This window comes from Oncorhynchus tshawytscha, linkage group LG04 (genome assembly GCF_018296145.1).
Source record: "Oncorhynchus tshawytscha isolate Ot180627B linkage group LG04, Otsh_v2.0, whole genome shotgun sequence".
Classification (NCBI taxonomy): Eukaryota; Metazoa; Chordata; class Actinopteri; order Salmoniformes; family Salmonidae; genus Oncorhynchus; species Oncorhynchus tshawytscha.
Window position 1 is genome coordinate 54,183,786 of NC_056432.1, and position 258,130 is coordinate 54,441,915.

General features: G+C 42.9%; 4 protein-coding genes across 23 annotated transcripts; 1 reads left to right on the plus strand and 3 right to left on the minus strand.

The window, feature by feature from the left end:
• The first annotated feature begins 31,050 nt into the window (after positions 1–31,050).
• LOC112249008 (muscarinic acetylcholine receptor M4-like) lies at positions 31,051–48,743 on the plus strand. Its single transcript, XM_024418562.2, has 2 exons — positions 31,051–31,448; positions 45,284–48,743. The coding sequence occupies exons 1-2, from the start codon at positions 31,394–31,396 to the stop codon at positions 46,816–46,818; spliced, it is 1,590 nt and encodes a 529-aa protein (XP_024274330.1). The 5' UTR covers positions 31,051–31,393; the 3' UTR covers positions 46,819–48,743.
• Positions 48,744–52,066: 3,323 nt separating this feature from the next.
• Positions 52,067–65,022, minus strand: LOC112249009 (midkine-B). 2 transcript variants are annotated; one of them, XM_024418563.2, is made up of 6 exons: positions 64,865–65,019; positions 56,583–56,707; positions 54,984–55,066; positions 54,604–54,774; positions 53,162–53,323; positions 52,067–53,034 (listed from the first exon to the last, which is right to left on the minus strand). In XM_024418563.2, the coding sequence occupies exons 2-6, from the start codon at positions 56,663–56,665 to the stop codon at positions 53,006–53,008; spliced, it is 528 nt and encodes a 175-aa protein (XP_024274331.1). In that variant the 5' UTR covers positions 56,666–56,707; positions 64,865–65,019; the 3' UTR covers positions 52,067–53,005. The 2 variants fall into 2 exon arrangements, with proteins under 2 accessions (XP_024274331.1, XP_024274332.1); XM_024418564.2 differs by lacking the exon at positions 56,583–56,707 and having other exon boundaries at positions 64,865–65,022.
• Positions 65,023–70,841: 5,819 nt separating this feature from the next.
• LOC112249011 (diacylglycerol kinase zeta) lies at positions 70,842–192,283 on the minus strand. Of its 19 annotated transcripts, none has more exons than XM_024418577.2 (38): positions 192,176–192,283; positions 191,778–192,075; positions 124,304–124,412; positions 124,050–124,145; positions 122,830–122,907; positions 122,473–122,535; positions 121,830–121,886; positions 121,556–121,639; positions 118,803–118,871; positions 118,587–118,670; positions 117,607–117,723; positions 116,046–116,117; positions 115,143–115,238; positions 114,799–114,881; positions 114,408–114,468; positions 114,094–114,207; positions 113,224–113,364; positions 112,524–112,602; positions 112,290–112,345; positions 112,040–112,102; positions 110,494–110,567; positions 110,280–110,391; positions 109,957–110,156; positions 105,168–105,268; positions 99,399–99,478; positions 98,197–98,241; positions 95,862–95,931; positions 93,410–93,450; positions 92,484–92,680; positions 87,874–87,987; positions 86,339–86,395; positions 77,864–77,872; positions 77,632–77,666; positions 76,378–76,427; positions 76,007–76,127; positions 75,502–75,538; positions 75,269–75,368; positions 70,842–73,687 (listed from the first exon to the last, which is right to left on the minus strand). In XM_024418577.2, the coding sequence occupies exons 2-38, from the start codon at positions 192,035–192,037 to the stop codon at positions 73,571–73,573; spliced, it is 3,342 nt and encodes a 1,113-aa protein (XP_024274345.1). In that variant the 5' UTR covers positions 192,038–192,075; positions 192,176–192,283; the 3' UTR covers positions 70,842–73,570. The 19 variants fall into 19 exon arrangements, 18 of the variants coding, with proteins under 18 accessions (XP_024274345.1, XP_024274346.1, XP_024274335.1 ...); XM_024418578.2 differs by having other exon boundaries at positions 192,166–192,245; XM_024418567.2 differs by lacking the exons at positions 191,778–192,075; positions 192,176–192,283 and adding exons at positions 125,135–126,318; positions 137,536–137,692 and having other exon boundaries at positions 118,599–118,670.
• Positions 192,284–196,428: 4,145 nt separating this feature from the next.
• On the minus strand, positions 196,429–225,425 carry creb3l1 (cAMP responsive element binding protein 3-like 1). The gene is made up of 13 exons (XM_024418584.2): positions 225,053–225,425; positions 210,351–210,555; positions 207,826–207,992; positions 206,840–206,924; positions 205,702–205,725; positions 204,775–204,917; positions 204,065–204,214; positions 203,776–203,834; positions 203,214–203,282; positions 201,059–201,158; positions 200,567–200,696; positions 199,539–199,788; positions 196,429–199,348 (listed from the first exon to the last, which is right to left on the minus strand). Exons 1-13 carry the CDS (start codon positions 225,152–225,154, stop codon positions 199,312–199,314), a joined length of 1,521 nt encoding a protein of 506 aa, XP_024274352.1. The 5' UTR covers positions 225,155–225,425; the 3' UTR covers positions 196,429–199,311.
• Positions 225,426–258,130: the final 32,705 nt, after the last annotated feature.

Genomic DNA, 258,130 nt, shown 5'->3' on the forward strand with positions numbered 1-258,130 from the left:
ATGGAGGTTTTGTTGACCCATGATGGCTAGTGGCTACTTCATTGCCCTGGTCGATGCACACTACTTACAGTATTTACCCTAAACCTGCAAAATACTGGCCTGTATTAATGTAATGAGGATTTGTTTGGGTGAGGGATATTGAAAGTGTTTGAACATTCAGTATGCCTAGTAGTAATTCAGGTAGAAATTAAATGGGGAAATCAGTTTCTGCATGATTCCTGTGAAAATAAAAATAAAAATTTTTGTAGCATAAAAAACCCCCACAAGAAGTAATTCTTACAAGGAGCTTCATCCTCTCCCATACCCATCTGTCACGTTGAAGATTCTCGTACCTGCAATCTGTTTCAGCATGTTAAGCTTGTGCATACAACTTTAAATGGGTGTCAGTGTCAAATCAGACATACACTGTTTCATGGGTTGGAATGATTTCAATTAAACATTCCAACAAAACCAACAAATCAGGGAAGATTGTTGACAGGTACTAGTATCAGTTTTGTTTATGTTGTGTATTCAATCATGATCATTTTTTAAATATATAAACATGGCATCTCCATGAAATAATAATGTACGGTGCATTCGGAAAGTATTCAGACCCTTAGACTTTTTCCACATTTTGTTACGTTACAGCCTTATTCTAAAATAGATTAAATTGTTTTTTTTCTTCTCATCAATCTACACATAATACTCCATAACGACAAAGCAAAAACAGATTTTTAGATATTTGTGCCACTGGATTAAAAATGTAGAAATATCACATTTACATAAGTATTCAGACCCTTTACTCAGTACTTTGTCGAAGCACCTTTGGCAGCGATCACAGCCTCGAGACTTCTTGGGTATGATGTTACAAGCTTGGCACACCTATATTTGGGGAGTTTCTCTCTTCTCTCTCCACTCTTCTCTGCAGATCCTCTCAAGCTCTGTCAGGTGGGATGAGGAGCATCACTGCACAGCTATTTTCAGGTCTCTCCAGAGTTGTTAGATTGGGTTCAATTCCAGGCTTTGGCTGGGCCACTCAAGGACATTCGGAGACTTGTCCCAAAACCCCTCCTGCATTGTCTTGGCTGTGTGCTTTGTGTCGTTGTCCTGTTGGAAGGTGAACCTTTACCCAATCTGAGCAGGTTTTCATTAAGGATCTCTCTGTACTTTGCTCTGTTCATCATTCCCTCAATCCTGACTAGTATCCCAGTCTGTGCCCCTGAAAAACATCCCCGCAGCATGATGCTGCCACCACCATGCTTCACCGTAGGGATGGTGCCAGGTTTCTTCCAGATGTGACGTTTGACATTCACGGCAAAGTGTTCAATCTTGGTTTCATCAGATCAGAGAATCTTTTAGAGTCCTTTAGGTGCCTTTTCTCCCATCTCCACAGAGGAACTCTGGAGCTCTGTCAGGGTGACCATTGGGTTCTTGGTCACATTCCTGAACAAGGCCCTTCTCCCCAGATTGCTCAGTTTGGCCGGGCGGCCAGCTCTAGGAAGAGTCTTTGTGGTTCCAAACTTCTACCATTTAAGAATGATGGAGGCCACTGTGTTCTTGGGGACCTTCAATGCTGCAGAAATTTTTTCATACCCTTCCCCAGATCTGTGCCTCAACACAATCCTGTCTTGGAGCTCTACGGACAATTCCTTCGACCTCATGGCTTGGTTTTTGCTCTGACATGCACTGTCAACTGTGGGACCTTATATAGACAGGTGTGTGCCTTTCCAAATCATGTCCAATCAATTGAATTTACCACAGGTGGACCAAACAAGTTGTAGAAACATCAAGGATGATCAATGGAAACAGGATGCACCTGAGCTCAATTTCGAGTCTGAATACTTAAGGTGTTTCTGTTTTTTATTTTTAATACATTTGCAAACATTTCTTAAAACCTGTTTTCATTATGGGGTATTGTGTGTAGATTGATGAGAAAAAACATGAATTTAATCCATTTCAGAATAAGGCTGTAATTTAACAGTGTGTAAAAAGTTAACGGGTCTGAATACCTTCCGAATGCACTGTACATGTAATGTTACACATCTCAAAAAGCATCGCTGTGTAGTATAAAATGATTTAATTGTATTTAAACTTTTGACTCTTTGCATTTGCTTCTAAACGTTTTTGTCTCTTCTCCAACATCAGGGACATGTGGCAGGGTAGCATGTAATCACAGCTAATCACAGCAAAGACCAAACAATAACAATATATTGTGGTGTACATCATGGTATTTTCACCAGTATGTATTGATCTCTTTGCATTAATACAGTCCAGCATTTTCCCACTAATTGTTATTTTGTGTTGTTGCTGTGTCTGATCTCTGTCTTTATCAGAAAGGCAGCAGGAATCCATTCAGATCCATTTAAACTGCTGCTGTTCTCATTGGGCATATTTGTACCATCCCTACAGTAAGTAACATGAGGTGCAAACTCTCATCAATACTGTAAAATTAATGCTTTTCATTTATGTAGCGATAAAATGCCAAATGTAATATGGTTTTTAATTGCATGGTAAATGACATGCTACAGGTGATGAAAAACATGGTTTGAAAGGAAATTATACTACTGAAACTAAACAACAAATACTGTTTTATTTTCTTTTGGGTTATGTTTTGATCAAAGCCTATATACAGTGCATTTGGAAAGTATTCAGACCCCTTGACTTATTCCACATTTTGTTATGTTAGACCCTAATCAAGTTGTAGAACCCTCTCAAGGATAATCAATGGTAACAGGATGCACCTGAGCTCAATTTCGAAAAAAAGTCAAAGGATCTGAATACTTTCTGAGTTCACTATATGTAACAGGGTGAATATTGCCTTGTAACCCCTATCAGAGCAAAGGATCTGTATACACAGTGAGACTCCTTTCATCTATATTTTGGGATCATACACTCGACATGACTTATGCTACTAACAGAAAAATCCCAATTATCTTTGCACCCCACCAACATCAGAGGAAGGGGTTGGCCTGGTCGCTTCTATTCATACAGCAGGCTACTGGACAAGATCAAACCAAAAACCTCCAGTACAAGTCAGAGAATATACTGTGTGGTTATAGGAGGAGGCTATTATTTCAGCAGGGTCTTTAGTTTGTGTCTGTCCCCATCTCTGAACCTGCTTCAATAACCACCCACACCCACTGTCATCACTGAGACTGCATCCAGTACTGGCCTTTTAACTCCGTATTGATCGCGTAGGGATTGTGGTAGATTTACTGTCAATTCTGGATGACACCTCTTGCAGATACAATGTACAGTGATGTCTCATGAGCCCACATCTGTCACTGCTAGGCCTTGGAAACTCAGTACAGAGTAAGTAAATAAGACATCATGGAATTTAGTTCTTACCAAATGACTTTGGACTCCCGTAAAGAAAGTCTATTTGGCTCAGTGAGCTCCCTCCTCATACTTCCTGTAATTCTATTGCACCTTGGAATTTTTCCAGTATGTATTACATTTTTTTTTACGTCCTTCTCCCCCCTGTAATCTGAAGCGATTTATTACATTACAACCTGTTATGTACTGATCAAGCCAAATGAAGGAAACATAAATGCTATCATTGTGAGTAGTCCACTGGCAGTCCCTCACTCCTCATTACCTTAGCTAAGAGCCTTAGGCCTAGCTACCAAACCTCCAATCCCCTCCTAATGGATTAACAGAGGGCCGACTCCATGTGCAATTATATAACAGTTACGACAGCTTTACTTTGTGTCTGGAGCTCATGAGTTTTAAACTTGAAGATCCCAACTCAGTGTGCAGCCTTCTCATTTGGATGTACGGTATGTCAGAAAGGCCTGAAGTAACCTAGAAGCCCTCAGGATAGCTCTGCCAGGAAAGACTCAGGTACAAGTGTTCCCCTGTGGGATACATCCCACCGTAGAGCACCACTGTTGAGACATTGATCCAATGTGATCAGCTCCATTGCTCATGAAAACAGATAGTTAAAGGCTAACCCTTTTAAGGAAAAATGTGCAAATCATGCAGTGACAATGTTGTGCATCCTTGGGTTTTTGTTTATCAAGTTGCCACCAGCGCTTTTGTCAAGTGAAGATAATTCAATGACAAATAATATTACACAGATATGTTGCATCAGTGATAGTTACAGTGCTGTAACACCCATAATTAACCTTGACTCTAAACTTCAGTCATTTACAATGTGGTTTGAATGAAGAAAAATACCATGCGCTGTGGCAGATTTATTCCTGAATGCCACTACATTGTTCCACGAGTTCTGTGAATAAAATAATGAGCTACCGTGTGTATAGGAATCAATTAACAAGACCTCTACTGGCACTGCTTGTCTCATATGCTAGCTAAGCGCCAGGCCCCATCTGACTGGCTGTCCCAGGGGCAGGTGGGAGTCACGGAGAGTATGTGGAGGGAAGATAGCTGGGTAAAGCAACCCTCAGAAGGTGCCGACACTGTTTTAATGTAGAGGTGGGAGGAAGCTGTTTCCCTGGCAGCATAAACACAGGGTTAGCTGACTCTGCCGTGAGCACTGTGGCCCTTCCCTCTGATGGGGAGGGAGGGGTGTTTTGGGGCAGGTATGAGGTAGAGGGGGTGAGACAAAGTGTTCAGTAAAACCCCAGGAAAGCTGACAGGCTGCCTGGCATATCTTTGATGGTGTGCTTTTTTTCAACCTCTTCCACACAGACACGATGATGCACCGCTGTTGCGCTTACTAACTTATTTATTTATTGCAGCACATTCTGTACCTTTGAAGGGAGGCATAAAGTAGCTATGGGATTTTTTGAGTATCATATTATTCCTTTCAGTTTTACTAATTCAGATGATATGATCGTTTAGCATATTTATGGACAGTACAAACCATGTTAACCTACATATTTCATATTCTGTGTCAGGACATTTCCTTCTAATCATTAAACATTCAACATTCATTTACAATAATACCACTTCTTAAGTTCCATTTATAGAGTGATATGAACCCTGTTCTAGCAGCGGCAGCCCAGCCCAACAGTCCGTGACCACACTTCATTTTTCTCACTTTGACATTTCCTGTCAAAATATGATGCAACCTTGACTCAAAGTTGATTGGGAAACATAGCTTGCCTTTGAGAGGCATGCTGGTGGTGTGTGTCTAAAAGTGGACAATACCACAGAGACCTGTTCTTCTCCTCGGTTTTCAAGATGTGTAGACTGTTGTAAAAAGCTACAGAGCTTTTTGTTTACGAAATAGTTGCCATTTCATGTGAGAAGCTGTCAGCATGTGAGATTTAATTACAGTGCCTTGCGAAAGTATTCGGCCCCCTTGAACTTTGCGACCTTTTGCCGCATTTCAGGCTTCAAACATAAAGATATAAAACTGTATTTTTTTGTGAAGAATCAACAACAAGTGGGACACAATCATGAAGTGGAACGACATTTATTGGATATTTCAAACTTTTTTAACAAATCAAAAACTGAAAAATTGGGCATGCAAAATTATTCAGCCCCTTTACTTTCAGTGCAGCAAACTCTCTCCAGAAGTTCAGTGAGGATCTCTGAATGATCCAATGTTGACCTAAATGACTAATGATGATAAATACAATCCACCTGTGTGTAATCAAGTCTCCGTATAAATGCACCTGCACTGTGATAGTCTCAGAGGTCCGTTAAAAGCGCAGAGAGCATCATGAAGAACAAGGAACACACCAGGCAGGTCCGAGATACTGTTGTGAAGAAGTTTAAAGCCGGATTTGGATACAAAAAGATTTCCCAAGCTTTAAACATCCCAAGGAGCACTGTGCAAGCGATAATATTGAAATGGAAGGAGTATCAGACCACTGCAAATCTACCAAGACCTGGCCGTCTCTCTAAACTTTCAGCTCATACAAGGAGAAGACTGATCAGAGATGCAGCCAAGAGGCCCATGATCACTCTGGATGAACTGCAGAGATCTACAGCTGAGGTGGGAGACTCTGTCCATAGGACAACAATCAGTCGTATATTGCACAAATCGGGCCTTTATGGAAGAGTGGCAAGAAGAAAGACATTTCTTAAAGATATCCATAAAAAGTGTCGTTTAAAGTTTGCCACAAGCCACCTGGGAGACACACCAAACATGTGGAAGAAGGTGCTCTGGTCAGATGAAACCAAAATTGAACTTTTTGGCAACAATGCAAAACGCTATGTTTGGCGTAAAAGCAACACAGCTCATCACCCTGAACACACCATCCCCACTGTCAAACATGGTGGTGGCAGCATCATGGTTTGGGCCTGCTTTTCTTCAGCAGGGACAGGGAAGATGGTTAAAATTGATGGGAAGATGGTGCTGGCAGCCATCGAACAGCTCTGCGGGGCCGGGTTCTTTACCAAATTGGACCTGCAGAGTGCATACAATCTCATCCGGGAGGGGGGGTGAATGGAAGACAGCTTTCAGCATGATGTCTGGTCACTACGAGTACTCGGTAATACCTTTTGGCTTAGCTAATGTGCCGTCAGTGTTCATCAACGAGGTGTCCCAGGACATGCTCGGACGCTAGGTTTTAGTGTATATCGACGACATCCTGTTTTACTTGGCTACCTTGGAGGATCACATCGCTCACATCCGAGTAGTCCTGGAACGTCTCCTGGCCAACCAACTATATGTCAAGGCAGAGCAGTGACCATTTCATCAGGAAGCTGTCTCCTGTCTAGGCAACCAGAACCGCCCGCAAGGAGTGATGATGGACGTTAAGAAGCTAGATGTGGTTAGGTCATGGCCAGTCCCAACCACCATAAAGGGGCTACAACGGTGTTTGGGGTTTGCCTACTTCTACCACTTTTTCATCAGGAACTTTAGCTCCATCGCCTCTCCTCTCACCTCTCTCCTCAAGGGTGGTCCCCGTAGGTTGGTGTGGAGTCCGGCAGCTGACGAGGCCTTCCGCCTACTGAAGGGACTTTTCACCTCCGCCCCATTGCTCAAACACCATCCTTTGTGGTGGAGGTGGATGCTTCAGAGGTGGGTGTAGGGGCTCTCCTGTCTCAATGACAAGGTAATCCACAAAAATGGTATCCTTGTGCGTATTACTCTAAGAAAATGTCTCCTACAAGAGAGGAATTATGACGTCCTCGATTGAGCGCTCCTGCCGGTGAAGTTGGCATTAGAGGAGTGGAGACACTGACTAGAGGGTGCCAAGAACCCATTTGTCATCCTCACCGACCATCGGAACTTGTAGTATATACGGAGGTGGCTGAATCCGCACCAAGCAAGTTGGCCCTTTTCTTTACTAGATTTGACTTCACACTAACCTATCGCCCAGGTTCAAAGAACACCAAAGCCGATGGCCTGTCCTGTCTCTACGATTCGGGAGAGGGTCCTGAATGCACCCATAATTCCTCCCTCATAATCCCTCATGATCCTTACCTCAGTGAGACTCTTGTGTTACATCCTGGTGATAGTGTATGGCTTTCCACCAGGAATCTAGCACTCCGCCTGCCCTGCAATAAGCTGAGGCCCCGGTTTGTGGGGCCGTTCAAGGTTCTCTGGACGGTCAACGAGGTGACGTATAGATTACAGCTCCCCAGTGACTACACGTATCTCACCTTTTCATGTCTCCCTTCTCAGGCCGGTGGTTCCTGGTCCCCTGGCTGAGGCTGTCCCCCACGACACCCCTCCGTCTCCCCTGGATGCCCGAGGGAGGTCCCGTAAGATTCCTACTGGACTCCCGACGTCGTGGGGGTGGGCTCCAGTACCTGGTGCATGGGGAGCGGTACGGTGTTGGGTTCCAGTGGAGGACATTCTGGATCACATCCTCTGTGATTTCCCTTCGCCATCAGGACTGGCTCGCTCCTCACCCTCAGGTCTGTCCCCCTGGCCGGCGTCGTCCTGTGGCTGGAGTCGCGCATTGGGGGGGGTACTGTCACGTCTACGCCCACCCCCCTCTCCGGAGTTCGACGTTGCCGGTTTACTAATCACTGGGTCATGCAACCATCATTTCGGACAACTGGCACCATTGTTACACGCACCAGTGCCTCATTATGAGACTCACCTGGACTCCATCAATTCACTGATTACCTCCCCTATATCTGTCACTCCCTTAGGTTCATTCCTCAGCCAGTATTGTTTCTGTGTTTCATGTCCAGACGCTACTCTTGTTCTGTATCATTCCATGTTCTTTGCATTATTAAACTCCCAACCTGCTTCGACTCCCAGCGTCTCCATCACAGAGGGCAGAAAACCAACTTCATTCTCTTTTATCATCAGTATCATAATCTATGTCAACAAACAAACCAACCTCTGTCAGACGTACAGAAGTTTGAGTGTTTTCTTTGAGTAACATCATTGACCGACAGTCATACATTGTGAAAATAACAATTAAACCTCATGAAATGAGGTGTCATGAGTAAAAAACAACTGTGAGGACTCCACATTAGACAGCGAGCGGTGCAGTGGTTCCACAAAATCCAGCTACTCTCCTCCAAAAGTAAACTGCTTCATGTCTCCGTCATCCCCTCTCTTTCCCAACATGCCCCAAGTGAATGTATAATCTCATCAGCGCCGATTATCCTCCTCTCGGGAGGCTGTCCTGCACGGGTATAATTATGGCACGGTGGACTTTTAGGAAGCATATGCCATCTGTAATAGGCGGCTAATGCGCTTGATTGGGTCTGCCTGGTCATGTGAGTAGATAAGAGGGGCCCTTTGGGGGTTAGAACAACAGTGGTTATTATTCAGACAAAACACCTTGGGGTTTTCCCAAAGCTCTCATAAGACCGTAAGACTAATTCCTCTCTAGTATCGGTCTAAAAGAATATACAGACGACTGTCCTGTGAGCGCATCAAAGCCAGGAGAGACGTAGCATTTGGGGATGTCTATAGCAATGACATTTAGACAGATTTTCGGGGTTCATTATGTAGACACAAAGACACTGCAATATTGATGTTATTGATGAAGTGTTTTGTTCAATTTGTCGAACACATACACACAGGTACCAAAATGTATTTGGATAACAGTTCAAAATGAACTGAAAAAATTAGAGGTTATATCCATGATTTAGAAGTTGGTTTGTTATTTTGCTTGAGCAGGCATAGAAATAGTTAACCAATACGTTTGCTGTTTGGGGATTATCCAATCAGACAGTGTGTTTGCATGTGGGAGTTTCCTTTTCTCTCCCTTCTCAGTAGAAAGCCTGTGGGATTGTTTTGGGGAGGTGAGCGTCTTTGATATTTTATTAATCAATAGGAGAGTGTGTGTTCAGATTGAGAGAGTGCAGGGTGGGGAATGTGCTCAGAAACCCTTTGATTTGCTGAAGCAAGTATCAGCCATTTTGCCAGAGTGAGAAAGAAAAGCTCTTGAGTCATGGCTTTTCATCCGTCTATTCAATTCTAATTCATAAACCATGTGATGGAAGCCCATGACAAATTCAATAAGGGGTCAACAAATACATTTAACCTCTATGGCATTACTGAGCACACAATAATAATTTAAATTACTGTATTATGTATTGAAGTGTCAATGATATAATAAATGGTTATGTTAGAGTGTGAAATACAAGACCCAAAGGTACTTCACTGCTGAAACCAAAGTTGTATGCATATTTGCCATATTTTCTGTGTGAAATGACTTTGGTGAAAAATGTGATCATAATAATGTTTTGCCCACAGTAATCATCCTCCCCCTTCATGTCCATCATCATTGATATTAATAACATCTGAGTGCAGCAATGGTATCGCTAATTACTAAGAACAAATTGTAAAATGACTGAACCCACAATGGAGGGCTAATTCATAAGAGTGTTGATAGTCAGCCTCTAATGTGTCGTGCATGGCTGATGTTTGTTGACTCTGAATTCCTCTCCCCTGAATCCATTAAAACACAGAGGGAAATGAGCTGTTCTTTGTAGCACATTTCAATCACGCCGTGACCCTTGATAATGAGTAAAAGCAAATTGAACAAGAGGTGAGATATTCACCCTGTTGGTTGGTTTTTCGACAGAATAAGTTGTGTTCAGTTTGAACAATGCCATTATGTTTTAGTCACCACCGACTGTGAAAGCCAGGTGCCTGTGAATTTTTTATCACCTGTGGTAGATTCAATTGATTGGACATGATTTGGAAAGGCACACTCCTGTCAATATAAGGTCCCACAGTTGACAGCCATGAGGTTGAAGGAATTGTCCATAGAGCTCCGAGACAGGATTGTAGCGATGTCTGGGAAAGGGTACCCAAAAATGTATGCAGCATTGAAGGTCCCCAAGAACACAGTGACTTCCATCATTCTTAAATGTAAGAAGTTTGTAACCACCAAAACTCTCTTTCTAGAGCTGGCCGCACAGCCAAACTGAGCATTGGGGGAGAAGGGCATTGGTCAGGGAGGTGACCAAGAACCCGATGGTCACTCTGACAGAGCTCCAGAGTTCCTCTGTCGAGATGGGGGAACCTTCTAGAAGGACAACCCTCTCTGTAGTACTCCACCAATCAGGCCTTTATGGTAGAGTGGCCAGACGGAAGCCATTCATTCAGTAAAAGGCACATGACAGCCCACTTGGAGTTTGCCAAAAGGAACCTAAAGGACTCTCAGACCATGAGATACAAGATTCTGTATTCTTATGAAACCAAGATTTAACTCTTTGGCCTGAATGCCAAGCATCATGTCTGGAGAAAACCTGGCACCATCCCTATGGTGAAGCATGGTGGTGGCAGCATCATGCTATGGGGATGTTTTTCAGCAGCAGGGCCTGGGAGACTAGTCAGGATTGAGGGAAAGATGAACGTAGCAAAGTACAGAGGTATCCTTGATGAAAACCTGCTCCAGAGCGCACAGGACCTCAGGCTGGGGCAAAGGCTCACCTTCCAACGGGACAACGACCCTAAGCACACAGCCAAAACAACTCAGGAGTGCTTCGTGACAAGTCTCTGAATGTCAGAACCTGGACTTGAACCCGATCGAACATCTCTGGAGAGACCTGAAAATAGCTGTGCAGCAACGCTCCTCATCCAACCTGACAGAGCTTGAGATTATCTGCAGAGAAGAATGGGAGAAACTCCACAAACACAGGTGTGTCAAGCTTGTAGCATCATACCCAAGAAGACTCAAGGCTGTAATCGCTGCCAAAGGTGCTTCAACAAAGTATTGAATAAAGGGTCTGAATACTTATGTAAATGTGATATTTCTGTTCTGTTTTTTTATATGTTTGCAAACATTTCTAAAAACCTGTTTTTGCTTTGTCATTATGGGGTATTGTGTATAAATTGATGAGGGGGAAAAAACAATGTAATCAATTTTAGATTAAGGATGTAATGTACCAAAATGTGGAAAAAGTCAAGCGGTCTGAATACTTTCCGAATGCAATGTATATGACAGTTTTTTATGAGATGCTATTGCGTATAATTTAGTTCATTTATATACTGTCTGTGCTAGATGAGAAGACAACTGAAATAAGATGTGTCATTGTATCTCAAACATACTTGTCCCAACCTCTGAACAAAGTATATCTAACTCTTCCCAGAGGCTTGACAAGCAAATTTCACTTTCAGCGTGAGTTGCCATGCATGTCAAAATGTGTATTATGTAGATGAAATGCAACAGAGAATGCTGGGAAATATGACAACTTCCCACATCTGTGGATAACTCCATAGATTTAACTCCCTGTCTCTGGTTACCCTTAATGGAGTCAAAAGTACTCTGTCCAATGAACACGTTATCAATAGGGAGAGTATCACTCTCTTGAGGTTTATGATAACTCCAAGTATTGTACATTTTGATTTCAACTATCCTTGATTTATTGTGTAGTGTCTTATATTAGCAAGGTGGGCACTTGAACATACTGGGGCCGTACTTGCGAACGTTAGAAACAGTAAAAATGAAACCGTTTCTCTGTCTCAAAATGCGCATCAGCCAATTAAAATCCAATGATTTACTTGCATGGGATAGAATGCTATAATTCAGCTGGTCCCATCAGATAACCTGGCCCACCTTAACCCTAAGCTAACCTCACCAGATGACAGTGATTATTTCCTGGAACAAGTTTTCGGCCCAAGTGTGGTTTTATTTGGCCCACTAAGTTTTCATCATTGGACATAAAAGACTGTAAAAACATCAGGAAATCAGCTCCAAGGTGATTTTAATTGAAGAAATCTGTTTCTACGTATTCCCACCCATAATAGAGAGGCACGTGATCATATACAAATCTAAGCAGGATTTGAAATGATTAGGTATTAGTCAAACATTATATCTGTTCGGGCTTCTGTGGTCAATTTGCAGTCTACAAATTATTTGTAATTAAGTTCCAGTCCCCCGACCATCCTCTCAAGAGAAAATTAGCCTGTGGCTGAATCTAGTTGATGATCCCTGATGTAGATAGATGGGAACAAACACTTTAACGTAAGAGTGTCTTATATTATTAGCCCAGAATTATTTTGGTGTTATTACATCCAGCCGGCAAGAACCTTTGGATATCAAAGCGACAGTAACTCACTAGCATTGCGATCAGGAATGTGACTTTCCCCGAGTTGGATCCTTTGTTTGTACCCCCAGGGCAATTGAATTGATTCCAGAGGCTGATCCAAAACACCGACGGCGGACAAGAGATATTCGGAGTGGACTTCTAGTCCGACTCAGGAGGAGCGCACACTACCCACCGCTTCCGATATACTGTACAGCCAGTTGGGTTCTCAGTCTGTCGTGCAGACAAGAATAAATATCTCTCCGGGAAGAAGGGCGGGGGTGTATGCTTCATGATTGTGATAACATACAGGAACTCAAGTCCTTTTGTTCACCCGACCTAGAATACCTCACAATCAAATGCCGACCGTATTACCTCCCAAGAGAATTCTCTTCGGTTAAAGTCACAGCCGTGTATATTTCCCCTCAAACCAATACCAAGACGGCCCTCAAAGAACTTCACTGGACTTTATGCTAACTGGAAACCACATATCCTGAGGCCGCATTTATTGTAGCTGGTGATTTTAACAAAGCACATTTGAGGAAAACGCTACCAAAGTTCTATCAATACATTGACCTTAGTACTTGCACTGCTGAAACACTAGACCACTGCTACTCCAACTTCCGGGATGCCTACAAGGCCCTCCCCCGCCCTCTCTTCGGCAAATCTGATGACAACTAAATTTTGCTCCTCCCTTCCTATAGGCAGAAACTCAAACACAAAGTACCCATGCTAAGGACTATTCAACACTGGTTTGCAACAAATAATCTGCTCAGACCCCAACAAAGGAACATCAAAAGTCGTGCTATAAATTCACAGACAACACAAAGATTCCTTGATGTCCTTCCAGATTCCCTCTGTCTACCCAAGGACACCAGAGGACAAAAATCAGTTAACCACCTAACTGAGGAACTCAATTTAACCTTGCGCAATACCCTAGATGCAGTTGCACCCCTAAAAACTAAAAACATTTCTCATAAGAAACTAGCTCCCTGGCACACAGAAAATACCCGAGCTCTGAAGCAAGCTTCCAGAAAATTGGAACGGAAATGACGCCACACCAGACTGGAAGTCTTCCGACTAGCTTGGAAAGACAGTACCGTGCAGTAACGAAGAGCCCTCACAGCTGCTCGATCATCCTATTTTTCTAACTTAATTGAGGAAAATAAGAACAATCCAAAATTCCTTTTTGATACTGTCGCAAAGCTAACTAAAAAGCAGCATTCCCCAAGAGAGGATGACTTTCACTTTAGCAGTGATAAATTCATGAACTTCTTTGAGGAAAAGATTATGATTATTAGAAAGCAAATTACGGACTCCTCTTTAAATCTGCGTATTCCTTCAAGCTCAGTTGTCCTGAGTCTGCACAACTCTGCCAGGACCTAGGATCAAGAGAGACGCTCAAGTGTTTTAGTACTATATCTCTTGACACAATGATGAAAATAATAATGGCCTCTAAAACTTCAAGCTGCATACTGGACCCTATTCCAACTAAACTACTGAAAGAGCTGCTTCCTGTGCTTGGCCCTCCTATGTTGAACATAATAAACGGCTCTCTATCCACCGGATGTGTACCAAACTCACTAAAAGTGGCAGTAATAAAGCCTCTCTTGAAAAAGCCAAACCTTGACCCAGAAAATATAAAAAACTATCGGCCTATATCGAATCTTCCATTCCTCTCAAAAATGTTAGAAAAGGCTGTTGCGCAGCAACTCACTGCCTCCCTGAAGACAAACAATGTATACGAAATGCTTCAGTCTGGTTTTAGACCCCATCATAGCACTGAGACTGCACTATATAAAAATAAATACATTTGATAAACAAAGTCAAGGTATTGGAGTGGCCTTCCTGAAGACTGCCTTCCTGAAGACAAACAATGTATACGAAATGCTTCAGTCTGGTTTTAGACCCCATCATAGCAATGAGACGGCACTTGTGAAGGTGGTAAATGACATTTTAATGGCATCGGACCGAGGCTCTGCATCTGTCCTCCTAGACCTTAGTGCTGCTTTTGATACCATCGATCACCACATTCTTTTGGAGAGATTGGAAACCCAAATTGGTCTACACGGACAAGTTCTGGCCTGGTTTAGATCTTATCTGTCGGAAAGATATCAGTTTGTCTCTGTGAATGGTTTGTCCTCTGACAAATCAACTGTAAATTTCAGTGTTCCTCAAGGTTCCATTTTAGGACCACTATTGTTTTCACTATATATTTTACCTCTTGGGGATGTTATTCAAAAACATAATGTTAACTTTCACTGCTATGCGGATGACACACAGCTGTACATTTCAATGAAACATGGTGAAGCCCCAAAATTGCCCTTGCTAGAAGCATGTGTTTCAGACATAAGGAAGTGGATGGCTGCAAACTTTCTACTTTTAAACTCGGACAAAACAGAGATGCTTGTTCTAGGTCCCAAGAAACAAAGAGATCTTCTGTTGAATCTGACAATTAATCTTAATGGTTGTACAGTCGTCTCAAATAAAACTGTGAAGGACCTCTGCGTTACTCTGGACCCTGATCTCTCTTTTGAAGAACATATCAAGACCATTTCAAGGACAGCTTTTTTCCATCTACGTAACATTGCAAAAATCAGAAACTTTCTGTCCAAAAATGATGCAGAAAAATTAATCCATGCTTTTGTCACTTCTAGGTTAGACTACTGCAATGCTCTACTTTCCGGCTACCCGGATAAAGCACTAAATAAACTTCAGTTAGTGCTAAATACGGCTGCTAGAATCCTGACTAGAACCAAAAACTTTGATCATATATTACTCCAGTGCTAGCCTCCCTACACTGGCTTCCTGTCAAAGCAAGGGCTGATTTCAAGGTTTTACTGCTAACCTACAATGCATTACATGGGCTTGCTCCTACCTATCTCTCTGATTTGGTCCTGCCGTACATACATACACGTACACTACGGTCACAAGACGCAGGCCTCCTAATTGTCCCTAGAATTTCTAAGCAAACAGCTGGAGGCAGGGCTTTCTCCTATAAGAGCTCCATTTTTATAGAACGGTCTGCCTACCCATGTCAGAGACGCAAACTCGGTCTCAACCTTTAAGTCTTTACTGAAGACTCATCTCTTCAGTGGGTCATATGATTGAGTGTAGTCTGGCCTAGGAGTGGGAAGGTGAACGGAAAGGCTCTGGAGCAACGAACCACCCTTGCTGTCTCTGCCTGGCCGGTTCCCCTCTTTCCACTGGGATTCTCTGCCTCTAACCCTATTACAGGGGCTGAGTAACTGGCTTACTGGGGCTCTCTCATGCCGTCCCTGGAAGGGATGCGTCACCTGAGTGGGTTGATTCACTGATGTGGTCATCCTACCTGGGTTGGCGCCCCCCCTTGGGTTGTGCCATGGCGGAGATCTTTGTGGGCTATACTCAGCCTTGTCTCAGGATGGTAAGTTGGTGGTTGAAGATATCCCTCTAGTGGTGTGGGGGCTGTGCTTTGGCAAAGTGGGTGGGGTTATATCCTTCCTGTTTGGCCCTGTCCGGGGGTGTCCTCGGATGGGGCCACAGTGTCTCCTGACCCCTCCTGTCTCAGCCTCCAGTATTTATGCTGCAGTAGTTTATGTGTCGGGGGGCTAGGGTCAGTTTCTTATATCTGGAGTACTTCTCCTATCCTATTCGGTGTCCTGTGTGAATCTAAGTGTGCGTTCTCTTAATTCTCTCCTTCTCTCGGAGGACCTGAGCCCTTGGACCATGCCCCAGGACTACCTGACATGATGACTCCTTGCTGTCCCCAGTCCACCTGGCCGTGCTGCTGCTCCAGTTTCAACTGTTCTGCCTTATTATTATTCGACTATGCTGGTCATTTATGAACATTTGAACATCTTGGCCATGTTCTGTTATAATCTCCACCCGGCACAGCCAGAAGAGGACTGGCCACCCCACATAGCCTGGTTCCTCTCTAGGTTTCTTCCTAGGTTTTGGCCTTTCTCTGGAGTTTTTCCTAGCCACCGTGCTTCTACACCTGCATTGCTTGCTGTTTGGGGTTTTAGGCTGGGTTTCTGTACAGCACTTTGAGATATCAGCTGATGTACGAAGGGCTATATAATAAATTTGATTTGATTTTGGTCTGACCAATCAGAATCCACGCGTCAATACTGTTTTGATCACGCGAACTGGGTTATGTTCCGGGTAGCCTCCAAGAATAACATTGACGAATACACTGATACGATGACTGAGTTTATCAAGAAGTGTATAGGAGATGTTGTACCCACTGTGACTTTTAAAACCAACCCTAACCAAAAACTGTGGATAGATGGCAGCATTCGCGCAAAACTTAAAACATGAACCATCGCATTTAACCAAGGCAAGGTGACAGTGAATATGACCGAATACAAACAGTGTAGTTATTCCTTCCATAAGGAAATCAAACAGGCAAAACATCAGCATAGAGACAAATTGGAGTCGCAATTCAACGGCTCAGACGTATGTGGCAGGGTCTACAGACAATGACAGACTACAAAGGGAAGACTCAACACAACAGTGTGTTGATTACCAGCTGATTACCAGCAATGGGAGTGTGGTGCCAGGAAAGTAACCTCTCACCCAAAGGAGCTGATTGTGGACTTCAGGAAACAGCCGAGGGAGCACCCCCCTATCCACATTGACGGGAACGTAGTGGAGAAGGTGGAAACTTCCTCGTTGTACACATCACTGACAAACTGAAATGATCCACCCACATAGACAGTGTGTCGAAGAAGGTGGGCGCAACAGCGCCTCTTCAACCTCAGGAGGCTGCAGAAAGTTGGCTTGGCATCTAAAACCCTCAAACTTTTACAGAAGCACAATTGAGAGCATCGTGTCGGGCTGCATCACCGCCTGGTACGGCAAATGCACCTGCCCGCAACCACAGGAGGGTGGTGCGGTCTGCCCAACGCATCACCGGGGGCAAACAACCTGCCCTCCAGGACACCTACAGCACCCACAGGAAGGACAAAAGATAATCAAGGACAATAACCACCCAAGCCACTGCCTGTTCACCCCGCTATCATCCAGGAGGCGAGGTCAGTACAGGTGCAACAATGCTGGGACTGTGAGACTGAAAAACAGCTTCTATCTCAAGACCATCAGACTGTTTAATAGCCATCACTAGCATTTTAGATGCTACTGCCCTATAAATAGACTTGAAATCACTGGCCACTTGAATAATGTTCTACATATTTTGCATTACTTATCTCATATGTATACTGTATTCTATTCTATTATAGCTTAGTCTATGCCGCTCTGACATTGCTTGTCCAACAATTTATATATTACTTAATTACATTCCTTTACTTCAGATGTGTGTGTATTATGTGTTTTGTTATGAAATTGTTAGATATGACTTGTTAGATATTTCTGCACTGTTGGAGCTAGAAACACAAGCATTTCGCTACACCCACAATAACATCTGCTAGACATGTGTATTTGACCAATAACATTTGATTTGATTTGAAGAGTTTCCTTTAACAAAGTCAAGCTCTCTTGTTTAATCGTACAGATGGCAGTATTCCAGTAACAGTGTTAGTTATTTAAGAAGTTTATCACTCACCTCACAAGGGGTGGCACACTGTAGGCTAAGGCTACCATTCAAATATAGTCCTACATATTAGGCCTACACTAATTGTGGTAGTGTGTTGTAAAGAGAAAATAAGTGCATAAAAGAAACCTTGTAAATGAAGATAACGATTACATTTTATGGGGAGCTTCTTGTTGGAGTCCCTCTTGCAGACCAACACATAGGCTACCTGCACTGCTACATAAATAACTGTCGCTACTATAGGCTATATTGCATAGACGTGTAGGCTACACTTACATGCACAACTATTTATATGCATTTTTATAATCATCTACTTTGTTATGTGACAACAGTGGAACTTTTTTTCCTCAAATAAAAACCTCTCCCCAAAAGGGAATTCAATCATCGTACCTTGCCATCTCTGGGCTTACCGCATTAGTGGAACGCTCCACCAATTAGTGATAGCAGTTAGGGTAAATTACAGATATTTGACAAATACCACGAGTGTCTTCCACTGTTTTTTACGATGCACGAATATACACACACTGCACAGTTTATTAGGTACACCACCCTGTTCTCGAAAATGGATCGCTCCTACAGACAGTGAGACGTGGCCGTGGCTTGCCGTATAAATCAGGCGGACAGGCATCGAGGCATTCCGTTACTCTGTGTGTCAGATCGAACCCCACAGATCCTTCCTAATACCGTTAGATCATTCAGAGATTCCCAGTTACTTTGAACATTACATTGGGTTGGCCGCTGCTAAAACATTGTCATCTTAGATTAGGATACCGCTACATTCAGTGATGGAAGTCACAGGAGACAAGTGGCACATTTTCACATCTCTATCTATGAAGTGTTCAAATGATTATGCAGTGCCTTTTCGAGTAAGATAATGCGTTCCATCCATTATTGTTGTTCAAAGTGCCCCACGCAAAAGACAACCGTTATGAAAACATTTACACCATCCTATACATCATAATATTTACATCACAGCAAGCATATAACCTATGCCCAAGGCTCATCACATTTGTTTTGAAACCTCTCTTCCTCAACTTGTTCACTATCGTGTCACAAATAAAAATCAACCTAAATTAGTAATTGAGTAAACATTTAATCAACAATCTATGTATATTTCAGAGCTTTTATAGTTCTAGTTGTCGGCGTTAATAATTATGCTCAGTGCTCAAGTTAAATGTTTCTCTCACTCGGTCGGTTGCCACGAAACACCTCATCCGTCGCTCCCAGGGAGGGTTTGGATTAGTGTGTGAAATTCGTCAAAAGCTCTCAACATACCCGGTAAGAAATGAAAGATGAATAAGTGTTGCGTACAATCAGGATGCCCTCTGAATCCTATGACGTCAAAGACGAAAAGGTAGGCCTCAGTGGAAGCTGGTGGGAGGAGCTATAGGAGGACGGGCTCATTGCAATGGCTGGAATGGAATTTTGGAACGGTATCAAACACATCATACATATGGAAACCATATTCGTTCCATTTATTCCATTCTAGTCATTACAGTGACCCTGTCCTCCTGTAGCTCCTCCCACCAGCTTCCTCTGGTAGGCCTACCCCCCCCAACTCAACCATTGTTTATGTCCTATTAATACTTTGTTTACCCGCTAGTTTCATGTTTAAAGCATAGCATGTTTAATTCTGGTCCGACGTCAAAGCCAAACGTTTACTACAAAAGTACAATTTACTGACAAAATATAGGAAACCGTTGAGAAAATTGGGGGATACAAGGTATATTGAAAGCATGTCCCACTGGGCACGCCATGTCATTTTAACGTGAATAATTGGGTCATATTTGCTTAAGACGATCAATGAGATTACAACCTACGTTCACCCACTCAAAAAAGACAGACAATAGCAGCAGTTCAATTTCCAATGTGTTATCAATAAGCTTTCAATCATCTAAAAGCACAACTAAATTCCAATTGAAAAATGTCACATTTTTGGTTTTAGTCTTCACCCAAATGTTTATCACTGCATTTTCAGCCATTTAAAAGCACAGAAAAGTTCAGATGGAAAACAGCGTCAGATATTTTGTTTATTCATGCGACAGATTAATGTGTTATCACTGTGCTTTATCTACGGGCAAAACCAAATGACCTGGACTGAAGTTGAGATTCAATTAAAAGTACACGGTGCAAGTGATCAATGCCATTCGAGATTCTGTGCAGATTATTACAGTGAATGTGAAGAGCTCCACAGACCTGCAATGATCTCTGCATGCTATATTGAACATGCATGCTTTATATGATTACATAAGACCTTTAGTTACAGTAAACTCAAAATGTGGCCATGAATGTGGTTGAATGTTTCAATTTCTAGTTTTATTTGTCACAAGCACAGTGAAATGCTTAACTTGCAAGCCATTCCCAACAGTGCAGTATTCCAAATCAAAATAGTATAACTAAAAAAAACATGAGGAAGAAAATAACTGAATGTAAGCTATATACAGGGTCAGTGCCAGTACCAAAAGTACAATGTGCAGGGATACTGGAGTAATTGAGGTATATACTGTATGTACTGTACATGTAGGCACGGATTAGTAGTGACTGATAGCAGGATAAATAAAAATAATAACAAACAATATGGCAGCAGTATAAGTGGTGGGTGGTTGTGTGCGTGGTGGTGAGTGTGTGTGTGTATGTGAGTGTACAGTATTTGTGTGATTGTTAGTGTGAGTATGTAAGTGTGTGTGTGTGAGTGTACAGTATTTGTGTGATTGTTAGTGTGAGTGTGTGTGTGTGTGTGCGCGCAAGAGTGTCAGTGTAGGCGTGAAAGGTGGATATGCAGTACATGTAAACAGGGCTGAAAAGTGACTGGTATCAGGAATATATAAATAATATACTAATGGTAATATTTACATGTAAACAGGCGTAATAGTGACCAGTAGCAGGATAAACAGATAGGTACTAATGGTAATCACTAACTAATAAACAGCAGAGCGATGGCAATAATAAATCAAATCAATTTAGCAGCAGCGTAGGTGTGAAGGGGTGTGTGGGTTTATGAATGTGGCATCAGTAATGAGGGTGTATGTGAGTGTGTGTATGGGAGTAAGAGTGACAGTGAGGGTGTGTCTGAGTGGGTAGAGACCTGTGGAGGAGCATAGTCGGTGTGAGTAGTTGTTAGTTATTTAACAGTCTTATGACAGAGGAACTTGAAGCTCTTGACACTCTCCATAGAGTCCAGTTGATGTGGATAGGGGTGGGCAGCCCCCCCCCCCCCGTTTGCTGTAGTTCACGATCAGCTCTTGGAGAGGGAAATGTGGATATGTAGATCTGTTGGGGCGGTATTAAAGATATTGGAGTGGGTCTCGGGTGTTTTGGACAACGAAGTTGCTGTGTGGCATGACCAGCCTTTCAAAACACTTCATGATTACAAATGTGAGTGCTACAGGGAGGTAGTCATTGTTGCAAGTAGCCTTAGAGTTCTTGGGAACAGGAATTATGGTGGTCAGTTTGAGACGTGGGGATAACAGACTAGGACATGGAGAGGTTGAAAATGACTGACGGTTCCTGCCTGCTGGTCTGCGCAAGCCCTGAGAACATTCCCTGGAATACCGTCTGGCCCTGCGGCCTTGCGAGTGTTGAACAGATTAAAAGCCTTACTCACGTCGGCCTCTGAGAGCAAGATCACTCAGTGGGGGCCCTCATGCACGGCTCTGTGTTGAATTTGTTGAAGCGTGCATGAAATGCATTGAGTTCGACTGGTAGAGAGACATCATGGTTAGGTGTTCGTTTTAAATCCGTAATGGACTGTAGCCCCTGCTACACTGGAGCCGGTGTAATAGGATTCCACCTTGTTCCTATATTGTCTTTTTGCCTGTCTGATGGCTCTGCAGAGGTTGTAGCTGGACTTCTTGAATGTGTTTGTGTCCTCAGCTGTAGCCTTGGGGTGTTACATTAGTTTGTAAGATAGCCTTAAAGGGATAGATCACCCAAATTACATATTGGTTTCCTTACCATGTAAACAGTCTGTGGACAAGGTATGACAGCAATCCATGGTGTGGATTATTTTCCCTGGCACTGTTTTCCACCTTTTAGCATTGTGGCACAAATCCAATCCAAGTCATAGTACCTATATTAGCATTTGTCACACAAATGTTCAAATCATCTATAAGTGACTTTGTTGAGCTTTACAATACATTTGAGATATTTTCAGATTATTTGGAATTGATGCGAAGAATGCTAAGATAGTTTCCCTGACCTGAATTGGATTCAACATTTGAAGGAGATGTATCTTCTGCTTGGATAATTCCATCTGTGCCACTGACTTAGGGATGGATTATGTTCTGTGGAGCAGAGCAGGTGACCCCAAGAGCAGACTCAGACGAGGAGATTGGGATAAGGTATCCAAGGTTATTTATTAAAAAGCAGGGGAAAGATGGGGTGCAGGCTTGGGCGGGTTGCAGGAAGCCAGGTTCTGAGGCTGAAACTGTAGCGAGGGGAGTTGGGGCTGGGTAAGTAGGTCCGGAATGGAATCCAAGGAAGCAGTGGGGTGGGTGTTCTGGGCAGGGTTGCAGGACTAACGAGACGTGGGGCTGGAGACAGGGACCAGAGTCCGAGCGGATAGAACTGTTGCGGAGAGAAAACAGCGTCAGGCAAGGGAAAACGGACACAACATGAAAACAGGATCTATGCATTAGCCAATGGCTAAAACGCAGACTGACTGAGCAGAGGCTATGATCTGGCAGCGTGGAAATGGCAGGGCTTAGTATTTGTAGAGGTCTTGATTATGGAACAGGTTGCAGCTGGTGGGGATCTGCTCTGACTCCAGCACACCTGTCTCCACACACACACACACACACACACACACACACACACACACATAGAGAGCACACTGGGGGAGTGGCGGCAGGTCAAGAAGACACAGGATGAGCAGTAGAGTGTGTGGCTGGAGCAGATGTAACAGTACCCCACCCTAAGTGGCGCCCGACCTGGCTTATCTGGGTGTAAGGTATAGAAATCACGTAAGAGGGAGGGGTCAAGAATGTGACAGCGGGGCACCCAGCAGTGCTCCTCAGGCCCGTATCCTTCCCAGTCCACCAGGTACTGCCAGCTGCGGCCCCGATGGTGCACGTCCAGAAGCCGCCGGATGGTATAGGCAGGATGGTCATCGATGAGCCGAGGGGGTGGAGGAGCTGCTACAGGAGGAGACAGGGGACTGGAGCTGACAGGTTTAATCAGGGATACATGGATGGTAGGGTGAATCTTAAGAGAGGCTGGGAGTTTCAGGTGCACAGCAGAGGAGTTAATGACACAATCAATCTCAAAGGGACCAATGAATTGGGGGAATGTTTCCTGGAAGCCACCTTCAAAGGCAAGTCCTTCGACAAGAGCCATACCTTTTGGCCTGGAGCTGAGGCACAGCGACGGTTGGCTTTGTCTGTGTCCTGGTGGAGGCACGGAGAAGGGCAGCCCGGGTCCTTCTCCAGGTTTGATGACAACACCGCATATGGGCATGGACTGAGGGAACCGCCACCTCAACCTCTTGGGCAGGAAACAAGGGGGGTTGATAACCCAGAGCACACTCGAAAGGTGACATACCTGAGGAGGCATTGATGAGGGTGTTGTGGGCATATTCCACCCAGGGTAGCTGAGCACTCCATGAGGAAGGGTTAGCCAAAGTCACGCAGCATAGGGCAGTCTCCATCTCCTGGTTGGCCCATTCAGTCTGGCCGTTGGTCAGGGGGTGATATCCAGACGAAAGACTAACATTAATGCCAAGTGCTGAACAGAAGGATCTCCATACCTGGTATGTGAACTGGGGTCCCCTGTCGAAAAACGATGTCAGTAGGAATGCCATGGAGCCGAAACACATGGGACACCAGCGGGTCCGCAGTCTCACTGGAGGATGGAAGCTTGGTGAGGGGAATGAAGTGAGCCGCCTTGGAAAATCTGTCTAATGGTTAGGATGACTGAGTTACCGTTAGATGGGGGAAGGCCAGTGACGAAATCCAGAGCTATGTGTGACCAGGTACGACTGGGTATGGGAAGAGGGCGAAGCAGACCGGAAGTGGGTTTAGTGGAGGTTTTTTCCGGGCACAGACCGAGCAGGCCGAAACGAACTCACGGACATCTCTCTGCATAGTGGGCCACCAAAAGTGCTGATGCAGGAACGCAAGAGTCCGGTTCATACCAAGGTGACAGGTGAGGTGAGTAGAATGGGCCCACTGAAGAACTTCAGAGTGAACTGAATCTGGAACAAGCAGAGCCTTTCTAGGACTGTTACCTGGGTCAGGTAATTTATGCTGAGCCTTGCGAATATGGGACTCGATCTCCCAGGAGATGGCGGCAACGATGCAGGTGGATGGCACAATGGTCTCTGGCTCGGAACCTGTGTTGTCGGTGGTAAACTGGCGGGAGAGGGCATCAGGCTTGGTATTCCTAGATCCGGGGCGATAAGTGAGTGTGAAGTTGAATCTCCCAAAGAACAATGCCCACCTGGCCTGCCGGGAGTTCAGATGTTTGGCGGTCTGAATGTAGGACAGGTTTTTGTGGTACGTCAACACAATGGCGAGAACCGAGCCCTCCAGCCAGTGATGCCATTCCTCAACAGCTAGCTTCACTGCCAAGAGGTTCAGGTGAGAGCTTGCAGGAGAAGAATGCACATGGGTGGACCTTCTGATCAGAGGGTGAACGTTGAGACAGAACAGCACCTACCCCGGTGTTGGAGGCATGGGTCTGGAGACAGAGACCAGAGTCAGAGTGGAGAGAAAACAGCGTCAGGCAAGGGAAACCAGGCACAACATGAAAACAGGATCTATTCATGAGCCAATGGCTAAAACACAGACTGCCTGAGCCGAGGATACGATCGGGCAGTGCTGGAGGTGGCAGGGCTGAGTATTACAGTTTCTCAACTGCTAAAACACTATTTCTGAAACCTTGCTCCATTTCCTGAAAACATTAAACACAAAACCTTATCTTCAAGCACTATTTACATAACCTCTGACTCCTCTTGCAAAATAAAACATTCGCCTCAAAACAGTTTTACCTGTGTTCAAAATAAAACACTGCTCTCAAATCATAAACAAAGTGATCAAAATGATATACACTCTCAAGCAGTCAGTAAACAATACACCGAAAAATAGAAAACACATTGTTCAAAACATACAATTCTCAGGGAGAAGTACATTTGATGAACAAAAACATGTTCTATCATAGTAGCTCAAAATTGATCAGAAATTACTACTCTGCTTTGCTCTTTGCAATTTTGTTTTTTGTTCTTCCTCCTCCTTGTAGCCCTATTTTTACAGTACTGTACCCTGCATCTCACAAACTTGTCCTTTGTCTCTGTGATACTGTAATTCTTGTTCTTTGTTGATATGAATCTGCAACCAGTCAAAGTCTATTGAGCAGTCAGTACTGTTAATAAATGTTCAGGGCCATACAATTTGTCCATTGTACAGTATACAGCCTACAATGCACTGTACTAGAGTATACAATACTAAAAGGGACAAAAATCAAAGGAGTAAACATGTGATCAATGTGCTTCTTCTTGTCTTTGGGCTGGGTCAGGCCAGAGCACTTCCTCGACATCGCAAGCAATATTGTCCCTCCTGAGGCAAGGGGGAAGAAGCCTCGTGTGCCGTATCCAGCCCTGACATAATTCCCCCCCAAATCACCACAGGCTAAATCCATGGCTTGCAGCAGATTTACTCTGGTGTAGGGTTGTCTATCATACACTCTCCAAGAGGAGAAAAACTCCTAAATCAGATTCAGGAAAGGCGAGTATGGAGGGAGGTACAAGTTCATAAACTGCCCATTGATGTTAAACCATTCCCTTACCTGAGCAGCTAAGTGGAAACTGACATTGTCCCACACTATCACATAGGTGGGAATGGGATTCTCATTTAGCTCTTGACTCTGCTGCTCTTGAACCTGCTGCTCAAATAAAATATCTCTTAGATTGGCAATACATCTTAGAAGGTGCTGGGTGTTATATGGCCCGAGTGTAACATGGTGATGTAGAACACCATGGTTTCTGATAGCAGCACAGATTGTGACATTGCCAGCTCGTTGACCAGGGACTTCAACAATGGCCAGCTGTCCAATCATGTTTCGGCCTCTCCTTCTCCTCTTTGTTAGATTGTCGATGAAGCAGGCTTCAAAGATGAACTCATGGGGTCTGTCCAAGGATTCTAAGTCAAATATTGTCTGTGTAGAAATACAATATACTGTATGTAGGATTTTGTAAGTCGTACAGAGACAGTGCTATACTGTAGAGTACAATTAGGCTTCTGATTCACATACATTGTATGTACTGAAGAGTAATGTCATTCACATAGTATGTGTTAGTTTACATACTATACATAGCATACATAGTATGCTCACACTGTCGATTCCCTGGAAGTGTGTGTTGTCTTGTATCACTCATTCCTGGATTTCTCTGAGTTGTATTGCATTATCTTGAAGGATCATGCCAACTATAATGGCCTCTTGCTCCCGAGTGAATATAGCTGTCCTTCCACCTGCATGTGGCAACCTTGCAATTCTACAAAAAGTAGTTGTGCAGTTACAAAACATATTCATGCAGTACAATACATACAGTGATTAACTTTACAAATGTCTATTGAAACAGCTGCATATAGTGTAGTACAGTAAATTTGCAATTACAAAAATACAGTAGTATACTGTACCTGTTCTCTTCTCTGAATGTCCTTACTATGGTGGACACAGAAAATCGGCTTCCGAAAGTCTTGCTTCCCTCATTGTCAGTCCATGGACATGAACATGGTCTATAACTGTTGCTCGAATTTCATCAGATATTTCCACTCTTTGTCTTCCTCTTCCTCTTCGTCCTCCTCTTCCTCTTTCTTGCCCTCCTCCTCCTCCTCTTCTTCTTCCTCCTCGTCGCCCACCTCTTATACGCACTCGTCCTCATCCTCTCGCATTGTTTCTTCTATCCATTCTCAAACTTTCTCCTTCCCACCTTCAACAGCCTGTTTGCTCTCTGAACTGGCTTATATTGGTTGTGTCACATCATTTGAAACAGGTTAAATCAATTTTGAGAGGTTGTGTTCAATCAATGACATGTGTTCTCTATTTGTATTTGATTGTTGCCACTTGTGTTTACCAGTATGGATGACATGTGCATTAGAGTGCAGATTGTGTTTTGAGAATAAGAATGTGTTTAGAGTTTTGCTGAAAAGTCTAAGTGAGATCTGCAAATTGTGTTTTACCATGTGAAATGGTTTAAGGTATTGACAACAGACTGCATAATTAACTAAATGAGTCCAGGCAACTGAGAACTTTGTTCAGCCAATGGGTTTTTAGTGTTTTAGCAATTGAGAAAAACTGTAGTAGGGGTCTTGATCATGGAACAGGTTGTAGCTGGTAGGGATCTGCTCTGACTCCAGCACACCTGTCTCTGCAAACACAATATGAGAGAGAGAGAGAGAGAGAGAGAGAGAGAGAGAGAGAGAGAGAGAGAGAGAGAGAGAGAGAGAGAGAGAGAGAGAGAGAGAGAGAGAGAGAGAGAGAGAGAGAGAGAGAGAGAGAGAGAGAGAGAGAGAGAGAGAGAGAGAGAGAGAGAGAGAGAGAGAGAGAGAGAGAGAGAGAGAGAGAGAGAGAGAGAGAGAGACGAGTGTGCGCACTGGGGGAGTGGCGTCAGGTCAAGAAGACACAGGATGAGCAGTAGAGGACAGGAGCAGATGTAACAGGATTCAATTCGTATCGCAGAAGTATGGCGGAAAATCCACATTATAGGTAATTTGACATTTAAAGACAATGTTCCTGGGTTCGCGGAGACCGCATTCACGGTAAAGGCTACATACAGTACGTTGGCTTAATTGGAAATTGGATCTTCCGCGATATGGATTGAATCAAGCCTTAGTCTGGCTTTTACTTCCAGTTTGTCTACCAATGAATCATTCATACAATATGTTGGATACCCGTCTCCATCTCAACCAAAAATCAAAGTTAAAGAATAGGACTAAATCGAATCAAACTTTAAATGCACTTCAAATAAACTTTGATTTGATTTAGTCCTGTTCTTTACCTTTGATTTTTGGTTGAGATTGAGACGTGAATCCAACATATCAATTATTAATTTGTAGACAAACTTAAATTAAAGCCCTACTAAGTCAGTGGCACAGATGGAACTATCCAAGCAGAAGATACATCTTCTTCAAATGTCGATATTGATGTCTATTTCAAGTTGAATCCTAGGATGAATTGAAGCAATAGCTGTTAAGAACTTTGTAAATGCAATATACCGGTAACTTCCAAAATAATGGAATAGCGGGATACAAAGTATATTGAAAGCAGGTTCTTCCACATAGGTGTGGTTCCTTAAGCAATTAACATCGCATCATGCTTCGGGTCATGTATAAAAATGCTGGTGAGGCCATTTTTTATTCTAACATGGCTATGCCCCCATAGGAGGACAATGCCACCATCCACAGGGCACGAGTGATCACTGAATGGTTTGATGAGCATGAAAACAATGTAAACCATATGCCATGTGTTTGTCTCAGTCACCAGATTTCAACACTTATAGGAGATTCTGGAGTGGCGCCTGAGGCAGCGTTTTCCACCACCAGCTGTTCTGACTCATGGTGGCCCAATGCCCTATTAAGACACTTTATGTTGGTGTTTCCTTTATTTTGGCAGTTACGTGTAAGTATAAATAGCATAATGGATGAGATGAGTGATAAAGTATGTTCACATTTCATTTGTCCCCTTTAGACCTACCCTTTGGAATAACTTTGATAGCAACACTGAATCTATTTAGTTTTTAAGTGGAGATCTCTCAACAATCATTGTTACGATAGCACATTGGTAATAGTCCGTAACAAAAATCATAGCTATGCAGGGCTTGGTTAAAACCCTGGATGAGAGACCAAAGGGTAGCTGTAGATAGATCATTGCTCCAGTAAGAGGTGCTGCCCAGCCTTCAGAAAGTATTCATACCTCTTGACCTATTCCACATTTTGTTGTGTTACAGCCTGGATTCAAAATTGATTACATTTTTTTCTCTCTCACCCATATACATGCAATACCCCATAATGCCAAAGTGACAACTTGTTTTTAGAAATGTTTGTAAATGTATTGAAAGTTAAATACAGAAATGTCTCATTTACATAAGAATTCACACCCCTGAGTCAATAGAATCACATTTGGCAGTGTTTACAGCTGTGAGTATTTCTGGGTAAGTCTCTAAGTCTCTCTCTGTACATCTTTGCACACATGGATTGTACTTTATTTACCCATTATTTTCTTCAAGCTCTGTCAAATTGGTTGTGGATCATTGCAAGACAACGATTTTCAAGTCTTGCCATAGATTTTCAAGCAGATTTAAGTCAAAGCTGTAACTCGGCCACTCAGTAACTTTCACTGTCTTCTTGGTAAGCAACTCCAGTGTAGATTTGGCCTTGTGCTTTAGGTTATTGTCCTGCTGAAAGGTAAATCCATCTCCCAGTGTCTGGTGGAAAGCAGACTGAACCAGATTTTCCTCTAGGATGAATGTGCTTAGCTCCATTCCATTTCATTTTTACCCTGAAAAACTCCCCAGTTCTTATTGATTACTAGTATACCCATAACATGATGCAGCCACCACTATTCTTGAATATATGGAAAGGGGTACTCAGTAATGTGTTGTATTGGATTTGCCCCAAAAATAACACTTGGTAGTCAGGACAAAAGTGAATTGCTTATTGACACAAGACAGTTCATCTTGTAATATGTAATTCATTTGTAAAAAAATTGAAAAACAATTGCACTTTGAGATTTTGTGTATAGGCCAATGACAAATATAAATGTAATCAATTTCATATTTAGACAGTAACATAACAACATGTGGGAAAAGTCAAGGGTATATGGATACTTTCTGAAGGCACTATATATATTTTTTGACAGTGGAAATAAAGTTGAAGATCTGATGTTGTTTTACATGTACAAATTCAACATATTTTATACAAGGTTTGTCAATATTGACCATGACGACATATTCCTGTGGTCGATATTTCACACTCAAAACAACAGTTTATGCTGATGACTTTTTTCAAATCCAACGTATTTTCCACGCAGATTCCACGTCACAATATGTCGGCAAATTATCTTGAAACTACGTTGATTCAACCAGTTTGTGCCCAGTGGGGTGCTTCCACACAGGTGTGGTTCCTAACATCTCATCATGCTTAGAGTAATGTCTAAAATTCCCAGTTGCCAATTATTTTGGCAACCATGGCTAGAAGAAGAGATCTCAGGTTTAAAGTAAGTGTGTGTGTGTGTGTGTGTGTGTGTGTGTGTGTGTGTGTGTGTGTGTGTGTGTGTGTGTGTGTGTGTGTGTGTGTGTGTGTGTGTGTGTGTGTGTGTGTGTGTGTGTGTGTGTGTGTGTGTGTGTGTGTGTGTCAGTCACCAGGTGTCAACACAATTGAACACTTATAGGAGATTCTGGAGTGGCGCCTGAGACAGCGTTTTCCAGCACCATCAACAAAACACCAAAAGATCGAATGTATTGTGGAAGAATGGTGTTGCACCCCTCCAATACAGTTCCAGACACATGTAGGTATAATCTATGCCAAGGCGCATTGAAGCTGTTCTGGCGGCTCGTGGTGGCCCAACGCCGTATTAAGACACTTTATTTTGGTATTTCCTTTATTTTGGAAGTTAACTGTATGTATGAGTTTAACACAGTAGCATAGTCTTGGTGTGTTCCTTGAAGCACGTAAACTCAATTTACAAGGGAGCTGGCCATGGTGCTGAAAACTGGATGGCGCGCCTGTTCTATAACGACATCATCCTGTTATCTTTCTTGGTTATTTGAAGTACCTGATATCGTCAAACTGTCACTGCACGTATTAGCTAACGTTTTTCAAGAGATTGAGTTAGCTTTTTCTTACAAGGCTACATTGTCAAAAGCACTGAAATACCTAGACGAGGCTAAAGAGCAAATAAATCAGACAGTTTGCAACAAACATCTAACACAGCACTGGACCACTAATCCACAACTATTTTTACACCACTTCGAAGAAATGACCAAATATAGGCAACCATTTTAGATCATAATACACAATTTAGTTAGATCTGTTCTCAGGAAAAAAAAATTACATTTTAACTGGAGCCCTCTACACCCGTTTTCAGTTCGGAAAACAGAAGATTGAGCGAAAAGGAATAACACTAGGCCTTCAGGTGATTGGTTAGACTTGCATGACATCATTAACAGTCCGTTCTCTCGTTGTCTGTGAGCATGCAAACTTGGAGAAAAAAAATCAGTCTCTCACAGATGAGGGCACATCTGCCGGAGTCTGAACTGCCTTTTTCGAGAGAGACTTGCACACCTCAGCTCGGGGCGTTTCGGTCACCAGTCACTTGGAATTGTACTCTCCTTATCAAGGCTCTCTCTGGTACCTGCCGAAAGACATTCTGACATGAAAATGCATGATGTTATCCAATATGTGCCAATTATTATGATATCGCACAACATTGGGACATCGTCATCTCTATCCTTCAGGAAAAACGTCTTACAGTAAGATTGAGAGAGGGATTTTTGCCTGGTTGAGTACCATCTAAACATGCAACATGAATCCCACTAACAGCACTGGAGCTGGTGGGCTTGCGCCCTGGAACTTAAACAGTAAGTTATCATATTTATAATGCACTTTTCGCATTTGAAATACAACAAATGGGAAAGATGGGCTATTAGACAGAAAGTGGAGGAAATCGAACTCCCCTGCAAACAATATAGTCTGTAGGTTTTAAACTATGTGTGCATTCTGAAAAATCCACTTTTGCAAATGAAGGCTGTTCAAACAACCTGTCCCCGAGTTATCACGAACATTATTTTAGAATCCCAAAGGATAGACTATTTGCAGATGTATTAGCAATAACGGAATCAACTACATTAATTGTTCTCAGAAATACCACCGTGTCACCCCTTAATGATGTCCACCATTTGATAGCACATCAAAGTGACTGAGAAAAGATCGCGCAACTAGGTGCGCTAGATCAATTCGTATGGTTCGGCTGTGATATCTGAGTAAGCAGTCTTTGGGTTAGGCTATTATAGAAAAACCCTTGCCATGTGCACAAATAAAAATAAATAAAAACATGTTTTTCAATATGTTGTGGTCCTATCGACGTGATGTTTTAGTGGGCTATATATATGAGGCTAAACAATTTTAAAAGACGGTCCGACTTGACGTAAATAAACTGTAGCCTATATGTCCTTATCTAAAAAAAAGATAAAATGTGTACTAACTGGTGATCTTCATCTTACGTTCGTGGTGTTTGTATAACTAACAGTTTAAGTAGTCGTAGATTATGAAGTTTGAAATCTCAGACACAATTGCTTAAAGTGTTGTTCTAATGAAAGAATGGAACGTAAGATGGAACCAAACTATTATTTCACAGCGCTCTTCAGATAATTTGATGAGTTAATTGGGTGTATATTTGACCACTGGAGTTCAGGCCAATTATGAGAGGTGTATGCTTCTGGTTCTGAGGAAGTTCATGTCAACATTATTAATGCGTGACACTTGCTTCTCCATTTTGGGCTCTCTCTCTGCTTCCATTAAAATGTCCGACTCATTGCTGTTGTTGAATGAATGCATTTATTTTTTTCATTTTGGGGGTGCTGAGGTTTCTAGATCATAGCTGATTTTATAGGGAACCCCAGTTCAACCAAAGCTCACAAAGCAAAAACTGAGCTGATGTTAATTTACATCTAACAGATGCAATCTGTAGTCTAAGATAAAGTTGATATAAACATTGTACAATGTTGACATTTGCATCACAGATGCACAGACCCGCTTTAAACTGTTTAAAACTTGCTGAAGGCGGCTTTTGGTGCAGGGAAATGCCTGAACCTCATTGAGATGCAAAGCTCTCCCTGCAGCCCCTCGGAAATGAGCATCCCGACTGTCAGGATTTGTGTCCCCTCTACAATCATCAGTGGCAGCAGCGCACACAGGCAGACACCCAGAGCTCAACAAATTTCTCACAGCTGGGACAGCAGTAGTCCTCTTTATGACTCAATCTAGTGACAATCTAGGAGTGGAGTGTGTTTTTTTTTTTTTTTTTTTTTTGGTGTGCTGGGTTCTAATCCTGTCCCTGTTTTGGTCCATGGCTGTTGTGTGTGGCTGCATTTGGCGTGGTGGACACTTTCAGCTGGTCTGATATTAACTGCACGGGACAGATTGTGGATGGGGTCAGGCAAGCCATTGTCCTTCAACCCAGATACATCAATTAGGGAGCCATTTTGCTAATTGAGCATGAGAGGCTGAGAGATCTGTGATGCTCTTTTGGCCATCCCCTTGCCCCACCCCCTGGTCAGGGCTACGCCTTTTCTACCAGGGTTGGGCTCAAAGTAAGCCGCTCAATTCGAATTGAATGCAGTCAAGTCAGGAAGTGATTTGAATCAAATTTCAGAAATAGCTTCTACTTTTCAGTTTACTGAGAAGTCATTGAAAATAAATTCCCTTTTTTTTCGATTATTGGTTTGTAATTTTAGTATAGTTCTTGAATTGACTGCCTGTTCTCTGGGAAAGAGTCAAAGTAAAGTCAACTACCGAATTTCAATCATTTAGGGCATGTGTGGAACCTATTTAGGATGTTTACTAGGGTGAAATTAGCTTAGCCCAAAATAAATTCCATAGGTATACACTATAGTCAGAGAGATAATGTAGTGTACACATTTCCTCCTTTAATGGGGTCATATGCTACACCCAACCCCCATATTAACTCCAATACTCCCCTCCCTGTCTGCCTGCTTCATAACCTAGTTTTAGGACGGAATCTGCTGCAGCACCGCTGTGTGCCAACGCTGGGCACAGATGTTTCACACTGGCACAAACGGGCATAGACTGGGCTGGATGAGTTAACACACAGGCCAGGGTGTAGAGCGATGCCTAGGGGACACATTCCATGCCCTCTCAGATTCATGAGCTCCAGGAATTCAGTCAGCTCTGACTCAGGGAGATATGGATCATCTTTCCTAGGGTTTAGATTTCACGAGACATTTCAACATGGACAGTTGGGGAATATTTGGTTGAGAACTTGATTAATGAGATTACAACCTATATTCACCAGCTCAAAAATATAGCCAAAAGTTAGTTGAATTTCAAATGTTTATCACTATGCTTTCAACCATTTAAAAGCACAACAAAGTTCAAATGGGAATACAATGTTAGATATTTTGTTGATTTAATGTGTTATCCCTGTGCTTCATATAATAGCAGAACCAAATCACCTGGATTTCAGTTGAGATTGCATTACAAGTCTATGGTGCAAGTGATCAATGCCGTTCAAGAATCTGCACAGATTATTACAGCAAATGTGAAGATTGCCACAGACCTGCGAGGACCTATGCATGCAATCTTGAACATGCACACTTTTAAAAATATAATTACATAAGAAGACATTTATAGTCACAGAAATCTCAAAATGTAAATGTGGACATGGATGTGTTAGTCATTTTAAGTTTGAATTTTACATTCGTTTCTAAAATAGCTTTAACTTTAGGCTAATTATTGTATAAAAAAATGTTGATAGTGGAAATAACATTGAAGATCTGACATTGTTTTAACGGTGGAAATTCAACATATTTTATGTAAGGTTTGTCAATGCCGAAATGTGGTTACCATGATGATATAATCCTGTGGTGGAAATTTCACCCTCAAAATAACATTTTGTTGATTACTGTTTTCAAATCCAATTTATTTTACATGTCACAATACATTGACAAATTACGTTGATTCGTTGGATAGCAGATGCAACAGATATACCAGCCACCAATGCGCCCCTCTATCAACGTTGTGAGGAAGGGATGTAACGAATAAAGAGACACAGACAACCTCACCGTAACCTCACCGTAACGTTAACAGAACTGCGGGAATGCAGTGATTGGCAGGTGGGGGCGAAGGACACCCCACCTCTCACCTGTGTACCGGCGTCCTAGTTAGCTGGCTAGCTACTACATAGTGTCCTTCGCCCCAGCCTGCCAAGCGCCTGCCCTCGCCGTAAAGTTAACAGAACTGTGGGAAAGCAGTGTTCGGCAGGCAAGGGCGAAGGATTACTGTCTGCGGGTGTCCTAGCTAGCGAGTGGTGTCACCCCCGCCTCCCGCCTGTGTCTTCGTCTTCTGTGAGGTTTATCTGCAGTTGGTATCCAACGTTATGGTACATCAGCTACTGTAGTCAGCTACAGCAGCTACTGTAGTCTCCTGCCGGTGTACCTAGTTTAAGTTGAAACATTATTTGAATATCTAGTCAAGTGATTTCGTAAGACAGCTCTGCAGCATACTTAAACAGCTACTAGCTAGACAGCTAACCAGCTAGCCTAGCTAAATAGGATGACTCAAAGACTGTACAGTATGGGAAGCACAGAGATACCGTTAGATGGTTGTCTGGCTGGCTACTACTGCCTGAGCAGAGATGAGATTGTGACTTTAAAGGAATGAAAAATAATATTGTATAATTTCATTTTCTATTGATGTCTAGCCAATGTGGACCTGACAGAGACAATGGAACATTTTGGCAATTGAATGTTCACTATTCTTGGCTTTGGAATTTTCATTAAAAAGCTCTAAAATATTTGTAATGTCATTATTTCATAATGCATGTAATGTTGAAAAACATCAAAGACGGTGATTATTTTGTAATAACGAACCAAAACTGAACCAACCTCAAAAAGCACTAATGGCTCAGCACTAGTTCCCTCCATGATACCGATTATTACAAGACAATGGTTAGCAATAACTACACTATTCTATGGTATGTGATCACCTCTCTCTCGTTCTCTTCCTCTCCCTCTCATATATTTGATCTTTATTTCAGAGCTACAGTAGTACGAAGTTTATGTCCATTGCTATGTCATAGAAGGGCCTCATTATTCATAATGCTGCTGTGCTACAGCAGCAGCAGCTTTAATTACATACGGTTTAATTGAAGAAAGCAGGGCTCTTATTGTAATGTCAGCAGTTGCCTATCAGCGTTGCGCAACACCTGTTTGTAGCCACATCCTCTATTTATAGCATCCTCTCTCATCAAAGCCACAGTAGCTACTGACATTATAACTAAGATCAGATTTAATTAACGCATTGTTGTTGCATGTTGGCACAGGGGCTGTGACAAAGACACAATCCACACTAAAGTCGGAGGGAGAACAGCCAGTCAAGGCTGTAACTGAACTAAAACATGTACAGTACTAGTCAAAAGTTTGGACACACCTACTCATTCAAGGGTTTGTCTTTATTTGTACTATTTTCAACATTGTAGAATACTAGTGAAGAAATCAAAATGCTGAAATAACACGTACTGTATGGAATCATGTAGTAACCAAAATATATTTTCGTAGCCACCCTTTACCTTGATGACAGCTTTGCACACTCTTGGCATTCTCTCAACCAGCTTCATGAGGTAGTCACTTGGAATGTATTTCAATTAATAGGTGTGCCTTACTAAAAGTTAAGTTGTGGAGTTTCTTTCCTTCTTAATGAGATTGAGCCAATCAGTTGTGTTGTGACAAGGTATACAGAAGTGGTAGACAGAAGTTAGCCCTATTTGGTAAAAGACCAAGTCCATATTATAGCAAGAACAGCTCAAATAGCAATAGTCCATCATTACTTTAAGACGTGAAGGTCAGTCAATCCAGAACATGTCAAGAATTTGAAAGATTGTTCAAGCGACTGGAAACAGCCACCTTGTCATAAAAATGAGTTAGATTAGAGAGTTAATAATCACATATACAGTACATGTCTTTGAATGATGTATGTCAACATGACATATGGACATGACATACAGACTTTACCTTCCTCTTTTCCTCTATCTGTCTCGCTCTCTCTTTCTCTTTCTCTTTCTCTCTCTTTCACTAAATCATCTTTTAACCACACCATCAGAAGTTTCGCATAATTCTTAAATATACGTTTATTTGGTAATGAACACAGTAACTATGTTTGACATTCTCGTTAACAAGCCCAGGACATTCCTGATGGCCCGGCAGAGTTATGCCAGTGGCAGTGATGTTTCTCTGCAGGTAGTTACATGGCACAGCATGAAAGCCTGGATAATGAGAATAAAGGGAATCAAAGGTAGAGCATGTACCATATCAAGCAGCTTACAGCACAGAAGAGGATCCCTACAGCATGCAGAGGGGATGTTCACTGAGCCATGCATCCTATATTTAGCATTATTATTAGGCCCTCCCTAATGTTTAGAGCTCAGAGTGTGTTCCCATCAAAATGTACCCTTAGAGCAGGGGTTTCAAACTCATTTGCCCCACTGGCCGCATCCGCACTTAAAATGTATTATAATCCATCTCCATCAAAATGTGCAAAAAATATTTCTCTATCCATCACTTTAGGGATTTTGGATGCTCCTTGACTCTCTAGTTTTTGTTTCGATGACTGTTAGTAAGCTGGACAGAGTGAAGAGATGATAAATGCGGGTCCATTATCATTTCTACACAGTTTTGATTTGGTTTTAGTTATTTAAATGTCAATTGAGATCTTTTTTCCCCAAAATATATATATATATATTTTTTTAAACTCAAACCACCCATGGGCCAGTTTTGCCTTACAGGGTTTGAGAGGCTGTCCCTGTTGTGTCGTCTCAATAGTTCAGAAGACCAATGCAAGAGAGCATGATTCCTGCACATACTGTTTGCTAGCATTACCTTAATTGCTGTAGATGTAGACAACGACAATGTGTTCTTGCTACAACTGTTTTTAAAGTAGGCTCACCCAAGAATAGCTTGATTAACCTATGCCTGAAATGCATAACAGCCCAGTGCATATGACGTATAGTTTCGTTGTTGATTTTCTGCATGTGATTGCCCTAATCCCCTGGTTTAGTCTTTATTTAGGCCTTAGTTTAGTCTCTGTGTTCAACGTTATGTTTATTAGACGATACTGCATACAAGGATTAATATTCTACTCTCAAATCCATCATAAAAATGAAAGTGTCTCAGAAGATGGAGTAATCCTATTTGGCTAAATAGTGACTATAGTCCTTGTTTGAACTCCTGATTAATGAATGGAAGTATTTGTCAGCAGCATCTGCTGTTTGTGGCATCCTGCTGTTCAGCTTTGGCAAGTTATGTAGAGAAATATCTATCCGGGGTTCTGGAACCGTAACAGTCTGGATAACTACGGTATAGGCATATAGCTTTCTCTTGGGAAATACTTACCCAAAAAGTATCACGTTGCCAAAAGTATGTGGACACACGTTCAAATGAGTGGATTCGGCAATTTCAGCCACACTCGTTGCTGACAGGTGTATAAAATCTAGCACACAGACATACAATCTCCATAGATAAACATTGGCAGTAGAATGGCCCGTACTGAAGAGCTCAGTGACATTCATCGTGGCACCATCATAGGCTGACACCTTTCCAACAAGTCAGTTTGTCAAATTTATGCCCTGCTAGAGCTGCCCTGGTCAACTGTTAAGTCCTGTTATTGTGAAGTGGAAACGTCTAGGAGCAACAACGGCTCAGCCGCAAACTGGTAGGCCACACAAACTCACAGAATGGGACCGCGGTGTGCTGAAGCGCATAGCATGTAAAAAACAACACTCACTACTGAGTTCCAAACTGCATCTGGAAGCAACATCAGCGCAATAACTGTTCATCGGGAGCTTGATGAAATGGGTTTCCATGGCCAAGCAGCCGCACACAAGCCTAAGATCACAATGCGCAATGCCAAGCATCGGCTGGAGTGGTGTGAAGCTTGCCGCCATTGGAATCTGGCGCAGTGGAAACATGTTCTCTAGAGTTATGAATCACGCTTCGCTATCTGGCAGTCCAACAGACGAATCTCGGTTTAGGCCGGAGAACGCTACCTGTCCAAATGCATAGTGCCGACTGTAAAGTTTGGTAGGAGTAATTTCCCATTTCACATTCTTAAAATAAAGTGGTGATCCTAACTGACCCAAGACAGGGAATTTTTACTAGGATTAAATGTCAGGAATTGTGAAAAACTGAGTTTAAATGTATTTGGCTAAGGTGTATGTAAACTTCCGACTTCAACTCTATATAGTGAGCCGTTGTCTTTAAAGTAGAAAACTTCTTGATATTGGTCGAACAGGAACTGGATCAAACTTATTAGAAACTGATATAAAATCACTGAGATGAATGACCTGTTATGTATATGTACCTGTATTTGATAAAATATAGTATTTTACCTGCAGCATCAAAGACCAAAACGCCTAATAACAGTATCTGGCCCGTGGCGACTGTGTTTTAGCAATTTTGGCATTGAGGGCTTTCAAGTGGAGTGCATCTGCTTTTCTCTTGCTAGACACAAGGATATCACAGACATTGCTAGAGCCAGGAACAGTAATTCTGAGATTTTATACTGTAAAAAAATCACCTATCTACTGTATATTTAACTATTTCTTTCTAATTGCATAATCCCTTGACAGGGACTGAAATACATAAAAGATGTCTGTTTAATTATGGATACTCCCCTGAAATCCTTCTATGCTTACACCATTTTACACCTGAACAGTAGAACCTCGATCAGTAGGCTCAGTTATTCACATCTGAAAAAAGCCAAGTCACTGTTCACCTTAAGCTGGGTGGCTGTGAGGGATGTAAACTCTATTAGCTCCCCACTTAACAGAGGTACATTTTTACATCATTCATTTCAGTTAACTAAACACATTCCTTTATTTGAGGAATCCCTCACAGACAGACTTTTGGGACCATGTTGTCAAGAGGTTCACATTTCCAGAGCTTGAAGGGAGGTAAAAACACAAACCTCACACAAATGTGTTCAGCCAAGATACCAGTGTTGGGGAAGCCTCTCTAAAATAGTTTATTAGGTACACCCATCTAGTTCCAGGTCGTACCACCCTTTGCCTCCAGAACACCCTGAATTCTTCAGAGCATGGATTCTACAAGGTGTGGCGTTCTAACGTTGCTCTATTGGTATTAAGAAACCTAAAGTGTGCCAGGAAAACCTTCCCCACACCATTACACCACCAGCCTGTACTACTGACACCATGCAGGATGGGGCCATGGGCTCATGCTGCTTACACCAAATGAGCAGGCCTTTCTAATCGACCTGGCCCGGGTATCCTGGAAGGACATTGACCTCATCCCGTCGGTTGAGGATGCCTGGTCATTCTTTAAAAGTAACTTCCTCACCATTTTAGATAAGCATGCTCCGTTCAAAAAATGCAGAACTAAGAACAGATACAGTCCTTGGTTCACCCCAGACCTGACTGCCCTCGACCAGCACAAAAACATCCTGTGGCGGACTGCAATAGCATCGAATAGTCCCCGGGATATGCAACTGTTCAGGGAAGTCCGGAACCAATACACGCAGTCAGTCAGGAAAGCTAAGGCCAGCTTCTTCAGGCAGAAGTTTGCATCCTGTAGCTCCAACTCCAAAAAGTTCTGGGACACTGTGAAGTCCATGGAGAACAAGAGCACCTCCTCCCAGCTGCCCACTGCACTGAGACTAGGTAACACAGTCACCACCGATAAATCCATGATTATCGAAAACTTCAATAAGCATTTCTCAACGGCTGGCCATGCCTTCCGCCTGGCTACTCCAACCTCGGCCAACAGCTCTGCCCCCGGCAGCTCCTCGCCCAAGCCTCTCCAGGTTCTCCTTTACCCAAATCCAGATAGCAGATGTTCTGAAAGAGCTGCAAAACCTGGACCCGTACAAATCAGCTGGGCTTGACAATCTGGACCCCTATTTCTGAAACTTTCCGCCGCCATTGTCGCAACCCCTATTACCAGCCTGTTCAACCTCTCTTTCATATCGTCTGAGATCCCCAAGGATTGAAAGCTGCCGCAGTCATCCCCCTCTTCAAAGGGGGAGACACCCTGGACCCAAACTGTTACAGACCTATATCCATCCTGCCCTGCCTATCTAAGGTCTTCGAAAGCCAAGTCAACAAACAGGTCACTGACCATCTCGAATCCCACCGTACCTTCTCCGCTGTGCAATCTGGTTCCCGAGCCGGTCACGGGTGCACCTCAGCAACACTCAAGGTACTAAACGATATCATAACCGCCATCGATAAAAGACAGTACTGTGCAGCCGTCTTCATTGACCTTGCCAAAGCTTTCGACTCTGTCAATCACCATATTCTTATCGGCAGACTCAGTAGCCTCGGTTTTTCGGATGACTGCCTTGCCTGGTTCACCAATTACTTTGCAGACAGAGTTCAGTGTGTCAAATCGGAGGGCATGCTGTCCGGTCCTCTGGCAGTCTCTATGGGGGTGCCACAGGGTTCAATTCTCGGGCCGACTCTTTTCTCTGTATATATCAATGATGTTGCTCTTGCTGCGGGCGATTCCCTGATCCACCTCTACGCAGACGACACCATTCTATATACTTTCGGCCCGTCATTGGACACTGTGCTATCTAACCTCCAAACAAGCTTCAATGCCATACAACACTCCTTCCGTGGCCTCCAACTGCTCTTAAACGCTAGTAAAACCAAATGCATGCTTTTCAACCGATCGCTGCCCTGCACCCGCATGCCCGACTAGCATCACCACCCTGGATGGTTCCGACCTTGAATATGTGGACATCTATAAGTACCTAGGTGTCTGGCTAGACTGCAAACTCTCCTTCCAGACTCATATCAAACATCTCCAATCGAAAATCAAATCAAGAGTCGGCTTTCTATTCCGCAACAAAGCCTCCTTCACTCACGCCGCCAAGCTTACCCTAGTAAAACTGACTATCCTTCCGATCCCCGACTTCGGCGATGTCATCTACAAAATGGCTTCCAACACTCTACTCAGCAAACTGGATGCAGTCTATCACAGTGCCATCCGTTTTGTCACTAAAGCACCTTATACCACCCACCACTGCGACCTGTATGCTCTAGTCGGCTGGCCCTCGTTACATATTCGTCGCCAGACCCACTGGCTCCAGGTCATCTACAAGTCCATGCTAGGTAAAGCTCCGCCTTATCTCAGTTCACTGGTCACGATGGCAACACCCATCCGTAGCACGCGCTCCAGCAGGTGTATCTCACTGATCATCCCTAAAGCCAACACCTCATTTGGCCGCCTTTCGTTCCAGTACTCTGCTGCCTGTGACTGGAACGAATTGCAAAAATCGCTGAAGTTGGAGACTTTTATCTCCCTCACCAACTTCAAACATCAGCTATCTGAGCAGCTAACCGATCGCTGCTGCTGTACATAGTCTATTGGTAAATAGCCCACCCATTTTCACCTACCTCATCCCCATACTGTTTTTATTTATTTACTTGCTCTTTTGCACACCAATATCTCTACCTGTACATGACCATCTGATCATTTATCACTCCAGTGTTAATCTGCAAAATTGTAATTATTCGCCTACCTCCTCATGCCTTTTGCACACATTGTATATAGACTCCCCCTTTGTTTTCTACTGTGTTATTGACTTGTTAATTGTTTATTCCATGTGTAACTCTGTGTTGTCTGCTCACACTGCTATGCTTTATCTTGGCCAGGTCGCAGTTGCAAATGAGAACTTGTTCTCAACTGGCCTACCTGGTTAAATAAAGGTGAAATAAAAAAATAAAAAAAAAAAAAAAAAAAATCCTGACTCATCAGCATGACTCAACAGGATCCGGGGCAGGCAATGTTTTTCCACCCCTCAATTTTTCAGTGTTGATGATCACGTACCCACTGGAGATGCTTCTTCTTGTTTTTAGCTGATAGGACTGGAACCCGGTGTGGTCGCCTGCTGCAATAGCCCATCCGTGACAAGGAGCTGTGCGTTCCCGAGATGCTATTCTGCACACCACTGTTGTACTGTTGTACTGTTGTACTGTGCCGTTATTTGCATGTTTGTGGCCAGCCTGTTAGCTTGCATGATTCTTGCAATTCTCCTTGGACCTCCCTCATCAACAAGTTGCTTTTGCCCACTGGACTGCCGCTGACTGGATGTTTTTTGATTGTTGCAACGTTTTCTGTAAACACTAGACACTGTTGTGCGCAAAAAGCCCAGGAAGGCCGTTTCTGATATACTGGAACAGGCTCACCTGGCACCAACGATTATACCACGTTCAAAGTTGCTTAAGTCACTCGTTTTGCCCATTCTAACGTTTAATCGATCAGTAAATTAATGCCTCGATGCCTGTCTGCCGGCTTTATATAGCAAGCCATGGCAACGTGACTCACTGCCTGTAGGAGCAAACCATTTTCGTGAATGGGGTGGTGTACCCAATAAACTGGCCACTGAATGTAGTTTACAAAGCTACCAATTACTTCACACAAGAAAAAGTTAAGCTATACAAAAGTATAGTATATAGTATATAATGTATAGTTTACTTGACTAAAGTTACTTTGGAAAAAGTAGTTCACTACATCCAAACCACTTCGTGAAAGATCATCATATCTAAAATACAAATTGCAAGAACAGATCACTCAGGAGTCAGATGTTAACAGAATGTGTAATTTAAACACAAAAACTATGTTTCAAGTGAGAACTACGCAGGTCTGAAAAATAAAGGAAATTCTTCCCTTCAACCCTTTTTTCAGTTAATTTAGCAAAAACGTAGTGTGTAGTTCCAGTAGTTAGCGACACCGCTACATGGCAAAAAAGTAATTAACTACTGCAACACTACCAAGCTACTTCCACCAAGCTACTGCATATTGTAGATACATTACTAGTTGAACTACATGTAGTTCACTACTCCTGAACACTGCAAGATACTGAAACTAAGAGCAATTTTAAAGTTAGCAGCCGCCATCTTTGTCTGGCTGGAATCAAAAAGAATGATTTATTCAGTCACCGCCCCGCAAGTGAGTATGGATTTTAGACTGGTTTGATCCCCTCTGAGTTATTTTTAACTTCAAAGTTGGCTGAACAGTGAAAAAGAACAAACCTACGATATGACCAGAGGTGGTTTCATTTGATTTCTGCCTCTCAGTTATGGACCGACTCCCCTCATTCTCTGTTCCACCTTCTGGAGGTCAGAGCAGTATACAACAACAGAAGGCAGAGAGCATTAGAAGCAGCATTTCACATCCTATATTCCGACTGAAAGACAGGGGCCATATCTTTGATCATTATTGATAAGATCTCCTGTATCCCCTAGCAAAACACTGCTTTGCCATTAGAGGGCAGCCTTTCAATGGAATCATACAATCACACCATCCAGCTCTACTAAAGACATACTGGCATACACATGTTGCAGTAGCACATAGTTGTAATATGGATTATGGCAAGTTGTTAGCTAGTGTTTTGTATAATTTGATCTTCTTATCGAATGGGGTTTGTTTGTCGTTCTACGCCCTGCCTTGCATTTCGACCGTTGTTGTTTTTTGAATTATTTGATCATGTTTTATACAGTTGGGTTTCCAAACTACAACACCACAAAGAGAATAGTTAACTATAGTGCTTTAGTAGAGCCCTAGACAGAGCAGAGACCGACTCAGCTACACTTTCAACAGTATGTCCTCCTCAAGCTAGTATTGTACAGCGGAGGTGTCTTGTGTCAGGACTTACCCCTGTAACTTTTCTGTTTGCATTACAAAGATTTACAGTTGGCTGACAACTAAGCATTTCCGCGGAGTATCGGGGTGCTGTGCCGATGATGACGACACTTAGGGAAATGCCTTTTATATTCACAGTACCTCAATATTTAATGTGGGGGGGATCCATTGCTGACAAAGATAGCTATCCGCGATAGAAAGGAAATGGATTACTATTCAATGCTAATGGTCGGCTAATTATGCATAATTTGAGCTCAGTGTCACATTTTCTTACACGTCAATGTTACATCGCAGGCCCGGCTGGTGTATTTCTATCTGTTGTTTTTCATTAGTGTGCAAGGGGAAAATACCTTTAAGTACTTAGAATCTCAACTGTTTTAGAGAGGCTTAAATAATGAACCTTTGGGTCAATCTAAATGACCAGAAAGAGACGTTGATGATTAGTGCTGTGCTTAATTTAGTTCTCTGTGATGTCTTATTGAATGAACAGACAGCTGAACAGAGCATGCGGGAGAACACATCACTGAGGAGCAATGCAATACGAACCCAACCCTCCTCACCCAAGGCCATTTACCAGGAATGCTGTCCAGGCCCATGTTCATGTCATAAACCTTTTGTCTACTAATTTGTTCATAGGAGCTAGGTAAACTGAAGGATCTGTAAAATAACTCAGGCATGCATAGCTCAAGTTGTCAACGGCTTAAACCTTTACTACTATATCTAATTTGGAATGCAAATACTCATTTGCATATGCATATGCACATGCCCATAAAACCAGAACACATAACCAAGGATGAAAACCCAACCAGGCTATTCTTCACTTGGAAGTAAAAACATATAGTACTATGCGCTTTATAATGTCTTCAGACTTTCATACTGTGTATCACATTTCAAGAATGAAATGTCTTGGCGAAGAACATTTCGCCGAGGGCAATATGTTACACAACAGTGGATATGTTGGGAGGTTTGTGCTAAGCATCCAGAAATAACATACTGTTATCATTGTGCTTCCTTTTCAGGCTCCTTGAGCAACATTTCAAGTGATGTCTTCTCAGCCAACCTCAGCTGTAATGATTCTGGCACCAATGAGACCTGTGTGGCGGGGGAGGAGGTGGTGGGAAGCCCCTATAAAGCTGTGGAGATGGTCTTCATCGCCCTGGTTACAGGCTCCCTTAGCTTTGTCACTGTCACAGGCAACATCCTGGTGATGCTCTCCATTAAAGTCAATCGGCATCTCCAGACTGTCAACAACTACTTTCTGTTTAGCCTGGCGTGTGCAGACCTTATCATTGGTGCGTTCTCCATGAACCTCTACACTGTCTACATCATTGTGGGCTATTGGCCCCTGGGACCTGTAGCGTGTGACTTGTGGCTGGCCCTGGATTACGTGGTGAGCAATGCTTCTGTCATGAACCTTCTTATTATTAGCTTTGACCGCTACTTCTGTGTCACCAAGCCCCTGAGTTATCCAGCCAGAAGGACCACCAAAATGGCTGGGCTGATGATTGCAGGTGCCTGGGTTCTCTCCTTCATTCTTTGGGCCCCTGCTATCCTGTTCTGGCAGTTTATTGTTGGAGAGCGCACGGTTCCACCAGGAGAGTGCTACATCCAGTTTCTCTCCAACCCTGCCGTCACCTTCGGCACAGCCATCGCTGCCTTCTACCTGCCTGTGGTCATCATGATGGTGCTCTACATCCACATCTCTCTGGCCAGCCGCAGCCGGGTGTCCAAGCAGAAGCCTGAGGCTGAGAAAAAGAAGAAGGGCCTCAAGATACCTAACCCACTCAAGAGCCACATCCTTAACAGACAGAATAACAACAACCAGTCCCCCAAACCCAGTCTGGAGTCCTGCAACACTGGTGAAGCTGTGAAGAATGGCAAGATTGATGAGTCTGTTGTTTCCACCAAGGCTGACGCTAGTGTCAATCGAGAAGAGAAAGAGAGTTCCAATGACTCCAGCACAGCCAGCATTGCCCCAAAAAACGCCAAGGAGAGGGCCAACAGTGAAGCCACTGTCGGGGTGGGGGTTGGTGTTGCTCCTGCACCAGGTCCTGCTCCTGCACCTGAACCTGCACCTGCAGCGGCAACCGTCAAACTCAACCCTACCTCTAAATGGTCCAAGATCAAGATTGTAACCAAGCAGGCTGGTGACGAGTGCATTACCGCCATCGAGATTCAGCCACCCATCCAGGGGAGCGAGGGCCGCTCTATCCCAGTCAACCGTCCCCGGAAGGTGGCGCGCAAGTTTGCCAGTATTGCCCGCAGCCAGGTGAAGAGGAAGCGCCAGATGGCAGCCAGGGAAAAGAAGGTGACCAAAACCATCTTCGCCATCCTACTTGCCTTCATCCTCACATGGACCCCGTACAATGTCATGGTGCTCATCAGCACCTTCTGCCACTCCTGTGTCCCAGACACTGTGTGGGCCATCGGCTACTGGCTGTGCTACGTCAACAGCACCATCAACCCAGCCTGCTACGCCCTCTGCAATGCCACCTTCAAGAAGACATTCAAGAACCTCCTCATGTGCCAGTATAAGAATATTGGAACAAGATGAGCTGGAGCATACATACAGTAGTAGGGCTGGTGAGGGGTAATATTACTGAGACATCTGGAGGGCTGAGTGGTACAGTAGGAGGGGAGGAGGGAGCCTCCACAGGGAGCCTCCTCCTCAGTCATGCTTATGAAATGATGTCACACTCAATGCTCCTCTGAGATGTCTTAGCCACAGAAGATAGTAACATCATATCTATGTCCAAATGATACAGTATAAATATGAAGTCCAATGTGAGGATCGTTCAAATGAAGAATCTGAGATCAGCTAAAGTTATGGACCCTTGATGTGAAGACCAACAAGGACTAATTCGTATCCACTGAAATGTGGTTACAATCTTCAAGAAGCCCAGCTGAATGTCAGTAGACTAAGGCCAGGCCAACACCTCTCCAAGATACCACCACCTAACCAGAGACACTGAGGGCAGTGTTACATCATGTCTGGGTGTACGGCAAAAGACACATTTAAAAAGGAGCTTGGAAATCTTCCTTTATACAACAGTATAAAATGAAACAAGCATGAGATGTCTAATTCAACTATCCATTTCCTCCTCTCCCTCCTCCTTATTATCGAGAGCGTTATTAACTCCTCGCGGAAATGGAGACACTCCCTCACGTCAGTGAATCATTATCATAATGTGATATGTGGTCATAACACGGAGAGAAAAAGACGATACGGATTCTTTGTCGTCGCAGACTGTCTAACCTCAAGGCTAGTTGCACGTACGTCCAAGTACTGCAAAAATACTGCTGGTGACTTGAAATAAGTTGTTACCCCTGAAAGTACAGTATGCATTTCCATTCACCTCCCACTGACCAAAATATTGATGTATCTGTTTTGCTCAAAGATGATCTTCAAAGGTGACAAACTGTTGATGGCAGTACAAGGCCATGGCATAAATTAACAACCAGTGTTTGGCTCCAAACAATTAATGTATCTTGTTGTTACGTTACAAGGAGAAACACCCACAGGCAACGGTAAAGCTTTAATTCTTTGCCAGATTCACAATTATGAAAGTGTTTTTAAAAATGTATTTAGCCTTCACTGCGAATGGAACTACCGGTACAAAAAACAAACACTTGTTTATAGGGGATACTTATCTCGAGAGTATTAAACATATTTTCTATGTTATCTCCTGCCTAATTAAGAATGTGTAAATAGAAGGCCATTGTATGCTCTAAAAAGTGCAGTTTCTCTCATGCATTTCATATCTGAATGTTTGTACCTCTCTTGTATTATGTTTGTGGTTTACACCTAATTTTACAAATTGAATATAAAATATATATATATATATATATATAACTGTATGTATATGCAAGAGATATTAAGAGAGTGTATTTCTAAATTGATGTAAAGTCAGGAATTATGGGAAAACATTTAAGCAGTTGTTTTTGTTTTGAATGCCATTGGTGACTAAGTCCCTTATATTTGTAACTTTGTCACTATTCTCCATGTTGGATTACAACGTGTGAAGTCCAGCTTGTACCTCCCCAGCCTATAATCACTTTCATCACACCAATGATTATGTGGGTAACATTACTAGCTTATCTAACTGGTTCAATGCATTTTCAAAGAAGGACCTTCTGACAAAGCACTAGATGCATCAAAGTAGGGAGTAGTGGGGAAAACCTTGGTGACCTTGTAATGTAAAATGACCAGCTACGGATGTGCATCCATATAAAACTGATTTTGAAATGATCATGGAGTGATTACTGTGGTGGTAAAGCTTGATGAATAATCTGTCTTTAATTAATGAATATAACATTGGCATGACAGGCTGGGTGCGACCCCAAAAAAGGGGTGTACGGGAGAGTGTAAAACATGACCACAGTTTCCTGTAATATGGGCCTCCCATAAAACAACCATCCAGAGACAGTGTACAGAGGATTGTATCTTTTTCTAATGCTTAATAAAAATTGTGTACCATTGGAATAGTTTTTGAAATTATTTTACATGTACAGTATGTGTTCTGATTTAATATACAGTATTAATGGAATATATTTTGCACACTACGAGTATTACCAGTCATACTATGGAATATAGAGTTAACATTGACAGTTAGTGATATCTGTTGGAGACAATGGGAGGAGAGCTGGGGCCGGTGACCGAACAGTGACACAGTCAGTATGAGCTAATGGCCGTGCTGAATGCCCAGGGGAGTGCCAGATCCAGCAGGACCCTCAGAGCCAAAACACAGCAGCACAAATCAGGGCACCACAACTCCAGGTCAGCAAAGCCCTGTGGGCTTTATAACAAATTGTCTGGTTTGCCCTGTTTTAAGGGCCACTTGGTTTACTCATTCAACCATGCCTCTTCCTCGCAATAACGATGAGACATCGTCTGACGTTTGGCATCATTATCTTTCAACTAGTGCCATACATTTTATTACTTGATCTTACAGGTCAACAGTAACATAGCAGTGAACATGACAGGTCCTGAAATGAAATCATGTTCTTATTAAAGGGGGCTGAACGTATTGATTTAGCCTCGGTTACAATCATTCTCATTAGCAAATTAAACTGAGAATGAGAATTGGGTCTTGAAGACGTGCTTTGATGTGGGCATCTTTTATGTGTGTTTGCAGGTGGGAGGCATTTGTACATTCACTCTGCCAAAATTGTACACAGTTACAGTCACTCTACCTTCTAGATAACTTGAAACAGCCTAACCAAGTCTTATGTCTGGGTGTAGCCTAGGCTAGCCAACAAGCTAGCCAACTTCTTTCGCCAATCAGCTTCAGCCAGACGGTGTGTGACTGTGGCAAAGTTGGTTTGACTTTGGATAGTCTATCTGTGGGCTAGTTTGGGACCGTCAATATATTACACAATGTAAATGAGAACATATTTAAATGTTGCACACCTTTTAGATGTGTGCAATATTTGTATATGAATTTCCGCAATTTATAGTTGGTTTGAGGTTTTTATGTCATACTAATTTGGAGCTATTGACATTTTAAAATCAAATCAAATCATCAAATTAAATCAAATTAAATTTGTCACAGATGTTAATGCGAGTGTAGCGAAATGCTTGTGCTTCTAGTTCCGACCATGCAGTAATATCTAACAAGCAATCTAACAATTTCACAACGACCTTATACACACAAGGGTAAAGCGATGGCCAAACGGCATAGGCAAGATGCAGTAGATGGTATAGAGTACAGTATATACATATGAGATGAGTAATGTAAGGTATGTAAATGTTATATAAAGTGGCATTGTTTAAAGTGGCTAGTGATACATTTATGACATCCAATTTTTTATTATTAAAGTGGCTAGAGATTTGAGTCAGTATGTTGGCAGCAGCCACTCAATGGTAGTGATGGCTGTTTAAAAATCTGATGGCCTTGAGATAGAAGCTGTTTTTCAGTCTCTCGGTCCCTGCTTTGATGCACCTGTACTGACCTCGTCTTCTGGATGGTAGCAGGGTGAACAGGCAGTGGCTCGGGTGGTTGTTGTCCTTGATGATCTTTTTGGCCTTCCTGTGACATCGGGTGGTGTAGGTGTCCTGGAGGGCAGGTAGTTTTCCCCCGGTGATGTGTTGTGCAGACCTCACGACCCTCTGGAGAGCCTTCCGGTTGTGGGCGGAGCAGTTGCCATATCAGGCGGTGATACAGCCCGACCGGATGCTCTCGATTGTGCATCTGTAGAAGATTTTGAGTGTTTTTGGTGACAAGCCAAATTTCTTCAGCCTCCTGAGGTTGAAGAGGCGCTGCTGCACCTTCTTCACCACACTGTCTGTGTTGGGGGACCATTTCAGCTTGTCCGTGATGTGTACTGCCGAGGAACTTAAAACTTTCCACCTTCTCCACTACTGTCCCGTCGATGTGGATAGGGGGCTGCTCCCTCTGCTGTTTCCTGAAGTCCACGATCATCTCCTTTGTTTGTTGACATTGAGTGTGAGGTTATTTTCCTGACACCACACTCCGAGGGCCCTCACCTCCTCCCTGTAGGCTGTCTTGTCGTTGTTGGTAATCAAGCCTACCACTGTAGTGTCGTCTGCAAACCTGATGATTGAGTTGGAGGCGTGCTTGGCCATGCAGTCATGGGTGAACAGGGAGTACAGGAGAGGGCTGAGAACGCACCCTTGTGGGGCCCCAGTGTTGAGGATCAGTGGGGTGGAGATGTTGTTTTCTACCCTCACCACCTGGGGGCAGCCGTCAGGAAGTCCAGGACCCAGTTGCACAGGGCAGGGTCGAGACCCAGGGTCTCGAGCTTAATGATGAGTTTTAAGGGTACTATGGTGTTAAATGCTGAGCTGTAATCGATGAACAGCATTCTTACATAGGTATTCCTCTCGTCCAGATGGGTTAGGGCAGTGTGCAGTGTGATTGTGAATGCGTCGTCTGTGGACCTATTGGGGCGGTAAGCAAATTGGAGTAGGTCTAGGGTGTCAGGTAGGGTGGAGGGGATATGGTCCTTGACTAGTCTCTCAAAGCACTTCATGATGATGGAAGTGAGTGCTACGGTGCAATAGTCATTTAGCTCAGTTACCTTAGCTTTCTTGGGAACAGGAACAATGGTGGCCCTCTTGAAGCATGTAGGAACAGCAGACTGGGATAACGATTGATTGAATATGTCCGTAAATACACCAGCCAGCTGGTCTGTGCATGCTCTGAGGACGCGGCCAGGCATGCCGTCTGGGCCGGCAGCCTTGTGTTTAAATGTTTTACTCACGTTGGCTGCAGTGAAGGAGATCCCACAGGTTTTGGTAGCGGGCTGTGTCGGTGGCACTGTGTTGTCCTCAAAGCGAGCAAAGAAGTTGTTTCGTTTGTCTTGGAGCAAGAAATATTGTCCCATGTATGTACATTGTGTAATTTACTGATGGTCCGTACCTAGCCCCATAGGGATATCCAAAGTCAACCCAAATGTACAATGGTCAGCGTGCTGGGCACTACTTGGGTGCTGTCAGCTGTAGGCAGGAATTAAATATACCCAACAGAAGGAAAATTGTTAGGTACACTTCATACCATGACATACCCTTTTTTCCTAATAATCTCCCAAATCTCAGTTTTGGACAAGACTTTATGACCAACATTATCATATTTACATTTTGTAGTACATTTTGACACAAGAATACATGTATCTGACACATATCGATGCCACATAGGCTATTTTCAACCAGGGACGTAGTTGTTTTGATTCAGTCTCTCTTTAATAGTATAAATGTAGTAAGTTAAACTGCCACTGTATATTTCAACAAAAGCAGAGACTTAACAAACCTTTATTAAGAAGAAACACGAAACAACCAATAGTCAAAATTCTGAGAGTTTATTTTAAGTGGTAGATTTTTTTCTGTTCCAAGGGTTTGTGTAATAATAATGACAGTAATTACAAAAATGAGAGTACAGATGAACTGTGTGAAGGCGTATGTATGTGTTTGCTAAAATATGAACGCAGCAGTTCGACTCAAAATCGCCTGACACCTTTTGAAGTATATATATATTATAAAACGAATCGTTTTAACAATACCACTATTATCGTTACAAAGACAATGACTGCCTTCTCTTGAGCATTCAATCTCAGCTTTGTATTGTACATGAAACACGTTGAGCTGACAGTCCTCAGTTTACTAGAAAAATAGTTGATTTGCATCTCTCTACTTTTACTAATTGGCACACGCAACTGAAATCCACTCATCAATTCTGTTAGTAATACTAATTGGTAGTCAAGAGAAAACTATAACAATCACAACAATGTAAGATGAACATTTTTAATTTAAAAAAACTCAAGTATATCAAATCTACTGGTTAAAATCATCTCAAACAAGGAGCTTTGCCTTGACTCCAGTTGAACTAATGTAAAGGAACTGAGAGCGTACAAAAAATACAACAAACTCTGGTTGTACATCACAAGGTTGTCTAGGTAGATCTAAAACACTGCTGAGTTCAAGAGTATCTGTTTCTTGCATATCTTGCATAATACAGCATGTCCAGAACTGCATTCTTACTTGCCAAATTGCCAGGCCACTGACAGCTGGACATTTTTGTGAGAAAAAAAATTGTGTTTGTCTACATTTGTGGGATATTTGGTCAATATTCAGAGACATTTAGCATTTGTTATACTGTATTTGAAGGAAGGGCCCACTTGACATCTCATAATTCACTTGTGCATATTATGTTTGTTGAAAAAGCAAAGGATATTGCGTAATAAAATCCAACCAATCACTTCTTCAATGTGGACTCATCCACCTTCTAGTTCTCCTTGCCTCTTCCCTTCTTTCCTGTAGGAAGACAATAAAAAAACAAAACAATAGGGTAAATTCATCATAGATTCTTTGCTCAATATTACATACTCATTTGTGGATAGGAATTTCACTTTATTACATTACTTACATTTCTACTTCTTACCTTTGGCCTTTGTCTTGGTCTTTGCGGGGCATGGCTTAGACACCTTGATGGTGGGTTGGCACTCTGCGTCGTACAGGGCCTTTTTCAGGGTTCCAGACCGGTTCTTGGATCCAGTAGCTGTATCACACTCACCCCAGCTGCCAAACTTATACTTGCAGTCAGCTGAAATTGCACAGTTCAGAAGGGAAAACCGTTGAGTATGATATATATTTTTTAAAGCCCACGTACGTTAGTTTCTTCCCTGCAATGAGTCTGGATCTGAGTACCTCCCCGATCCATCATCGAATGCGGACACATTCGGGCCATCTGATTGTCCAGAAACCAATGGTTTGGGCCAGAGCCAGAACACATGTGGGTAAAGTGATGGTTTGAAAATTCGGCATTGGCTTTGGTACTCTGATTGGTTAGAGACAATCCAATCATTGATGACTTTGCTTTGCACAACGCCCCTCGTGCCCCTCCTCCCAACAAACAACTTCAATGATGGCAGTCTCAGACTAAAGTATGTAGTGAACGACAGAGTAGCGGAAGAATTTAGTGTGAGTCATGTTGGGAAAATTATGATTAAATGACTGAACAAATCATTTTAAATGGAACTGTAACTAAGTAAACTTATACTCTGTTTTATTATATCTGATTAACAATATGAGTTCATAAGAAGGGATTGTGTGACACGGACAAGGAGTAATTAAAGTTAATGAACACCATTCCAACTAGGCAGAAATGAATGGGTTGTGGATTAAGTAAGCAGATAAGGTAGTTAACATTTGGTTGAACCGACGAAACTGAGCTCTGGGGTGTTTTAGATAAGGCTGTGAGTGCATTCCTAGGTTCTCTGTTAATTAGAACTGTCAGCTAAGTGGTTATCGATAATGTTGATGGGTCAAAAGTTAATTCAGTTATGTTGTGTGACCTGTGTATGTGTTAGTAAGTTAGAATGAACTATTAACCTCACTTTGTCCAGGTCGAGAGGAGGGGATTCTGTTAAGCAATGAAATGACGTCATGTTATTGTATATAAACTGTTGCTCGTGGTAACGTGGCAGCGCGCTCCGAGAATAAATTATGTTACCTATTATTGAAATGGCTGGTCTACGTCTATTTTATGCAAACAAGAATCTTACAAATTCTCATAAAATAGATTAAGGTTTTTCAATTAATGAAAACACATTGGCATAATTCAATTACAGTAACAGTCATGAGACTATCATAGAACAGTCTGAACATAATTTATTCTAAAGAAATTGTTCTATAGTTTTTTGCGGTTATGTAAATTACTAGGTATTTACTAAGAAATGTCATGATACAATTCTAATGATGTAGTAATAACCTATGAATGACATGTTTGCTATATTTTTGATTGACTGACCACCACTTTACACTTTGAGAAATTGCAGGGTATATCAAGGGAATTGGAATCATCTATCGATGTATAATTCCTACCGCCGAACTCCTTCTTCCAGTTGCAAGGCACTTTGCACTTCAGTTTCCTCATCTGGTCGTTGCAGGTGCCCTCTCTGACACCGGCTCCACAGTCTCCGTTGTTAGGCACACAGCTACCATAGCGCCATTCCGCACACTCAGTGGCAGCACCCTTGGCCCCTTTCCCCTTCTCTGTGAAACAAAAATGTCAAGATGTAATTATGAAAAAATAAATATACACAGATGACGGAAATAATATCAGCAAAATTCCAATTAGTAATTAGTAAGGACATGTTTCCAACCTTTCATGGGGCTTTATGAACCTCATGAAAGGTGCAACTGCCGTGCTAATTCTAAAACTGGGCACGGCATATTAAAGCCAAACATAGCAAATCCCTTACCTCTTTTGTTTTTCCCTGCTTCAGTGGTGACTATCATCAAGGCCACCAGAAGCACCACAACTGTTGAGAACAAACCTCGCATACTGGAGAGAAAAAAAAAGAAAAAAAACATGCCATTACAATCGTGGCACTAGAAATAATTGAGCCATTCTGTAGGTTATATTGTGTGTCATTTGAGGTGACATCTGCTGTTCCAAAGGTCAACCTGATTTGTCCTCTGGTGTGTATCTATAATCGAGATGAGAGTTGAAAGACCACGATCAAGGTCAAATATTGATCGTTGCCAGCTATTCAAACTAATTCACCCCTGTCCGTTCATGAGGAGTCTGCACATTACAATGAGAGGTTCTCTACTTTAGAGGTGAAAAGTGAATAAAGGATTATGGTCAAAGAGTAAAACAAGTCATGTTATATAAAATGAATTACATGAAACCGTTTTAAAGCTTGACACTCGAGCCTGTGAGAGTGAGAACTAGGAAAATACATGTGAGAGGGCTGAAAGATTGTATTGATTTTTTCCCTATGCTCTCATGACTCAATTTAGGGTCAACCAGACAAACTGTGAGGCACACAACCAGCAATGAGGATCAATGGGTCATGAGCTACCCACTCCACCCTTTCACTTCCCCTTACACAAAACACGTTTTCCAACATGAACACCAAACAAAATACAACATTTCATTTTGTGACATGCAGTTGCCTGGAATATGTTCGAAAACATAAATCTATCCGGCTCATGTTGATGACACATTAAACACAATTCATCTTATTGTCACAATCGCACGTTCATCTTTGTGTATCATGGTCATTGCATTATGCAGACATAACACTGTGTATTTTTTTTTTTACTCGGACATCATTGAACGCGCAATAGAACACCAGAATATGTACTGCAAATTGTTTTTTACCACGTTGCCGGACATTCTCCTCGGTTTCATCAACAAAACAATAAAATATATAGCTGCAAGCACCAATGGTGGAGTTCAGCTATGGGCCTACCGTGCCACCATCAGGAAAAATTTGACACAAAGCCCAAGGACGAGTTACTTCAGTACTTTCCAAATATCAGAATTCACAATCAAACTGATCATGCAATCATGCTTTTGATGTATGTTGGACCATTTTTAACGTCTTCTTCTCCAGAACCGCTGGACCGATCGGGACCAAATTTGGTATATAGCATCTATGAATGCAAGACTAGCTGAAACAATATGGCCGCTATGAGCCAATGAGCTTGCATGTCCAACAGCGCCACAATGTGGCCAAACTCAACCCTACTTTACAGGCTAGCTAGGCTGGCCATGTTGTTTGAGGTATGTTTCTGCTAAACCCCTGAAAACAAAGGCACTGGGGCGACCAGTTACAGATTTCAGCTTTAAGTTCAAAAGAAAAGGACAGTAACTCACAGATAAAGAAATAGCCCGCTATTTCTGAAATGTCTGGTTGTCTATAAGGCATCCTCCTAGACTCTCAAGTTCTGAGTTTCTATTTATTCTCTGACTTAATTGAGTTCAAGTCTATTCTTTCTGCCAACAGTCCCAGAGCTAGCAGCAGGGGATGGATGGCAGCACCAGATCACCATGGTGAAGGCTAACCCACCTGCTGGGAGGTGATAGGGGCCGCCCTGACAGGGAGAGCTCGATGGAAGAGGCTTGGTTTGAAGCAATTCTTCTGGGGGACATGGGGGAACTGCTTGTCTCTGTCTGGGTTAGAAGAGTTCAGAGCTGTGCCGGGACAGACAGGTCTAGTATTAGTTTGAAGAACACCCACAAAGAGTAACTCTTTTCATTCCACGAATCTGACATCAATTACCCAAACAAGGTTGCCTATAATACCAAATCCTTGATTTTGTGGTGGGAATCTAAAAGTATTTCACGCTTTCCCTTCAAAAGATTAGCGGCCCTATTCAATCAATCTGCTTCCCAGGGTAATAAAAACTGAAACATTGCTTCTCACTATACAAAGAAGTATTTGAAATATTATTACGTTGATATCTGTGACATACAATCAACATTCAAGGCACAAGATGTGTTTTCTGTACCATAGCCTGATTATTGGCTAGGATTAATTAGGACCCCTCATTAATGACTGGCAAAATGCATAAATCATACAAGTTTCCTAGTGGAACACAAACAATGAAGCCACCGAGAACAAAGAATTGAGATCGCACAGCAGCAGGAAACTAAGATGTCACGTTCTGGGCTGTTCACGATATGTCATGTGGACGTTACAAAGAATCTTCCTACAACACAAACTAAGACGCCAACCGAGCAAACCAAAATTGGTTCTGTGAAAGTTCCCAGAACATTGGTTAGGTTGTGGCAAATGTTCTCATAATACAACAACAGTCCAGTTGTGCTGATGATTATACAATGTTTTGTCAAGATCGTTAGAAGCATACTCGGACCAACGTGCAGCGTGATCTGGGTTCCACATCTTTATTTAGTGAAATGCACAAAACAATAAAGCAAGAACAAACGTGACGACAATGGAGTGCTGACATACAACTACTCATAAACAATATCCCACAAAACACAGGTGGGAAAAAGCTACCTGGCGGAACTGGACACCGGCCCTGGCCTGGACATCGGTGCAGAGGAAGACTCCTGCCATGGAGCTGGACTGGACACCGTGCTCGGACTGGACTTCGGCGCAGAGGAAGGCTCCTGCCTTGGACCTGGACTGGACGCCGTGCTCGGACTGGACATCGGCGCAGAGGAAGGCTCCTGAGCTGGAGGTTCTGGACCGTGGACCGTCTCAGGAGGTTCGGACTGTGGACCATCTCAGGAGGTTCCGGACTGTGGACCGTCGTAGGAGGTCCACAGTCCGGAAATCATCACCGGAGGTTCCGGACTGGAAATCGTCGCCGAAAGCTCTGGACTGGGGACGGTCGCCGGAAGCTCTGGACTGGGGACCGTTGCCGGAAGCTCTGGACTGGGGACCGTCGCCGGAAGCTCTGGACTGGGGACCGTCGCCGGAAGCTCTGGACTGGGGACCGTCGCCGGAAGCTCTGGAGGCCTGATGCGTGGGGCTGGCACATGTGGCACCGGACTGGTGACACGCACCTCAGGGCGAGTGCAAGGAGCAGCCACAGGACGTACCTGACTGGGAAGGCGCACTTGAGGGAGAGTGCGAGGAGCAGGCACAGGACGAACCTGACTGGGAACACGCACTTCAGGGAGAATGCGAGGAGCAGGCACAGGACATACCTGACTGGGAAGGCGCACATGAGGAAGAGAGCGAGGAGCAGGCACAGGACGTACAGGGCTGTGGAGACGTACTGGAGACCTGGTGCATATAGCCGGCATCAATGGTACCGGTTCGATGATACACCTCGCCCGGCAAATGCGAGGAGCTGGCACAGGACGTACTGGGCTGTGAAGGCGCACTGGAGACCTGGTGCGTATAGCTGGCATTAAATTGTACTGGAACTTTAACACACTTCGCACGGCAAGTGCGAGGAGCTGGCACAGAATGTACTGGGCTGTGAATTCGCACTGGAGACCTGGTGTGTATAGCTGGCATCAACTGTACCGGAACTTTAACACACTTCTCAGGACGAGTACGGGGAGCTGACTCATGTAGCATTAAACTAATTACACGCTCCTTAGGGCAACTGTCGTGCATCTTCCACCAACTTAACAACCCGCTCCGCTCTTTCTCCTCCAATACCTCCATTCAATCTCTGACGCTCTCCTTTCACTCTCCTCCAGCATCTGCCTCTTCTCCCAGACTGGCTCTGGTTCACTCCTCGGCTCCGCTGACCACCCCATGTGCCCCCTCCCAATTCTTTTTTCTTTTTCGGTCTGTCTTTTGGGCTTTCCTTGTGGCCGCGAACCCCGGCGTCGTCACTGTCCTCCCTTCTCTCCTTGCGTCTCCCGCCAAGGAAGGCGATCCTTTCCTGCCAAGATTTCCTCCCAAGTCCCGGATCCTTTCCCATCCAGAATCTCCTCCCAAGTTCATGTTACCCTCTCCTCCTGGGCACGCTGCTTGGTCCTGTTGTGGTGGGATATTCTGTCACGATCGTTAGAAGCATACTCGGACCAACGTGCAGTGTGATCTGGGTTCCACATCTTTATTTAGTGAAACGCACAAAACAATAAAGCAAGAACGAAACTTGACAACAATTGAGTGCTGACATACAACTACCCATAAACAATATCCCACAAAATACCGGTGGAGAAAAGCTACCTAAATATGATCCACAATTAGAGACAACGATTACCAGCTGCCTCTAATTGGGAATCATACAAAATCACCAACATAGAAAACAAAACTAGAACCCCACATAGAAATAATAAACTAGACTAACCCCCAGTCACGCCCTGACCATAGAAAATAAGGGCTCTCTATGGTCAGGACGTGACATGTTTCTATAAAACATTCGCTTGATGTTGCAAGAATGATCCCAGGACACATTTGGTCTGTTCTTTAAAGGTTCCCGGAATGTTTCATTAAGTTGTGGGAACAGTCTGGTGGGAACATTGTGGGGACATCACAAAAGATATGTTCCCAAAACGTAAAAACCTTCCAGTTGTGCAGATGATTACACAATGTTTATGCAATTATGCAATTTGAGAATGCAAAAAACATTCACCTGATGTTACGTGAACATTCCCAGAACACATTTTTTTATGTTCTTTGAAAGTTCCTAACACATATCTTTATGTTGTGGGAACATGGCAAAAAATATATTCCCAAAACACAACAGTCCAGTTGTGCAGATAATTACAAGGTTTCTATTAGGTTGAAAAAACGTTTGCCTGATGTTGCAAGAACGTTCCCAGAACATGTTTTTATGTTCTTTAAAAGGTTCCTAAAACATTTATTTAGGTTATGGGAACATTGTGTGGATATGACAAAATCTGTCCAGTTTTGAAGGCATTCTTACAATGTTTGTATCAGGGTGCACAAAACATTCCCTCAATGTTCCCAGAATTATCAAATGAAGTTTTGAACAGTCCATAGATGTTTCTTCCATGTGTCAGTGTTATCTTACTGTTTAGGACGTTAGTTGTACAACAATCCATGTAGAAACACACGGCAATTATTTGGAATCACATGATTTTACCATAATTAGTTGATAGTCGCAAGCAAGGGATCAAACCCGGGCTTTGGACTGTTATCCCTGGAATGAATCCACTGCACCACTGGGGTGTGACTAACACAAATATAAAGCTGTTTACACACCTTTACTCTGACTTCCAGGTTGTGGTCTTAGTTGTTGTAAAAGATATAATAACAAAATCCAAAAAATAAGTGTCCTCTATTTCTTTCTTTCTCTGCCAATTGTCTTTATATGCTGTAAAGTTTTACTTTCATTTTACCTCCAAACTTGATTTCAGAATTCATGTTCAATTATTTCCTGGCAGATTGTGGTGAGGTGTACATAGACGTGCATATGTACTAAGACATATACTGTAGCCATAGTTTGGATCATCATTTAAGGATCCACTAGAAACATCAAGATTGTGGTGGTGCAGCAAACCAAGTAGAAAACTAAGTAGGCTACAAGGCTTGAAGATGGAAGATTGCAGGTTCAAATCTACTTGATTGCCATTGTTGAAAAAAGCTACAGCTTTGTTTGGACAATACCCTAATAGGATATAATGATGAAAGAGGATAGGGATGCCATTTGTTTAAAACTTTGGCAACTTCCTACAGCATAATAATGTTACATAACACATCAATGTTAGCAGAACATTGCAGCAATGTTTTCAGAACTAATTGCATGATCGTTGAAGTATGTTTTTAGAACAATTCTGGATCGTTGTGTCATAACCTTACAGAAGAACTTTATTAGAGTCCTGCAGGGAGGTTTATTGTTATCGGGTTAATAGTAATATCTCCATCAACATTCGCTGAATATTCCTGGAATGTTTTTTAAGAACAACTTCTATTGCTCCAACATTATATTGCTTAAGTATTTTCAGGGAACATTATTACAACCATCATGTCACAATGTCACACTATAACCTTTTTGAAACCATTGTAGGAATGAATATTCCCTGCTTTTTGTCAATGGTGTTTTGAAAATCGTTTCCCTCAACATTAGCAGAACGTTCCTGTACTGTTTCCTCGGAACCAGTTCTACTGCTCGCACATTTTGTTGCGGCAGTATGTTTCTAAGAACATTACCGGAACATTGTGTTATTACATTCCCCGGCAACCTAATGACAACCTTAGGGGAATGTTCTGTTGCAGTTTTTACAGATGTTGTGAAGAAAATGTGAGTGAATGTTGGGAGAAGATTCCAAGGACATAGCCACAGGAAGCACCCCCTGATGAATCTAAATAACCCCCCCCACGTCGACTTAACGGGAATCTTAGATAATGTTCTGTGAATGTTCCCAGTTTTCTGGGAAGTCTCTGATGAACAGCACCCTTGTGTATTTCCCGTTGCCCACACAAACTGATCTAACAGCAACATTTGTTTTATTGGTTTGTGCCTGAGCCAATATGTCCAGAAGCCGAGCAGAGATGGCAGTCACATCCTCTCACATTGCATTATGCTCGCATTGAACTTTCCCTGCCTGCGGGCAGCCCTGGATAGAAAGGTCAGCTACAACTGATGAATCAACAACTCACTGGAAAAGTCCAATCCATTAGAGGTTATCACCTCTCTGAACTATGGCCTCGTACTGTGTGAGGTAGAATGCCATAAGCGGCAGCCATCCACTCACTACTGAAAGGGAGCTGGTCTACCTGAGAATCTACCAAGGCACAATCCTTCTATCAGGCAATTTTACAATTGGCTTCTGAAAGTGTTATATCTGTATTTGACTGCTCATCAAAAGGACTGAGAATGAAAGCGAAGGCTACACAAATACCAGGCCAGCAGGCCCTCTGGCACATACACTTACTGCTCCTCTTCAAGCCAGTTGATCAAATATTCTGCTGGCCCAGTAAATCTGTCTTCTGTCCTCAAAAAAGTAATTAGGCGCCAGTGGCCAGTAAGCATAATTAAACACTCCAAGCAACCATAAAACTCTGGAAACTCCCCATTCTCAACTGCCACCCCCGCCCCCCCCCAGCTAGCAGTTCCAATGACATTCTTCCCCTGGTCATAAATGTCGAGGGGCTACTCCAGGCAACACATTTGTCATTGATGAAACAACACCCAGCAGGCCTCGTCTAACCCACTGAGCCTTGCCGTGGGTGAGGCCCGGAGAGCACTCAAAATCTTTCATCGTTCTTTGCTAATGCAGACACCCTGTATCAAAACAGAGCCTTTTCCTGGTCTCCTTTCACTCCATTCTAAAGGGCCACTAGACAGATATCCCATGCAGAGTCTTTGTTCCACACATCTGAATGTGACCGTAGCATATTGGGAGAAAGGTCATCTTAAAATACTACAGCTTACAAGAGCTAGCATGCTGAAAGACTTGCTAAATATGCAGACAAACATTGCTATTTTTATCCGTGCCAGTAATGTTTTATCCATCAGTAATGCAGCTGTAACAAGAATGTTAGAATACTTAGGTATGGGTGTGTAAGAGATCTTCTTTACCCAACCATAAACATTATTATTATTATTATTATGAAACATCGCCCACTATTAACACCCCACCCAACTACCACCATCTACCCATCACACAATGGGATGAACATAATATTTATTGCCTAGCAGAAAGCAAACCAAATAGTAAAATTGGACCAGACACCGTAACCATCATGGTGGTTCCTCTTGCTAATAATCTGATCATGGTCAAATAGATAACATTAGAGTTACTGTCAAACACACATCTAGATCAGTTCTACAACGAAACAATAACAACACATGGAAAGCAGGACCACACTGAACCTGAAAAGCATAAAGGGTTAAAGTCACTCTTGTTTTTACTGCAAAGCAGCATTCCTCGTCTTCTCAGAAAAGCCACTGACCGCAAAAAAAAAGAAGGATGGAATGCCCACTAAGACCAATAAGAGAGAAGCTGCGGGGTCGAGGGTCACTCTAAAGAAAGACAGTTAACAAAGACACAGAATGTCCTGGCCTACTTAAGGGAGTAACACTTAGTGGCCAACAAATGGCTGAATCACATGCTTTATTTGATCTAATATACAAAATATAGGTGGATTCTGGCCGTCAGAGACCGACAGTGCAAGGACATAGTGGTTCACATTATTGACTCAAATAGGATGAGTGCACTTTATCTACTATATGGACAACAGCTAAACGTCCTCCCTGCCATCAATGACGTGAAAATATTATCCCTTCTGGTTGAGGCTTGGCAGTCATGACAGAATGGTTTATTCTCTAAAAGAGACAATGGCCCTTGCCTACTTACTTCACATTCCTTCTTATTTCACGATACGCTAACATAACCAACGACAGACTCCATCATACCCATGAGCAGTGAGAGAATAGTTGAGGGGCCCTGCAGGCTGAACGGTGCATTTCAATAGCCAGGGAGAGTTTTATCTGTCTTTTCAAAGCTGTTTTCTCTCCACTGATTATCTGTGCCATTGCCTCGAGGTCCATCTGCCAAGCTCACACAAGCTGTAAAGCCCCATCCTACCCCTCCTCCCTTTCTAAAAACATAACCCCGAGGCACAATCTGTATCCAGCGTGCCCAATAGCTTTCTAAAAGAGACAAAAATACAACAGGAAAAACAATGATAACAACAGATTGAGGACTATCTTTTTCCCATTTCATCTCTAAGGTTATGTTGCTTTGGCTGTTATCTCTGACTGCAAATAATCTTTTACAGCCTCTTACACAGCCCCTACTTTGGATGGGGGGAGCAGATAATTGTGGTCAGGTGAAAAGGTCCTGGGCAGTGAAAGACAAAGAAAGGAGAACAACTCTTGAGTGGAGTGGATAAGCAGTGAATACAAGTACCTGAGTTTGGAGTCGATTTCAATGGTCATATTCTTGAGGTGGAAGAGATTTACATTTACATCCGTTTTAGTCATTTAGCAGGAGCTCTTATCCCGAGTCACTTACAGTTATTGCTCATGTGAAGTTTTCTGGTCATAAAAACCATTCAATGGCCCAAACTTAGAGCAAAAGATTTCTGGCACATGAACACAATTAAGATTGTGGAATAAATGGCTACTTTAAGATGAACAAAGATATGCAAAAGTACACTTTCAAACTACGTAGCTTTCACTACAGCTGAAATAGTAACAACTCAACATAATGACTTATATTAAACAATATTCTTATATTGCGCAGGATTTATCTAAATGTATAGCCACGTTACTGTAACTATTTTGAGCTGTTATACTTGAGGTTGGAAGAAGTCCAGAGGGTACACCACTCACACACGTCTTATTATCATCAAAACTAGAATGTGTCACCCCTGAGGACGTTGTCACACAGTGAAAAGTAGCTATAACATAATTAGAAAGTTATTCAACTCAAAGCAAAAACAATTACAACAAAACGTATCTTGGCCACAAGTTCTTCTGAGCCCTAAACAGAACCGTTGTAGAATGAAACAAGTTCGTTCTGTTCAGTATTTTTTAATGTAATCCTTGACTTCATATTTAGGATTCAACGAACGTGTGTGACAATACGCAGTGCCACTGCGCTTATTGCGCAAATCGCGTGTATGGGACAAAAGTTGTGTGTTCGTTACTGGCAAAAGTTATGAATATATGCAGTATAGTCAACACATGGTGCATAAATTACTTAAAAGACCATAAAACTAAAAAGAAAAATTCAATAAAGAAACATACACACAAATAAAACCTCCCAAGAAAAATAACTCTAATGGAGAAATTACACACGACATGTCAGTTATCCTCCAGAGGATTCCGATGATGGAGACTATATATTTGAACTATTAAAAGTGAGTAATGACAACGTTGTATTGAGTGACACAAAATAAGAATTTTATCACTATACATTTGGATAAATAAACATATAACTTACTTGTTTCTTTGATCGTACTTCTTGGCGAGAGTTAAAGGTCTTACTCTGAGCCACAAGAGAGTCCTACAGTCCTAGAATACCTCTATCCCGGTCAGCTTGCTCTTATTTGTCGCCCTCCCCTTTGTTTCTCCAAAACTAGTTTGAGCTGGTAACATTAGGGCCACACTAAATTAACCACCTAGTGACATCACTAACCCACGTGATGATTACGGGTCAAGAGACACCTAACCGCGCAACCCCTAGCCTAGGGTATAAACTTTTTGTTTTATTTTTGTGAATCCCTAGAAGCCTAAATTATTATGTCTCAGTCATTGTTCTAGTCTTTCGAAGCTACAAGTATTTTTTTAATGCTTGCTAATTAAAAATACATTGATTGCTATATATACCCATATCAATTTCACCACCAGACATTACCACAGAGAAAGGAAAGCATAATGACGTGCTCAGACTACCTACCATAGACAGATTCTATTATTCTATGGTGCCTACAGAATGCCTAGGGATGTAGGCATCAGAAATGCAGTGGTGTAAAGTACTTAAGTAAAAATACTTTAAAGTACTACTTAAGTCGTTTTTTTTGTATCTGTACTTTACTTTACTATTTATATTTTTGACAACTTTTACTATTACTTCACTACATTCCTAATGAAAATAATGTATTTTCCCTGACACCCAAAATAACACGTTACATTTTGAATGAAAATGTGAAGGAAAATTTTGAAGGAAAATGGTCCCATTCATGCAGTTATCCAGACAACACATGGTCATCCCTTCTGCCTCTAATCTGGCGGACTCACTAAACAAATGCATCTTTCGCAAATTATATCTGAGTGTTGGAGTGTGCCCCTTGCCATTACATACAGTTTAAAAACAAGAAAAGGGTCCTGCCTGCTTTGCTTAATAGAAGGAATTTTAAATGATTCATACTTTTACTTTTGATACTTACAAATACTTTTAGACTTTTACTCAAGTAGTATTTTACTGGGTGACTTTTACTTTCTATTAAAGGTATCTATACTTTTACTCAAGTATGACAATTGGGTACCTTTTCCACCACTCCACAGTAAATGCTATACAGGAGGACAGGAGGGATTGACCAGTCATTTGCCCTATAATTCCTGGCCACCTCTGATTTTGTACCCAGAGAGCTTATTGTCACACAACAGCTTCCGTTAGACAGGGCCATTTATAAACACCACGTGTAAGCCAGAGGAAACTGGTGGGAGGAGCTATAGGAGGACGGGCTCATTGTAAAGACTGTAATGGAATTAATAATATGGTGTCAAACATATGGAAACCACATGGTTTGACCATTTATTCAATTTCAGCCACATACAATGAGTCCGTCCTCCTGTAGCTCCTCCTACCAGCCTCCTCTAGTGTAAGCAAATGCTTGACCACAGGGCAGAGTAACAGTGTGTTGCCTAGATAGGCTGACAGTGTTTTACAGTAAATAACCACATTTTCAATAACTAGATGACTGTACTGATAACATACAATGTATTCAGTATGTGTCTACATGTTATCTAGTATCGATGTACAGTATATCCAAGATAACTCTGTGACCTCGGGCCATGTGATTTGGTAATCCCAGAAGGGCAGGGGAGGTGAGTCAGGACCACAATAGCGATCAGACCAGAATCTGAACCATAGACAGGGACATTTCCAATTGCCAGTTGGATAGCATGCCAACAATGAGTCAGAGCAAGGGGAAAAAAGCTGTTAAATTTCACAAATGGACCAAACTGATAAACACACATCCAATACAACATCCAGCAGTAACTAGTCAGTATCCAATTACAGTATTGAATCATTCCAGACGATGCACTATGAATCAGCTCTGACTTACATGACTCATCATTTTCAAACACATTGCATGTTGCAACACCGAGGCATTTAACTATCACTTTAACTATCACATTTAACTATTACTTTCCTTCAGACATTTTTACAAAAATGGCAGTTTGTCTCACTGGGTTGGACCATCAAGCTTTGCTTACATATCACTCTGTATACGCTGCTCTATGCTCTGTCTGAGCACTGGGTTTAGGCCTCAGGGAATCTTTGAGGTCTTTATCTCAGTTGTTGATATCTTTTGAGCTGGTCTTGCAGCCAGGGATTAGGGAGCCGCGAATGGCCTATGAGGACGGTTTGTTTTTACCAGATCCTTGTTAAAAAAAAGAAGAATGTTTTACAGGTGTGGGTAGCTTTATGGTTTGCAACAAATGAGGGGAAATGTGCAGTCTCAAAAGGCTTTCAATACTTGCACTGCAATGGCTTTATGTGGTTGGGCATTCAGGATTGGTCGTAACCAGTGTCTCATATGAGCCAATGCTATCATCCAGACAGAACATGTAACATTGCAAGGCTAAATAAAGGCTCAAGAATAAAATGAAGATGCAACATAGTCCATTTGATCGCTGTCATGAGTCCACCAAATGAATAGATAGATTAGCTGGCATTTCGTCTTGATAGCCTCTGATTGTGAGGAATAAACACTTGTATGACATCACAAGCCCTTGAATTTCATCAGTAATTATTGAGGCTGTTTTCCTCAAATTACAAGAGGGTACACTCCAAACTGTGGACTTCTAACCGCTTTTAAAAACATTGTGTGCTAACCCAACACTTATACCACCTCCAAAATCCCGTATACCACCTCCCATTGAACCCCTCATTGTGTACAAGGAAACTTTGAAAAGAACCAGGCTAACAGACAGTTGAGGTGGACTCCATTCTTATCAGTCAGCCTACAGTAACAATCATCACCTGTGCAGCAGGTCACCTGAGGTAGCTGATAAATATTAATAGGACCTTATACAAATGCAGGGTTATTAAGAAGTGCACTTTTACTGAAAGGATCAATAGAATCAACACTCACAAGAAAGTCATTACAATAAATACAGTTGTTTAAGTACCATCCTTTATTATTATTTTCCCCCAAGCAGATAACAAAAAAACAAAAAAAATACAAATCAGCCAATAGAAACAAATATACAGATTGATATCGTCAACATTGCACACCAGTCTGTCCATCACGTTTTGGTCACTATTTATATGAAGTAAAAAAAATGGCATATTTTTGAATAAAGAAAAAAACACAATATTGCACAGTAATTTAAATGTTCTCTCTATTTATTTATTTTAATTGTGATAGATACTCTCGCACCTGAATTGCACAGCAACTCAAAACAAAGCACAGATAATATACATAAACTACCATTCCTTGTTCTACTGCAGCTCCCTTAAAAATGTCATAAAAGAGGCATTTAAATTGTCTGACCCCTTTCAGTCACTGTAAGCCCTGCCTGCATTACACTCATGCAACTTAACACTTATAAAGTTTTGCGTTAATGCAGTTATAGCATTGGTAGTTCCACGCTCCTGCCATTCCAAAGAGCACTTTCCACTTGTATGTAATTCAAAGACAGTGGATTTCTACTGAAGATAGTACTTTTAAAATCAGCGGACATACGGAAATGACGATGGGAGAGGGTGCTCTTTGCAGTAGTCGACAACATGGAACGTGGGGCTATAACGCATCTTTAGATTAGCATTTAAAATATCATGTTGGGGGAATGTGTCATTTCAAATAGAAAATCAATTATTTGGTGATAACACCTATGGGAAGTGTTTACTTGCGCACACCATAACAGGATAGAGCTCATGACATGAAATAGTGTCTGATAATAATAGCCTTGTATTTTCTGTTCAACGTAAGCTATGGGTAAAGGCACTACGCAAAGCTAAAGTGACTATGTGAGATGTTGAAATGGCTGAGTTAATGTACAGAAAATTACACGACAACAGAAAAACTCATTATGGAGCGATGAACATGTCAAAAAATAGCTTGGGATGTGATAGCAAGTCTCGGCCAGATTCAAATCTGTATACTGTAGTACAAGCGCACAAAACATACTACTGTAAGGCTGAGGTTATTCAACTCAATTTCAAGAGGTAACTTTGTACTACATGCTCCGTTTTGCCTTTCCTCTGTTGTTGTCAAAATATTTTCTGATGAAACTTAAACACCAAAAAATACTGCTACAATCTGGTAGATCATAGACGATATATAAGATGCTGTGGAGAGATGCTGTCTTTAGTTTCCAAGGCAACTTTCACCAGGATATCAAATGAGGCATGATTATTAATAAATGCATTGCCCCTTAGATAGTGATGTCAAGATTAATCATGAGCAATCTTACTTATTCAACAAGTGTCTCTGACTTTTAGAATGTACAATGTTTGAGCAACGTTTTCCTCTGTACATTTTGGCTTGTTTAATTCCAGTGGTAGGTTTGGACATACAGTGCATGCGGAAAGTAATCAGACCCCTTGACTTTTTCCACATTGTGTTACGTTACAGCCTTGTTCTAAAATCGATACTTTTTTTTCTCATAAATCTACACACAATACCCCATCATGACAAAGCAAAAACTTTTCATTTTTCATTCTTGCAGATGTATAAAAAAAAGAAAACCTTAAGTATTCAGACCATTTGCTATGAGACTCAAAATTGAGCTCAGGTGCATCCTGTTACCATTGATCATCCTTGAGATCTTTCTACAACTTGATTGGAGACCAGCTGTGGTAAATTCAATTGATTGGACATGATTTGGAAAGGCGCACACCTGTCTATATAAGGTCCCACAGTGCATGTCAGAGCAAAAACCAAGCCATGGGGTCGAATGAATTGTCCGTTGAGCTCCGAGAAAAGATTGTACAATTTTTGCAGCATTGAAGTTCCCCAGGACACAGTGGCCTCCATCATTCTTAAATGGAAGAAGTTTGGAACCACCAAGATTCTTCCTATAGCTGGTCTTGGTCAGGGAGGTGACTAAGAACCCAATGGTCACACTGACATAGCTCCAGAGTTCCTCTGTGGAGATGGGAGAACTTTCCAGAAGGACAACCATCTCTGCAGCACTCCACCAATCAGGCCTTTATGGTAGAGTGGCCAGACGGAAGCCACCCCTCAATAAAAGGCACATGACAGCCCACTTGGAGTTTTCCAAAAGGCACCAAAAGGACTCAGACCATGAGAAACAAGATTTTCAGTTCTGATGAAACCAAGATTGAACTCTTTGGCCTGAATACCAAGCATCACGTCTGGAGGAAACCTGGAACCATCCCTACAGTGAAGCATGGTGGTGGCAGCATCATGCTGTGGGGATGTTTTTCAGCAGCAGGGACTAGGAGACTAATCAGGATTGAGGGAAAGATGAACGGAACAAAGTACAGAGAGATCCTTGATGAAAACCTGCTCCAGAGTGCTCAGGACCTCAGACTGGGGCGAAGGTTCACATTCCAACAGGACAACGATCCTAAGTACACAGCCAAGACATCTCAGGAGTGGCTTGGGACACTCAGTCTTTGAATGTCCTTGAGTGGCCGAACCAGAGTCAAGACTTGAACCCGATCTAACATCTCTGGAGAGACCTGAAAACAGCTGTGCAGCGACATTCCCCATCCAAAGTGACAGAGCTTGAGAGGATCTGCAGAGAAGAATGTGAGAAACTCCCCAAATACAGGTGTGCCAAGCTTGTAGCGTCATACCCAATAAGACTTGAGGCTGTAATCGCTGCCAAAGGTGCTTCAACAAAGTACTGAGTAAAGGGTCTGAATACTTATGTAAATGTGATATTTCAGTATTTTATTTTTAATATATTGGCAAAATGTCTTAACACCTGTTTTTGCTTTGACATTATGGGGTATTGTGTGGAGATTGATGAGGGAAAAATACAGTTTAACCCATTTTAGAATAAGGCCATAACGTAACAAAATGTGGAAAAAGTCAAGGGGTCTGAATACTTTGCGAAAGCACTGTATATGTTCATTAGAAATCTGACGTGACCATTTCATAATTGATTCAATATTGTTGACAAGTCGTCATTTTAAATAAATTAAAAATCTTAACCGACTTACCTGTATAAGTAAAAAGAAAAAGAAAAAAAGAATACAAAAATAAAATAAAGACGACATTTACAATAATGTATTTTTTTGTGTTTGGTGGCACAAATCATCTCTTCGAGGAAAGATCATGCAAGGCCTCCATAAAAGTCTGTCAATCAACAACAACATGCACTGTGCGTACTACATAATCAGAATCCCCAATGGTATGAGACTGGAGACGGATTTAGAAAACCTCTGATAAATGTGAATATCCTAATGCTGTTTCAATCTATATTTCCATTGGAAATGGACAAATATATACTGTAAGTTGGGAAAAACACTATTATAATGATTCCACGGTGTACTTTCCAAGATCACAGTGAACTACAGTTGTTTAACTTGGTCCAGATCCTCAAAAACATGAAACATACAAAATAGTGCAGGTAGATAAGGCTTCAATAAAAACCTGATGTTAATATACATCCAAATTATATAAATCCATGTCAGTCTCTGAACAAGAGGATATATTTTACATAACCTGATCAAACATGCACCTCTTTCAGTATGCAGTATAACCATAAATGCCTCAAATGATGATATCCAATCTTCTCAGCCTCAAGGCTAACATGATATTTCAATTATAGTGAAGTCATCTAAATGGGGGGCCTACTGTCTTCATTATTGAAAATGAAAATGCTGACAACCAGTGTGACCATGAAACGAAATGGTGCACTTTGAGGCTGTGTGGCGGAGAGTGATGCGGTCGCTGGAGATGGGGGGGTGTGAGCAGGTGGGTCTAGGCAGGGGTGATGTTGTGGATGTTTGTGTGCGTCTGTGTGTTGTCGTTTGTATGTGGATGTTTTCTATTGTTAAAAATTCAATTAAAAAAAAATGTGTACCCCCCCCAAAAAAAAAAAATTCTGTGAGAACATATGATTATGTACGAGGCGTAATAACTGATGTAGAACTACACAGTTAATTTACTTTTCATCATCAAATAAAAAAATATGTTGTTATCGTCAGTCTGGAATTAGAAACACGAGAGGACTTTTACTGACAACATATTTCCTATCACAGAAACTGATTCAGTCATACATTAAGAAATGTATCTGGCCATAATAGAGAACAGCAATGATTTACAACGAAATGCATCTTAGTTTGCATGATGGATTGTTTCAAAGGTCAAAACTAGAAACTTTTGACAACAAACAGAATCCAGCAAAAATGTGCATATGAAATGGTGTACCTTGTTAATGTGTTTACAAGTATGTTTTATAAGTATGTTTAGCGATTAAATCATTTTAAGAAAACATCCAGAGAAACAACTCATTTCAATCTGACAGAATACAGTAGATCCACAGTTACTGTGGCTCTACATTAAACTAGTTAGCTAGTTATACAGAAGGATGGCTTTTGGAATGAGACCAATTCCTTCCCCTAGCTCTCTACGCAAATGTAAAATGAACACCATCACAGGTCTTTATAACTTAAGTTTGATTATAGTTCAGTTTTAAATGACCAGCCATATTTTAACAGAGATTATAACTATGGAAAATAAATAGCAACCTCAAATTGATGGTTATTATGAAGACAAATTATTATTATTTTTTTTTAATGTAAAAAACAACAACAAACACCTTGTAAATTTTACAACCCAAACCGTCGGAACTTTTTTTGAGTTCGCTGAACATAATCGGTAAAAAAAATGTTGAGGTGAATAAATACGCCTTTGACTTCTGTAACAACATGAGAGAAGAAATGCTTTGTAGTTCTGAAACAAATACATAGAAAATGCACATTTTATAGTAAGTAATGACCAAACACAAAAATGTTACATTTATAATATGTACAAATTATATAAACATCAATCTGCTTAAAAATGCTATAAAAATACACCATGACATAAGTACATTAAATACAAACGAATCAGCCAACAAAATAAGAAAATCAAGGCAATTGGAGCTGAGGTGCATACACTGCATTAACACAGAGCTACTACGACAAGTGTACAGTACCAAATATCCTTATTAACACTAAGAAATAAAATAAACATTTGCCAAGTGACCATAAGGTAGAACAATATTGATCTATTCAATTCAAATCGTTTGGTGATGAGAAGTGTTACGTAAAAAATTCCCCACTTTCGTGGATCGTTTTATCCCATTACACTGCATTATGGGTGGACAAATCAATCAATCAATCAAACATAAAAAATCAACAGCAGTACTATAAACAAATAAAACCGTCATCAAAATAATGACATTTTTTTTTGGTAGCCTTAAAGACAGCTGGCCTACGGATCAGAGTGTTAATACCCTTTTGAAATCCACTGAGTCATTGTGATCCGTACGGTTGAAACGCTCACGCTGCTTTTATAGACACAGAGAGATACAGCTCCATCGGAGAGTATAATAATACAATTACCAAGGCAGTCAATTACCCAAGCTCCTGTCCTAAAACCTGGGAGCACAATTCTCTACATAACCATTTCAACATTCAGTCTAGGTGGATTGCAAGTGCAACACAACCTGGGGGAAAAATGAAACAGAAGAACCATCTCTTCCAAGTGTTCCGACACAAAACATACGCTTTTGGGGGGGCAGTGCAATAATCAAGTCCACTGGTCACAAGCATCTCACATGGTGGACCTGACGAATCTCTCATCTGGTAGAACTCCAACCAACTCCCTAGCAGGAGAATACAACACTGGCTCCCTTTTGACCGTCTTCTCTGGTGAGTTTCCTTTTTTAGCTAAAGTAGGTTTGGCACGGGGTTAGGTGATAGGGAAGTGGTGCTGGAGGTCAGGGAGCAGAGTCACACGGCTGTCTCCTGGTCCTCTCTCTGGATCATCTGGTAGTGCTGCCGGTTCTCCAGGTAGGCTGCCAGCTCTGCATCCTTGGCCTTCTCTGCACGATGCTTTGGTGTGTCACCCTGCAGCACAAGAGAGGCAACTTGCTCAACATGAAAGACTGCAATGAAGAACCCAACTTTAATTAAGGCAGCATCTATTTCTCCTGAGGTCTAAACATTAAGCCGCAGAGTCAAAGATCAGTCTGCAATTATTTTTGAGTTGTAGGAATCATTTGTATTCAGATTTCATCATGGTTTAGATTTAATATTTCCAGTTATCAACAGTGAATATTCACCAAATGTCGGTGTGCAAAAGCAAATCTAGAATGTTTTTAGACTCAATAAAGGTGTTCTGATTCATTCAAGAGCTCCTGTACCATTTAAGATTGCACAAAATCAATTATTTCTAAGTGCTTGTTTTTTTAAGAACAGACCCCAACCAAACTCACAAGAGAGAAATAAGAGAGAAGAGAACATGGCGAGAGGGTGAGACAAAAAGACAGGAAAAGTAATTGCTAAGATATGCTGACATCTCAAGGCCAAGAGTGAATGTATTGCGAGTGAGAAAGACTGACAGGCAGAAAGGGTGGCAGGATGAAGAGACGGCGGAGAGGAAAGAAAGCTAGGCTGAACTGCATCCCAAGGCCACAGGGTGTGAATCAGACTTGCCCCAAATCCTGCAAGATTACATTTTTCATCATTGCTTGTTACTCACTGCTAGCTCACTGAGGGCAGAGAGAGAGAGAGGGGGGGGTGTACAGGCTAGAGGGAGGTTGCTGAGTTGCTGAATGTCATGGGAATGTTTCATTTCGAGGAGAGCTACAGTACCAGAGTACATTCAATGCATGATAGAACTGACTGGCCAGGACTACACTCCCCCCTGGGGACACCTCAAGCATTCTGCCAGTTGCTTACAGTATGAGAGACACTACATTGCAGACACACCACTTGGCAGTGAGATTTTGTATAAGAAAATTCTTCAAGCCTTGACATGAAAATCAAGAAATCTTAAATGTGGTAAAGTCTGAGCCTTCCAGGACCTGAAATCTGAGATAAAAACCATCTGTGGGGTCTTCAGAAGGAGGATGCTTGTGAAATACTGTAGTATAAAATGTAAGCGTTATGCTCCAACTGCTTTCCACACACTGAAACAAATGTATCCAGTTGGCCATCTCTGCAGGAGAGGGTAAACACATAAGACATTTTTATGATGGAGCCACTTGGAGGTAAGTACTTTAATGGACTTTGCAGGCATCTGGAAAGTTTGGTTCAGAGGGCACCACTGTAATGCTCCCTCACCCGGTGTATAATTAGCTTGTCATAAGAAAGACGAGCTAATTTTCCTTCTGGATGATGATTAGGCCATTCGATACCCACCACTTATTCATTTTAGTCATTTAGCAGACGCTCTTATCCAGAGCGACTTACAAGAGCAATTAGGGTTAAGTACATTGCTCAAGGGCACAACGGCAGATTTTTCACCTAGTCGGGTCAGGGACTTGAACCAGCGACCTTTCGGACCCAACGCTCTTAACCGCTAGGCTACCTGCCGCCTTATCCACTGTATAAAACCCTTCTCAGGGGTAACCTAAGCATCAACTTGGTTTATTTTGGCCAAATAAAGAGTAAAGCAAATGAGGGAAGAGGGAGCGTTGCTCTCACCTGTAAGTCGGTCTTCATGAGGGATGCCCCTGCCTCTACCAGGTAGTGACAGATAGTCCTCTGACACAGTGACGCTGCTTTGTGCAACACTGTCTCCCCACTGAGACCGAGAGAGAGAAAGACAGACAGAGTAGATCCAATGAGTGTAACTTTCTATTTAAAAAACGTTAACTAGATACATCACAGAGAATATGTGTAAAATGAGCATTTCAAAATCCATGTCTTAAACTTACTTTTCTTTTTCTGTTACATCCAGGATATCTGTGGGTGCTGTTTTTGGTAGGGGGCAGGGGGGGGAGAGAGACATTTCAAAGCATGTCCCTAAACCAATTACAATGCTCCAAGGTACTACTTTTATAAAGTAGCAAAAAGCTGGTGCAGGAGGAATTTGACAGAAAACATTTCCCTTTTCAAATATTGGAATGTATCATTCGTTGTTGAGCCAGAAAGACTCCATAAATGTCATCAAGCGTACACAGAGTGAGATGTATCTGCGCTGTGGCTTGTCTTAAACAATGCTCATGACCCTGAAATATATGGCGTTCCACACCTGGAACATAATTCTACTTTTATAAAACATAGAGCCTACCGTTCTGGGTTAACTTCTGACACATAGTTGATATTTGAGGGTCACAGACTCACTTTGGGAAATACCCCCGAATGATTCAGTATTGTGAGGGGGATGTCCTACCCACAGACTTAAATAGAACACATAAATATGTATTGCCTTGTCCCTACCATTGTCCAGGATGTATTTGACAGTGTCCTTGCTACCAGTGTCCACAGCATAGTGGAGCAGGGTGCATCCTGAGGGGTCCTGCAGTGACAGGTCGGCTCCCAGTTTGTGCAGCTCCTTCAGCTGGGAGAAGAGGGCACATTGTTATGACTGGAGGCGTGGGGAAAGTGACTGCATGTCTAGAGGAATGGGGGAATAGAGTGCATTTTTATTCATTGCCGACTAGAGAAATGCTTACCCTGAGGTAAAGTTATGACAGAAGTGATCATCATTCCCTTGTCGACTGTATCAATTAGTGAGCCTACATTCACTTTACAGTATGTAGACCTATATGCAGTGAGCAAATCCACTGGCCACTGTGGCTGCCACTCACCTTCAGATGGTCCTTGCTCTTCACACATTCAATCAACACTTCTGGTGATACTGTAAGTAATGAGAAATATGTGTACAGTAAGAAGGTAGCGATATGAGAGGAGGCTATAGATTCAGTAGTCATAACAGCAGCAGACCATAATACATGACAGTGTCCATTGGGGAAAGATCTGAGCAGAGTGCCAGTGTTCATTAATAGTTCTTTACGGGGCACTTGCTCGTTTGGTTTTAGTACTATCTGTACTATACATCTTATGTAAGACTGACAGTCTTGGGAAAGGAACCTCAAACTGAATTGACGAGCAAAAACATCATTCTATTTACTCAGCTAACATGGGTAGTAATGAGAGCAACATGCAGGTTGCTGCTTTCAGTAGAAACCCAGTATTTAAACACTGGATCATGAAACGTTTTAAATTAAAACAGATAATCACATTAGCGCCTGTTGAGTTCTTGGGTTCAGTCTCAATATGGCAAATCCTTGTTCAAAGCACCAAAATGCCCTTTGTAGATTATTTACCCTAATCCACCCATCTGCATGTTTTCCGCCAAGGCAGGAAAACAGTCAACTCAAAATTCCCCACAGCATTCTCCCAAATCTCAGTTAGCCAGCTCTGCAAGTCAAACAGTTGCTACCACGACGTCTGCGTCTGAAGATATGCTCTAGAATCCTGCTGTCAGAGTTGAACAACCAGAATTAGAAAGGGGCTGCTACTGGAAATATATATGTATATATATTTTTTTAAAGAAAACAACTCGAGAGATGCCAAGTCAGGTCTTGAGAATATATCCCGACTGGGCTCACGCCAGAATCTTTGAGAGATGGACTTGAACGCTAATGTGTCGTGTGAATTGTAATAACCCTTCCCTGCAGCACTCTAGTTCAAATGCCGTGAAATGCATATCTTAAGTGGCAAGAATTTTTTTGTTTGTTGGGGGGGGGTAAAACCCTTTGCATGATGGCAGGTGAACTTGCGGGGGCATGTTCAAGACGTTTTTAGCCACCTCTTGAATCCAGCTCAAAAAACCACCAGGCTCTAATCGTTCGACATCGGCATTATTCATAGTGAAACTTAATTCTGACAGGAATTAGCTGGCAGTGGATATCAGTTTCTTAAACCTTGATTTTTCAAAACATCAAGCACGAGAGCAAAACAGTTGTGGGCACCGATTGGCCCACATCCACTTGCTGCCAAGTTAACTGCGTCAATTTATAATCACCTAGTGTTAACAATTCAAAGTGTGTTTGTTTTACCTTTGTCTGTATTGCACAGTGAATTCTTCTCCGACCTGGGGGAGATCGAGAACAGGACACAATTAAAGGGATATAAAACAAACAGTTAACTTCTCAGTCTACAAAACAAATGCATGTAAAGCCCATCTCTCTGCACCCCTTGGGTTTTCATAGCAAACATCCATGATAGGAAAAAAACTAAAACAAACCAAATCCACAAAACAAAATGAAATGTCCCAAAAAAAAGACTTACTTCGGGTGCCTGGATTTGGTGTTGGTTCAGAGGAGAGTTGGTGGGGTTAATTATACAGTCCCTTGATGTGCTCTGTTTTTCCAGGCGTCCCTTGCCTGCCAACTAGCCCAAGGTAAAAGATTCTAATATGTGTGTTTGCAGCCAAAAGAGCTCCCCCTCCCTCTCCTCCATTCTGTTTCAGCCAAACTCACACACGCACACACACACACACACAGAGCTGTGTCAGTAAGGCAGTGTGAGTGGACGGAGAGGCAGCTCTTAGGCCTCCCTGCTGTCACTCCGGGTTATGTTACTGTCTGATCCTGGCTGGGCTGTCTGTTTGCCGGAAGCCAAATCCCCCACACACTAATCCACTGAGAACTGACACAAGACTGTAACATCAAACGCACACAAGCAGGAACAGTGAAGCCGAGACTGACTGTCTGAGGAGCAGGCCCTGTACTGACCAGACAGATTATTCTACGGACTTCCTGGTCAACCCCACCTCTCTCAGGCTGGCCTAAAGATTGGTTCTTCATCTTTGTTATTAGCACAGAGCAGAAGCGGTAAACAATAATTGGTATGAAAGGTGTGAATATATAAAGAACATTAGAGGGTCAGAGACCATTGATATCGTCAGTGATATTGTTAACAAACATGCCCCCATAAAGAAAATGAGAATGAAAAACAAGTTCAGCCCCTGGTTCGACAGTGATCTTACAGAGTTCCATGCACATGCATACTCATGCTGACTGGCTCTCATTCAGGCAAATGAGAAAAAAGTGCACTCAGGCTATCTGGAAGGCCAAAGTTAGTTACTTTAAAGAGCAGTTTTCTCTCTCAGTGGGTCTAACTCCAAGACGTTCTTGAAAACGGTTAAAGACCTGGAGAATAAACCCTCCTTCTCAAAGCTGCCCATGGCCCTTAAAGTTGAAGTGGTTGTTACTGACAAGAAACACATGGCTGAGCTTTTTAATCACCACTTCATTAAGTCAGGATTCCTATTTGACTCAGCCATGCCTCCTTGCCCGTCCAACATTTACTCATCTCCCACCGCTTCTAATGCAAGAAGCCAAAATGCTATTCCCTCTTTTTCCCCTGCCCCGCTACAAAGTTTCTCCCTGCAGGCGGTCACTGAGTCTGAGGTGCTAAAGGAGCTCCTTAAAAGTTGAACCCCAAAAAACATCTGGGTCAGATGGTTTAGACCCTTTCTTCTTAAGGTTGCTGCCCCTATAATCGCCAAGCCTATCTCTGACCTTTTTAACCTGACTCTCCTCTCTGGGGAGGTTCCCATTGCTTAGATGGCAGCCACGGTTTGTCCTTTATTTAAAGGGGGAGATCAAGCTGATCCTAACTGTTACAGGCCTATTTCTAGTTTGCCCTGTTTATCAAAAGTGTTGGAAAAACTTGGCAATAATCAACTGACTGGCTTTCTTGATATTTATAGTATTCTCTCTGGTATGCAATCTGGTTTCCGCTGAGGTTATGGATGTGTCACTGCAACCTTAAAAGGTTCTCAATGATGTCATCATTGCCCTTGATTTTAAGCAATGTTGTGCTGCTATTTTTATTTACTTGGCCAAAGCTTTTGACCATTCCATTCTTGTGGGCCAGCTAAGGAGTATTGGTGTCTCTGAGGGGTCTTTGGCCTAGTTTGCTAACTACCTCTCTCAAAGAGTGCAGTGTATAATGTCCGAACATCTGCTGTCTCAGCCACTGTCTGTCACCAAGCGTGTACCCCAAGGCTCAATCCTAGGCCCCACGCTCTTCTCAATTTACATCAACAACATAGCTCAGGCAGTAGGAAGTGCTCTCATCCATTTATATGCAGATTATACAGTCTTACACTCTTTCTTAGTGTCCAACAAGCTTTCTCTGCCTTGTTCTGAACACCTCCAAAACAAAGGTCATGTGGTTTGGTAAGAATAATGCCCCTCTCCCTACAGGTGTGATTACTACCTCTGAGGGTTTAGAGCTTGAGGTAGTCACCTTATACAAGTACTTGGGAGTATGGCTAGACAGTACACCGTCCTTCTCTCAGCACATATCAAAGCTGCTGGCGAAGGTTACATCTAGACTTGGTTTCCTTTATTGTAATCACTCCTCTTTCACCCCAGCTGCCAAACAAACCCTGATTCCTATGACCATCCTACCCATGCTAGATTATGGAGATGTTATTTATAGATCGACAGGTAAGGGTGATCTCAAGCGGCTAGATGTTCTTTACCATTCGACCATCAGATTTGCCAACAATGCTCCTTATAGGAAACATCACTGCACTCTATACTCCTCTGTAAACTGGTAATCTCTGTATACCCGTCGCAAGACCCACTGGTTGATTCTTATATATAAAACCCTCTTAGGCCTCACTCCCTCCTATCTGAGATATCTACTGCGGCTCTCATCCTCCACATACAACACCCGTTCTGCCAGTCACATTCCGGTAAAGGTCCCCAAAGCACACACCTACCCTTTTCACTCGTCTTTTCAGTGCGCTGCCGCTTAGCGACTGGAACGAGCTGCAACAAACACTCAAACTTGACAGTTTTATCTCAATTTCTTCATTCAAAGACTCCATCATGGACACTCTTCCTGACAGTTGTGGCTGCTTTGCTTGTTGTCTCAACCTTCTTTCCCTTTGTGCTGTTGTCTGTGCCCAATAATGTTTGTACCATATTTTGTGCTGCTACCATGTTGTGTAGCTGCCATGTTGTGTTGCTACCATGTTGTCGTCATGTGTTGCTACTATGCTAGGTTGTTGTCTTAGGTCTCTCTTTGTGTAGTGTTGTCTCCCTTGTTGTGATGTGTTTTGTTCTATATTTGTATTGTATTTATTTTTAATCCCATCCCCATCCCTGCAGGAGGCCTTTTGCCTTTTGGTAGGCTGTCATTGTAAATAATAATTTGTTCTTAACTGACTTGCCTAGTTAAATAAAGATAAAATAAATAAAATAAATTGTATTCATTGAGAATAAAAAGCCCTGCCTAAATAGATACTATAATGGTCATGAAGATGTTGTACCACTTGCTCTGAGTGGCCATCTACCAGGATTAATGGCTAAACAAGCATTTAGTAAAACCATTTCTATATTAAAAGATTAAGAGATTTTGGTGAATAAATAAAGCATTATTACAATCTTACAAAACAAACCCCATCTTGATTTTCAGGTGGAATACTGCTGTATTTGTACTAGTTTGATTTGGGAAAATGGTAGTGAATTAGAAGGAAAATCTTCATCAGACAGAGTATACTCTTTTAGAAACCGTCTGAAACTTCCTGTTCCTGGAAAGCTACCCACGTGGAAAGCTACCCTGTTCCTGGAAAGCTACCCTCCCAAACCCAGTTGTAACTAACCTGATTCAGGTGATCAACCAGCTAATTATTAGAATCAGGTGCGTTGGATTAGGGTTGGAGTGAAAACCTACAGGACTGTAGCTCTCCAGGAACAGAGTTGGAGAGACCTGGTCTAATCGTTTGGAAAACTTGATCAGTACAATCGCCTGGACTTGGAAAACAATACAATTAGACGCAACAGAGCAGATGCTTGCTGTGCAAAGCAACACATTCTGATCATGGTAAATCTTAGTAGAAAATAATCCCTGTAACAAGTCTTTCCCCAAGGTCTGGGAGTCCTATATGTCTGTGGGTTACTAATGGGCCTGCTTTCCCCTGTTAGAGGTCATTAAACCACACAGAGCCCACAGTCTCTCTCATCAGCCCAGGAGTCTCTCACAACTACCCAGTCTGTCTCCAGCCACCCCTCACTACAGTCTCACTCTCTAGATAAAACTTTGATCAAAGACGTTGAGCGTCTTGTCAAAGTTCCATATTTAAAATTCTTGACAAAATGCGGCTGGCTTCGTGTCAGCTGTTTTCTAGCACACGTCATTGGTAGGGCTGGGAATTTTCCCCCATCACTAGTCATTAGGCTGGTTGACTGTGGAGGAGGCAGACGCTAGCAAGAAAAAGTGGTAGCTATGGGTCCAGTGTTCATAAGCTGAGGGGATCATAGAGTAAGCTCCTCATGAAGGCAACAGCTACTGGGCCACATTCGATGAAAGAGAGAGCGCCAGCCATGTGGTATTTACAGTTGAAGTTGGAAGGTTACATACACTTAGGTTGGAGTCATTAAAACTCATTTTTCAAACACTCCACAAATTTCCTGTTAACAAACTATAGTTTTGGGAAGTCGTTTAGGACATCTACTTTGTGCATGACACAAGTAATTTTTCCAACAATGATTTACAGACAGATTATTTCACTTATTATTCACTATATCACAATTCCAGTGGGTCGGAAGTTTACATACACTAAGTTGACTGTGCCTTTAAACAGCTTGTAAAATTCCAGAAAATTATGTCATGGCTTTAGAAGCTTCTGATGGGCTAATTGACATAATTTGAGTCAATTGGAGGTGTACCTGTGGATGTATTTCAAGGCCTACCTTCAAACTCAGTGCCTCTTTGCTTGACATCATGGGAAAATCAAACAAAATCAGCCAAGAACCCAGAAAAAAATTGTAGACCTCCACAAGTCTGGTTCATCCTTGGGAGAAATTTCCAAACGCCTGAAGGTACCACGTTCATCCATACAAACAATAGTGCGCAAGTATTAACACCATGGGACCACACAGCCGTCATACAGCTCAGGAAGTTCTGTCTCCTAGAGATTAACGTAATTTGGTGCGAAAAGTGCAAATCAATCCCAGAACAACAGCAACGGACCTTGTGAAGATGCTGGAGGAAACAGGTACTAAAGTATCTGTATCCACAGTAAAACAAGTCCTATATCGACATAACCTGAAAGGCTGCTCAGCAAGGGAGAAGCCACTGCTCCAAAACCGCCATAAAAAAAGCCAGACTACGGTTTGCAACTGCACATGGGGACAAAGATCATACTTTTTGGAGAAATGTCCTCTGGTCTGATGAAACAAAAATAGAACTGTTTGGCCATAATGACCATCGTTATGTTTGGAGGAAAAAGGGGGAGGCTTGCAAGCCGAAGAACGCCATCCCAACCGTGAAGCACAGGGCTGGAAGCACATGTTGAGGGGGTGCCTTGCTGCAGGAGGGACTGGTGCACTTCACAAAATAGATGCCATTATGAGGGAGGAAAATTATGTGGATATATTGAAGCAACATCACAAGACATCAGTCAGGAAGTTGAAGCTTAGTCACAAATGGGTCTTCCAAATGGACAATGACCCCAAGCATACTTCCAAAGTTGTGGCAAAATGGTGTAAGGACAACAAAGTCAAGGTATTGGAGTAGCCATCACAAAGCCCTGACCTCAATCCCATAGAAAATTTGTGGGCAAGAACTGAAAAAGTGTGTGCGAGCAAGGAGGCCTTACAAACCTGGTCAGTTACACCAGCTCTGTCAGGAGGAATGGCCCACAATTCACCCAACTTATTGTGGAAAGCTTGTGGAAGGCTACCCAAAACATTGGACCCAAGTTAAACAATTTAAAGGCAATGCTACAAAATACTAATTGAGTGTATGTAAACTTCTGACTCACTGGGAATGTGATGAAAGAAATAAAAGCTGAAATAAATCATTCTCTCTACTATTATTCTGACATTTCACATTCTTAAAATAAAGTGGTGATCCTGATTGACCTAAGACAGGGAATTTTTACTCTGATTAAATGTCAGGAATTGTGAAAAACTGAGTTGAAATGTATTTGGCTAAGGTGTATGTAAACTTCCGACTTCAACTGTATATGTAGGCCGTGTATTGTGTGTGATACAGTTCCTGAAAAAGAACCATGCAAGTAAGATATATCTTAAGAGGAAAGTGTGCTTTGATTTACTAAAGCCGTTCAGTTTCACCCACACTTCATGAAAATGTAATGAGTACTCCAGTCTTACATTACATCAAACTGCATTATCAGTTCCTTTACAGTTCCTGTGACAAACAGAACACTCTCAGGGTTGAAAAAAATAATATATGTTGGTATGGAAACAAGAGAAGCAGACTAAAGTTAAGAAAAAGTGATCACAATCGGGCAAAGCATATGTTCAAGCCCTGGGATCCTAGCAGCAATTTCCTTTGAGAGTGGGAACAAAATATGCAGCTAAGATGTGTTGGGCAACATCAAGCCCCAAACCACTGGCCTAACCTCTGTCGCTAATGGATTGTCAGTGTGAGGGAGATCCAGGGCAGATTACACACAGTTTACGCAAATATCTGCTTCACCTCATAATTAGAGGAGCCTAGCCTCTACAGTCCAGACACACACATCTCCACCAACCAGACAGTTGTTCTCCAATCACAGGGAGAAGGACTTCAGAAGCTTTTATGTGTGCCCTTCTACAGTAGAACTAATGCCTAGGCATTAGCTCTGGGAATAAACATCAGTCTTCAGGTCTCAGGCAAGGTTACTCATTATGTGATCTCACCCCTCCCCCCCTTCCTCCTCCACCTCTCCACAATGACCCCAGCAGCTGATAGATATCAACTGATCTGCGTCATAGAATCAAGGTTGCCTGCATGACCATAGACAATGTTAATCAATTGAGCTAAAACAACAGGATTGCCCATAAAGTTACAAGCTGCAAGATTCACTGCTGTTGAACGGTCATTTCAATGAATTATATTCTGTTCCAAGCAAAGTGGCAGGGCTTCAGCTCGGCAGAAAAACAGACTCCAGAATGTGGTTTTAAAAATGGGGATAATCTTTTCTTATTAGGAAGTGAAAAGCAAGCCTGCTGGATGCTTAGAAGCCAAAGCTGGTAACAATTTGTCATCCCGGAGATCGTTAATGCAAACAGTCTGTACATTCCTGTGTAAGTGCGAAAAGACGGTCTGTCTCAGAATAAGGTATACTAGGCAATTACCTGGTGGTTCGGTTCAGCACATAGATCTTTCGAAACACAAACACTGAGTCAACAATGGTATGGGGTTCCATCTTTTCTTACCATCGTTAATTTAACAACGTTTCAGAATGTTTGAGCTCCCTACAGTATTTATTGAGATGGTAAATACAAGGTTTCCATCATACTGTACACATGTATTGATTGTGATGCCCTGAGAAGCTTACATTTTAGAGTTTGAGCCCATCTACATGGAGCTGCTGTCCAAATCAACATGATTACATTTTAGAGTTTGAGCCCATCTACGTGGCGCTGCTGTCCAAATCACATTACATCTTCTGTCATTAACGTCTACTATCTATGCAGTCAAAACACACTCTGCAAATAACAAGCTCCTTTTTTAGTAGGAACATGCATTACACACAGATGAGCGCTGTCATTACAAAATACAGTGAATAAAGAACATAAAATGTGACATCTTATAACGCCACCTTAGTGGATGTTACATGTTCATTTAAGCGGATTTGTTGAACCAAACCTGAGAGGAAAAGCTGACAGTGATTTTCTTTCTATCAAGGCTCAAATAACCTCTCTTCAAAGACTAGCTGATTACTGTCTAATTACCCATTCAATATAAAAACAAATCCCTTGCTAGCATCCTAAGCATTTTACCCGGACATCAAGAAAAAAGAAAAGCTTCAAATCTCAAATGAATTACGACATTGGAAATAATTATAATTGCACGACAGGGAAGCATTACACAGGGAAAAATCTGGCAAGGAAAAAAACTACAAAATGCATTAATCAGTCTGTTTGGCAGATCACTGAAGTGACAAGCAAAACTTAAATTCGGAGTAATTTCATGCGGCTCCTGTTTGGAGTGGCTTTGCGGTGCTGCACACATGACAGCGTTCAGAAGATGCAACTTCTCATTAGTCATCTCAGTGGACATGGAGAGGATCCATCATGCAAATTTGCCTCCAGACGAGACTCAATCAACAGTGAATTAGCGTCGCTGACAAACAAGAGTGGCAGAAACAATGACACATAATTCATTATAAAATCAAATGTGAGGATGTGCCAAATATGAATACTCTAAGGTAGTCTCTCTCGCGCTCTCTCAGCGGTCCAAATGGAGCTATTTGTATGTAAACGATGGGATGGGGCACGGTGACAGCGAGCGGGAGCACATGGGCCTGTTTGTGCCATATGGTTCCATCAGCAGCTGAATGCAATCCCACATTCTCATAAGCATCCTGCCAAGCTGGGAGGTGAATATGATACTATTGTAAGGACAATGTTACCATGACACAACATAAAAAATAAAAAAAATATCCCTCCGAAATTCAGTTTCAAAGATCTGATTCTCTCTCTTCACTGGGATGCTACTGGACAACATGCCACGTCTGGCACATTGCGTGGAGGTGTGTGCTACTTTGTCGACTCCAGACCAAGGAACTAGTAAGCAGAAACGTTGCTAGGTAAATACATTCTTGTGTGACAGAGAGTGCAAAGGGCAGAATTGAGAAAGTGACTTAGGGCAGAATTGAGAAAGTGACTTAGGGCAGAATTGAGAAAGTGACTTAGGGCAGAATTGAGAAAGTGACTTAGGGCAGAATTGAGAAAGTGACTTGGTGAAGAGAAAGAAAGTGAATGTGTTGAAAGGGGGCTTTGATCTCACCTCAATGTTGGGTTGATCTCAGCTGCAGTAGTGTTAGTCCGATGGATACATCCGGCCCTTTACGACAACAGCAAACAAATGGACGGACCAAAAAAAACAACAACAACAACAGATGAGCACATTTATGATAAATCATAAATGTGTAAACACGCAAGATAAACAATAGAAACAGAAACAACTGGAAAGCCTCTACAAACAAAACCTCATAACCCGAGAGCGGGTTATTGACATTGAGATGGTTTGGTTGAGTTTGAAGTTCATCAGCTGTAAAAAAAAAAATATATATATTTTTTTAAATGTTGAAAATACGACTTGCAGTACGCAAAACTTACAGTGAAGTGCACTTTCACTCAAAGGAATAGCAGTGCTTCACCCCTTGTGACTGTATTGCATTTTCACAGCCCACTGCGGCCCCGGCACAAAGACCATGACGGAGCTATAGGTACAGCAATGGAGCGCAGCTAGCCAACCCTGTTTTATTTTAAGTTATTTTCTCATTTTACCTTCATTGTGCCATGGCAAAATGGGCTCCAGTGCCTGTATTGTATGTGGTGATGAGCGGCCGTGGAGCCTCACGGTCCCTGTTATTGGTGTGGCCACAATATCAAAGAGCAGCCTAACGTCTTTATATTTCATGGCAGATTCGATTTGGAAGGGCGAGTCTGTGGCGGATGCTGTTATACTCTGTGTCATTTTCCCTCCTCTCTGGCTCCAATAAGGGAGGTAATATAAACAAAGCACAATCAGCACTGAAAACAAGCCCTACAAACCATTCTCAGTTCAAACACGTAATAAGAACGAATGATATTATTGAAAGCAAAAATAAAAAAATGTTGTTTTGATGTGTTTGCCCATGAAAAAACACACACACACACACAAAAAACTGCATTTCACTGCTTGTCATCTCAGTTTCATGAGACAAAAGGAAGTGAACCATAACACTTTTCTGAAATGACGGACCATGACAAATACGTACAACTCCACCGTGAAGAATGCATTTCCCTTGCAAAAACTAGAATGGAACGGTGCTTTGTTGACCCCGTGACACTGCAGACTATTTCATGGAACAATTCCTGGCCAAAGTAGATTTGTACACCTGCAAGGAGCCATACTCTTAACAGTGTCACAGGCAAGACCCTTTCCTAATGTCAGACCCCTTTCCTACTCAGTCCAGGCGAGCGTGACAGGAAAGGGGATGGAGGCTACACCAGTTCTGTCCGATAATGAGTGTTGGCTAAACCTCCCCCAGCCTCAATCTACTCCTGAGCATATCTCACCCTGCCAGGGATATGGCCAAAGCTTAAAACAGTCTGGCACTGCCGGACCTACACACAGTGGAAGTTAAACACAGTGTTTAAAGCCCTCTTACAATAGCACAGTGTGAGGCTAGTATGGCTGACTGCATTGTATGTTAAGTAGCATCAAAGATCGAAGTGTGTTACAACAACGAAATGAAAGCTGTAATATGTGATTTGGGAGATTGGCGGGTTGCCTCAATCCGGGCACCACTCCTGCGTTTTAGCCTCGCTCCTCACCTGGTGAGGGCAGGCTTACTGGACCTGAGAGAGTCGTTGTGTGCCAGTGACTCCATCACTGAGCTGTCGCTGGATATTCGCTTCCTCTGAGTGGTCTTCTGAAGCTCCATGATCCTGAGAGAGAGAGAGAAGGGGGAGAGAGAGAGAAATAGAGAGAGAGAGATAGACAGAAAAGAGAGAGAGAGAGAGAGCGAGAGCGAGAGAGAGAGATGCAGTATGTGTAAGAAATGATGAGGTTTGAGATGGCCTAGAAGGTATCACACGTTGTATACATTACATTACAGAAAGTAGTGAGTACTGTATCTATTCCCGCTGGGTCCTGAAGCGGAGGTAAACATTTAAGCCTTTTCTTGTCATTATAATAAAGCAAGTTTACATCAGAGGTGGGCACTGTATATATAAAGAATAAAGTGTGTTTACATTGCTGGGGGGGGGTCTAGTGCAAGTACAAAAAGCCACACACTGTACAGATGAACCCACTTGGAAGATAGAAACCAGAACATTTCAACCATTGGGAGCAGAGTGCATAAAGCAAGAGAGAGAACTTGTGTATGTGAGACAGAATTATAGAATGATGGGGGGTCTAAAGAACGAATAAGAAGGTTCGCGATGGAAGATAGGAGAAATCTTAAAAATGGTAAAAAGTTGCAGTTAAAAGACACTAATATGCAATATAAATGTTCCTGTCATCCAGCACCTACAGTACTCGCTTTGAAGCTTGTTTTCCTCCAATAAAGGCAAAAGAGAGTGTAAAAATGATAAAATGGTGTTAAATTGTTAATACAACCAATAATAGATAACAACAACATTCTACTTTGATTGAATGTCTTTTTATATTCCATTCGAACGGAAGAGCTGCAACAAAAGAGCAGAAGTGCTGTGTGGATCATTATTTAAACGCTTGGGGTCTTGTTGTGGAGCGTAATGATCCGAATCATGCTGTGGTGCTGGGTCTGTCTGTCTACCACCGACCCGCTCCATCTCTCCCACATTCGTCACATTAGTATGTCTGACTTCCAACCAGGACCAGAGGCAAGTGGAACAAAGAGCATACACCTGGCATACAGGAAACGTGTCTGCAATGCTAAAAGAACATGCAAAATCTTTTGGAATATAGGAGTAGGGATGTTGTTTAGATCAATTAGGGAAAGTAGTGATGCTTTTGCACGGGGAAAAGTTGAAGGGCAGGACTTGAACCAGGGAAGCGCGGAGCCTAGAAAATGTAGAGATTCTCAGGAGTGAACAGTCTGCACTTGTGTCCTAACCGAGATGTGCACAGCTGCATACACATTGTCTGTTCAAATCGGATTGGTGATTTATGAAATATTGATCATATGAGAAACAAAGATGATGAAAGCCTCTGACATCCCATTAATAAGACTGTTTTCCAAAGATCCCAAGCTGATATCTTTAACTAATAAAGAAAGATCCACAGCAGGACTACTTTGTATTTCCAGGACTACGGAAGTACCAAAACAAAGCCTTACAAAACCGCAGCTATTCACTGTGACAGAGGAAGAGCACTGAACACAGGAAATTACGATATTATTCGAGAGCATCATGACTCGTGAATGTGTGTTTATTGATCTAACTGCTCTTACTATAGATCTGACCCTGACATAGACCTCACCGATCTCCCAAACCCTAAACCTAACCTAGGCTAACCCCCATGCTCAGCCGGCCACTTCCCCATGTCTCGTTTAGAGCCCAACCCACTCTCTGGCTGCCTGCTCATGGAGATAAAAACATTATTGAAAAGAGTTAAACAGCTACGACACAAAAAAAAATCAAATCAAATCAAATGTATTTATATAGCCCTTCGTACATCAGCTGATATCTCAAAGTGCTGTACAAAAACCCAGCCTAAAACCCCAAACAGCAAGCAATGCAGGTGTAGAAGCACGGTGGCTAGGAAAAACTCCCTTGAAAGAACCCACAGACATCTTTATGGAGACAAATCCTGCTTTGACAAGAGCGTCAAATGCAAAATGGATAATCAGATTGGGAGTGAGCAACTCCCACCCTCAATCTCAGTTGTGATGTTCGATTGTGGGTTTGTGTGATTTTGAAATAGAATCTTGATTCTAAGGAAGGTGGGAGTGAAACATAAGCAGTGAGGCAGATTGGTACTGTATTCATTCCCATTTAAGATGGAACGCTGGGTTTTTGCTCATCACCTCCCACATTCATCCTCCTCCACCTATTCCAACCCACACAATCAAATTTGCATTTGAAAAAAAAATGGCCCTGGAAAGACACACATGGCTGCAAGAAGTATATATTTTCAAAAGATCCAAGTGTTATATGTTTGAGGAAAATAAAGCAACACAGTACACACTTTATTGTTGAACTGCGTTCTGCCGGTGTAAACCGTAATTTTCCATGAGCTTGAACGTGTTCCACCCAAAAAGATCTTGGACTTAGTGTATTGATCAGTCTAGAGGCATATATCAAGAACACAGAAATCCCTGCTACATCCAAGTGAAATGCAAAGGAACCTTGCATGGCTATACGGGGAGATACGTCCATGGGCAGGTAAACCATCTTTGGGAGGACAGGGTAAGTTAAGAAGGAGGAGGAAAGGAGAGGTGAACAGGAAGGAAGGACAGATCGATACCTCTTCCTGACAGGAAAGGGGAAGCCGGAGTGAGAGGAGAAGAAGTGGGATTTCTTGTGTCTGACGGCCATGGCCTCGCTGTCTGAGTGTGGGCTGGTGGGACTGACGGTAAGAGGAAAGGGTACAGAGAGGAAGAGGAGTGGATGAAGGAAAGTAGGGCAGAAGGAAGGGCAGATGGGAGGATGGAGAGAGAATAGGAACAATTCCGGGATGTTTTACTTTAATAATATGCCCCCCCCAAAAAACAAAACACTTAAAAAAATATATTATACATTTAAACTGATCTGTGATTAGGGAAAGGAGGACAAAGAAGCCGAGGATCTTCAGAGCCAGTAGCAGGAATAGTTAAAAAATGGTACAAGATCAGTTCAGCAAATTAATTGGTTCTGAGAAAAATGATGTTTATGCTAGTATGCAAATAATGTAACAGTTAGGATGCGCATCGTCTTAAATTTCCTTTGATGATTTGATACATAACCAAGAGACTAAGGTGGCATTCATCTATGACAAATTACATTCAACACAGTGCTACTTCCAAACATCACTGTCCAGGTTTTCCTGTTTAAAGTATTGTAACTACTACTGCAGGACCTGAAGAAGCCCCCAAAACCCCTGGACCAAGGCCCCCCTGCACATCTAAACACATCAACCACAGCCTGTCTTTCGAGACTACAGGGATCCTTTTATTAGGAATTCTATTTCAAGCCCCAGCCAGCAGCATGAGAGAACATGGCAAAAATAACGTGGCCTCTGCTTTGAAAGCATCAAAAGACAGTCTGTAGAAGACGTGCCAATAGACCACAGGGCGAGAAGAGAGGGAGAGAGAGGCTACAATCCCACATGCCCTCAGAGATAGTCCCACTATGTTTGCTTTGGAGGGGTGGGGGGGGACGTGTGGGCCGGGTTAGGATCTGCCTCTGTCATGTTTGAACTCCATGAACCCACACCTCCTCTTCATCAAACTCTCCTTAAATCCCTAAATGGATGGGGGACAGGGGCCCGAGCTAAAGTGTAGAGAAGAGAGACTTCCACTAAGGTGAATTTAACTGTAGAACAGAACTCCACAGAAAAACCCTCTACTGTACAATTAGGTACAACATAAAAAGCAATAAAAGTTGATACGCTAGAATGACAGGGAGAAACGCAAAGGTTTTAAAAGACTGACAGCTTCTAATGCATGTCGGAAATGATTCTATGAAATATTGATGAATGCACAGCAGATATGAAGAGACGGCTTATCACGGCAGTTTATTAACGCTTTAAGACGATTTAACAGGATGGAAAGGTTGAGTTCAAAGGTATTACTCGAGTAACTTGGTTGACTCGTTCTGTGTGCATCACTTGTGTCATTCACAAAAGGCTACAACACGTGCAGGAGATTTGTTGTGGAAAATTACAGGAATATCCACACCTGGCACACAAGACATCCTTTCTTCTGAAAAGATGAACATACAGTCTATAGTGAGGCGGAGAGTCTCTAAAGTTACTCTGTGAATTCAGGTGAGTGTGGCCCTTCTCCTTCCTAGGGTGATTATGAAGATCAGTGGTTAGAACTTAAATGATTCATAGATTTAAAGGGGGGGGGGGTTAATGGGCGGGCATGGCCTCTGCATTCCTCCCTGTCGCCTCAGTAATAATTCAGCAGGGCAAAATCACCACGGCCCCCTAGAGGAGCGTACGGTTTTATCGTGTCATAGGGTTCGCCCAGACACAGATTCAGCCCGCGGTTTACTCTGCCTTTACTTTTGTGTCCTGGACCTGGGGCACTCCAGTCTGATTATTACTCCACTATTTCAGCCTGTCAAAACAGCACTGCTGGAAACCACTTTAAAAACCAGACTGGTTCACAGAAAATGACCTGATATGTATTCACTGTTATAACCCCCAGAAAGCTCCAGTGGAGCTGCCCCCATCCTTTATCCAGTGTTTCTAAAAACATGATCTCCGACAGAAATTCCCATTAGAAGCTGTGAGCAGCAGCTGCATCTCTTACCTGGGTCCCGGTGAGGGGGGAGGAGAAGAGGAGGAGGACGGGAATCCAAACTTGGGAGACGCCTCCGGGAATTCACCAGAAGAATCCACCAGATCAGGCATCCCTGGTGAGGTGCTCACCGTCTCCGTGACGACCAGCTCAGGGTCCAGGATGAAGAGCTCGTCTTGGGATATCTCGGTCACATAGTTTAGGTGTTCCTGTTATGGAGAGAGAAATCATAATCACTTATGTACAGATCATAATGGCCATTGAATATGTTACTTGTTTATTTTGCTTTTGTCATCGGTGTTCCTTTACTCTGCATAGTTAATGTATTCAGTGGTGTAAAGTACTTAAGTAAAAATACTTTAAAGTATTACTTAAGTCATTTTTGGGGGTATCTTTACTATCTCTATTTTTGACAACTTTTACTCCACTAAATTCCTAAAGATGACAATGTACTTTTTACGCACTACATTTTCCCCGACACCCAAAAGTACTCGTTACATTTTGAATGCTTATCAGGGCAGGAAAATGGTCCAATTCATGCACTTATCAAAAGAACATCTCTGGTCATGCCTACTGCCTCTGTTCTGGAGGACTCACTATACACAAATGCTTCATTTGTAAATGATGTGTGAGTGTGTTGGAGTGTGCCCCTGTCTATGATAAAAAAAACAATACAATTATGCCATCTGGTTTGCTTAATATAAGGAATTTCAAATGATTTATACTTAAGTATATTTTAGCAACTACATTTACTTTTGATACTTAAGTATATTTAAAACTAAATAGTTTTAGACTTTTACTCAAGTAGTATTTTACTGGGTGACTCACTTTTACTTGAGTCATTTTCTATGAAGGTATCTTTACTTTTACTCAAGTATGACAATTGGGTACTTTTTCCATCACTGAATGTATTATTATATAAAATGACACACACTCACCTGAGCACGATCAATTCTGTAAAATCGATCTGCAGTTGTGGCTAGAAGGAAAACAAGAAGGAAAAATCTATTTATAAATAGTATGAGATTTATAGAGAGTAAATAATATGAACATAGGCTTGTACACAACCACGCACACACACGCACGTACATGCACGCACACGCATGCAGACACACAGTGTTCTAACGAGGCCAGAGAGGACTGGTAACTGTGCAGGAGCTTAATCAAAGCGTTGACCTGATTAGACCAGCTCCGAAGCGCACCATGCCTTTGCCACATGTTGTTAAATGAAGCAAAAGATGGATAACCTGTATAATAAACAGAACAAGTAAGAGCAAAGGGCCACATAATTGGCCCATTGACTTGGGGACATTACAAGGAGAGTCAAAGGGTTCTGGTAGTGGGTGTAATTCTAGATGTTGGGGGGACTGTACCGAACATCTCACACGGTTGCCTGCCAACTAGTCACAAACAGATTCACAGGAGACGGGATATGATCATATGTCAATGTAATTGTGTGTGCTTCTCAAAGGAAAATCAAATACACTCGTGTGAGACTCATGAGTATGTACAACACTACATCTCAGCGTAGAAACTAAGACAGGGGAAGTAGTGAGTGGGGGGAAAATACATTTTACACGGTTGTGGTCCAGTGATCAAATACTTACTACAGATGATCATTTCCCACCAGTCAGCAGAAATTCCACTAAACTAACTCTGTGTCCCCCCCCAGTCTCGTTCTGTTGGACTGTACCAGTAATTAAGCTTCATGCTGCCATTCTGTCTAAGGGAGTGGAAATGAGCTGTTCTCTAGCCCAGTGGGAGCTGACTCAAAGGGGGTGTGCGCTGGAATTAAGTAGATCTGCCAGGCTTCTTCCCCTACATCTAAGATGCCAAGAAAAAGACTCCTCTGTCCTCCATGGACACTGCAAATTGAACTTCTGCCAGCTTCACTGAGCAAAATAATCCAACTCTTATTGAAAAAAAAAAAAAAAAAGTATGCTTAAGAATATCTCACAGAAAAGCATGACGTTTGCCCAGAAGATTCCTTGAGTTTCTTAAGGTCTTTAAGGGCAGGTCTGTGTACTGCATGTTTTTTCCAGCTTTTCCGACATATCTGGGAAGGCATTTTTTTTTCTTAATCCTTATCAGAATGTATCAAGAAGTATGATGTGGTTCCCCCCCCGTCGTTCTAATTAAATAATCAGTCAAATCAGAATGCAGCTGGAATTCACTTGCTATGCTTCTCATCAAGAATTAGCCACGCTGTTTTGATGAGAGAGAGAAAACAATTATAATTTTTCCACACGAGACCTTTACAACAGTCTTTCTTGGACGGCGCCTTTAAGATCTGGGCTGCTTTATTACCAGTGAATAGAAGCTAATCTGTGCTGATTTCAATGGAGCAGCTATGGGATTTAATTAAGCTTTGAAAAGCTACAGAAAATGTGGCTACAGATTCCAACACCCTCCCTTCTCTACCAACTATCACTAGTGAGTAAGTGAATTAACTTGGCATTCAAGCAATGACACCCTTCAGAGATCAGCTATCATGTCAGTCTGGCGTGACGAGATGGAAGACTGCGAGTTTCACTGCAGGTGGAGTGGCTGATGAGCAGCGCGAGTACATCATATATGTAAACCGGTGTTATGCATATCTATTCCTAGCAACGCACATAACATGTCATTCATAATACTGAAAAAATCTCACTGGAACTGTGGACTGTCAGTGGAATAACTACAGTGGAATGAGTACTACAGATTATTTACAGAAATATTATTAAAAACTGTATGCTTAAGAATATCTCACAGACAAACATGAAGTCTGCCCAGAAGATTCCTTTTCTGCTATGCAACAGAGAACAGAAGCATTCAAAGCAAATCAGTGACATTATTATCAAATTGATTTCTGTATCTTTGCACCAGAGCTGTTGATCTAAATGAATGTTAAGATGGAGCTTGGTTTCATTGAATTGGCAGAGCCTGTTTCACACAGACATACAGCACAGTGGCGTTAAATCATGTTCTGTAGGATCGCTCTACCTATCTTCAATTCTTCTAAAACAAACGTTGAAATGATCCTCAAAACCTCTGTTTTGAACATTAAGAACTCAAATTTATGCTGTGGGTATATTTGTAATGCAAATGTGAATCCTTTATCCTGCCTGAGAACTGCACAGATGCACTAATCGGAAGGTCATAAAATGGCACTGCTCCATCGAATTAAGTCGACCTCGACGAAACATGAAACTCTGTGGCGAACGAAACCAAGAAAACAGTGACTTGTAAGAGACAGATGCTCCCACTTGCAGTGATCAGATGATGTGAAGCGCTCTCGCTTAAACATTGAAGATAGACAGGGGACTAAAAGAGGTGGCACCAAGAGGAACACTACACTACGGAAAGTGTATGGAATAAATAGCAGTGCTCTTTATAAGAAGTGGTACTTACAGTCCAAGAAGCACCACTTTGGCGAAAGCTTCTGCGAGGAAAGGGTCTTTGACTTAGCTCCCTCATCCTCCTGAGAAAGAAAACGGGACCAATGAGATTAGTTCCACAACAGCCTGCTCTTTACACTAAACATAAATGAGACCGGAAGGCCTTGACTCTCGTTTTGTCCAACTTACTGGTCCATTGACAAACAGAGGACTCAAATAATAAAAAACCTTTTCCTGCTGGATGTAGGGCAAGATGTAAAGGCCCTGAGTCTTGTGTTCAGACATAGGCTTTTTGAAATGAAAAGTACTTTTCTGGGCAGTGAGTTCACTGAATGGGCCCAGCATATTAACCCCTCCCCTACTCTTTCATATAGAGTTCCATGAGTTTAGGAGGGCAGGTGTTTCACCCCCCCCATGTGTGCCTCAGTCAGAGAATCCTTGGTCCAAAGACCTACAATTCCTTTGGACACTGTTCTGTGCATTGGCTGAACTCTACTTAATCCAAGCTTTTCCAAAGGTACCATAGTCCAGTGACCTTAGGCAATGAGATACATTGACATAATCCTCTTCAGAACTTGATCTTGAAGGTAAGTCAATGTTTAGAGGAAAATGGGCTGAGGCAAGCCACAAAAAGGACATTTGTCTATTCAATGTTCAGAAAGAGACCTGTTGGAAAGAGACCTGTTGGAATGTGACGACAACAACAGGAGTCATTTCTAGGGCCATGAGTTTCTCCTGACCACATGCCTTGGCCAGGAAAACTCCAGGCCCTAGTTAGAGTTATAGGCTAAAACTAGGGCAGAGAGTTTTTCCTGATCAGTCTAACTGTGGTCAGGAAAAACCTACTACTGATTTCCCATCTAAAGGTAAACTTGACCAGTCCATCTAACTTCCAAAGGGACCAGGAGGATAGCAGTGTACAGAATGTTACGACACATGCACTGAGGAACTATGCTGAAAGACCATGCTTAGCTTAGAGCACAAATACTGGATACCACCTACAAGAAAAGAAAAAAAACACACCCACACACACACAAACAAACCAAAGAAAACCGTGTACACAAGGTAGCCAAATCTAAGAAACGGCAGACTTTTCTGGGTCTCGAACAGGGAACCCAAAAAATGCAACCATCAAAACGAGACAGTATCAACTAGTCCACTAACTTGTCTTGGTCGTAATGCTCTCTTGTATTCAGCAAAAAGTATTACTAACTGCAGTAACATAGCCAAAGCAACCTTAATAGCAGTTTCTTAAACATTGGATGCTTTGCTGCATACAAAAATCAGAAGCAAACATATATTCCTCATTACAATGTCTCTCTTTCATGCACACAGAAAGGGAGAGAGAGTAAACACCCACAATCACAAACAAACACAACACTAAAGAACACATCTAAACCATGCTTAGGGGCACAGAGGAACAAGGAGAAAAACTCTTCCCAGAGAGACAAATTTGGGTTGGTTTGCATTGGGGAAACAGGGCCACTACAGAAAGACAAGAGAGAGAGAGAAAAAAGGGTCTCCTGAGCACAGCCTCTATTATTCAGCCATTGCCATTATGCAGCCGGTTTGGCTGTGCTGTGAATGGGAATCTGAAGGAGGGCCAGGGTAGCTGGGAGGAGTGTGTGGTTACCACTGGAGACGGACAGTCTCAGCATCTACCCGCGCCTCTCTCTCTCTGGGCATGCAACTTAAGAGCGGTGTGGTGAAATCACTTTGTAAAAGGGCTAGGGCACGATATTTGAACATGGACGCGACACACCCTTTGACCGATTGCACAGTTTATTTGGTTTTGAAGCCCACAAGGAACTACTGGATGTGAGCAAGTATATTTGTGCTCTCGATAATTTTCTCGGGAGACAAAAATAAGACATGGAAGAGTTGATCAAACACACAATTCCAAGTAAACACCTAAAGCAACTATGAGAATTGTGGCTGCAGCTATATGCCTTTGTACTGTATGTGCTTGACGGTTATGCACAGGGCGGGACAGGTTTGACAAGTGTGTTCTCGTAACAAGAACGTGGTTGTGATTAAAAAGCCTCATCCTTGTTTTTGAATTCAATTATATTTTATGGTTATTGTTTGCTCCGTCTGTGTTTGCTCCGTCTGTGTTTGCTCCGTCTGTGTTTGCTCCGTCTGTGTTTGCTCCGTCTGTGTTTGCTCCGTCTGTGTTTGCTCCGTCTGTGAAAGTCGCTCCGGATAAGAAAGTCTGCTAAAATGACCAAAAATGTCAATGTAAAATGTAATTGGTGATCTAAAGGTCGTTTTTGATTAGGGGAATGTTTCCTTTTCAGACTTGTTCCTTTCCATGCCACAGGCTCCATGTCCTGTCTCGTTTTACCAACCTGGAGCACCAGTCGTTTGAAGGAGGGATGAATGGAGACGAAGTCCTGCGGAATAGCCCCAAAAACACTGTAATCCCATAAATGGAGACTCTCCTTTCTGTCTAATGCCCCTACCCAAAGTAAATCACCACATGGGGATAGGAAAATAAGCATCTCGTCTTGAAGTTACTATAATGACTGGTTTTGGATTGCAGAAAATGGGTTGAATGTAGTGGGAGAAACATTCCCCCCCCCTCAATTTATGCCGTCTTGTTGTGTGCTACGAGTCCTACTTACCAATAATACAGTATTATTATTGGGTGATTATATGTTTTTGAGAGTAACATATAATGAAAGTGGATGATTACACATATAACAGAACTAATTACCATTTTGCAACAGTATTTTAGTCATCGTGTCTCCATTAGTAGCAGACAAAACCTAAATATAATTTAAGCCTTTACTTATGACATGAGTTGATGAAAACAGCAACAAAACAACATACTGTTTGGGAATCCCAAATGAGGGACAGCCGTTGAGGGATTGTGGTTAAAAAAAAGGAGGAATATAATAACCAAATGATCGCAAAGCGGCTGTGCCGCTAATCGGCAACAAATTTCACGCACTATTTATTTCAATGGGTTTTGAACCGAAACGGGACAGCGAGGGGGCTAGATGGGCAAGGATGTCTCCCCCATTTCACAAATAACCACACATGCAATCCTTTCCTACACTAAAGACAGGTTTGGGCCTGTCTGTCGAGATGAGCCATCATATACCAGCCTGAAAGTAATTGCTCTTGACATCAGCAAGTTCCTCCCTCTTCGTTCAGCTCTTGCACTATCACAGTTTCATCAGAATGATTTCCCCCTTCCCCTTATGGCATTAGGTCAGTCCTACCCCCTCTGTCGTCTTCTTCTACTCTCTGCCTGAATTGTCCTCCTTCACAGACATTTCAGAGTTCTCCCCTGGTATTAGTTACCTGAACAGCTACTTTGTCTTTAAATGCTCTCTGCCTCTCATGTCCTCCATCCCTTCTGTCCCTCTTTTACCCAGAGTTCCATCTCATCAACCCACACGCTCTCCTCTTCTCCCCACTCGGTCTTTTCTGTCATTCATCAGCTTACCCTCTCCTTTACCCAGTGTTCCATCTACCTCATCAACCCAACACGCTCTCCTTTGTCCCCTTCTCGCTGTCCCCACCTGCTTCCTTCATCTCTCACCTCTTGGAGCCTCTCAATGTGGGAGCGACATGTTTCCAGGTCACTGTCTCCCGGGACAACGATGAGGCCCAGCGGGATAGCTGTAGGGAGAGATGATGAGAGACAACATGCTGTTAAACACTGCTGCAGGCGCCTAGTGATCAAGGCATGAAAAAAACGTTCTACAGGTAGCTCATAGACACAAGCTACAAGACACAGACTATCTGATTGTGTCCATTTATCAACTCGAAACCAGAAATGTTTTGGGGGAAGTTCCTTTTGTGGGCAATAGATCAAGGATATATTTAGAGACTTGGGCTTCCTGGATGCCTGGTGTTTCATAGAGCGCCACGCAAAGTCCAAATGCACTCAAACCCCTATGAAACGGCTGTCAAAGTAGGTGAAGTGTATAAACCTAATAGCAATGCAAAACAATAAGAGGAAGAATTCTCTAAATGTGATGTCTGCAAACTGTCTGGCGACATGTTTGCCATTAGTTCCCATGCCCATTGATTTGTGCTAAACTAGAGACAGGCAATTAGGCCTAAAGTACAACTGGGCAGCAAGTGCGAGAACAGATACTGGAAACATAGTGTGAGTGCATCAAAACCACATTATGTGATCATGAATGTCCGGGCCATCCACAGGGCCTTCTTTTTAATAAGAACAGAACAGAAGTGAATGACTCGTGGACTATCAGGCTGCGATTTGTGAATTGAAAAAGTGTCTCTGAGCAGCAAGTTTCACAGGCAGAGAGAGAGAGAGAGAGAGAGAGAGAGAGAGAGAGAAAAAAGCAGGCAGATTTCTCCACTGAGGAATGTGCTGTTGCCTAGCAACCTTGGAACAGTCTGTCTCTAATTCAATTCCGCCCCCCCCCCTTCTCTTTTGCTGTCCTCACTCTGCAAAGCGGAGTTGTCTAAACTCTTTATAGGTGTCAGGCAACTGAGACAACTGCGTAACTGCTACCAGCCGCATGCTATATTTTTGGATCAGAGATGAGGGAATAGAGCATTCACCTCAGCCATGACAGCCTAACGTCACTTGTACCTCAAGATCCATGTGAAACATCAGGGACCTAACTTGATTCAGCGATAGCCAGAGGGAGGTCTGAGTGTGCTGTCTAGAAAGAAGCTAAACAATGTGCAAATCACAGAATGATTGTTCACTTTCATGTGTTCGCTCTCATTTATATTGATGAGTGGCCTATCAAAAACAGCAGTGGAATTCTCTTGTACGTCAGCAAGCATGAGGGTGCATTAGGTCCAAAGTATGTTACTGGACCACTGTATGACAGTTTAATATGGACATTGAGTTTATTTATAGAATCAGTTAGAGTGTGCTTTCAGGTTTAAAAACGTATATCATTTTATGTTAGTTGCACGTTCTGACATCTAGTGGTGGAAAACAAAGAATAAAACTACTTTCAGCGTTCTGTGAAGCAAATGGTAGGTACTGTTAGAAAACAGTTGGACCTCCACCAATTATGCCGAGAGCCTACTGGAAGGTTTTATGTCAGGTATTATAATTGCTAAGCCTCGTACGACAATCCAGAAATCTTGCGAGCTTACATTCTGTTTCGCTACACAAATTCCACAGCGGTCACCGGGATGGTAATGCGAGGCTATATAATTGCAAAAGTTCAGGAAGAACCTAATACATTCATCATACTTTCTTATTTCACATACTTCTTAGGAGTTGGTGCACAGTAGTTGGGTTTTGTACCATCGGAGACCAAAACAGCCCCAAACAGCATCACTTGCATATCAATAGTTACATAACTTGGGGCCAATAACTGTTGCAATTGTTGTCTGGGACACTGTCTGGAACAGTTAGGTTTGTGCGTGAGGATGCGAATGTGAGAACAATTAAGAGTGTAGGGGGGGGCTTAGCTGTGTCATGGAGGTGATTACAGTGTCGTCCTAGCACACAGGTGCTGCATGAGGCTGTAGAACACAGAACCACTGACAGAGCCCCTCTGGGGCCCCAGGGCATCCATTAGAGACAGTAATGGGTAGCTACCTCATTATCGCCTCCCAGTCACACTCTTGATATCTAGCCAAAGTCACATGCGGGGAGGCCCACACTGATAAACTCATAGCAATCGAATGGCCTGATGAGGATGGGAGGAGGGTTTCAGTGTGGACGGATAGCAAAACCTGGAGCCAATGCCCACCTCCCCTCCTCGCTGCCCAGGAGGAGCCAGGAAGAGAGAAAATGAAAGAGTTCCATCTCTGTGGGGTTTTCTGCTAAGTACCATATAAATCAAAAGGGACTTCCTTTTCCTTTGTAATTAGCGGAGCTAGTTGATGGCGGCATCCTTTAAGGGGTGATCAAGGGCCTGGTGTCTCCTTCCACATTAAATATATTTGTGCTAACCTACGTTTGACAGTGACAGAGTGCACGCCTTTCCTACGCACTTCTGTTGGTACTCAGATGTACCTTATGCAGGTGCGTAACTTGGCTTTGCAGGCATGGTTCCCTTGCGGGCACTGAATACATTTAGCTGAATACCCTCCCACTTGTTGGCCAACAGATTTTCTCGAGGAGTTTTCATTCAATAGGGGTTTTCAGTATATCTATTTTAAGCCATCCCTTTAAATACGGTGTAGCTTTCAGTTCGAATTTTGTCAACAGACTCACTAGAATATAAATATATGCATCTTCATCTCTGTTTCAGTACCAATTGCTGGATTTCAAAATAAGCAGATCTAGTAGATGATTTAGATTAAGGAAAGCATTTATGAATCCTAAAAAATAAAAAAATAAACAGGTTTGGAGAGCCTTTACGCATAAAATAAAGAAAACGTTAGTTTGATTAATTCTGAAAATTGCCTCATTCAGTTCTTCAACCCACAGCAATGTTGGGAGATTAGCGTACATATAATTATAATAGGGAGAAAAGTCTATATTATCAACTGTTACTAATGATCCTCAGCTTTACAGAGGAAGCAAATGAATGCAAACAAAACTATGTCATTAAATGGAATGATAATGTAGGCTATACCAACTGATGGAATCTAATTGGCAGTTGAATATGTGTGGTTATTAGGCCTACTGACGGTCGATACGGATAAGTGGCGAATATTTAACATGTCAGAAATAGGAAATAATTAAGACATTAGAGCGTGCCCATCCCTGCAAGTTAAAAGGCAGCACAATTTCAATTCTGCATAATGCCACAGCATTTCAGCAACTTTACTGTGGGAAAGTTGATATGCCTCAGTTTGCTGCCACATGACGGGTTTCACATTTGTCTCCAAACACTCTACCGTACGCCCCAAACAATCTACTGTACGCCCCAAACAATCTACTGTACGCCCCAAACAATCTACTGTACGCCCCAAACAATCTACTGTACGCCCCAAATGCTCTACTGTACGCCCCAAATGCTCTACTGTACGCCCAAACAAATGCTCTACTGTACGCGCCCCAAACAATCTACCGTACGCCCCAAACAATCTACCGTACGCCCCAAATGCTCTACCGTACGCCCCAAATGCTCTAGTGTAGCCCCAAATGCTCTACTGTACGCCCCAAACAATCTACTGTACGCCCCAAACAATCTACTGTACGCCCCAAACAATCTACCGTACGCCCCAAACAATCTACCGTACGCCCCAAATGCTCTACCGTACGCCCCAAATGCTCTACCGTACGCCCCAAATGCTCTCTACAAATGTACGCCCCAAATGCTCTACTGTACGCCCCAAACAATCTACTGTACGCCCCAAACAATCTACCGTACGCCCCAAACAAACCAAATGCTCTACCGTACGCCCCAAAATGCTCTACCGTACGCCCCAAAACCGTACGCCCCAAATCTACGCCCCAAATGCTCTGTACGCCCCAAATGCTCTACTGTACGCCCCAAATGCTCTACTGTACGCCCCAAGCAATCTACCGTACGCCCCAAACAATCTACCGTACGCCCCAAACAATCTACTGTACGCCCCAAACAAACAATCTACTGTACGCCCCAAACAATCTACCGTACGCCCCAAACAATCGCCCCAAACCGCCCAAACAATCTACTGTACGCCCCAAACAATCTACTGTACGCCCCAAACAATCTACTGTACGCCCCAAACAATCTACTGTACGCCCCAAACAATCTACCGTACGCCCCAAACACTCTACCGTACGCCCCAAACAATCTACTGTACGCCCCAAATGCTCTACCGTACGCCACAAACACTCTACTGTACGCCCCAAATGCTCTACCGTACGCCCCAAAATGCTCTACCGTACGCCCCAAGCAATCTACTGTACGCCCCAAAAGCAATCTACTGTACGCCCCAAACAATCTACTGTACGCCCCAAACAATCTACTGTACGCCCCAAACAATCTACTGTACGCCCCAAACAATCTACTGTACGCCCCAACAATCTACTGTACGCCCCAAACAATCTACTGTACGCCCCAAACAATCTACTGTACGCCCCAAACAATCTACTGTACGCCCCAAACAATCTACCGTACGCCCCAAACACTCTACCGTACGCCCCAAGCAATCTACTGTACGCCCCAAATGCTCTACCGTACGCCCAAGCACTCTACTGTACGCCCCAAATGCTCTACCGTACGCCCCAAGCAATCTACCGTACGCCCCAAGCAATCTACTGTACGCCCCAAACAATCTACTGTACGCCCCAAACAATCTACTGTACGCCCCAAACAATCTACCGTACGCCCCAAACTCTACTGTACGCCCCAAAATCTACTGTACGCCCCAAATGCTCTACTGTACGCCCCAAACAATCTACTGTACGCCCCAAACAATCTACTGTACGCCCCAAACAATCTACCGTACGCCCCAAACAATCTACCGTACACCCCAAACAATCTACTGTACACCCCAAATGCTCTACTGTACGCCCCAAACAATCTACCGTACGCCCCAAACTCTACTGTACGCCCCAAACATTCTACCGTACGCCCCAAACTCTACCGTACGCCCCAAACACTCTACCGTACGCCCCAAACAATCTACTGTACGCCCCAAGCACTTTACTGTACGCCCCAAAGCACTCTACTGTACGCCCCAAGCACTCTACTGTACGCCCCAAATCTCTACGCCCCAAGCAATCTACTGTACGCCCCAACTGCAATCTACTGTACGCCCCAAACAATCTACTGTACGCCCCAAACAATCTACTGTACACCCCAAACAATCTACTGTACGCCCCAAACAATCTACCGTACGCCCCAAACAATCTACTGTACGCCCCAAACAACAATCTACTGTACGCCCAAAACAATCTACTGTACGCCCCAAGCAATCTACTGTACGCCCCAAACAATCTACTGTACGCCCCAAGCAATCTACTGTACGCCCCAAACAAATAGCAGGTGAATAGCATTCTATTCCCATGCTTAAATTCACAGTCAGAATACGCATTAGAGAGAAAAGTGCATCGAAAGGGAATCATTTTCCATTTACGCTCTTACTTCGGGTCGGAAAACCTGTAAAATGGCACAAGGATACGTGTAGTATATCTTCAGGTAATAGCTCTTGTCAACTGGCTCTAGTTACAGTGCATATGGCCAGGATTTAACTCTATAAAACAAGCCTGCCATTTTGAAATTCAACTGCACGGCAGTAAAAAAACAAAAACAACTAAAATGTGTAGACGACAGAGTTCTACGTCACTGAAAACACCTCTGGCTCTCAGTAACATCCCTGCATGAAGCAGTGCTCAAGAGCCTGCCACAATTCCTCCTTGAACAGGCCGGGCGGCACCTGAAGGATGATGGAGTTACAGTGCATTAGACAGAGATGGAATACTCACAGGCTTCTTTAAGTTTCTCCTTGTCGTAATGCAGGGCCTCATAGTCGTGCATGCTAATACGGTTCACCCGGATCCTTAACCTCTCCGGGAAGGGCTGCTGGCTGTGGAAGACAACAGAAGAAGCATAACTAGTTAGGTACCATCTCTCAAAAATTGGAATTACACCAAACTAAAATATTTTTCAACAATTTCAAATATTTTATGGAGTTACAGTTCATATAAGGAAATCAGACAATTTAAATAAATTCATCAGGCCCTAATCTATGGATTCCACGTGACTGGGAATACAGATATGCTGTTGTTCATAGATACCTTTATAAAAAAGGTTTGGGGCGTGGGTCAGAAAACCAGTCAGTATCTGGTGTGACCCCCACTTGCCTCATGCAGTGCGACACATCTCCTTCCCATATACAGTGGGGCAAAAAAGTATTTAGTCAGCCACCAATTGTGCAAGTTCTCCAACTTAAAAAGATGAGAGAGGCCTGTAATTTTCATCATAGGTACACTTCAACTATGACAGACAAAATTAGATTTTTTTCCCCAGAAAATCACATTGTAGGATTTTTAATGAATTTATTTGCAAATTATGGTGGAAAATAAGTATTTGGTCAATAACAAAAGTTTCTCAATAGTTTGTTATATAACCTTTGTTGGCAATGACAGAGGTCAAACGTTTTCTGTAAGTCTTCATAAGGTTTTCACACACTGTTGCTGGTATTTTGGCCCATTCCTCCATGCAGATCTCCTCTAGAGCAGTGATGTTTTGGGGCTGTTGCTGGGCAACACGGACTTTCAACTCCCTCCAAAGATTTTCTATGGGGTTGAGATCTGGAGACTGGCTAGGCCACTCCAGGACCTTGAAATGCTTCTTACAAAGCCACTCCTTCGTTGCCCGGGCGGTGTGTTTGGGATCATTGTCATGCTGAAAGACCCAGCCACATTTAATCTTCAATCCCCTTTCTGATGGAAGGTGGTTTTCACTCAAAATCTCACGATACATGACCCCATTCATTCTTTCCTTTACACGGATCAGTCGTCCTGATCCCTTTGCAGAAAAACAGCCCCAAAGCATGATGTTTCCACCCCCTTGCTTCACAGTAGGTATGGTGTTCTTTGGATGCAACTCAGCATTCTTTGTCCTCCAAACACGACGAGTTGAGTTTTTACCAAAAAGTTATATTTTGTTTTCATCTGACCATATGACCCAATCTTCTTCTGGATCATCCAAATGCTCTCTAGCAAACTTCAGACGGGCCTGGACATGTACTGGCTTAAGCAGGGGGACACGTCTGGCACTGCAGGATTTGAGTCCCTGGCGGCGTAGTGTGTTACTGATGGTAGGCTTTGTTACTTTGGTCCCAGCTCTCTGCAGGTCATTCACTAGGTCCCCCCGTGTGGTTCTGGGATTGTTGCTCACCGTTCTTGTGATCATTCTGACCCCACGGGGTGAGATCTTGCGTGGAGCCCCAGATCGAGGGAGATTATCAGTGGTCTTGTATGTCTTCCATTTCCTAATAATTGCTCCCACAGTTGATTTCTTCAAACCAAGCTGCTTACCTATTGCAGATTCAGTCTTCCCTGCCTGGTGCAGGTCTACAATTTTGTTTCTGGTGTCCTTTGACAGCTCTTTGGTCTTGGCCATAGTGGAGTTTGGAGTGTGACTGTTTGAGGTTGTGGACAGGTGTCTTCTATACTGATAACAAGTTCAAACAGGTGCCATTAATACAGGTAACGAGTGGAGGACAGAGGAGCCTCTTAAAGAAGAAGTTACAGGTCTGTGAGAGCCAGAAATCTTGCTTGTTTGTAGGTGACCAAATACTTATTTCCACCATAATTTGCAAATAAATAAATAAAAAATCCTACAATGTGATTTTCTGGATTTTTTTTCTCATTTCGTCTGTCATAGTTGAAGTGTACCTATGATGAAAATTACAGGCCTCTCTCATCTTTTTAAGTGGGAGAACTTGCACAATTGGTGGCTGACTAAATACTTTTTTGCCCCACTGTAATTGATCAGGCTGTTGATTGTGGCCTGTGGAATGTTGTCCGACTCCTCTTCAATGGCTCTGCGAAGTTGCTGGATATTGGCGGGAACTGGATCACGTTGTCGTACACGTCAATCCAGAGCATGATCAATGGGAAACATTTCTATTGACAATGCAGGCCATGGAAGAAGTGGGACATTTTCAACTCCCAAGAATTGTGTACAGATCCGTGCGACATGGGACAGTGCATTATCAGGCTGAAACATGAGGTGATGGAGGTGGATGAATGGCATGACAATGGGCCTCAGGATCTCGTAACGGTGTCTCTGTGCATTCAAATTGCCATCTATAAAAAACAATTGTGTTTGTTGTCCGTAGCTTACGCCTTCCCATACCATAACCCAACTGCCACCATGGAGCACTCTCTTCACGATGTTGACATCAGCAAACCACTCGCCCACACGACGCCATACACACTACGCTGTCTACCATCTGCCCGGTACAGTTGAAACCCGGGATTCATCCTGGAACTCCACACTTCTCCAGTATGCCAGTGGCCATTGAAGGTGAGCATTTGACCACTGAAGTCGGTTAAAACGCCGAACTGCAGTCAGGTCAAGACCCTGGTGAGAACGACGAGCACGCAGATGAGCTTCCCTGAGACGTTTTCTGAAAGTTTGTGCGGAAGTTATTTGGTTGTGGAAACCAACACTTTCATCAGCTGTTCGGGTGGCTGGTCTTAGACGATCCCGCAGATGAAGAAGCTGGATGTGGAGGTCCTGGGCTGGCGTGGTTACATGCGGTTGCGGTTGTGAGGCAGATTGGACCTAGTGCCAAATTCTCTAAAATCACGTTAGAGTAAGCTTGTGGTAGAGAAATGAACATTAGATTATCTGGCAACAGCTCTGGTGGACATTCCTACCATCAGCATGCCAATTGCATGTTCCCTCAAAACTTGAGACATCTGTGGCATTGGGGTGTGACAAAACTGCACATTTTAGAGTGTCATTTTATTGTCCCCAGCACAAGATGCACCTGTGTAATAATCATGCTGTTTAATCAGCTTCTTGATATGCCACACCTGTCAGGTGGATGGATTATCTTGGCTAAGGAGAAATGCTCACTAACAGGAATATAAACCAATGTGTGCACAACATTTTTGAAAAATAAGCTTTTTGTGCATATGGAACATTTCTGGGATCAACACTTTACATGTTGTGTTTATATTTGTGTTCAGTGTACATATTTGTAGGAACGCTGAGGTTTAAACAACCAAATCATATCAAATTGACACATAACCACGATTATTCATAACCTATGCTAGAGATCAGTACACCATTATACTGTATAGAATCAGTTACTTTCCTTATTCATTTCTAACTTCGTAAACTAGTTGGAAACATCTCGGTTGAGAGAGAGAGAAAAATATATATATAAATGAAGGCATAAAAAAATAAATATAAATGAAGGTATAAAAAAAAGGATATAAATGAAGGTATAAGTTTAATGAAAGACTGCCACCCGGGAAGAGCATTAAAACAAGCTGATGACAGGGGATCAACCTCCAACCACAACACTCTGACAACCTGGGCTCACATGCACAGCAGCTTGAGAGAAGCCAGAGGTGTTCAGAACAGCTTTCCCCCCTTCCATTTGTCACCGTGATGGCTTCTAGGATGATTACATATTCATGAAAACAGTTGTGATCTGTGACGAATGTGACCTGTTCGCAGTGTGTGGGAGATCCAAAAACAACACTGTGACAAATGCTTACCATTCTGTTCAAGAACAATAGACACCTGACAACAACACAAGTTGTATAGGTTTCTTACTGGAGTGTTGTTGGAAAAAAGTTGGGAGAACAGCTTGATCTAATGTTGGGCTATGATCTCAAACAATGTAATCAGCGTAGAAGTGAATACAGCTGGATCGTTTGCTTGAATTCCAGGCTCATTTGCATCTTAGCATTCTTACTCTCTGTCCAAATGCCTGGTGTTTTAGCAGCACAGAAGGTTAGGCCATTCTAACCAAAAGGGAAGAATGGTATCATGAATAAGGTTTGGATGACCTTCATCTCAGCTAAAACACAATCATTGAATTAGTCCCCCTCCCGGACATATCAATCCTTTAGATGGAGGACTCATTATACCCCTCCGCCAGCAAGTCAATACATTGTCGCGAGAATCAGAGAAGTATGAAATTAGCAAAAAAACATTACAACAGGATTGAAAAAGGTAATGCAATTACCGTGAAAATAAATAGGGCTGTTCATTCTGATAATACATCTTCGATTTTCAGCCTGTAGACAGACTGAGACTGATATGACGGAGACTACCGATGGAGAGAAAAGGAAGATGGCTGCAAAGCCACGACGGCTTTGATGAATGTTGTTGTACGTCTTTCTTGTTTGTTTTCCCCCTCGTCGGCTTGGATTATTTTACATGCACAAGTCTTTGTCAGCGCTTCGGCCACCCCCTACAAATGAATCCCACCTTGTCTGGCCTGTCAGTCTCCCACTCCTGCGTGCCACTTTAAATCACACATTAAGAAATTGAATAACGCCCTTCAGCTCGGTCGAGGACATTAGTCATGACTTGTGGAATGCATTACAATAACTTCCAACTCAACACAAGCACCGCATGACAAAAAGAGGCAACCTGCCGACAGTGCAAAGACTAAACAGTTACACATTAGAAAGTCTCCATAGTGGATTGATGTTCGGATTCTGACTGGACCCCTTTTCTGGTCTCTTTTTATAAACTCAATTCTAAAATGGCGTTCCCATGCTGGACTGTATTACTCACTCGTTGAGCTGCGGTATAGAGGTCTTCCTCTTGGCCTTCTGCACCATGTTGGCTTGGTTCCTCAGGGAGATCCGGATGGTGGAAGGGGCTAGCTTGCACGGCTCCCCATCTACCTGCATGGGGATGGACTTGTAGGTGGTGAGGGTCACCTCTCTGCACTGGTTCAGCCGCTCACCATGACCTCCAACCTGCAGTGCTGCCTACAGCACCAGGGAGGACGAGATGATCATCCATCAGAGCAAGGCTAGTGACTCATCCATGTCATTCATCTAGTAACTCTTATGTTCTAACACACAGACAAATTCAAGTTGATAGGTGAATACCAGAGAGGTCATGGTGAAGCCGATAACTTCAATGCAGCCGTCGTCGTGCCGTTGTGGCTCAAAGTCATGGTGCTCGCTTGGGTTTCCCCATGGCATGGTACCAGCACAGTATCTAGTACACACACACACACATATGGTTATGTGCCTAACTTAGCCTGCAGCCTACTTTACAACAGTGTCATATATAACCCGTTTCCCCATTGAGGCTGCTAACCTGGGAATGTTGAGGAACACCAAACACTGCAGCTTCAGATCCTGAACCTTTGAGGTGAGGTCGGTGCCGTCGCACTAATGAGAGGAGACAGACAGATAAACAGACAGGCGTATCCATTACTGTACACAAACGCACTCAGATCATTCCAGGAAGAGTTCTCACATGGCCAATAAAATGTACCCTTTGAAAGGTGCCACATTCTGACTGACTGACTGACAGTGAAGAAGAACACATCTGTCAGTCTAATGAGATGTACAGGGTCGGTTGTAAGGATCATAAAGCTCAGAATAGAGCCCAGGCTCTGAAACTAGGGTCAATTTCTATTTCGGACAAACTATTTTTTACTATGAAGTGGGGAAATTCCTTCTTAAGGCTAGGGGGCACTATTTTCACATCCGGATGAAAAGTGTGCCCAAAGTAAACTGCCTACTACTCAGGCCCAGAAGCTAGAATATGCATATAATTGGTTGATTTGATTAGAAAACACTCTGAAGTTTCTAAAACTGTTAAAATTATGTCTGTGCGTACAACAGAACTTATTTGGCAGGCGAAATCCCGAGGACAAACCATCCAGGATGTTTTCTTTTGAGGTGACAGTGTTTTCAATGGGTTTTCTATGTGGATCTAGATTTCTAAGGCACTTGCTTGCAGTTCCTATCGCTTCCACTGGATGTCAACAATCTTTAGAAATTGGTTGATGTTTTTCCTTTGAAAAATGAAGAAGTAGCCATTTCCTTTCTGGGAGTCGAGCCAAGTGTACTGTTGTGTTTGGGGCACGCGACCTGAAAGCTCGCTCCACTTTGTTTTTGTCCGGTATTGAACACAGTGTATTCCGTCTTAAATTTTATCGATTATTTACGTTTAAAAATACCTAAAGTTGTATTAGGAAAGTTGTTTGAAATGTTTGGATCAAGTTTCCCGGTAACTTATTAGATACTTTGTAGTCATGTTGCGCGAGTTGGAACTGGTGTATTTTCTGAATCAAACCCGCCAAATAAATGGACATTTTGGGGATATAACGACAGAATTTATCGAACAAAAGGACCATTTGTGATGTTTAATGGAGATATTGGAATGCCAACAGAAGAAGATCTTCATAGGTAAGGCATGAATTATATTGTTATTTCTGACTTTTGTGTCACGCCTGGCGGGTTGAAATGTGATTTTCATGTGTTGGTATGCTGGGCGCTGTCCTCAGATAATCGCATGGTTTGCTTTCGCGGTAAAGCCTTTTTGAAATCTGACACTGTGGCTGGATTAACAAGAAGTTCAACTTTAAACCGATGCATAACACTTGTATGATTTATGATTTATTATTATGAGTATTTCTGTTTTTGAATTTGGCTCGCTGCTATTTCACTGGGTGTTGTCAAATCAATCCCGTTACGCGCGAAGGGATCACTAAGAAGTTAACAGGAATTTCCCCACTTCATAGTAAAAAATAGTTAGTCCGAAACATTTAGATTTTTAACTTGAACCCTTTGTGGAATGACGTCACACAATCTGAGCTGCAGCCAAGGTCCACGTAAAGGTCAGTTGAACTCACCACGACCTTGATGTGTTTGGCTAGGTCTTTGGAGCTGCCCATGAGGAAGTCTGAGAAGGCCGTCTGGTTAGAAGGAACACCAGAGAATCAAACTTGTAGATTATCAACAGAAAATATTGACACAACTAAAGCTATGGCCACAAATACAAACAATTACTATCACTACTAATGATAAAAGTTATGATAAATGGTGAGAAAATATGAATGTATTAGTTATTTTCTCTTGTTTAGAAAACAAAACTATACCCACCCCTGCATAGAACATCTTGTTCCGAAAGCGGCTGTTGAATTTCTCAGGGTTGGCCTCTGAGGAGCGTTGGTTATAGAAAGTGTGAGTAATGTGACACAATGATTTGGCATAAAGTAGATACACACAGCATCATTTGTTACTATCGATGTGAGACATCTATGGATAGCACAGATGTATCCCCAACAATGACATTACATGGGTGGTCAACTTTAAGAGATCCGTCAGAAATACAACCTCGAGACTCGTGGAATTCTAGTGTCACGTGTGCGTCGAAGCCGAGGCTGAAGTAGTTGTTGAAGACGTCGAGGGGGAGCTGTGGAAAAGAAAACCCGTACAAAAAAAAAAAGTGATAATCCCAGATGAAATATCACCAAAACATCAGAAATCACAAGGTAAAATTTCAACACTAAACCGGAGTGTGCCGCTGAGCTCAACTCCATCCTCAGTCCTACGGTCTTTAGTGTCCCGGACTACCCTCACCGCCATAAAAAACAAACAAAAAAACAAAACAATAATGCATGATGTTTGAGGTCGCAGAGCAACATTGTGCTTCTAATTGATAATACATCTCAACTTTTAGAAGTAACTAACCCTCAAATAATGTAAAGGTCACTGAGGTATTTTGGTGTGTGACCAGCCATGACCCTGTTTACAATAAACTAATTATATTGTGACTTTGTAGAGAGGTTAATTCTCTGGGGCTCAATGAAAGCTCATCACAGTCAAGACCTGATTTACGATGCTATTACAAACACACTATCTGATAGGTAAAGTGCTGGCACTAAGTTAAAATTGGATCAATCCTCATTCCCTGCATCACCCATCAGCACACACACACACACACACACACACACACACACCACACCATCATTTGTTGACAGTCCATGACTACAGTGCAGGATCTGGGACGAGAGGTGAGAGGGGGTTTGTTCACCTTGTCGGTCTGCTGCTCATCCCTCTCCTCTGCACCAGCATCCTGGTTGGGCTCCACTACCAGATTCCACCGGTCGAGCTGGACGATGTTCCCATCCTCTACATGAGACAGGATCTTAGACACCGGCTCATCTGTGTAACCCTGGAGAGGGGAGGAATAGAGAAGAAAAAACACCAAGAGCATTAAACACAGTTCATTGTAGAAAGTATCTAGTTCCTCCTGAGATATATAAATTCTTTAAGACATTTTTCAAGCAATAATAAGTGGTTATTGCCATGATTGTGGTGTCCTCTAGAGAGTTAACTGTGCATCTGCATTGCCCAACGACTATGGAAAAACCTGTCTTTGAGGGTGTACACCGTCTACAAAACATTAGGAACACCGGCTCTTTCCATGACATAGACTGACCAGGTGAAAGCTATGATCCCTTATTGATGTCACTTGTTAAATCCACTTCAATCAGTGTAGATGAAGTTTAGGAGACAGGCTAAAGAAGGAATGTTAAGCCTCGAGACAATTGAGGCATGGATTGTGAGTGTGTGCCATTCAGAGTGTGCCATTCAGACCGCTTTGAGTCAAGAACTGCAATGTCGCAATTTTATTTTACACTCAACAGTTTCCTGTGTGTATCAAGAATGGTCCACCACCCAAAGGACATCCAGCCAACTTGACACAACTGTGGGAAGCATTGGGGTCAACATGGGCCAGCATCCCTGTGGAACGCTTTCGACACCTTGTAGAGTCCACGCCCCGGCGAATTGAGGCTGTTCAGAGGGCAAAACGGCAGGTGCAACTCAAGATTAAAGAAAGTGTTCCTAATGTTTTGTAAACTCTGTGTGTATGTTGTCCAGATATGATTGAGATACTCACACCACCCCAGTTGAGGGTCCTGGCCAGGTCGTTGCCTGTCCCCAGAGGCAGGATGGCTACTGCAGGCTGGGGGTTCAACTGGAGCTGGTCCAGAGCAGACAGGATCCAGCCCACCTACACACATAGTTCAGGGCTTAGATCACTAAGATGGGATCAAATGCCTTTAAGGGAAAACACCAGACACTGTCCCCTGTTATTTTAATGGTCACAAAAGTCAAGTTTGCTGCTAAAAGAGTTCAGGAACTTCTGTATATTGCTTAAAAAAAGACCTTGGGCATTGCTGTTGTACAACAAGCCTGTTCCTTCCTACTCACCGTGCCATCACCTCCGCATGCCAGTATCCTCAGGTTATGCACCTTACGGTACATTTCTAACCTTGAAGAGACAGAGCAAGAGACAAAATCAACTTCTAGTTTTCTGGCCCAGTCAGTCCACAGTATCAAGCCTGTTAACGAAGGTCGGAATAATAGCATAGGGTATGCATAGCAAGAACAAAAACAACATCAAAATAATACTTTGGAATTAGAACAAATTCTTTTGGTTCAGATACATTCGATGTAATGAGAAGAAGCTCTGCGTCAGGGAGCACAGAGTAACGGAAGAGCTCCAAGACTTACACGTATGATTAAGATATTTATGTTTAAAGGCCAGAGTCAGAAAAAAAGAAGAAGAAGACTGCACTAGTACAAAGTTCTGGAAACGTACCCATCCTTGGGTCCTCCCAGACTCAGGTCGAATACTTGGCGGGGGTTCAGGTACCACATGAACGACTGGATAATCTTGGCTCCCTGAAAAATGAGCAGGAGCACAATTACTACCAAGTCCGCACCGTCGTCACAGTAAACAAGCATTTGATTAACTGACTAGTAATATGATTGAGTGAGGTGTGAGTTGCCCTGAGTGGACTGCTGGTAGACTCTTTTAGATGCAGACAGGGTTTCATCTCACAGACGGCTTATAGACCAGTCAGGATTATACCTGTGACTGGTGTTGGCCTCGGTCCACTGGGCCTGCACTGACAGCTCCAGCACAGACAGCACGGCTCTCACCTGATTTCCCCCACTCTTCGGGTTGACAAACACCAACAGCGGCTTCATGAGCTGAGAGGGAATGGGTCTAACTATGAAGGGCTTCCAGCGCGCCTCCTGCAAAAAGGAAATAAAGGGATGCATTTAGACAGGTGAAAGATGAGACCGATGTACAGTGTTGGTTTCCTAAGGGAAGAACACTAAGCTCTTACTGCTTGGACTGGTGTTTTGCTGGAAACTATCGTGTCAGACTCGTATAACATTATGCCAAATTAACTCACTAAAATGAAAATGGCATAGAGCTGATGTTGCGTGGATACTTCCTACTCTCTATGAGACACAGTAAGCCAAAGAGTATGTAGTTGTCTAACAGTTGAATTGATCAATACGGCCTCGAGAACTGTGGCTTTGGGGTGATCTGGGGAGTTGGGGTGGGATGGTACCTGGGACTGGCTCCGCCTGAGGCGCTTTAGCGCGCCTTGTCTTTGGAGGGCTGGCTAACCAACGCAAGGCCAGACAAGAGAGAGAATTATTTCTGTACATGCACTTGTCATGTAAATGCAGTAAAGCCAAGGTATTGGACACTGGATGTCGCCAGGAAGTACGTATTGACCAGCACATCCTGTGTCCCTGGCTGGGTTGTGTCAGCAGTGATTTGATAAAGGCCAAGACTGTCTACATCGATAATACCTTGTCATCAGCTTGACATTGTCCTTTTAGTTACCATTTCATAAGTATGCGTTTCATTTTATTTAAATGTAAAAACCAATTCAACAGTTCACAACAGTTGCAGTATAAGAGGAACGATGCCCCTGAGGCTAATCAACAAAGGATGTTTAGTTATGTACGTCTCCTCACGTCTCCTCACAATACAAACGGTAGGAAAGGCCATTTGCGGCGGATGAGGCAACAATTCAAACTCACCTCTACTCCCTTTTTGCTGGACTTGCGCTTAAACGAGGTCCGTTTTTTCTTTTTACTCGACTTTAGTGAGGTCTGAAAGAATAACACACGAGGATTAAATGTCACATCGGTATTCCATTTATATAAGGAACAGCAATTGATCAACTATAAATAATACAATGTAATGTATCATAACTGTTGAATAAGTTAGCCCTAAATATTTCTAAAATTAAAAGCATTATATATGGGACAAATCATTCACTAAACCCTTAAACCTCAATGAAATCGTGTAATACATCATGTGGAAATTGAGATGACTAAACTGCTTGCAGTAACCCTGGATTGTAAAACTGTCATGGTCAAAACATATTGATACAACAGTAGCTAAGATGAGGAGAAGTCTGTCCATAATAAAGCGCTACTCTACCTTCTTAACAACACCATCAACAAGGCAGGTCCTACAGGCCCTAGTTTGGTCGCACCTGGACTACTGTTCAGTCGTGTTGTCAGGTGCCACAAAAAAAGACTTAAATTGCAATTCATTCAGAACAGGGCAGCACGGCTGGGCCTTGGATGTACACAGAGAGCTAATATTAATAATATTCATGTATTAGTCTCTCCTGGCCCAAAGTTGAGGAGAGATTGACTTCATCACTACTTGTATTTATGACATGTATTGACATGTGGAATGCAACGAGCTGGCTGTTTGAACTACTGGCACACAGCTAGGACACCCATGCATACCCCATAAGACATGCCACAAGAGGTCTCTTCACAGTCCCCAAGTCCAGAACAGACTATGGGAGGCGCACAGTACTACATAGAGCCATGACTACATGAAACTCTATTCCACATCAAGTAACTGATGCAAGCAGTAAAATTAGATTTTAAAAAACAAATTAAAAACACCTTATGGAACAGCGGGGACTGTGAAGCAACACAAACATAGGCACAGACGCATGCATACACACACGTACACATGGATTTAGTACTGTAGATATATGGTAACGGTGGAGTAGGGGCCTGAGGGCACACAGTGTGTTGTGAAATCTGTTAATATATTGTAATGTTTAAAAAAATGGTATAAACTGACTTAATTTTGCTGGACCCCAGGAAGAGTAGCTGCTGCCTTGGCAGTAGGTAATTGGGATCCATAAAAAAAACAAAATACAAACGCATGGCTTACAGCTCCAACTAACGGATGACTGCTACCCTCTGTTGGCTTCTCAGTGCAATGGCACCACAAAGTATTTGGGAAAGCATGCCAGTGCACATTGTAAACTCACATGGCGGCAGTGAATATTTGAATTCTTGGAAGTGTATATGTGACTGTGTATTATGTGACTGTGGGGTCTGCAGGTAGCGTAGCGGTTATAGCGTTGGGCCAGTAACCAAAAGGTTGCTGGTTCAAATACCCGAGCAGACAAGGCCGAAAAACCTCTGTGCCTTTGAGCAAAGGCACATAACCTTAATTTGCTCTGGGGGCACCGTACTACCATGGCTGACCTTGTTTCGCCGCACCTATCCGGTATATGTGACAATATACATCTGTTTTATTTTACTTTAATAAAAACATTTCTACCTGAGGTCTTCGGACCCGGAGGATCCAGGTAGAGGGTACGATCACAGAGGCATGGGCACCCAGGGAGCAGGGCTCCTCGATCTGCTGCAGCATGAAGCAGGACACCTTGTTGTGATACTACAGTCGGACGGAGGAAAGGACGGCATCGGTGTGAGCGCAATACACACCGACAACACATCACACACCGACATTCACTTAAAACCACTCAACACAGGCCCTCACCCGACTGTCTCCCGTAAACACAGAACATACGTACACCATTACAGAGGGTGAAGCCAGCTACTGTACACACTCACACAACACATCAGTGATCACGTGCATCCACATCCACTGGAAGTGTCTTCATTCCACACAGACACTCAAAAGTCTCACACAAGCATACGTACACACACACCATTATCATCCATAGTTTATGAGGCACAGCAGCACTAAGACCATACAGAGGCAGGCATCAGACTCTCTCTGAGAACATCATTGTATCACTCTTTTGTTGCTGAGTAATTCCAAATGCAGATGAAGTTCATGATTTACACAAACTCCCTGAAAACAGGCAATAGCACACAACTGTATTAACAGTATTGCACTTTTCATGTAGCCTAATTTTGACTTGCTAATATTAGTAGTAGTAGTAGATTTGATTGGTTTCTCAGTCATAGGCTGAATTTACAATAAACCAATTTCCAATCATAACATTGATCATATATAATTATCAAATAGAGCAGTGGAGATGTCATAATAGGCATAAATCCTAGCGGTCAAACAGGGAAATGGTCCCAATCGTTTTTCCACCATTCATTTATGCCCCATATTGGATTTTAGAAACACTTAATATAAGGACTGTGTTTCGTGTAGGCTTACCCTGGAGTGAAGTTTGGATAAACATGCAAATCTCTCTCAGACAAGGTGACGCTGCTGCAGGATTAAGTTGCTGCAACAATGCTGGTCAAATTAAGATCCTACATCTGTACAGTACAACCAACCTTCCAACTTACTGCCTGTTTACACCACGAACAGCTGATGGCCACAATCTCTTTGCTATGAAAGGCAAACTTCTGCTGGAAACCCTGTAGAGAAATTAAATCAGATCTAAGATGTAATGTATCCTCAAGAAGAACATGTTTCATCAGATCATTCATCCTGCAATATAGGGCAATATGGGGCAGAAATGAATGAATTGATATTATAACCATGCTCACCTTCCCGCACTGCCGACACTTCCCATCCTGGCGCCTCCGGTGCACCCAATGGTGCCGCACTACGGTGGGCTGGAAAACCGACGTTCATAAACACATGAATCAACTCACTCACAATTGCCGATTTTAAAATAGTGTGATTTCCCTATTTTTTGTTCATCTAGACAATGGTGAGTGAGATTAAGGAAAGCTTGTGTTGAGTTGATTGGTTTATAAATTTGCAAATGTCAGAGGTTTGGACAGACACAGTGAACATTATTGTGTATAGGACCCCATAATAAACCCAGTTCTGTGGTAATAATTACTAAGTGTAGTATGCTAACAGAACAGGGCTTCGGGCAGCTGAGTGGAAATGTAAGAAAACTAAACTTCTGGAGGACCCATCATCCTTCCACTCCCTCCTCTCTATCTTTTCTTCCTTTGTATCCACTGATAAAACCGCTTTCTATAACTCTAAATTTCAAGCTTCCACCTCCAACCCTGGGAAACTCTTCTCCACTTTCTCTTCCTTCCTTAATCCTCCACCCCCCTCCTCTCTCTCCCTCTCTCTGCAGATGACTTTGCCAACCACTTTGGAAAAAAAAGGTTGATAACATCTGTTCCCCTTTCACTCAGGCTACTGAGTCCACTGGTCCCACACACAGAACTACCATATGCCTTGATCTCTTTCTCCCCGCTCTCTACAGATGAAATCCTGCGACTAGTGAGGTCCGGATGCCTGACAACATCCCCTTCCTCCAGACCATTTTTGGAGGCATTCTCCCATTTCTCACTTTCCTCATTAACCTCATTAACTCATCCCTGACCACTGGCTGAGTCCCCTCTGACTTCAAGATGGCCAGAGTCGCTCCCCTCCTCAAGAAACCAACATTCGACCCCTGATGTCAAAAACTACAGACCGGTATCGTTTCTTTTTTTTCTTTCCAAAACACATGAGCGTGCTGTCTCTGACCAACTCTCTCGTTATCTCTCTCAGAACAATTTTCTTGACCCTAAGCAGTCAGGCTTCAAGGCGGCTCACTCAACTGAGACTGCTTTCCTCTGTGTCACAGACGCTCTCCGCTCTGCCAAAGCTGACTCTCTCTCCTCTGTTCTCATCCTCCTAGATCTATCCATTGCTTTCAACACTATGAACCATCAGATCCTCCTCTCCATCCTCTCAGGGTTGGGCGTTTCGGGCGCTGCATACTCCTGGATTGCATCCTACCTGGCAGGTCACTGCTACCAAGTGGCGTGAAGAGGATCAGTGTTTGCACCACGTGATCTCACTACTGGTGTCCCCCAGGGCTCCGTTCTAGGCCCACTCTTCTTTTCTCTTCACACAAAGTCACTCGGTCCATCATATCCTCACATGGTCTCTCCTATCATTACTATGTGGATGACACTCAACTTCTCTTCTCCTTCCTACATGCTGACACCAAGGTGGTGAGAAGCATCTCTGCGTGCCTGTCAGACATCTCAGCTTGGATGTCAGCCCACCACCTCAAGCTCAACCTCGACAAAAACGTCTCTTCCTCCCGGGGAAGGCCTGTCCATTTCAAGACCTCTCCATCACGGTTGAGAACTCCATGGTGTCCCCTTCCCAGAGTGCAGAGAACCTTGGCGTGACCCCGGACAACACCTTGTCGTTCTCTGCAAACATCAAAGCAGTGACTCGCTCCTGCAGGTTTATGCTCTACAACATCTGTAACGGCCCTAATCGAGGCACTTGTCATCTCCCGTCTAGACTACTGCAACTCTCCCCGCTTTGCCATCCAACCCCTGCAAATTATCCAGAATGCTGCAGCCCGCTTGGTGTCCAACCTTTCTAAGTCCTCACGTCATCCTGCTCCTCCTCACACTCTAATGGCTTCCAGTCGAAGCTCGCAACTTCAAGACCCTGGTGCCTGCCTACGGAGCAGCAAGGGGAACTGCACCTGTTTATCTTCAGACTATGTTTAAAGCCGAACTCCCAACCCGAGCACTCTGTTCTGCCACCTCTGGTCTCTGGTCGCTTAGGCCAGTCAAAGCTCTTCTGTCTTGGCATTCCAATGGTGGAACAAACTTCCCCCTAAAGTCAGAACAGCGTAGTCCTTGCCCATCTTTAGAAAATGTCTTAAACCGTACCCCTTTGAAGAGTATCTTAAATAACTCTCACGTCGCCTCTGACACCCCCTCCTCCCCCCAAAAAACACACACACACAAAAAAAACGTATTGTCCACCAGCACTGACGGCTGGTAAATACTTTGTTGAGGGAAAATGTACTTGATACGATTGTGATATGTCATTGTCTCTTACTTCGCTACCATGGCCTATTTATTGCCTTACCTCCTTACTCCATTTGCACACACTGTATATAGATTTTTCTATTGGGTTATTCACTATACTTTTGTTTATCCCACGTGTAACTCTGTGTTGTTTTTTGTCGCTCTGCTTTGCTTTATCTTGGCCAGGTCCCAGTTGTAAATGAGAACTTGTTCTCAACTGGCCTACCTGGTTAAATAAAGATGAAAAAAATATAGCTATCTTAAGGTGAATGCACTAATTGTAAGTCGCTCTGGATAAGAGCGTCTGCTAAAATGACAAAAATGTCTAAATGCAAATGTTTGATGAGGGAATTTTAACCAGGACACCCAAAGATAGCTCTGGAGAACCATAGGCCTTAGGGGTTACCCAGTCTTTATATTCATTAAACTAGTCAGGCATTACTCTCCTACTGCCCCCATAACTGTGGCTTTGGATTGGGGTGATCTGGGGAGTTAGGGTGGGATGGTACCTGGGACTGGCTCAGGAAAGGGCTGGCCATGCAGTTAGCCATCCGCCTGTGGCACTTTAGAGCGCCTTGTCTTTGGAGGACTGGCTAAGGTCAAAGGTCAAGAGAGAAGGTCAAAGGGCAAAAGGGAAGCAGGGGCAGGAGGAGAGGGAGGGGTTACAGAGATAGACAGACACATAGAATGACAAGACAAAGGAGGATGAAAAAGTCGTGAAAATAAAGTATGAGTATCATGATCATGCTGATCAGATGTAAATGACAGTTTTTTGGCACTTACCTCTCGTATATTCCTAGACCCCGATTCCCTGAATGACGGTTTACACCTAAAGTTTATCTATGGCGTGGAGAAAACAAATGGTTTAAAACATTGATTTATTTGGTTTGTCGTCATTTCAAAATGTTGGAAAACCCCCTGCACCAAAATAAAATGCTGAGTCAGTAATCCAAAACGGCCAACAGGAGAGGTTTCAGGTTAAACTGAACATGCTGAAGTTCTTGTTCACCTAGAAGTACAGTACTTACTGAAAAGGGAAACCTGAGATGCAATATGTGTTACTATGTCAGTGACACAATCAGCTCTTCACCTTCACCTCCACCGTAACAGCATCAGATAAAGTATAAACGATAGATATAAACAAACTCTCCGATTAGAAGAGTTGTGGGAACAAGTTAAAGAAATTGAAATCAACTTGGCAACTAAACATTTCTAGGAAAGAGCGACCCAATCTATTCGACTACCAATCAAAGTAGCCCAATTTTGGAAAGAAACTTTGATTATCCAGAGAATGGCCCAATCAGAGTGCAGCATTGGAGGGTTCGGTCAATGGGTCAGGTAGCGTAGTGAGATAGGGTCAGAGAAGGAGTATGACCTAGCACTAGTTATATCCCATAGCAGCCTGAGAGAGGTCAGAGTGTCTCACTCTAAAGTTGGGGTCTTCGATAAGCAGGCTGGCTTCATTTGGAATAGCCTTGGTGTCGAATAACTGGAGAGGAGCAGGATGGGTTAGGTTGGCAGGCTACCATTTCAATCTCATCTTGCCTGATGTGATGGAAACATTTGGTCTCCTTGACAGACAGCATCTGAAAATGCTGATATTGCGGTATTTCCGGGATTCAACATTTGCAACTAATTTGGTCTTGGTATTCATGCTGTTAACTAATTTCCACAACTTTGGTGATACATCATGTATTAACATCTATCTGCTACCAGGTGAAAGCACAGTTCGCTGGGAGAAAAGTTTGTGAAGCATTTGTTGGGAAAATGGCTTGAAACGTACCTTTTCTAGCTGCTCTATGCAGATTGTGTGAACCACTATCTTGCAGGCTGCACACTTTTTCCGGGCTACAGATTTTTGCTGTGGTGACAAGAGATGAGAGTGAGAGAGTATTATTTAATGACCCTTCTCGTAATGAAATGACTTTATTTAACTCGATAATTCAGGGCACAAGCATAAACGTAGATAGACCGCTCTAATGCCTCAAAGCCAGTTTTAGCATAGGCAGTGCCATCGAAGACTTTCCCCATTTTAAAGTAGTCAACTTGGTGGAACTTCCTATGGGTTATGGAAGAATCCCATAATTCTATCAAAGTCCTCAGGAGGGATCAGCCAAATGCATTATACACCTGAGCAAACATTCCTTAACTGCAGATGGCAGTAAATTACAAATATTGGTTTTATACCTGTTCAGACAACACACTCCAGGTGGCAGTATCCACCTTTGACTACTTTAAAATTAAGAAAGCTCTCAATGGCGCGGCCGATGATGTCACAGAAGACATATGGCACAGATGCAAAGAAGGGCACTCTGTCTACCTCTATGGGTGCAACACCCTCAAGATGGCAGCACCACTTCTTCGGTGAAGTGTGTTAGGGTTATGTGGACACCAGAGGGAGCCTCTACACAAGGGGTGTCAAACTCATTCCAGAGAGGGCCAAGAGTCTACTGTCAAGTGTCTAACCAAAAACCAGCAGACACTTTGTCATGAGTTTGACACCCCTGGTATACAGCATTGCATAACATTCATTTTGGGTGTCACACACGGTGGCTATCAGAACTAAATATCATACAAATAATGCAATCAAAACATACTTCTGCATCATCTGGAAGGAAACCAAAAAGATTGGGCTCGTTTTACCGGTTCTCTTCCTAGTTGGCCACTTTTTATTATCCCATCAGTTTTCCAAAACAAGGAAGAGACAGTGTTTGTGTTCATAACATGGCACCATCTCATACTGTAATGTTTACAGTTGCAGAGAGCTATTGAGCTATACAATCGGCATTCTCTGGAAGTGTACAGTATGTTACCGGGTGGAATAAATCTGGACAGTATCATCCACTGACGGAAGAAAAACAGTGTGACAAGGAGTTTTAGGGTTTCACTACAAATACTTCTCCTCTAATGAGTTCATTCCTCCCTTCCCCTCTTCCTCTCACAGCATCTGTGGCTTTGCAATGTCGGGCTGGGCCAGGGGTAGCTGGACACAAACCCACTCACCAGTGTCTTGGCGAAGCAGTGCTGCTCTCCGACGTAACAGAAGTCCCCAGAGACATTGGTCTCAAACCAGATGTGCTCCCCATACAGGGCGTTCTCCTGGAGGAAAAGGCAGAATCTATTAAATACACCCTTTTTTTTACCCTGACAAATAGGAATCTCAGCTCATAGAATCCACTACCAAACAGTATCTCTGGATAAATAAATGATGAGGTAACAAAAAATGATCTATAAGCTGGGCCAGAGGCTGCACTTACGGTCCAGTCACAGCTGCTCCGGATCTCCCTGTCTGGGTCAAACTTGGCCAGGGCTGAGGCACTGGGCTGGGCAGACAGGTGCTGTAGACCCGATTTAGCGATGGCCTTCCTGAAAAGACACAGACACAACACCTTTGAAGGATTGCCATAACATCATTGAGATGACACTCCCAGTGTGATATGGCATCACAACAACAGTAAAATCAAGTGCCTAATGGTAAACCCACTCTTCACTGATGAAAAAAAGGTAGGCCCTGATCAAAGAGAGAGGTTTAGCACACATGATGAATAATGAAATGGTACATCTGACGTCATGCAATATACAGCTCTTGAAGTGGTTGCTTGTCCTTCCCTTCGGTAGGACAACACCCTGTTGAGCTGATGTGCAGTCAGGTACAGATGAGGTCTAGGTGGGTATTTGACAGGTTTGTGTGACTGAGACCCTGCATGAAAGGTGCTGTAGGAGTCACTCAACAAAAATCCTAGCTTACATGTCAGCAACACAAAAGATCAGCAGAGTTAAGTGTAAAATATGAAAGATTTTCCAGTTTGCAGTTACATACTGCAGCAGGTTTAGAAACAACCACTTGCTTAACTGACATCAACACTTTAGACCAGGAAGTGCTGGTATGGCTGGACAGGCAGGAATGGCCAGTGACTTTGGCATGCATTTCCCCCTTTTATTGTTCGGATAAAACAAACAGTGTGGTCTAAAACATGCACTGTGTATACAGACTTTTTCTGCGTGTATTCTGCCATAGATGCCCACCTCCCCTACACACACACACACACACTGCCTGTAACCCAGGCGAAGGTAGGGGGTCTACATACGAGACGAACCCACTCCAAGTCTCCAGGCGGGGGTCATAGTAGATGCCCTGCAGGGGGCTGAGGGACTCCCTGCGGCCTCTGGGTTTCCAGCAGGCGGAACAGTTCCTATATAGGGAACGGGAGGAGTGGCAGGCCACTATAGAGCTCCTGCGGCTGGGCGGGTGGACTAGCCTGCCTGGCCAGGCGCTGTTGGAGATGGTGGAAGGCCTCCGTAACTGGCTGGAGTGTCGATAACGCCCGTGCACACCGTAGACCGCCCTGCTACGGTGCACCGCCTCTGCCGGCAGCAGCTGGGAGGAGTTACGGCGCAGGCAGCGCAGGGCGCGGCTCAGGGGCCGGGGCTGGATGTTCTCCATCGTTAAGGCTGCCATACTATGAGCCTGATTCCAGTCCTCCCACGTCCTCTCTCCCTCTGGATATGATGATGATGATGCCGCAGTCCCCTCTCGTTCACTCCCACTGCCCTCTGACCTGGTGCTACACTCTCTCTGACTGCAGCTGTCCCCCTCTGACTCGGAGCAGCACGAGGAGGGGCAGCTCTCAGTGTCCTCTCCTGACGCCCCCTCACCGCCCTGCGTCTCTGGTGCCCCCTTCTGCTGCTCCTCACTCATCTGGACCAGGCTGGCCAGCAGCATGGAGGGCCCCAGCAGGTGGGTGTCGATGGTTCGGAGCTTGCCGGCTTGCCGGCGGCGGACAGAGAAGCGGGGGTTGACACAGGCCACGGTGGTGCTAGAACGACGCCTGGTGTAGTATCTGGTCCTCACTAGCTTCCCGCCTCCATAACAACAGTGCACCCCCTGCACCTCGCTGGAGTGCCTGCGTTGTTGGTGAGCAGCGCAGGCCAAGCCCACACTGGAGAATCTACGGCCCACATAACCTGACGGCAGGCCAACACTGGAGTGTCTTCGCTGGGCTTGAGCCGTCGGCGACAGGCCTACACTGGATCTTCTGTGTCCGACAGGACCTGTGAATGGCAGTCCCACACTAGAGCGTCTACGTTGGACCAGGCCAGCAGAGGGCAGTCCTACACTGGAGCGCCGGCGAGCCTTGCTTGTGGGCACTGCCACGCCAGGCCGTCTGTGTCGGGATTGCCCAGCCCCTTTCAGTCTAAAGTGCCGGCGGAAAAAGGTGTCCATGACAACCCACAGCTTCTGGGTCCCCTTTTCACTGTCCCTCTGCAGTGACTGTTGGTACGAAAAATCAGTCTGTAAGCAAAACCTTAAACTGTACACAATCCAATATCCAACTGTTATCAATAGGGATACAGTACTGTTCTTTTCACCCCTGTGTGGAAAAGTTGAAAGTGAAATGTCTGAACTTGTATACTGCTGCCAGAGAAGGTAAAGCACATGAGACTAATCTGCGCCTAGACGCTCAAAGAGCAACGTCAATTGGCTGACTAGTGATACTGTCAGTAACCGAATCTACTTACAAAGGGACATTCGACAACGCATCTAGAGCGATAACAGTTCCGTTCTCCAGTACAAGCAACGTGACCAGCCGCCCCGGTTCAATAACTCACCACCTGTAACGCTATACCTCGGTAGTGTTCTGTCTGGTGAAAGTAGAGCCGAGTCCAGGTCACCTATCACACGACAGCCATTGTGACGCCCCTACGGCACAAAGCCAGAGGATATATTTAGCAACTGCCTTTAATATTCTGTTCAATCACCTCATCAGATACGCCACTTGACAGAACCAAAGAATGTGTCATTATCCATGAACCTCAACTCCATACAAAGCATTTCCCTCTGCCAACAATGAAAGGGAAGGGTGGATATCAACTTCATAAAAGGAAGTCATTGTTCTGATCATCTTTACTTCGATATCACAATCTGAATTGTGAATTCATAAACCATTGTCTACACAGTTGCGATGTAGAGACGTGGGGCAAGGCTCAGGCAACCTCCACAGGATGCCAAGCTGTTGTATTACTGATCTCAGACCATCATAAATCACCCAGAGCCTCCTCCTTTGATTACATACAGACTGATACAGATACTCTTCACAGGAAGAGACATGTGTATAAGCAGTGGAGGTGCTCAGCGGCATTAGCCTGTCAACGCTTTGATTCAAGCTGAAGACGAGCTCCAACACCGGAGACAAGGTGTCTTCTCACATCCTGTGCCAGGCAGCTAATGCTAACAACAAACGAAGAAGATAGGTGAAGTATTTATGACAGCGAGATCCTAGGCCCCCTTGTCAATGAAGTGTTGAGGATGAAGTATAGTGGACGGAAAGGCCAATTTTCCCTTTGAAATATTATACATGTCACGGATATTCTCGCTTCGCTCTATCTCTCTTGTGATGAAGGCTGGTTGTGGAGGAGAAACCGCCAAAGGAGCCTTTGATCCTTCTCATCTCTTATTCTATTCATTAGACATTAAAAAAAAAGGTAATAATAAAAATGGCAAGAGGGTGGTGCGGGTGGGGTGAGGTGGGATGTGGAGGGGAGAGAAGCACGACCGAGGCAGGGGATAAAAGTACCACGCAGAGCAGAGATCGTTTCCGCCACACAAGCATCATTAATCCCATCTGTCATGCAGCATGAAGAGAGACAATGAGAGAAGACCTAGTGAGAAATTGATCAACGTCAGTCTCAGATGATTCAAAAATTTTCTTAAACCGCAGGGATTCATCCACAGGTCTTACAGCGGCAGTGTATAAGGCACATTATTGTGCCTATCCAGACCCGTTGACCTTTTCCACATGGTTAGGTTACAGCCTTATTCTAAGATGTATTAAACTGTTTTTTTCCTTTATCAATCCACACACAATACCCCATAATGACAACGCAAAAACAGGTTTTAAGAAATGTTTGCTAATTGATATTTATTGAAGCACCTTTGGCAGCGATTAAAGCCTCAAGTATTTTTATTTTAGAATAAGGCTAAATCAAGGGGTCTGAATACTATCCGAAGGCAATGTATATGCAGAGAGACATGGACTTTTATTTACTTACTCTCTCTATTGTACAGAGATATTTAGTTCACCATAAGTGAGCAGGACTGAGGCCTATTAGCTTGATGTCACCTGACTGTGTACTGTAGCTGTCAGATTCATTTATTTAACAAAGGTCCAATGCAGCAGTTTCTATCTCAAATCATTTCTGGGGTCACAATTAAGGACATTACTGTGATTGTTTCAAGTAAAATGTCAAAAAGAAACAAAAATAGCTTCTTAGCAAGAGCAAATTCTCAAACAATAATTCTGCTAGGACTGTCTGGGAGTGGTCTGAAATTTAAAACTAGCTGTTGACAGAGAGGTTTGGATCTCGCTTTCTGATTGGTCTATTAACTAATTTACTGCCTGGTATGTTACCAGGCAGGCCAAAACTGCATCCCATCAAAACATCTCAGGCGGTCTTTTCAAACAGCTCTTACACTAAAAGGGCATTATCATTATTTAACCAACCTCATAGTGTGTAAATACTGTACAAACAAAACATAGGAAAACACATTTTTGACTGCACTTTAAAAAGATATGATGAAAGTACATACTGAAAAACCTTTCGGGAATCCAGCACAAGAGGTACGCGGATTGTTTCTGGCTCTAATATGAACCATCTCTTCAGTGTGTATTCCCAGCCTGGGTTTCCCACCCCCACACCCACCCCTGGAGCATTCTGAGAGTCAGGGTCAAAAGTCATCTGGCCGAGGCCTCAAGCATATGTGGCTGCATTCACGTACAGTAGCGTTTAAATCATAGATCAGGGAAAATGCGACAGTCTTTCAAAACAGAACCACAGACAAGGTCTTTGCCACTTGTTGACTTAACCGGCTACAGAATCTATGATAAATGTAATCACACTCCTGTCCAGTTCTTGAATGTTTTTATCTAGAAATGGTGACTTATGTTTATTATTATCCCTAGGTAGTCACAATATACTGTACGGTAGCCAACAGGTCCATTTAGCAAACCCCTAAAGGTGGCTATGATTAAACTCACTCAGTATCACTGTATCAACTCTATGGCTAAAATAAGCTCGAAACACAAGCTCGCAAGTCCCTAGATTGATCATTTCCTCCCCCTCCCTCCTGCATACTAACTCTATGAAGAGTTAAATACTGACTGTTCGATTGACAGATAGATAACAAGGTTATGGAAATAGACTGGTTACCCCCCCAAAAAAAAAAAAAAAAAATATAAGCTCAACACATCAACGTTAGACTCTCCAGGCCTACATCCTCTCAAATATGTGCATTTAGCATCATTTACGTGCGTCACAGAGAGCGCATGCTGTGCATTAACTCAATAGATTCCTCGTTTAGAACTGCTTAAAAGCATTGGGTTTTTCTATGGCACAACACTGTCACGACGGTCAGTCCATGCACTCACTCCCAAACAAATCAATTTGAAATACAATGCTCCCGGAAATAAAACACACAATACCATACACACACGTAACAAAAATACATAAACACAGACAGGTCTACACACTCCCTCACACACACATTCCTGTTTGTATTATGGCCTCCATTCCTGACAGATGAATTAGTCACAGGCCCCTCCCATTGCCTGATACGGATCGGGATTAACAAAACGTAGACTGACCCAGCATCAGCTGTTACAAAACTCCCTCTAATACCTAGCAAGTCGAACGGAGGAAGGCTCCCGAGATGCGTAGTGGTCTAAGGAATCGCATCGCAGTGCTAGCAGTGCTAGCTGTCGAGTCCAGACTCTGTCTCAGCCGGCCGCGACCGGGAGACCCATGAGGCAGCGCACAATTGGCCCAGCGTCGTCCGGGTTAGGGGAGTGTTTGGCCGACAGGCATGTCCTTGTCCCATCGCGCACTAGCAACTCCTGTGGTGGGCCGGATGCAGTGCACTCTGACACAGTTGCCAGGTGCACAGTGTTTCCTCCGACACATCGGTGCGGCTGGCTTCCGGGTTAAGCGGGCATTGTGTCGGCCTGGTTGGGTTGTTTTTTGGAGGATGCACGGCTCTCGACCTCTACTGAGTCCGTACGGGAGTTGCAGCGATGAGACAAGACTGTAAATACCGATTGGATAGCATAAAATTGGGGATTGGGGAAACGTGTTCTCTGGAGTGATGAATCACGCTTCACCGTAGATGTCAGGAGAACGCTACCTGCATAGTGCCAACTGTAAAGTTTGGTGGAGGAGGAATAATGGTCTGGGGCTGTTTTTCATGGTTCGGGCTAGGCCCCCTTAGTTCCAATGAAGGGAAATCTTAATGCTACAGCATACAATGACATTATAGATGATACTGTGCTTCCAACTTTGTGACAACAGTTTGGGGAAGGCCCTTTCCTTGTTTCAGCATGACAATGCCTCTGTGCACAAAGCGAGGGCCATACAGAAATGGTTTGTCGATGTTGATGTGGAAGAACTTGACTGGCCTGCACAGAGCCCTGACCTCAACCCCATCAAACACCTTTGGGATTAATAGGAATGCCTATTGCGAGCCAGTTCTAATCGCCCACATCAGTGCCCGACATCACTAATGCTTGAGGCTGAATGGAAGCAAGTCCCCGCAGCAATGTTCCAACATCTAGTGGAAAGCCTTCCCAGAAGAGTGGAGGCTGTTATAGCAGCAAAGAGGGGGACCAACTCCATACTAATGCCCATGATTTTGGAATGAGATGTTCGACGATCACGTAGTGTATATGATGTGGGACAGGAAGAGTACTGGGCTATTTATAGCACCCCCTCTGTTTATATCCTCCCGGCCGCTCTCTCACTGCTGCTGGCTCCCGCCCGCTGCATCCCGCTAGACCCCACATGTACGCGTCACAGATAAGAGTCAAAAGAGACTACCTCCTGCTATGCCACACAGATAGAGCGGGGGAGAGTGTGTGTGCACCAGTGAGAGAGAACGGGTGGGGAGAGGAAGAGAGAGACAGAAAGACTTCTCCCTCCTAGACCATAGACCAGGGCTCTCCAACCCTGTGCTGGAGTGCTACCGTCCTGTAGGTTTTTCACTCCAACCCTAATATAGCACACCTGATTTCTAATAATTAGCTGGTTGTGAAGCTGAATCAAGTTAGTTACAACTAGGGTTGGAGTGTCAACCTACAGGAGGGTAAGCTCCCCATGCCTGCTGGTTTGAGGCATTAAGCCCACCAGCTTATCAACCCAGTCCGAGCTGGGTAACCACAGCAACCTGTTCCCCTAGATTACTGAGGCGTGCTCCAATGAGGGCGGTGTCATGGAGCCATCATCCAGGTCAATGTGCCTGGGTTAGGCGTGGGCATCAGGCCAAGTGTGTGCACCCACTACCCCCGGCCCCTGATCGATCTGGACATCCTGGTCTGTTAAATGCATTAATACCACAGGGGCAAATGTAAATGAAATCGACAGTACCGGATTCTAGCAAAGCATCATGCCTCAAACCAAGCTGCATCAAGACTAGCTGCATATTTTTTTTGTTGCCTTTACCTCCCTTATCTCACCTCATTTGCTCACATCGTATATAGAATTATTTTCCCCAACTGTATTATTGACTGTATGTCTGTTTTACTCCATGTGTAACTCTGTGTCGTTGTATTGCGTTGAACTGCTTTGCTTTATCTTGGCCAGGTTGCAATTGTAAATGAGAACTTGTTCTCAACTTGCCTACCTGGTTAAATAAAGGTGAAATTAAAAATTAAAAAATAAATCTAGGGGGACTACCTGTGTGGCCAAGGATGAGTGTAATCACATCTACTGTTGTACTGTCAATGTTTTGGCTTTGTTACGACCCTGAGTAGAGTGATGTGATTTGAACAGGGGTTTTGATAAGCCTGCCGCTGTGATACATTCACATGCCTTAGGATTTACCCTTTCACCCAAAGCAGCTGAAAGTGATTAGTTGTCCCATTAAGGTTCCGCAAATGCAGGAGTTAATCACCAAATCATTGACAAACAAAATGTACAATAATCCATTCAAGGTACCCTCAGATAGAAGTAGGCTAAACGTGAACCGTACGTATCCTAAGTACATATAGGCACTGAAATGTTTATGGGGGGGGTGTATATTTTGTTCCTTTCTCACGTTTTAATATGTCGCAAAACGGATGAACCATTTTGCAGTAACACGGTCACAATTCTGAAAAGTCACTCTCACATGGTAGCTCTCAAATGTCCCTGCAAAGCAGCAGTACGGTGCAGTATGCGAGCGGTGCTCAGTGTGAGCCTGAGCCATGTTGACAGTATGGTGTGAGAGAATGGAGTCGAGAGGGAGTGTCAGTAAAAAGCAATTAGGTTACCAGTGGACCTGAGAAACAGAGGAGGACTTGTTTTTGTTTCCATTCGGAGTTAAGGACCTTAGGCCTCGAGCCCAGCCTTCAGCCACTGTTTGACAGAAAGAAAACCTATTCAACCTGCAAATGAAGTCACTGCGCTTTGAGCCCAAAGTTGAGTCAGAATGTCTTACTCTTAGTAATTAGTAGATTATTGACTTTCCTTTCTGCGGAGGAGAAGTTGTATGCGACAGCAGAGACAAAGAGTTGAGCTGTTATTCGGTTGGATCCTCCATGGGAAAAGAAAAGTGAGGTGGGGTCACAGCCAGCAAATACCACCACTGGAAAATATCACCATAACTAGCCTATTAAATATTTACATGTAAAACATACAAAAAGGTCAGTAGGAATAAATAGCCACGGAGCTCGTGTCCTTCAGAATCGCATAGTGCGTGATAATAGCGGCTGTCAAGAATGAAGCCTTAATGCTGCTGCTCTCGGTTTGGTAAACACTCCAATGTTATATGAGGATAATGGAGCTCACGGCAGGGCCATCAAATTTATACTTTTCCTTCCACTGTAAGCAAAAGTAGATGTCACCATCTTGGCACGTCTGTGGATACATCTCCCTTAGATCCTCTGAAGGCACTTGTATTGATGATGAATCCCCCTGTGTAGAGGGAGACTTGGACGTGTCCTAGAAAGCCTCTGGGGAAAATGCCTAATCTGGACTGCGTTAACTCTCCCAGGCTAGGTCGTCCTCTAGGACAGTGTCAAATAACTAAGCTACCCTTATATAATGGATGTGCAGTGAACTGAAATGTTGCCTGAAGGTCTGTTAACAGATATGGAGTGGAATAATTCACAGATTGCAAAAAAAAGGATTCTTCGTGGGCTGATTTCACAAACATAGAGCTCTGTGCACTACATGTCTCCTCTCTCCATCCCTATATAGGTCTGTCTCCTCTCTCTCTCCCTCCCTTTAACATAAACATCCATTCATTGAGCTTCAGCACAACACTACAGGGCTGGCTGGCACAGCCTGATGGGAGCTCAGAGAGCACACCATTTCCACAGCCATGTCAACATAGCTAGCACGGCGAATAGCACCGGCTACAGTCATTTATGGAGGGAAAATTCAATCGCTCATCTGTAGGAGAGGGAAACTGAGGTTTCTCACAGACTGGACAGAATGGGCAGACAGACTGGACCAGAGACCCTTTGGTCCAGGATCAGATCAGAAGCCTGGTCTGGTCCATAATCCTTTCCCCACTACTGTGGTGTCACTCAGCACAGGACAACACAGGTCACCCTGATCAATGGCTCAAGGCAGGAGCTTGCACTACAACAGCAGTATCAGTATCAGTGATGGTGATGGTTGTTATCCCCCTCTCTCTAGTTTAATAGTCAGTCAGTATGCCTATACACCGGGTGTACAAAACACTAGGAACACCTGCTCTTTCCATGACATAGACTGACCAGGTGAATGCTATGATCCCTTATTGATGTCACTTATTAACTTGACTTCAATCGGTATAGATGAAGGGGAGGAGACAAGTTAGAGTAGGGTTTTTAAGCCTTGAGACAATTGAGACATGGATGGTGTCCGTTTGCCATTCATAGGGTGAATGGGCAAGACAAAATAGTTAAGTGCCTTTGAACGGGGTTTGGTAGTAGGTGCCAGGCAAACCAGTTTGAGTGTGTCAAGAACTGCAATGCTGATAGGTTTTTCCTTGCTCAACAGTTTCCTGTGTATCAAGAATGACCCACCACCCAAAGGACATCCAGCCAACTTGACACAACTGTGGGAAGCTTGGAGACAACATGGGCCAGCATCCCTGTGGAACGCTTTCGGCACCTTTGTAGTCCATGCCCTGATGAATTGAGGCTGTTCTGGCGGTTAAAAGGGGTGCAATTAGGAAGGTGTTCCTAATGGTATGTACACTCAGTGTATTTATCTGATGTTAAGGCCTTCCTATTGGTTGGTTGAGTTTACGCATCAATAAGTTGTTATGCCATTGGTCATGCTTGCAGATGGGGGGAGATTGCAAACATCAATTCTTCCCAGCCTGATATTGTTATGTAAGCAGTAGGTCACGTTCTGAAATACTGTATACTATTTTCATATTTACAATGTGTATGCGTTCACTATGTACATGTCCTGATTTGTGTATATATACAAGTACCAGTCAAAAGTTGACACACCTACTCATTCAAAGGTTTTACTTTTAAAAAACAACTATTTTCTACATTGAGGAATAATAGTGAAGACATCAAAACTATGAACTAACATATGGAATCATGTAGCAACCAAAAAAGTGTTAAACAAATCAAAATACATGTTATATTTTAGATTCTTCAAAGTACGTAAGCTTATTAAATATCAGTGATACTATCAAGAGCAGTGTGCGGTTTCCTTTTTCCTTTTTCCTTGTTCAACTGTTGCCTTGCACCTGCAAAAAAGATTGCTCAGATGTGCGAGTGCCTTTTGAATTTTAGATTCTTCAAAGTAGACACCCTTTGCCTTGATGACAGCTTTGCACACTCTTTGAATTCTTTCAACCAGCTTCATGAGAAATGCTTTTCCTACAGTCTTGAAGGAGTTTCCACATGTGCTGAGCACTTGTTGGCTGCTTTTCCTTCACTCTGCGGTCCAACTCATCCCAAACCATCTCAATTGGGTTGAGGTCGGGTGATTGTGGAGGCCAGGTTATTTGACACAGCACTCCATGACTCTCCTTCTTGGTCAAATAGCCCTTACACAGGCTGGAGGTGGGTTTTGGGTCATTGTCCTGTTCAAAAACAAGTGATATTGATAAGCGCAAACCAGATGGGATGGCGTATCATTGCAGAATGCTGTGGTAGCCATGCTGGTTAAGTGTGCCTTGAATTCTAAATACATCACTGATAATGTCATCAGCAAAGCATACCCCACACCATCACACCTCCTCCTCCATGCTTCACGGTGGGAACCACACATGCGGAGATCATCCGTTCACCTACTCTGCGTCTCACAAAGACACGGCCGTTGGAATCAAAAATCTCAAATTTGGATTCATCAGACCAAAGGACAGATTTCCACCAGTCTAATGTCCATTGCTCGTGTTTCTTGGCCCAAGCAAGTTATTGGTGTCCTTTAGTAGTGGTTTCTTTACAGAAATTCGACCATGAAGGTCTGATTCAAGCAGTCTCCTCTGAACAGTTTATGTTGAGATGTGTCTGTTACTTGAACTCTGTGAAGCATTTATTTGGGCTGCAATCTGACTTGCAGCTAACTCTAATGAACTTGTGCTCTGCAGCAGAGGTAACTCTGGGTCTTCCTTTCCTGTGGTGGTCCTCACGAGAGCCAGCTTCATCATAGCACTTGATGGTTTTTGCAACTGTACTTGAAGAAACTTTCAAAGTTTTCTGGATTGACTGACCTTCATGTTTTAAAGTAATGATGGACTGTTTCTCTTTGCTTATTTGAGCTGATCTTGCCATAATATGGACTTGGTCTTTTACCAAATCTTCTGTATACCACCCCTACCTTGTCACAACACAACAGATTGACTCAAACGCATTAAAGGAAAGAAATTCCACAAATTCACTTTAAAAAAAAGGCACACCTGTTAATTGAAACGCATTCCAGGTGACTCCCTCATGAAGCTGGTTGAGAGAATACCAAGAGTGTGCAAAGATGTCATCAAGGCAAAGGGTGGCTACTTTTACGAATCTCAAATGTAAAATATATGTTGATTTGTTTAACACTTTTTGGTTACTACATGACATATGTGCTATCTCATAGTTTTGATGTCTTCACTATTATTCTGCAATTTGGAAAATAGTAAAAATAAAGAAAAACCCTGGAATGCAGTACTGTAGGTGTGTCCAAAATTTTGACTGGTACTGTATATTGATGTTGTCCTATGTATCTGCATGCTTGATGACATCATGGCTATGTTCATTACACGGACTCTACTCTTTAACAACCACTGTGGGCTGCAGTTCTAAAACACTGGTCTTTCCCACCTTGCTCCATGCCCAAACAAACGCACAATTAGTCAAGAGAACATTGTGTCACTTACATTTTCCACATGATTACCATAATGTTGTAATTCGATTGTAACCTATCAGCAAATAATTTCTCTTTTACAATACTCTTTTTTTCCCAAAACATTTCCCCAATGTTGTGTACACTACTCTACAACTGTTCTAGGGTAGCCTACATTACACTCGTATTCACATACCTTATGGCGTAACCCTAAAATGAGTATCATGAGGTACAACTGTTGCCTAAAAGAGGCCCATTGGGCCCCCCTGGTCTGCTGATCAGTCAGCGTGGGGAAAACAATGTCACTACAAGTCCAAGGTTGTCTCTGTCTGTTATCGAACCCTACACAGCCAAACTGATAGGGGCTCCTGGGAAAAGGTACAACAGATCTCTCGCCTAATACTGTCCAGAGAAAGCAAGATCTACTTCAGCACAGCACAACCAGATATAGTTTGTTTTCAACTTGTATGATTGGTCAATTGTATGGTTGGTCAATTTTTCGGAACTCACTTAATGAAAAACAAATATGGTTTGTGTAATGCACAAAACCCCTCTGTCTTGACAGGGTGTACAGTACACAAACAAACACGAATAGAAAACACTAGATAACCCCTTACATGCATTTTTCCCTCTGAGTACAGTGTCATTTCATTATGAGTAAACTAAGACATTTTAGTGTGCCCTTTTTCAAAAATACAACAACAGGTACAAGTACACATCGTCTCGACTACAACTCACAAAAGAAAAAGGCACAACGGAACAGTTGTTCCTACTCTGGCAGTATATCCTACGCGGTTCTCAGAAAATACACATTAAATCCCTGTGTATTGTAGAGAACCTCCCAAAACATTCAAGAGTGATGGATAGAGCGAGTGACACCCTTCAAAAAGAGCACCATCGGACAGCTTTATCATGAGTTCAAACACTTTTTTTTTTTATGCCACCGCAATGCCTCTGTTCCATCAACAAAACACTTCTCTGGCAGCGCACAGCCTCGCGTGGAAAACCAAACAGCAGATTAGCTGCTACGCTATATCCACAGTGCACACAACCTACTGAAGCCCGCAAGGGGCAAAAAGATACAGCACTGCATCCTGAAATAGTATAAGCAAATAACAACATAATATTTGGCAAGAACACAGCACACGCAAGTCAATTGAAAAATAGTCATGACTCAAAATACAACCTGATGGAAGCAGGTAAACAACCATCCACGCCTCTCCCCAGTTTGTCTAACTTTTAGTCCATGTGTGACGGAGCGAGAGGGAAAGAGAAAGAGAGAAAGAGAGTGAGCGACAACAGAGCGGTTCATGTGGAGGGAGAATGTGTGTCACAGCCAGGCAGACTTGGAGGGGGAGTGTCGGGCAGGGGGGGTGAACGGTTACACTAAAATAACTCTGGTAATAGAGCACACTTCCTTGATGAGCCGTTTACTTGAGTGTTCATGCTCTCTCATACATACGTAAACTGAATGCACAGACACACACACACACACACACACACTAACACACAACCACAGGATTTAATTTAGCTTTAAAGAGCGACTGCCTTTAAAAAGCAACGAATACCTTTGAAAACAGCTTGTGTGGTATCGATATGAGTTAGAAAAAGTTATTCTAGCGTCAAAATTGATTACAAAGTGTAAATAGGATCATTTCGGTCATAAAGTCAGTCTCGTCTAAAACTGAGATTGGAACATCTGTGTGTCACAATGGGTAAATGAAGGTTGGATTTTGATTTAATGATGTCCATTTGCCCGCTAACATGGGGTGAACAGCCGCGGTGATTGCTCTCTATCCAATAACTATGACAGTGAGACAAACCTGCCCAGCAATTATGACTTTGTTTACATTAAGATAAGATAAGACATCACAAAAAGAACATCTTGAGAGATACTGCACCAAACACCTTAGTTTGATGTAAAATTGCGCAACCTAAACATCCTCGGAAAACGTAATAACAGATTTCTTGAGTTATCTTACATTCATTCTGGGGATTTTGAAGAAGTGAAATAGGCTCGAGCGTCTACAGTGTCTCATGTGGGACAAACATCATTTACCAAATGCGGAATCGGTCAGGAAACACACCTCCAAGACTGAAATCAAATGAGCAACAGAAAAACACACGTGCCAACTGGCGTGTTCAGCTGGCGTGTTCACGTACCAACTGGCGTGTTCAGTCGGTCACTCTCTTTGGCGTAAATCCATTCAAATTCTCTCTCCATTTTATCTGAACCAAACCTTCCATATATACAGTAGTTGCCAATTGTAGAAGTGCACAAGAGATAAAGGTGCTCAAAACTGACCTATTTTGCCTATCCCACCATACCATGAGACAAGCCTGTCTTCATCACTGGAAAAGAGAAACGGTTGATATTGATTTCATTTAAAAGCTTACACACAGGGTTGTCAAACTACTTTATAATTTCTGGAGAGAAAACAAATCATGAATTTAGATTATTTTTCATATTCACATACCGTACCAGTCAGAAGATTGGATACGTACTCATTGAAGGGTTTTTCTATATTTTTACTGTCATCAAGGCAAAGGGTGGCTACTTTGAAGAATTTCAAATATATTTTGATTTGTTTAACACTTTTTTGGTTACTACATGATTCCATGTGTGTTATTTCATAGTTTTGATTTCTACACTATTATTCTACAATGTAGAAAATAGTCCAAATAAAGAAAAACCCTGGAATGAGTAGGTGTGTCCAAACTTTCGACTGGTACTGTATGTTGTAGCTTAGACCCTGTTTTACATCATCTTAGGTTTTTGTGTTGTGCCTGCCATTGGTTGAGACACCACATGCTCTTGAATACAGGGTGGGTGTCATGTTTTGGCTGATAAATGTACTAAAATGGGAATGCAATAAACATTTCAACTTTCAAATGGTACCACCAGACTGGACCATTGACCCTTTGGTCCAGGATCAGATCAGAAACCTTGCCTGGTCCATAACCTTTCCATAAAATAATTTCCCCTATACAAATGGTACCACCAAGAGATGTTTTAAAATATACTGTCAATCCTCCATAGGAAATCTATTGAAATCATAGAAATATAGATCATAGAATAGACATGACCATTAAAGTTGACATTCAACAATGGGTGGACCGGCGGTCATCTTTGTGTTAGTAATTAGAAGTTACAATTTCAATTCAATTAAAATTTCAATGGTGTACCAGCTAAATTCCTGTTGTCTGAATCGATAGAATTCAAAGAATTGACCTACGATTGAAATGCACCCACACCGTATTCAACAGCATGAAATGTCTCAACCAATGGAGGGTACAACACAAAAACCTCGGATGATGTGAAATAGCATCTAAGTTACAACATATACAAAGAAAAATAGGAGTTTACGCGTTAAGATATTTTTAAACCTTTAACGTTTAACACTCACCATATTTATATATATATATTTTTAAATCAGATAAATAATTAAATAGTTTGGCAACACTGTTTGTAACTGTTTGAATGATATTGAACTCAACCGTTTATCTTTTCCAGTGATGAAGACATGGATGTCCCATGGTTGAGTGAGTGCAAAATGGTTGAAATTGGAGAACTTTTATCTCCTGAATGTTTTGGCATTCAGGTCCAAAAAGTCACTTTGACAACTTTTTCCATTGGCAAACATGTCTGGAAAGTTCTGTTTAAAATAAAAAGAGATGCTGTCAAAAAGGGATTCAATTCAAATGGATTTAATCTCTCTAATGCACTTGCTCAAATCCTCAGTGACGTCAGAGATAATAGTCAAGACAACAATGCTATGCCCATCAGAACCAAATGACTGACCAACATTGCAAAATCAAACCGACATGTTTTTGAGGTCTAGCTTTGGCAAGTACTGTCTGTTCAGTGATATTAATGTCCCAGTGTTGCACATGTATTCAAATAAATAAAAACGACTCTAAAAAGAAGTTGGGTGCCACTCGACTTTAATGCTACACAGATGTCCATCTCTCCACGTTGGAGTGTCCCGTGTCCCCTTAACTGGCCCACAGGCAAGGTTGTATCTGACACACACATCAAATCACATTGTATTTGTCACAACTGGTGTAGACTTTACCGTGAAGTGCAGAGTTTAAAATAGTAACACAGGAGGAATAAAACTAAATACACAAGAATGTATCTATTTATAGTACCAGATCAATGTGCAGAGGTACGAGGTATTTGAGGTAGATACTGTGTATATACATGAATGTAGGGTAAAGTGACTAGGCATCAGGATAGATAAAAAATAAAGTGTGTAAAAGTGTGGGTGAGTGTGTGACTAATGTGTGTGTGTGCATGTGTTGTGTCGGTATGCATGTGTGTGTGATATGTGTGTGTATGTAGTGTATGCGGTTTTGTGTGCGAGTGTTAATGTAGTATGTGAGAGTGAGTGTGTATATAAACTCAGCAAAAAAAGAAATGTCCTCTCACTGTCAACTGCGTTTATTTTCAGCAAACTTAACATCTGTAAATATTTGTATGAACATAACAAGATTCAACAACAGACATAAACTGAATAACTTCCACAGACATGTGTCTAACAGAAATTGAATAATGTGTCCCTGAAAAAGGGGGGGGTCAAAATCAAAAGTAACAGTCAGTATCTGGTGTGGCCACCAGCTGCATTAAGTACTGCAGTGCATCTCTTCCTCATGGACTGCACCAGATTTCGCAGTTCTTGCTGTGAGATGTTACCACACTATTCCACCAAGGCACCTGCAAGGATATTTCTGGGGGGAATGGCCCTAGCCCTCACCCTCCAATCCAACAGGTCCCAGACGTGCTCAATGGGATTGAGATCCGGGCTCTTCGCTGGCCATGGCAGAACACTGACATTCCTGCCTTGCAGGAAATCACACACAGAATGAGCAATATGGCTGGTGGCATTGTAATGCTGGAGGGTCATGTCAGGATGAGCCTGCAGGAAGGATACCACATGTGGGAGGATGTCTTCCCTGTAACGCACAGCGTTGAGATTGCCTGCAATGACAACAAGCTCAGTCCGATGATTCTGTGACACACCGCCCCAGACCATGACGGACCCTCCACCTCCAAATCAATCCCACTCCAGAGTACAGGCCTCGGTGTAACACTCATTTCTTCAACGATAAGCTCGAATCCGAACATCACCCCTGGTGTGACAGAACCTCGACTCGTCAGTTAAGAGCACTTTTTGCCAGTCCTGTCTGGTTCAGCGACGGTGGGTCTGTGCCCATAGGCGACGTTGTTGCCGGTGATGTCTGGTGAGGACCTGCCTTACAACAGACCTACAAGCCCTCAGTCCAGCCTCGCTCAGCCTACTGCGGACAGTCTGAGCACTGATGGAGGGATTGTGCGTTCCTGGTGTAACTCGGGCAGTTGTTATTGTCATCCTGTACCTGTCCCGAAGGTATGATGTTTAGATGTACCGATCCTGTGCAGGTGTTGTTACATGTGGCTGCCACTGCGAGGACGATCAGCTGTCCATCCCTGTAGCGCTGTCTTCGTCTCACAGTACGGACATTGCAATGCATTGCCCTGGCCACATCTGCACTCCATGTGCCTCCTTGCAGCATGCCTAAGGCACGTTCACACAGATGAGCAGGAACCCTGGGCATCTTTTTTGGTGTTTTTCAGAGTCAGTAGAAAGGCCTCTTTAGTGTCCTAAGTTTTCAAAACTGTGACCTTAATTGCCTACCGTCTGTAAGCTGTTAGTGTCTTAACGACCGTTCCACAGGTGCATATTCATTCATTGTTTATGGTTCATTGAACAAGCATGGGAAACAGTGTTTAAACCCTTTACAATGAAGATATGTGAAGATAATTGGATTTTTACGAATTATCTTTGAAAGACAGGGTCCTGAAAAAGAGCCATCTTTTTTTTGTTGAGTTTATATATTGTCTAGTAAATGTGCGTAGGGTTAGTGTAAGATAGTTAGGGTACCATTAATTTACTATTTAGTCTGGCTATATAGCAGTCTTATGGTTTGGGGGCAGAAGCTGTCAAGGAGCCTGTTAGTCTGAGAGCCGATGCTCCGGTACCATTACCCGGATGGTAGCAGAGTGAACAGCCTACGGGTTGGGTAGCTGTTTAGACACTTGCCAGCTGGTCTGCGCATGCTTTGAGAACGCGCCCTGTTATTTCGTCAGATCATTAACCTGTTTAAACGTTTTGCTCACATCGGCCACAGAGTACAAGATCTCACACACACACACACACTCCTGCCATCCTGGCCTCCACGTTGCTCTCCTACAGGGCCTCCCCTGACTCCCCTCTGGTTCGGCAGAGGGCATGGGCTGGCACCCCCTACAGAGGCATTGTCCACAGTTATGTTTCTATGGCCACACCACTAGAGCTGAAGAAAAAAAAGAGAGAGATCTACCCATAGGCAAGGATAGAGAGGGAGAGATAAAAAAAGGGGGATATAGAATTTCACTGTTTGTGTGGCTGTGTATTGGCTTAGGAGAACGCTACGTTCTGAAGTTGAGCCATTAGTGTCTTATTACCGATATTGCACATCTGTGCTATGCAGAGATGACTAACCACAAATATTACTAACGAACTCATGTCTCAGTGCCGGTAAACTGACACTCAGCAGTCTCATACGCCTGCTCTGTGCGACCAGAGCTGTTATGGCTGATGAGTAAGACCGTGCAACAGTGTTGCGCTGTGTGGGCTGAACACACGCACACTCAGGCTGCAGCCCTGGCAGCCCTGACACTGTTAAGAGCACAAGGCCACAGACAGCCGAACCGAGACACCGTCTCCATATCAAACATGGCTCGGCTGCAATGTGGGCGAATGGAGGAACAAGTTACCATGCTGTATTGAGTTAATTTACTGGAAATCAAAAAGTGATCGTTTCGTGTCCTATTGCAAGCTCTCTTCCTGTAACCTTTGGTGAGAGGTTTGTTGAAGCTGACACCTGCAATGCTGTGGTGGGGTGTGCACTGTGCTAAATAAGGAGAAGCTAGGAAGATACTGTCACTAATATAAGTCATATGACACAACAAAATGAAATAGATATCCAGGTGTCTTGTGTTCTCACACAGGAAGAAACACAAATGTCAAGAAGGAAGGTTTGTGATGGGGTACTCTTGTCGTGGTGGTTTCGATAAGGAAGCAAGGCAAGATGGTAGCGGTGCAATATTCAGGATGGGGACTTTTATTTTAAGTGAGAATAGGGAAATAAACAGCATTTTAGTAATTTAGCAAACACTTATCCAGAGAGACTTAAAGTTAGTGCATTCATCTTTAAAGGGAAACTCCACCATTTTTCAACCTAATTTGTATTACTCCAGCACAATACCATTGTCTACCCATGCGAAAACCTTTGCATTTCTACATTTTGTAGAAGAAATATATACATTTAAAAACGTTCTTCCCGATGACATGGTGTCGTGGGGAGCAAGAAGATACCCTCCCTCTGGCTAGAAACTTGTTGCAGGTTTTGAAAATCCCCGTTTAAATTTGTATTTTATTTCATCCTAACCTGTCATGCCACAGAGAAGCATTTTTTAGGACTTTTCTTCATATCTTTTTAACCACAGATCAAAGAAACGCGCCGTTTCACATATGTAGACACTGGTATGGTGCTGGAGATAATGAATACAAGGTTGAAAAGTGGCAGAATTGTCCTTTAAGGTAGCAAGGTGAGACCACATATCATAGCTACTTATTACATTTTTCCTGAATTAAGAGCAAAGTCACTGCTAGAAAGACAAGCGCGAGTGTTGGTTCAAGAAAGGTGTTGTTTTTTTAATTTTTATGTATCAACACTAATGTTGCTGACAGTACACACTAATCCGGTTATTTCAGGTTGGTCAACATTGAACAGATAGGATAGAGGTTGTTTTCATCATAGAATTACATTATACAATAACAATTATAGAATCTCTATGGTTTTCACTACAAGAAAGTACAGTCTCTGGACAGAGCTGTTAGTAGTTCCTCTTGAAGATGCAGCTGCAGGTTATGGAGACCCAAAAAACCCAGCTGGTATTTGGGAATATCCGTTATCAAGTAATGGGCAACCACGAAGACGGTGGTAAGCTGGAGGATACCAGCCAGGATGAAGAATATCCCAATGACAAACACCACCTTGGCCCTGGACCAGTTACTCTTGACGCAGTTGGTGCACTTGGACCAAAGATGGCCCCAATCAATCCCAGAGATCAAAGGACGGTTGAGATGGAGGCGGTCGTCATCAGGGCCCATATGACCCCACTGGGAGGGTCCAAAAATAACAACTAAATCGACGGCACAGGACACTAGGGAGACTATCCACCAGAATGATGCCAATCTCACTAGGGGGCACAAGCTGGACAGTATAGCTCCTCCGATCAGGAGCAGGGATGCTGCCCCCCCAGCTGAAGTAGATCAAGCCAGTTTTCATCGAGAACACTTCTCATCCAGGTGGTGTAGCTATGAGTATACCAGCCAGGATGAAGAATATTCCAGTGATTATTATCAACTTGGCCTTCGATGGTTCCTCTTTGATGCAATTGGTGCACTTGGCCCCGATGATGAAGACCATCACCCCCCAGAACCCCCAAGATGATGGCGATGATGGTCATGGCTAAGGCCGGGGCTGCAGGTCCTGGGGAAGGAGGGAGTCGTAGAACTTACTGTCCCATGAGCAATCAGCTCATCCAAAGGCCCTCCCAGATGACCTGAGGGATGAAGGCAGTCACTCTACACATGGGCAAAGCAGAGGCTACTATGGAGATGATGCATCTTATGACTCCCAAGGTGATGCCCACAATCTCCTTCAAAGAGTTACTCAACAAAGAGGTTTCTAGAAAAAGGGGAGATATTCAACTTTTAGAGAAGATTCTATACAGTGCCTTCAGAAAGTATTCACAGCACTTGACTTTTTCCACATTTTGTTGTGTTACAGATTGAATTTAAAATGGATTAAATTCAGATTTTTGTTCACTGGCCTACACATATTACCCCATAATGTCAAAGCGGAATTTTGTTGTAATTTATTTGTATTGTTTTTTTACGCATGAATTAAAAATTAAAACTGAAATGTCTTGGGTATGCTGGTAATCATTAAGAACTGGGGAGTTTTTCAGGATAAAAAAGAAACAGAGCTAATCTAGGCAAAATCCTAGAGGAAAACTTTCTTCAGTCTGCCTTCCACCACACTGGCAGCTGAATTCACCTTTCAGCAGGACAATAACCTAAAACACAAGGCCAAATCTACACAGGAGTTGCTTACCAAGAGTGGCTTAGTTACAGTTTTGACTTCAATCTACTTGAAAATGTATGGCAAGACCTGAAAATTGTTGTCTAGAAATTATCAACAACCAATTTACCAGTGCTTGAAGAATGTTAAAAAAAATAATGAGCAAATGTTACACAATCCAGGTGTGGAAAGCTCTTAAAAGACTTACCCAGAAAGACTCACAGCTGTAATCGCTGTCAAAAGGTACTTCTACAAAGTATTGACTCAAGGGTGTGAAAATGTATGTAAATTAGGTATTTATTGATTTCCTTTCCAATACATTTGCAAAAATGCCTAAAAACATGCTTTCACTGTCATTATGGGGTGTAGGTGGGTGAGGGAAATTCTTTTTTTTAATCCATTCTGAATTCAGGCCGTAACACAACAAAATGTGGAAAAGTCAAGGGGTATGAATCATTTTTGAAGGCACTATAACTCTAGGATATTCAGTCTTTACAAAGTTCCAGAATAACATCCTCTTCCAAATGCTCTTAACTTCCAAGTCTTCTGTAACTGGAGATCAGAGTCTGTCAGAAACCCACTATGTCTGATCGATGCTGTGATCTCACTTAAATATGTTGTCATGGAAACAAGAAACCAGGCCCCTCTCCACCTGCAGTTTGCAATTTGCCGAAATGCGTATCCAGGGTCTAATATATGTTTTTAGGCCATAACCTTCTTAATGGAAGGAGTGGAGAGAGGTAGTGAGTCACTCACAGCAGCACAGGCGGCCTTGAACACAGAGGAGCAGACTTGGTGACCCAGGTCTGTATGCAGTGGGATGGAGGCTGGCGTAGGTAGGCATGACTCACCACACAAACAAGTAGATACCACCGAGGCCTGGGTAGAGGGGGTGGGGGAGGGAGGGAGGGGGTTGACGATATACTGTAGGCAGATATCACAATAATTATAAAAATAACCATTGTACTGTGTATAATGTTGTTTTTTTTAAACTGGCAAATAAAAAATCTATCAACCATGCATAGTGCATACCAAGTCATACATTTTTATATGCTTTTTTGCACATTTACATGTAGAAGCTGTCCTATGTGGTCCATCAATTTTAAACTTCAAAGCATGGCTTAGTTCTGCCTTTTCAATGTAGGCTCCATGAGTAAAAGCTCACAGACAAGTGTTCACTACATGAGCCATCCTCCTTGCCAAGGCCCTTGGGGCAGCATGGTCATGAGAGGGAGTGTGGAAGTAATCGTTTTGGACGGGTCCGTTTGTCCCCCAGAGATGCACCCAGGGGACAGTGGTCCGGCACTGTACTGAGACCGGGGCGGCGTCATGAAATGACTGTGCCACCTTGATCTGTTACCCGTAGCAACAGAGTGGAGGTTCTGAGTGTCCGTTACCTCACATTAACAAACGCCCCTCTCCACAGTTGTGACTAGATGGGAGTACAGCTACGGACAGAAGTGACTTTTCGTAGAAGGTTAGGAAAGAATATGAGCTGGCCCTAACCCTTTCCTAACCTTAACCCAATTCTCCTAACCTGCTATGTTAATTCTCCTAACCTGCTGCATAAGTTTTCCAAACCGATGGACTCCCTTGTGTCTTTACTCCAGCCCCCTCCCCGACCATCACATCTCTAGCCCCTCATACACTGAGCCGTCCTCAGCCACTGTTAGCCTAAACTCGTTCTCTAACTCTTTGCTACAGTCCCTCCAGCCTCAGAGAGGGAGAGAGAGAGAGAAAAGGGTGATGTCAGGCCTGCCCTTTCAGAGTGAGCTCTGATTGGATTGAAGATCTAACCTGTCTCCCACTGCTACAAGGGACAGTGATTATACGCACCAGCTGTGACAGTGCCCTGGCCCAGGGCTTTGATGAGTAACAGCCTTGTAACATTTCCTACTACCAGACAGATTTCCACAAGCACTCTGCAAGGGATTAAACTCATATCTCACTGAGAGGCGGGGGGGGGGGACACATAGAGAGACAGCTATGGGAAAAGAAAGAGGATATTCACTGCATGAGCTGCCAGACAGCACCTAGACTAGAGTAATAATTGATTGGGCATTTCCTTAACACTAGCCTCACAACACAGTAGGAATAGCATAAATATCCTCTTAGACTCAAAGACAACGCAACTAAATTACTGTCTGCAGCATCACAAAAAGAAACGAAACAACTATTTAGCCAATAACACAGTCCTTCAGGAGATGTTATCCTACTATACTATCATATTGAAGTTGTGTTGCATTCCAACATAACAACATTAGGTAGCTTAGTTATCAATACTATACGTCACATGATAGACATGCAAAAACTTTCCCAGGTGTTAACAGCATTGTAAGCTATGAGGAAAAGAAGACACCGATGTTCCTCATGGCAGGGGAAGCACCCAACAGAAACTACTCAGGTTGACTTCATTATGCTCTATAGGAGGAAGTATCTATTGTTAACTACACAGCAAAGTCAGTAAGTCTGTAGAAATATCCAGCATTCAAAGTTATGACTGATCTGCATGCTGTAAGTCCGGAAAATGTTTCCTTTATACAGTCTTGGTGTTGTGTTGGTACAACTGTAGCTACCATACTTCCTGTCTGAGATGAGATAGAGGACTGTGTTTCCTCTCAACTCACTAAGACCCCTGCAGGCCTTTATAACACATTAACAACAATGTTTCGCTGTACGATTAGCGCAACTAACGATACCCCTCAGGCCATATGTGGGTAAAGTATTGAAATTATTCTCAGAAACCAGTGACACGTTTCTCTATTAGCAATTATGATCTACTTACGTTGTGAGGAAACATCAACCCCATCGGTTGTGTGTGATCTGTGGGTCAAGTAAGCATGTGATGATGATATTCAAAAAGACACGTTGTTCTGCAGTGTACTGCATCCTGTACGGTGGTCACAGAGACAGTCAAGCTGGGATGTGTCTATAGTCTAATACCCACCAAGACTCACCACGTATTTCTGTTGTGACATAGGCTAATGTGGCCTAGTCAAAGTCCAAACCTAATCCCAATTGAGATGTTGTGGTAGGACTTGAAACGAGCAGTTCATGCTTGAAAACCCACAAATGTCACAGAGTTAAAGCAGTTCTGCATGGAAGAGTGGGCCAAAATTCCTCCACAGTGACGTGAGAGACTGATCAACAACCACAGGAAGTGTTTGGTTGGAGTCATTGCAGCTAAAGGTGGCTGTCACATCTGCTCCCGCTCCCCCTCTCTGGCGCTTGAGGGCGCCAGGCTGCCCATCAATACGCACACCTGTCTATCATTACGCGCACCAGCGCTTCATTGGACTCACCTGGAATTCTTCACTTTGTTGATTGCCCCCTCTATATCTGTCTGTTCCTCAGTTTGTTCCGCGTGTCAGCATTAATGTTGTTTTGTTCCCCCTGTCCAGACGCTGTCCGTGTTTTGTTTCCTGTCTGTCATTTATTATTCACTCCCTGTACTTGCTTCTCGTCTTCCAATATCTGTCCTCACAGTGGCACAAGCAGTTATTGAGTGTAAGGGGGCAATTACTTTTTCCACACAGGGGAATTGGGTTTTGCATAATTTGGTTTATGAAATAAGTATATAATTCTTGTGTTATTTGTTCCCTCATGTTTGCTTTATGTAATATTAGGTTTTGGTTGAAAATCTGATAAAATTCGGTATCAAAAAAATATGCAAAAGTAGAGAAAATTAGAAAGGTGGCAAATACTTTTTCACAACCCTGTATATTCCCTGGATCAGTAGGCCAACAAACACAAACATGACATATTCTAAAGCTTAGGTAAAGATAAGCATGAGGCAAATATGACACCTAGTGGTAAAATGAAGCCCTTACAGATTTAGATTTGTATGGACTATGATAGAAGATGGAGAGGATAGCTAGAGCAGGTTTCTCCAACCTTGTTCCTATGCAGCTACCGTCCAGTAGGTTTTCACTCCAACCCTAATCTAGTGCACCAGAATCTAATAATTAGCGGGTTGATCAACTGAATCAGGTTAGTTACAACTGGGGTTGGAGCGAAAACGTACAGGAGGGTAGCTCGCCAGGAACAGGGTTGGAGAGCCCCAGAGATAGAGGATGCTTGGTCTGTACAATAAAAAATTTAAAAACAGGTGTCTGATACAGAAGCACAAGAGGAATCGGGCCATAAGCAGTGTAAGGAGAGGTCATCTGCTGATACAAAAGGCCCCTAAGAGGGAGATGGCATGAAGTCGTGTTGTAGAGGCCTCTGCTCCTGACTCTGTGGGTCTTTCCTGCTCCACGAAGCACTCGGACCTCCTCAACAGGCAACATGATATTTCTCCCCGCACGGCCCATTTAGAGTCCTTTGCCAGTCTCCTTTCTATCCTGGCTTTGGCACTGAGCTCTCACAGGCCCAAGTGTTAGTCTCAATTGTAGAGGTAAATAAATAAACATCATGAGGTCTCTAACAAGGAAAACCCTCATTTGATTGTATTACTTATATAAAACCAATCTCTTTACCTTACTAAAAGGATTCATCTGATTGTGTGTCTCATTTTGTAATTACAATGCTTGTTTATCATGTACAGTTGAAGTCGGAAGTTTACATACACTTAGCTTGGAGTCATTAAAACTCGTTCTTCAACCACTCCATAAATTTCTTGTTAAACTATAGTTTTGGCAAGTCGGTTAGGACATCTACTTTGTGCATGACACAAGGTATTTTTCCAACAATTGTTTACAGACAGATTATTTCACTTATAATTCACTGTATTACAATTTAAGTGGGTCAGAAGTTTACATACACTAAGCTGACTGTGCCTTTAAAAAGCTTGGAAAATCATGAGAAAATCAAAAGAAATCAGCCAACACCTCAGAAAAAAATTGGAGACTTCCACAAGTCTGGTTCATCCTTGGGAGCAATTTCCAAACGCCTGAAGGTACCACGTTCATCTATACAAACAATAGTAGGGACCACGCAGCAGTCATACTGCTCAAGAAGGAGACTCATTCTGTCTCCTAGAGATGTGAAAAGTGCAAATCTATCTCAGAACAACAGCAAAGGATCTTGTGAAGATGCTGGAGAAAACAGGTAATCTTTGTTTTTGCTCCAGGGGGAGTGTGGTGTTTTTGCTCCAGGGGGAGTGGAGGGGTGTTTTCGCTCCAGGGGGAGTGTGGCAAAATGGCTTAGCGGCAACAAAGTCACGGTATTGGAGTGGCCATCACAAAGCCCTGTCCTCAATTCTATAGAACATTTGTGGGCAGAACTGAAAGAGTGTGTGAGCAAGGAGGCCTACAAACCTGACTCAGTTACACCAGCTCTGTCAGGAGGAATGGGCAAAAATTTACCCAACTTATTGTGGGAAGCTTGTGGAAGTCTACCCAAAACGTTTGACCCAAGTTAAACAATTTAAAGGCAATGCTACTAAATACTAATTGAGTGCATGTAAACTTCTGACCCACTGGGAATGTGATGAAAGAAATAAAAGCTGAAATAAATCATTGTAACATTTCACGTTCTTAAAATAAAGTGGTGATCCTAATTGACCTAAGACAGGGAATCTTTACTAGGATTAAGTGTCAGGAATTGTGAAAAACTGAGTTTAAATGTATTTGGATAAGGTGTATGTTAACTTTAACTGTATGTACAGAAACTGTAGTAATGAGCAATACATTTTGATTCATTGTGAGGCCACCCACCATATGATCTGTCTATTTAAAGATCAGACATGGGACTGCCCTGACTAATATTGCCCTGGGCAGACAGAAAGAGATGAGACATGATTGAAGAGTTGGGGACTGTATGGTTATCTAACCAGTTATTTCTATCCAATAGGGTTCCATTCTTCCTTCAGGCATTGTATTAGCACTAACAGAACAAGAAATTCAAAACACTGTCAGAAATCTGACAAAACATTTGAGAGACATTTCCTTGAAATGTAACTCCATGATTCCCAGAGCGATGACAAGCCATAACAAATCAATAACTTTTAAGTGGTAATTGATTCAGTTCCAAAATAGACTCAATCACAGAGTCCCAGCGGGTTTATTTGAGCTAATTTTATCCCCACTCTGCTATCTCTAGGCTCTCTATCTATCTGGTAGTGTTGGCATGTTGTGTCATACTACGCAGACAGGAAATTAACTGGCTCACTACCAAACCTTCAAGTGAAGGTTACACACACCACACACACTTTGGTAATAACACTACTAGATATTGCCATGTTTTTAACTTCCTCATCAACACTGGCTGTTCTGCCTCCTCACTACATCTCACCCCATGATGGTTGGGTATGGAGTGGGAAACATCTCCTACGCTAGATACAATACAGGGGGCATCTTTTCCTAAAGCAATCCTCTGACATCACGACTTGGATTTGCATCAACTAACCAGTTAATTAGTAGCAGAACAGGAAGTAAAAGAATTACAGGGAACTGCAACTACTGTATATGTTTCTAACGAGGGTGGGGAATGACCTCCTAACTCAATGTAATTAGTGCTCAAAGAGGCTCTAACCACAGACCCATGTCATTACTGACAATGGGCGCAATTTGCTCACCATTTTCGGTTGGGTTTTTAATTAATATCTGTGAATATAGCAATATGATTAAGGGCCCTCTTTAACAAAAACAACAAGAAGTGTAAGACTCGAGGCTGTGCTGAGGGTCATTGTTCGGGAAAGCTGTAAAAACGGACAGGTTCACGATGACACATTTTTACCTTTGCGTTGGTACCAAAGGAAATCCTGTCCTGAGAGGACAGGAACCCATGCTGGGTGACCCTGTTCCTGTCAACAGCCCCTGAAACTGGTAGAGGATGGACTTCATACTGAATTACTGATGAGGAAACAAAGTGAAACCCTGAACAGTAGTAGGTTACACAATGCCAACAGCAGTATTGACATGTCTGAATATTTTATGAAATATTTATGGTTTTGTTATCATTAGCAATTGTATTCACCCTCTTATTTTATAGCCCACTATTTCATTGTAATAAACCAGTAACTTGCCCATAAAAGCAACTTGTTAGCAGCTCAACTAACACATTTTCTATGCGAAACCAAAATATTGGGTTAGAGTTGATACAGCTGCTGCATGGCTAGAGTGACACATATAATGGCTATGGGCATGCTTTGTCACATCTGTCACATCAATGAGCGAACTAAAGATAAAACTGGCTCCATTTCTGTCAGTCCTCAGATGGGTCCCTCTTTCTCCCCTCAGGCCCCTCGCTGTCTGCAAACCCATCCGCCCTGGCACCTCAACACTGTCATCCAGTGGGACACGCAGCCAGCCCTGGTCCCAATGCTACGAGATGTTGCCAAATAAGCCAGAACACGCCGGAAGGGGACGACTGGGATGGGATCAGCTCTGCGAACACACATCAGGAAGGATAGGGGGTTTCCGTATCCCCCAAAACTCTTGGGAAGCACACAGTCTATTCCCCCAGTGAATCCTCTCTCTGCCCTTAACATGGGATATGTGCCCCTATACCGGGACGGTTGAGCTAACGTGCGCTAATGTGATTAGCATGACGTTGTAAGTAACAGCAAACTTTCCAGGACATGTCTTATATGGGCAGAAAGTTTAAATTCTTGTTAATCTAACTGCACTGTCCAATTTACAAAAAATAAATTAATAATCTAATCTAATTTGTCACATGCGCCGAATACAACAGGTATTTCACCTTACAGTGAAATTCTAATTTACAAGCCCTTTTATCACGGCAAATGGTTTGATACATTCACCTCTGAAGGTAAATAATGTACTTACATTCAGTAATCTTGCTCTGATTTGTCATCCAGAAGGTCCCAGAGATAAAAATGTAGCAGAGTTTTGTTTGATACAATCAATTTCTATGTTCAAAATGTAGGAACTGGGTTCTACAGTTTGAACCCCTGCTGTCTGGCTACACACCCACCCCATCCGGCCATCTAGATGTGTGAAAGTTAGTGTATAAGCTAATGATCCATCATGTATGACATTCCTGGGAGTGTGTAAACTTAAAATGTTGTATTACCATATCATTTTTGTATTTTCTCTATAGTTATGTACTTGAAAATGTATTAATTGACCAATTCGGCACATTTGGGCAGACTTGATACAATATTGTCCAGTATTGCAATGCTTCACTGGATCAATCTGAAACATTTGCCAAAATCTAAATTGCGCCTAAACTGCAATATTATATTATGGCCTTTCCCTTGCATTTCACAGATTATTTCAATAAATATATTAAAACAAATAGTATTTTACCAGATCTAATGTGTTATATTCTCCTACATTCATTTCACATTTCCACTATCTTCAAAGTGTTTCCTTTCAAACGGTATGAAGAATATGCATATCCTTGCTTCAGGTCCTGAGCTACAGGCAGTTAGACTTGAAAAAAAAGGGTCCGATCCTGAAGAGGTTTTAGTACAGGAGAACATCAGCAGGTCAGCTCCCCATAAGCCAATGCACATGATGCTCTGGAGACAGCGTTCCAGGAATATCAGCAAGGTGCAAAAAGTATCGCTGAAGAACGGAAGGACAGAGCCCCGGTGTGTGGTTGGGAGAGTGTTCTGTTGAACAATGGAAAGCATATTGTCAGAAGAGTTCACGTTCCAAATGTTCCTGTGAGGCCCCGACTAGAGTCAGGGCTACAAAGCTGTGCGACGTTGAGAACAGCTGTCACATGTCTAGGTCTATGCTCCTCTGAAATAGACACTACATGCCCCGTTAAGACTGCAGTGTGAATCCTGGCTTCAAGTAGATAACAGGGATAGGCACCTGGTGGGCTGAACGGAGGTGTGAATGAGATACGTGTCCCCGCAGAGAAGGTACCCTCATCTCTGCCAGCTACGGCTTGCTGAGAAGAACAGTGCGGCGTGTGAAAGAGTGGAGGGTCAGGTGACTGTCTGAGGACTTGTGTTGTAACATCGTCATCACGTAGGTAGGTGCTTCCTCTGCATGTTCTTATGATCACTGGCTGCAGTACTGAAGATTCCAAAGGCGGAAAATACTACGCTAACTTACTTGGCTAACAGTTATACAGTATTGTGTGAAACTGGAAGCTGGATATCAATGAGATATCGGTTATCCGTACAGTCCACATCAATTATCACAGAGTCCCCATTGTTTCCTTGTTGGCCCACTCCGAACAATAGTGCCAGGGGTTGACAGACTTATTGCTGTTCTTGCTCAGAGCCTGTTCACAGACGGGACAATTGATGACGATAACAATTATCACTGTTGAGCAACAAAAAAAACAAACACAGAAAATGTATTCGTTGTATGCTTAACATGGCTTGAAATTTGTTGACCCCTAGATCAATTGGTTTAGCATAGATTCAAGATTGTGCAAGTAATACAGTATAATCTATAGAGTAGCGCAACATGGCTCTCTCTAGCCAAACAGGTTTATCAGTCTAATCTGTTGGAGGAGACTTCAGCCCTGGTTTAAAGGACATGTTGATGTATTGGCTAATGGCCAAGCCTACTGCACTCACTGTGTGAGCAGTATGCATTCATGGTATATACTATACTTAAAAAGTGGAATAACGGCAAATTTCTCAAATGTGTCCATGTGCCTAAACCACTCTGACTAGTTTTTGAACTATCTGTCAAAGTGCGCACCTCTCTCACTCAGGGAGAGCGAGGTAGACCTAGAACAGGAGCTACATCACAGGGTGATACAGCCCCCGCCGCTCACTGCAGCGCTAGATAGAATTTGTTGGAATAACGCAAATCTACGACACATATAAAACGCTCTGTCGCAGCGAAACGACTAAATACGATTGTGATAATATGGCATAAATATTTTATGTGACACATTTGGGTCGCTGGGTTCATCCTTTTCCTTTTCTGAGACCTCTGCTAAGCAAGGAGGAATGGAGCCGACCTAATCCCGGCCCTCCCCCTTTTACCTTGCAACCCCATTGGATCTCATTTCACCTGCCAATGAACATTGTCCATCTTCTCTCTCTGACTGTAGGCTTCATCCCTCATTGCATGGTGTGATCATCACACCAAAATACATCTACTAAAATGAGAGGGAAAGACTAGTGAGAGTGCAACATTAACGTCCACTTCCTAAAATGACACATATAAGGCTCATTTATATAACGCACGTTTCGTTAGATTGTAACTTTCCAACAGTAGCCAGTTGACAGCGAACATATCCTTGTAAATTCATTTCTGTTGCAGATATAATAGATAGATAGATAGATAGATAGATAGATAGATAGATAGATAGATAGATAGATAGATAGATAGATAGATAGATAGATAGATAGATAGATAGATAGATAGATAGATAGATAGATAGATAGATAGATAGATAGATAGATAGATAGATAGATAGATAGATAGATAGATAGATAGATAGATAGATAGATAGATAGATAGATAGATAGATAGATAGATAGATAGATAGATAGATAGATAGATAGATAGATAGATAGATAGATAGATAGATAGATAGATAGATAGATAGATAGATAGATAGATAGATAGATAGATAGATAGATAGATAGATAGATGCCTTCATCAGTACCTCGGCTATCGAAATGTGATGTATGCTCACTGTCCAAGTTTTCATTGGGCTAGATCAAATATGCTATTACTACATGTATTATTAGCCTACATTTATATATTTTTTAAACTGGCAGAATAATGACAAATCGTTTACAAAATGATGCAGAGGATTTTGTTTGCAAGCCAGGGCCAAATCGCATTCCTCGAGCGAGCAAGAGAATGTGATAATGTTGGCACATTTGATCAAACGGAAAAGTATTCTTATAGCCTGTTTGAAATGAAATACTCTTGCATCAAATACCCTACTCCTTGAAAGTTGTGTAGTGATTATATTTAGCGTACGTGATGAATGATGACCACTGCAATCATCAGCTGCAGCATCCCTCTTTTGACTACCCCGGATAATGGAATAGGCTATGTGAAAGTTTATAAAGACAAAAGACAGACACATGGAATTATTTGATTTGGGATGGATGGTTGACATGACAAAGGCAGGCTCATATTCTTATCTAAAATGTGTTGTGAATGTGTGTGTTTCGGCCACAGGACTTGAGCCTGGATGGACTCGCGCAATATATTCCAAAATTCTTAAAATACACCAACAACATTGTTTAGTAGATAAAGGTTGTGAGGATAGTGTTTCTTATCAGATCGACAATTATCTTCTAATGTATCGTTTGGCTACGTTACCATCTTTAGAGCACAGCATTTTCTGCTTGGTTTCAAGAGCATCGAAAGAGAGAAATTAAATAGGCTACTAGCGAGGTCTGATGATGCTTCTGACTATATTGGAAAAGGCGTGTTGTGAAATGCTAAATATGATGTAGGCTATTTTGAAAGCTGCCAGTGTGTCTGTTTTTGCATGAGATGGCTGCCGTTTCCTCCTTGCTTGGCAGAGATCTCAGAAAACATTCAAAATGTGACCCAAATTTATCACATACAAACATATGCATATATCTCTCACAATTGATCGGATTTCCCGAATTTAGTATCTTCTTGTGACAAAACGTTTATATTTGTCATAGATTTGCGTTATTCCACAAAGTTATATCTAGAGCTGCAGTGAGTGGGAGGCTGTATAACCATGTGATGTAGCTCTCGCTCAAGGTCTACCTCGCTCTCCCGGAGTGAGAGAGGTACGCACTTTGACAGACAGTCCAACAACGAGGGGTTTGGGAACATAGACAAATTGTCAAAATTTGCTGCTATTCCCCTTTAAGACAGGTACAGTATTAGTGATGAGAGGTGGTTATTTGAGCATAAAACATCAATCCCCCCCCGCCCTTCCCCCCAAGCAACTTTGAAATATTGTGTTGTGAATGCATAATGAAAGGATACTGACGCAGACCCTTTGAAGGAAATGCAACGCGCGCACACACACACACACACACACACACACACACACACACACACACACACACACACACACACACACACACACACACACACACACACACACACACACACACACACACACACACACACACACACACACACACACACACACACACCTTGTGACAATGACATGCTCATTAAAACACACACTCCCATAGTGAGGTGTCCTGCAGTTCTCAGGTCAGTATGCTCCAAGAGCCCCCTGCTTACTGCTAAAGGAGCGCCGAGGTACTGGAACAGCAGATGCATCCCCCCTCATCCGCAGATGCCTGAGGATTTGAGCTGCGGATTAATACTGTGAAAGGGATTGTAGACAATAACAGGACTCCTATACAGTTACCGTAGTGTTACTTCAGCACTAGAACATAAAACTCATCTTTTCCAGTAATCCCTGTGATCACCAACTCTGGCCCATCCAATTTGAAAATCCTGCATAATAGCATACAGTAGGAAATATTTTTTAGGAAAGAACACTTATGTTGCTAATGTATTGTCACAGAGGCCCATTCAGGTAAAAAAAAATGAAGCCTCCAACTAAATATAAAAACAAGACACTAAGTACATTTCCAGTCCATCCTTTATTTTTAATGCTGGTTTAGGTTTTAAAGCTCGGGCCATTTATAGGCTATTTTTAACCCTCTTACCTATTACGCAACGCAACACATATCCCTTATCTTGAAGATTTACAACAGGACAGGCAGGCAAACAGGGGCGAGACAATACAAAGATGTACCATGCCCGCTTTACGAGACAGGAAACATCTTTCTGAATGACATTGTTACTAGCTCTTTTAGCTTAATTTCAAAAGCAGAAGGTAGGTCTTTTCAAAGTAGATTTATTTTTCAATTTCAGTTTCCACAACTGATGACAGAGTTGAAAATATAGATTCTTTCAAATGTTATTCAGATAACAGAAGCATAATACAATTGTCTCCTTTCAGAGCCTGGAATAGATTTAGAAACTAATACTAGACCATTATCAAAATATGAAATATTTAACATGTGTTCCCTAAATATAAGTTATGACACTATTTTTACATTGATAAGAAGCTCAACGAGAACATCAAACACAAGTTCAGAATTTGACCCACAGTAAAAATAAAATACTTATTTAGTATTGCTTAATAGCACTATATTTTTATTTTACGATTACTGAACAACCTCTATAAACCTGACACAGACTACTTTGTATCCAGTCTTTCTGTGTCTCACCTCGCCATTGTGCCAACCAAGGTGCTGATGCACCCTGTATGTGCTGGCTTTACACTGGCACTACCAGGATTGGACCTGATCCAGGGGGAATGGTGGTGTCATCATCAATGTGTTAGATGGAGAGGCAGGAGGGTTTCTAGCATTAATATCCTGTGAATCCCTGGGAGAAGTCACCTTAGAGTGCAGCCAGATAGATTGGGCCCCTGGGCTGGGCGGTAGGGAGGGAGGATTGGTGTGAATGGCTGTACCCTGGGCTGTTTTTAGCAGAACAGATGGCCTTGAGGTTTCACTGAGAGGGCACAAATAATTAGGACAGAAATTAAATGAGGCCAAGGTTGTTTCTGGTAGCCTGGTTAAACCCGACTGAACACTACTCTCACCATTGTACATGGTTGAGGCCAGCATTCAGTCTGGTTTTAGCCAACCTAGGAATCTGTTTGCAGCTAAATCAGTGTACCAGGAATGGATACTAGCTATCTTACTGTACACCAATCGGAATCTGAGCTCTCCAGTAATGTCAAGGCTACGAACGAATAGCAGATGAGTCAAGCCAGCACTAAGTGACAACTTATATGGCATCCACTGCAGACTATGTCAAGCTAATGCCCTGGTCATCACTGTTGTGGAGACTGTTAAAATGACAGCCTATCAGTCACTGGGCATATTTCTGACTTCCTTTGAATTGAAGAGAAAAAAGGAAAGAAAAATGTTGCAAGTGTAAACATTCTCACTATATATCATAACTGAATTTCCTGGCTTGTAGAAGGTGCCGAAAGGGTCGATCCCTAAAAACTTGTTCCTCCTCGAAATATTTGAGAGCTCGCAGATTTAACCCTCAAGTCGTTGTCTTAAGTGTCACCACGGGAATTGTTTTAAATCCCACTGTATTTCTCAGGGACGTACAAGTGAAAGACAGGCAGAGTTAACGGCAAAATGAGATGCCCGCAGGTGTAGAGTCCCATGACCTACATAAATCCCTCACAAATCCCTCAAGGAAGGCTATTCCTTCCTGGTTTATTTTTCCCTGATAGGTTTGACCTTAAACAAAATGTCAGAACAGTTTAGTTCAGGTTGAATAAGGTCAAATCAATTTGTGAAGGAGTTCTTGAAAACCATGTAAAATGTTCTACTCCTTATATCAGCCTCTGACCTATTACTATTGTGTCCAGGCCGTTACATTGCAGAACCAAGGAAACACAGCACTGAGAGCTCATCCAGTAACATAGTGAAACATCAAGCCAGCATCAAGCTCCTCTTACACAAAACTAAGACTGATTTACACATGGCTGGAATGCTGTTTCAGCCAATCAGCATACAGGATTCAAACTACCTGTTTTGTGAAAAAAGTTTAAGACCCACAGAATGTAGAGATATTGTATCTCATATAAATTAATTTTTTTTAAAAGGGTAAGAGTGTCTGCTAAATTACTAAAATGTCAAAAGTACAGTACCCTACTGTGATTACTTTCAATTAAAATTGTCAAAAAGAAACAAAAATATTGTCTTAGCAAAGAGCAATTTCTCAAGCAAGAATTTTACGAGGACTGTCTGAGAGTGGTCTGGGTGGGGAGGCCATAACAAAAAAATTGCCGTTATTGGCAGACAGCTTTGGAACTTAAAAAAAAAGAAGAAATTTGACTCATTTAGCAGACACCCCTGCCCAGAGAGACTTACAGGAGCAATTAGGGTTAAGCGCCTTGCTCAAGGGCACATGGACACTTTTTTTCACTTAGTCGGTTCTAGGATTCAAACCAGTGACTTTTCAGTTACTGGCCCAACGCTCTTAACTGCTACGCTACCTGCCGTGGTCTATTAACAAATGTATCGTCTGGTGCTGTGACGAGGCAGGCCAAAACTCAATTAAACCAAAGCAGGCTGAAATTTAAGGCGTCCTTTTCAAACAGCTCGTACACTATAAGGCATTATCTTAATTTTCACAATTTCACAGTATTATTCCAACCTCATTGTGTGGAAATGTATATAAAACACAGAAAAATGTAGTTTTGACTGCACTGGGCCTTTAAAAGCTCAGCAGAACCTCACAAATGCTGTCCATCAGGCCTGAATCCAGTCAGATGAATGATTGACCAGGGTAGGAAGTTCAAAGGTCTTTGTGTCAAGGCGTGGTGCCAGTTGTAGTACTCTAATGAGGTAGCTGAGGACTTTCCAATCCCAATATAAGACTGTGATTAAATGTTAGTGGTGGGTGGTCACAATACACTATGCATAGTTTTAATTGAAAACAAATACATTCCCAGAAGAGGTCTCTTGGCTAAGCACAGGCCATATGTGTGAGTGTTTATGGTGTTTCAGTTCCAGTATCTGTATTTGTCTGTTGGCTACGGTTTGATGGCTTATGATGTACCTCAACCGTATGAGAGTGCCTCTCTAGTTTCCATTTAGCCTACTTTATCCCTAATGTACATCCCGGGAACACAGTCAATACAGCAGTTTTGCAGGCATTGACTGTCATACGCTAGCACTATAAAAGTTGCTAGCGGAGATTTGAAAAGACTTCCTGGAGTCAATTATAATCGCCAAGAAGGCTTTATATCGGTCAAAGAATTGAAATATGAAGCTAGTGCTGAACTTAAGATACTGGTTATTTGGGGTCTTCCCAAAGTCGTAAAACTAATCACTATACTGGTTTCTAAACAGGGTCTGTTGTTTTGAAACGTACGGAAAGAAGGCAGATGGAGACTCGGCTTGGCTACGGTAAAACGAGCTTGAGTAGAGAGAGAGGAAATAAGGAGGAGGGAGCCGGCATCACGGAGAGAGACGTCTGTGCCCCCCGTCCCTCAGAGAGAGCAGATGCAAGTCTGGCAGATGGGCTGAGACCCTTCGCATATGTTAGGAGGACACTGCTCCTAGCGTTCCCGGTCTCATCTTTGGCTGCTAAAAATCAGCTTCTGCTCCTCTTTCCCTTTCTATTTGTATCTCGGGACCCGTCACCACCCTCTCTGTCAGGCAGGGCGAATGTGACCTCATTTTCTTGTATAAAGTTACTAATAGTTGCTGGTGGTGGTTGTTGTGCAGAATTTTACTAGGCCCAAATGCACAATGAGGATTGGTACGGAAAGTATTTTGGTTCAAGACAGTCAAGTGTTGTACAAGTACAGCACAAGTGTTTTGGCCAATAAAGAGACACTCAGATCATCCTGATCTTGCTTTTAAAAATGTTGAGACTCCTCGTTGACCTCAACGCCCTCAAACTCTCTGGAGTCTTCTGGGCGGTTGGCCTCCTGATTGGGATCACAGATCACTCCATTTAAATCAGTAGCTAATTAAAACAAGAGCTCACACTGTATATAGGCCACCATATGTTGTACTGTTGGGCACCATCAAGGGCCATGGGTCTGGAACAATCCCAGAAACAAACTTCACGGTTGAACTTTTAAAATGGTTTCATAACATTGCTTCAAATGCATTTGTATGGGGCTGTAAATGCGTCACAGTGTGATATTTGAAGGTAAAAAACTTTATAGCAAAAATAAAAAATAGCAGCAGGCACCAGCCTGACAGCCTTGTGCCAATCTCACCAGGGCAAAGGGAGCAGTAAGTGACTGACTCCGTGAACTGATCTCTGGGTCGTCCGCAGGCAGATCACGTTCCCTGCGGCCACTGAAAACCATCAAAACAAAAAGGCTCTACAATGCCTCTTTCCTGGAAAGTGATGAATGCACTATTTTGACCATACAGACATATTAAAACACAATGATTATTGATTCAATAATACAGTGCATTCCTGAAAGTTATTCAGACCCCTTCCATTTTTCCACATCTTGTTACATTACAGCCTTTAATAAAACATTAAAAAAAAAATTTTTTTAAATCCTCATCAATTGACATGCAATAAATACCCCATAATGACAAAGCGAAAATGGATTTTTATATATTTTTTTGCTAATTTATTACAAATAAAAAACAGAAATATCTTATTTACATAAGTATTCAGACCCTTTGCTATGAGACTCGAAATTGAGCTCAGGTGCATCCTGTTTCCATTGATCATCCTTAAGATGTTTCTTGATTGGAGTCCAACTGTGTTAAATTCAATTGGTTGCACATGATTTGGAAAGGCACACACCTGCCTATGTAAAGGTCCCACAGTAGACAGCGCATGTCAGAGCAAAAACCAAGCAATGAGGTCGAAGGAATTGTCCGAAGAGCTCCGCGACAGAATTGTGTCAAGGCACAGATCTGGGGAAGGGTACCAACACATTTCTGCAGCATTGAAGGTCCCCAAGAACACAGTGGAACTCCATCATTCTTAAATGGAAGAAACTTGGAACCACCAAGACTCTTCCTAGAGCTGGCCGCCCAGCCAAACTGAATAATCTGGGGAGAGGGGCCTTGGTCAGGGAGGTGACCAAGAACCCGATGGTCACTCTGACAGAGCTCCAGAATGCCTCTGTGGAGATGGGAGAACCTTGCAAAAGGACAACCATATCTGTAGCACTCCACCAATCAGACATTACGGGGTATGAATACTTTGAGAATACACTGTCCATATACAGGTATCCCTGGTGTTCCAACTTACAAGAAAAAAAAACCCTGAAACAGGCAGAGTAACATATTGTGTTGTGGTGTTGGTCCCCTGTGAGGAAACTCTGGCTCTGGTCCAGTGTCTCTTCGGTTGCCAGGGAAATGGGTGTTGAGGCACTCATGGATCCTTAAAGCTTGTTTACCTATAGATTCTGGGTCAACACACCTTGCGATTGATTTTCTCTGCTAGAGGTAGCAGGCAATCAGTGGCATTCTCGGTTAATTTATTATAGCCAAAGGCTAAGGGAAAGTATTAGACAGATCTTTGCTTAGCCAATGTGGATGGTGGATGAATGAAAATTAGGTAGCAATTTCTAAATATTCCACAAGGTAAGTGTTTTATAATAAAAAACATCCCATCATCAGGCCATGAAGGCTAACCATTCTCATAGATAATAGTGACGGGGGGGAGGGGGAATCGATAGTTACATATCGCAATATTATTTTTGGACGATATTACACTGAACAAAAATATAAACGGCAATATGCAATAATTTCTAAGATTTTACTGAGTTACAGTTCATATAAGGAAATCAGTCATTTGAAATTAATTCATTAGGATCTAATCTTTGGATTTCACATGACTGGGGATACAGATGTGCATCTGTTGGTCACGGATACCTTAAAAAAAGGTAGGGGCGTGGATCAGAAACCAGTCAGAAACCAGTCAGTATCTGGTGTGACCCCATTTGCCTCATGCAGTGCGACATCTCCTTCGCATAGAGTTGATCAGGCTGTTGATTGTGGCCTGTGGAATATTGTCCCACTTCTCTTCAATGGCTGTGCGAAGTTGCTGGATATCAGCGGGAACTGGAACACACTGTTGTACACCATGGAATAACGGACATTTTCAGCTTCTTGGAATTGTGTAGAGATCCTTGCGACATGGGGTATATTATCATGCTGAAACATGAGGTGATGACGGCGGGTGAATGGCACAACCATGGGCCTCAGGATCTCATGTTGTCTTTGCAATCGATAAAATGTAATTGTGTTTGTTGTTTGTAGCTAATGCCTGCCTCCATGTGCTCCCGAGTGGCGCAGCGGTCTAAGGCACTGCATCTCAGTGCATGAGGCGTCACTACAGTCCCTAGTTTGAATCCAGGCTGTATCACATCCGGCCGTGATTGGGAGTCCCATAGGGCGGTGCACAATTGGCCCAGTGTCGTCCGGGTTAGGCCGGTGTAGGCCTCCATTGTAAATAAGCATTTGTTCTTAACTGACTTGCCTAGTTAAATAAAAGGTGAAATAAAAAATACCATAACTCCACCACCACCATGGGGCATTCTGTTCACAACATTGGCATCAGCAAACTCCTCACCCACATGACACCATACATGTTGTCTGCCAGACACCTGGTACGGGATTTATCCATGAAGAGCACACTTCACCAGCGTGCCAGTGGCCATCGAAGGTGTGCCTTTGCCCACTGAAGTCGGTTACGACGCCAAATTGCAGTCAGGTCAAGACCCTGGTGAGGACGACGAGCACACAGATGAGCTTCCCTGAGACATTATTCAATTGTGGAAACCCACAGTTTCATCAGCTGTCCGGGTGGCTGGTCTCATACAATCCCGCAGGCGGAGAAGCCGGATGTGGATGCCCTGGGCTGGCGTGGTTACACTTTGTCTTCGGTTGTGAGGCCGGTTGGATGTGCTGCCAAATTCTCTAAAATTACGTAGGAGGCACACATGGTAGAGAAATGTACATTTAATTCTCTGCCAACACCTCTCGTGGACATCCCTTTAGTCAGCATGCCAAATGAACGCTCCCTCAAAACTTGAGACATCCGTGGCATTATGTTGTGTGACAAAACTACACATTTTAGACTAGCCTTTTATTGTCCACAAGATGCACCCGTGTAATGATCACGCTGTTTTAATCAGCTTCTTGATATGCCACACTTGTCAAGTGGATGGATTATCTTGTGAAATGAGAAATCCTCAATAACAGGGATGTAACCAAATTTGTGAACAAAATTAGAGAGAAATAAGCCTTTTATGCATATGGAACATTTCTGGGATCCTTTATTTCAGCTCATGAACACTTTACATATAGCTATCGGACTCCAAATGCTTTTACTTTCATTTCCATGACCGATCAAAACATACCATGCTCTCTCTCGTCTCTCTGCAGCAGACATACGGCGATCAATCAAGTTTGTAACATTAAAATCGCAATAGAATTGCAGTATCCAAACGCAACACATATAGAATCGTGAGAATCACAATACATATCATATCGGCACCGAAGTATCGTGAGAATACCATATCGTGAGGTCGCTGGCAATTCCCAGCCCTAATAGCTAATCCTTATTAACCCAACGCATCACTAGAAAGACCCTTCGAAGACCCTGCTTAAGGACTCCTTCAGTGTAATTGGATGAAGTCAATCTCTTTATTGCGTAACCCACTGACACACAAATTCACTATGAGCATTGTCCTCACGGCACGTGTCTCGATACGACAGCTGACGACAGGGTCAGAACTACATCCCGTCGGCAGGAAGACGGGTTAAAACCTGATAAGCCCTTTACGACCTGACGGCAAATCAATTACGGCGATTTCAAAAAACGGCCTGCTTAACACATTCCTCGTGCCTGACATATTCAAACTGCTGCTAAGCTCTCCAGAGACCGTTCCCGCAAAATCACACGGGCCACCCCTGAAGTCCATCGAAGCCCGTCTCCACACTACGCGGTGACATCAGCGGTGGCAAGAGGAAGTAAGACACATGTGACTACCCCCCTCCCCAATAGAGTTAACGTGTCTCTATTCGTGGATCGGATTAGATCATTATTTGATCTTTTGTGAATCCCATGAAAGCATATCACAGGACCATTTGCCACAATGATTGCTCGACTTGTCTGGCTATTTCCCACCAGGCTAAGACTTAAGTATGTCAGCTTTTGTAAGAAGACTGAACTGGAGATCATGTGGGCTATAGTTATAGTCTTTAAAAAAAAAATCCTTCTCAACTCCTCCTTTCCTTCATTCCCTATTTCTACATCCATGTGACCTGGAAACCCATATCAACAAATGTCAGTACGGTTTAAACAAAGGGAAGAAGTGTGTTCCCACTCTGTTCTCACTCACCTGCTTCCACAAACCATATGGACACTGTCCTGTAACACATCATCAGTGACTCCTTATCAGAGGCCCGAAGCGGAACCAAAATAGCCTCATAACATTTTCTTCTATTCCTAATGTCTTTTTGTCTCTTCCCCTCCTCTCTCTCCTTTCCATGATCCTTCCTTCTGAGGGTCGGGGCCTCTCTCTAGCAAAGCGGCAAACCATGGGTTGGGAATTGTAACGGGTGAAAGGTTGTTAAAAAGGTCCTGGACTTGTAGTAGGCCCTAACCCAGGCAGCCAGGTTCTGATGGTCCCCAAATGAATGAATGACCTCGGTTCAGTTCGATTACAGCAGACACATGAGCTACTGATGTTGCACTTCCTGTTGCTTCAGAAAGGACAAATAAATAATTGTGTTTTTGACACCATAGCACCTTGTTAGAAATCAATGGGCCTTGGAGTCTGTCAACGTCAAGTTGAGATTTCTCCTTGAGAGGAGAGGGAGAATTGGGGGGGGGGGCATGAATGGCTAAGAGGTCTGATCCAGGTAGCCCCCACCAGCTCTAGCTCATTAAAATTCCACTGAGTTAAAGAGGCGGGAGACCCCCGACAAAATGCCCTCCGTTTTGCGCCATCACAGCCAACTGGGAGCATGTGTTTTACTCAGGGCCACAGAGATAAACACACTTAAACAACAGGAAAGCAAACAAACACAGCCAGAGAGAGAGAGAGGAGAAACACAGAAAGAGAAAGACTAAAATGGAATTCCTACTCATTGTTGCGCTCAGCAATGGTATCTCGCAAAGGTAGAGCACAAGAAAATGTTTTATAGCACTCTGATCAGGACGAAGGTCATTAGTGGTCAGAACATTGCTTTGCACGCTGCATGCAAGCAGAGACGTACTCCGATACGACTGAATATGTCCATATTTGGTTATATCAACGCACTAAACTAGGCTCTTAAATTGAGTCTTGCATTTGATTACCTAAATTAACTAGGATAGTATGTAATTAGCTAATGTGCCATGACGCCGGGAGTACCGCAGGTGCTCTCAGCAGCGGGGAGGCATGTCACGTGTCTCGTTTGAATGACATCACTGCCGGGCACGTCTTGTGTCAGTGCTGACTTCACTTCCGTCAGGACAGCGTGGCTGACATGACCGTTATCTCAGCCCTCAAACCCTATCTCTACACATAGGCTCTTCTTGGATTAGCATCCACCAGCAACACATCATCAAGGACTCCTCTGTTCATTCGCAAACAAACAGTGATACAGTGTCACGCTGTTCCTTCTTGTCGTTTCTCATTATTTCATTTGCATCAAAGAAAATATTGTGTGAACTAACTGTGAGCGCTAAGATGAACTCAGCGGTGACTCGGTTGGCGAGGACGGTGCTGTGGTAAGTGCCATTGTGACTGATTGATCTGAGTCACATCTCCCTGTGTAATCACCAGCCAACAGTCTGTGGACCCCAGGTCTCAGCGGAACAACACACACACACACACACACATCTAAACTCCATCACACGGGTCTCAGCGCCCTGGCTCAGATTAGCCCGAACTTCATCTCTGGAAAGCCTTCATCTTTTCATCTTGTGTTTTGTGCTTTGAAGGGTTTCAGGGAAGGCAGGAGGGAAACAGAGCAGCTAATTAGGTTTAAAAATAACCTCTCGGGGAGAGAGACATGTAACATTCTCGTCCTGTTCTGCTCGGAGGGTGCAAGGCTTCGAAGTCTCACTGGCCGTAGCCACCTGTGGGTTACAAGCCGAAAAAATAATTGGCAGGTTTGCTCTATCTCCGCGCTATTAGGGGATCTAATTCGGAAGGACAGGGGACAGCATACCAGAGCTAGATGTGCATGACAGTAGGGGGAATTCTGGGATTTGACATTGGCGTGGTCTCTTCGGTGTGTCATGACCATGGGGACACACTGTGACACCACTGTGTGACCGTTATGTTGCTATGATGAGAATGAGTCTTACGCCCTCTCAGAGAGCAGAGGAGATGATCAGAGTTTCCTAATCAAGCCTCGACTCTTCCACTGGCCATGGAAACACTCACTCACTCTTACTAAATCAATCCTTGACTGTTAATCTCAGCAGTCTTTACCTCCTACATGTCCTCACTCCTTCGAAGCTAGTTCGGGCAAAGTGCATCCCATGCTGTAGCCTACCCAGGTAGTGTTTCGCCGACTAGCAATACTGCATAATGAAACACGAGTGCTTCATTTATGCCATGGTGTTACGTTGCAACACTCAGCGACAGGGTATGCAAGGGTTGGAAACAACAAACTAGTCTTTGATTCGTGTGCGGACCGTACATCAAGGTCAGACCAAAAGCAGACCAGGCTGTACTGTATAGACAGAGGCTCTGTTCTAAAGACATAGATCAATCCCCATATAGTAACCACTACATACATACATACATACATACATACATACATACATACATACATACATACATACATACATACATACATACATACATACATACATACATATAATACAATACACACCATACATACCTAACGCAGATACCTGTACTACAGCTGCCTGAGAGGGACAACTGCATGGAAACTAACCCGCTCACACACAGCCCAGTCATTATTGGTATGTGCTGGAAACTCATACCTGTTGGTGCTGCTACTAAGTAAGCATCCAGGAATCAAAAATCGGCCACTGAACATTTACAGGCTCCACAGCATTGTGATCAACGCACTTCAGTGGCTTAGTGAGACATTGGTCTGTGTCTTACCTCCTGCCGAACAGTTTGAGGCCAGTGAAAGGTTTGCTTGGCCTTCGGCCCGCGTCCGGGTGCTCCTCGTCAGGTAAGAGGGAGGAGGGCAGGTCTGAGTTGGAAGAGGAGGCGGAGGTGGCCGTGACGGCATTCTGTCCGTCCCACAGGGAGCCCGGGTTTGAGTCGGACCCAGTCAGGCCAGGCCCTGCCCCCTGGTCACACGGTGGCTCCATGGCAGTCTCTCCGTCAGCCACTAACGCAGGTCCACTCCAGAGTAGGGGCTCAAAGTGCTCCAGGAGTCACAACGTCCACATGGCCGTAGCCGCAGCAAAAATGGCAACAACAGTAATTCTCTACCGGGCTTACCTCAGTCACTCCCACCTTCCTTAGACCAAACAAGATAACAGAGAAGAGAAAAGTCAGAGAGAGATGCTCAGGCTCCCAGGTCCTGATTAGCCTCCATGTGGAGTAAGCGTCCCATTCTGCCGGAGAGAGAGGTAATCCTTTGAGCCATGTCCTGTATTATTCTTTGTCTCTCCCCTCTGTTGCTCCCCTTCTCTTTCCCTCAAGTTCCAACAGCACACTTCCACCAGCACACGTCCTGCTGCAGATTTCAATCCCGGAGTCCTTGATCCATTGGCTTCAAGCAGAGGTTGCTTCTTAGGATTTGTTGTTTCCTTCATTCCTTTTTTCTCCCCTCTCCTCTGCTCCTTCTCTCACTTCACATCCCCCCTCCTTTGAGAACCTCTGTCTTCCGTTTCCCTGATCCCTCTGCTGTCCGTACTGCTCTCCCTGCTGCTCACGCTCAATTATGCACTCACACAGCTCCCTCTCTCAGGACTGCAACAGTCCAGGAAGTGTCAAATCCAGAAGAGGCACTCATAGGACCCCAAGATTAGGTGCCTATTCAGCTGCCTGCTTGTTTTTCCTGTCTTTCAGTGTGTAGCTTGTACTCTCCACTCGCTGCTCTCTCTCTTTCTCCCCCTCTCCCCTCCACTGGTGGTTCATTAGAAATACATGAGAGACAGGGACAAGGAGGGGGAGAAGGAGGAAAGCCCAGAACACTCCACCATAAGCCCTGTGTGGTGTGGGAGTACGACAAACTCCCTGTCACTGCTTGCCTGTCAGTGTGGAAGAGTGAGTATTGTGCTAGACACTTCCCACTGACACAGCCAGCCTGCTTGTTCTCGCTCAGTCGCCAAGTTGCTCCGCTTCACTCACAAAAATATCAGAGAGAGACAGATGTGGAGAGAATCTAGATGGACGGGGAGCGTGTGTGTGTGTGTGTGTGTGATGTCTATGTTCCATTTGTTGATCCAGTCGATTGCTCACTTTTTCTCTGTGTGGATAAGAGTTTCCAGCTTTGGCACCAAGAACTGCAGCATGTTCAGTTGCCAGCCTACTCAAACATTACATAAAGACGGATAGAAAGCCCACGCCATCCACTTGGTATGGCTTAAAACGCACACTATAGAGTGCAATGCGTCAACACTGCTGGGTTCAGCTGTTCATTTATCCATGCCCCCTAGTCAGCTGATAACTGATAGCACAAACTTTACTCTGTCTAATTAGAAAATGTCAACCGTGGCGTCTATGAAGTAACAGCCTCAGCTGGGGAGTCCTCTCTTCTCCCCCCCTCCCCGACACATTTATTGTCTTATCTTTATCTCATCTATGGTCAAAAAGTAATACAGACTCTCTCTCTCTCGCTCTTTGTCTTACACACAAATAGTGATTTTCCGCCTCTATTACATTAGCATCAGATTGAGATAACCGGAGGAAAGTGTCCACCCACCATCATGTATGGATATGAGTCACCTAAATGATCAGGCGAAGGAGACCCTGGACTGACGCCATCAGAGGATCCCTAAAACAGGCTCCTCGGTGTCTGCTGGGCAGAAAATAGTTGTCCTCAAATGGGAATATCTTTCAAATAAACCATGTTAGAAATAAGGTTTTCAGCAGACTCGCCATCGCTAAAAGGTGTATGTGCGGCTTCATACTTGGGGATCAAATCCACACCAAATGCCACGTCACAAACCAGTTGTTAGCTCCTCATCCTGCTCCCCTTTCTAATCAAGCGAATCAATCACCAGGTTTTTAGAGCGCCCTCTGCATCAATAATGCATCAGGCCACGAGGAGGAAGAGAGATGGGAGCATCACACAGACAGGGCTGGATACAGGACTCCAGTTAGTCCACCAGACGACCTATTAGTCACAAAACAACAGTGAGGAAAGATACACAATTCCTACAAGAGCCTCAAGCAACTACCACGTCACTAAGCCAGACATAGGCTACCAAGCAAGACCACGGTTGATGTTACCACTGCACATATGTTACTACATGTGCAATTGAGAGTTTTTGTGTCAATGCGAGTCACGCCATTGAGAGCTGGAGAAGAGGAACCTCACTGATAAGCAGCAACCCCCCCCAGCACTGGTCACACCAGGCACAGTCTCAGCCTAATGGACCACACTGCAGTTAACAGGATCAATTAGGAAGCGTTAGGTCCAGGATATGGGGTTCTGGAGTGCCTTCCTATCTGGGATCATGTCACGCCCCAATTACATTATGGGGGTGGGCTGTTTCTGTGGAGAGACCTTTCATCCCCTGTGATTCAAAAAGCAAGTGTCTTCTGTCCGTGTTGCAATCTCTTTATAACAAACATCACCGTAGGTCAATATCACTGCAATATTTTATAGTTGGTCGATATTTTATGACAGTGCATTCGGAAAGGATTAAAATGTATTAAATACATTTTTTCCTCAATCTACACACAATATCCCATAAATGACAAAAGTGAAAAAAGGTTTTGACATTTTTGTCAATTTATTAAAAATAAACAGAAATATTATTATTTACATAAGTATTCAGACCCTTTGCTGTGAGACTCGAAATTGAGCTCAGGTGCATCCTGTTTCCACTGATCATCCTTGAGAAGGTTCTATAACTTGGAGTCCACCTGCGGTAAATTCAATTGGACATGAAAACCTGCTCCAGAGCATCACTGGTAAAATCTTATCGAACTACGAGACAGCAGTCCTTTAGATTATAGAAGGATCTGTGATTGGGATCTCAGTAGATGTGGTTGGTTGGTCATTAGATTAGCTGACCAATGAGAGCATTAGTAAATGCCGTGTTTTTATAGGCAATAATAGAGGCTTACTCCATCATGGCTCGTTGGCCAAAGACTAGGGGGAAATTAATAGGATTTTTGTAGGGTTTTTGGATAAAACGCAGAAAATAAGGTCTGTGGTTAAGACAGGCTTAAAACATATTATACATTCTGTTCTGGGAGATAATCTTAATCAGCTAACGTCACTTTTTTGTGAATTTTTAAGAATTTAAGTAATCAAAACAAGCACATAAAGGCTTCATAATTCATAAAAAGATCCTGTTAACTGACGTCTCATAACCTCAGACCTTATTTTCGGTGTTCATCCCAAAAACCCATTCTTTCCCGAATTCATTTCCCCCATAGGAATGGCCAACGAACCAGAGGTAGAAAATGCCAACTCATTTCCGTTTTTTTAGGACTACAAGCTGGAGAGATCTATTAGTGGTTGGGACTGGGAGAAGGGACCAAACAGAGCTGCAATTCATGCAGAGGCTAGTATATCCCAGGGGGAGAGGGGGAGCATTGGAGGGGTAGTAGAGAGGTAGAGGTAGACTGGGACAGGACTCTATAGGTGAGGAGGAACAGCGGAATGTAGAGAAGCAGATTATTGGGGAGCACCAGGACCTGTGGGGTTGAGGGAGAAGGCCTCATACTGAGCACTGAGCAGACAACCTTTACTGTGCAGATTGAATAAAATCAGTATTTCCCACTTGAAACAGTCATCAGGCCACCGCATGGCTACAACATTGTGGCCATACAGTAAATACAAGGGGTGCAGAGTCCACAGACAGCAAAGTGGCTGATCTGTCAACAAGTAAATAGATAAGCATGACCGGGATTGGCAGGCCTCTATTTTTTAGGTCTATCTGAAAATTCCACATTCCTGGGCAGCTTAGGGCACTAGCAGCAGCATGGCCCCTCTAGCTGTCCTGTTGTCACTTTCTACTACCTTGACAGGAAGGAAGTGATGTCACCAGCGGGGGAGTTGTACTCACTTCACGACTGAACCGCGAACGGCAAGGTGCTTCCTGCTATTCTTCCATTCGCTTCTGTTTTGGTCCTATTTCTTTCCCTCAGAGGGGTATACTACAAAGCAGGATCAACTAGCTAACTTGCCTAAATATTTGGAAATAACTTTTTTATTTTTCAGAGAGACAAGCTTGAAATGGACATGGTCTGATTGACTTAACAACCAAAAATGCATTTCTATGTTTAGCTTATTTCTTGTAGTAGTTGTAGTTATTTCTGGCTGTTTATCGAAGTTAGTTGGCTAACTCATTGATCTTCCTTCTTAGTATACCCCTCAGCTGTGTTACATGTGGGAGAAGCATCCAAACAGCAACACACAGCATGGTTTCAACTGTCAAAAGTAGAGGACCCACAACAGCTCAAAGAGAATAGGAACTTCTATTCCAAGAAAGGAATAGGCACAGACAGAGAAAGCTTCACACTATAGGCCTACTGTATAAAATAGTGAATTCCCTCTATATTGCCTCTAGTTACGGAACACAATATTTGAGGCAGAAGGACATACAGTGAAGAGAACAGCAGTCATAGCACGGATGATGGATGACTGTGTGACTAAACAGAAACCCAGACAGTGAGACAGACGGATAAGCAGATGGAGATACGGTACAAAACAAGTAGAGGTTTAGGGCGCCACCCTGTGGGTATGTGGTGCAACGGAATTATCACCCCCCCAGGGGTGAATCAATGACCCACACTCCTGTACTAAGTAAATATCATGTGGATACATTGTTTGATGAGTGAAAAGCCTTCAGACAAAATGGGGATAATATAACCAAAAAAAGAGTGAATGTTACGATATACATCTTTTCTTTTTATAGAGAATTGTGCATCCAATTCAAATGAGCAGAAGTCAGATGTTGCATATATCAGATGTGGCAGAAATGAGAACTAAAAAATGCTAATTCTTCCAGAACAAGACAAATATCCAGACCTTGACTATTGCCCACTGTCATAGAAGCAGCATCATCCTGAAACAGCACAACTTCAGCATCTCATGACATTTAGCCTTCACCCGGGTTCATCCCAGTCAAATTTGCTGGCTAATGGACAACTTTCTAGAACGTTATACAGCTCTGTTTTATTTCATAAATGAATCCCATACTGGTCGATGGCCAAGATCTTTATAAGTGGACACACCAAAACTACATTTCTAAGTTTGACGCAACACAGAAAATAAACACCATCTTAGTGTTCAGCATCTATAACCCAAGTAAAACTTTAAGTAGTATACTCGTAGACATACTAAACTGAAAGTCCAATGGAACAAATCAAACCAAGAATATAGCGAAATGTTTCCATAGTCTAGGTTTCACACCACGTTCTAGCCATTAGTGGTTTGTGACCAAAATACCAAGAGAAGTAAAGAGCACACACCACTACCTGTGAGTGGGGACAAGCGGAGGGGTTGGAGGGACGTCCCACTTCCCCCGGTGACCCCACATATCCAGTCCTTTGTCCCCTCTCTGGCTTCCTTTGTGGTGGCTCACCAAAGAGCAGTCTTCCTTGTCCTGTCTAGCATTCCTGTCTCAGCCTGTCAGTCCCACAACACAAACCTGGCAACGAGTTACAGAGCTCCAGTCCAACTGACAACTGTGCTGACAACTGTGCGGTCTGTCTGTCGGTCTCTCAGGACTATCTTATTTCTCTCTTCCCCCCGTCCACTTCTGCTCACTTCCTGTTTCATGACTTCCTCATGGCTTGTGACATAAGCCAGTGAGTGTGAGAGATTGAGAGGGGGGAAGAAAGAAAGAGAGAGAGAGAGAGAGAGGGGGAGGAGAAAGTGAGCGAGAGGGGAAGAAAAAAACAGAGAGAATGTTAAAAACTGGCTAAAAATAAAACGGTCTATTTTTAGACAGCTGGAGGAGATTCCCCCTACCCCCAATGTTTATCTTTGATAGTTGATGGGGAGGGCAATGAGAAACATTCTACGGCATGTAGCAATAAAAAGTAAGGCCTTGAATCCTACACTACCTGTCATATCTACGGAGTTACAGTATGCCTAGACATTTGACCTTCACGGATTGGACAGTATCGCAATTGTAAAAGCTAACGGGCAGACAAGTTCAGTTGAATTTCACTTATTGCTGTACTACAACAATAAACAGTTGGAAGCGAGAGGACTGAGGAGAGATGTCTCCGTTTGTCTCCAAGCCTCCTCGATTTTGCTTGCATTCCTGGCTGATAGTGTAGCGCTGTGTGAGCAGAAAGGCGAGGAGCAGAGCAGACCGGGCTACTGCACAACCTTACACGTGAAAAGGGATTGCTGTAAAAGACAGCGGGAATAAGAGTATGTGAGTGCGAGATGGACAGAGACAGACAAACAGAAAAGATCGAAATAGAAAAGGAGGACGTGTGAGTGGCAGACACAGACGGAGAGGACATGCAGAATATAGAAAGAGAAAAAATGAAGACCGACATCTGTCATGGGGACCATCTGGTCTCTTATCTCTTCAGTCTGACATCAGAGTTAAGGCATCAGGCTGTCCCTGTCCCTTCTCATCATATAGATCAGGCCTGAGCCAAATACGCCCACCAGACGAGATCCGTCACCCGGCCAGCAGGTTAACAGTAGCCCGCGGTGGACATTTGAAATATATTTGTTTTATGTAGTCAAGTGAATGCCACTTAGGTCATCGATCCGTCGAGGTCATCGAGGTCATCGATCCGTGCGAGTAACATCCAATGTCCGCTTAAAGCGGTTGAGACGAAAAGAGTAGTTTGCCTCTGGGTTTTGAACGATTGGGGGTATAGCTACACTAAACAAAAATATAAAAACATAACATGCAACAATTTCAAAGATTTTACAGAGTTACAGTTCATATAAGGGAATCAATCAATTGAAATGAATTCATTAGTGCCCTAATCTATGGACTTCACATGACTGGGAATACAGATATGAATCTGTTAGTCAGAGATACCTTAAAAAAAAGGTAGGGGCGTGGATCAGAAAGCCAGTCAGTATCTGGTGTGACCACCATTTGCACTCATGCAGCGCGACACATCTCCTTTGTATAAAGTTGATCAGGCTGTTGATTGTGGTCTGTGGATTATTGTCCCACTCCTCTTCAATGGCTGTGCGAAGTTGCTGGATATTGGCGGGAACTGGAACACGCTGTCATTCACGTCGATCCAGAGTATCCCAACATGGTCAATGGGTGACATGTCTGGTGAATATGCAGGCCAAGCAATAACTGGGACTTTTTCAGCTTACAGGAATTGTGTACAGATTCTTGCGACATGGGACCGTGTATCATCGTGCTGAGGTGATGGCAGCGCTGGAATATCATGACAATGGGCCTCAGAATCTCATTACGGCATCTCGGTCCATTCAAATTGCCATCGATAAAATGCAATTGTGTTCGTTGTCCGTAGCTTATGCCTGCCCATACAATAACCCCACTGCCACCATGCGGCACTCTGTTCACAACGTTGACATCAGCAAACCGCTCCCCCACACGACGCCATACACGCTGTCTGCCATCTTCCCTGTCCAGTTGAAACCGGGATTCATCCGTGAAGAACACCCTTCTTTAACGTGCCAGTGGCCATCGAAGGTGAGATTTTGCCCACTGAAGAAGTTGGTTACGACGCTGAACTGCAGTCAGGTCAAGATCCTGGTGAGGACAACGAGCACACAGAGGAGCTTCCCGGAGACGGTTTCTGACAGTTCATCAGCTGTCCGGGTGGCTGGTCTCAGACAATCCCACAGGTGAAGAAGCCGAATGTGGAGTTCCTGGGATGGCATGGTTACACGTGGTCTGTGGTTGTGAGGCTAGTTGAGAGGCTGGTTGTACGTATTGCCAAATTCTGGAAAACAACATTGGTAGAGAAATGAACATTCAATTCTCTGGCAACAGCTCTGGTGTATATTCCTGCCGTCAGCATGCCAATTGCACACTCCCTCAAAACATCTGTGGCATTGTAGAGTGGCCTTTTATTGTCCCCAGCACAAGGTGAACCTGTGTAGTGATTGTGCTGTTTAATCAGCTTCTTGATATGCCACACCTGTCAGGTGGATCTTGGCAAAGTAGGAACGCTCACTAATAGGGATGTAATCAAAATGTGTGCAACATTTTTTGGGGAGAAATAAGGGACCTTATATTTCAGCTCATTAAACATTGGATCACCACTTCACATGTTGCGTTTTTATACTTTTGTTCAGTGTATATTATAGACGGTCTGTCACACGCTATTGTCAGCATGAAAGCTGCACAGTAGCTGTTCGTAACGTGTAGTTGTCCATGGCATAGCAACTGACCTAATCCCTTATTCTTGGAGCTTTCTACCACCAGACGTTACCATCAGAAATGTTGCATGGCGATGTGTTACGAAAGACCTTATGCCACTTCAACTGAAGTGTCAGAGCTGTTTAAGTGTGTGAAGCTCAGGGCTGCAGGATATTTATATGCCGGCTTCTTGAGAAACGCTGACTGAATTCGATAGGAGGTCAAAGTGAGGAACCATGAGATTGGTTAGCAGTCACATAGACGACAAAGAGATAGCTGCATTGAGCCAAGTGCCACTCAGACCCCTGAAAAGAAATAACAGTCTGAACTCTCTGACTCCCTCTCTGACTGTACGGTGCTGTGCATTCAAGCCCTACTGCCAGAGGGGTTTAGAAATGGATTGATTATTTGTTGTTGAGTCACTGGCCTTAGAGTCACATCAGGCTCGCTTGTATGTGAACTGACATTCTGCCATGTGCCACTTTTAGCTGTTTATCAAACCTCTCAAGACGAGACACGGTGTTCTGTTTTAGTTGAGTGGCTGTATGGTTCTGCTTTTAGTACAGTACAGAGCTAACTTCTCTTTGGGTTGATGCGGCAGTGCGTGGGAGGCAAAGTTCAGACTCACACTGCCACCAGGCTGATTTTAACACCGGCAAGGAATGCAGACATGTACATGGTGGTAGATATCACGTGTAATGAATCCCTTTGATCAAGTGTATTACGGGTGAAAGAAAATCCACCAACATTGCGAATTTACTGAATTAGTGCATCCAGCACACACACACACACACACACACACACACACACACACACACACACACACACACACACACACACACACACACACACACACACACACACACACACACACACACACACACACACACACACACACACACACACACACGTAGATGATCAAAGATGAGAGTAGATGGCCAGGGAAGGTGGAGTGATGCCTGTCCTGCAGGATGGCTCTACATTCTATTTCTCTGTACAGTCTCTTTGGTTAGCTAGACATGACACACGTGCGTTTTGGCCTAGACATTCATCTCTATTTGGCCAATTTCAGCCGACCAAAGGGTTCTGCTCTCAGTCTCTTATGTTCTCCTGATGAAAGAGAATCACTCTTCCTCCCCTTTCTAACCCACTCCATGTCTACCTGTCCCTCTCTCTCATTGTTGGCCCTGTGCATTTATACACAGATTCATTTAGTCTGAAAAAAAAAGATAAGGCCTTGAAGTACTTACAACCTACTCATTTTAGATGCACAGTGCATGTCTGGTTTAAAAGCACAGGTGACCATTGTCACTCAACAAATTAACACTTCAGGGCCACTTCAGGATATGTCATGTATTTCAAACAATATCCACTAGAGGGGATTGTATATCATCTCCACCCATGGTCACCAATTTTATGATAGAATAAGACCCTACATATGTGTCATCTTGTTTCCGAAAGGATCTTGTATAAAAATGTCCCATATTTTGTTGAATACGAAGGTCATGCTGCTAATCAATGTTCCATATTAGAACACTCCGAGCTCTCTTGTACTATTCCAATCAGCAAGAAATAAACTACACTCTGCCATACCCAAATCTTTCAATAGGCCTAGCTCATTACATTCCAGTTGCAGCCAAGTTACAATGACCTGCTGAAGCAGAACAAGCAGCAGACTTGTGAGCTGAACAAATCTGATAATCAGACCATCACCAAAAGGACCAGCAATTTCCAACATAGTTCATGGAAGAAAATAACGCATAGCCCTAAAACATGGCCGTGTGTAGCCTCCATTATTTTGGTCTAACACACCTCTCCTATTAGAAAGTGTCTTTTTCTGTCACCTGTGAAGGTCATTGGTGAAAGCCGAAATGTCAAGCTTTTAATAGATGCTTACATGTTTGTTTTTTTTAAGTGCGTTTTTAATGGTGAGCGAGCGCCGCAACTATTCCTTTTCAATGATCTTCCTGTCACACCCTCATCTCCAAGGTCACGAATAAACCATCCGCTTTGTCTGAGGCAGACTTCCGTCTCTCAGATTGGCAATTGCTTTTGCCTGTCAGCCTGACTCAGTCTCAGCAGGCATCTCAGCGTCCTGGGGCCCCTGCAAGCTGGGTCCTGATCGAAGGCCAGCGATCTGACCCAGCGGCACATTAACCTCCCACTGAGTCCAACACTTACTGTTATGTGACAACTTCTTCAGTGGCAGAGGGGACCAGAGAGACACAGCACCTTACTGAACACCACAGGTGCCAGTCTTAAATAAAGTGGTACATTACAAGTGGTGGGTAAGTATACTGTACGGCAGCTGAAAGAACATTATACAGAATAAGGAACTGGGTGGGATACGCAATGAAACTATGGCAGTAGAGAAATCTGCCGAGTCGGAGTAATACGGCACAATATCCCTGAGACTTTCTAATGAGGAGCCGAACCACAGCTGCTTCCTACCTGGGCACATAATGTCAAAGCTTCACATAGAAAGGACATTTTCCTAGAACAACGCAGAGCTTCCTAGTCCTGCAGAAGAAAAAAAATACTATAAAAGAGAACTTGTAAAAACAGATGGATTCATCCTTTATTGATCCCCTCGTGGAGGAGGGGAAACGAGACAACGACCGATTTCTGTTTGAAGAGTGAAACGGTCTCAAACTTAAGTCAACGCTTCATGTTCCAAATCTTTTAAGTTTCCTCAACCGCTCTCAACCAGCCAAACCTACAGAACCAGTATAAAGCTTGGAGGTTGTAGATCTGGATGTGCTGCTACATTCCCACATATTCCTTGGGGTTCTTACAACGATTAAGACTTGTCCTAAACACAGTCAATAACCCCCATAAGACAGCGCTTCAGCGCAGTTACAGCAGCCGCCTGTGATTCATCTGCCATTAGAACAGAACTGAGACGGATGCCCAGAAAAATCAGGTTCATTGGTAGAAAAACATGGTAAACTTGCTAGGACAACGCTTCATTTAATTCACTGTAGTCTAATCCTGAGAGCAGAGAAAGATACTGTGGCTGTTCCACTAAAGTCAGTTGTTCTGAGATTATTTCTCCGTAGTGTAATCACTGTACTGACAATACAAAAACATCCCCTCAAGGTAAACCTGGACCTCTGCCAAGAATGGGTGTTCTGTGTGTGGGCACCCTTCAGCAGCTAGGCCTTTTTTCCTCTCTCCGCTCACCTATCCAAATGAGTTGTGCCGTCGAAACTGAAGCCCACTCAGCAGTGGAGTTGGAGAGTGTGCTCTTTCTTTCCTTCCTTCCTTTCCCTTCCCTTCTGGTTTCATTTCAGGCAGCATAGGATAGGGTGGTCATACAGTATAACTGACATGTTCTTATACACAGTTGGCCAGCAGGTATCTTTAGGACAGGGGCTTGAGACCATTAGGTGTGATATTAAAGTTTTCCCAAATGCAGAGGGAGTCCCAGGATCCTTACCTTAGTGATGAGCTTTGAGGGCACTATGATGTTGAACGCTGAGCTGTAGTCAATGAATAGCATTCTCACATAGATGTTCCTTTTATCTAGGTGGGAAAGGGCAGTGTGGAGTGCAGTAGAGATTGCATCATCTGTGGATCTGTTGGAGCGGTATGCAAATTGGAGTTGGTCTAGGGTTTCTGGGATAATGGTGTTGATGTGAGCCATGACCAGCCTTTCAAAGCACTTCATGGCTACAGACTTCGGTGCTACGGGTCGGTAGTCATTTAGGCAGGTTACCTTAGTGTTCTTGGGCACAGGGACTATGGTGGTGTGCTTGAAACATGTTGGTATTACAGACTCGGACAGGGAGAAGTTGAAACAGTCGGTGAAGACACTTGCCAGTTGGTCAGCGCATGCTCAGAGTACATGTCCAGGTAATCCGTCTGGCCCTGCGGCCTTGTGAATGTTTACCTGTTTAAAGGTCTTACTCACATCGGCTACAAAGAACGTGATCACACAGTTGTCTGGAACAGCTGATGCTCTCATGCATGTTTCAGTGTTACTTTCCTCGAAACGAGAATAGAAGTCATTTAGCTCGTCTGGTAGGCTCGTGTCACTGGGCAGCTCGCGGCTGTGCTTCCGTTTGTGGTCTGTAAAAGTTTGCAAGCCCTGCCACATCCAATGAGCATCAGAGACAGTGTAGTATGAGTCCTGTATTGACGCTTTGCCTGTTTGATGGTTTGTCGGAGGGCATAGCAGGATTTCACATAAACTTCCGGGTTAGAGTCCCACTCCTTGAAAGCGGCAGCTCTACCCTTTAGCTCAGAGCGAATGTTGCCTGTAATCCATGGCTTCTGGTTGGAGTATGTATGTACAGTCACTGTGGGGACAACGTCATCGATGCACTTATTGATGAAGCCAGTGACTGATGTGGTGTACTCCTCAATGCCATCGGAAGAATGCCGGAAAACAGTCCTGTAGCTTAGCATCTGCTTCATCTGACCACTTTTTTATTGACCGAGTCACTGGTGCTTCCTGCTTTAGTTTTTGCTTGTAAGCAGGAATCAGGAGGATAGAATTATGGTCAGATTTGCCAAATATAGGGTGAGGGAGAGCTTTGTACGTGTCTCTGTGTGTGGAGTAAAGGTGGTCTAGATTTTTTCCCCCTCTGGTTGCACATTTCACATGCTAATAGAAATTCGGTAAAACTGATTTATGTTTCCCTGCAATAAAGTCCCCGGCCACTAGGAACGCCGCCTCTGGATAAGCGTTTTCCTGTTTGCTTATAGAGCTCATTGAGTGCGGTCTTAGTGCCAGCATTGGTTTGTGGTGGTAAATAGACAGCTACAAAGAATATAGATGAAAACTCTTGGTAAATGGAGTGGTCTAGAGCTTATCATGAGATACTCTACCTCAGGCGAGCAAAACCTAGAGTCTTCCTAAAATTTGGTGCATCAGCTGTTGTTTACAAATATACATAGACCGTCACCCCTTGTCTTACCAGAGGCTGCTGTTCTATCCTGCTGAAAAGGGTAAAACCCAACAGCTGTATGTTATTCATGTCGTTGTTCTGCCACGACTTGGTGAAACATAAGATATTACAGTTTTTAATGTCCTTTTGGTAGGAAATATACATGCTTGTAGTTCGTCTATTTTATTATCCAATGATTGTACTTTGGCCAATAGCACCAATGATAAAGGCAGATTACACACTCGCCGTCGGATCCTTACAAGGCACCCAGACATACATCCCTGATATCTCTGTCTCTTTCTACTGCGAATGACGGGGATGAGGGCCTTGTCGGTTGTCTGGAGTCAGTAAATCCTTTGCGTCCAACTCGTTAAAGAAAATCTTCCTCCAGTACAGGGTGAGTAATCGCTGTCCTGATATCTAGAAGCTCTTTTCGGTCATAAGAGACGGTGGCAGAAAAATTATGTACAAAATAAGTTACAAATAACTCGACAAAAACCCACACAATAGCACAATTGGTTAGGGGACCGTAAAATGGCAGCCATCTCCTCCGGCACCATTATCATAGCTAGACCTATAGAATAACTGCTGCACTGGATGCGATGTACTGCACTGAATGCTGCTAGACTACATCTACATTCAGAGCCGAATTTCGGCCAGAGATGTGCCAACAGTCAACGGTCAATTATCAGTTGCCAGGTAACATCAATAACAACATTTAACATAATCCACATGATCAGAGAACACACTCTCTCCCTCTATCACATTTTTCTTGTTCATTTGAATGTTGATTCCCCATGGAGAAGCGCTACACTTCCCCCACACATTATTTACATTACAAATAAACCATGTTGAACATCACATCACCTTTTTGTTCAACAGTAAAGCGTTGGAGAGGGCAGCACATGCTCTCTTAGCAGCTATTGAAAGGTGCAGAGGAAGCAAGAAGGAAATGGAAGGCCACATTGGCAGACCAGTTTGTCTCAATTAACGAACGCCCACAACCATTATCTTCTGGTGAGCCTTATACCACTCTGAAGCCCATTGGTAGTGCCTACTTTGGTGGTCCATATACATTTAGTCTTCTAGTCTTCTTTTGCCTCGATATTTCTCAGTCTCCGTTTCTCTTCCTGAGGAAGCTGAGCTGTAACTCAGCTGGTGTTACAGCTCAGACATATCTCACTGTTAACACAGGAAATGAGAGGCCAGTCAGTGAGTCCAAATTGAGTTGCTCAGTCTCTTCCTCTGCTTGTCGTTATTTGCACCCTGTCAAATTCTCACCCAGACACACTTTCACCCTCTTCACATATGCTGCTACTCTGTTTATTATCTATCCTGATTTCCTAGTCACTTTTAACCCTACCTACATGTACATTTAACATAATTTACCTCTACCTCGTACCCCCTCAAACCCCCGCACATTGACTCGGTACTGATACTGCTTGTATATAGCCTCGTTATTGTTATTTTATTATGTTACTATTTCCTTTTTTAATTTAGCCACTTAATTACTCTGCAATGTTGGTGAAAGGCTCGTACGTAAGCATTTCACAGTAAAGTCTGCACTTGTTGTATCAGGTGCATATGACAGATGCAATTGGATTAGATTGCAAGGTGCATTGATTGCTTAGGCGCGTCATGACAACCGGACATCCTTTCATTGTCAGCTGTCATTTCCTTTTCAATTGTAGGAATCCACTCTTTTTTCTTTCTTCTGTTACTTTCTTTCCGTGTGCGTGTGTGTTTCAGTGTGCGTGTTTCTGCGTGCGTGTTTCTGCGTGCGTGTTTCTGTCTGTGCATGTGCAGGTGTCTTTGTGTACCCTATCATTATTTCCTCCCACTTCAATTCCTTGGTTAAGGTAACTATGTGTCCTCATAAGATGAGAGAGGAAACATAATTATCCAACAACTGTGGAGAGAGATGTGGCCCTTCTCAGCTGTTGCAGAGAGCGCAGTATTATTTTCCTTTATTAGCTGGTTGGTCTGCCATATGTGACAACGGCTTCAAATGAAATCCCAAGTTCAAGAACAACGGAGGCACTCCGAATTTTTTTTTTTTTTTAAGAAAGAGAGAAAACGATGTCACCTCATTTCATCTTTGGCCAGGCAGTCTAAACGCGTTTTCGGCAGTCATGGCTTCACCAGAGCAACCATTACGCATCTGATGAAGGCATAACTGCGGAAAGGCAGGAGTCTACACCCGGACAAAAATAAAAAAGTTGAAATGAGGTGACGTCGTTCTGTCTGTTTTGTAAAAGCTTTTTGGAGTGCTGCCGTTTCCCAATGTTCTTGATTGCATTTCAAACTGCAGTATTTTATTTGAAAACTTGACCATGGGAAGAGATAGAAGGGATATTGGATTCACCAGATCCAGGTAGGATTGCTGAAGAAGAGGTAGATCTAAACAAATTGTGTGGAGTGTTCATTTTCACATAGCATTGCTCTCCTTGACTTCATACGTCAGCGAATTCAACACAAAAGCATACAAATTTAACCGCCCGACATTTTAAACCACACATAATAAAGCATTATTTAAAATATCATTGATGAGGTAAAGTCTGGGAGCGGCTGGCCTGAATACTCTCACATACCAACCTATCTAGTCCACAGAAAACAAAGCTCTGGCCTGAGTTGAGTCATTCATGATGAGGTTGAGATGCTTTTGTTTCCACAGAGCAGTGTTTCCCAACCCTGGACAAGCATACCTGATTCCACTTGTCAACTAAATCATCAAGCCCTCATTGAGTTGAATGAGGTATTTGTCAAGAGCTACAACGAAACTGTGTACTGTTGGGGGTGCTCGAGGACCAGGGTTGGGAAACACTGCCATAGAGCAGGTATTGATTTTGAGCTGCTTGAACAGACAATGGCCTGTTTAACCTCTGTAGAGAGGAAAATACTTCAATATTATTACCGTGTTAACTGGTCCTTTATGGCTGCAGACACTTCCTTGGAAAACCAGATTACTTGACTGTAAGAAATAATAAATGACACCCACAGACAGGGCAGTCTTTGTAGAATCAGACAATTCAGAGCCCTGGCAGAGTAAAGTAGGCCACCGGAACCTTTCAGTGTTGTGCATTGAGTTGTGAGAGAGTCATGGTCAGAGAACAAAAACCTGGCGTGGTCAGAGATACGTGACATACGTACCTCTGTCTAGCCCACACCTATTTGTCCGACAAAGTTCTTTTGTTGTTTAAATAGAAATGTTCCATGTTAGTAATGGTGTGCAGCATAATAAATCACAAGTCATTTGCTAAATCTACACCTGCATTGCTTGCCGTTTGGGGGTTTAAGGCTGGGTTTCTGTACAGCACTTTGAGATATCAGCTGATGTAACAAGGGCTTTATAAATACATTTGATTTGATTTAAAATGCGGGTAATTACAAGTAACTCTCTGGAGAGGAGGGTTTTACGATCAGCATCCATTAGTGTCAGGGGTCGATGGGGCGTCCAGACGGGACAGTTTGTTCCCTTCATTAAAGGGGCTGTAGCCCTGCATCTCCCTCCATCAAACCACAAACAACCTTAACCAGAGAGTGTCAACAGAGCCGTAAGGACCTACCTTATAGGCATACGACCCAGAGACAGAGGACCTTAAATGAGCTGAAATTAGCCTCGTCTGTTTGTTCAGTGTCAATACAGCCTTTCAAATTAGATTTGGTGTCAACACTGAGTGTCCCAATGTCAATGACAGGGATGACAATTTCCTTCATCTTTATAACATGCAAAGACTCAGGAAAGGAGTACAAAGGGTATTATCAATTTTTCTGAGAGGCCTGGTGGCTTTAATGTCATTATGCATTTCAATAGGACGTGTGGTGCACGTCGTCGTGCAGGCTTTACAGAGGGAGGCACAGCTGGTGCTGGCTCATTTCAGTAAGGATGGATCTGGTCCGGTATTGGATGCGTATCATCTACGTAGGTCTCCACAGAATGCAATATATCATCGGTCTCACTGATTAAACAATCGCATCGGTTTTCATCCCTGAATCATCCGCAGGGCCGGTTGCACCAGTTGGGTGTAAAAAAAAAAAAGTTGTTCTTAAACGTTAGGTCGGGCGTAGCTACGGGATGAGAATTTATACCTGTTGTACCAACCAAAAATAAGATTAGTCGATTGAAGACCGGCGTAGGCAATGCACGTGCGCGAGATTGGATGCTTCATTATTATGGTTGCTAGGCAGTGCCCATTACTAGGCTGTTACCTTCCTCGTGGCAGCTCTAAAAACTTTGCAAGGGACGCCCCATCGCTTTCGCAAAACCCACCATCTGATGCATGTTTTCTGAGCCACAACTGGGTGGATCTATCAATAATTATTGTGGGAATGAATGTCACAGAATGATGAAAACAATGTAGACTAATGCCATTGCAGGCATTTATCATATTGCTGCTTATTGAAACTCCCAAAGTCATCCAACCGTTTTAAAAAGTTTAAAGCAATATCCGTGTGGAGTCAACTATCATTTCAGCACCGTTATGATTGGGACAGCGTTATCGCTCTGCTTTGAGACAAGGGTGGGGACATCTTGATAAATCAATCAATGTCAGATTTTTTGTTTTGATATTTGGTTCCAATTAGGCTGGGGAAACATTAGCCAAATTGAGGTGAGTGGTCATGATGATAATCTTTCGTCTAGTTTGCTCGTCTAGCAGTGTCATCAGAACATTTTGCTAGCATGTTATGTAGTCTAGCATAACAGGTGGATTATTTTGCTCCTCTCGGGTAGTAGCCTAGGCTATCTCCTGCCAGAGATTCACTGAAACAAAATCACATTGATTGATTATCAGAAATCAAGGAACTTCTGACAATCAATTAATGCAATTTTGTTTCACTGAATCCCCGTCAGGGTATTTGATCTCTGGCTGGGCAAATTAGTGGGCGGTGGCAGCTCATCTATGAGTTTGTTAATATCTAAATCAGACACATTTGGCATGCTATAATGTAGCATAAATCAAGCGTATTCTTTTGCTATTGACTCACGCATAGGCCACTCGAAAAAGCCTGCGGAGGTTGTGATATATGAACACGAAACTCACACCCTTTTGAAAATATAGATTTATATTACTGTCTGTGCATATCATGAAAGAAGACAATCGCAGGCGTAGCTCATAGAACAGCTGGTGCAACAGGTATAATGTTTTTGTACGGCATAAAGCACATTTTACATCAGATGTAGAGTTTACAACCCACTTGTGGAACAGGCTTGATGTGTTGGTGATCTGATCTAAAGCACAGGATAAGATCAACCTTATCCTGAACACCAGAAACAACATTCTGCGAGGAAATGGAATTAGAAATCTCTACCTTAATCTGTTGCTCCCTTTTCTCCTCAAAAAAAATCCAAAACAGTCCGCACAGTTGATTTGCATATACAGTAAGATCACCAAAGCTCTCCTCCAACAGACAATATTGTATGCCACAGGTTCCCTCTATTTAGTTTCAAATTGAAGGGATGAACCTGTAACCTCTCAGTCATCCTTTACCCTTTCTTACACTGCATGGCACCATTTATTTACCAGGTTAATCCCATTTAGATGAAATGGGTTTCTTTCCATTTGTCTGGTGGCCTAAAAACTAGGACTAATTCATCCTAGTATAAAGATTGTGAGAGAAATTGGGACTTCAAATTTGCTGCCATTTGTTAATGTGTTCATTTGATAACTTTTCGATTTCCCACCGTTTTAATCTGCTGGATCAAAGAACATGCACCTGTCTGAGTCTGTGAGCCTGCTTCAAATAACAAACTATAACAATTCAGTATTCAGACAGCGGAATGCCTGGCGGTCCAAAAGACCAGGACTGTTACTATAAATCAGGGGTTGGAACTGAGATTATTTTCCAATCGTTTCGTTCTGAACAGAACCATAATTTTTATTTGTTCCATTCCACTGTTCTGACAAGCAAAATAAAGTTCTGAAAAGGTTCTGACCCCCCAAAAAGTTATGGTTTATATCATTCCTTCCTAAATCTCTGAAATATATATATTTTGACATTTGGCTCAACATTAAATTACTTCACCATGCTATTGCGCGGCCAAGCTATACAGTTCATTACATGCATTGGACAGACAAGTATAGGGTGCGAGACGCAACTGACATTTTGCTTGTGGGAGAGAACAAAGGAGGGTGGAGGAGGTGACTTGGCTTGGAGCACTGGGCATCTTGTTATGGCATAATTATACCTACGCAGGAGCGGCTTCTATGAAGGAACTTTTAATGTCTTTGAACTTCCGAGAGTTGGCTTAACGTTGGACCAGAGCTAGCTAGCTAACAAGCGTTTGTGTGCAGAGCAGCACTAGAATTAAAATAAAACACGTCTTATCTTTTTGTAGTTAATAAATCTACTGTAAAACGTGATAACTTTATTAAATTAAAATAAGTTAATCCATTCTTCTCTAAAAATCTCTCTAATTTCTGAATCCCACTTGTATCATCAGTAAGCTACAGTAGCCTATGCTTCGGAGTGGAATGGGCAGGTATATAGCCTACACACGCACTGGAAAAGATTTTCAGCTGGCAGGTAGACACTAGAATATGCTTCCGAGTAACAGAGTGAGGACTTTGCATAGGCGCTTTGTTGTGTTTTTGTTTTTTTGTGGGACTGGGAAAAAATGCCAGGAACATAAAAGAGCATTATTAACCAGTTCCCATGCTTTTAAAAATAATGGTTCTGTTCCGGAACAGTGTAGATTACTTCATTCTCAGTTCTGATTCTGTTCCTCTAAAAAAAAATATTTTCTGGTTTTCAGATCTGTTCCCTGAACTGGTTCCAACCCCTGTTATAAATCTGAAACACTATCTGGACAGCATTGAAAGCTTTTCCCTTAGTTAGTATAACAATAGGACAGACCTAGTGACAAATCATTCACCTTAGGTTGAGCAATACAGTGAGCTCATGTGAGAGAAAATTACAGACATACAAATGTATAAACTATCTCAACTAACCTGTACCCCCGCACATTGACTTGTTATTGTTATGTCATTTTATTGTGTTACTTTTTATTTTTTACTTTAGTTTATTTAGTAAATATTTTCTTAACTCTATTTCTTGAACTGCATTTTTGGATAAGGGATTGCAAGTAAGCATTTCACTATTCGGCGCAAGTGACAAATAAAATTGTATTTGATTTGATTTAGAACATCATACCCACCCAAAAATGCTAAACTCCCCTGTTATTGTAATGGTGAGAAGTTAGCGTGTCTTGGGGGTTTGATATTTGTGCGTCTAACTTTCTCATTACTTATCCGTAATCATGGTAGCATCCACATTAATGTAGAAACATATTCTATTCTTATTTACAATAAAAGTGACTCCAAAATCAAACAACACATTATTTACCATTAATTTCTATTGGGCACAAAATGATCTGAAACACAACCAAAACAAACAGCAAAAGTATCTAACAAATGTGTAGTCTCAAGCTTGATGTAATCATTGAGTGATATGAATATGGGACCAAATACTTAACTTTTAACTACTTTAATACACAAGTGAATTTCTCCCAATACTTTTGGTCCCCTAAAATGGGGGGACTATGTACAAAAAGTGCTTTAATTTCTAAACGGTTCACCAAATATGGAAGAAAATACCCTCAAATTAAAGCTGACAGTCTGCACGTTAACCTCATAGTCTTTGCATCATTTCAAATCCAAAGTGCTGGAGTACAGATTCAAAACAACAGAGATCACTGTACATTGTGTATCACAAATTTCAGCTTTTCACAAAATCTACAATACTAATTTAATCAAAAACAAAACCAAAAAGGTAGTTATCATTACTATGCAATTATACAACAGCTTTGGTGAATACTCATCCTGATAGGAGACTGAGGGGGGGCACATCATTTCTTAGAATGGATGCACATAACATTCCGCATTAACTTATCGCCTTAACTGTCCCCCTGCTGCAGTTGCTGTCTGAATCTGATAACATCTGAATCACACATGAGATCACTACCGCAGGCCTTGTTGTTTGAGTCGCTATATTGACGCTCTTAGTCACAGACACCGAGGAAAGCGATGGCTGATCTGTGTTTATGTAGCCAGACTGACATGGCCTCAGCCTCACTCATTGCCAGGCCAGCCTTAACCATCCAGCATCATCAGGCCTCTATGGACCAGCCAGTCAGCCAGTGGATGCAGCCAGCCCAGGGCTCTGCTCACTAAGCCCCTTTTGTAAGTGCCTCTTACTTATAATGGGAGAAAAAAAACTCCTGATCCCTTGCTGCTCTCCTTCCGTTACATAAGAGCCACGAACACATCACAGCATCCGCTGGCAGTGACAGACTCTCAATAACCAACACCCAGGGACCAGAGTCGCATCACTCTACACAGCCTGCACAGAAAAAGAGTCCCTCAAATCCTTATATAAAATGAAAAAGATGGAATGTGAGTCAGTCAGGGGCACAGACAATTTGGCCATCCTCTACAATCAAACTACAAACAGTTGGGATTGTGGAGGCAAAACTACACTACCGGGTCTCATTTGCAAACCAAATATTTTGTATGAAGTGGTCTACTGGATATTATACAGTGACAGATTATGCGCTTATGCTCTATATCAGTCAAAATCCTGTACTGTAGCCAAATCCTATTTTTTTATGTTTAGCTTTGGTGAACGAACACTCTCAACCCTGCCCCCCCAACCTCTATTGAGGGAAAATGTACTTACGATGACTGAGATATGTGGTTGTCCCACCTAGCTATTTTAAGATGAATGCACTAACTATAAATTGCTCTGGAAAAGAGTGTATGCTAAATGCCTAACATGTAAAAATGTAACAGAGTGTGGTAGTAATGTCTGTGTGAATGTTTAAGAAAACATGTCCACGGGTCATGTGTAAGGGGTCATGGTCAAAGGTCATTCTGTGAATCACTGCCTCATGACCAAAGACAAGTTGCTTGCTTTGTCATGTCATTCACTTGCACAGCACACTGAGTTGCAACATACAGGGTCAGGAAACAGTCAATAGCCTGTTGGCAGCCAGCCAAATGTACAATACTACAAACCAGCTGAAATAGCCCAGATTCTAATAAACAGGATAGGTATTTAATCGCTCAGCAATTAATGGGGTGAGGTCTATGTTATGATGAGGAGGACACAGAAGTATGTTTCTTGATATCCCCATTCATGACATGAATGAGCATGTATTTACTATACTCCATAGGACATCAGCAGGTACTTTTAGTAAGAATGATACCCATCAGGGTAAATGACAGATGTGATATTGCTTTTGCTATAAGATGCTAATAGTGGATAATGTAGCCTAATGATACCTTTAATGTAGGCCTATCTAGTTGATGAAGAACCATATTGAAATGGAGTGTCAGCTCACATGAACACATGTTGTCTTGCCTACAAATAGGCTACAGTAGCTGCCACACTAAGGGGTGCATTATCAGGTGAGATAGTGACGGCTGCAGGTGATGTTTACTTTCACAAGTTGCAATTGAGAAAACTTCAGACATTTGGGTAGCCAGTTGAAGTAGTTATATGAAATATCGTGCGGGGTTGGGATAGGAAGTGGGGATAAATGCAAAATGTACTACCTGTATGATACCTGTTTCCTAATCGTGTGGAAGCAGGTATCCGCTGTCAATGCCCCCGCACCTTCCAACCGCGTTGACACTTTTCCTGGACAATCTCCCGTCTTGAAGACTGGACAAGGTGATACCATTTCGGGCAGGAAAACGTCCTCCTCCTCAGCCAGTTCTTCTAAGGTTGGTGGCACCATTATCGCCGTGGGTGAATCCGTAGAGCTATGGACGATACGGGTTATACGGTCCCCGGTATCCGGTGCCTCAGCCATCGACACCGTGCTGTGTAGTAACTCTGGAGCGCCGCAACCTAAAAAAAAAAAAAAAAGTAGCTTGTTTCCAACACTGGAAGTCAAAAGCAAAACTATGACTCGTCTTGTAATGTGACAAATATGCTTACAGATACTGACTTTGTTAGGCAGAATATGGTTGTAGTCGCCAGTATTCACGAGAAGAAGGAAATCCTGTAGGTTTACAGGGTCGTCGCTAGTTACCACAGCTACAAAATCAAACCCCGCCTATTTTTGCAGAATAACTGCAGTGTATTGCAGCTGAACTGCAGTTATACAGCACTGTAACTGCAGTTACACTGCAAAATTACTGCAGTAAAAAAAACGGTGTTAGTTTTTGCAGCATACTATAGTTATAGTGCACTCTGACTGCAATCTTTTTTTCATAATGGACATGACCAAATTCACATAGAACTGTGTGTAGGTAGATCTGCCATTCTCATTGAAAGCAAGTCTAAGAAGCTGTAGATCTGTTCTATGTGCTCTATTTCTATGCTTCCAGCTTTTACTTTCTGTTTTGTACACCAGCTTCAAACAGCTGAAAATACAATATTTTTGGCTATTGAAAATATATTTCACTGCAGTTTAGATGGTACAAGACTCTCTACATTTGCTATGCTGGTTTGTCACATAAACTGTAATTGGTCAAACATTTTTACATCCAGGAAATCCTGGAGTCTTTACATCCACAGTGCGATTTCAACAGATTTGTACTTTTTTGGTGTCAAATTAATGAATAATTGTGTTTCGTTAAATTGAAGTAACAACATTCCAACCTTGCTTAGCATTATGTAGTACAATTGTGGCATGATTTAAATATTTGTATCAGTTTGCATCAGTTTCAATGGGGGACTTAGAAGGCAAACCTCCGATTCCACTATTGTTGCTCATGCTTATGTTGTTCACAACACACTGGTTTCTCCCCTAACTTCTGCATTCACGGGTGTCGGGCGGCATCTCTGTAAACTCTTTCTGAGAAAATAAAAACACTTCCAATCAAATAAAAGATTGGAGGTTAAACTGGAATTGTTCCAACCTACTTTCTATTTTCCAGTGAACCAAACATGCAATTAGGCCTATAGGCTACTCTTCTTCAATTGGGTATATTACCACATTGATCCATTGCATGTTCAAAGTTGGCCGTTGGCTTTTTTATTAGGAAGACTACGTCACTGTGGTGGCCTAACTCAAACAATACTTTGAAAAGGCCTGAGTGATGATTAACCTGTGTAACCTTATGTTAGTCAACCACGGCATGCTACACACAATATAACCTACTTTAAGCCATTTATCAAATCGTCCTTACAAAGGGCTGTAAAACTGGTTGAGCTGGTTAATGCAATTCCTTAGGAAACAGGAAGCTGCCCAACACAAATGATCCCAAAGGAAAACTACACCAAAACAGTGCCATGAGATCATTTGCAGTTGATTGGGTTATTTTGAGCATTTTGTTATAGGTAGACTATATGTATGGGCCTAATTAGTTGTTGGACCCACTGCAATTTAGAACTATTTGAATGATTAGTACAACGACGATGGTTATGAAAACGGTTACACTGGAACTGGGGCAATCGATGTCTGACCTCTCCTGGGCTCTTGTTATACAGTGTGTGACCTGGTGTTACCCAGTGAGTCAGACCATCGCAGCCACAAGATTAAATATGCCTGAATGATTGTTGGAAATGCCGACCATTTGTCCTAAACAGGGAGTTAAAATATGACTTACAAGTAGGCAAGAACATGTTTTAGTTTATCGAAAGGGGACAGTTGAATGTGGACAGGAACAGATAACTTTGGTCTAATACCCACAATCCATGCGGCACGGAGCACAGCTATATGGATCTGGGTATTTTTTCAGTGCGGTCAGTTTATGGGGCGTTAGGATGCAGTCGATCACTCCAGCTAAGGATCTTATGTAGGATAGGGAGATGTTAAAAGGGAATTACTCTAAATTCACTGTGTGATCTTCTGGGGGCTGACCCAGACACTGGCTAATGGCTGGCATCTGAGAGCACCACCCGTGTCCTATTATCACAGTGAACTAAAGCAGATATCATGTTAGGTATGTATGTATGTGGAAAACACTACATCAATGTACATCCTTTAATCTCTTAATTTCCCACGGTGGGTTCGAGTCAAAGTGTATGTTATAACATGGATACAACATGCTTTGCTTTCTATTCTGTTGCATTGGGCTCCCGAGTGGCGCAGCGGTCTAAGGCACTGCATCTCAGTGCTAGAGGCGTCACTAGAGACCCTGGTTAAATTCCAGGCTGTATCACAACCGGCCGTGATTGGGAGTCCCATAGGGCGACGCACAATTGGCCCAGCGTCATCCGGGTTAGGGTTTGGCCGGGGGTAGGCCGTCATTATAAATAAGAAATTGTTCTTAACTGACTTGCCTAGTTAAATCAAGGTTAAATTAAAAATATATAAATAATATGCATGTATATAAAGTATCATGTACCTGCCATAGACAATGTAACACTCCAAACATATAGTCGTGTAATCAGGAATGCATATGCATACAGTTCATTTACATTGCAGTTTGGATGACACAGTTGCTCCACCGCCCAAAGTCAATAGGAGGGAGCCACACCTCTGTATAGAGCCCTGACTGAAATAACAGACTAAATACAAATAAATAGAAAAATGAATGATACTTTATATGCATTTGGGGCATGTAAATGACTAGGGACAGTCGATTTAGTGACAGTTTGAATCGACTTCCTTGGAAATGTGGGAAATGTAATGGAGCAGATCAAACGCTGTTTTAATTTATTTAGACAAGACATTAGGTTTTAGCTATATGAGAAAGGTGTTTATCGAGAGACTCTTCAGCATGCGAAGATAGTGGAATGATCTCTACTACTTACCTCGGTTTGTGATATATTGGGAGCTGGAGTGAAGCTGAACATTTATTTATTCAGTGTGTCACTGCTAGTCCAGTCCAAAGAATGCACTCCACAATTTCCATCATTCATACTAGACGTTTCATGCAGTGCATATTCAATCTAGAGAGTCTGTTTTTTAAATATTTTTTACAAAGAATCATTGTATTGTACTGTGGTGAGAAGTGTGCTCAGGTGGTTTGTGCTGGATGAAGAAGAGGTAACTAGGTTAGACTGTGAATTGACACTTCCATGGAAATGAGAGGACTAGGAACTCTCATCACCTACAACCGCTCCCTAGGGTCACAATGAGTGAGAAACAGACAGCGCGGGATTTCCAGTCTTTATAATTGTCTGCTCTTTGCCATGGCAGCCCAGTCTTGAGTCCTGAATCAAATACCCCATCACGGGACAAAGCTGTTGCATACTTTCATGGTAACAGAGAATACATGAAATATTCTTCTCCATTAAACAGAGCCAATGCGCAGAGAAAACGGATCAATCTAAGTGCATCACTGTCATATATCAGGCATAGGAGGCTTTTTTACATGTGCAAAACAAACAGCTATATTAAGATTCACACGGGAGAGCAACACCTCAACATGAGGATGCAAAAACCCTTCTCTGGCCTTTTATACAGAGATTAAGGCAAGGACTGTACGAGGATTACATAAAGCTGCATGGTAAATGCTATTGGGACAAAGCCCTTTCCCAATTTTCTAATCCAAAGAGTGAGTTATTACACTGACATGCAGTTGATATATAGGCGGTAAACAAGGGGGAAAGAGGACATTCTGTTTCCTACTCGGTGGAAGCGATGTGTTTATGAAATCAAAAATGTAGCAACAAATTAAATGTGTGTGCTATCTACGGCAAATGGGCAGTTTCGAGCCGTCCTATGCACAATACTGTACCGTGGTCCCGAAATTACACCCGCACTTTATTTGAAGGGGGTATATAAACATTTAGGTTTCTATCACATGTACATGATATTCTGCCACTGGATTGGCAGTGAATACTTGTGATTGAACTGGCTCGCCACCTCTGGATGTAGTGGCTTGTTCCAAGCTCTCATATGTTTTAGAGCTGTGATTATGTTTCCAGGGAGGAAGTGACCTGGTTTTCTATTCATATTTCTACATTGATACCAAACAAACACCTATGCTAGGTTCTGATATAATGCAGTGGAGACAGCCACTTGGGTAAGGGCTTGTGTGCTAGTGTTTTATGGTTCAGTTAAGAAAAGCAAAGAGTGGTCTACTTTTTGAGCGATGACGGGGTTAGAATCAGGTTATCCCAAATTTATGGACTAACAAAGTCCGACCTCTCGTGGCGATACTGAGAATAGAGCTTTTCTGCACTTCCCAATGATATAACAACCACTAGGCACCAAAACTAGATTGCAAGGAATGCAAATGATTGCACCGAATGTGTTTCTCAATGATATCAGGGCACAGAGACACAGTAACGAAGGAGACGGTGTTATGCTGATGCAATTTTTTATATTTTGCTTGATACTAACTCTACTTACTATTAAAGAGACTGATACAGAAAGGCAATACAGAAAGGCTCCTGTGGCTTACCCAGAAACACATGCAATTTACTTGTACAGCCACAGTGTGAAAGGTCAGCAACTGGCCAGTTCCTTCCCAAAGGCGCCAGGTGAATACCAAAATACATTTCAAATACAAAAATACATCCCCTTATTTACAGCAAAAGCATTCACTTTGTCTTATGTACAAAAGGGCACACATTACGAACGCCAACAAACATATGGAATGTTTGGTAAGATTTGCATCATTTCACTTTGAATTATAATAGCCTTGTAAAACCCCTCACACAGGTTTTGAAGCAGGTTTCTACCACACATTTGGGGGACTAATTACAAAAGATTGACCCTGGTTCAACCAGATAACTCAGTCTGACTTGATTTACTGTGTTTATGCATGATCCCAATGGTTTAGTGTGGACACAGTCATCAGAGAGCCTGTTCAAGATCAGCACATTGGACAGATTATAGAATATAGAGTAGCAGTCATTTATACCAGGCACTGCTTTAAGACAACCTAAAGATGGTGTAGCAGGTAGGATAGAGGGGACTGGGGTGGGTTGGGACAACTAAGCAACCATTTGATCAGTAAAATGTGTGTTTATAGAAGGCAAGTGGGTGAGGGCAGGACAGCTTCCAGAGCATCTGGTTGAACCTTAGTTACACATCTATTAATCAAACGAAAGGACCAACATAGACAAACAGTATCTTGACAGAAAGCAATCGACATTTTCAATATACACACATTATCAGTGTACTCAGTTAACCAACTCTACATTTGTCAGGTAATGTGCACTAAGATATAAGACAGGCGACAACTAGGAAACAAAACCGACTTAGAAATTATATGGCTCTGATTAATAGGGTAGGTAGTGATTTTACAAACCATTTGACAGAAAATGAATAATGCAAATCTAATGACATGTTAGAGTAAAATACATATTAATTACATGGAAGGATTGTGCGTCTGGCCTCCCCTGATTATACACAGACAAGCCACAGTTGTGAATAAGCAAGCAAAAGACTGGACGTTAAGCTAAGACTCCAAGGCTACTGGCTGACCCAGATCCTCCATGCCTCCTCCACAGAGCCTGGGCTGTCTACTCAAACCCTCCTGCCTAGCATTACGCAATCTCATTTAGCGTCAGTGGGGCCGCCCCACTCACTCCTTACACAATCTCTCTCTCCCTCTCTCGCCCTGAAACAACACAGCAGGAAGAGGAGGGAACACCAGAATATATTCTATTCAATGTAACAAGGTTCTTCACAACAAAAACGCTGCATGAAAAGCTTTTTGTATTATTTTGCTGCTGGAGTGACTGTTTTTAAGACGCATTATCAACAGAACAGTGTTCTTTAGAGTGAACAGTTTTTCTGGGCACTACTGTAAAAATGTGATGCGATTATTATTATTATTTTTTTTTTTACCCCCAGTGGATTCTGAACTTTGATATTCAATTTAAAATATACTCTATTTTCACATTCACAATGACATTAGGGCTGAATGGACTTTTGGCATAATGATGATATTCATTCATTTTTTTGTGGAGAAAATGTATTCTTGTGGTGGTGTTTTGACTATTTTTGTAAAGATGGGCAGTTTTGAGTCCTTTGGACTAGAGAAGGCTTTGCTCCAGTGAGGAAGTATTGTACACCCTTGGTATGCATTTACACTGATTGTCCCTGTTCATGTTTTTTTCAATATATACAAAACTTTCTTGATACAGAAATAAATACAAAAACAGACAAACTGTGTAACAGTTAAGACAACAAGATCATGTAAACATGACGTCATAATTGATAATTCATAAAAAGAAAAGTTCACAATATTTTTTTGCATAAAATAAATATGCTCTTTTTTGATGCCAATAATACGTATATATTACATATGATTTAGTTTGCATAAAGAGTCAAATAATAAAATGGACAACCCCATGTGGACGGCGTGAGAATACAAACACTGAAAGAGTTTGAAGGCACTTATACCCATTAGCTTGCAATGTCGACCTGAAGAAAAAAAAAGTGCAATGCACACACAAGCTTAAACATTATGGGACAAAATGTGGTAAAATGTCAAAAATAAATGCCTTTGAAAGATGTATAATTCTAGCATGAGGCAATAGAGTGCATTTTAAGCGCTTTAAGCAAAAGGTAAAAGAGGACATTCTTTGGAATGTTGGTATTAAAATATTTGCATGACCAATTGTGAAGTAGGAGAGGGAATTTCTAGAACAGAACAACTGGAATTATAAATACCCCCCCACCACCCAACATCCCTATCTCCCTCACCCTCCTATCCAATTTGCTATAGATCCGCTATAGATCCCCCTACACCTGAAGTACCCCCTGTGTTCTAAATATTTGTAGAAGTCCTTGAAAAAGCAACAGTGTGATGGAATCTGAGGAGCACTTCATCTGCACAGAAGCACTGCAACCACACTCACCCAGTTGAACGTGCAGACAGACACACAGAGCACACAGATGTTTCAACAAGTTACTCAATTCAAACCCCTCTCACTCCCTGCTTCTGCCCCCAGTCAAACACAGCAGTCAGAGATGAAAAGTTCCTGTGGAGCTTTGATTGGAGTTGCCCGTCATTTCTATCTTCTTCACATACCCTCTTCATCCTCTCTATCAGGTGGGACTTCAGGGAATGGGATGGAACAGGAAGGCCAGGGAGCTACTGCAGGAGGTCAGGGAGTGCAGGGAGAGGTGGGTTGGGGATGGCACACTAGGGGGCGCCGTAGTGTCACTACACATCCACATGGGTAAGGAGTCTGGAGAGCCTGTGTTTTTGGCAGCTCCGCCCCTCAAGGTTAAAAGTACTCCTCTCCTCCTTCGGGGTTTGGCTCTCTGTGGAGGGGATAAATAGTCCATCAGTATCACAAAAAACTCTGGTAACCTAACAATCACATTAATTAAAATTACAAGGAGCACTGATAAAATAATGAGTCCCTTGTTCTGAAGAGCAATTTGTGAGAATCTTCTCATTAACAAAGATGGAGACAGAGTCGACAGCCCTACTTGTCTGGCCTCACTTTACATTTTGTGGTACTGCGGCTCTTCTTGGAGGAACTGGGCGCCGGTCCTGTTATAGTCCACCGGATCGGAGTGAACCTTGCTGAGGTACTTGGTGTTCTCGTGTTCGCCTCCGTGGCTGTCATGTGCCGACCGGTCCTCGGTGTAGTCGAGGGGCGCCCCCTCCGAGCCGTCCCCCTCCATCTTCAGGAAGCCCCCGTGACCGTCCTCCAACGAGGAGCTCTCGTCGTAGAAGAGTAGGCTGCGGGAGCGGACTAAACAGACACAGACAGAGATAAATAGAGGATGTTAAGTTAATCACTGCCTTGATCCTCCAAACACTACAAAGGAACATAGAACCATTCCTATATTGTAAAAAATGAAAAGAATGGAAGAAGAATGGAATGGTTTTGAGCAGGGCGGACATCTTTATTCAGCAGGTGCGTGAGTTTTACAGGGAGAACAACTCATTACAGCTTCCTGTGCCATGCTGACTTCAGGTTTCTAAAGCAACCCAGCCCTCACCAACCAATTCTGAGTAGCCAGTAGATCCATGTATGATTTCCCATTTTGTGGTCATCAAGCTGAATATTATAATAGAAGGAAGGATATTGGGATTTCAGCTAACATACTCTCCTGAGTCTGTCGCTTTTGAAACACTACAAGATAAGATGTAACGCCACATTGACGTGTAATTCAACCACACGATGCTCCCTTTGACATTATTTCTGGAAGTGCTGGTAGGCAAGCAACATGCGACCTGAAAATATGTGATATGTATGGGACAACAAACTAAAGGCTTTGTGTTTGTCATGCTGTAGATGGTGGACTATTCTAAGTCAGGGTTTCCCGAACTTGGTCCTGCACGTTTAGTTATTTCCCCCCTAGCATTACACAGCTGATTCAAATAACCACGTCATCATCAAGCTCTGATTATTCTAATCAGCTGTGTAGTGCTAGGGCAAAAAAAAAAAACGTGCACCCGTGAGGGGCCCCTGGACCGAGTTTCCTGAAACTTTGTTCTAGGTGACAGGTGAGGGGTAGGGGACATACCCTGGCTGGCTGTGTAGACATCAGCCGAGGGGAGGGGCGAGGAGGACTTCACGGTATGGGACAGGGAGGAGAGCTCAGGCAGACAAGGTACAAGGGAGCCCAGCACCAGGAAAAAGCACAGCGCCACCACCTGGCGGGAGGGAACCAGAAACCATCAACAAAAGCACATGGTCAACATGAGAACAGTGTGCTAGTGAGGTTCTGTTCTCCAGCTGAGAAGGCTTTTGCCAGTTTGAGTTCATGGGGTCGCCTCTGTGTTTTATAGTAGAGTAGGCCAGGCCACAAGCCAGTGTCCCTGTCCATTGCTGTGAGTCTTCTCACAAACAAAGCGGTCGTTTTCCCTTTTTAACATGACGTGACTATCCAGTCCAAGGAACACTAACTACACAGTATCTTAGATCAGTGGGGAGCAAAGAAAACCCCCACATTTTTTAAATGGGATTTTGCATGTCTGGTGCATGTGTGTATCAGAATAAATAGTATGCAAAGTACCATAAGGCATGTTCCTGTTTGCGTTGAGGCCATTTTGTAGGATTGTGGCACTTTTCCTGTGACCAGGACCTGGAGTTTCTGGAGCTGCTGGAGTAGAGTTCTGGAGAGAGGAGGCAGAGAATACATGTTTCAGATTAACTAATAATACAACTGTATTAATTTACAGAATCTACAATAATGATCCTCATGTGAACTTAAAATGTTCTCCAGAAGAGCAGACTCTAACGACTGTCAGACATTACAATGATCCAGTTTAGCTCCAGCTGTCGGATAACACAAAGCATGCACCATTACACACACAAACACACACACAGATGACTGACAGTGACATTTCACAGAAATGTATTGTAAATCCCCCAAATAATCCCTCTCCACCTGGCTATTTCCGTGATTTTAGAGTGAGTACAAAGTCAACTAAGATTGAACATAAAATAAACAATTACAAAAACAATCATAATTGTCTTGCTCTTCTGAGCATCCAGGACATTGAAGTTCATCTCTGAGAAAAAGGATAATGTGAGGATAACACATTGAGGAATTAGAGCTGGAAATTATATAAGACGTCTCTATTTCTAGTGTGTGAACCAAGCTCCCACAGTCTCTCCCCCTCACCACAAAATACAAGCTTTGCCCAAATAGAAAGCAATTCAAAACCACAAGCAATGCAGACGCCCGCTCGGACTCTACCTCCTCCATACATTTTCTCTCTCTCTCTCTCTCTCTCTCTCTCTCTCTCTCTCTCTCTCTCTCTCTCTCTCTCTCTCTCTCTTTAGACATGAATTACTGTATGTTAGACAAGCATGAGTGTTGGGTCAGGCTGCAATAAGAAATTAAACCAGGTGAGCTTTCATATTTTCACCACGAGAGGGAGCATGTTTTCCACTAATGGTAGAAAAGACATTTCCATTGTTAGCCTTCACACAACCCAAACACCATGAAACGATTTGCCATATCCACAATATGTGACTATAACCCTAGTATAAAGTTCAAATACATGCAAACAGCTATACTGGCATTATATTGGTCCTTTGGGGTACCCCAGATGCACAATAACTATTTTCATGCTGTTAATACCAGAGATTGAAAATACAGTCAGTTATGACAGAAGAGCTTCATGTTACGGTCCGATTGGATATGAAGGTGATTATAATTTTTTGGTCAAATCTTAACAGGAAAATTCTCATGGAAACTCTGGAAAACGGAACATTAACGTCCCATGTGAGGAATGTCCATTGCATCATCACGTTTGAATTGAACCATGGTTGGTCAGTGCTTGCACAGTTGTGATCTATAAACCATATTGCTCCCAAGGGACTAAAATAGACTGTGTAAAAGAAAAAGAAAAAAAAAACACGAGTAGATCTTGACTGGGAAACATGTGCATGAGTGACTCTGTGACACCTTCAACTTCTCAAGAGCAACCTTGGCCCTCCTCATGGACCAAACCTTTTCAGACGTCGTCAATTAAAGTACAGCAAGCGCCTAGTATCCAGCTAACTGTATGCGAGATGCATACATCACTAGTAAAAACATTTTTACTTGAGTCACATTAGGACAACAGATTGCTTGTTGGGCTGCCATCTCGCATTGACAGATAAGCCCATTTTGGCCCCTCTTTACCAGGCAAGGCAAGGCATATGCTGTTGGAACACGCGCCCCACACGTTGTTCCTAGCTGGCTCCTGTGTGTTCCATTTGGACTGCCTGCTAGGAGCTGAGTCAGCCTGTGGTTTCCTTCTCGGGCCTTAAATTATTATGAGGCAGATTTGAGTGAGCACTTTTTGTGATGGTTCACTCTGTGCTGTAATTAAGGAGAGGTATACTGTCGCGCTGTTACTTTGATCCAAGCAACTTGAAATGCCTATTGTAAATTAGAGGCTGGCACAGTCTGTGATGCCTTTAAGAGTCTGTGTAGTCTGTGATGCCTTTTATTGAGCCCAATCACTTGCACTTGCACAATGGTCGACACTGTGAAAATGTCCCCACCTAATGAAGGAAGAAGCAGTCAAATCACAGACAGCTATCCTGAATAGAAAAAGTTATCCGAGGCTTGATTGGAGCTGGCGGATCAGGGATGTGTCTAGCATCACTCAGAGCGTGCTCACACATGCACACACTCACACACATAAAGTCTGTCACTCAAAGTCATGGCTCACCTGTTAGCACTCTCCAGTGTTTCCACCTTCTTCCACAGGTCACTGTTCTCAGATGTGTAGTTCTCCACCCTGTGAGACACAAAGTCACATCCATACATTCGATCATGGCTATCTGACAATTTGGAATATACATTCTTGATAATCACAGACAACATGGGCTATTGAAATGCAGTGCTTGAATATTGGATGTGAACACAACACAGTCTGCGGTGATAGGAGGCATAATGGTAATGCTATAGTAACCTCTGTACCGCTGTAATGTATTTAGGTCTTAAATATTAACTAAAAAAACAACAATGACCATGGATGGAAAGTCAGGGATTTTCCTGGTAAGGAACAGTGATCTACAGATGCCTTTGCTGGAATGGATTAAGTGATTGTGTGTGACTCAGATGGCCTTGTGTGACCGCATGCTTTAATGGACAAACGCCATTGGCATTAGCTAAGGAACAATCAAACAATGAAGGAGTGGAGAAATGAAAAAAAGTGGAGAACAGGAATGACGACGAGAGAGGAGGAAAAAAGTTGGCAGACAGGAAAGGGGAGAGTGTCCTGCTTTTACTTTTTCTCCAGGCACTCCACGTACTCCTTCTTCTTCCTGCGACTCTCCTGGGCAGATATCTAGACAGAGAAGGGAGAGAGGGATCCCCAAATCAATAACAGCTCATATGATAAAAGGGAGAATATTAAAATATTAATATTGCCTGAACACTACTTTGAGATTACAGGTAAAAGAATACATTAAAAAGTATTGCGGTTACAAATAGTTTTACACATTTTCTGGAAGCTAATCGTACAGTTTCTTTTGGACTGAATCTACATTTTACTTCCCGGGATGTAAGAGTGGGTACCTTATTTTTTATTTTCCTGCGAACCCTCTTCAGTGCCTTCTCCTCGGTCTTGGTGAGGGGCAGCTTGTTGGGTACGGGGTAACCTTCAGCGATCAGGGTGCGTTTCTCCTCCTCTGTCAGCATCAGGGGCCCTGAAGTACCCTGTAGTTTCTGTGGAGAAGTAAAGGATTCATTTTATGAATTGGAGAAACTGTGTTACTGTGTGTATTATACTGTATCTGTACACCAGGGCAGCGCCTAATGAAGAGACTAGACTAGGGTGGCGGTCAGGGTCAGTGTGAGGATGTGGATATGAACTCCTAATATGTCCAGCAGCTGGGTTTGTCTGCAGCCCAGCTCATCGTGGGTGGCTCTGACTCTACTGACGGGAAGGGCTTGGAGTTAGGCCAGAGGAACCTCCTGCACTGATAGAGAACCATCCACAGCACAGCCCGAAGTCATCAGGAAAGGCAAACCATAGATCAGCCATGGGCTTAGATACTGTAACACTGCATGTGCACGCACATACACTGACTCACATGCACTCACTGACATTCACTCTCACTCACACACACTCACAGACTCAGGATTAACATAAACATAGTTCCTGTTACTTACAAATAACTTGATGTACAATTTTTTTCTCACTTTCGCTCTGATTGGCACCATTACCAAAAGACAAACGGTACGCTGCTGGGGGGTGTGGCGAGTGGGACGGTCTCAGTACTTACGTGTGGGGCGGTAAGGAGGGGTGAGGAGGATATGGCAGCGGAGGAGCGGGCCTGTAGGCGGGCTGGGCTGGAAGGGGGCATGGAGCGGGGGCTCTGGGATCCATCACTGTCACTGCCATGGCTGCTGGGAGGGGTGGGGGGAGCTGCAGCTGATCATCTGTGTGTGTGTGTGTGGGGGGGGCAGAAAATAGGGTTCCAATGGTTATGAAATGCATCACTTGCAACATGACCCATATGCTCAAAGCCTCTGCCCATCTAACCTCATGATGATATACAGTCCCTGTATAATGAGACAGAGGGGACAAAAGTCTGACTTCATCTGTCGTGTGGGATCGAGCTGAAAATAGTTCATTTAACTTAAACAGTGGAGAGCAGCGGTGCAAATCCAAGACCTCATAAAACGGTCAGTTTTGCCAAGACATCCATAATTAAAATGGCAAATGACTTCCTGGACAGAGTCAGTTCAAACATAGAGACAGCTTAATTCCAGTAAGTAAGGCAGCCAGTGCCTGCTCTTATTTTTATTGCTTGATCCCATCCTCCCATCCACTCAGTAGCCTCTGTGTAAGTATCTGAATGGAGCTCAGACAGGGATGGGGTGAGGACTGTGTTTTCTTAAGATATCTGTGCCAGGCAGAATTTCCCCCAACATAGTTCCCAAACACCAGGCCATACCCATGCTGGTATGACCCTTGGATTTAGTTTGGTGTGAGTCCAGAGTACACAGGACCCAGGTTTTATTCTGTTATTACTGGAAAGGGAGGCGAAGAATGGAAGAAAATGGACTTTGTCAAAGGCAGAGGCAGACACAATGCAGACGTTATTGTTCAGACTGCGCTCTGTGAAGGGAGGCAGGGCTAGACTGGACATGTGGTGCTGCTGGCCTGTGGTTATTGAACATAAGATTTATGGTCAACCAGATGGGACTCAGTCTTATATGGAGGTATTCCTCTGCATCATGAAGGCCATCTCTGCAACCCCTGAACCAGTAAAAGTGTCTCTTTAACCGGGATACTGGAATCTGCAGGCTGGTGACTGAACAGGTCCAGCTGCGTCTCTACAGGTGTATCTGGTCAGTTCTATCTTCTACTCCAGTTGAATCCCTCTGTAGGTGAGGGTAGTCCTTCCCTGTCTCTCTGATACACTCTTTAAAAGGATTGGGCAATATGGTGCTCCAGGCAGAAATATTGAAAAGCGAAATCCAAGATAGTATCTTGGTACATCAAAAAAGGCATTAGTGTGCAGAACAGAAAATATTGCCATTCTTGAGGAAGGGATAGAAAAAGAGAGGGAAGAGAATCTTACTTAGCTGGTTTGATCAACACCGAAAAAAATGAGAGCACTTAATCACCAGCACCACTACTCTAATAATATACTTTCAGATTAGAGTCTCAGTTGGCTTCTTCCGCCTAACTTCATTAGCAATTAGATCAGAAAATACTACATGAATGAACAGAGGCATTCTCGTCCTGTATGTGTAAGCGAAAAATGGAAAAAGAAAAGCTAGCAGGTTATAATTGGAAACACTTCATATCTGAAATGAGCCATCACTAATAGTGTTTCATAGTGAAATACCTATTAGGGAAAGAACACATTATACATCATTATGTGTCACACTTGCTTGCAGTAATTGCTATTCCTATCTACCACAGCCTAGCCATTCACTTTAACAAAGATGGACTAATTCAGCTGAATAAGAGAGAGAAAGAACATGCCGACCACTGTCTGGAAGAATGGTGTGTCGTCGGGAATACACTGTAGTGAGTCACTGTGACGCACGCTTCATGTCAGGTTTTTCTCCCCCCCCCCGTGTAAATAACACACTCGTAGAAAGGCACTATGGCGGAATCAACTGGAGGTAGCCGCCTGTTGACACCTGCACATAACCTTTAAGTTGAGAGGTGGGGTCTGTGAGTGTGTAAAGGTCTCAGAAGAAACGGAGGCATCTAAATAATTGAATGAAGGGCAACTTAAAATCCAAGCTTTCTTAGAACAGCTGGATACATAAGCCCTTGAGGATGTTTGAATGCCTTAATGTCATCTTGCTTATTGTCATGGTTCTCACCTGAAGGGATGTTGAGGAACTGGTTGACCTCTCTGGGTTCATCTTTGATTGCAGGTGTGGGGTTGAGGTTCAACTCTTTGGAGCCCTGGAATAAGAGTATTATGAAGAGCTTAGTATTTGTATAGGACAAGAGACATTCCAAGTGGTTCTGACAGTAAACACATCTGAAGACAGTTCAAAACTATTTATATAACTGAAGAAAGGGAATCCATCTCCACCAATGGTTCTTGGAAGGGATCCAAGTGAGGACCATGTAGCCAGGACACTCACCATTTGAGACTTATAGAGTTCATTCTTACAGCTGGAACAAATCGGATGACCATGCCCTAATCCTAAATATTCACAGAACTTTAAATATGCTATGAATTTGAAGATGTTCAAACTAAAATAACTCTTGTGAAAAGGAACGGTACTGTAGTAATGTGTGCTGGGCTACAGGCCTGGTAACCAGTGATAACTGGTAATAGCTGTGCTGGGCTACAGGCCTGGTAACCAGTGATAACTGGTAATAGCTGTGCTGGGCTACAGGCCTGGTAACCAGTGATAACTGGTAATAGCTGTGCTGGGGTTCACATCTGACTGCTAAGCCCCACCTCAGCCCCACAAACCATGAATTACTTCCATGGACAATGAGGCATGAGTCACCGTGCTGGTCCTGTAGGGGTGCACTGTGTGAATGGTTTATTTCCTCCACTTACAAACTCAGTTTCTTTTCCTTTTAATAATCACATTTTGACCTACATTTTGTGTCAAAAATTTGATTTTAGGTTGCCGTTCCAGCCAGACACTAGACTCCAAATTCCAAATTCATAGATGTCCTTCAAACAGCTCAAGTTTTAGTCGAAGAGGAGAAAGGCAGGAGCGATCCCTATGGCTTATAAAGAGGCTTAGTCTTCCATAGCTCTTGACGCGCAGGAAAAATGCTTTCCCTGGTAATGGATCAGGATAAGTTCTAGGTGATAGTTTCTATGGCTGCAGTTACTTACTGTTTCCCCCGATGAGCTCCTGTGAGGTGGTGGGGCGAGGTTGAGAGGCTGGAAGCATGAGTTCCCTATGGAGGGGACTGTAGTGGAAGGCTCTGCCTGTTGATCAGGCTCCTGCTTTACCAGGATGGCCGTCAGGTCCTGGCTGAAAGACCACATTCCTTCAAACTCTGGGGAGAAGAAAAAGAAGATGGTAAACAAATTAGTTGTATGTCTCAAGGGATATCATTACATAACTAGTACTCTACATGAAGTAGAGTATCAAACCAAGAAGCCCCCCTGTGTATTTCAAAGGGACACCTTGGGATACTACTAGAGGTGAGCAGGATTGGGTGACAGATCAGTGTACATTAAAGCAGCAGGTGTGACGCACATCTACAGAATGGATCCTCTTTATGGTCCAGGGCTAACGCGAAGCAGCTGATTGTGAAAGCCAATAGCTTCAACTTTGAGGACTTTCTGCCTCCGAAATGAGTTTCCTCCTCCGTTAATAACCTCTGTGAAGATGGCAAACAGTGAGAGGCCAGTGAGTACAAAGCCTCTCCTGAAGAGGGGCCGTCCTGCAGTTTCAAAGTCAGGAGTAAAAGCACTCACAACCAGTGGTCCTCGTTTAGCAGCCTGGTTTTTTTCCCCTCATTTGTTTGCTGGCACCCTGATTGGATCGATAAAACATTACAGAGGCTTATAAAAAGGTAGTAAGCAAGCTTTCAAGTTGTGCTCCTTAACAGAAGACAGGTTGGGGTGTGGGCGAGATTCCCATGGCGAGGAGGGGAAAGGGAGCAGTGGGAGACTGATTACGGTGAGGGTGTAAATCCCTCCCCCACTGGGGTTTTATGTCCACAGACTTTACCCCATGGGGGAAACCCGAAGTGGCGTCAAAATCTTCAATCCACTCAGAAAAGTCTACTGTATTGGCAACCTTGGCAACATACTAAATTGTCTACAAGGAATAGATTACATTTTTACTTTGCCAAACACAATAAATAATGGACTGTAAGATGAGTGAAATATTGCAAATACTTATTTTACGGTCGTAACAACCTTCCCTGGTATTCTACATCAACAAGTCATGGCTTGCAATATATTATGATAAGGCCTTGGCTTTTCTATGGGAAGATTCAATCGGGGAAGCAACAGGATGCACTGAATGAATGCGACCAAGGACACCACTAACTCTAATTGGCATGTCATCACAAATAATTAATGCAAACCAACAGCACATCCAGGTCATTTTATGTAGAGTATCTAGACAGTAGCTCACATCTCATGGGATGTCATGGCTACAGCCTGCACATACCCATGAGGCCATGTGTTGTGGCCTTGAGGAAGCATCGGGGTTGCCTTTGAAGTTTACAGGCAGGTCAGTACAGTTAGTCGGACTCCCCTCACTCAGCATCTGAGTGGATTGGGGCAAGGCCTGGGAGCTCATTAGCCAGGCTATGAGAGGGGATGGCAGTTTTATCTTCACACATTACACCTAGGTGGAGAGCAGTAAAGCAGCTAGACACCCCCTTTTAACAGCCAACCTCTTAAAAAATTGGCATTTTACAGTGATTGGGGCAAAGGGGATTGGGAATCAAATCTGCGTTGGCACCAGGGCTCTCTGGGTGCCTCTGCTCTGTCGACAGTTTGTGAACTTGACTGATATGTTAGTGCTGTGCATCTTGACATTCAGTGAAAGGAATGTGTGTGGCCAATCATCCCATATGAATCGATTTCAGTAGATTCCATCCATTGTTCCATACACCTTACTGGGGATCCCTGTATACTTTTTGGGGCCAGTGATTTAACAGTGATTTCCACGTGTGAGACTGTGGTTTTTAACACACTGTTTAGTCCAATGTTATGCATTCAGTCTACCCTAAGCCTTGTGACGCAACCGTTTCTAAGAGCCAAGGCAGTTGTCCGTGACTCTCAGAATAGGTTGCCCCCCCCAGCAGATCCCCCTTTCTTTATTTAAAAAAAACTTATGGCTCTTCTTTTCCCTGGCCCCAAGCACAAGGGAAATAAAGGAGAAACATTTGCAGCTTGGAGTCATTGCAAGGGCTGCAGAAGCCACATGATGTGTGTGTGTTTGTGTGTGTGTTGGCTGACTGCCTGGAATTCCCTGACTTGCTTCCTTGATTCCTCCAGGGTGGGCAGGGCTTGGCTGGGAGTGTACTATGTGAGCTCGGCTCCTTGGATGGGTTCTCTGTGCGGCACAGGAGCGTCAGGAGATAGGGCAGGAGCGGAGAGCGCGGATACAGATCTGATACAGCTATTCTAGTGACGTAGGACTTACACTACTATCAAACTATAGACAGTGTACACCTAGCAGTCGTGTCGGTGGGAGCTCTTGTTTTTGTCCTGAAGTAACATTTAGCCAAGGCATTGTGCTGTAGATGTATTGCTTCTTGTTAATTTTGGTCAAAGCATTAATAAATTGCCAATTAGCTTCACCATAATAAGGTGTGTGGGTTTCCGGGAGAAGGATAACCTACTGATGAACAAGATCAAAGAAGAAGGACCAAAAATAATGCTTTTCATACCTGCTTCCTCATCCATTTTGATGGACATGGAGGGGCTCTGGGGGGCCGAGTCTCCGCTCAGGGAGTAGCTGTGTTCTTGCTGGATGTCAGGGTTTGGTGGGTCCATCTCCATGTCCAACAGTGGGTTTCTGTCGGCCAGGAGGTGGTCATCAAAGAAGCTGCTGAACAGCTCGTTTGAGAAGTCCTCCATCTGCTCCGAGAAGTGCTGCAAAACAAAATCACCAACAAAACAGTCATCACATCAGACCGCCTTTAATCAGAAAATCATCAATCGAATCCCATACCAGAATATACAAATGTAGACCTGCTCTTGGAAGTATGAGTCGTACCATTTCACACATGCAGTCCTTGGGTTCTATGCATTAGGGCACCAGTGTCTACTTCAGTTTTTCCACTACTTTAGTTTAGCTAGCAGACAGTGAGTCACTGCTGGTGTGCAGAATCAGAACAGCTCTATTAAAATCCCTAGGGACACAGTCTGGTTCTCTGGCTGTAGTGTTCTAGATAACCCCTGTATTCCACATCACAGACCAGTTCACATTCACTTTCTCTACACTCCACCTCCTCTCAAACCAGCTATGCCTAATGAATCCCAACAACACATACCACTAATTACATGTCAGGCACAATGACCAACATGACTAGCTGTAATTAAAAACAGGCCAGCAGGCTCCACTCGTTTTCCCAGATGTGTAACAGCTATGCTCTCAAGACTTTATATCATCTGTGATATGCAGAGGGGAAATACAATCAAGGGATTTTATAATCGCTGGAGCTGTTATAAAATGCATTGTGACAACAGTAAATGTAATGTGAAGAACGCAGATTATTTCAGGCCCAGTAGCTGGTTGGGGGAAAAGGCATTTAATTACAGATCAGAAATAATAGAAAACCCCATAGACGGCAGCGGCACTGTGGAGTCAATACAATGACTGTATTAGTCAATCCAGAGCCCGAACGGCTATATGATTTGCATTGAAGGACATCACTATCGCAGACATGTTGAGACATGTTGAATCATCCTGGAAATAAGAACACTTGTGGAGATTTGTGTTTCATTTGAACATATCTACACCTTTAGTTACATCAATTGCACATAAATGCTTGCTTCTGGGTATGACTTTTGAAGGTAGGTTGACATTAATCACAGTGAAGAGAATTCCAGAGCCACCATCACTCCAACTCTTACCAAAGTGATGAAAGTTTTTCCCTCACTAAGTTGTATTTTTAATATTTTATTTACTTTACCTTTATTTAACTAGGCAAGTAGGTTAAGAACAAATTCTTATTTTCAATGACGGCCTAGGAACACTGGGTTAACTGCCTGTTTCAGGGGCAGAACGACAGATTTGTACCTTGTCAGCTCAGGGATTTGAACTTGCAACCTTCCGGTTACTAGTCCAACGCTCGAACCACTAGGCTACCCTGCCTCCCCATACTTGTATACCTTTACAAGTATGAGACACGCGCAACTATTCACAGTACAACGACCGAATTCTGTGACAGGAAAACCAACACAGATCAAGCCCTGGCCATCTGTGTGTTCCCACAGAAGGCTGTATCATTAGACAGACAAAATATCTACATTTGCTGATAATATTTAGGCCTAACAGATGAAATGATCTTGCTGGAATCAATTCCAAACAGTACTACACATTCACCCTACTTGTCATGTTCTCATGATAAGGATATGGATAACGTGCAAGGGAGTATATAAAAGGCTCACTCTCCTTAGTTTACTCCTACATTATCTATGTACACAAAACTTAACCGGATATCAAACACCATTAAATAGAGCTGATGTGGGTTCGAGAGCAGTGTAAGCTTAAAGAAAGACACACTGGCAATACTAGATGATCCGGCTTATTTACTTGATGCAACACCATTGCCGTCAGCAGGCACACTAACGACTATGGCTGAGTGCGCAACAGGATAAACAGTCCCACCCAGACCCTTTCATCTACAGCAGGAGGTTCCTGTTGTGCACCGTGTGCGGCGGATGTGCTTGCGGCCCGAGATAATCCAGACTGAACTGAGTGATGTGTTTCACTGCCAAGCCAAGAAGAAGGTGTCCATTATGGTGGTTGGAAAAGACAAACACAATCACAATGTGTATATTACACAGATAAATGGTTGGTTTTTGTAGGCAGCAGGCTGTAGCCACTGGCAGAATTTCCCACGCAAATTTGAAATTTGGTTTGGGGAGACAGCTCCTTTGAAAATGAACAAGCCGTTTAAAAACGAACAAATACACAAACAAATTCTAAACTATTTAATAAAGTCGATACAATATATTTTTAAACGTATGCTCCCGTGGTAGAGTTTCTCTGTACTCTGGTTCAGTCTGTGATGGTGATGGTGATGATGATGCAATCCCTCAAAAGTAGAGATGGAGAATTTCAGAGGCAGACAGAGGGGCCTTTTCTCCCTTGTGGCACTTAAATAGTCTTTTAAAGAGACCCAATTACTGAATTTGGGTCATACTTGGGACGGAGTAAAAATAACATTACACTTTTTCTTGGTGGATTTACTATGACGATTGTTTGCACATGAACCCACTAGAAATGTAAGCCGGAAAGCCAAAAAGATCACAGATTCTTTGGGAGTTGCCCCTCATATGACATTTTCTCTAGATTGCTAATTATGTTTTGGCTAGAGCACCAGACAGCAGGCTTTGAAGTACACCCAGTCATACCAGGACTGTACTTGCATGCATAATGACTGAGGAAATATTTTAATTCTCCGTTTAGAATGAGACAGAGAAAGCTTGCTTTTTGAACAGCAAACAGGTAATGAGAATTCATTATAGTTTTGGCACTCAAGTTCTTCTCTCGTCTTTCATTTTAGTGGTGATGATGGCAGACAATAATTACAGAGGTCTGTCAGAATGGGATGGGAAGAGAAACACACTTGAGGGAAACATATCTTCCCTGTCTGGGGTGGAGAAAAGACCCTTTCTGCTACCCCAGATGTTCCCTCAGCCCTCGCCGGCCCATCTCTCCAGCTGGGGCAGCTGGTACAGGTCTGGACAGACAGGAAGCCCCATAGAGGGGGAAGGGCTGCTGGGTGCTACTCTTTCTGGAAGACCTCTCATTAAAACGCTCTGTGGCTGAGAGAGAGAAAGATAGACCACTATGCTATAGTGAACCGAAGAGGTTAAAATGTTCCAGAGCAACTCGACTCCCTACTCTACATCACTGCCTGAGCAATCAGGCTCCAGAGCATTGTCTGTGCAGATACCTAGCAGCCCGTTTAAACACTTTGCCCTTTAAAGCCAACTATGATAATAGATGCCAAAAATGTTAGCGCCACTGCAGTTATGGATTTGGAAACCAAATATTGTATTTTTAGAAACCACAGGCACAGGGATAAATGTACAGATTTCTTGGGAGTATTGTACTAACTGTGATTGGAAACAAGGAAAGTGTTTTGTTTGGCTTGTTCAGAAGGGGTGGAAAGTTACCATATCTATCTGAAACAATCTAGACATTCTACCACACACTAAATAAGCCCTATAAGCCTACCCTCTTGTCATTGAAGTGGTGCTAGTATTCCTAGCAAGGCATAATCATATCAAGTATTGCACTCTCTCCTGGCACACAGTATCACATTTGGTGAAAAGAAAGCATAAATAAATGTCTATGCAGTAGACATAGTAAACACTGCACTGAAGTCAAGCAGCTCATAGTAATACCAATGTGCTTCTAAGCATTGCTTGTGGTGATACAAATACTATGTCAGCTCTGTGACCAATCAGAGCAACGCATGCAAATTAGCCAGGCGCTTGCAGAAGGAAAACTGGAGTGCAAGGTTCGCATGGAGAAGCTCAGCAGCAGGAGAAAATGTGCGTTTGTAAAAGGAAAAATAAATCGGCCAATAAAAGTTTGGGCCGGGGACCCAAGCCAAGAAAGCTGCTAGACTCTCAGATCTGCAGGAATGGCTGTTATGCAGTTCAATTTTGGCACCTCTGTGGAGATTTGCCCTTGTTGCTGTGAGAAGATGAAGAATCGAAGCAGCAGTTAGTACAGTTTGTTCTTATAAGAACAATTATTATTTGAAGAATTGTGCTTAAGGATGCAGTTAAAAAACTGAAAATCAACAGAAAAGATGAGCACAATATGACTGTTATGATCTGGACTATGTTAAGTTCGACATACAGGAAGACTATCTAGAGGACACGTGCTACATTAGTACAAGCGAGGAGGAAATTACAAGCGAAAAGCGTGCGCGTTCAAATCAGCTGTGATCCGTAAAGTTTTGACAGCTTGACCTAATCTGACCTCCCATTGAAAACCTCTTAAATTGCGTGCAAACATTAGGACTTGAGACTGCTGCATCCAAATGTTCACATCTGCAACTTTAAGGGCCTGGTCACATGTCTTCGCTTGTCACATTGCCGCTGGCTCCCAAATTGGACCAGATGCTGCAAGATGAGCCTGATTTGCGTCTGATGCTTTTAACGACTTACAATTGATGTGCATAATGCTAAAGTGTACACACCTGAAGCCCTTAGGATAAAGGTACAGGGAGGTTTTGAATGTGTCCCCTGATTCTCACCTACTACCTGCTGTTTGAGGAAGACATTTGGAAGTAGCGCTTCCGTTTAAAATCAGAATTACAACGATCTCCAACGAAACGACATATGTGTAATAGACACAATTTACATACTGCTTGACATACTGTATTACGCGTGTAATCACTGGTATTTCCAAAGCTCTAAAATCAACCAGACTTGACACTCACTGACTCCTGCTCCTCACTGAGTCCAACATTTCATTTATTCATCTAGTGTTGAGGCAGCAGTCAGAAGTCCCATGGCCTGAATTTCCCTCTGCATGAGCAGCGAGGGAGCACCCTAAAGTATAGAGTAGACCTATGAGCTCCCATCCCCCACGTTCCCTGAGTGGAAAGGCCTGGTTTCTTCATTCCAGTGCAGATGCTTTCTTTAGCAAGCAGAGAGGTTTGAAAACCACAACCACTAGAGACAGGCTTCTGTGTCACACTCTGACTGGTTTCCTGACCTTTAAGGGATTGTTTGGATCCATTTAGAGTCTGTGATAGATTAGAGGAAGCCCAGAAAATATTATTGTTGAGGGGGGGGATCACCTTCTCACTGAAGCTCCAGGGTCCTGAGAGTCTGGAGTTCTACTTTGCTGTGGCATCTGTGGCCAACCAAATGGACTGCAAAACTCAAGTCACTTTAATCACTTCTCAATATTATCTTCAGCTTGCAACCTCACAGTCCCAACCATTCCCTCTCTGACTGTTTGTCCCCAATTTCCTCTGCTCAGCTTGGTCCTGTAGTCTGTAATTTAGTTGCTGCTTTTCCCATTGACTCCCACTCAAGACAATGACAATTTCTCACAGCCAGTTGCACTTCCTGAGACTAAAAAGGGACCTTAGTACACTTAATTGACTAGTCTAACCTTCAAGTACTATCTTCTTAAAAAACGTATTTGGGATCGATGTCCTATCCACGGGACGGTTGAGCTAACGTAAGCTAATGCGATTAGCATGAGGTTGTAAGTAACAAGAAAATTTCCCAGGACATATCTGATATTGGCAGAAATCTTAAATTCTTGTTAATCTCACTGCACTGTCCAATTTACAGTAGCTATTACAGTGAAAGAATACCATGCTATTGTTTGAGGAGAGTGCACAATTCTGAACATGAAAAGGCACATTTGGGCAGCCTTGATACAAAATCTGGAACAGAAATGCAATGGTTCATTGGATCAGTCTAAAAACTTTGCACATACACTGCTGCCATCTAGTGGCCACAATCTAAATTGCACCTGGGCTGGAATAATACATTATGGCCTTTCTCTTGCGTTTCAAAGATGATGTTACAAAAAATACAAAAGAACGGTTATTTTTTCTTTATATTATCTTTTACCAGATCTATTGTGTTATATTCTCCTACATTACTTTCACATTTCCACAACCTTCAAAGTGTTTCCTTTCAAATGGTACCAAAAATGTGCATATCCTTGCTTCAGGACCTGAGCTACAGGCAGTTAGAATTGGGTATGTAATTTTAGGAGAAAATTGAAAAAAGGGCGAGGATCCCCACCATTGGAAGCTTTGAAAGAATTTACAGCCTTGTTCCAGCAAAGGTTAACACCAGTCTACAATGTTGACTCGGTCTGAGAGAACCAGCGAGGCAAGGTATGAATGAACTGTGGTTGAAATGGGTCAGGGAACAGGAATCCAACTGTTATATTTGAATCCAATTCATATCAGTATGACAGTCATTCAAAGGTGACTAACCTGTGACTAACCTGTATCCCCGAACATTGTGACTAACCTGTCACATTGTGACTAACCTGTAACTAACCTGTATCCCCACACATTGACTCAGTAACAGTTCCCCCTGTATATAGCATCGTTATTGTTATTTTATTGTGTTACTTTTTATTACTTTTTATTTTTGTTTATTTTGTAAATATTTTCTTAATTTAAGTTTGCTAAGGGCTTGTAAAGTAAGTATTTCACGGTAAGGTCTACACATCACTAATTGAATTCATTTGGTTGCTTATATGAAAAGTGGATTTTCAGACAGGTTTTGTCTGACAGGTATAGCCAGTCCTACTGCTCCAATAGAGATGTGTAGGTGGATATGACAAAAAGACTTGCCTAGAACTGTCCCTGCTATGTCTCCTGAAAGCCTCTCCCTGAAATCTATCCCTGAAAGCTCCATCCTAACAATGTGTTCCAGATTAAGTCTGGCTTCTTCTGTTCTGCTGTTTCATTTACAGAGCTGGTTGCCAGAGACTTCAACAGAGGACTGATTTACAGACTGAGAAAACTGCCCACCAGCCTTTCATACAAAATAAAATAGATTAATTATACATATCTACTCAATAAGCCAAACAACTCACAGCTCCATTTAGTACCATTTTGGTTAGTCGGAAACCACAAGGATAACATTCATAAGGTGACCTAAAATGTCATACCAGTGTGAAAATAACCTGCAACAGATTGGTACAATGCTGCAGATATATGACTCTTTGTAAGCTTGGAGGATGGGTGGGTACTTCAACTACAATGGGCATTATCCTCTTATTACACGATGATAAACAAAGTGATACCTTCAAGGATGTGATGAGAAGGAAATGGGTGAAGGAAATACTCATGTCGATATAAGATAAAGTACATGAGAACTTCCCTGAAAATAGGCTATAGGCTCACCGGAACTTGGTCCAGTTCAAAATTTGTCGACGCTCCTATTACTCAGATGTCTAAATCAATATACTATTTCGGAAAGGCCCATAATATAGCTGGAGGCTCTATTATGTAATCTATTTCAAATTAATATTGATAGAAACCACATCATTTCTAGTTCTAAGATGTTCTATAATTCACATTTTCATGGGAGTACAGATTTTCTTTTCTTCTAAGAGCAATAGACATGGGCACGATTTGAAAAAAAAAACAAGAATGACCGGCATTTTTAACAATTCAGTGAGGACAATATAAGAGACACGCACCATCACCAAAGATAAAACACTAACTGGTTTGACAGTACATGCTTTCTAAATTGATCACAGCCTGCAACTACCACATGTTAGAGCTTATTTCCAGGGTGTGTGCTCCGCACTTGACTGAAAGGCACCACCACGCCTTTGATAATCACCTCAGAGACAAAGTTGAAGGGCTGATACTCGCTAGCACCTTTTAATGCTTATTAATCTTTCTTGTGACATCTTAGTTTGTCACGTATCTCTTTATTGATCCTTCCATGACAAACACACATCAGTATTAGAGGTCGACCGATTATGATTTTTCAGCGCCAATACCGATACCGATTATTGGAGGACCAAAAAAATCCGATACCGGTTATTCAGCCGAATTTTTAAATGTATTTGTAATAATGACAATTACAACAATACTGAAGGAACACTTATTTTAACTTAATATAATACATCAATAAAATCAATTTAGCCTCAAATAAATAATGAAACATGTTCAATTTGGTTTAAATAATGCAAAAACAAAGTGTTGGAGAAGAAAGTAAAAGTGCAATATGTTCCATGTAAGAAAAGCTAACGTTTAAGATCCTTGCTCAGAACATGAGAACATATGAAAGCTGGTGGTTCCTTTTAACATGAGTCTTCAATATTCCCAGGTAAGAAGTTTTAGGTTGTAGTTTTTATGCTATTTCGCTCTATACCATTTGTATTTCATTAAACTTTGACTATTGGATGTTCTTATAGGCACTTTAGTATTGCCAGTGTAACAGTATAGCTTCCGTCCCTTTCCTCACCCCTACCTGGGCTCGAACCAGGAACACATCGACAGCAGCCACCCTCGAAGCAACGTTACCCATCGCTCCACAAAAGCCGCGGCCCTTGCAGACCAAGGGGAACAACTACTCCAAGTCTCAGAGCGAATGACGTTTGAAACGCTATTAGCACGCACCCCACTAACTAGCTAGCCATTTCACAGCGGTTACACCAGCCTAATCTCGGGAGTTGATAGGCTTGAAGTCATAAACAGCAGAGCTGCTGGCAAAATGCACAAAGGTGCTGTTTGAATGAATGCTTATGAGCATGCTGGTGCCTACCACCGCTCAGTCAGACTGCTATATCAAATCGTAAACTTAGTTATAACATAATAACACACAGAAATACGAGCCTTAGGTCATTAATATGGTCGAATCCGGAAACTATCATCTCGAAAACAAGACGTTTATTCTTTCAGTGAAATACGTAACCGTTCCGTATTTTATCTAACAGGTGGCATCCATAAGTTTAAATATTCCTGTAACATTGCACAGCCTTCAATGTTATGTCATAATTACGTAAAATTCTGGCAAATTAGGCGTCCCAAACTGTTGCATATACCCTGACTCTGCATGCAATGAATGCAAGAGAAGTGACACAATTTCACCTGGTTAATATGGCCTGCTAACCTGGATTTATTTTAGCTAAATATGCAGGTTTAAAAATATATACTTCTGTGTATTGATTTTAAGAAAGGCATTGATGTTTATGGTTAGGTATACATTGGAGCAACGATACGCACCGCATCGATTATATGCAACGCAAGACACGTTAGATAAACTAGTAATATCATCGGACCATGCCCCAGGACTACCTGACATGATGACTCCATGCTGTCCCCAGTCCACCTGGCCATGCTGCTGCTCCAGTTTCAACTTCCACCTGACTGTGCTGCTGCTCCAGTTTCAACTGTTCTGCCTTATTATTATTCGACCATGCTGGTCATTTATGAACATTTGAACATCTTGGCCATGTTCTGTTATAATCTCCACCCGGCACAGCCAGAAGAGGACTGGCCACCCCACATAGCCTGGTTCCTCTCTAGGTTTCTTCCTAGGTTTTGGCCTTTCTAGGGAGTTTTTCCTAGCCACCGTGCTTCTACACCTGCATTGCTTGCTGTTTGGGGTTTTAGGCTGGGTTTCTGTACAGCACTTTGAGATATCAGCTGATGTACGAAGGGCTATATAAATAAATTTGATTTGATTTGATTTGATCAACCATGTGTAGTTAACTAGTGATTATGATTGATTGATTGTTTTTTATAAGATAAGTTTAATGCTAGCTAGCAACTTACCTTGGCTTCTATTGCATTGGCATAACAGGCAGGCTCCTCGTGGAGTGCAATGTAATCAGGTGGTTAGAGCATTGGACTAGTTAACTGTAAGGTTGCAAGATTGAATCCCCGAGCTGACAAGGTAAAAATGTTGTTCTGCCCCTGAACAAGTCAGTTAACCCACTGTTCCTAGGCCGTCATTGAAAATAAGAATGTGTTCTTAACTGACTTGCCTAGTTAAATAAAGATTAAATAAAAGTGTAAAAATGTAAAAAATAAATATTTTTAAAAATCGGCCAAATCAGTGTCCAAAAATACAGATTTCCGATTGTTATGAAAACTTGAAATCGGCCACAATTAAATCGGCCATTCCGATTAATCGGTCGACCTCTAATCAGTATATACCAGGGCTGCCCAACCCTCTTCCTGGAGATCTACTGTCCTGTAGGTATTCAGTCCAACCCTAATTTAGCAGTTCTGATTCAACTAGTTAAGGTCTTGTTGAGCAGCTAATTAGTAGAATCAGGTGTGTTAAATTAGGATTGGACTGAAAAGCCATAGGATGGTAGTTCTCCAGAAAGAGGGTTGGACAGCCCTGGTATATACAGTACAGTGCCTTCAAAAAGTATTCATACCCTTAGATCTTTTCAAAATGGGATTAAAATGGATTTAATTGTTTTTTTTTTGTCAAAGAGACAATGTCTCTGCACTGTCAAAGTGGAAGAAAAATTCCCCCAAAAATAGTTTTCATAGAAAATAAAATATTAATATATTTTGATTAGATAAGTATTCAACCCCTTGAGTCAATACATGTTGGAATCATATTTGGCAGAGATTACAGCTGTCTTTCTGGGTAAGTCTCTAAGAGCTTTGCAAACTTGGATTGTACAATATGTGCCCATTAATCTTGTATTTTTCTTTCAAGCTCTGTCAATTTGGTTGTTGATCATTGCTAGACAGCCATTTTCAAGTCTTGCCATAGATTTTAAGCCGATTTAAGTCAAAACTGTAACTAGGCCACTCAGGAAATTCAATGTCCTCTTGATTTAAGCAACTTAGGCTGCAATAAAACTAATCACTGACTGATACACTATTATATACTAGCATTTAGTCTGAATTCATTCAATGCTTGATTGATAGCAGAGGATATCAATCAAACTACCTCACCTCACACCTGATCAAGTTATAGAGTAGAATCACCTTATTGACCACTTGAAAGTGGAAGCCTGTAGCAGGGGTTTATGCTCCTTAGCGGAGAACACATGTAGCAGAAAGTGTCAATGATTGTGAAGAACTAGAGCCAGTGGCCTGCCATTTTGGTAGACTGGTTTCTTTTGCATGCATACATGCATTTTCAAAATATTACATAACTTTGTCATAGCCATCCATGATGGACTGGCTCCAAAAACAGCAGTAGAAAGCTCAGCGCAATGAGTCCCTGTAGGAACCTAGTGGGAAGGAATGCAGTTAGCTGATCCCTTTACCTCCTCCCTCTGCCAAAAACTCCTTTCCACCCCCACTCTACATTAGTGTGTCTCGACTGCAAGGCCTCGACTTGCTGGAGTTTTATGGCATGCCCAGTCACGCTCCATCACCTATGAGCAGAACTAGCTGCTGGCTTGTGTGAGACGCGGGCGTGTCGGCCAGTCACCTGCCAGCTGGGATCCCCCCTCTTCCACACAGACACACAGACACACGCTTGCAGTGCAGCACTTGCAGGTGCCGTTCTATTCTGTGCATCCATATAAGTGAATATTTAACTTCTGCAGTCAACTACAGTATGCTACTGACCTTTTAGCCAATAGGAATTTCTCTTATCATTCAAATAAAGTGGGATTGAACAGACCAGCCAAATATGAAGATAACCTGCGAAGTCATTGCAGGCTGTAATCCATGTAAAAGGGATGAACACCCTCTGACACATTTCTAAAAGTCGCATCATGAGAATATGCAAATCTCCACCCATGGGCATCCTAGTTAATGTGGTCACACTCTGATCTTAAAAGCTACACAATAGCCTGCAGCTTATCTGATTTACCCACCCATGCAATTACCTAAAATGTAGGGTAAGTGCTTGGCAAGAGAGACATCAAAAGCAGCATACGAAAACTCCAAGACAGCCATTGAAATTCTAACTCCAAGCTATAAATATAAAAGTAGCACACAGAAACCTAAACAGTTGAAACCCTTAAATGACCCACCTATATTTAAATCTCCATAATAGTTGGTAAAACAAACACCGCCTATTACTTGCCTCCCCCCACCCTTCCTCCAAGGCTGTCAGTGTGTAATTTTGCTGTAATTTTTAAAGGCATAAAAGGGTTCTTTCACTTGAAGAGGCCCCGGCCTGAGCCTCATCACTTCGGGCCTACAGAGGGGCTTCAACAGAGGGCTGTGCAGGGGGAAGCAGTGGCAGACCGGTGAGGGGTGCACGCAGCACACACACAGGCCCCCATTCACTCTCACACAGCACTGAGACGGCAGTCAGTTGCTAGAATCTGAACGTATTCACACTAAAGACAGACTGGTCCTCTCCTCCCTGTCGCTGTCCCCTAGAAATCCTCCAACCACAATCAAGCCATTGAGGGCCAGGGGCCAGGCTTGATACATACCCTCACAGCTGGGAGAATGTGTAGGGACATCTGGGTCTATTATAAGTCTGTCAAATCCCCATTGACAACACCCTCATCATCAAGCAGCTGAGCTGATGTGCTGATTCAGTGTGAATGCCATTATGTCACATGATTTCCCATTCATCTGTGTGAAGCATTTCCAGTTACACTTCTTTATGTCCAATAGGTGTTTGGATTAGATTAAATGTTGACCCATTGGGGAGTAGTTAAAGATACAAACCACCACCACTCTCTCCTCAGAAGAATGAGTAATCATGGAACATTCAAAGCCTAATGGGATCCTTTCCAAATTGCTCACCATTTCTCCAATAGCCCATTGGTTGGTCCAGTTTTCCACCACCTAGTAACAATGATGTACTCCATCTCTTTGTGGTGGGGTTGTTAGTCTTGGTACAGTTTGACATTTTCCAGTTACATTTACTCTTGATCCCTGTGTGAAATGTGCTGAATATTTAACTTAACTAATAAATTAGGAATATATTCTTATCGGCAGACTCAATAGCCTTGGTTTTTCTAACGACTGCCTCGCCTGGTTCACCAACTACTTTGCAGACAGAGTTCAGTGTGTTAAATCGAGGGCATGTTGTCCGGACCTCTTGCAGTCTCTATGGGGGTACCACAGGGTTCAATTCTCAGGCCGACTCTTTTCTCTGTATATATCAATGATGTCGCTCTTGCTGCGGGCGATTCCCTGATCCACCTCTACGCAGACGACACCATTCTGTATACTTCTGGCCCTTCCTTGGACACTGTGCTAACTAACCTCCAAATGAGCGTCAATGTCATACAACACTCCTTCCGTGGCCTCCAACTGCTCTTAAACGCTAGTAAAACCAAATGCATGCTTTTCAGCCGTTCGCTGCCACCCGCCTGCCCGACTAGCATCACCACCCTGGACAGTTCCGACCTAGAATATGTGGACAACTATAAATACCTAGGTGTCTGGCTAGACTGTAAACTCTCCTTCCAGACTCATATTAAACATCTCCAATCCAAAATCAAATATAGAATCGGCTTTCTATTTCGCAACAAAGCCTCCTTCACTCACGCCGCCAATCTTACCCTAGTAAAACTGACTATCCTACCGATCCTCGACTTTGGCGATGTCATCTACAAAATAGCTTCCAATACTCTACTCAGCAAACTGGATGCAGTCTATCACAGTGCCATCCGTTTTGTTACCAAATCACCTTATACCACCCACCACTGCGACCTGTATGCTCTAGTCGGCTTGCCATCGCTACATATTCGTCGCCAGACCCACTGGCTCCAGGTCATTTATAAGTCTATGCTAGGTAAAGCTCCGCCTTATCTCAGTTCACTGGTCATGATAACAACACGTTCCAGCAGGTATATCTCACTGATCATCCCCAAAGCCAACACCTCATTTGGCCGCCTTTCCTTCCAGTTCTCTGCTGCCAGTGACTGGAACTAAATGCAAAAATCACTGAAGTTGGAAACTTTATTTCCCTCACCAACTTTAAACATCGACTATCTGAGCAGCTAACCGATCACTGCAGCTGTACATTGTCCATCTGTAAATAGCCCACGCAACCTCATCCCCCATATTGTTTTTATTTGATTTACTTTTCTGCTCTTTTGCACACCAGTATCTCTACTTGCACATCATCATCTGCTCATTTATCACTCCAGTGTTAATCTGCTAAATTGTAATTATTCGCTCCTATGGCCTATTTATTGCCTACCTCCTCATGCCTTTTGCACACACTGTATATAGACTTCCTTTTTTCTACTGTGTCATTTACTTGTTTATTGTGTTATTGGCTTGTTTATTGTTTACTCCATGTGTAACTCTGTGTTGTCTCTGTCACACTGCTTTGCTTTATCTTGGCCAGGTAGCAGTTGAAAATGAGAACTTGTTCTCAACTAGCCTACCTGGTTAAATAAAGGTGAAATTTAAAATTTTAAAAATTTTAAAAAGTATCTTAAATTCGATCAGAGTCATTTATTGAGGGCCATCATAAAGTGTGATAGTTTTCACATACGTCACAACAGTCTTTACAAACGCACTGAAGCCGGATGCATGAGCAGGATCAACTCCAGCTAACACGCCCACTTTAGGTCCGGCACGATTGGGAAAGAGATTTTGCTGAATTACACAGCTGAGCAAATAAAACAGCAATAGTCTACATGCCGGCTGTTTATCTTTCGTAATCGTTGCTGACACGCATGTGACGAACCCAGCAACTTTCTCTGACGCGCATTGGATATTTGCAGTGTAGTCACACAGCTTAATTCATCCATAAATCAGTTTATTACAGCGTAATTAACACATCTATCACAGTCGAGACAGAAAAACACTGCTGACACTGTAGACATTGAAGCATTAATTGCATAGGCTATGGGCATGCAAGCCGAATAATATATTTAAAAAATATTGGGAATAACAGCGACACACGATTTATGCTGCATTACAGCTTGTCAATCACTATGTGCGTAAAGATTAGTGTTGATAATATGTAGAATAGAAAAAATAACATCTGCACCTACCACATTGTTGAGAAAATCCCCTTCATTCAAATCCTCAAGGTCCAACAGGTTGGCACTGGGGAAAAGTTTATCCGGGGCGAAATTGTCCAGAATGGTGTCCATAAGTGCAATTACTATAATTAAACTCTATGATAAAATATATTTTCACAAAAGCAATAGAAGGTAAATAGTGAAAAATGTTAAAAACCGATGACAACAGCTGTTTTAGGCTACTATGTTCTGAGCTGTCTCTTATACAACTATAATTTTGTTATGCATCCCGCGACTCAATAGGTTGTTGTGCTTATTAAGATATGATTTTAGATTTTATATGAGTTGTTATGATGCGAGGTGTCCTCTAGTTCAATCAAATCAGTGACATCCAGCTGCGCTCTGTCTCTAAGGAACAAATTACTTGATTAATATTCATGATGGTACCATCCCACTTTCTCTGCACTCATCACCGCCTCTTTTTTTTCTTCTTTTTTTAAAGAAGCAGTAGCCTGTGTATTATCTGAGTCTTCTCATAGCATGTAGAGTGGCATGTAGAAAGTGCAAATCTCCAATTAAAAAAACTTCAGGTGTATCTCTGTGAAGGTCATCTCACAGCATTAGCAGTTATAACACATGTATGACAATAATGACCCCAACATGTAAAAAAAAATCAGATAAGTTGACTGAGAACACATTCTCATTTAGAGCAATGACCTGGGGAATAGTTACAGGGGGATGAATGAGCCAATTGGAAGCTGGGTATGATTAGGTGACCATGAAGGTATGAGGGCCAGATTGGGAATTTAGCCAGGACACCAGGGTTGACACCCCTACTCTTACAATAAGTGCCATGGGATATTTAGTGACTACAGATAGTCAGGACACCTGTTTAACATCCCATCTGAAAAACAGCACCCTACACAGGGAAATGTCCCCAATCACTGCCCTGGGAATTTGTATATATTTTTTTAGACCAGAGGAAAGAGTTCCTTCTACTGACCCCCCAACACCACTTCCAGCAGCATCTGGTCTCCCATCCAATCCAGAGACCAACAAGGACCAACCCTACTTAGCTTCAGAGGAAAGTCAGCATGGGATGCAAGGTGGTATGCTGCTGGATAAAAAAAGGACAGATCGATATTTACAGAATGATTACCTGGAGGAAAATAATTTTTGATTTAGGCCTAGTCCCAAAAAATATTTTGCACGGACTGGCCAATAGTCTATGTTCTGTTCAGTTTGAGGAGAACGCGAAGATGAGGAAGACCGGAGGTCAACTTTGATAGATTGCTACTACTATAATTAATTTATTAAAAACAATATGTTTATCTCATGATGTATTTATCAGAGTTATTGACCCCACAATAAGCCAGATTCAAGTAACTTACATTGTGGTGCTGAAAAAAAATCTATTGGAAATGGACAACTCATGGGGCTGAAAGTAGATACATTTGAGTAGGTATAATTCATTTAAACCATCCTCACTTAATTAGACTTTACTAACAACAGGTGTGAACTAACAATTTCTTCCTATTTAAGAAATCAGGTAGGCCTACCTGTTTGAGAGACAAAATTAGGCTATGGACTGCTATAGCCATAGAATTGTTGGTCAATTCCTCCACCCACCATGCACTCTTTAAATAGCCTACCTCAATGTCAGTGAAGGGCTGTTAAGTTAAAACCAAGACTTGAATTGAAGGGGTATGAGATGGTATGCCATAAGCCTTCATTTTCATTTTTACCCCTGTTTTTGTCCCCAATTTCATGATTATGATCTTGTCTCCTTGCTGCAACTCCCCAACGGGCTCGGGAGAGTTGAAGGTCAAGTCATGCACCCTCCGAAACATGACCCACTAAACCACGCTTCTTAACACCCGCTCGCTTAACCAGCTGCACCAATGTGTCGGAGGAAAACACTGTTCAACTGAAGTCAGCCTGCAGGCGCCCGCCCCGCTACAAGGAGTTGCTAGAGTGCAATGAGTCAAGTAAAGCCCCCTCCCCTTCGCCGGTCAAACCCTCCCGACGCTGGGCCAATTGTGCGCTGCCCTATGGGACTCCAGGTCACAGCCGGTTGGGATCAAACCCCAGGCTGTAGTGACGCAGCAAAACTGTGATGCAGTGCCTTAGACCGCTGCGCCACTCAGAAGGATTAACAGTCATACCTTTTATTCGAGAAAATGACAGTTAAAGATTTAAGAACATTTGGAAGAAAATGAAACGGATCCGATTATATTCATTGATCTATAACAGTGCCTTGGTCTGCAATGCTTCTGCTAGAAACAAGCTGTAACATACCTGGCAACGTGGTGACACTGATGCATATGGGGATATCATTGTTTTGTTTCTTTGACATTCAGAGGCTGACTTTGCTTGCGAGGTAATCTAATTATGTCACTATCAATTGATTAAAGCTATTCACTTCCTTCACAATAGAAGGTGTTTAAACCCAGACAGCTTTTAGGGACACACTTGTGACCTTCTCTCGTTGGGTGAAGCCAGTGATGAAGAGAAGCCAGCAGTTAAAGCTTACATTTTTCTGCGTCGGTAGGTCTACTCTGTCTAGGGTGGAAAGGTAGGCCTAACTTTTGAAAGTACCATGCTCAGATTCCTAAATGAAGTCTCAGATTGAATTATTTGCAAACAGGGGCAAGTTTCATTGCAAAAAAGACACGCTGATTTGGCATTGGAGAAATGTGATAAGATGATAACACATGGGCTTATCTCTCCTATCTCTTTGTCCATTCTTAGCCTACAATGTCCACCAATATGGAATATTACGTGGAATTGCAAGAAGTGTTTATAAAAGCCATTTTTTTCTCGCACCGGCAAATACAATGATATATTCATGCAATGCTTTTACTATAAAGGGGCTCTTTCCCCCCCTACTCTTGTCCACAGTGGTATGTGAACCCACAACCTTCTGGCCCGCAGCCTTGTTGCCTGTCCAAGAAGTGTGGGCAAAAGGAAGACATGTTCTCTGCTATCCGCTTGGTTTTAATTATTATTTGGGGTATAGAGTACCACAGTATGAGTCAAAATACCCATAAAACCTAGCAGTCAAACAATAAATGGTTCCAATCATTTTTCCATCATTCATTTTTCTGATAACCGTGTAAATCTGGTGACTATAAATATATTCGCCTGTTTGTACCCCGCCAAAAGTAAATGCTAATTAGATGCTAATGTGGCTATCATTAAAAAAAAACTAAAAATGCCATGATGATCTGGATGAGACTACCAAAACGAGGCAAAGGTAAGAATCTCTGGATTAACTCTCTGATGTTAGTAAAATGTTGTAATGAATACATTGGCTACATTTCTTTCAATTGACAATTCTGTGAACTGTCTTGTGCAAGTTTTAAATTTACACAATACCTGTTAGCAAAGGTGTCAGCTAGAGATGACGTGCAGGAGCTTGCAGGGATTTGTAGTCTTGCATGATGTCTATTTTGATGTGAATTAGCATTTTTTAATCTGAGAGTAAATTGAGCCGAATATATTGGTAAAAGTCACCTTGTCCGAGAGAGATTTACATGCTTATCGAAATGTCACGCCAGAGTAAGCCTAAACGATTGGAACCATTTCCCTGTTTGACTGCTAGGTTTTATGTGTATTGTGACACCTCCAATGCGGGGCTGTATAGGGGAGGGTCACTTGTTTTTTTTCAAGCATTCAGGGATGATTTAGGTCAAATATATTTTGTTGAATGGAAGGCCATCCATTTTTATTTCAGATAAGTCTGATTTTCTCCATGTAACCCTTATTATAAATAACGTTCATTCCCTAACATTTCCTTTTATCACAAAACATTAAAATACTGCATGTGCTGCACTGTTACACTCAATAGGAATGCCGATATGCAGTAAGGTGATGCATACATTTAATAAAGAGCATACTTATTCTAATGTCTCTTATATGCACTTTCTTACAGTATACAGTACTATTCATATAGTAAATACATCAGAATGATAGAGACATCTTAACTGACCGAGAGTGTGGATGCAGCATTATGTTCTTGACTGCAGTGATATACTGACTGTGCGTGCGTGTGTGTGTGTGTGTGTGTGTGTGTGTGTGTGTGTGTGTGTGTGTGTGTGTGTGTGTGTGTGTGTGTGTGTGTGTGTGTGTGTGTGTGTGTGTGTGTGTGTGTGTGTGTGTGTGTGTGTGTGTGTGTGTGTGTGCGTGCGTGCGTGCGTGATGAGAGAAGTGGTGTAGTGTGGCTGGCTGAGTGTGTCAGCCATAGGATGCTACTCTGGTATAGTGCTGTGGTGAACCGAGCTGTCTCAGCTCACAGCCAGGCTTAATTTACGCAGCAGGGTGTCGGGTTCAGATCCACTACCATAACCAGAAAGTGTGAGAGTTAGTTTGATTGAGTTGGATAACATCCTTGAATGATCACAGGCTAAAACGAGTTGCCTAGTTGCGTGAAAATGACCTCCTATTTTGCAGGACTTAAAGACATGAATTGAGGAAAACATTTATCTTGAGAGACGATTGACAATGGCACTTCTCACTTCTTGCGCCGAGCTGATTGTAGTCTCTGATCACTGGGCCGGATTCAGTTCACACCTGTTACCTGATTTCACCACCTCCACTGAGGGGATGGAACACTAAGCCTGTTATTACTCAGTCAAACAAATCACAGTGTCACTGTAAACAGATGATCTGGATCTTTATGCAGCTCTGGTGGTTTTCAAGAGAGAGCAATAATGAATATTTGTATGCAATGGTCTTTAACAGCACTTCAGGTAGACAGAGAAAATAATCCCATTCATGTAGTTCTTTCTCTCCACCATTTCCTCCAGATCCTCAGCTAATGTTACCATTCCACTCTCTGTCCCCTCCTTCAGGGACTGTTTATGTGGCCTAATTTGTAACAACCTGCCCCATGATACATTACACTCATTCTTTTGTGTGAAGGTGCTGTTAACTGCGTGTGTTGTGATATTACACCATTTCAAACCAGCATATGAACAGAATGCAACCTGCAGATGTTTTTCTGAACCCTTGTTTTGTCAAGTAGGCTATCCCCCAGGTTAAGTGTACATTTGTATGCTTACATTGTAATGAGTACCATGTTAAATCCTCAGAAATGTCTCAAAGTCCTGTGATATGTGGCCTAAGCAGGTCATATAGAATTTCTGCTTTGTGTTTGCCTGTCTCTCCTCACCTTTCTGACATGCTAACAGGGGGAAATAATTAGTCATCACTTACGCACCACTCACTTTCTGTCATTTGACCATTTTGTTTATTTTTCTGCTCCAGACCGGCAGCTGTAACAGTGGCTGTTTAATAAAGCAGTGATCTTGTTCAAGACTCGCCTGGTATTTATGCAAGTGGCCCTCTAAAAGAAGTCAATGAGATGAGGAGGGACAGGAACAGTTAAAGCAGACAGTTCTGTATTTCTTGAAGTGAGCTTATTATCCCTAATTAGGAGCCCATTCTAACTGGAAAGGACTCCTCACCCGGGTCTGATGAAGCTATCGCTTGTCGAGAGCGAGAGTGGCTTCAAGTAGCTTGGTGATTACCTATAATTCCACGGCCAATTAGAATACAGACAGGGGCAACATTTGGTGGAAAGCAGCAGGACCTGAGATGAGATGAGGACACCGTTAGATTTCTTCGTTTTGCCTTTGTCTAGGAACATAGCTATTTTGTCATTATACAGGACAGCACAACTCTCACTGCCATATATTCTCACCAATTACTCTTTGTAGCAACAAGACAAGATGTAAGTGTGACTAAAACAGGACAAGATGAAAGTAGCAACAAGACAAGATGATAGAACGTGGCTTGAACAGGATTGAAACTGAACACAAATTTCACTAATGTGCACTGGGCTTCATATGTCATACATCATATTCCCAGTCCTTTTATGTGTCAGGCCATACATGAAATACTTCAGGTATACCATGGCTTCCTCTCACTCTTGTAGCTAATGATAGTTCAAACAAAATGCCATAGCAATGAAAACACCTGGTAGGAGGGGGCTGTTAACGCTGCTTCAAATGGCTGCCTCAGGCCTTTTTACTGCCTCTCTGAAGCCTCTCCACAGCTCTTACGTCCGCCCTGTACGGTTGTAAACCCCATCCCACTGCAGATGATGGCTGGTTGGAAATGTACCATAAATCCCCTGAAGTTTCCTTTGACCAGATTTGACCCCATGTACCATCAAATGCAAAGGTGACATATGACATCAAATGCAAAGTTGTAAACACTGGTTTACTGTAAGATGAAAGAGTTTGGTACCGTATGACAATGTACAATGTCATGTCATCGTGGTGGTTTATAGACTGAGCAGCAGGAAGGTGGAACCATGGTCATGCTACATAATTGCCAATTACGTCCAATGCTGATGATGCTATTGCAGGCTACAGCAAGGATAGAATCCCCAGGTCTGGACTATGAGGAATTCAATTGCAATCAACTACAGTAGCTGGTGCACAATGGTACTAAACAGTGCTGTTTTTTTGTGAACCCCAGACAAACAAAAGCTTAGTTATTATGTAATTATTATGTAGTTAGAATTTCACCAAGCGCTACCTTGGTAAAATGCAAATACGAGGTGAATAGTGGAGTGTTGCATAAAACATGACAACATGCCTGCCACAACATTACTATTTGTCCACACACCTCGCTGCTTTGTTCATAGTGTGGCTTGAATACCAAGACCAAGAAGACTACAGGGTCTCACCTCTTCAGACCCACAGTGCATCTCCCTCGGCTTTTCCCCTTTTGTCTCCACCTCAGACAAAGCATTACGTCATTACAAACGGCCACCTGTGATTGTCACATGTAATATATTATCATAAAGGAGGATTGAAAGAGAGAGAGAGAGGCACAGAGGGGTTGGACTGTGAAAGGGTGAGCAATAGATGCAACTTATTCTCCTATTGACAAAAAAGAGCTTAATAAACTGCATTGCTGCCATGGAGGACATTTTTATGTCGCTGATTGCTGCCAGTACTTTGACTCCTACCAAAGATAACTGACTGGCCTCAATGATCCTCTGTGTTCTTCTTATTTCACAGAATGAATGGTAAATCAGCCAAAGCTAGAGCCATGCGGAATATTGTTTAGGGATTGCCATCCAAATGTATTCAATTTATGTCCCTTTTGTGGTTGTATCTTCTGCTAGTATCATCTGTTAGCCTTGCCACTAAGTATGTCCCTACCTAATCTCGGTTACACAGAAGTAAAATTCGCGCAAAAAGTTTGTCACGTCCACAAAAGATTAATCCCTAATTTATTGAGAAAGACAAAGGAGCAATGCACGAATAAGAGAGGGTGCATGACACCCATGTACGTGACAAACCAGATGGCACCAGTGTGTGAAATCCTCTCCATTAACAACACTCATTACCTGTCCCTGTCGTGGTGGTCTTTAATATGTATGTCCAATTAGAGGTTCTATCTCTAGAGGGTATCGATGACGGATGAAGAGGGATATTGTCCAACTGAGACATTTACAGGGATTTCAACTCGAGAAGCACTGGTATAGCAAAAAGTGGGACTCAAAGACAGTGATTTAGTGACGTAGAGTGCGGAGAGCAGTTACTCATGTAGAGACAGCGTATGATCACTGCCTTTCAAAAGAGAGTAGCACTTGATGTCGCTCTCTGGCCCGTAATGACAGGGCTGCACAAAGAGTGGGTTGTGATTATACTGTCCTATGTGGTGTAACCGGGTACAACTTGGCTTCCCAATTGGGTTCAAGCAAGCTAAAGATTACTTTCAGTTGCACCCATCCTGTCAGCGCACATACATGCGCATCAGAAAGTTGTAAATCAAAATGCTCATACTGTACAGAAGTCCTTTAATTGCACCCATTGTTTCATAGGTTTCTGAAATGACCATTAAATGAAAACGTGAAACCCGAAAGGACTGAAGAATAAAACACAATCAAATATGAATTACTCCATTATAATATACTGACACCCAACACCAGCCGTCTAAAGCAAAAGTACAACACATTCTGTTGCCTCTTCTCAATGGCACATCTGTGTGGTTTATTCTGGGGAGGAAACTCTTATGTAACATGTATGCCATTGCGTACTGTACAGTGACTTGTTCTTATACTTCCAATGAGCAGACCATTAAGCCTCTTTCTTGTACACTGAAGAACATGTATAGAACAATAACCTGTATATATACAGGGTGAGAGAGTACTTACCAGTAAGAACTCTATGGAACATGATGACAGGGCCTGGTGGAAAGAAACTAGAGGAGTCACAGAATATAATTATGTGCAGAAGGAAAGTAACAATATCCCTGTACTGTCATGGATTCTGGTAGACAAAGCACACCTGTGTAACACGCCCTCTACAGCTAAAACCTCAGGAGTCCTGATACTGATCAATGTAGTCCAATATTTCAATAGGTTGCCTGTCCCGCATTCTCCTCTGATCCCAGCAAGAGAGGAGAAGAGCCTGTCAACTACACCCATCCCATTATCATTATCACAGTGAAAGAGGGTCACTGGAGAGGACAGGTGTATCCCACCCCTCCAAATAATGTGCCCCTCAGCTCTAAACACGTTGACCTTTATGTCTCTGTAGCTACCCAGAGGCTGAGCAACAACAGAGAGCTGATTTCAGTTCAGGTAGGCCTCCACGCTGCAGAAAACAGAGATAAGTAGGACAGGTCTTCGACAACAACGGCAAAAATCCAACAAAAGGGCTTACCAGGAAACACTTCCAAAAGGAATAATTTGAGGCAGAGCTGATTTCATCATGAAGTTACCTGATATTTTCCTAGCAGGGGAAATGTGATGAAGCTGGGTTGACACCTTAGATTGTGATACATTATATTACATAACCTTTACTAATACTGTGCCTCTGTATCTATTGTAATTATTATCATTTTGAAACACAAGATAAGGAGAAATTGCTTCTACTATAATATACTGCCAGGTATGTACAGAAACAGTCATGTCTGATTTGACAGGTTTATCTGAGAGGTAGATCCTATGTCAATGACCAATTGATTCTGGTAGCCTATTTACAATGATGGCTTTACTAGGCCAATGTACATTTTTGAAGGTCAGAATGTTTGACCATTCACATGGATGCATAAGTCCTGTAAGGTGTCTATCCCCACACTCCTGTTCGACTATCATTTGCTCCAATTTTTTGGCGTGAGTACATAACCAAAGTACAAAACAATGACGTCATATCAACCAAGGTTCTAACTAGAACTTTGAAGTTTGCAAGCACCTTTTGACGGCGTACGAACTATTATCAATGTCATTGCTTTACCTTTTTTTGTTTTCAAGGGGATGGACTTCTGATAAAACTACGAACCTGAATGACTCACCATTTACTCTGGTAGCATCCAGTTCTGACTGAGGCACCCATGGCTCCGCTGTCATTACGGAAACACTACACTCTGCTTTCCAGACACCAGCCTTTCGGATGCCATGGTAACAGATTTAGCATGGTGGATGAATGAACATAGAGTGAAACTGGTGAATGATGGACAATATTTGTCATAAGCTTTTGTTGTCAGGTGTGAAATAACTGTAAATATATCTTTACATAGCAAAATATATTGTCTTTTTTTTATGAAAAAAACAACACCAACTGAGGTGTATACTTTCAGTAAACAATCGTATCATAATGGCTAAGAACCGTTATTGTGTCCATTTTCAGTCTATGTTTTCTTGAGATAATTGGAGTAATAATTTCTGATACGTCATATTTTAAGAATTTAGGTCAAATCGGGGTTATGTTGTTTTACAAGACAACATGCATTTAATGGGCTTTCAATGACACAATTATCACATTTTAGGTATGACCCAGATGCAGACGGTGTCGAAGAAACAAACGTTTATTTCTAATACAGGGGCAGGCAAATGACAGTTCATAGGCAGGCAGGGGTCAGTAATCCAGAGAAGGTGCAAAGGGTCCAGAATGGCAGGCAGTCTCAGGGTCAGGGCACAGGAGACAAAGGGCTGTGAGACATGAGTTTAACTCTGGACACATGAAAGGTGGGATATATACGAAGGGTACGGGGCAACAGAAGATGAACAGCAAAGGAGCTAATGACTTTGGAGATGGGAAACGGGCCGATAAACCGGGTATTCGGTATTTGGTATTTGGTATTTGTTTTTTTATTAGGATCCCCATTAGCTGTTGCAAAAGCAGCAGCTACTCTTCCTGGGGTCCACACATAACATGAAACATAATACATAAAAACACAATACAGAACAGCAATATACAAGAACAGCTCAAGGACAGAACTAGATACATTCTTTTTAAAGGCACACGTAGCCTACATATCAATGCATACACACAAACTATCTAGGTCAAATAGGGGAGAGGCGTTGTGCCGCGAGGTGTTGCTTTTTGAAACCAGGTTTGCTGTTTATTTGAGCAATATGAGATGGAAGGAAATTCCATGCAATGGCTCTATATAATACTGTATGCTTTCTTGAATATGTTCTGGATTTGCGGACTGTGAAAAGACCCCTGGTGGCATGTCTGGTGGGATAAGTGTGTGTGTCAGAACTGTGTGTAAGTTGACTATGCAAACTATTTGGGATTTTCAACACATTAATGTTTCTTATAAAAATAAGAAGTGATTCAGTCAGTCTCTCCTCAACTCTTAGCCAAGAGAGACTGGCATGAATAGTATTTATATCAGCCCTCTGATTACAATTAAGAGCAAAACGTGCCGCTCTGTTCTGGGCCAGCTGCAGCTTAACTAGGTCTTTGCTTGCAGCACTGGACCACAGGACCGGACAATAATCAAGTTTAGACAAAACTAGAGCCTGCAGAACTTGCTTTTGGAGTGTGGTGTCAAAAAAGCAGAGCATCTCTTTAATACAGTTAGACCTCTCCCCATCTTTACAACCATTGAATCTATATGTTTTGACCATGGCCGTTTACAATCTAAGGTGACACCAAGTAATTTAGTCTCCACAATTTGTTCAACAGCCACAACATTAATTACCAGATTCAGCTGAGGTCTAGCACTTAAGGAATGATTTGTACCAAATACAGTGCACTTAGAAATGAGATGTTCAGCACCAGTTTATTACTGGCCACCCACTCCGAAACAGACTGCAACTCATTGTTAAAGGTTTCAGTGACTTAATTTGCTGTAGTTGCTGATGTGTATATGGTTGAATCATCACACACATGCTTTGTTTAATTAATGCCAGTGGCAGGTCATTGGTAAAAATGAAAAAGAGTAGAGGGCCTAGAGAGCTGCCCTGCGGTACACCACACTTTACATGTTTGACATTAGAGAAGCTTCCATTAAAGAAAACCCTTTGAGATAGCTCGGAATCCACATTATGGCAGAGGTTGAAAAGCTATAGCACATAAGTGTTTTCAACAACAGGTTATGGTCAATAATATCAAAGGTTGCACTGAAATCTAACAGTACAGCTCCCACGATCTTCTTATTATCGATTTATTTCAACCAATCATCAGTCATTTGTGTCAGTGCATTACATGTTGAGTGTCCTTCTTTGTAAGCATGCTGAAAGTCTGTTGTTAATTTGTTTACAGAGAAATGGCATTGTATTTGGTCAAACACAATTTTTTCTAACAGTTTGCTAAGAGCTGCTGTTAGAACCAGTAAAAGTCGCTTTACCACACTTTGGCTTCCCTCCAGGCCTGAGGACAAAGACTTTCCTCTAGGCTTAGATAGAAAATATGACAGATAGGAGTGGCTATAGAGTCAGCTACCATCCTCAGTAGCTTTCCATCTAAGTTGACAATGCCAGGAGGTTTGTCATTATTAACAACAAAAAAATTCAACCTCTCCCACACTAACTTTAGAAAATTCAAAAAAGCAATGCTTTTCTTTCATTATTAGTTTTTTTATGCATGAATACAATTGCTCACTCTTCGTTGTTGGCATTTCCTGCCTAAGTTTGCCCACTTTGCCAAACCATTAAAATTATTGGCAACATCAAATGGTTTTGTGATGAATAAGCTGTGTTGAATTTGTCTTTCTGCCCGTAATTTCATTTAAAGTTTTGTTCCATCATTCTTTATATCATTGATCTTGGCTTCATAATAAAGTTCTTCTTTTTGTTGAGTTTAGTCACATCATTTCTCAATTTGCAGTAAGTAAGCCAGTCAGATGTGATGCCAGACTTATTAGCCACTCCTTTTGCCCATCTCTTTTAACCATACAGTTTTTCAATTCCTCATCAATCCATGGAGCCTTAACAGTTCTAACAGTCAGTTTCTTAACAGGTGCATGTTTATCAATAATTTGAAGAAGCAATTTCATAAATTCATCAAGTGCAGCGTCTGGATGCTCCTCATTCATCACATCAGTCCAACAAATATTTTTAACATCATTCACATGATACACAGCTAAATCTTTTGTATGATCTCTTATACACTATTTTAGGCCCAGCTGTTGGAACTTTGGCTTACCTGGATATAACCACTATATTGTGATCACTGCGTCCAATGGGTACGGATACAGCTTTAGAACAAAGTTCTACAGCACTAGTAAAATGGGATCGCAACATGTGGATGATCGTGTTCTTGTAGTGTTTGTAAACACCCCGGTAGGATGATTAATAACCTGAACCAGATTACAGGCACTGGTTACAGTAAGAAGCTTCCTCTTGAGTGGACAGCTTGATGAAAACCAGTCAATATTCAGGTCTCCAAGAAAGTTTACCTCTCTGTTTACATCACATACACTATCAAGCATTTCACACATATTATTTAGATACTGACTGTTAGCACTTGGTGGCCTATAGCAACACCCCAAAAGAAAAGGATTTAGATGTGCCAAGTGAACCTGCAACCACAACACTTCAATAACACTTGGCGCAAGATCTTCTCTAAGCATTACAGGGATATGGCTCTGAATATATACAGCAACACCTCCCCCATAAGCATTTCTGTCTCTTCTATAGATGTTATATCCTTGCATTGCTACTGATGTATCATCAAATGAATTATCTAAGTGAGACTCAGAAATGGCTAATATATGAATGTTATCTGATGTTAGCAAGTTATTGATTTCATGAACCTTTTGTCTAAGGCTACATATATTAATAGGAGCTATTTTCAGCCCTGTCCTGGGTAGCTTATCAGAGATAGACATAATACTGAAAAGAGCAAACAAAGCAAAATAAAAAATATATACATTCAGCAGTCCACTAATCAATTGGTGTGTGTGTGTGTGTATGTGTGTGTGTGTGTGCTGCGAGTTTGAAGCTACACACCCATAGGCTTGGCTCTCTCATCCCTTCCAGGCTTCTGGGAGGGAGGGTGGACAATGAGCCTGTCACAGCAGATGTAAGCAATGTCCACACGCGCTCTGGCAGCTTTCATGGCTGGGATCAGTTCTTTCCTCTTCTGGCGCACAGCTGGTCTCTTTTTGCAGGTCTCTTTTTGTTTGTTTAAAAGATCCTTCGTGTGTGATAGAGACACCACTTTCCTCAACGGTACTCCCGCCGGCATGGTCTTTGTCATGGTAGCTAGCAATGTAGGTTACGCTGTTACTACTCGCAGATCCAGACAGGGCAGGTCGTGGGAAACATGAAAACAACAAACAGCAGGGATCTAGACAGCCACAAACCTGTGACAATCCGTGATCCCAGCCACAGGGGAGAGTTTGCGGGATTCCACCCAGAGGGGCAGATCCCAGGTGGACAACCATACCTTCTGAGCCGGGGTCCCCATGGCGATCCGCTTGTCGTCGATACCTGCAGGTGGTCTTGAGGAGGGCCGACCGGGCTCTCCTCCAGGTACCACGACAGCGGCAGACAAACATCTGGGCAGAAGGTATGCCAACCTCTTCTTCCTGCTCAGGGAAGAGCGGGGGCTGATACCCCAGGGAACACTCAAAAGGTGGTAGGCGGGGAAGGGTGTATGCGGGTGTATTCGACCCACACCAACTGCTGGCTCCAGGTGGTGGGGTTGGCGGAGACCTGGCAGAGCAAAGTAGTCTCAAGTTCCTGGTTGGCTCACTCTGACTGGCTGTTGGACGGGGGGTGGAACCTAGAGGACAGGCTTGGTGACGACCCAATGAGGGTGCAGAACGCCTTCCAGAACCAGGACGAGAACTGAGGACCCCGGTCGGGGACTATGTCAACTGGCACTCCATGGATCTGGAAGACGTGCTGCACCATGAGCTGGGCCGTCTCTTTGGCAGAGGGTAGCTTGGAGAGAGGAATGAAGTGGCCGGCTTTGGAAAACCAATCTACAACAGTCAGGATGGCAGTGTTGCCATCAGACGGGGGGGAGACCCGTGACAAAGTCCAGGGACATGTGAGACCAGGGACGGTGAGGGACAGGCAGAGGTTGGAGGAGACCAGACAGAGCTTGCCAAGGAGTCTTGTTCTGTGCACAGACCGTGCAAGCGATGATGAATGCGGTGACGTCAGGAACCATGGTAGGTTACCAAAAGCATTGTCGCGAAAAAGCCAGGGTCCGACGGGAGCCCGGGTGGCAGCCAAGCCTGGAGTAGTGGACCCACTCCAGGACCGCGGAGCGGACAGTGTCAGGCTGCGCCTCCCGAACCTGCTTCCCTATTCCCCAGCTGAGTGCCGTCACCATGCACGAGGTGGAAAGGATGGTCTCAGGATCCAGGGTAGTAGTCGTGGGGCTATAGCGCATCCGGCTTGACATTCATGGATCCCAGCCGGTAGGAGAGTGAGAAGTTGAACCTGGTGAACAGTAGGGCCCACCTAGCCTGCCTGGAATTGAGGCCCTTGGCGGTGCGGAGATATTCCAGGTTCTTGTGGTCGGTCCACACAATGAATGGATGTTCTGTCCCCTCCAGCCAGTGCCTCCACTCCTCCAACGCCATCTTCATGCGAGAAGCTCATGATTCCCCACATTGGAGTTCCTCTCCATGGTGTTGAGGCGGTGGGAGAAGGCGGCGCAGGGATGCAACTTGAGATCCAGGGAAGACCGCTAGGACAGGACAGCCCCCACTCGCGGCATCTGAAGCATCGGCCTCCAACACGAACTGGCGGGACAGGTCAGGATGAACCAAGATGGGAGCTGTGGTGAAGTGGTGTTTGAGATCCCAGAACGCCTGGTCAGCAGAGGTGAGTGCAGACAGGGGGAAGCCAGGGTGCTGTAGCCCTCCAGCTGTACTCTGGACATAGGCTCGGGCCAATCCACCACCGCTCACACCTTCCCGCGATCCATCTGTATGCTCCCTGCAGCGATGATGTAACCCAGAATGGGGATGGTGGAGCAATGGAATTCGCACTTCTCTGCCTTTACAAAAAGCTGGTTCTCCAGGAGGCATTGGAGAACCTGTCAGATGTGATGGTAGCGGGTAGCGGTTCTTCACCGTGATGTCCTTGAGACCCTGGAAGTCGATGCAAGGTTTTGCCCTTCTTCTCCACAACGAAGAACCCTGTGCTGGCGGGGGAGGCAGAATGACGGATGACCCCTGCAGCTAGGGAGTCCTCAATGTATGTCTTGATTTCCGGACCCGACAGAGAGTATAGTAGTCCCCGGGGCAGAGTGGTGCCTGGGAAAAGGTCAATCCCTCAGTCATAAGGTCGGTGCGGTGGCAGCGAAGTGGCCCGGGCCTTACTGAACACCTCCAGAGGTCTTGGTACTCCGCGGGAATGGCAGGGGCGGCAGAAGGACAGATTAACCCTGCAGCTAGGGAGTACTCAATGTAGGTCTCCATAGCCTTGGTCTCCGGTCCCGACAGAGAGTAAAGTCGTCCCCGGGGCGGAGTGGTGCCTGGGAGAAGGTCAATCCCACGATCATAAGGTTGGTGCGGCAGCAGAGTGGGGATATCCAGCTCGGAAGCCAGGGTAGCGTCCATAATCTCTCATCAGCCCCGGAGATTTTGACTGGTTCCACCACAGCAACATGGCATGAAAAGGGATGCGATTAAGGGGAGAGGAACCTCAGGTTCTCTCTCAGCAACAGAGCAGTCGGGGGCTTCCGGGATACCTCGGAGGTGAGGTGGAGTCCTTGGACGGGCGAGTGGAATTTAATCTCCTCTCCTTCCTTCGTTCCCGTAGTCGCCCATCGATCCAAATGGTCAAGGCGATGAGCGAGTCGAGATCCGTTGTTAGTTCCCGGGCAGCAAGCTCGTCCTTTACGTGCAGGAACATGCTGAACAAAGCTTCCGGGTTCCAGGTACTCTCAGCTGCCAACGTGCGGAAATCCACTTCGTAGTCTGCCACGCTGCAGGAGCCATGCCAAAGCTGGAGTAACTTCTGGGCAGCCTCTCTCCCAGACAATGGAGCATTGAAAACCTCCGTTACCTCTGCCACAAACTCCTCCAGACTGAAGCATACGGCCGACTGTTGTTCCCATACGGCTGTAGCCCAGACGAGAGCCCTCTCGGATATCAGCGTGATGAGGTATGCTATCTTAGAGTGGTCCAAGGGGAAGGAGGAGAGCTGCAGCTCGATGATGAGTGAACACTGAGCGGAAAAAAAATTCTAATAAAGGGGCTGGCAAATGACAGGTCTAAGGCAGGCAGGGGTCAGTAATCCAGAGAAGGTGCGGAGGGTCCAGAACGGCAGGTAGTCTCAGGGTCAGGGCAGGCAGGAGTCAATGATCCAGTGAGGTGGGGCAAGGTATAGAACAGCAGGCTGGCTCATGGTCAGGTCAGGCAGTAGGGTCAAAACCAAGGAAAGACTAGGAAACAAGGGCAAGAAACAGACAGAAGTAGGGGAACAAACGCTGGTACAGTAGGTTTCATGAACAAAACCAACTGGAACAGACAATCAGAGAACACAGGTATAAATACACAGGGGATAATGGGGAAGATGAGCGACACCTGGAGTGCGGTGGCGACAGGCACAAAGACAGGTGAAACAGATCAGGGTGTGACACCAATGGCGCATGGAATCACTTAAAATTACACACAAACATGGAATGAGATTCAATGTTTGTTTCTTTCCATGCGTAAAATCCTGTTTTTGAGAACATAACATACTCCCAGATTCCCCAGACTATTGTGTACTGTATGTCTCCACGAAGTGAGTCAACATTTTATTCTTATTTTCCTGAACAATGTTTTTACCACTTGGAAGGTAACGTGCATATAATCTCATTTGTTACAGTAGCTTGAGGTTTATTCCCCTCACGATTTCTACTTCCCACCCAGAAAAAGTTGCCAGATTTGATGTTTTCCTCCATATTCCATTTTACTATGAATTACTCATATTTTTTTTATCTAGCATAGTGATTTACTCACTTTTTTTCCTGTATTGGATATGGCATATCCAATGACATTTTCTTAAATGTCAGATTTGGAAAACAATACTGAGATACACATTTTTTGTCTGTTTGAACACACAAGGGAAAGCAGGTCAGGTCAGTTCTATATCAGATTGGCATTGGATTGCACCACTGCCCTGACTACTCTCTACCTGTCTTCATGTCATAAAGGACATTTCTCCATCTATTGAATATTGCACCAAACAAATATTCTCAAACTGTATTTAACCTCAATTAAAAAAACTCACAGAGTGCAATTCCGTTTCCCCATGTGCTGTTCTGAATTTATGAAATTAATATAAAAAGGTTTGCTCCAGATTGTGCTCCAGATTTAGGGCAACATGGGGACAAACAAAACAATTTGTTTTGTAGCAACATCTGTGTCCAAGAAATGCAACATTTTCATTTAAAGAAAAGCTTTTGTTTGAGATAAGGGGCTTATGGTGTGTGATCACAGACAGTAAAAGAAGACGGTCAGAATCCATGACCTGAGATCCATAGCCTGTTCTCTAAAGGAAACTGAGCACCAGAGTGAAACTTCCAGATGAAGCAAGGCGATGTGTGAGTGACTGGATGCATCCTATGGTAATCAAGGTCTTGGATGGGTGCTCACTGCACAGGCCAGCTGGAATAGGCCTCAAAAGAGCTCCTTCAAAAACCATTGCCAACAAATCGTCTGCAGTCTGCACCAAGGTCAGGTTATGTAAGGAGCATACATGACAAAAACAGTCCCGCCACCTTGCCCACTTTTTGTAGTTACTACAGGAGCACAGTGGTGAGGCTGTTATGCATGGTCGGGGAAAACAACACAAGAGGTTATAGCACCTGGAACACCTTGTTCATGAGGCCATGTCACACAGCCTGACCCCAGGCTAAGTGTTTGGCTCTTTCCTTCCAGGCGCCCTGCCTGGGCTAACGTACTGTGTCTAATCAATCACAGAGCCCTGTAGTCTGTCCACCTCCATCGCTCATAGACGTAATACACTCCACCCTTTGGGCAAGCTGAAGGGTCTGTATCGAACAGTTTTTTATCTCTGTTCAGGGACCTGCTCTGTCTGGTCTCGGCTTTTGTTCTTGTTCCTGTGAAAGCTTAGTAGTAATAACTTGCTCTTATTTTTAGCTGGATTTGACTGATCCTCAGCACAGCATCGTGTTGCTCAGGGTATAGACCAGACCAGTGAGGGGACCAGAGGCAAGATGATAACCTAACCACCCCCCAAACCACCCAAGCAAGCTTTCATCAGTAATGTAAGCATGGACATCATTTTTCCTCTCACCAAGACAATGCACACGTACAGTACTGTACATCTTCATAGCCTAAACTCAGATCTTCTTAGTTCACCCAGGGCTGAAAAGATCCTCAGAACTGTTTTGATACAGGTATTTTGCAAGGTGTATCACATTTAATACAAGGTATCGCACAAGATATTCATCAGCATTTGTGTCATGTTTCTGAAAATTGCTTGGAAGGTGATGTGAAGTTGCAAGCCTTAGTCTATGATGCTGTCAGATCCTGCATCGTTTTCATTCAAAAACGGACCATAACAAACCTCTGTTTCTATATTTACAGGAATACTAGCGGCGGGTGAGTCACCCATCTGATCACACACGTTGTGAAGCAGTGACCTTTCCTTTCCTGTTTCCTGTGTGATAGAACAGAGACGCATTATGGTGATCAGATCGGAAAATGTTGCCTCTGCCTCCCCGCTCTGAACCCTTTAGTTGAGTCAATACAGCTAACTCACTGAGACTTGATGTTTATGGACAGCGAACGTTGAATCAATGTACTTATCATGTACGTCAGAGGCTGGGCATTTATGTTGGTGATAATATAACCATTGTAGCTAGGACCATATGATGTGTACTATTGCCCAAAATTCTACTGAGATATATATATATATATATATATATATATATATATATATATATATATATATATATATATATATATAGCACAGAGTTAAACCAATGGAAATATAATAAATATGTAATGCAGCAAATGTTTATGGACAGAACAACTGTATGTCTGTGGCTTACCAGTAAATGCTGCATTGGAAATACACTTTAAACCACCAAGCTTGTCAGCAGTGAGCTAAGCGGTTGCCAATAAAATCATATACAGTGTAGAGGGAGACGAGCTAAATATACCTTTTAAACTAGATATAAAGATACACTATACAGTATATACAAAGGTATGTGGACACCCCTTTAAATTAGTGGATTTGTCTATTTCAGCCACACCCGTTGCTGACAGGTGTATAAAGTCAAGCACACAGCCATGCAATCTCCATAGACAAACATAGGCAGCAGAATGGCCTTACTGAAGAGCTCAGTGACTTTCAAAGTGGCACCTTCATAGGATGCCACCATTCCAAGTCAGTTTGTCAAATTTCTGCCCTGCTGGAGTTGCCCAAGTCAACTGTAAGTGCTGTTATTGTGAAGTAGAAACATCTAGGAGCAACAACGTACAACAAAGTAGACCACACAATGTAGACCATAAAAATCACATGTCCTAGGTTGCAACACACATCTGTCCTAGGTTGCACAAAGCAAGGTCCATACAGAAATGGTTTGTTAAGATCGGTGTGGAAGAACTTGACTGGCCTGCACAAAGCCCTGACCTCAACCCCATTGAATACCTTTGGGATGAATTGGTACGCCGACTGCGAGCCAGGCCTAATCGCCCAATATCAGTGCCCTGTCTCACTAATGCTCTTGTGGCTGAATGGAAGTCCCCGCAGGAATGTTCCAACATCTAGTGGGAAGCCTTCCCAGAAGAGTGGAGGCTGTTATAGCAGCAAAGGGGGACCAACTCCATATTAATGCCCATGATTTTGGAATGAGATGTTCAATGAGCAGGTGTCCACATACTTTTGGTCATGTAGTGTATTTTGTTTGGTTGTTGCTTGTTATTTTTGAGCATGTCAATAGGCTTCTGCCTCACAGATCAACTCTATAAAGCAGGGTTGTGAGGTTTTGTTAGTTCATTCAAACCCATTTGATTCATCTTAGCAGAGTGCGTCCACATTGAGACTGATTATAGTCCCCTGAATCACCTGCAGCCTATTCATTTTAATAGCATATCTTGTTCGTAAGAGACCTGCTCTCACACTCTTGACAAGAGATGACTCACCAGACTGACGTCACATTGACTTGGACATGCTCTGGTCAGAGAGACGCTTATTAACCAAGCCTTTTTCAATAACAAAGCGCTTGTCCTCCGTGCCCTATTAGAGCTTGGATTTGAAACATCTTTTTTTACAAAATCAATTTCTTCATGTAGTCTGCATGTCGATATCATATTGTTTAGTGAGAGGCACAACTTTGATCTCTGTCATTGTTGAAAGCCTGGCACTGGCTGGCTATTTCTATTGGTTATACAGACCAATGAAAGATAGAATTCCAGGAGAAAGTATCTGCTGCTGGTGGCAGTTTGAGAGTATTGCATTCAGAACTCTTCCATTCCCTTTAGTTGACTTCAACAACGACAGCACTGGGAACATAGGAAAAAGTGACATGGTTTGTGTAGCTTGGAAGCCTAACACAGAGAAGACTAACAAACCACAAATCAAACCACTGTCTGGAAAGCATCCAGGTAGCTCCTTTATCCCATTGTTTGAGGGGAACGTTCGGTTTGGTAGTCCATCCCTCACTGAAGTTATTCCCAGACTTAGGTTCAGAGGTTCTCTCCTCAAGTGTTTCTTTTTATTTTGGTCTTGGAAAAGCCTAAATGAGAGCCTTCTGGCCATAGCCCCATCGCCACCCAGTAATAAGTGGGGTATTTATAGCAAGCCTCAGGGTCACTCTGTCTGCCTGTCTGGGGAGGCTGAGGCAAAGGGCGAGGCTGTAGATTCCATCCAACCATCCTCTCCTCCCCCGGTGTATCAATAATTATATCCATCCCAGAGACTGGTCGGGGCGTGGTACTTCGTGGTTGGTCCCAACTTCTCTCCCTGATGAGGCAGTGGTTCAACTTCACATTGATCTCACTGGTGGATGAGGTAAGGGTTTGATGATTCTAACATTTAGATGGGGCTGACTCATGACTGACAACCACAACAAAGCAGAGAAGAGTCATGCATTGTGTTTTTTGTTTTTGTCTCGATGCTGTGACTGACAGTGTATTTTTCACACTCAACGGTTTTCCGTGTGTATCAAGAATTGTCCACCACCCAAAGGACATCCAGCCAACTTGACACAACTGTGGAAAGCATTGGAGTCAACAGGGGCAGCATCGATGTGGAATGCTTTCAACACCTTGTAGAATCCATGCTCCGACGAATTGAGGGTGTTCTGAGGGCAAAATGGGGTGCAACTCAATATTAATGTTTTCTACACTCAGTGTATATCCAACCTATTCATATGTATATGCTTTCAGTGGAGATGAGACGGGGAAACAACATCAGGGATAGAGCGTGATTGATGAGGAGGTTCCATATGCTGTCATTCCTGTGGATGCAGTCTGTCCCTCCCCCACAGTACCAGCTCCACTAGGCAGCCAGCCAGCTACAGTCTCTCTCGCACTCTCTCCCTCTTTCTCTCTCAGTGAACTCCAGACCAGGACCTCCAGAGCAGCATGTCTGGGCTACATCTGGAGAGAGCAATACAGCCTGATGGAGAGAACGCTAGTGAGTGAAAGGATAGGCAATTTAGATGGACAATGGCAAACATCTAATCAAATTGTATTTGTTACATGCGCCAAATACAACAGGTGTAGACTTTATTGTGAAATGCTGACTTACAAGTCCTTTCCCAACAACGCAGAGTTAAAAAGTATGTTTTTGTTTTGCAATAAAACAACGATATATACTAGAGTACTGGTACCGAGTCAGGGGGTACGAGATAGTTGAGGTAATTGAGGTAATACAGTATGTAGGTAGGGGTAAAAGTGACTAGGAAATGTGCCTTTGTGTGTGTGTGTGAAACGTATATAGTGTGTATGTGTCAGTGTAGTATGTGTGAGTGTGTGGATAGAGTCCAGTGAGTGTGCATAGAGCTGGTGCAAGAGAGTCAGTGCAAATGAAAATGTGTTCAATGTAAATAGTCAGGGTACCCATTTTATTAACTGTTCAGCAGTCGTATGGCTTGAGGGTAGAAGCTGTTCAGGAGCCTTTTGGTCCCAGACTTGGCGCTCGGGTACCAGTTGTAGTGCAGTAGCAGAGAGAACAGTCTATGACTTGGGTGGCTGGAGTCTATGACCATTTTTAAGGCCTTCCTTTGACACCGCCTGGTATATAGGTCGTGGATGGCAGGGAGCTTGGCCCCATTGATGTACTGGGCCATACTCACTACCCTCTATAGCGCCTTTTTGTCGGATGCCAGTTGCCATACGAAGCGGTGATGCAGCCAGCTAAGATGCTCTCAAGGGTGCAGCTGTAGAACTTTTTGAGGACCCATTTCTCCTGAGGAGGAAGAAGTGTTGTCGTGCCCTCCTCACAACTGTATTGGTGTGTTTGGACCATGATAGGTCCATAGTAATGTGGACACCAAGGAACTTGATGCTCTCAACCCGCTCCAATACAGCCTCGTAGATGTGAATTAGGGCGTGCTCGGCCCTCTGTTTCCTATAGTGCACGATCAGCTCCTTTGTCTTGCTGACGTTGAGGGTGAGGTTGTTTTCCTGGCATTACTTTTTTTAATTTGGATTTATTTCACCTTTATTTAACCAGGTAGGCTAGTTGAGAACAAGTTCTCATTTACAACTGCGACCTGGCCAAGATAAAGCATACCAGTGTGAACAGACAGCAACACAGAGTTACACATGGAGTAAACAATAAACAAGTCAATAACACAGTTAAAAAAAATTAAAAAGAGTCTATATACATTGTGTGCAAAAGGCATGAGGAGGTAGGTGAATAATTATAATTTAGCAGATTAACACTGGAGTGATAAATGATCAGATGGTCATGTGCAGGTAGCGATACTGGTGTGCAAAAGAGCAGAAAAGTAAATAAATAAAAACAGTATGGGGATGAGGTAGGTAAATTGGGTGGGCTATGTACCGATGGACTATGTACAGCTGCAGCGAGGGATGAGCTTCATGGGCGCTATGGTGTTGAACGCTGAGCTGTAGTCAATGAACAGTGTCCTCACATAGACACATTCTGTCCTGGTGGGAATGGGCAGTGTGGAATGCAATATAGATTGCATCATCTGCGGATCTGTTGGGGTGGTATGCAAATTGGAGTCAATCCAGGGTGTCTGTGATAATGGTGTTGATGTGGGCCATGACCAGCCTTTCGAAGCATTTCATAGCTACAGATGTGAGTGCTACGGGGTGATAGTTATTTAGTCAAGCTGCAGTAACTTTGCATTCTTGGGCATAGGGACTGGGTCAAGGAGAGGTTGAAAATGTAATTGAAGACACTAGCCAGCTGATCTGCAAATGCTCTGAGTACGCGTCCTGGTAATCCGTCTGGCCCTGCCTTGTGAATGTTAACCTGTTTAAAGGTCTTACTCACATTGACTACGGAGAGCGTGATCACACAGTCGTCTGGAACAGCTGGTGTTCTCATGCATGGTTCAATGTTGCTAGCCTCAAAGCTAGCATAGAAGGCATTTAGCTCATATGATAGGCTCGTGTCACTGTGCAGCTCGAGGCTGGGTTTCTTTGACATAACATGGCGTCAAGTTAAAGAAAGTATCAGAGAATGGAAGGGGAGAGATATCCTTACACGCTGTTGCATCATACAAAGTCTACAGGAGTTGCGTAGAATTTTTTGTTATTAAGAGTTTCACAGAATTTCCACAGTGTATCTGACACCCGCTATAATATGTTTGTGTGTTTGACATGCCAAGCTTCTGACTCGAAAGCGTTACTGAGGACCGCCCACAAACCCACTACACACCAGGGCTTCCCATGTGAAGTTTAAAAAGAAAACTTGTAAAAGAGTATTTTTATTGAGGTCTCTTTTTAACAAGCCTACTTTTTTTGTTCTAAACATAAAAGAGGAAGTGCAAGCTTTGAATTGCATGCTTAAATTTGCTGAATGTTGAGACTATTAAATCTTGAGAGTCTTAAATCACTTAAAAGTATGCCTCACGATGAGTCAGGCAAAAATCATACCAGGTTGTGCAAATTGTATGAGTGCTTTGAATTGTCTAATATTTTATACATTAAATGTGTATTATTTTTACCTGAAAATCTCCAGCAGTTTAATATGCCATACTCTGAAGAATAGTCTAATCCAATGTAGAAGATTTTCTCCTTTTGTCTCTCCATCTCAACCCGTCTCAGAGACCAAATTGTCTCATTCTGCTCATAAGACCATACCATGGAGAATACTGCAGCACGAGTGATAGGCATCTCCATCTTTTGTGACCACAAAGATGAGTCACACCGTAAGTTTACACGACAGGCAAGTAAAATATATGATTATGTTTGTTTGGATGGTCGTGTTTGGAAGTTGAAAGTGTGTGGAAGTCAGTGATGTTTGCAAAGGGACAAAGGCAAGCTGTATCCTAGGGTGAGCTACGGATCAAATGCAAGCAGGGGGCCTTGGGTCTGGGAATTTAAGCTCTCCGTCCTCATTGTGTGGTCATACCAATCCAGCCACATGTAATTCAGTTTACTGAAGAGTTCAAGGATACTCCCCTTCCATCCACTTTCAATTTAAATCCCCTTCAAAAGACCAAGAAGAGATTATAAGCATTGTAACGACCTGCGTTTTCTGAAGGCCTGACATACAAGAAGATGTTCTAAAACCTGCCAGATATACAACTTGGTGACCGTATGTTACCATTTCTTGCAAAGTTCATATAAAAACATAGTTCTTAGTTTGAACATGTGCTTTTCTTGGGCTATCTCATTATGAAGGAAATATCCTGATTAAAGTTGAATGTTGACATGTTGACATGTTGATATGTTGAAGAATGCCCGCAGAAAAGCATTGCGAGCCCATCGGCTTGATTCAATTCATGTTTTAATCTTATCGAAACTGGATGAAGATGCAGAGATATTAATTCAAACATCAAGTGGAACATTGGCTTGACTATTTGGATGTTTGTTTAACTGCTCAGCCAAAGGAATGATTAAGCCAAAGGGTATTACTTTTCATGACTTTTCATTCACCTCTGCTCAGTCTGGTAAAAAAAAAGATGTGAAAAAACGTTCATTGAGTTCATTCATTGAGACCATGTAGATAGGAGTATGGCTCCATCCACAGTGAATGGACAGTACTGCATCCTCACAAGCAGCAAGTTCACAGGACTACGAATAAAACTTGAGAGGTGGATATTTATGTGCTGCTACTTGAAAGATTACGTCAATAACTTAAAGATCCTATGAACGAAAACAAGCACTTGGCCTGAAAATCAATAGGCATATCATCAAAGTTGTAACAGATGAAGAATGGAAACCAGCAGCAGACGCTATTGATTAAAAGGACTTATTGAGCTCATTCATGAACATGTAAAATCAATTCTGTGTGTCATTTATAATGGGGTATACTGTACGACGGCATAGACATAGGCTACAAAATACATAAATAATAATACAAAATATTGAAACAGGAATAACAAATAATATAGGGACCATACATTAAATATGATTGAGCTCCATTGTTATGGAATGGTCTGCCTATCAATATGAGAGATGCAAACTCGGTCTCGACCTTTAAGTCTTTACTGAAGACTCATCTCTTCAGTGGGTCCTACGATTGAGTGTAGTCTGGCCCAGGGTCGCGAAGGTGAACGGCAAGGCACTGGAGCGGTGAAACACCCTTGCTGTCTCTGCCTGGCCGGCTCCCCTCTCTCCACTGAGATTCTCTGCCTCTGACCCTATTACAGGGGCTGAGTCATTGGCTTACTAGTGCTCTTCCATGCCGACCCTATGAGGGGTGCGTCACTCGAGTGGGTTGAGTCACAAATGTGATCTTCCTGCCCGGGTTTTGCGTCCCCTCATGCTCGTACAGTGGGGGAGATCTTCGTGGGCTATACTCAGTCGTGTCTCAGGTTAGTAAGATGGTGGCCTGTTGATATCCCTCTAGTGGCAAAGTGGGTGGAGTTTTATTCTGCCTGGTTGGCCCTGTCAAGGGGGTGTCGTCGGATGGGGCCACAGTGTCGTGTCCCCCCCAGCCTCCAGTATCTATGCTGCAATAGTCTATGTGCCGGGGGGCTAGGGTCAGTCTGTTATATCTGGTGTAATTCTCCTGTTTTATCTGGTGTCCTGTGTGAATTTAAGTGTGCTCCCTTTAATTCAGTCGTGCTGTAGAACAGTTGAAACTGGTCTTGCTGCTGCTCCAGTTTCAACTGTTCTACCTGCGGCTATGGAACCCTGACCTGTTCACCGGACGTGCTACTCGGACCTGCTGTTTTTGAATCTCTCTCTCTATCGCACCTGCTGTCTCGACCTCTGAATTACCCTGCTGGTCATCTATGAATGTTTGAACATCTTGAAGAACAATCTGGCCTTAATGGCCATGTTCTACCTCCACCTGGCACAGCCAGAAGAGGATTGGACATCCCTCAGAGGCTGGTTCCTCTCTAGGTTTCTTCCTAGGCTCCTGCCTTTCTAGGGAGTTTTTCCTAGCCACCGTGTTTCTACATGTGCATTGCTTGCTATGTGGGTTTTTTGGCTGGGTTTCTGTATAGCACTTTGTGACATCTGCTGATGTAAAAAGGGCTTTATAAATACATTTGATTGGTTGACTGATTGAAAAAAGTAACAGGAAGTAATGGCAAAGCCATACTTTGAAAACTTAAAAGAAAGTCATTGCTCTAAACTGGGCCCTTGACTTATACTCTTCTAAGGAAAAGCCTTTGCATTACTACCCACTAGTGGCCTTTTCAATGCTCTGCAATGATGAGCTGCACTCAGAAGTGAATATTCTGTAGCACAAAACAATCAATCAACAGTAATGTATCAAAGTCTCACAGACTTACAGTATATCTGATTGACTGTCTATACTCGAGAAGGAAAATAGGATTGGATTGTCATACATTTCCTTTGCAACTTAACAATGCATATCCTCACCTTTATCCCTTCTTCACCCTCAATCACACAACCACAAAGATACAGCATCCTCGGACTGACAGTGGATGCGCTCACGTACCCACACATAGTCTCAAAACAAGTCACTGAGTTATTATAAATACTAGTAGAGACATTTCTCAGTGTGAAAACTGCACTGAGCAGAAAATGTAACTCCATTGCTTTATCTACAGAACAAACATTTAAAACCACCCTCAACTGTAAGAGTAGAAATAATGGTTTAATAACTTGGTGAGAACACGGTTAAAGGACAGAGAAAAGAAGACAGCAGCTGAGCTCCTGTGAGATTGCTGATATAGCTGTGAGAGACCTGTCATTTCTCTCAGGTGTGCATTTTGCCGTGACTGAGATTTTAACTACTCTCTCCTGTGTAGATGGGAATCTGTGCAGAAGAGAATAGGGCATGAGCGATTTGATAGGACCCAGAGCTGTGGATTGGCCTCTCACTTCCTTTCTCCATCATTAAAGCACATAATAGGGGCACTTCTGTATCTGAACAGCGTCATTAGAACACTCAAGTGCCTTTTCATTAGTGAGGGCATGTATCTATGAAAGTATGAAGCCATTGTTCTCTGATATGTTTGACTATGAAATACAAATTAAATATATTAATAAAGTTTCTAATGCTTTACAGTACCTACAGTACCCCATGATGTCAAAATATATATATATATATATTTTTTTAAATGTTTACAAATTAATAAAATGTCTTGAGTCAACAAGTATTCAACTCCTTTGTTATGGCAAGCCTAAAATCAGGACTAAAAATGTGCTTAACAAGTCACATAATAAGTTGCATGGACACCGTCTGTGTGCAATAATAGTTTTTAACATGATTTTTTAATGACGACCTCATCTCTGTACACCACACACACAATTATCTGTAAGGTCCCTCAGTCGAGTAGTGAATTTCAAATGCAGATTCAACCATAAAGACCAGGGAGGTTTTCCAATGTCTTGCAAAGGACGACACATATTGGTAGATGGGTAAAAGAAAAGCAGACATTGAATATCAATTTGAGCATGGTGAAGTTATTAATTACACTCCGGATGGTGTGTCAATACACCCAGTCACTAGAAAGATACAGGCGTCCTTCCAAACTCAGTTGCCAGAGAAGAAGAAAACTGCTCTGGGATTTCACCATGAGGCCTATGGTGACTTTAAAACAGTTACAGAGTTTAATGGCTGTGATAGGAAAAAAACTGAGGATAGATCAACAACATTGTAGTTACTCCTCAATACTAACTAAATGACCGAGTGAAAAGAAGAAAGCCTGTACAGATACAAATATTCCAAAACATGAATCCTGAAGAAAAATTGCAAAAAATGTGGTAAAGAAATCACTGAGTACCACTCTTCATATTTTCAAGCATGGTGGTGGCTGCATCATGTATTGGGTATGCTTGTCATTGGCAAGGACTAGGGAGTTTTTTAAGGATCAAAATAAATGGAATAAAGGTCAGCACAGGCAAAATCCTAGAGGAAAACCTGGTTCAGTCTACGTTCAGTCTACTTTCCAACAGACACTACAATTGGTGCCCTTCTTTGCGAGGCATTGAAAAACCTCCCTGGTTGAATCTGTGCTTGAAATTCATTACTCGATTGAGGAACCTCACAGATAATTGTATGTGTGGGGTACAGAGATGGGGTAGTTATTCAAAAATAATGTTGACCATTGTTATTAAACACAGAATGAGTCCATGCAACTTATTATGCGATTTGTTAAGCATACTTTTATTCCTGAATTTATTTAGGCTTGCCATGACAAATAGGTTGAATACTTATTGATTTATTAATACTTGTTGACATTTCAGCATAATATTTAAATGAATTTCTAAAATGTTCTGCAAACAAAATTCCACGTTGACACTATGGGGTATTGTGCATAAATCAGTGACAAAAAAAATATCTAATTTTAATCCATTTTAAATTCAGGCTGTAAAGCAACAAAATGTGGTTTGAATAATTTCTGAAGGCACTATTTGAAACAGTCGATGTCATTAGTGTGACTCTGAGCTGAGGGCTAAATGTAGTTGCCTAACCCTGTCATATTGTGTGCCACTATTTTGCATCATACTGTATTTTAAGCCATTTGTACATGACATTTAACACATGTTAGTGTCCTAAATTATAGTTGCGGAGTACATTAAGTACATTTTACCTTCCTTCATAAACCCTACTATGCCGCAGGCCAGGGTCAAAATCTGATGGGATTTTATACCAACTGAGCACCCTGCTCTTGCATCAGTAGGCTACACAAGACTGTCTCCAGTGATCCCAATAGCAGGGGTGTCAAACTCATTCCATTGAGGGCCGAGTGTCTGCAGGTTTTTGTTTTTTCCTTTGAATTAAACCCTACACAACCAGGTGTGGGGTTCTTTACTAATTAGTGACCTTAATTTGTCAATAAAGTACAAGGGAGAGTGAAAACCTGCAGACACTTCTTGGCCCTCGGTGGAATGAGTTTGACACCTGTGCCCTATAGGTTCTACTTGTGCAGATTCTGTCCATAGGCATGCTGTGTCTGCACTAATCATCACCACTCTCTGGCTGTTACAGTGGTGGATACAGTGGCTCACAAAGGAGATGTCAGGGCCACAGTAGCACTTTTGATGAGCACTGCTGAAGTGGCTGCAAGATCAATCTCAAACCCAGAGAGCGAACAGACTTTAGTCTACGGCCATGAGATGTTGTGCATTTAGAGTGCTCTGTGCCAAATTGGAGGTCAAAGAAAAAGAGAACTACTGCGGATTATACACAATGACCATGCTGCAGGCACTCACTGCGGACAATCAAATCTCCAACATAATGCACATGATTGATCATTTCAGCAGGTCAATGTCGTATAAGACTGCATAAGTCTTGTGTTGCAATCCTTCCACTGCCATCTCGTTGACTAAAGTCCGAGGCTAACCTTTCTTGAACAAGACAACAGAGTAAAAAGAATTGCCATTTGTGGACAACAAAATAGGCCAAAATAGAACCTTTTGATCAGGTAATTGTTTGCCTATTGTCCTTATGAAAGAGTATGAATATATCTCTAAAAGTATGGTACAAATACAAAATTCATTCATGATGTTCAAACATCATATATTACTAATCACAATAGTAATCTCTATATTGTGTGAACAGGATTTTAAAAAATACAACTAGAATACCCAACTTGCATTTTAGCCTATGGGAAAATATACACACCCGTTTAGCATACAAACATTGACATTTTGAGAAGAATGGATCGATTATCTTCAAGCTGTTCCAACATAATACAATGGATCTGGAATTCAAAGTATTTCACTCTAGAATTTGCAGATGTTGAATATGATAATATCCACATGTTTTGTGGATATGATTAATATGCCTTAATCCTTTGCTTTTAAATAAATTGGCATATTTTATTTTGTAGGCATGTTTTCTGTCTAATTGTGTGATAGGGACTACTCTGTATTTTAATCTAAGCTGTAGGACGGGGCCTGTTATATATTGGCCTGTTCTGGCATTCAATTCCCACAAGGCGAGGGTGCCCACAAGCTTTGGGGCCCCCAACTTCCAAAAATGAATTTGCTTTAAAACTGCAACATTTTCTCACTGCTTCATGGCAAAATTTGTAGAAAAGCAGAACATTTGTTCAGAGATTCTTGAAAGTCGGGAAAATCATTCTCCAGCAGGGAAAATGTATTTTTATAGTTGAAAATTATTCATATTGTTGCATTATTTATTTTTTACATTTAACCCTTTTTCTCCCCAATTTCATGGTATCCAATTGTTTAGTAGCTACTATCTTGTCTCATCGCTACAACTCCCATACGAGTTCGGGAGAGATGAAAGTTGAAAGTCATGCGTCCTCCGATACACAACCCAACCAAGCCGCACTGCTTCTTAACACAGTGCGCATCCAACCCGGAAGCCAGCCGCACCAATGTGTCAGAGGAAACACCGTGCACCTGGCAACCTTGGTTAGCGTGTACTGCACCTGGCCCGCCACAGGAGTCGCTGGTGTGTGATGAGTTAAGGATATCCCTACCCGGCCAAGCCCTCCCTAACCCAGACGATGCTGGGCCAATTGTGCATTGCCCCACAGACCTCCTGGTCGCGGCCGGTTGCGACAGAGCCTGGGCACGAACCCAGAGTCTCTGGTGGCACAGCTGGCGCTGCAGTACAGCAACCTTAACCACTGCGCCACCCGGAATGTACATTTAGGGGAATTTGATCATGGAAAATATTTGTTTTGGGAATTTTCAAAATACTTTCAATATTATTCATGTTGGCTCTATGCCTGGAAATGTCCTTGTCCGGAGCAAAGTTTAAAATTCTAAAAACTAGCAATAATTATCTTATGTATATAGTTTCTTGCAATAGCCCTCTGTGACTTTAATATTTCTCTCAAAAATGTGATTCCTAAAAGAATATGGAGATTTGTATAAAATCCTAAATCAATCAGGAATGGGCAGGGTCAACTATACTGTACCGTAAGGACCCCTTATTCATTTCGTAATTACATGTAGTGCAACAAGACCACTCATGGTCTGTAAAGTTTTCTACTTTTACTAGATTTAAACAAACAATATTGGAATCACCTTGGTCACAAAACTCCATCTGCCTGATAGATTAAGATAGTATAGGAATTTTGGTTGGAAACACCTTCCTATTATTGAGTTGCACCCCCATCTTTTGCCCTCAGAATAGCCTAAATTCGTCGGGACACGGACTCTACAAGGTGTTGAAAGCATTCCACAGGACTTTAGTGCACAACTCATCAGCTGTCTGTGGCCAGGCAAAAAAAACTAACGTCAAAGTCAACATAGCTACTAGAAATAACGCATTAGTGGCCTCCTAAGTGGCACAGTGGTCTAAGGCACTTCATTGCAGTGCTTGAGGCATCACTACAGACCCAGATTCGATCCCAGGCTGTGTCACAACCTCCGTGACCGGGAAACCCATAGGGTTGCCCACAATTGGCCCAGAGTCATCCGGGTTAGGGGAGAGTTTGGCCAAGCGGGGCTTTACTTGGCTCATAGCGCTCTAGCAACTCCTTGTGGTGGGCTGGGCACCTGCAGGCTGACTTCGGTTGTCAGTTGAAAGGTGTTTCCTCCGACACATTGGTGCGGCTGGCTTCGGGGGTAAGCGGGCAGGTGTTAAGGAGCGCGGTTTGGCGGGTCAAGTTTTGGAGGATGCATGACTCGACCTTTGCCCCTCCCGAGCCCATTGGGGAGTTGCAGCAATGAGACAAGATCGTAATTGGATATGACGAAAAAATAAATTCAAACTAAGAAGAAAAATAAATAACGTGCCAGTAAACACACTCAAATTTAGCAGTTACATCAACGGGCCCAGGTGGCAATAAATGTATAAAACCAAAACTTACCTTGACTTCATAGTGTTCCAGTGTTGGATAGCCATAGCTAGCTAGCTAACATATTGTAGCATCCCTCTCTGTTTGAGATGGGTGTTTGAGTAGGCTAAACTAGCTAGCTGCATTCGCTAGCTAAGTGAAAGTGAAAAAGAAAATAGCACGAAGTATAGCTCTCGCTCTCTCTCTCTTGCTTCTCCTTCCATTTATAAATACATTAATTTGTTCCAAACTGTTCTACTATCGTTTTTCTCTCTCTTTGAGTCAACTACTCACCACATTTTATGCACTGCAATGCTAGCTAGCTGTAGCTTATACTCTCAGTACTAGATTCATTATCTGATCCTTTGATTAGGTGGACAACACGTCAGTTCATGCTGCAAGAGCTCTGATAGGTTGGAGGACTTACTCCGGAAGTTATCATAATTACTGTGTAAGTCTATGGAAAGGTGAGAACAGTGAGCCTCCTAGGTTTTGTATTGAAGTCAACGTATGCAGAGGAGGACGGAAACTAGCTGTCCTCCGGCTACACTATGGTGCTACCCTACAGAGTGCTGTTGAGGCTACTGTAGACCTT

Excerpts from the sequence above, each read along its gene's own strand:
- creb3l1 (XM_024418584.2), bottom strand. The coding sequence starts at position 225,154 with ATGGACACCATTCTGGACAATTTCGCCCCGGATAAACTTTTCCCCAGT. Across the intron at positions 203,283-203,775 it reads GTGGAGTGCCTGGAGAAAAA|GGTGGAGAACTACACATCTG; the intron begins GTAAAAGCAGGA and ends TGTGTCTCACAG. Across the intron at positions 200,697-201,058 it reads AAACAGGAACATGCCTTATG|GTGGTGGCGCTGTGCTTTTT; the intron begins GTACTTTGCATA and ends CCCTCCCGCCAG.
- LOC112249009 (XM_024418563.2), bottom strand. The coding sequence starts at position 56,665 with ATGTCCCCCAGAAGAATTGCTTCAAACCAAGCCTCTTCCATCGAGCTC. Across the intron at positions 55,067-56,582 it reads CCCCTATCACCTCCCAGCAG|TATGCGAGGTTTGTTCTCAA; the intron begins GTGGGTTAGCCT and ends TTTTCTCTCCAG. Across the intron at positions 53,324-54,603 it reads CTGGAAGAAGGAGTTCGGCG|CTGACTGCAAGTATAAGTTT; the intron begins GTAGGAATTATA and ends GTGCAATTTCAG.
- LOC112249011 (XM_024418565.2), bottom strand. The coding sequence starts at position 137,661 with ATGAACCGCTCTGTTGTCGCTCACTCTCTTTCTCTCTTTCTCTTTCCC. Across the intron at positions 124,413-125,134 it reads ACTTGGAGTGGGTTCGTCTC|GAAGGCCATCGCTAAATCGG; the intron begins GTATGTAGACCC and ends GTGTCTTTTCAG. Across the intron at positions 76,428-77,631 it reads ACTGTGCAATACAGACAAAG|TATCACCAGAAGTGTTGATT; the intron begins GTAAAACAAACA and ends CATTACTTACAG.
- LOC112249008 (XM_024418562.2), top strand. The coding sequence starts at position 31,394 with ATGAATCCCACTAACAGCACTGGAGCTGGTGGGCTTGCGCCCTGGAAC. Across the intron at positions 31,449-45,283 it reads TGCGCCCTGGAACTTAAACA|GCTCCTTGAGCAACATTTCA; the intron begins GTAAGTTATCAT and ends CTTCCTTTTCAG.